Source organism: Acipenser ruthenus, chromosome 9, assembly GCF_902713425.1.
Source record: "Acipenser ruthenus chromosome 9, fAciRut3.2 maternal haplotype, whole genome shotgun sequence".
Classification (NCBI taxonomy): Eukaryota; Metazoa; Chordata; class Actinopteri; order Acipenseriformes; family Acipenseridae; genus Acipenser; species Acipenser ruthenus.
In genome coordinates, this window is record NC_081197.1 from 46,636,025 (window position 1) to 46,844,454 (window position 208,430).

General features: G+C 38.0%; 5 protein-coding genes across 12 annotated transcripts; 2 read left to right on the top strand and 3 right to left on the bottom strand.

Annotated features, from left to right (window-relative positions):
* Window positions 1-11,756: 11,756 nt before the first annotated feature.
* Window positions 11,757-75,289, bottom strand: LOC117406208 (ralBP1-associated Eps domain-containing protein 2-like). Of its 3 annotated transcripts, none has more exons than XM_059030116.1 (20): window positions 74,983-75,289; window positions 53,988-54,111; window positions 52,602-52,780; window positions 52,073-52,199; window positions 47,400-47,506; window positions 45,837-45,975; window positions 44,415-44,478; window positions 42,278-42,426; window positions 41,590-41,681; window positions 39,881-39,958; window positions 38,863-38,950; window positions 38,510-38,593; window positions 34,776-34,824; window positions 32,549-32,685; window positions 31,278-31,336; window positions 26,814-26,906; window positions 22,484-22,576; window positions 21,746-21,900; window positions 19,993-20,098; window positions 11,757-14,461 (listed from the first exon to the last, which is right to left on the bottom strand). In XM_059030116.1, exons 1-20 carry the CDS (start codon window positions 75,160-75,162, stop codon window positions 14,393-14,395), a joined length of 2,172 nt encoding a protein of 723 aa, XP_058886099.1. In that variant the 5' UTR covers window positions 75,163-75,289; the 3' UTR covers window positions 11,757-14,392. The 3 variants fall into 3 exon arrangements, with proteins under 3 accessions (XP_058886099.1, XP_033866033.3, XP_058886098.1); XM_034010142.3 differs by having other exon boundaries at window positions 22,493-22,576; window positions 39,881-39,961; XM_059030115.1 differs by having other exon boundaries at window positions 39,881-39,961.
* Window positions 75,290-82,288: 6,999 nt separating this feature from the next.
* Window positions 82,289-92,535, top strand: LOC117405688 (histone-binding protein RBBP7). 2 transcript variants are annotated; one of them, XM_034008951.3, is made up of 12 exons: window positions 82,289-82,497; window positions 83,657-83,801; window positions 84,202-84,347; window positions 85,708-85,881; window positions 86,061-86,176; window positions 89,212-89,372; window positions 89,655-89,781; window positions 90,151-90,228; window positions 90,356-90,432; window positions 91,314-91,371; window positions 91,453-91,563; window positions 91,848-92,535. In XM_034008951.3, exons 1-12 carry the CDS (start codon window positions 82,482-82,484, stop codon window positions 91,914-91,916), a joined length of 1,278 nt encoding a protein of 425 aa, XP_033864842.1. In that variant the 5' UTR covers window positions 82,289-82,481; the 3' UTR covers window positions 91,917-92,535. The 2 variants fall into 2 exon arrangements, with proteins under 2 accessions (XP_033864842.1, XP_058886101.1); XM_059030118.1 differs by having other exon boundaries at window positions 90,151-90,227; window positions 90,352-90,432.
* A 1,348-nt stretch (window positions 92,536-93,883) lies between these two features.
* On the bottom strand, window positions 93,884-113,062 carry LOC117405687 (gamma-taxilin-like). 2 transcript variants are annotated; one of them, XM_034008945.3, is made up of 10 exons: window positions 112,953-113,062; window positions 111,346-111,589; window positions 108,203-108,294; window positions 106,478-106,648; window positions 105,076-105,270; window positions 102,062-102,181; window positions 101,610-101,684; window positions 101,316-101,408; window positions 100,218-100,313; window positions 93,884-97,178 (listed from the first exon to the last, which is right to left on the bottom strand). In XM_034008945.3, exons 1-10 carry the CDS (start codon window positions 113,010-113,012, stop codon window positions 96,867-96,869), a joined length of 1,458 nt encoding a protein of 485 aa, XP_033864836.3. In that variant the 5' UTR covers window positions 113,013-113,062; the 3' UTR covers window positions 93,884-96,866. The 2 variants fall into 2 exon arrangements, with proteins under 2 accessions (XP_033864836.3, XP_058886100.1); XM_059030117.1 differs by lacking the exon at window positions 112,953-113,062 and adding an exon at window positions 112,811-112,855.
* Window positions 113,063-115,124: 2,062 nt separating this feature from the next.
* On the bottom strand, window positions 115,125-125,407 carry LOC117405285 (synapse-associated protein 1). Its single transcript, XM_034008228.3, has 9 exons — window positions 125,020-125,407; window positions 123,649-123,767; window positions 122,838-122,904; window positions 121,218-121,291; window positions 119,434-119,573; window positions 118,216-118,367; window positions 117,874-117,932; window positions 117,375-117,513; window positions 115,125-116,757 (listed from the first exon to the last, which is right to left on the bottom strand). Exons 1-9 carry the CDS (start codon window positions 125,213-125,215, stop codon window positions 116,633-116,635), a joined length of 1,071 nt encoding a protein of 356 aa, XP_033864119.3. The 5' UTR covers window positions 125,216-125,407; the 3' UTR covers window positions 115,125-116,632.
* Window positions 125,408-127,027: 1,620 nt separating this feature from the next.
* Window positions 127,028-205,601, top strand: LOC117405284 (protein Shroom2-like). 4 transcript variants are annotated; one of them, XM_034008223.3, is made up of 12 exons: window positions 127,028-128,193; window positions 155,806-155,954; window positions 179,335-179,436; window positions 180,781-180,798; window positions 181,713-181,817; window positions 182,892-185,505; window positions 188,095-188,192; window positions 199,133-199,897; window positions 200,659-201,210; window positions 201,755-201,920; window positions 203,124-203,396; window positions 204,736-205,601. In XM_034008223.3, the coding sequence occupies exons 1-12, from the start codon at window positions 127,963-127,965 to the stop codon at window positions 205,021-205,023; spliced, it is 5,361 nt and encodes a 1,786-aa protein (XP_033864114.3). In that variant the 5' UTR covers window positions 127,028-127,962; the 3' UTR covers window positions 205,024-205,601. The 4 variants fall into 4 exon arrangements, with proteins under 4 accessions (XP_033864114.3, XP_033864116.3, XP_033864117.3 ...); XM_034008225.3 differs by lacking the exon at window positions 180,781-180,798; XM_034008227.3 differs by lacking the exons at window positions 127,028-128,193; window positions 155,806-155,954 and adding an exon at window positions 168,600-168,676.
* Window positions 205,602-208,430: the final 2,829 nt, after the last annotated feature.

The window sequence follows — 208,430 nt, forward strand, 5'->3', positions numbered from 1 at the left end:
AATATTATTTTTGGTATGATGTTTTGTCATGTAGATACTCATGACATATGAGACCTGTGTGATTTTTTTTATTTTGGGAGGTATTAATTAACCTTTTTTTAATGTCAGAATGCTGCTTCTGCAGGTGTGTAAAGTGATACCCTTGAACTTAGTTTTATATGACAAGAATCATTTGAAGTCATACATTTTTTTAATATATATATATATATATATATATATATATATATATATATATATATATATATATATATATATTTAAATATATATTGGTGTGCATGTGTGAACAACCCATACATATTGTACTATACATACTGTAAGAGAAATACATTGATACAGTAATCACATCCCTTGTTCCATTGTTCCCACTGTCAGACCAATCAACTTTTTTTCACGCACCAAACCTGAACAACCAAGCGACTGAAGAGAGGACTCCATCAGGTGAACCATCCCCCATGCATTGCAGTGCCAATGCAGTGCTCCCTGTCATCCTCCTGGTCAAGACTGGCAACTTGACCTGAACACCAAACAGCAAACTCCCATGCACATGACTCCGTCAGCCCCCCACCCTGTAGTGCTTTCACTAGACACACTCCTTTTGAAGGCGCTCAAAGGTGTTAGCAGCATTGGAGTGCCCTAATCCCAGATAAAACTCCAGCCTTGCTAACGAAACAATGTTGCCGATTTTAATGATATAAACAGTGGTGGATCCCTTAATCCCTCCACCCTCAAATTTAGAAACCTCCTTGCATTCTGGGGATGTAAATCAAGGGGTCAATAAATCACAACTGGTGGGAGATAAGAACTGTCCATATCACTTTTTGGATCACTGAAACAGACCCTAGTAACTTCAGGTCCTGGCTATCTTATGGACATTCCCCGGCCCCTGTAAATGGACACAGCACATCCTTGAATAAATGCTATTGTGAGTGAGTAACTTCCTCCTGCTTAAGACTCTTGCTATGGAATGTGTTTGATATGCGTTTATAAATGAGTAGCAGCACACTGAACTATAGCACCAGCAAGTAACCGTAGTGATATACCAGTATCATTTTACATGAGAAGAGGTCAGATTTAAGGCACTAAGTATTTCATAAATATTGTGAAACTTTGCAGACCTGCAAAATAGACATCACTAAATCATGGCCTGCTGCAGTTGAAGGGAAGAATGTTGCATTTAGGGTGTGTCAAAAAAATGTTGCCAAAGCTGCAAAAGAGGAATTTTTATTTTATCATTATTTAAAAAAATATATAAATATATATATGCAGCAGTATAATAGGACAGTTTTAACGATTGCCAGGCAAAGTATGAAAATGTGAAATATATGAATTCATGCCCATCGAAATATATAAAATATTGTGTTTGTATCTCTGGTCTATTTATACAAGCATATGACATTTCTTTGCTCAATAATGTTAGCTATTTTGCCTTGTGGGTAATAGTCCACAAAACCAATACACTATTATTATACCTGCCTAGCACATGAAAGAACCATTCCCCACCCTCCCCCCCCCCCCCCCCCCCCCCGTTACGAAGGTACGCATACCTGGAGGCAAAGGTCCAGCCCGGGAAGCCTATGCTTGGTCTGCAGGGGTTGCAGAAGAACTGAAGTCTCTTGTGGGTCCCCAGTCAACATCAGCAACTTGGCACAAACAGGATATGAACAACCTTTATTATATGAGCAATTGAGGCCAATAGGCATGGCCTCCTACACCACAGTGCACTCTGTCCATATGCTAGGGCATTGGTTGAGCTGTGAAGGAAGAGTGCCCCACCAGTGTCACTTTCTGCTGTGTCTGTTTCTTCACCCATCGAAGTTTGGGCGATGTACAACCCTGCTTAGCTTCAAGGTGGCCAGAGAGGTTTCATATTGTACGACAACCTGCTAGGACCAATATACTACAGTATGTAATATTTTATGCTACTCTCAAATGTATTCACGCATGACAACATAACAGTAGCTGCAAAAGCTGATTTTTTTTTCAAAGACAAAAAAAAAATGATGGTCAGGTTAAATAAAATGGAATGATGTCCTCCCTGACTCCCTGTTGTCCATAGAATGGCTGTCAGTGGGATGAAAGTGCATTCACATCCGCTGACTGAGTATTTCTGTAAATCCAACGTGATGCGCCTGTGAATCCACAGAGATGACAGCGTAAGTCCGCCCTGTGCTAATGTCTGTACAAGAACTGTAACAGTTGCAAAGAGCAGCTAAAAAAAATAAATCAATAGAAGTAAAAAACCTTTATCCAGTTACAGCACGTCAGGCCTGGTAGTATATATAAAATACTAAAACTGCAAGAAAATAATTCAATTGAGGGGTTCTGTGACATCATAAACCACAAGAGCAGCCCGTCTTTTATTTTTTATAATACATTTAAATTCTTATTTATTTTTATTTATTATTTTATTTTTCAATAGATTGAACTGAGGATAAACTCAGGGAAATAAAAAAAGGCAACATTTTAATGAATGAGTATAACTTAGTATAGCAGGACAAATATTTCAAAACAGTAATGTTTTTTTTTTCCTAATATTAATCAAAATAACCCTAAATGAAGTAAATTCAGCGTCATATGCTAGGAGTTAAGAGTTCTGATGGGAACTGGCGACACACTGTTTCCCAGATGTGGTGTAAGTGTTGGGCAATCCCATGTGTGTTTTTCTTGTAAAATGTAATTGAAGTCATGCTTTTCCAAAACAAAGCAAGGTGTAAAAAGACTGACTACAGTAACCTGAAACATATTAAACACTTAAACAACAATACCATTTTAAGTTTCAGAATGAAATGCTTAATATACATAATTAAGAAAGCCTGAAATAGAAAGCAATGTTATAGAATAAATACAGTGAGCAATACAACAACACAGTACTAATACATTTATAAATGAGAGCTGTTCTAAAATACACTACCTCTTCATTTAAATGCTACTAGATTTTGTTTTACTTCATGGGATCAAAAACGAGCAAATTGCCTGTGTAGAGTTTACTGGTGTTCATAGTTTAATTGGAGCTCTTACCTGTAGACCTCTTATCTTGTTTACAATTCATAATGTAGACCCTTAAAATTACTACCTGAGCTTTTATGAATGATAATTAACTCTGTGGCAGACAGCAGAACCTCCACTGAAGTATGTAATTATGGTTTGTAAGTGGTGGCGATGTAGTAAGTGAGCAGGCTAGAGTGTGTTCTCGATAAGGTTGTTGGCTGGTGTAGTATACTGCTGAGTGAGTGGCTGATAGGGCATTCTGTGGTCGCGGTGAGACTGTTGTCCTCACTCAGGTTCAGCCCAGTATTCAAGCAAAATCTCTGCAGGCTACATGACAAACATCAAAACAATATTATGGTGCTTTGACTATGAGTTCAGGAACTGCTCTTCAGTTGTAATTTCCTGCCATAGACATATGCGATGCAGGCTACATCATTCAAAGTTTCTTTATATTAGACCGGTAGCATCAATCCACAGCAGCATATTGCCAGCAAAATGAAAGGAAACTTAATCCGAAATAGCAGATCACTAGATGGCGCTGGCTCTTACTTCTATGATGACACTTTGACTGATCTATCCTACCTGGTCTATGGCAGGCAACTAAAACTGAAGAGCAGCTCTAAGCATCGGTCCTCAGCGCAGACTTTGAGAATCGAACATGATGCAAACATCATAGACAGAGATTGAAAAGTCTTTTCCAGTCAAGGGGGGATCCACTAGAACTGCGTGAGCTGTACTTTACTCTTCAGAACAATGATCAAAGATAGAACCCTTTCGTTTCGCTCCGGTGGAGTGTATGCAACTTCTTGTTGTTTATATTCACGTTGTATATCCTGGCCTCAAGAAGTTGAAAGCATCCATGTGTCCTCAAGAAAGGCCTTAAAAATCGGTCTAAAGTACATTGGGAACACCAAAGTCCCCCTGCAACACACTGCCGCTTGTGAGTGAAAGAAATATAGTTACAGAACTGTAAAGGAAATACCACCTAGAAAAAAAGGTATCTTTTACTTGGGCAAGTGTTGCAGGAGGACAGGTTATTGGTTACACTCTGGTGTACCAGATGTAGACTGTAATTAGACATGTTTCTGAGAGCTCTACTAAAGGCACATTGAGTTTTAAACAGTCTCCACAATGTGATGAACGAGAAACAACAAGAATATTTTAGTGAATTGTAACTACACAATCTAATTACAATGTTAGCATAGTGTAGTTGAGCGACACCTAATGCAAAAAAACGTTATATTAATAAGAGGGTGATGTCATTTTTTATATTTTAAATCAGATGTTGCTGTCCATTAGTTATACCATACAGCATATTCAGATTAATTAATGTTTTGTTACTATAGAAACCATCTTGCAGTAACAACTCTGTACATTCTGCTGGGAAATGAAAGGTCTGTAGCTCTGGTGTTCAATAGGTTATATTACAATCAACAGATACACCATTTTAGTACTGTATTTAATAATAAACGCATCTCCAATGACTGGAGTCTTACAAATAACACTATGTAACACAATTTTTGTTCCTGGGTAGTAAGTGTTATTTCCTAATTGCTTATGCCTCAAAAGTATAGAAAATGGGTATTATTCCCCACAAACTTTGCTTTTGTGACCAGGACAGTGATATTTTGAAATGTACCTGTTTCTAATGAGAAAACGGGCGAATTTGTGTCTTTTCGTTCACATAAAGTCAGAAAAAAACAACATATGAATCCAAATTAACATGTATTTATACTAAAGTAATACAAAAATGACTACAAAAGATTTAGAAGTGAGTAGTTTTTCGAGATTTACGATTATACTGTAAATCACTTTCACGAATCAGCCCCCAAATGTAGTCTCCCATCATGTTCTCGTTATACTGTCCTTGGTAGCGGCGTTCAAAGTCCAGTATATCCTGGTGGAAGCGCTCGCCTTGCTCCTCCGAGTACGCTCCCATTTTCTGTTGTGCCGTAGTTCTTCACCAGAGTCTCAACCAGCTCCACATAGTTTTCAGCCTTGTGATTGCCCAGGAAGCCCCGAACCACTGCGACAAAGCTGTTCCCAGCCGCTTTCTCCTTACTAGTGAGCTTCTTGGGGAATTTATTGCACTCCAGGATCTTCTTTATCTGTGGTCCAACGAAGACACCGGCTTTGACCTTTGCCTCAGACAGCTTAGGGAAGAAGTCTTGAAGGTACTTGAAGGCTGCCGACTCCTTATCTAGAGCTCTGACAAATTGTTTCATATGGCCCAATTTGATGTGCAGTGGTGGCATCAGCACCTTCCGGGGGTCCACCAGTGGCTCCCACTTGACGTTGTTCCTCCCCACAGAGAACTCAGTCCGCTGTGGCCAGTACCGCCTGTGGTAGTGCGCCTTGGTGTCCCTGCTGTCCCAAAGGCAATTTCCTTGATGCTCATCTTGATAAATTCAAGGAGAACATGGGAGCGTACTCGGAGGAGCAAGGCGAGCGCTTCCACCAGGATATACTGGACTTTGAACGCCGCTACCAAGGACAGTATAACGAGAACATGATGGGAGACTACATTTGGGGGCTGATTCGTGAAAGTGATTTACAGTATAATCATAAATCTCGAAAAACTACTCACTTCTAAATCTTTTGTGTCATTTTTGTATTACTTTAGTATAAATACATGTTAATTTGGATTCATATGTTGTTTTTTTCTGACTTTATGTGAACGAAAAGACACAAATTCGCCTGTTTTCTCATTGGAAATAGGTAAATTTTAAAATATCACTGTCCTGGTCACAAAAGCAAAGTTTGTGGGGAATAATAGTCATTTTCTATACTTTTGAGGCATAAACAATTAGGAAATAACACTTATTACCCAGGAACAAAAAAAAATAATAATAAATTGTTACACAGTGTAATTAAAACATATTGTCACATCCTCTGTAGAATTCCTTTTTGCCATTTTGTTAAGACAGCCCAAACACAACCTGTTACATGTTTAACTGCATTATCGTTTGGGCTTCTGTTTCCTGTGTTTATTTATACAATTTTTGGTCTGGCCTTCTATTAGCTTTACACAACCTCTCATTTCACACGTGCAGGATTTTGGATAATTATCCATAAGCATTACAAAGAAGCATTTAAGTAGAACATACAAAAGTATGTTTGGATTACATTAAGAATTATAATTTTCATTTTCTCTGTCCTCAGGTCATATTTGCAGGAAAGTAAATGGTTCACTTTTATTTTTATCATTAATCTGCGATGGATGGCAGACTTTCACATTTTGATCTCATAATCAGAGCCATGACTGCCCTCCCCCTCTCATCGATGGCTGTCATCATGGTAATTAAGTTGAGGGCGCTATTACAACCAAGTGGTCCATAATGCCTGGTCTTATTGGTTTTATACTTTTGGAGGGTCTTATTGTTTTTATATTTCAATGTTACAGCACAGTCATTTATCATTTCTATTTATTTTAACTGTATTTATTTTGTTTTTCCTTCCACATAACCACTCTAATTTTGACATTATGTTACCAATTTTTTCCTAATGGCCTGCAAGTATACCAGATACTTTTACTTATATAAGTACTTATATATTTTGCTGTTCATAAAGCAGCAATGCATTGTACAGAGATGTTCTCTCTCTTGCAGTGGAGCCCTCACGGACTCTTCTCTTGTTTTTAAACTTTGCACATGCTTAGGACAGCTGCCTGTGAGACTTGATGGAACAACAGATTACTGTATTTCCCAGCACTGCAGAGCCTGGGATGATTTTTATCCAGTCAGAAAAGAAAGCCTTGCTTTTGGCCTTGCTACAGGAGGTTTGAAGCATTTATCCGAATCATGTTCGTCAACTTAAGTAAGTAACTTCAAATGCAGTGGCGTGCCGTCAGGACCTTCAAGGTATTCTCTGCTGACCAGATAGTGCCAAGTAAACCGTCAGTCAAATGACAATTCACTCACTTGCGTACAGTGTGCTTGCTTATACTATGAAACATACTACTCTAATTATTATTTGTTTATTTGTCTGACGCCTTTATCCAAGATGACTTACAGGGTTTACTAGAGGTTTTTTAAGAGTCTAGGGGTTTCCTGAAGGGGATGTGATCAGCCAATAAGAGATCTGCATTCCCACCGCATAAGTCTAAAACAATGACCAGATGCTAGAAAAAAAACAGTTGAGGGTATTCTCCGTTTCAGTTGAAGGTCTTGAGTGAGTTTAACCAATAGGCGAGTCGAAGAATGTCCTTTTTTTTAGACAGGTGATCAATCAGGAGTGAGCAGAGGCGGGCCATATATCTCCCAGGGTATTCTCTGCCTCACTTGAAGGGCCTGCTTTAGACGACTCTGCTACCCCAGTCCATTTTGTCACGACACGCCACTGTTCAAATGGTATTTACTTAGTTTTGTTTTTTTTCTTAAAATGCTCCCTTACCATTTTATGATTTTTTGCTTTAGTGTGCTTCTTATTGCACTTACTCAATTACTGTGTTTGTTTGTGTAAAAGATGCTTTCATCCGAATACAGGAGCTACTCTTCAGTACCAATTAATTCCCTGCCATAGATATTTGTAATGTAGGCTAGATCAGCTAAAGTGTGTTTCTAAAAGTAAGAGCTATCGCCATCTAGTGGTCTACAACACATTGGTCCAAGTTTTCATTTGTTTTTCTGGCAATACACAAATGTGCACAAGATTGTGCTGGCCCTTACTAATAAAAGATACTTTGGATGATCTAACCTACATTACATATCTATGGCATGCAACTAGAAACGAAGAGCAGCTTTTGAATTCATAAGCAAAGTTCCTTAACACACATTTATATTAAAAAAAAGATGTTTGAGTAATTGCAATAGGAGCCACTTAAAATGATTGGAAACCTCATTAAATGATCAGGGAGCAGTACACAATAAAATAAAAGCTCATTTATGACATAATTGCAGTTCATCCTCTAATGCATTCTACTTTATCAGAATACAGTTCTTGTTGACAGTCCAGATGGTTTACATTGCTCAAACGTTGCTTGCCATTCTATAAGAAAAATAGGCAAGTTTCTATACTTACAACATTATTTTACAAGAAACACTTATAGCTGATATCATTCATTGGTAAACTAATGGTAACTATAAAACCTTAAACAGAAAGTAGTATTCTTTCAAGGTAAGCATCGTTAACAATTACTGTAAAAACCTTTGTATAAGTTTATTTTCTAGGTATTTTAGGGGGTCCTAAAAAGGGGGGAGCATCTTATACACCGGTGTGACCTATAGGCTTTTTCCTGAAATTGTTGTCCCAAAAAGGGGAGCGGGGGAGGGGGAGCCGACTTATACACCGCTGCGACTTATACACCGTTTTTTTTTTATGGTAGTTATTACAATATACAGAACAGAAGAGCACTGCTCTTAAAGGTTAAGTACTGATAACTAATGGTAACTATAAAACCTCAAACAGAAAGTACTATTCTTACATTTATACTTTGATTTAGTTTGTTTAGTCCAGTGCAGTTTACAGTGAATTTAAAACAAACTTTGTTAATTTGTTTATCCCTAATAAAAGAAGCCTTTTTTTTTATTCTGTTCTGATTATTGTCAATTTAATGAAGCCCGAATCCTTCACAACTGCAAGGTACATTGACTAAGCAATACATTGATATTGTGTTTTAAGGTACAGGGGAAAATCTTTATTAATTGCTTGTGGCATTATGTGTTTAAATTTTTACATTTCAAATCAATAAGACATTATTCTGTTCTCATTCTGTTTTATCAGCTCTGGCTGGGCTCTGCATGTTGGAAGTAAAAAAAAAAAAAAAAACACTTAAACAGTCCAGTGTACCACCCCTCCAGATGCAGGCTGAACTGAATATGAACTCCTGGAAATGGGCCACTAGGCTTTTGATGCCTGTTCACAAACCGAGATGAAATGAAATCAAACTCACTGGCACAATGCAATGTGTCCTGCTGGTCTGGATCACGAACAATAACGCAGCTGGGCATATTATCAAAACACCTCAGATCTTTCATGTAAAGGTCATTTGAGGATGGTTAGTTGTTTAGCTTTAATTTAGTAACTCACAATATTAAAAACACTAGAATATTGAATTCTAAGGTAAAACTATATGGCAACATCTTTTTGCATCTTGACTCTACTGTACCTGCACTATATACACTACTGACAATCAGTCATTTACTGTAGCTGTCTGAATGTACTATGATCTGTATATTACCTGTTAAATAAATATGTAAAGAGTAATGTAGCTTCAAATGCCATTTTTATAGATTGTTTACACTGCCTTTGCTTTCCTGGGTGGTTCTGGGTTCGATAACACTTTATATTAAGGTGCTGCTTATTACTGTTTTATAAATGTGTTATACATATCATAGATGCTTAATAAGTATATTTTAGAGTGTTAATAAAGCATCATAGATGGTTTATAACCATGCAATAGCCATAAACGGAATTACGTTTTTATAAAGGGGACAGTTTTTAGCCACCTATTGTACTTTGGGACGTTTAAACGTAATTCCATCAATCCAGATTGGGCAGGATCTGGATACTAAGCAGGTGCAAACATTATAGTGTGATGTAAGGATTTTGCCTTGCACTTAGGCAATTGCTGACCCTCCAGAAACTTTACATCTCTTCTTACAAGGTATAAACCATTGTAGAAGCGAGTAACTGAGAACTGTATAAAAGCACACACATACAGAGACCTGTCATTGGCTTCAGGATGGCTGCTGTGGTACACTTCCTGATGTGGCGACACTTGGCTCTTGTTGAGAAGAGACAGGAACATGTTCGGAGGAGAAGAGCAAGACAAAGAAGACCCTGCATATTCAATCCCAGGATCACTTTTTTGGGGATACCGGAGGGTGCTAAAGCATCTCACTCCGCAGATCATCCTAGACCTAATAGCTGAATTGAGGGATGAGCTAGACCCCAATGTCAATCTAGGGACTGCTATCCCTACACATGTGAAAGTGATGTGTTCTCTGCAGTACTTAGCCTCTGGTTCCTTTCAGACCACAGTTGGAATGTCTGGAGGGGTAGCCCAATCTACCTTTCTAGGGTGCTAGGCAAAATTCTGGATGTCACATTGAAAAGGGCAGGCCAATGCATATCATTTCCTAAGAATACTAGCATAACTGATGTTGGCTGAGGCTTTTCCAAACAACTCTATTTCATGCTGAGTGACCTCATCTGTAAGAACTCTCAGCTCCTTCCCAGAAAACTTTTCTTTTCCGTGCACCAGGACTCTGACATGTCTTTTTTGCTTTGTAAGTTTGTGCTCATGTCATACAGTGCCTACTGCTCTCTGTACTCCTACCTCTATCCCCTCTGGTCTGCAAGTGCGGCCGCTAAATAGACGATGCGCTCATTGAGACCCTCATTATCATAATTGCGAATCATTATTTGTTCTGGAATAAATAAATCAATAAAACACTACCCTGCTTAGAAGGTAATATAAATATTTCCAATAATAGTGGAGAACATTGCAGCAGGTACAATCACTTTCTGTCAGTGTTATTGTATATAAAACCTTTTGTAACAGTAAGCATGTTTTTTAATCTTCTAGGGCCAGGCAACTGCTGATAGTGTGAGGTTGTTCGTTTTGTGTTTTTGAATAGCTACACGTGACACAACTACTGAATCTAGTGGTCTTCAAGCTTTTGTGCTGAGCCCCCCTTTTCCTTTGACAGAGCATCATCAGTCATCTGCACTGTCTCTGCACTGACCACACACTGACCCCACACTTCCTCAAGGATTAGTTATCTGAAATGTGGCAGGTACTGGTTGATATGGAATAAGGTGAGGTACTGGTTGATATGGAATAAGGTGAGGTACTGGTTGATATGGAATTGTTGCTGGGATGATTTATGGATGTCAGTATACTGATTTTAATATTTGAATAAATACAAATACATTTCTGAACTTCAAAATACATTTTCAGGCACAAATTAGGTAACAAGTTTTCACTCCACCCTTCACTGATTAATTAGCAAGATAGAAAATCTGACACTATAATTGTTCAGATCATTATATTGAAATCATTATCATATTTAAAATTCATATGTAGTAAACTAATGTACTATATAGCAACACAAAAAAACCCTGCTGCATCCTGGTACCTGTGCTGCTGGTCACGTGATCTACGTGTATGATGTTTTCTGGATATCCAACGATTTGTGCTCAGCTATAAATTCTGAAATCTGCTGTTTAATACTGAATACTTTGGTTCACAGTTGTGTGTCAGTGTCTCTACATGCTTGAAGTATGACCTTGAATAAATGACTAGTCCCACTAAAGGATGTCAGTAAGCATTGAGCTAACTTGCACATTATCTTTTTCTTTAGTTGTGAGCTTTCCTTTTCTTACAGTATATACAAGGTGCGACATGCACTTGAAAAAGCTCAGTCCAGCTCAGCATCCTATTTTGCTTGTTAATGTTACCACTTGGTTTGTGCCAGCTGTTTCATTCACATACTGCAAGTTAAATGTCAAAGAAGTGCCACAAAGCACATGGCTGTACTTTGGATTCTTCACAAATTGGTGGCAGGCTTGCAGGCAAGCAAATACCCAGGGTTGCAAATTTGGTGCTGGGGTGCTAAAAATAGCTTCATGCATTGGAAAACAGGGCCATTAGCGTTACCTGTCGCTAGCTCTGCATTCCAGCAAAGCTGTCTGGTTGATGATGCCAAGCAAGAATGACTGGGTTGCCTACATTCAATTTGAAATTCTGGACTGATCTATTTGCTTGCTAATGTGTCACTAAGAAATAGGCTAGCAACAGTTTCAGTGCAGCTTTTAGACTGGGGTTACTTAGTTGAGAAGATGTCAGCTTTATTAGACTTCACTTTGATTTACATTCTTAAAAGCAGTATGGCCTGTGTCTCTTCACAGACAATGCAAACCACACCCATTAAAATTCACATTAAAATAACCATTCTCTGTAAGCTAGATATCATTTACATATACCAAAGTACAAATGTACACACATGTATCAAAAAAAAGGAAAGGGAATAACAATTAAGTACCAGCACCGCAATTTTGCATAGAAAAAAATATTTTTCAACAAGCTTTTGTTGGCTTCTGTTTCGGATCCAGTCACATGACATTCCTTAAGTGTTCGGTATCTGTTTTTGTGAAGTATTACAAATGATGCAATGACTAATCCCATAATTAGTGCATTCTTCTGCCAAGTTCACTGCGCAAACAAGGCAATACCTAGTCGTCTCCCACCTAATTACCACAGGGGAACAGGAGTCCTCCCCTTGTTCATCTGATCAAGCTGTCTTCTTCTCATGGCCTGTGCTAAGAATTAACCCTAGGATGTAGTTAGCATAGATGTGTTCTGAAATGGCACATGTAATCACCAAATGAAAGCTTTTTATGTTATGAAATGCACACTGCAAGTGCACTGTGTTTGTATGTATGCTGTTTACTGCAGCTGCAACGGTTCACAGGTTAGGTATTCTGAATATTGGCCCCTTTGTGATTGGTATAAAGAATACAATTTCCATCTAAACTTTGTGCTGGATATAAACCAGTTAGTCTTAAGTGTAAACAATAAACGTGGCTGTGGAATCAGATCTTTCCTACTGCTACTGCTGGGGTGTGTGATTCAGAAACCACGCTGCATTGTGATCCAGGGTGGGGAAGTCATTAGGCATGGCCCACACATGGGCGATAGAGCTGCAGTATTTAAACAGCTCATATGACTAGAATGTGAAACAACAGAAAAATATCCCCTTCAGGCCCTGGGGCCATACATTTGGTCACATCACTCATGGATTTTCACTTTCTGCTTAGAGAATAAAATACAAATACAAAATCAGGACTAAAGGGGAAATAATCAGTCAGGTACTGTATCTGTAAGGGTTGCATTGGGGAGATGGACTATCAGCTTTGACAGGGAGAGAGGCATTTAACAGAATGTAAGAAGCAGGAACGGCCAGGATTACTGCTTTCATTTGTCAACTTATATATTAACCCCCCTCCCCTTACATATTTAGAAACAGGGTACACTGTACATCATCACAGAACACTGCATTTGAATATTGTGAATCAGGCCCATAACCTACATGGGCAGCTTTTGCTGTTGTACTCTGTTTGCACTATTTTTGTATTCAAGCTTGGCAAGTAAGGAAATACATATAAGGAAATTGCAGGACAGTCATGTTGCCATTAACCACAGTGTATACATATTCGCTGCCTGCTTGCTGGTGGTGTGCAGATAAAATAACAACCTTGGAAATAGGAACACAACATGCACAAGTTGCTTGAGCTGATTGTTCGAAAAGTAGAAATCTGATCTACTCAGTACAACATGTAGCACTTCCAAATTGGGCATGGGGGTGAAAACCTTACACTGGGGAAAAGCTTAGTAAATCTAGCCCAACAGTGCAAACAAAAAAAAAAAAACTTGAACTTGTTTATATTTTCACCACTATGTCATGTTACAGTTTGTGATCGAATGTGTGCCAATGACATGCAGAACATTACTCTCACCACTGGCAAAAGATGAACTGTCATGCCAACATGCTTTGGAATGGTAGTACTGCAGTCAGTCAGGCTGTGTAGCTGGCAGTGTTCAGTAGTAGCATAGGTTGGGAAAGACTAAAGCGGGGCCAGCAGTAGTAGGAGACTGTTAAGAGATCCAGGGGTCTCTAGTATCAAGCTGATGGCTTCCTTAACTGTACCCATTATATGTATTGGGGAAAGAACTAATATCCTTCAGTTCCTGTTTGTCCGTAATTTCCTGTCCATAAAAGACTATGGGTTTTCTATTCCTGTGTTCCCTAAACCAGCCTTCTATGCTCTTTCAGATCTAACATTAGTCAACTGTATTCTGAGGCTTCTATTGAGGTGTATCCCGTATGTATTGTATAATGCCATGCCAGTGTATTACTAATGTAAATCTACATTCACACAATCAATAGAATGTGAACATACTGGATGCTGGTTGCTTTCTTGTTTCTTTCTTTTGATGTCCAAGGTGACAACAGTTCTAGTGTAAAGATACAGTTTTCTGTGCTGCCATCCAGACAGGGGAATGCTCAGATATCCCCAAGCTATTGTAGCACAGCTAAAGCCATGTTACTGTCAAGAGAGACGTTATTAAATTCTCCAAAGCGCTGTCATATCTATATCAGCGCTATGTCTTAAATCTCATAGGGGGTTATCCAGCTATGACAATAAATACAAAAAAAGGTTGTACACAGAACAAATTCCGCCCTGTCACTAGTTGTGCACAGGACTACCCTGGCTCTCATAAAGTATAACTTTTCAATAGGAAAAACAAAACATTTAGATGTCCCTTGTTGCTTTTGTTAGAGCTGTGCACATATTGTACTGTATGTACAGTACAACACAAGTCCTTTCTTCACTATTTCAAAAGACTGGATTCTTTTTTGCTTGAAGGCTTTCCGCTCAGAAGAAGGGAATGTGAAGGTCATAAGTATGAGACAGGGCGAAGCTGATCCAACTGGGTTTCCAAAGCGATTCTATCCAGGTGTGCTTCCTAAAACAGACAAGAGACAATTAGTGCAGGACATACAAAATCTATTGAGAAAGAATGCTTTATTACTGTTCCATGGACATCTTTTTCAAGTAACACCTGCCAATCTCAAGAACACCCCAATGATGGGGGGGGAGGGGAGCAGCACAAGGCTCTGCATGGTCAGAGGCACCATCTGTATTATATTAAGATTTGTTTATTGTTTCTTACAAAACACAACCAAGGCAGGGCTTAGCCTTCTGACCTGCAATTAGGCATTTTCATAAGATATGCACGATGCAAAATGCAAACACACCTTCCATTTTTTTCCCAGTATATAAGATCTCTCAAATTACCCTGCTCTGGTGTACTGCTGGACTATGCAAAAATAATTCTGCAGGATATTAACAAACAAATTCAAGGTCTGATGTTTCCTCTAGCATTGGTAAGGTGTGAATGCAGTATGGGTCCTTTTAAAAGCCTCAGGAGTTACTCTGCTGACCTGCAGTTCGGTATATTGTTCCTAACATGCTACTTTTTGGTTACAACTTCAGCTGACCAAATACTCTACATTAGATGCAGCAGAATGTGTTATTGTGTTTTTGGTCCATCTAAACATAGGCTAAGGGTGTTTGGGGGGTGGGTTTGGTGGGGGGGGGGTCCATACAATTACTCTAAGGGTCTCATTTATTAAGACGCACAAAAAAATTGCACACATTTTTATTTAGTGCCCAATTTACTATTTTGAAAATAGCATTCATTAATAATTGTCACATGCTAAATTTAGTTCTTCACACTATGGTAATCAGAATGAATAGGTACATTTTATGATAATGTACTTAAATGATGCATCCAGCTCAGGCTAATGTTTCTCTTCACATGTGGATATGTTTTTTCCACTCACTATCCAAAAATCTTGGGAGTGTTTGGATCCAAAATACATCACCGTGTTGGCGTTCCATTACCCAAGCTGAGCGTTCACACGAGCATCCTTTATACATAGCAAATACCAGCATCCACCGTATTTTCACTCTCTGCTTTCACCTGAAGAGCTGGACACTCTTTCTTTTAAATATGTTGTATTGCCTTCTTTGCAATAAAATATGCAGCCTACATTGTGCCTGAAGCTCCTGCAATTTGACACTTAACATGTTGTTACATTGTATAATATAATTGCAAATTAAAAGCAAACACAATGCAGCCAAATTTACTTCTTTTGTTTTGTTTTGCATTTTGTTTTGTGATTTTGTTTGGTTTCCATTGCCATGAAAACGATCTGTTGACTGACAGGTTTGGAAGTTGTACTCACATGACCGCTTTGGCTGTGTGAAAGGGTTATGATAGTCTATACCAGCATAGATTGCGTAATTTCGTGCTGTGTGAATGGGTATTTAAAAAAAAAAATTGAAACACCTCTGAGCCGGCTCAGTAGTGGCATTTGTGTGTGAAAGGGGTATTCGACAGAAAATCTATTTTATAAAAATATTTTTAATTTAGCCTTAAAAACAATAGATCATACTATGATCTAAGAGTGTGGTTAGTAAACAGGTTCAATAATTTCTGTAACTGGGTGCTAATCCATTCAGGGTCTTAGACGGTAAAAGCAAAATCTTAAAATCAATTCTACACTTAACAGGGAGCCAGTGCAAAGAGGCCAAAACAGAGTAATATGTTCACTTTTTCTGGTTTTATTCAGAATTCTAGCGGCAGTGTTATGAATGAGCTGTAAGCTTTTGGGATACCAGAGAACGGTGCATTACAATAAGAAGTGCATTACAATAAAGACAGGTGCATAACAATAAGGAGGTCTAGGAGGAGAAGGGAGCCTAGGCCACAGTGAGGAGGAGGAGGTGAGAAGGTATCGATTGAGCACAGAGATTATATTGCTTTGTATGATCAGCTACAAGCTGATCCCGAGCCATCAACTGCCAGGAGTAAAGCTGTGTCTGGTCTAGTGAAGCTTCTGTGTTTATTACACTGTTTAGCCTCTGGCTCTTTTCAAACTACTGTGGGTTTAGTTGCAGGGCTTTTCCAACCCACCTTTTCAAGGTGTTTCCAGCAGGTACTGCATGCCCTGCTGAACCTCACAGGAAATTAAATGAGATTTCCCACACAGAGGACAGGTTTACAGGACTTGAAAGTGGGCTTCTACCAGGTGGCTGGCTTCCCCAATGCGATGGGTGCTATTGATTGTACTCACATAGCACTGTCACCACCAAGTGAAAGGGAGCATATTCTGGATCAGGAAGCCCTTTCACTCCCTCAATGCACAAATGGTGTGTGACTCTCAAATGAAAATCCTGAATGTGGTTGCTGCCTATCCTGGTAGTGTCCACAACAATTATATATGGGGAAGGGGGACTTTTGGGTAGGTGTTATTATATTCCAGGTGGTAATGTTGTTGATAATTGTAACTTTGCAACAAGGTTGCCAACTGTCTGTAAATTTACGGACAGTCAGTAAAAAAAAGTAACACTGTCTGTAAACCCGTAAATAACAAAAAATGTCAGTGATTTGGATCTAAATAAAGGATGGTATATGGTGTATTGCTTCGTGGCTTTCCCAATCAGCTCGAATGACATATACCTACACCTTGCGTGATGACACTGAAAAGTATCAAAAGAAGAATGCCAATTAACAATACTGTGCTGGAATTAATACACGTTTTTCAACCAGGTAGCCAAAGCGTCAGAGACATCATCCAGCTTGCAATTCTTTTCCCACAGATTGTTCTTGGAAATATGCATGCTAGCCTAGAAATGGAATGTATGCAGTACCAAGTGACTGACTTGACAGATCTTAGACAGGATTTGGCGGCTGATGAATACTGCCACACAGTACTGCAGAGGTTTTTTTCCCCAGATGAACCTTGTAAAAACAGAACTGTCTACAGACATTCTGGATCGAATTCTGACTATCAAGACTGCTGTTAAAAACAGCACCAGCTTCAGACCAACGAAGCAAATGATCCAGTCTGCAAATGTGTCCATGTACGACCATAAGAAGTAAATAAGACCTAAAGAAATGTAAGTACTAAAAGTAGCCTATTTTATGTTTCTGATTTTTTTTTAAATGATGGCAGTAAAAAAAAAATAGTGTCAGTAAACAAAGGCCACTGTAAGTCTATATGTCAGTAAAAACAAAATGGTGAGGTTGACAACCCTGCTTTGCAATAACAATCTTGTTTGCTTGTTTATTAGGTGGTACAGGCTCTTAAACTTTGCTGTGTGCATTTAGTACTAGACCACAAAAAATGAGAAACCCCTGTGCCATGTAAATGTCCTGTCCTTCACGACTCATACATTCCGTAGCAAGTGTATGTACATTACACATACACTGTGATACTAAAAGCTTTTGAATGCTACAAATTAGAAGTATTTCCGACAAAGAGATGGACTTTCTCAGTATTGTAAATGACTGCTCAAAGAGCTGCAAGCCCTCCCTGACATACACACTACACAAGATCACAGTTGCCCAGCACTTCTATTTTAAACAGTGGCACAGTTGTAAATGCCAAAGTTATTTTATGAAAAGCTTTATGTAAGTCAGATTTGCCTTTAATGGAACACACAGGTTATACAAAAATGAAACGAACAAAAGTAAAGATAACTAACTGAAACCTCTCTGACTTATAACGATACCTAGTGAATACAGGTAATTTGCTTTTGTTTAATTGCCAAGGCAGGAAATAGAGACTTGCTGAATCTGAATACAATATTGACTGACTGTGCTCTGCAGATTTAGGTACCTTAATATTTGCTATATTATTGATCCCTTGGCTTGAAACAAACTCTAAAAGTTCAGTTTTTTATTTGTTGTAAGTCACTTAATTTCACCCCAGCAGATAAAGTGTTAAAATTGTTTCATTCTGAAGGAGTAATTGAATGAATGTGTACGTATGCCTGTGTGTGGACGATATGCATGCTTGTGTGTGTGTGTTATAAGTAACTGACATTTACCAGACACAGAGAATAAATGAAGGACATATGGCAGGTTTATTTATTGCCCTCAATGTGCCTTTCTGTTCTGAGTATGAAACGCACACCACCGCTCATGCTTAATGTGTAAGAGCTGGGGGATCAACTGTAGCAGTTAATGCACATTTCAGAACCATTATCAATTCACTGGGGACCTGAGGAAGCATCAATATAATCATGGTCAGCCCCGTGGGAAACAGCAACAGTTGGCAACTTTAATAGATTTACAAACTGACACTCACAAACACACGTGCATACTGCAAGACACAGCTAATATACAGTGGTCCTTAATTCTGTTATTCTCCAGCAGGCAATAAATGTTGTTTTTGATAAAATCTTTTAACACTGGAGTGAAAACATCAAGGCTATCAGCTCAAAATCCATCTTCAGTTCTGAAACCAATAAAACACTGATGGATCAAAATGAAGAAGTTTCTGAAAGAAGATTTTTCAAGAGCTGATGAGTTGAAACTGATCAGATCAAGTATTATTCTTAATGTATATATATTTTTTAAAGCATTGATATTTTTTGTGAGTTTACTATTTAATAATTAACAAGAAACAGTGAATTCAGACAGCTAAATTACTATTTGAGTCTCCTAAACCACAAGGCCTCAATACTTATTGACACCACTATTGTAGCATTGCTGTTCCTCATTGTACATTCTCTGCCCTCTACAGGTGTTGGTGAATGTCACAGAGACTCATCCTACTCGTATTTCTCCACTCTCTGATCCTGCTTTTCAAACACTCACCGACACAAACACAGCTGCTCTACAGTAAGGCAGTTGAGGTTACACCAGGTCAATTTAAAGAAGCAGAAAAATTAGGTGTTTTTTTTCATTTCTTAGGCAATGCCACACCTGTTTCAAAAACCTTTCCTCATAATTGCCTCTTCCTACAGACAATTCTGTAACTGGGAGAGGTTAAACAACACTTCCATAGTGCAAGCAATTCACTGCAATACATTAATTTGCTTCCTGAGGCTTAGTGTACTGTGTTAAATGATTATTAGAAGCATTAAGCAAATAAGGCTGTCAAGGAAATGTATGGATCGTCCTTTGCAGATATTTTAATGCTAAACTTCTCATTTAAAAATTGTCGACGCTGAAAACAAGATTTCAGTCTTAAGAAAATTAATGAATGGTTACATGGAAGGCAAGCTGAAGAGGAGCTTCTGGGAGTTCAGGTTCTTGTAATGGAAATAAATGGCAGAAATTAAGAAAGATTTGGAGATATATATATATATATATATATATATATATATATATATATATATATATATTGTGGCAGAGTAGGGTGTTAAAATGGGTAGCAGGACTACATCCCCCAGAATGCCTCAGGGTTGGAATTGCAAGGTCTCATGGCTCCAATTGTTGGCTGCACTAATTTAAATAATACTAAGCCAGGGTTGTTCTGTAACCTTAGACTCGCTTCTGCCTGGCCCACTGCTATTTTCTAACCCTAAATGTCCCTACGTACCAACAGATACGTCCGCTTCTGTATCCTGCTCATCAGGATGCTTTAAATACTTCTAAATAGTCAAGCTGTATTTTGTGATAGACAAGGCCTTTCTCACCTTGTGCTGCTGCTGGAGTTCGCTGTTCAGTCTGGCCAGGACTGCGTTGGCTTCTTTATTCTTGCGGATGGCAGTCTGAATGGCCCTCTTCTGCCTGGATGACTGCCTGCAAAGCAGTGTAGAAAGACAAGAGATGACTGTTTGTTAGCAGACAACACGAGATGCTGTAGCTGATTTAAACATCAGTAACCATCAGCCACGGTTTTATTGATGGGCACTTTCTCACATAATAGCCTCATATCTTTATACATTGCAACATATTTACATTTTTTTGACAGAATAGCCAATATTTCTGCATTTTGATTAACAGAATCTTTTTTTGAAAAAGAGAAGTAATGACTGAATGAATGAGTTGCAGCTATATATGAGTGGCCAGGGTGTCCTCAGCTCACCGCGCACCAGCGACCCCTGTAGTCTGGCCAGGCGCCTGCAGGCTTGCCTGTAAGCTGCCCAGAGCTGCGTTGTCCTCCGACACGGTAGCTCTGAGGTGGCTGCATGGTGGGTCTGCAGTGTGAAAAGAAGCGGTCGGCTGACAGCACATGCTTCAGAGGACAGCGTGTATTCGTCTTCGCTGCTCCTGAGTCAGTGTAGGGGTGGCATCAGTGAGCGGAGCCTAAAAATAATATGGCTATTCTAAATTGGGAGAAAATGCCTAAACAAACAAATGGTGGCTATTAAATTAAAAAAAAAATGTAAGTGCCTTTACTTTTAACAGAAGAGTTCAAATTTATACAGCAGTTCACAGTTAGTGCTTTGACTCTTACTATGCCTTGTAAGGGTATCTACAGGAATGTGCGAGATTAAAAAAATGTGTTTATATAATACCAGGGCTAAAGGGCAAACAGGCTCCTCTTCACTGTACATTTCCAGTAATCCATATCCATGTATCAATAAAAAATACTTTGAAAACTGGATCAAAGACACACAATGGCATCTCTTTGATCCACTTGCTTTCAGAGGGCCCCCACCAGGGAAGTGTTGAGGCAGAATGACCTGAAGGCAGAGTGGAGGAATTGCAAATACTCCGTTAACAATTCCAGGACTTCAGGCTTGAGTGCCAACATGCACACTACATTACTTTCATTTATTTGTAATGCATTACCCCCATTCTATTGTTATTACTGAGTAAAGTTCCAGAATTGTTATGTATTATTCTATCAAGTTATTGTTATTGGAAAGTAAGGAATTATACTATTTGGTTAGATTGTTATGCACTCTTTAGCACATGTCAGTGATTCTTCTAGAAATGACTGGTGAATTCACCTCCTATCCTTAACTCTTAAGTAACAATACTGACCCCAGTTTGGTTCAGGGATCCATTCTAAGGGCTTATATACAATCTATAAACATGTTATTAATTATGCTTTTACCGATTATCGAGTATGGTTAGAAATAATACAGTGCACTTCTGAAATGTTTTGCTGGAACAGGTTATAAGAATGTTACTATACCATGCTCCCTCTTTATTTCACTACACATAAGAGACAGGGAAATATTGAAACCAGTGAATGAAGGGCCCTTATACCATAACATTTAGGACATCTTACTGTCAACATGGCCTAACAGTGAATTAACCAAATTCATGAATTATTGAATTGTGAAAGATCAAGGGAGCACTGCATATATTATTACAAAACTCATATATACACATAAAACCGCTTATAAATGATCCCTATCCCAAAGTGTTCATATTTACAGCCCCTAGAAGAGTCGTAACCCTGCAGCCCCACCTCACCCCTCCCCAGGTTATTACTTTTGGAGAGGAGGATGTGGTTTGGTCCCGGGAGCAGAGGAGGAGGAGGAGGGAGGTGGCAGGGGCAGGGTGGGATCCTGGCTGTCCAGGTTCTGACTCTCCGGACGGTATTTCCTGCGGATTGGTTTCAGTGGAGGCTGAGCCAGCAATATATCCTAAAAGGAAAAAAGAAAAAAAATGGTTTACTGTACAGTATGTTGTCCATTTTGTATCGGCTGATAGACCATAATCAGTTCTCCTCAGCAAACCATGTAAAGCTTTAAACCTTGTGTGTGTTTGCTTACATTGTTTTACATAGATCGAGCTTGAATTAACCAAAGAATGACCCCCCCCCCCCCCCCCCCAAACCCAATATCTACCAAAGCCTGGGTCACAGTGAATTCAATGTACAGTACAGACTTCATCTTCTCTGATCTGTACTAATAGCTATGGTGCAGTCAATCTGTGACAGTTCTGCACTCCCTGGATGTTTAAAATGTGATACAGTGGTACTTTAAAGTGTAGTGTGAAAAGCGCCATGTAAGCACTCGCCCTGAGAGATCTGCAAAAGTACAAATAACAAACACTTTTTTCCCGGGCTGCATTTTAGAGTCACGTTGATTGTAGGTCTGACTGACAGGTTGTCATTCTGGTTCTAATACCTGGTGATGTCAGAAGCTAGTGCAGAGAGAAGCCTGGAGACAACAGTACATCTCCTCCTTAGAGCGCACTGTTACAGTGCAGATTTATTTAACTTACAGGTCTTACTTTTTTAAGTGGGCTGCTTTCTTCTGAGTTTCCAGCAGCCATGCCCAGCTGACCCTGAGCTTCATTCTTCGCAGCGTTTTCTTCCTGCAAAGCAAATCAGACAGCAATTTATAAACTGAAAATGACAAGCAAGGCACGCATGATGGGCAATAAAAACAAGATAAATCCTTTGAGGTCCCCTCCTCCCACTCAGCACCCTTCTCCCTCCTTGCCTAAACAGAAGTTATGATCCATTTCTCTGGTTTATTCCGGATGTCTTTTTTTGCTGTTGTTTATGTATGTGACAAAATTAAATGCGATTTAATTTTGCTCGAGTAAATCACCAGTCTGTCTTTATGAAACTCAAAATTCAGCTTTCCCTGAGCACATCCCTTATCAGTCCAACTGTCATGTTTTTACAGATGCTTTTACAGACAAGTTATGTTTTTCACTTTTTCATTATGGACACAATGTTTAGAATTGGAAAGCGAGCCAGCCTGTCATGCAGTGAGGGCTGGTCTACACTCCAGCTGATTAGGGACATATGGCGGTGAAATTGCTGTGGTAACATCTGCATAGGTCCTGGGTTTCAGTGGTGCACAAGGTACTAACTGTGTAATCCTGAGGTGTCACGTTGCCCAAGAATGGGGCACGGAGATACCAGTGATGAGCCTGATATAAAGAAAGACAATCCATGAATGTAGCGGTTTAGTTCAAGTTAAACATATTTTCTCCTTACCTTTTGTTATACAGTATAAACAGAATACTTGCACTCCTGACGATCGTTGGTTATTCGTAGAATAACTACATTACATGGAGTATACTCTATTTGTTCTAAAGCACACTGTTCCTGATCCACACAGACAGGTCTCTTATGATACCTTGTTCAACTTCCTTGATTCAATGAATTAAAATATTTGTGATGAAATGTTTAAGCTTTAATGAAGATCTACCTAAGCCATTAGCTCTCTGGGATAATGAAACTTTCATTATTTATCAGTGCTGTGTATACAGTGTTGCCTGTTGCTGAAACAGCATTTTGCTGCTGGTTCTTGCCCTCCAGGTTGCTAGCAGCTTTTGCTCCTAGCAGTGCCATCTGGTGGCAAAGACATAATAATACAACCCAAGAATAATTTTCCATTGGCCTGTTGACAAACAAGACTGTGTATCAGTCAGTCTGCAGTGCCTGAACATAGAGTAACAACCCCCTACTTAATTAAAGTACAGCGCTGGTTTGATGAACCATGAGAAGAGGTTGTCTAGACTGTGGTCTTTATTAATTAGGTACGTGAAAAGTGGTTAGATAGCTTTAAAAAAAAAAAAAAAAACTTACTGAATAGGCATTTTTACAGTACTGTGCAACACAAAAATGTTTTTCATTTTGTATTTAGCAAAGTATTAATTTGTTAGTGTGTGTTCTCTCACCACTCAGGAATGTTGACCTCACGGTTCTGTCATTTATAATGTTTTTAAAATGGTAACTACACAGTTTTGATCAGGCTGCACAAGAAGCCCATCTCAGCTAAATTAGACGTCTTCCGAACACTTACATGCTACAACAGGGAAGTGATTTGTAATTCGGATTCTAACTGACTTACCATGCTTGCCTGGGCTCAACTAAACCATCACCGTGATTGTACTATAGCTTTACTGCGCTTTGCTATGATGTTATTATACCTCACTAAACATTTACAAGCGTATTAATGGATGAAAACCAGATGGGTAATGTGTTCAAACTTAGTTAAGTAAAAAAAAATGCGTACTGTAAATAAGCTTCATACCTTTATATCAATTTATTCCATGTTTCACAGCCACACATTCAATTCCGCTTCTTAAACTGAACATTTTGGTGTGATGGTGTTTTCATTCTTTCTCTGGACCCATAACAATATAAGTACAGCCACTGATACCCTTAACAAACTTAATGTTAGATTCTTTCCTGGGATTATGTAATGTTATACAACATTTCTCTAGAGTCTCACTGCAAATTAGACTTTGTGAGTAATTATCCATAAACATACCAGTAACTGAAATAAACACAATATAAATGCAAACTTAATGGCATTTCCCTTAGGTCCAGAACAAAGGTAAAACTGGTAAACTCAAAGGGCCCCAAACCACTGTAACGTGTGTGGGGTCTTAAAAAAACAGTAAAAATAACTGCTGATAGCTCCAAATAAAAAGGTTTCTTGGAACCTTTTAGGAAAAAAAAAGGTTAGGTGAAATGATGAATGTTCAGTCTGTAAGACCTACAGCTGTTAGCTGTCTAGAAAATGAGAAGAAGCAAAGATTTATCACAGGTTGAATGAAGCTTAATATTTAGGGAGACCTGGCTGACTAATCAGAGCATTCAAGTCTGCAAGTCTGCACTTTATAAATAAGGAAACATAGCTTAGGTGCTTGTTTGGCAGGTGGTTTTGTATTCAAGAATGTACTGTATATTCATGTTTCACTAATGTCAGTCTCAAAACCGATTCATGCCATGTTTCCATCTGCTCCATGTAACCAGCCTGTAAAAAGCAATCTCATGTTGATACAAAAATTAATCTGCAAACACAAAGGTCAAATGAATTCACCAGCCTTCCAATTGTGTGGCTTTCGCTCTGCTGCCCCTGTAAAAAGCTGGATCAGTTTCACACTAAATTGTAGTTGCATATGTGCAAATGGAAACAAGCAATATGGACCATTCTGGTGAACAGACTCAGGAAAAGTCTAGCCCTAACTTCCACAAACTAACAGCAGTTGTCATTGAGCAATGGTCAAACAAATAGAGGACCTATACCATATTGACAGTGATATGGTAGGTGTTTTCTACTAATTTGTAAAACCCCTGCTGTATCTCTACCAAGGTGAGGTTTGCATATAGCATAAGGTTTCCACAATAATGATAAAGGGAAGACAGGCAATATCTATAAGGGTGAATGCAAACACCCCAAATTAATTCAGTCCTGGAGCAGACCCTGATTCATGTCTCTAATCAGAGTTGTACAATGATTTAATGAGAACATCGAATGGCTTCTGTGGGGATATCATATTCATTCTACAAGAGGAAAAGATCATACAATTCCACAGCCAAAAGTGAACGATGAATTATTAATAGCCTTAAACAACCCAGAGGATATAACATCTCTCATCAATAACTAATCCACAACTTGATCATATTTCACAAATAAATGAAGTAAAACTGTGTTAAGCTCGTTCAGGTAAATAAACACTTTGGAGCACAATAAGCAGCTGACAGCAGGCATTGCACCCGTATGGTTTGTAACTCACTGTACATGGGGCATTATTTAGAAGTGGGATCGTTACATCACTGCTTCTGTTTGATACAGTCTAATCCAGCCCCTCTACATACCGGCATTCTATACAATGTGTGATAATTTCTGGGTCCCAACCAAATCCTTATGATGTGATACTGTACCCGCTACAATCCGGAATCTGTGTCGACTGAATACCAACATGAATAAAAAACATATAAGTAAGAGAATCAAATCCTCAAGACAAAATGATAGTCAATATGACAGGCCAGTAATTTGTTCTAATAGATAAAAATAGGTTCAGAAACAGCACAAGTAATGCTTTTAAAACTAGGAATCGCATCTCCATGGAGATCAAAAGTTGCCATAGCAATGGCTGGAGACCAATATAAAACTCTTTATTTTCATTAGGAATACTTTGTAGGTTTCCATTTACTGTCTTGTTGTTTTGCATTCCTGCTTTTTCCTCTTTGCACATGAATTTGTCTGAACCCCTTCGGAAAGCACTTTGTGGATTAGCAGTCCATTAGAAGGTAGAAACGGATCAACACAACAGTGAACCAACTTAGCCTATGATGACAACAGCAGCGCTAAAATACTCAGCTAGAATGAGTTGGCTGCAGACCCACCCACCACACACCACTCTCAACCTTCATTCTTTTGTGAATTGTTGTACATGACCCGTTCTAGAACAATCGTTACATTTTTAAGAAGGTTACCTTTTCATCGCACATTGGAAATACATAATCACTCTATGAGCTATACAAGCATTTGCTTTTTGCCTTATACATTTTAGGAAAAAATTACAGCAACACTAAAAACCTCTTTCTTTCTCTTTGATGGAAGCCATCCGGAACATGTTTTGTTCTGTATGCAACCAGTGCAAAACTTCAATTGTTTGACAAAAAAAAAGAGAAAACACATTATAAAACTGTAAATGTTATAAAATTAGTAAGAAACAACTTTTTTTTTTTTTGTGCTAGTTTTATAACATACATAGTTTGTCCTTGCAGAAAAAATAGGCCAAACCTTGCACCGGTGCAAACAGGACAAACCCAGGTCTGTTATCACTGGCATCTTTTTACCTCTTCACTGAATTTGCTGAAATCTGCGAAGTTGAGTTTCCGGACTGGCTTTTGCTGTGAAGGTGTTTCTGTGGTGGAAACAAAGTGCGGGATCTGAAAACAGAGTCAAACAAAGAACCAGTTTACAAAGAATGATTTGACACAGTGTAGATATTTGTTATTGATTATTGAGAATTAATTTGTATACGTTTACAGTGAAATCCTGACAGTACACTGTGGTCAAAGAATCTTTTTTTATTTAGTAGTCGCCAATTAGTTTTTTGTTATTTTCTCACCGATTTAGTAGTGACCAATAATAATAATATATATATTGTTTTAGCTCAGCTCACCGCTACCACCCCTGCGCTGACTTGGGAGGGGCGAAGACGAACACATGCTGTTCTCTGAAGCGCGTGTTGTCAGCCGCCCGCTTCTTTACACACTGCAGACTCACCATGCAGCCACCCAGAGCTACAGCGTCAGAGGACAAAGCAGCCCTGGGAAGCTTACAGGCAAGCCCGTAGGTGCCCGGCCAGACCACAGGGGTCGCTGGTGCACAGTGAGCCCAGGACACCCTGGCCGACCTAGCCCTCCCTCCCCCCCGACTTTACATGTAGAATCTACACAAACGACTCCACATTGATAAAGTTAAAAAATGAATATAGAATATAAATAAATAAGATTTACAGAAAAAACAGATTAATCTCAGTTGCATAAGTATTCAACCCCTTTGCTACTGCAGCCCTGAATCAGCTGAGGTGCAAATGATTTGTTTGAAAGGTCACAAAATTAGTGAAATGGTTTCAGCCTGTGTGTACTCAAAGTGGTTTAACTTGTAGATAATTTCCCTCAGGTATTTCAACTTTCAAGCTGCAACTCACATAGTGATCCAACAAAACAACCATGAAGACCAAGGAGCTTTCGAAACATGTCAGGGATAAAGTGGTAGAGCAGGAGAAGGGTACAATAAACCAGTCCCTACACAAAGCTGGCCTGTATGGAACGGTGGCAAGAAAGAAGCCATTACTCAAAAAGCCTCATCTTAAAGCACGTATGGAGTTTGTGAAAAAGCATGTAGATGATACTGCAGACATGTGGGAAAATGTTTTGTGGTCAGACGAGACAAAAATTTAACTTTTCGGTCTAAATTACAAGTGTTACGTCTGGCGCAAGCCCAACACTGCACATCACCCAGTCAACACCATCCCAACTGTCAAGCATGGTGGTGGCAGCATCATGTTATGGAGATGCTTCTCTTCAGCAGGGACTGGGAAGCTTGTCAGGATGGAGAGGAGAATGGATGGTGCAAAGTACAGGCGAATCCTTGAGGATAAACCTGTCTGAGTCAGCCAAGACTCTGAAACTGGGGAGGAAATTCAGATTTCAGCAGGACAATGACCAGAAGCACAAAGCCAAAGCCACACTGGAGTGACTGAACAAGAAGAGAATTAATGTCCAGTCAAAGTCCTGACTTGAATCCAATCGAAAATTTATGGCGAGACTTGAAGATTGCAGTCCATCGACGATCCCCAACAAACTTATCAGAACTGGAGCAATTTTCCAGTGAAGAATGGGCAAAAATCCTACTGTGCAAATTTAGTAGAGACCTATCCAAAAAGACTCATAGCAGTAATTGCTGCAAAAGGTGCTTCTACCAAGTACTGACTTAAGGGGCTGAATACTTATGCAACCAGTAAATTTCATTTTGTACATTTTCTTTGCAAGTTTTGCTGACATTTAACCTCCTCCTCATATAACAGTGTTCAGTTTAACCACTACAGCTTTAAATAATAATAATAAAAAAAGTTTGTTTGAAAAACTCTGCACATTATTTGTAATTCAACAAAATGTGAAAACTTTGCAGGGGGGTGAATACTGCTGCAAACCACTGTATATATATATATATATATATATATATATATATATATATATATATATATATATATATATATATATAAATAAATCAACCAACCAACCAGTTAAGAACTGCAGTGTACACACTGATTTATTCTCCAATTAAGTCTCCCATATTGCCTGCAAGTGAGGATTAATTGGCTTCCTTTTTTCCTGTTAGTCCTGCCTGATTTGAAATATGACTGCACTGTTGTGAGGGAACGTACTTAACTTTTATTCGCCCCAGATTCATTTTGTTATATAATTACAACCACAAAATATGTACTTTAACGTTTGTTATTTAAAAAAAAAAAATGTATCGGACAGCATCAGTGTACTTTTCGATGTTAGAAGCAATTCCATAAAAAAAAAAATAATCATTTTGGGATGTCAGCAATATTAGACTACTGGCAAGCCCAAGATGTTTTAAAGCTCAAAAGTCTCTTTATTACAATAGACCCATCAGCACAAAAGGCCTTGGGTTTGCCATTAGTCTGAAATAAAAAAGAAGTAACTGCTACTTCAGTCATGCGTGATGATAATTAAAAGGAGAGATATCTTACAAACTTTGGTTTGACAAGATATATAGAACAATACTCCAATAAACCAATGGAAGTGAACAAGAACAGTATTGCAAGTATGTTTCAATGAGATCGGAAAAGTACTTGATAAGGCCCTCTAATTTAAAACCGTGAAAAATAATTTCAGATTTGCTGAGAAGCTGTTATGGTAATGAGAGCTAACAGATTCTTGCTCTGAATGAATCAGCACCATAAATACTGCTTGGTGGGAACTGATACCTTCATTGATACACTGGCATTTCAGTACTACAGATACAGTGCCTTGCGAAAGTATTCGGCCCCCTTGAACTTTGCGACCTTTTGCCACATTTCAGGCTTCAAACATAAAGATATGAAACTGTAATTTTTTGTGAAGAATCAACAACAAGTGGGACACAATCATGAAGTGGAACGAAATTTATTAGATATTTCAAACTTTTTTAACAAATAAAAAACTGAAAAATTGGGCGTGCAAAATTATTCAGCCCCTTTACTTTCAGTGCAGCAAACTCTCTCCAGAAGTTCAGTGAGGATCTCTGAATGATCCAATGTTGACCTGAATGACTAATGATGATAAATAGAATCCACCTGTGTGTAATCAAGTCTCCGTATAAATGCACCTGCACTGTGATAGTCTCAGAGGTCCGTTTAAAGCGCAGAGAGCATCATGAAGAACAAGGAACACACCAGGCAGGTCCGAGATACTGTTGTGGAGAAGTTTAAAGCCGGATTTGGATACAAAAAGATTTCCCAAGCTTTAAACATCCCAAGGAGCACTGTGCAAGCGATAATATTGAAATGGAAGGAGTATCAGACCACTGCAAATCTACCAAGACCTGGCCGTCCCTCTAAACTTTCAGCTCATACAAGGAGAAGACTGATCAGAGATGCAGCCAAGAGGCCCATGATCACTCTGGATGAACTGCAGAGATCTACAGCTGAGGTGGGAGACTCTGTCCATAGGACAACAATCAGTCGTATACTGCACAAATCTGGCCTTTATGGAAGAGTGGCAAGAAGAAAGCCATTTCTTAAAGATATCCATAAAAAGTGTCGTTTACAGTTTGCCACAAGCCACCTGGGAGACACACCAAACATGTGGAAGAAGGTGCTCTGGTCAGATGAAACCAAAATCGAACTTTTTGGCAACAATGCAAAACGTTATGTTTGGCATAAAAGCAACACAGCTCATCACCCTGAACACACCATCCCCACTGTCAAACACGGTGGTGGCAGCATCATGGTTTGGGCCTGCTTTTCTTCAGCAGGGACAGGGAAGATGGTTGAAATTGATGGGAAGATGGATGGAGCCAAATACAGGACCATTCTGGAAGAAAACCTGATGGAGTCTGCAAAAGACCTGAGACTGGGACGGAGATTTGTCTTCCAACAAGACAATGACCCAAAACATAAAGCAAAATCTACAATGGAATGGTTCACAAATAAACATATCCAGGTGTTAGAATGGCCAAGTCAAAGTCCAGACCTGAATCCAATCGAGAATCTGTGGAAAGAACTGAAAACTGCTGTTCACAAATGCTCTCCATCCAACCTCACTGAGCTCGAGCTGTTTTGCAAGGAGGAATGGGCAAAAATTTCAGTCTCTCGATGTGCAAAACTGATAGAGACATACCCCAAGCGACTTACAGCTGTAATCGCAGCAAAAGGTGGCGCTACAAAGTATTAACTTAAGGGGGCTGAATAATTTTGCACGCCCAATTTTTCAGTTTTTTATTTGTTAAAAAAGTTTGAAATATCCAATAAATTTCGTTCCACTTCATGATTGTGTCCCACTTGTTGTTGATTCTTCACAAAAAATTACAGTTTCATATCTTTATGTTTGAAGCCTGAAATGTGGCAAAAGGTCGCAAAGTTCAAGGGGGCCGAATACTTTCGCAAGGCACTGTATATATAATCTCAGCCTCTGCACACATTGTGCTTTCACTGGCTACAACTTGGAAACATGAGGCATGCCCCTGAAGAGTATCCCAGGGAGTCAGTCCAAGTGGGTTCAAATTCACTGTGTTCATACCTGTGCTGCCAAAGGCCTTGGAGGGAGAGCTGGTGGGGGCAGCCAACCACCCTTGAACCCTAAAATAAAAGATTTACAGGACATTAGAGATCATAGTCATCACAAGCAATGCGCTGTATTTGCTTCACAAATGGAACTAAATTAAAAACCATTCCTGTGTGTGTGTTTTTTTTTTAACTTCTCCCTTATTTGTTTATTTTTTTGTGATGTTTATAATAATTGTGAGTGATTCTGTTGCTTCAATAATGATGTAAAGTTTCCCATACTGTTGTTGCAGACATGCTTTCAGAAACAATCACGTATGCTGTTGAAAGATAAGTCCTAAAGCACTGCCTTTTTAAAAAATCACGTACGCTGTGACCTGTCCATGCTATTGGAAGCACTTTCTCTAGTCTATACAATACAGTGATTTTTCTATAGTTCTTATTCTCTGTTCACACAGTCTTTATCATGAACAATATTATATAGAGAGTTACTTTCATTTGTGCCAAATAATACAAGCCTATAAAGTAATAAAGGACAAGGGGACGTTCTTATTATGAATTAAGAGGAAGTCAAGAGTGTACTAGGCCAAAACGGATTATTTTTTTATTCCCTATTTAAACCGAATCCAATGAAGATGCAAAAACAGCTGCAATTTGTTACTGGGGTAGCCTGGGAAACATAAAATATAGAATGTATCCCAATGAGGTGCATTATTTGGTACTCACACCAAATATGAGTCTTGTTTCTTTGCAAGTCTTTTCTAAATATTTGTTGAGTTTATTATAGAATCAATAAATAAAATGTGCCCTCTGTTTTTAGAGAAAATTCGCATTTTGGGCCCTTTGATAGTTCTCTGCTGTGTTAGCGACTGAAAAACTGCATTCAGAACCCTACTTCAACACATACCTTTTATGCAAATTGTCCAGTCTGTTAGGTATGTCCCTGGAGAAGTAGCAGCTTGTCATGGACAGCTTAGCTACTATCCTACTGGAAAGCAAAACTGACAGGATATAGGCCGAGATATTGATTGTTTTTTAGAGATTGAATGTGCATGTACTGTACACTGCTCCCTCGTTATTTGTGAAATGTGAAATATTGAAAACTGTGAATTACTGAAGGCCAGTACTGTTGACAAGTACAGTTGACTTTCCACACAGCCTAAGCATGAAACCAAACTCTCAAATTATAGAACAGAAAAAAACAAGGAAGCACTGTATGTAATCATTGTGACAATGTGTTTTTTCCCCACCAGTTTTGCATTATAAGAAAGAGCTGTTTTAAGCCACCTTGACTATTCTGCTGGAAGATTGTGTTGAGGTCCAGAGAAGATGCTCGGGAGTGTGTTTTCTGTGGCCTGGGGGGTGGCGTAGGGGGCTCCTCAACCTTCTTCATGGCATCGTCTATTGAGGTGCTGGAGTATGACCTGATTGGGTATTAGAGCGTTAGAATAGAAGTCACTATTCACACAAGTTCACACGCATTAGAAAACCAGCAATGCACATTCTGGAGTATTTTTACAACAATTCCATACTGTATATAGCACATTTTCTTTAAGCAATGGAACCTCAAGTAATCCTCTCTCCAGATCCAAGTGGAATTTGCAGTATATTTTTATGAGCTAGGCAGGAAGTGTTGCGTGACAGTTAAAGCTGGCATGAACATGTTTTTTTTGTGTTTCTTCATATTATATTCATTATGAATTTTAAACTCAGAGACTAAAACCACAGCTGAAGCAGCAAAAAAGGCTTAAATAAAGAAAGGGCAGAGAGTTTACCAGACACAGCCTACTGTTTATACAAGTTAGGAGGAAAAAGAAACTATCATGTTCCAATATCTGATTTCTTCTCTGGCAAAATACAGAGTTCATATGCTCCTCAGTTATTCTACATTAAACCCACTTACAGTACCATGCTGTACCTGCGTATGTCAAGTTTCCCATTCTATTCTACGATTGGTTTCTCAGTTTAGCGTTTCAGGTTTCATTCTCTAAGGCAGTGCTAGTACTGTGGAATATGCAATGAAAGTTGGGGGAGGGTCAGGTGACATTTGTATCCAATTGCGTGTCATGTAGGGATTCCAATCTACCTGTGGGCGTTTAGAAGATATATAGATATATTGAGGGAAGCCATTCAACTTTTATAAGTATGTGTATATATATATATATATATATATATATATATATATATATATATATATATATATATATAGAGTGTTTTAAATTATTATTTTTTGTTTTATTATTAGTTTTACTTGTTTAGTTATAGTTTACATCGTTTTTAGCGAAAGCTAAACATGGCAATGTACGTGTTCTTTCTATAATGAGCAACGGGAGTGAAGGTGGTTCGGAGGATTTCGATACCAGTGACAGTGATGCTGACTTATCACTCAGCGATGATGATGAAGAGGATGTGCAGCCAAGAACAGTACAAACTGTACAAACAAAAGAGCATGCAGCTACTTTACAGGTAAGCCAGCTGCAAACGGGAAGTTGTTTGGTTTGAAAAGGCAGTGCTGTGGTGAAATACTATCAAAACACAGCACTGGGTACAGGCAATGCGGCAGCCAGATCCATCACAATGCTTGCGCAAAGCAGCTGTGTACACACATTTGTGACTATCCCTCCAACACAAGGGAAGCAGAGACTGCAACAAAGGTACAGGGTCTGCTACGAAAACGAAAACAAAAGAAAAGACACAAGAAAAATGTGCAGTGGTTGCGAAGGCAACCCCGGGTTCTGTTGTATTGAACATTTCAATAAATGGCACAGAGCAAGTCGATAATGGCACACGTTTTGATGTTGTTTGATTTTTATTTGATAATTACTGTTTACTGATTATTATTGTTATTAGTGTTTTTAGCAGCGTTTTTATTTTCATTGTTCAAAAAAAAAAAAAAAAAGTGTTTTTATCTCTATATTGAATATGGGTAAGTAGTACACAGCAGCATAACGGGTTAATGAGAAACACAGTTTAGGTCATTTATTTGTGTTTTATTCATCACATGTTAACATTTTATAGTAATAGTAATAACAGGTTTGAAAACATTATTATTATTATTTTCAAAATCTGGTACCTGGGAATGGTTTTCATTTTTACATCTGTAGTTGAAATGGTTAACTCTGAAATAGCTGCTAACTCCCAACATGATCTTTTTTTAACATCCCACAAACACTTAGCTTTAAAATGCTATTGTCAATCTGATTTACCAAGAAACAAAATGCTTGTGTATCTCCGGCCTTACTACTGTATATATGTTTTAATATGAGTTTATGTTTTGGGGTATACAGTCTAGAAGGCCTGGCCACCGAAGGGAGCTTCACAGGGCGAGGCAACCCGATGCACAGGCGGAGACTGGGTACTTACAGAATCTCATCCACTGTCCAAAAGAGCTAGGCCAGTTGGCTAGAGCAGTTATAGAGCTGAAGTATTGCCTTACGTGCACTACCTCAATCATAACCCTGGACGCTATGTGCTGCAGTACATTTTGCTTGACAGCTCATAAAGAATACGGTACCTCTGTCTTGTTCTTGACTTTACTTGGTGCTCCAGCTCTTGTGGAGGATCTGAAAACAAACAGTGACATGAAGTTAAGGCTTCCTTACGGAGTTAAGGGAACACTTTCATGACTAACCACTTAACCTCCAAACATTTTGGATCTAGACGTCTGTCTAGATGTCTGTCTGGGACCAAACAGCATGTTTGCAGGTGTTTTAACGGGATCAGTGGCCAGCCTCTGAAATAAATGATTCCTGGAGATACTGTACAAGACACGCTGATTTGCTCTGATCTTCTCTATGCCTATTTCACAGTATGTTGCACACTTTGCTTTCAGCTTGCTGCGGTTAATGTCTGAGAGATGATTTGATTGCAGGTGATATTTCTGCTGTGTGTATGGCAAGTCATATTTGATGTTCTGAAAATGAGCCAAATGGGCTAAAACTTATGACTGAGGTGGATCATAAAGTTCAACACTGCCAATTGAAAATCTTAAACCATATGGTCTGGGAGATTCACTCTTCTAAGCCAGAGGATATGAAATTTATTTTTTAATCTTTTACCTGATTTCAGAAGCAGCTTTAAAGTTCTAGTTGCCTGCTATAGGCATATGTAACCCAGGCTGTATCAGTCAAAGGGTCTTTGGTAAGTAAGAGCAGGCACCATGCAGTGAACAGCTGTGTACTGATAAACACAAAATAAGAAACCAGGTCCTTAGCACCCGTTCATTAAATTGCACTATAAGGCACTTGGGCTGATTAAGCCTGGGTTACAGAGGTCTATGGCAACAAGAGCTACAGCTAAACCCAGTACAAAAGCGCCTTTGAGTGATTGCATGCAAAACGAAAAAAAAACAAAACATGGATAATGTAATTTGAAGCTAATTATTTTGTTTTTGTATTTAGTAATTTATTTAAAAACTGTTATCTCCACCGTATTTTGTATCTCAGTATTTACACATTATGCTATTGTAGGTTTCTAAATATGTATGTTGCTATATTATACAATGTAGAAAAGTTATACTTTTGTACATTACTGTTATTTTTAATAAATACTCAATATGTACGGTACATTTTTCCAACATACTGCATTACCTATGCATATACTTAGAAAAAATATTCAAATTACCTCTTTTCTAAACTAAAAGTTAAAAGTAACTTGATTTGATCAATCTATAACTCACTAGAATCAGCTAGGGATAAAATGTACCCTTAAGTCCAGTAATGCAGTTAAACTGATGAAGGCATTAGCTGATAAGTTTGTCTCCATGACTAAGAATGACTATTGATCAAATCAAGTTACTTTTAACTTTTCTTATGGCGTTACCTCAATTTATGATTGAGTGTTTAAAGTTAATAAGTTAATTATTTACTTACTGTCATCATTATTCTCTGGTCTATTTTTCTTAGTACTGTTTAACTTCCAGTCTGAGAGTATTTTTTTTTCAATGGAAAGTGTTGATCAGAATTGATCTCAAGTTGTTCAAAAAAGAAAGCACAGCACCACCCTAGCTGTGTCCCTTACGTGTCTTACTACTGCTGCAGCCGTCTGCATTCTATTCCTTTCACTGTGCTGTGACAAAAGCTCCGGCCCAGCTGCCACAAATAGGTGAAAGACTGAAAACTTTATTACAGTAAATTAAATAGGGTAGTGAAAATGACATATGAGAGGAACCATTCTGAGGCAAAGCTCACTCCGTCTTTTTTAGGTAAATACAGTTCAGTGAAGTGCTCTGTAATTAATTAAATGAACAGAATTCATAGTGAATGCACTAAAATAACACCATCCTTAAACTCTTTTTTTTTCAGCACAATTAACAACCAGTGTGCCATTTCTCTGCTGAGACAGGAAGTATTTCATTTTCCGTTTTTAACCTGGGTGTGTCACCTTAAACACTGAAACCCAAAGCGTCAATTATTACAATAAGAATTACATTTAAACCAACTGCATTTAAAACAAGGGAACAAAACACAGCCCTCTTTAGCATCATTGATATTACTAACAACCACTGTTCATCAGTTATTTTATTTATTTCACTTTAAGGCATTAAAATAAACCTTATAAATGTTTACTATAGTCTATGGTATACCAAAAATTGCCAAGTGTAGTAAAGCATAGTAAAAGTATGGTAAAGCACAAAGACTGGAAAATGGTAGAAAACTCTGGTAAAGCAAAATTCATGGTTAACCTTGGAAAATGCATAATATAAATATTGGAGAAGCAAGGTAAAATGAAGCATTGCTGAGCAAATCTATCATGGTAAACTTTTAAAAGGGCCATATTAAACACTATTAGGCAGACATGGTGTATTTTTTCTTTTGTTTCTTTTTGCATGTTCAAAACATTTCCAGCAGATTTCTTACATTTAACAAAATGGTCTCCAATGCTATCCTTTCTTATTTAATTTGCAAATGAATACTACAGGAAACAGACAAAGCCAAAAAGCAAGGAAGCATTAGCCATAATCTTTCTCTACAAAAGAAGTGTTCCAATATCTGAACAAAACGTCTGCAATTATTTTTAGTGATTTGTAAAAATCCATTACATGTAACTCCCTGTGTGCTGTTCTGATTCATTCAGCTTGCCTACCACCTGCATTCACTTTTGGGGTTATTGTGCTGGATGTATTCATTGATCTTTATTATAAGTGGCCGAATACACACATATGTTTAACTGAACATCACTGTGGTTCAATAGCAACAGTGTGCACCAGCCCTCACCCATTTTATTGATACATATAGGATATACTGTTTTCCATTTTCCCCTCTGGTTCTATTACTATTTCAACACCAGATCGGGTTATTGGCACATGGGTCAGTGAATTTCATCATGAACATCATTAATGCTTTACCATGCTTCACGGGTCAGCCAGGTCAGAGTGTGTTGTCGGCTTCTTTCTAGAACAAGCTGCAGTGGTGCCAATTTTGATTCTAAGGGCAAACGTGCTGGGATGACACCATCGTCTAGTATTCATCTCCAGTCTCCTTTGGACGAGCAGTGGGAAGTGACTTATTACACATCGGTCAAGCTGGGGAATTTGTAACTCCCTGGATCATGACATTTTGACATTGCCAAGGAGCAAACCTGACCCTGTGCAATGCCACAGTAAACTCAATGCAGTGTCACAAAACAAATGTTGAATGTTTTCATTGATATCTTTGTATCATCACCTAAATATATTGATATAATCTAAATGAAAATAATGAAAAAACATTTTTTTTTTTTTAGAAACAGATATTGTAGTGTTTTCTATACTTTATGTGGCCTCTTTAGTTTCAGAAGCAAGCAACATGAACTCCTGATTCTGAAGAATGTATATGTTTAATTGTAATAAATAATATTATAAAAAAAAAAAAAAATTACTACATTTTCTTTTCTAAAAGGTAAAAAAGTGACCACTGTTCTGTGCCTCAAAGCTTATTCTATGATCATTACACACTGCTACCTTTGTTCTCTTCAATACAGGGTTTCTCATCTTGGGTACTGAAATGGTTAATTACGACTTTGATAGCTTTGGAATTAATCAGTACTGCAGTACTGTGTTTTTTTTCCAGTTTTTATGAGTGGTAAACGTTGAAAGTTAAATAGTGTATAAGTATTTACTTATTTAGTTTTGCTTGCTAAACAAGGAACATGCTATACTGTATATACAGTTAATGATTTAATAAAACCCACAACAAGTTTTATTAATATTGCAATTCATTGTCTCTGAAGCTGTTCTGTAGTTATATGGTTTGCAGACACGCTCACTACCTGTCTTAGCAGACGGGGTATTTTCCAAAGGTGTGTGTTCAGCTGACGTGTCTTTGAAAGCTGGGTTTCTCTTCGGGCTAAAGGCTGCAGGAAACCAAAATAAAAATAAATATAATGAAGTTATTACCTGCTGTGTAGCATTAAAAAAACAAGAATGTTTCTTAAACAATGATCAGGATCATTTTTACAAGGTATTAAATGGAAGAATATTAAAAAGCAAAAGATCGGATGTTTTAAAAAGTTCGAAATTGAAACCTGATTTTTTTAAACCTGAAAACTGTGAAAAGTAAATGAAAATCAGAACCTGTAATTATAACATAAAACACAGATCAGGAATTAAACAAGTCCACTACCTGACATGCAGCTGTCAATCCTTGGCTCTTGCTTCGGTGTGCTTTTATCAGATAAAGGCGAGTGTGTGGATTCTAATGTGTTGGTTTCCTATAAAGGCAAATAAGAAAAGCTAAGACCAATCAATGCATTTTGCTCACCCAATTTCAGAAATAACTAAATGCTGGGAAATGCATGTAATGATTTCTTACTGGTATATTTTGTGTTTGGGGCCCTACATGGGTTAAAAGTAGGTCATTGGGGTAGATCTACATTTAGAGTTGTTTTGTATTTGGAAGGTCAAAAATAATTCTCACGTAAATCACAGGGAGGCATGGTACATTTTGGTAAACCATGGTGTTTACCATTGTTAAGTAAGGGATAAACAACATTAAGTGTTGAATTTGAAAAAATAATTAACTGTTTCAGAGATTAAAGTTATTGATCGTTTTGTTAAACCTAAAACAGATGAAGACCTAAATATCATTGCCAGCTATCTGTTTTCGAGAAGTACTCAAAATGCAAAATGTAAGTGGGCTGTAAGCTTGTTTGAACAATGGTTAAACGAAATAAATGCAAAAGCTATATGGAATGTGAAATGCTAAACTGAAATCGCAAGCCCTTTTCTAAAGGCCACCGCACACTAGACCGACCCGATAAGACCCCGACACGACGAAATCGCGTCGGTTTTGTGTGCAAAATTGTTCAAATGATTGTTGTTTAATAAAATGCTATTCGCTTTTCTGTTGAATTGTTCTGACTGTGGTTTCGTTGATGAATCCGTTTTCTGTGGATTCGTAGCACGAACAGTGAATTAATTAATAAACAATATATCTGCCCTGTTCTCTCCTAAACCACTGTTAGTTACAAGATTTAGTTAGAATTAATCAATAAAAAATTTGACTGCGGAAAAATTGAACTGAAATCTCTTATAATGAAGTTTGATGGAAAAAAAAAAAAACCATGTGACAACAAAATGATGAAACGAGGATTTAATGTTAACCAAGATGATCTTAAATGGGCTTTGCAGGAACCGCTTACCTGTGGAGCAGTTCCGGATTCACCTTCAAATACAATGAGGGGCGCCGGTGTAGTGAGCAGTTCATTGATGGCTTTCCACTGCTGAAACACACAATAAGAAAGTTTACATATATACACAAACACAGAATTAATTTATATTATCTCATATATAATTACAAATTAGGAAAATAAACATTATCAGAGCTATTTACTCCAAATTGTTGTTAGGTGTTTCAGAAAGGAACAAAACAGCCAATGAAGTTACCAAGTTTCTTATTCATTTTAGAATTGTAATTGCGTTACTTTTTTCAGAAAAAAACAGCACTACTTGGTAAATAGCGTGAATAGCTTTGGGAACTGTATTTCCACAAGGACATTGACAGATGGGATGCTATACTTCAGGATAGAGAAGTGCAGTTTTAACATTGCAACAGCAGCAGAAGAAAAGTGGAAATATCTTTCTATTCTATGTTCTAGTTTTTAGTTTGGTAATAGTAGTCATGTTTTATTGCACAGCCCTAAATATAAGTTTAAACAGAAAGTTACATTGCCTGAGAAAGGGTGTGATCTTTTTAACTTTACTTTCTCACTGTAATTTTAGGGATACAATTATCTTGTGGGATAGCCACCACTGTTGACTTCTGACTCAGTGGTCAGCTCTCAGTTCCTTAGAATGGCCTACATGTTGTTCCTTGTGATATATTAGCAACATCTAATTGTTATGGTTTTGTATCTCCCTGAAACCATCAGGTTCAAGATGCACATCAGCAGCAGGATTAGTGTGTCTGTGCTGCACACTGCGGTGGATGCTTTCGTGCACCAACAATTCATGGCAATACTTCACATGCAAATGCTGTTAAAAAAAAAAAAGCTGACCTCAGGTGGCTGCGTTTATTCAGTTTAAGGAGCCAATCAATTTTTAATTTGACTCAGAAAGTCTTAATGAATTGAATCCTGCATCCCAATAGCAAAATAGCCATGATTGTCTTTTCTGACAATGCAATGTCAACCTGCTGTAAATTGCTTAGAGACCTTGTGTCAGAATCCACATCTGGCTGATGATGTCATCAGGTTGTGTAGGAACTGTCCTCTACATGAGCTGGGCTATATTATTAGTGTGGGTATTAGAGTATGGAGGCTACAGGAAACTGCTGGAAACTCTTGTAATGTGTTAGATGTGGTAGTACACAAAAAGTACTACTTCTAAAATCAGCCTTTATTATATGTATGGAAAAAAATTAAAAAATAATAACTTTAGTGCAGCCTTTGCATTGAGAGGTGGCAAATTTAATTTGAGAGCCGGGCCTGGCTTGACACAACCTAGTCTGTTATCCCAACAGTGGCACAGATTCAGTTTTGGTAAGACTAAAAAAAGATGGCATTTGGCTAGAGTTATCTGCTTTCAAAGCATTTGCACTGGAGAGGAGGCAGTGTAAATGTCTAGTTAGCATTCAACTCAGCACACGACTGGAGAAGCAGCTAGCACGGTTTGCACCATTATCTCTATAAGAAAATACACCAACACTAATCAAGTAAAAATGCAGCGTGTACCAGCTCCACTCCTGCCTGCATCTGAGTTCCTTGTGAAAACACCAAAGATTCCTTTGACAAAGGACAGTGCATATATTTGAACAGAAACAGCCTATTGATTTGCGAAAACAGCATCAACGCTGTGGATATCTGTGTTTCTAAAGGGCAACATTTGAGTTAAAAACACAATATTGTTTTACCTCAGAATGAGCTGGTTCTTTCTGTTGACTTGATGGCACCAATTCAGAATAAGAACCCAAGAATACCCCGTCACGCTTTGTCTTGGGAGACACTAAAATAAGTAAAAATGATAATTACTGGTCATTATAATCCTTTATTAATAATAATAATAATAATAATAATAATAATAATAATAATAATAATGTAGATTATATGTATAAAGAACACGTATTTGGGCATGATTGTCAAAGTAATTTTTATAATTGTTGTGCCTCATTGCTTGTGTAATAGAGCAACGTTTCAGATTATTTTGCATTTGAATGTGGCCAATATTCATACAGGTCCAGTACAACTGCTTCCTAACTGATTTAAAGTATGCTATCATCTAAAGGTTTTGGGTGTCACCATGAAAATGCTTCATTCTGCTGCCCGCTTCAGATGTTATCTTACTGACTGAGCCCTTCTGTGAGACAAACAGTGCCCATGCTAATCAGTACAATGACCCTACTGTTACAGGGTCTTTTACGGCCAATGGTGGTGCTAGTAAAATATGTTTAGCGCTCACTTCATGGTTCCATGGCAGCCATGCTAACTTTATAACCATGCTATGAATTGGTTGGAAAGCTGCATCGGTTACAGCTCAGCACTACAGGACAAAGAGTTCCATACATGAATTTACTGTACCATGCACACGCATAATTTAATTACCTGCATCTATTTGCAGAAAAGCAGGCTGCAGTGTCTGGGGCAGTTTTTCTGGTAAAGCGTATCCGTTCTTACGGGCAACAATGAGGTGGAAGGCAGCGCAGAACTCGGGTAACGTCAGGGCTCCATCGCAGTCAACATCGCTGAGTTCCCTACCAACACAGAAGAGTGGCCATCTTGACATGGAATGGACTGAAATAAACCCAACTGGTGCCTTGGGGTATTTTCCACTTAATTAGAAGATTTATAATGCAGTTAAAACCTGTATGTTCAAAATAATGGTCATACTTACACACGTATACACCTGTTCTATGACAATATGTGTATATATAGATAGATAGATAGATATGTGTGTGTCCAAAGGTCTACATCGGTTCTCATTGCAGTTGACAATGTTCCTTTTGCAGTGCTTACTTGTCACTTACAGCAGGTGTGTATCCAATCAACACAATGAAGAGAACTGGTCTGTATGTTTTTGTCATCAAATAATTTGTGAATCCATCTTACAATACTGGAGTCATACTTCATGATAATAGTGTATACATCCCCTCCTCCATTTTTTGCAAGCATGTCGAAGGGTAGTGTGCAGTGCAACAATGGATGTCTAAAATGTGCATTTTTAAAACAAACACATGCAGCAGCAAATGTTTTTTTAAAAACATATTTAATACTGCAGTCAGTAACATTCTTGATCCCTAAGACATTACTAAGGTGAAATGACATGCTTCCTGGAGATAAGGCAATCAAACTGTGAACTTTCTTTAACCCAGTGTTGTACCAGATATCAGATACCAGAGTGTTGTAAAACATTAAAATACATGTTTGCTATGACATTTGTTTCTTTGAAAAGCCACATTTGGAGACTTATGTAGCCAATGGATGTGCAGGACAAATACGTTTAATGGGATTATTAAACATCTATTTGTTTAATCATCTATTTGTTTTAGTTTTTAGTGGGTCCATATCAGATAGGAAATAGGAAATCTCGCCTGAAACAGCTACTCAGGTTTTGCCTACTTCTTTTTTATAAATGTATTGTCCCCAATTATTTTCCCTCAATTTAGAATGTCCAATTAAGTTCCTTCACCTCAGCAATCCCGACAAGAGCTCACGAGAACTGAAGGTCAGTGGCCGTTCTCCGATCCCACGACCAGTCCCATTTCCTTTCTTACACCCAGGAGCATTACAGCGGATGTCGGCAAGCTACAGGCCTCTGGAACACAGTGGCAAGTCCTGCAGGAGTCCACTTTGAGCTCACTGATGCATGAACATTTGGGTCTGCATAGCGAAGTGAGGAGAAACAGTCCCTAAAGATTTTGCCTCCCTAACCTGTGGGTGTCACATAGCCAACGTGATGCTCCCTCTGGAGTCTCTGAACATTCAAAGACCTCCCCACCCCCACCCACCCATCCATCTTGCTTACTACTTGTGTTGCTTGAATTATGAACACTGCTATATAAGCTGTAATACCACAGCCACTTTTGCAGGGCACAACCTTCTTTTTCACAGATATTTAGTTTTGCTTTGTTTTTAGAATCCGCCCTTCCATGAAAACTACTGACTGGATACAAAGTCTCACGAGAAAGTCTCTTTAATTCTTGTTTAAGCCACTTAATACATGTTCCAGCTGTCAACCAGAGCTCTGTAACGGCAGGCCCCAAATTCCATGGGGGCTGGGAAGCATCCATTGGAATATGTTTGTATATTATCAAAGTGGTAAGCTTAGTACAAGCACAACACTCTGCTATTTTAAAGCTATCCCAGCAGAACTGTTCTGCAATTAGAAAAAATGAGAAATATTTGATCCTGCAGAAAATCTGAAACAATCTGGCTGGCTTACTGATTTTGATTTGGTAAGAGTGGGAAATTATTAGGATTACTTCCAAGACAGGTACCTACAAAGCAGGGGAGTGTCTAGTCTGGTGATGTGGGAGACCCCATGTACTGTACCTAGTGTCATTTTGGATTGGATCACTGTGTTTACCCTTTGTGAAAAAGGGTTTGGGGCCCAGTATAGAACACGAAAGCATGAACATCCCTCTCTTACTAGGTTTTGTCACAGTGCAATCACAAAGCATGTATTTATTTTAGTAAGTAATTATAATGTATTATAATATTTTATATTATGTATTATACTTACCATATATGGGAGAGTTCAGGTATTGAAAGCTTAGATTTTGTAAAGAAATTCTTAGCAACAGAACCTATGAAAATAAAAAACACAACAGTGTAAGTACAGATTTTCTTGGATATTATCTGGAGGCATGTCAGGTGTACAGTGCAGTATCTGGAGGCTGATGGGACTGGTTCCGACATCTAGAATTCTATGTAGAGCGCCCTCTGCTTGCACCAAAGAAATTAAAAAATAAATTGTTAGGGGGAAAAAATGATGTGCGACTTTGTAGCTTTAAAGTAATACAAAAATCAATGGGTTTCTACAATTGCGAAGATCAATGTTTGCTTATTGTATAGAGCTCTACTGGGGTGGACTCAGCAGAACACACTACTGTCATCTTCTATTAATCAGAAGTTTGTTTTTAAGTGCTAACTACAAAGTGCATTGGGAGTTTACTGTTTAGGATAAAGACGTAATTTACACAGAGAGCGGTGAGTGTATGGAATGGGTAACGGCACTATGTTATTGATGCTGAATTATTAAAATCCTTGAAGAAAAGATTAGACAGGGTTCTGGGATCAATCAGCTTCTAGGAACAGGACAAGCAGTGATGGGCCGAGCTGCATCCTCTTGTTTGTAACTTTTCTTATGCTCTTAAAATACAGGTCCTTAACAAGGGAAAGCCCACAGCATGTAATACATAATAGCTACAACCGGAGTATTCATCTAGCTAAAACTTTTACCTCCTCAATGCGCCCTTTAGATATTGCTTATATATAAGTGCAGTGCTCATTCGGCGCAGGGTAAAAGAAATGCTCCCATAGCAGTTCCTCCCATTTCAGTCTCTGTGTGCTTAATCAGTCACAGCTGAGCGTAATTACACATACCCAGATGGCCACAGGTTCAGGTGTAAAATAGGCTCACAGATTATTAAGACTGAAAAGATTTTCAGTTACACTAGAAGAATGCTAGCTGTTACTCTGATGTACTGTACAAAAGGATGATGGCACACCACTGAGACAAGACACAACTACAGTATAACACCAAGGGGTCAATGTTAATGATCTACACATACATCTGTTAACCAGAATTTTCACTCTGCTGCATTTTTATTGTGTGTAATAATAATAAAAAATAATAATAATAAGTCTGTCAATCTTCACCGCTGGGGGAAACCACTAGCGAAATTAATATAGACTCATGTAAAAAATACTACAACACTGTCCAAAAACACAACAGATTCCTATTCTATACTATGTATTACTGTATACTATAGGATACTATTTTTGCACCCTACTATACCATTTTATTCTATGGGCATTTAAAGGGCACTGCATTTAGATCTGCCATGGTTTAGATAATTAAAATAGAACCTCCCTCTCCCCAAAACAACTAAACTATCCACATTGGCAGCCCCTCCGCATTGGTTTAGTATTTTGCTTCTACCTGAAATGAGTGAGCTGAGGTCTGGCTGCAGAGATTTGAACTGCATGGTGTAGTAGTCCCGCTGTTCTTCAGTAATCCTCCAGGGGTCATCGTGGTAGTCAGCACTGCCCTCCTCTGCTCTTCTCTCCACTGAAAGGGCCTGTGGAGCCAAGCAGGCGCTGATCAAGACAGTGTCACTGTTCATTAACACGTCCCATTCGCACACAGACAGGCAGCTGAAAGGTACTGTTCAGAAAGGATATTCAAAGCTGCCTAGAGAAATATGCTGTGACGATCATTTAACAATAATTATATGTAGTGGCAATGAAAACCGAAGAAAATCACAAAACAAAAGAAAAGATGTAAATTTGGCTGCATTGTGTTTGCTTTTAATTTTCAGTTATATTATACAATGTAACAACATGTTAAGTGTCAAATTGCAGGAGCTTCAGGCACAATGTAGGCTGCGTATTTTATTGCAAAGAAGGCAATACAACATATTTAAAAGAAAGAGAGTCCAGCTCTCCAGGCAAAAGCAGAGAACGGAAATACAGTGAATGCTGGTATTTGCTATGTATAAAGGATGCTCGACTTGGGTAATGGAACGCCAACATGGTGATGTATATTGGAACCAAACACTCCCAAGATCTTTGTATAGTGAGTGGACAAAACATTTCCACATGGGAAGAGAAACATTTTACCTGGCTGAACAACACGTCCGGTATACAGTCATGTGGCATGTTGACTTTCAATCCACACTCACTATAGCGCTTCAGTGCCGGCATGGCATTTCACACAAGCAGTTAAGACGGTTCAGTGCCGTCTCTCAACCACTTCGGGAGGTGGTTCAGAGACGGCATAAAATATGACGGATCTGTGACAATATAGGCAATTCACACAGACCAAAATGCCGCATCAGTGCCGGTTCTGAGCCATCATAACTCATCTGTGTGAAAGGGGTAAATAAGAATGTGTCATGACCCCATAGGCTGTATAAGGTTAGAGGCCAGGCACCAGCAATTTAATCCTTATATAAAAAATTATATACTGACTAGGGAAAAAATCCAGAATCCTCTAGCCCTCAATGTATGTGTCTATCTTTCTGGACAGTGCCCCCCTTCCTCTTGCCTGTAGTACTTGTAGTGTTTAAAGAGTAGTGATGGCAGATTTACTAACATTAATACTAACTATTAGCACTTCCAGGGTGCTTAATTACCAGTAAACCTTTATGTGCCATGACCAATTCCTCTCCAACAAGTAAATTAACAGTCATTTATTTTAACAATACCTTTAAATTCAAGACTGGCTGAGTGGGTAATGTGCTAATCTTTCACCACTCTGCTCGAGACCAAACTGAGGCCTAATTTAAATGGCACCACAATAGCTATACTGCCATCATTTTGATTGAATCCAGGCCTGAAAATATTCACAACTGACTCCTTTCTACGCAGTCTCAAGAAGAGTGGGCATGAATGGGAAGGACAGACAGGCTGGACTGATCCCCAGGATCGTACTTCCATACATGGCTTATTTCTCAAATTAAGCAAATGAAACCCAGCACAACAGTTTTTAAAACGTGTTTACCCGCGTGACTGCAGAATGCCCGAGTGAAGATTTGGATCCATAGTTACTAGGCAATGATACTTGCTGCTGGAGCAGAGGCCGACTCAGGTGTTTACTTTCACAGGAAGCTGTAGGAGGCAAACACAGGAAGAGGGAATGGTAACAAATGGAGGACAACTGCCTGAAATGCTACAAAGTATTTTTTTTTGGTAGAACTCTTATATAAGTGATCCTCTAAGTTTTTTGGCCTCAAGCACAGGTATATGGCTCATAAGGTTGGGGGTAGGAGTGTGCTGATATCTGTACGCGTATTTATCAACAGGCATTAAATAAATCCATTCATTAATGTGTTAATTTCAAAACAAGAAAAGCTGTCCTTCTCTAACCTTTACAAATGGGTACCAATTGATGGCAATTAACTTCCACATTGGGTGTTTTAAAAGCCGACTAGCAGCAGATTTTTCATCTCATGCTGACATTTTTACTGCCGTGCCGAGGCTGTAAACTGACAATGACAATATTATTTACAGCCTCAGTATGACAGTAGAGCAATACAACTGTCAGCGTCCCAGGTGAAAGGAAAATTCCCTAACAAACAGATTTTAAAACATTCACTGGGGAAGTTAATTGCCCAACACAATTGAAAGGTGATGGAAGGATAGCTTTTCTTGTTTTGAAATCAACACATTAATGAATGGATTTATTCTTAAAGGCAATTGTGAGTGTGAGTATCAGCACACCCCTAGTTGGGGGCATGATCATTTTTACCTTCAGACATTCATCTAATTCATTCCAAAATCTAAAATGAAACCATAAAATACAGATTTTTTAAAAACAGAAATTGCGAGCACGCTGCAGTGGGTATAATGACTTTACTTCCCCTTCTACTACATAAAGCATAGGTAAGTTGGAGTGGTAAAAGGTAAGGCTGCATTAATGAGGAACAAGCTGAAGTGTACTAGGCAAAGGGCCAGACCAAATCAAAGTCAGAACTTAGTGAACGAGGACGCGAAAGCATTCACGGTAATAAAACACAAGAAAAATTCCAAGCGAAATCTCGCTGACTGCAAAAGTGGGTTGAGAAGGGGGAGTGGTTTGCTATCGCCCGACCAAATCTACTCAATTCCAGCTATAAATCACATCTCAAGACTTTCGCAGGACCAGATTTTATAGTGAACTTCGAAGTTGTCAAAACTATCGTGTATTAAGCAAATGGTTAAAAAAAATAACACTAAGTAAACATCCTGATATTTGAAAAGAAAAAAAAAAACAAAAACAGTAAATGCCTCAAGACGCTCCACTGACCTGTCATATATCGAACGAACACTTGCACACAACACTGAATAATTTAAAATTAATAATTTACAGTATCAAATATTATTAGATGTATTATGCCTATTATTATGATAATATATGTTTTCTTCTTTACTAATTTTTTTTTGCACCAGTTCGAGTTAAATGTTTAATAAAGCAATATTATTTCTTTAATAAATACAAACAATTTTCTACTCACGGATAGCTTTGCGTGGAGCAATGTCTCTTTCAGTGATGGTAAAGCGTTTCAGATACACAGTATTTTCTTTTTATTTCTTGTCTTTGTGGTGTCCACGACAAACTTTTTACAGTATTTTTAAGTCCACGGGCATGTAGGCTGCTTGTAAGCTGTGACGTCCGCTACTTTCGTTCCAATTTTTCATTTCTTAAAGGCACAGTGCTCCATTACTCAAACTCGAGTAAAGCAAATGTAAACAAACTGGAATACTAATAAAGAATGTATGAATCTTTTAATCACAAAAAGGCATTGAAGCCGTGGCTCAGCTCACTGTGTCTCTGCTGCAGATTGAAAGATGTATGTCATTAACACATTGACACGGAAACACACACAGGCATACCGGTAATTAATTAATGTAATGGTTACACACCTGCACCAATTAAATGTCAGCAGAATTATATAACGGCTACACACCGACCTTCTTCCCTAACAATGGCTGACATTGAGGCAATTGTGATACTTTTAGAGATAAGAAGATGACGACGCCCGCGTCCCATTCCTTACACCTTCAGACCCCATCAAAACCTAACACAACTTCCTGATCACCTCCTGGTTGATCGTTTTCGGTTTGATCGTAACACTATAGAATACTTGTGTGATGTGCTTCAACCTTATCTAATGTCTGTGCAGCTGGTGGCTGCTTCTGACCGATTCATTAAGTTTCCACCTGTTGAAAGCCATAGTGTAGCAGGTTCTGTTGGAACATTGGGATCTTATTGTCGTAGAGTGGCTGGTAAATACTCCCTCCTGCCCTCCGAAGACCTGACCTCAAAGGCGCCAATATGAATAAAATGAACATTTATTTTTTAATTTGTAGTGCCCCAGCTACAGAAACTCCCCCCCCCCCCACCCAATCTTTTGAAACCAAAGTTACGCCACTGGTCAAAGCCAGGGTTGAACGTCAAGCGTTTGCTCATTAGATTTCCAAACTGCTGCAGTAACATCTATTGCTGATAATTGGAACCCAGAGAAAAAACGCAGCTTCTAGTCTGTGCATCCGTGAAGACTGTCTGCACTACACTGCATTCAGCAGCACAACCAGCTCATCTTATCATAATCTCTATAACTCTCTTCTGAGGCACAGCATAATAAAAATGGTTTCACAAAACTGTTCTATGTGTGCCGATGACATCGGACACACACTAGGATATTACTATGGCACTCTCAATAAGGCTTATGGGTTAGACAGGAAGGCTTAATCTAAGTTTCTTGAAAGTAGATGTTACCGTATGCCTTGTTTTCATAGCTATCAGAAGTGAATATTAGTTTGCTGGAGAAATTTGGCAAACACTTTGGATAGGTATTTACATTATTAAAGAATCGTTTAATCAAATTACTACATTTCACTGCCAACCCTCTCATATGACTGTAGACTGTGCTCTAAAGGTGGTCAGTGCAACCATGGCAACAGGGCAGAGCAGCACTCAACACAGAAGGTTACCAGGGGACTGCTACGGTAACAGAGGTTCATCAAATTGAATGCTGTAATCTATGCAGTAGGGGCTTTTTTCAATGTCAAAAGGCTAATTTCCCAATTTTACATTACAATATAATTCCTTGGTGTTTTTATTTTTACATTTCATTACTACATATAGTTCATCCTTCTGTACACTTTTGTTTTTGTTATACTTATAACATTTCCTACAGAACTGACATTTTCAACACTGGCCAATATAAGGTACCTATTTATACCTCTGTATGAAACACTACTGTATATCACACTGAGAGGTTATTAGAGAATCGATTTCTCTCATGTCCATAGTGTTGCAGAGGTGATTATTTACAGATGCCTTCCGTTTGTATACAGTACTATCAGTTTCGTTCTGCTTTATACACAATAATGGATTTTCAAGCAGCTGACAAGCCTGGATAGAGAATGTTGTTATTATTTGATTTACGTGCAGTTTTTCTAGGAATATGTGCACATGCTTTATTACAGTACCAGTACCATATTGTGTGTATTTTAAGATTGTCAAAGTCTCCAAGATAGCTAAACCATACTCAATAAAGTGTGCTCCTACAACATACAATTAATTACACTCACTTAATAACACCCTCCCTCTGCTCCATTTCTTTGAGCCAGGGATATGACTATATATAAGAACAACAGCACAGACTGTTTTTACTCATTGTCCTCCAGCAAGTATTATGATACCCCGGTAGACATTAAAATTATTATTATTATTATTATTATTATTATTATTATTTATTTCTTAGCAGATGCTTAGAATTAGTACACACCCTTGCAAACTGCAGGTCATTCACACATGTTACACCCTAAAGGGAATAATGCAAGGGGTCGTGGCTCTCAAAGTTGAAAAGGTCTAATATGGGGTTAAAACATCATATAGAGATGGCAGGGAAACGGTTAGTTTTTACTGAACTACACTTGCAATGAAAGTGCACAGCCAGGATGCAAACCTGCTCCCCTGACTGTATGACTCACCCTGCCTATCACGTGGTTCTGCCTTTACCAGGTGAGCCAGTCAGGGACCCTGACATTTAGCGTTTTAACACTGAACTGAATTTAAAACTCAGCCAGGAAAGTCTGGATAAAGACTGACATTTGAAAGGAAATACTGGCAGGTTAACCAAGTTCCCAAATCTCATAGGAATCTAAAACGAAAAGGAGGGCAAGACCTTGAAAATGTATATTAAATAAAATCTGATAAGGATTTAGGTTACTGCCACAGGTGACTGAATACTAGAAGTCCAAAGGCTAGTGATACAGTTTTAATTAACAAGACATGCAGAGGATGCACAACCCCTTGGTGCTGCACAATTCAATCTTTAACCACACCAGTAGGATTAGGCCAACCCGGTTTTATTTAGTTTCTAACATGGAAGCCAGGGTACAGTATCCAAGCTGTTTTATTTGTCTCTTTCAATCTTGTCTAGAGAACATCTGTTTAGTTAAATACAATGTAAAAAAAGAGCAAGAATGCAGGGCAGAAGTGAGCACACTACTTGATTAAGGTTCATGACCAGAATGAGTAATGAGGGAAGACACCCTTGATGAAGTCCCTGTGGATGCTAATAGGAGAGGTAAGATGTACAGAAATTAACTTTATACTACTCTGAGTGGCATGGGATCTTGTCCACTAACACGTCTCAGATGCTGCTGGGTGTCTGGTTTCCCTACCTGTCAGCTGTTCTGTGCTGTTCCATTGTTTCCTGTAAGAGTAGCTCAGAGGCTTGTCCTGGTAGCTTGAGCTTGAAGGAGAATTGGGAGGTGACCTAAGAGGCGACGGTGGAGGCGACCGGGGCTCCTGTTAAAAGAACATACAATTTAAATCAAATTACAAATTGAAACTGAATTAAAGTTGTACTTCTGATTGTCTTCAAATCTGTTTTCCTGGCCAGTACCATGATCACTATAATGGTTGAACTATTCACTGCACTGCAAATTTTGGTTGTCTGTAGTGAATGACAGTGTTATAGGTTTTCTGTCCAACCACTGTATGTAATAGAAGAGAACTATGGAACAGCACGGTGTATGGTATGGGACCCAGCATTGCCTGTTAATTGCCTGTTAATCTCTCACCCAAGGTTAGAGATTATACATTTCCATCAGACTGACTAACGGACTCCCAGTTGTAAATGACTGTATTGTCTATAATGCAGGAGGCTTAATGCCTCAGCCTCATGAGCTGCAGCAGGCACTTTCTTACCTGTTTATCTCCTAAACTCTCTGTGCGTTTCAGGGAGTTCCTGTCCAGGCTGGGCTGGGCGATTCTCATTGGCGGCTTCCCGAGCTGATGCCCCTGGCTCTCAGTGTTTTGGGAATGGTTTGGATACCTCAGCAGCTCAGCATCATTTTTCATTCCCACAAACCTGGGAAGTGGCATTTCTGGGAGAAGCAAACAAACACGTCACTTACAACTTGAAATCAAAATAATAGTAATTATACATACTGTATGGGGAAACTTTAAGTTGAAATGAGCAGGCATGCTTATTAAATGTCAGAGGTGAAGTTGCTACCTAATCTTCCAATTCTAAACACTAAACAATACCTGTCATCAGCAAACTCACTGCTCTTCTTTACATTCCAACTGGGAGACCAGCAGGGTGCATAGGTGTCCTGAATATCCTTGGTATTATGTCCAGAAGCTGTGCGGAGGCTGGTTACTGTATGTATTGAAACAGCCTCCAAACTTGGAAAGAATTTTTGAATGTGCAGTATGTACGATTCTGGAAACATCAGACACACATTCACGTTGTCTGTTATAATAGGCTGTTTGGTCTGAATGATGATTCCTGAAGTGACTTGGCTGGCATAGACTCTTTGCACAGGTCAAGTTGACTACACTCTTGGATTAAGCTGCTGCAATACATTACAACAGCAAGAAGCGCAAAACTGACGGAAAGAAGTTGCACACGCTGAACATTTTGCTTAGCTATTACAACTTTTATATGATTGACATAAATTACTTCACAGGGGAAAACACTTTTAAATCACACACTATTTCAGTACTGGTTACGTTGAAATGCAGACTATGCAGGCATTTTAAAGAAATGAGAATGTGGAATACCCCACATGAATGCATAAAAAAATGCCAGTGCTCTTTTAAAGGCATACTGTATACCATCTACACTTGTCAGGATATTTAATTTCTTACCTCTCTAATATCTTAGTGTATGTTCCATACATTGAACATAACTCCTAACACAACTCCCAGCAGATCAGGTCGAGAGCCTGACAGAATCACCCAGGCGCCAGAGTGGACGCCTGCTGCTCGCAAGATTAAGGGGCTTAATGCCAAAAGGACCATGACGCATGCAAGGGGAACTCAGGTTAGAGCGGATCAAGTACCACAGGAAAGAATAAACCACACAGTTTAACTGATGGATTCTAAAACACAAGGGGTATTTAAGATCTATTAATTACCAGCACTTGTTTTTTTTGTTGTTGTTTTTTATTTATTATAACTGGGGCAGTACAGTACTTATCTTGCAGATCTGAATGGCCACCTTGCATGCTTTTCCTCATTAGTAATTACTCCCTACACTGAAAGCTCCTGGTTCCATGCTCACAAGACCACAGCTTTAATACTTACCACTTTTAATGCTTTCAAACCGTACTGGGAAGCCTGATTGTGCTGCAGCTAATAACTTCAGAGCTACATAAAACTGCCCAGTACCGAAGTATCCCAGGCGCTTTGCTCCACACAGCTCAGTGACCTGATGGGGAAACAAACAAAAAGCGAACAAGATAAGTCATACTGCAGACAACAGGTCCCATAATGTTAGTGATACTATATTTTATAATCAAAGGAGACCACTGGGGCCTCTATTTCCATTAACAAAATACAGGCCTTAGTGTCTTGTACCCTTATAAAATATAAACTGTACAATTTTGCAGAAAGAAACAAATCTAGGGTACAATACTGTACATGGAAAATTAACACCTGTATTTTCTTAGCTGCAGATTTCATCTCTGTATTTAGCAATTAATACATGAAACTATTTTTTTTTTTTAAATATAACTTTTTCTTTTTTTTGTTTGTACTAATGAAATATCACCAAGATTATATTTTCAGTGTGGTTCTAAAAGCAAGATTTAGGAAGCTTCACATTGAAATAGAAAGAAACCCAAAGAAGATGCAATTGTAGACTGCAGACTAAAGCTTGCAAATCAGTTCCAAGTAAAGCCATTAACTCCAGTCCTTTGACTTGCACAATAGCCTCTTGTTGTGCTACATGTTTAGTGCTCTTTAATTAAGTTACAAAACATGGCCGGAACGAATAAAGATGTCATTTCTTCTATGGATGGAAATTAGAGTTTTATATCCCTCAACAAGAGGTACTAAAATACTACTTAGTTACTACTACCAGTAAAATATATGTAAACTATATCCTATGCTTAAATATTGATTAATCTGAATGACCACTGAACTACTTCAAATAACAATTGATTGTTTTCTGACTATTAATCAACATTAATTAGTAAATGGACTTACATACAAAGTGCCATGCAGCTAATAAATCTGCTTCATTAAATCTTTGTCAAGGACTAGAATTCAATTGTGATTAAAAGTGAGATAAGTATGTGTACTTGTATGAGGGACTATATTGCAGGGCAGGTGCTCAAGCCTCCTTGTTAATGAATGCCCTGAGTGATAAAGAGGAAAAAAGAGAAAACTATGGTCTATATGGTCATTTATAAATTGTACAATCACAACTTACTGTACTATGAATTTGCACTCATCTTCAGCCATGTTCCCCAGTGTAAGCTACAGGTAGCGCCTGAGAAAATCCTACTTGTTGAAACATGGCTCAGTGCTAATCACACAGTTCAGTGAAACACTGCAGTCCCTTTCATAGCCTCCCTGTGGTTGTTTTGGGCTTTGTATCCAAAATGCAAATGTAGTCCTAGATCTGACTGCATCTGTATTAAAGTAGAATCACAGAGGGTACATCTATTGCACAAACAAAATCAAGGTTACACCTGAAGAACTCTGTATCAAGTTAATCAAAGATCCAGGATGCATAGAGAAAGCAATCGTGACTGCCAAGGTCAGCGAGGTCTTATTCTTAGGCCTTGAAGAGGAATGTTACTTAAGTGATAACTCTGGGGTCTGTTAAGTGTAAAAGCAAATACACATGGTATTGTTTACTGGAACATGTAGTTAACAGTGGAACTGGAGTGCAAATAAATTCATTTCTCTTCAGTAAAAATGAAAACATAAAAAAGTAAAGCCATTATGACATTGTGTTTTTTGCAACATAAACGAATTCTGCACTGTGTACTGTAGGATACAGCTTGAAATTCCTATAGAAGTAAGTGGGGCAGTCGATTTCACTGTCCTATAATTGAGAATTGGGTATTATATAACAGTTTTTGTGATCCAAAAGTTCTTCTACTGCAGGATCAAACAGTAAAACCACACTGATTTATGCAGCACTGCGTCCCACCTCATCAATGTTTCAGAAGGAGGTTGCTGCTCAATATTCAAGCTTGCCGCACTGAAGAGAATCTGAAGAGGCCAGTGTTGTATACTGTTACCATGCATTTACTGCTGGACAGTGCACTTGAGTAATGAGCTGTCTTCTGCTCTGTTACAGCCTTTTATCACTGAGATTATTCTTTCTCTCTTTGAGAGCCTTTAGACTAACAACTTCTTCTTCTTCTTCTGCTTCTTCTTCTTGCTGTTTATCGGTGTGACAGGTATACTGATATAATGGGTCAGGGTTGGGCAAAATAGTCAAGGAAACTATTTAAACAGAAAATAGTGGTCCACAAATATATTTAAAATACAATCAAAAAAATAGGTTGCCAGTAATGTATTTTGTATAGAAAATAGTAAATACAATTTTGCAAATAGCATTTTTTAAACAGTCGACATTGTGTACTGGTTGTGGTATACAATACACCAACCTTTTTTTTTCCATAATAATGAACTGAAAATTTCACTCCTGCCTCAACATTTAGCAGATACCTTTATCTAAGGCGACTTACAGAGACTAGGATGTGTGAACTATGCATCAGCTGCAGAGTCACTTACAATTACATCTCACCCGAAAGACGGAGCACAAGGAGGTTAAATGACTTGCTCAGGGTCACACAATGAGTCAGTGGCTGAAGTGGGATTTGAACCGGGGACCTCCTATTTACAAGCCCCTTTTCTTTAACCACTGGGCCACACAGCCTCCTCAATAAACAAGTATGTCAGTAACATCCATCCTGTGCCGCAGCTGTAAAGCCAAAATTACAGCTATTGTATCAGTATGATGAAAAAGTTGATGACCTGACATATATTAACAGTATGTACACAATAGTATAGAATAAGAAATGTTTCATCACAATTTGATAAGCGGGTCTCCAGATAGAGGCTATTAAAAACCCTAGTGTGACTGTGACGGGGTACGCCCGCCCCTGTATTTATTTGCATTGTTTTTGTATGATTATTGTATTATTATTATTATTATTATTATTATTATTATTATTATTATTTAAATGTGTTGTTTTGCGTTTGTTAAAGATGTTTAGTTATTGTTTGGCAGCGTGAATGTGAAAATTCTGTTTGAAATCAAACTTGAAAATACTAGTTCTATTTTAACCCTTTCGGTCTTAAATTATTTTTGTTGCGCTGAAGAATAATCTCCTTTATTTTTTTTTACATATATTTATACACTACCACAGACGAGGTGAGGTTCCAACATTATTTCAGATGGAAGGGTTAAAACAGGCATTTTGTTAATAGGAATATATGTTCCTGCCCCGCTCTGTAATAGGCCAGTGTTTTAAGGTTTGCGTCCAGTGGCCGTTAACCAGTCCACAGTGAAGACCACAGGGAAAGTGCCCATCTTACTTCATTAGGGATCTATGTTATAATATACAGACTCAGCACTGTACAGTATATCCTGCAACAAAGCCAGCATCATAATGCCTTCAGTTAAACCTCAGCAAAGCTCAGCCTTCACACACTAAATGAAACTGACACGACCTGTACTTTCAGAGGGACTGTCTATCATTCTGATGAAACTGAGACCTGAAGGATGATTTGTTTAGCCGCATATTAACATACAATGAAAACACAGTGGGAAGAGGCCTGCGATGAAGCAGGTTACTGGTAGATCCTTATTGAAAAGGAATTGTATATTTTACTGCATATGCTTTTGCTCTGCGACTTGTATAAACATGCCCTGAAAAACCTCTATAGCAGCACACTAAAGAGCAAGTCCAATAAAAACCACAGCCACAAACAACACACAAGTAAAATGCAACATGCATCAAAGCTTTATAAGGCAGCAGGACGTTTGCTGAAGTCTTTTACTCCACTCCAGGGAGCTGCTCTTTCTGTTTTACAGGTTGTAGTATCCACTGACCGGTTTGAGGGAATGTTAATGTAGTTTTTTTGATAAAGTAGCACTTTTAACCCCGGGTGAGTTTAGGCCATGACTGCCATTACACCACTATTCTAGTGCCGTCTATTAAACAAAACACCAGTTGGACTTCTATTAGGACCCCATTAGACCTGACGCTGACAAATGGTTACGCAGTGTTCATTATAAACCCTAAATTGTGACGATGTACAACCCCACTCCCCATTAACCTCTGTTTGGTGCTGCCACAACTGGTCTGTTCTGTAAAATTCTTACTGTTTATTCCAAAAATAGCAAGTAATATCTAGTAATCTCAAGAGGCAGTGTGGTCCAGTGGTTAAAGTCCAGGGCTTGTAACCGGAAGGTCACCATTTCAAATCCCACCCCTGCCACTGACTGACCTTGAGCAAGTTACTTAATCTCCTTGTGCTCCATCCTACAGATTAGACATTAAATCAGTGTCCTATTGTAAATGACTGTACAGATAATGCACAGTTCACAGCCTACTTCTGTAAAGCGCTTTGTGATGGTGGACCACTATGAAAGGCGCTATAGAAAGATATTATTATTGATTATTCACAGTTAATGATTTTGCTCAGCTTAAACTCTCTGATGAGCTGGCAGCTCATTTATATCTGCAAGCCCCAGCTAAACAAAAATGCTACTGTAAACCCTGATCAATCCCAGCTATTATAGAAACAGAATGCTTTCAAAGTTTGTAGGTCAACATCACTCTGCTTACTGTATCTCTCTATGCCAACTGCGTAAAATATTAATGACTAAATTGTGGAGTCTTTGCCATGGCTGTGGTCAGGACAAACTGTGACCTGACCTGATATTACTGTAGGTAAATGTCCTACTAAAGTTGCCAGCCAGGCAGTGTGTCATTTAAAAGCAGAGAACTTTGAAATTCAGACAATATAATAAATCATACTATATCTGGTTTTGAAACTACACAAAAAAAATACAGTTTTAAAAAAACTGAGATAAAAAAGTACTTTATAAAAATAGAAGAATGAAAAAAGTCTAATACAAAAATGTAACAAAATTGGAATTAAAAAATATAGTTTACTTGTGAAATTAAAAAAAAAAACAAGATTAAAAGCTTACTTTTTTTTTTAAACAAATAAAATAAATAAATAATAAATACAAATATTAAAATCTTAGGTAAAAAAAAAAAAAAACTCATTTATAAAAAATGTGTTTTTATCTAGATTTAAAAACAGTTAAAGTCCCAGCTTCCCTCTCAAAAATGGGCACATCATTCCATAATTTTGGAGCATTGTAACAAATAGCCCTTCCTCCCATTTTTATTTTATTAACATTGGGAATAACCAACAATCCCTCATTGTGTGATCCAGGATTACAATTAGGAATGTATGTGGTCAGCAGTTCTTGTGTAAATAAACAGGCGCTAGTCCATTCAAGACCTTGTAAGTTATAAGCAGAATCTTGAAATTGCTTAAATATGCTTAATCAGGTGCTTGACAGGACAACATTGTGATAACATCAAGCTGCATGTTTAAGGTGTATCAAAATACACATTAATGTGTTAGCGGTCATTTAGGACTTTTACAAAAACAGTGTACTCGGTCAAAAAGGTTTGAACTGTTTTCATAGGTGAAATAACGTCTTCTTTCTGATGAGGCAGAGTGCACTGAAGCCTAAACAATGGAGGTACACCAAGTAAAGACACCAGGGCATTATATTTTAGTCTGAAAATGAAACATTATTGTGGGACACTGAAGCTTTAATATCACTTACTGTGGATATAAATCCGTCAGGATAGTGGATAGTTCATGTTACCATGGAAATGTTGTAGACATATGAGCTCTAGTAGTTTTGTAAAGTTAGAGATTCATTTTCCTTTTGCTGTTCTAGAGATCTAAGTGACCGTTTGGTAGAAAGGTAATTTCAAACTATTCGTAAACAAACAAAAAAAAAAAGATTTCATTTTTTGCATTAGTGGAAAATAATCACTTAAGGTTTCATTGGTAAGTTGAAATGTATACTAATGTCATGCCATTTGTTCTCAGTACCCTTAATCAGCTGCAGTGCCCTCTTCACTGCCTCTTATTGCAGCTCTGTTGAACTCTTGTCCTTAACAGGGTGGTGCCCGAGTAGTACGGAGGATGGAACTCAAGACGCCCAAGAAGGCAACTTTTTATCTCACTTGTTTCAAAATTGTGTACTGTCCCTTTAAATTGGGCCAGGGATCAACAATGCATAAACAAAGACTGTAAGAAAAAGAAATGAGTCACCATCATGCTTACAAACAAAAGTAAACAAAAACAGTTCTCTTTTTTACAGAGGTTATACTGTCACAGCCTATGACGACAGGCTTCTAATTTGCATTGTTAAATGTTGCTAGATAGAGAGATAGATAAATAGATCATGGTTATTATTGCCACGAAATTTAGGTGTCATGTGACAGGCAGGAGCTCAAAACAGAGGTTGAAGTTGATACGCCCCGCAGGTGAACAGCATTTATTTACATATCAACACATTGAACAGCTCACGTGACACTACCAGCAATGGCAGCGCACGAAGCATATACAACAGTATTTGGAAACTTTGGTAGGCTATACAATATCTGAACTAATCTTCTCTGTTCAATAACAAACTAACATTGCTTAAGAGGTTGATCATGGTGGATAAATGGTTAGGGCGGATATGTGAATGGCAGACACATAACGCATTACTGTAGTTTACATATTATGATACCACGTCCTTTCTTTGGGAACAAATCTATATTATTTTATTATTTTCTACCAATTTGGCATATCCAATTATTTTTAGGCTCAGCTCACCGCTACCACCCCCGCGCTGACTCGAGAGCAGCGAAGACGAATACATGCTGTCCTCCGAAGCGTGTGCCGTCAGCCGACCGACAGAGGACAATGCAGCTCTGGGCAGCATACAGGCAAGCGCGCAGGCGCCCGGCCAGACTATAGGTGTCGCTGGTCGCTCAGCCAATTGTGCGCTGCCCACTGGGGGCTCCTGTCTACGGTCAGCAACAGAATAGCCTGGACTTGAACCGGCAACCTCCAGATGCGGAGTGTCTTTACCAGATGCGCCACTCAGGAGCCCTATTCTTTCACTTTCTTTTAGCCTGTATGTTATTAATTATTTTATTGGTCATTTATTTAAGTTTAGCAAATTACATATATATTCTAGGATGTGCCTCATTTTTGTCTGCCTTTCTCCTGCCGTAACAACTTTGTTTAGAAAAATATTTTATGCAAAGTATGTTAAAGTTGTATTCAGTGCATTTTTAAACATACACTGTGTAACAGTTAAGTATATTATAATAAACTGTGATGGGCTACTGTTTTCTTTTCTCTTTTAGCCAGTGGAGAAAATGCAGTTAACAGACCAATTGGAGTAAAACCTGTTACACTGCACTTGTAGATCTCTTGATCTTCCCCTCCTACTATGCACTGGACTTCCCTGACCTCAGCACCACTACTGGACCCCTCAGCTAATGCACTATCCTTGCACTATTGAACTACTGTTATGTAACTTGCTGTAATCCTAACTTGTTGCATCCTATTTCATATTGTATTTTAGTAGTATTATTTGCACTGACTGTAAACTATACTGTATTTAAATATGAATTGTGCATTGTAACCCTGTACTGGCTTTTAGCACTTGTAAGTCGCCTTGGATAAAGGTGTCTGCCAAATAATAATAATAATAATAATAATAATAATAATAATAATAATATGAAATGTGTTGTCAATAATACGATTCTACTGCTGCTAACCCTAACCTTCCCCATTTTCTTTGGTCACCAGTCGCCACTTTATTGTATTGTATAAGTAATGGTGGTATTTTAACAAGGTACAGTATCACTAGTTACTCTACATTAATACAAGAGCTATTGTTTCCTGAAAATAGATATGGTAGAAGATATCGAAACAAAGCAATCAAAAGAGCTGATATTGAGCAGTGCCCCAGTGAGGGAAGCTAGATCGTTTCCAATCTGCAGCAATGTAGGCACACAGTGCAGGCTTTGAAACCCCTGAAACAAAGCACAGCAAATTGATTTCTTCCAGCGGTATCAAAGGATTAAAGCAAGATTAATTCTGATGACAGATAAAAAAAAAATAATAATCTGCTGTATGAAAACCATCACAGCCCGCGGCAATTCATCTCAGTCACTGCCACAGCACATCGCAGAAAATATTTAATACACTGCACATGAGGCAGGGCACAGGCACAAGCACCTGGTGAAAAGGATTACTGACAAGATTAGATTAGTGGCCCACATACAGAAGAAAGATTATTACAGTATGGCTTCAGAGCAGCAGGCATTTGTTTGATCACATCGACTTTTTTGGCTGAATATTAAATACATTTAAAATAATAAAAAAATATATTGTTCTCTAAAATACATTTTCTGCGTCTCTGTGTGTGTGTGTGCGCGTGTGTGTGTGTGTGTGTGTGCGTGCGTGTGCGTGTGCGTGTGTGTGGTAATAAGGTTTGACAGAGATTTGGAGGACAATATCCTAAAAATATATATAACTAAGGAAAGCCACAAACACCACAAGTTTGATCATGTGATTGCTTGCTTGGTGCCTAATTCAGCACATTTGTTACACAACCTTGTTGTTATACTGGTACAGTACTTAAATCTGACAGAAAATCTCTCATTAAGTGAGTTTTTTCAAGCCGTAACTAGTCTGTAACAAACATGTTAATTTTGAAACTTGAAACGGATAGGTAAGTAATATAATTAAGGGTCTCTTAGACAAGGAGTTCTAAGTAATGGAAGAAAAGTGTGATATTTCAGACCCATACCAAATGGATCTTTAACATTGAATTTGCTACAATTTTATCCAAGTTAAGAACTGAATTAAACACTAACTCCCTTCTTTTTCAGCATATGGCTTGCGCTACAACCCACTAAAATGAATAATGTGTTCCAATGACTTCAAACATGAACAGACAACTACACTAAAAACAATTGCAAATATGTATGATATATTTTTATTTCACTGGTACAGGAAGATATAAATGGCGAGGTATAGAAAGCAATGCAAAAGACTGCAATCAAGTGCACTATTGTTCCGGGTGTGGTTTCCAATGGTTTTGAGAGCGGTGACGTACAATGCAGCTGGACAGGTTTGTCAATACAGGCTTTGTGTCAGGACACTGAAGCCTGGAAGCAAACTCTGAGTGTCATTTTTTTTTTTTTTTTTTTTTTTACGGATAGTTAAAAGTGCATGCAGGTTCCCGATTTAAAAGGGGCAATGATCCTTACAGTTGTTTTGGTTCAAATTCCATAATTTGTTTTGTTACTTTTTATTATGGTTTTAATATCAGATCTGTTGGTAAAACTGTTATCAGTATATTAAAAACTCTGCGACCCTTTAAAATGGGTTTTGCTTCCAGTGCTAAACAGAGCTTCTAACCTCTCATTGTTCAAGTACTGTAGTGGGTTGGAGAGAAAAGTCCCAGCACATTTGGGAATTAAAAAAAAACTGGGCATAACAAAATTTTATAATACTTTATAAAGCACATATTGCTATACTATAAATGTAGTGTTATGTAAAGTATTTTTTATTAGCTATATAATTCAGAATATATGCTATAAATACAAATAATACATCACCATGCAGTACCCTTCAACCGTATCCAACTGTAAAAATGTAAGTGTGCCATATGAAGATCAACAGACAGGTTCCTCCACATACTCCCCAGACCCTGATATTTTCAATAACACAACGTTGTAAACAGATTTTATCATAACTGGAGAAGCAGCTGAAAACAAAACATTCTTTCTATGTGACTGTGACAGGGGTGTGGGTTATGTGCTGACAAAACGAGAGAGACACAGGAAAGGCTTTGTCACGCCACTCAGGCTTGCAGGATTTATTTGTATTGCAATACACAGTTAAAGCCATGGCCAGGCCCAGCTGTTTTTTCCCTGCAACTAAACACAGCAGGTAGCATCTCAGGTAGAGAGTCTGACTAAATAACAAAAGCAAACACAAAACACGAAAGGAAAAATAAACAAAGCACAAATTAAACTATATGTACACACATGTGCAGGGCCTCAGTGACATGAACATTCATAAAAATATATCCTAGACCCCCACCTTTCAAGCTTGCTTCTACTTGCAACAGTAGGTGGTTAGTTCACTTTAAAAGGCAGCAGTGTGGAGTAGTGGTTAGGGCTCTGGACTCTTGACCAGAGGGTTGTGGGTTCAATCCCTGGTGAGGGGACACTGCTGTTGTACCCTTGAGCAAGGTACTTTACCTAGATTGCTCCAGTAAAAACCCAACTGTATAAATGGTAATTGTATGTGAAATAATGTATAATGTGATATCTTGTAACAATTGTAAGTCGCCCTGGATAAGGGTGTCTGCTAAATAAATAAATAAATAAATAAATAATAATAATAATAATAATAATAATAATAATAATAATAATAATAATAAAAGAAAATTGTGACATTAAATAGTATTAACACTCTTATATAAGTTGGAATTCATTACACCTACTGTAATAAACTTGTGTGAGAATTGTTTAAAAAAATAAAAGACCTTGACAAACAAAACAATTAACTCGTAGCTTTGACTGGAAGAACATTTGAAAACAGGAAGCAAGAAGACTGGACCCCTCATACAGTATACTAGTGTAATCATTAACCTGTCTCACTGCAACACACTGCCACCGGTCAATGTAAGATATAACATATGGAACCAACTGTGGCTACAGCAGCTCTTGCATGTGTACAGACACCTCTATGATATCTATGTTGCCAGGGATATGTGTCCCATGCGGTGATAACAAAAAGAAAATATTCAGAAGTTAAAAAAAAAAATCAACAGTATATTACAAATGAAACAATAAAATAAAATAAAAATGGCATCAGATGCACCTCTCCCCATTCTTTTTGTAAGGTATGACAACATAATATGGGACATTTTGGGGTGTATTCAAGGACTCATTTTTCACGGCAACATAACAGATTGTGAAAGGTAGCATTGTGGCCAAGGCTGGGTAGTGGCAGGAATAGCTGCTGTGGCAGGAGACAGAAGATTGCATTTTTATTACAATAAGCAAAAAATAACAATACAAAACAAAGGAAACACCCAAGCATAGTATATGAAGATTGCTCTGGTCTGTATTGTACAAATAAACATAGCAAATTGGAATAAGCCGAGGAGCTTCCCGGTCCTCGGTCCATGAATTGTCCAATCTGGCTTGACCACATTCTCGTGTTTTTCACATTCACCTCCAAACAGGTGAGACTGACCAGTCCAGCCACATTCTCACATGGCTGGCTTGTCTGCATGCTAGAGGGGAACCTAGATACACAGCAGGGATTCAAACTAAAATCCCTGCTTTAAAACACAAATACTGTCGAATGGGGAGATGTGCATCTGATGTCATTTTTATTTTATTTTAAAAAAGTGGAGAAAAGCACAGCATGACTTCTGCTACTCTTCCAGTTCAGATAATCTTTTTTTTTTATTATTAATCTCACTCTGTTAGACTGAAACTGCAGAGACTTTCAATACTGTGTGCAAACGTATCTTATTCAAACTATGCAATAATCTGCATTGCCAGTAAGATTCATTAGAATCTGACCCACGAGGCCTGCAAACCCAAAACCATATGGATCTTTATTCTTAATTCATAATAATTAAAAGACTGAGGTCTGATCCAAACCAGTGGTGCACAACTCTGGCCCTTGAGATCCAGTCCAAGTCTTTATAATAAGCAGGTTCTAAATGAGTTCATTGAACCTGCTACTGTTAGGGTTCATTAACTAAGTTTGGACCTGATTAGAATGCATATAGAGGACCAGAGTTGTGCACACATTTAAATACTTCCATTCTTCAATTCAATAAACCAACATCTCAAACACTGTGTGTATTTTTGTCTTTAACACTAAGCAACACATTCGGTCCTTATTTAATATTTTAATGATGCTGGTATTTAAATCCGTCAGCTGAATAGACCCAAGGATAAGTTATTGCCTGCAAAGGGTGCACAGTCAATCTGAACTCTCCACTGTCACAGTAAAAGCAACTTACTAAAACATATGAGCGCTTTCACGACAGCTACTGTATGTTTAACTGCAGGGTTACCCAAACCAGGAAGCCAAAATAAACTTATAAATGATAGCATTTGGCACGGCACCTAACTGCTCCTAAAAATATTTGCTCTACGTCAAGTGCTGATTGTTCAATTTAATTACCTCCTACCAAATATTCATGCAAATGTAACCCTAGAGTAGTAAATGAGATAAAAAGCCCTTCAGTGAATTCAAGCGTTCACCCTGGTTAAATAAACACAGTACTCCTGTATTTTGCAATCTGACATTTAAAAAATATGTGAAATATTGAGGGTTGTGAAATGATGAAGGGTCCTTACACAGTAAAGTATTGTACATGTGCTGTACAATTTACTGTCAAAATGGTCTAACTGGGAATTGACCAGGTTTGTCAATTATCAAATAGTTCAATAAGGAGGGAACACAGACATGTAAAAAAATACAGACAGGTGGAGAAATCTTGATAATAAATAACCCTGCTGCTAGTTGTTTTGTTTTTCTGTGGAACTTCAAAAGCAACTTTAAAACTGAAAAGTACAGCAATGAAATGTTTGGTTTTTTTTGCATAGATTTCATTCGGCTTATCCATTTTCTACTTCTGAAATATAGTGTCTCCAGGGAAAGTGTGTTCTACTGTTAACTTTAAAACTGACATCTTGTTTAGGCTTCCTAAAAGCCTACTCTACGGGTCCAATGTTGACAATTCATAAACCTCTACTCACATACTGCATATTGATATTCAAAAGTCTGTTCAACCTATCAGATGTATGCAGGAGAACGGTGTCCAATCAAAACAGCGAAAGGCAGAATCAATTACCTGAGACCACCAACTGCCAATCATAGTAGCACGTTACTGGAACAGTCTAGCACTAGCACTCAAACAAGGATAGTTACACCCATGCTAAAATAAATCTAAACTCTTATTTTACAATGTCAACTTAAAGCACTCGAAAGGTTCAGTATGGACGTGGAACTACGGCATTGCTAGACTGCTAGTCTTTTTATTTGGACAGTTATGGTATTGTACTTAGTTCTGCTATTAAACAATGATCCACTTTCAAAGGAGGGACTGCTAGTCCCAGCAGCTCTTAAGACTGTACATGGCCGGCAGTTCTCCATTCAGTCCTGCACACACAGAGTACAGCTTGATGCAGAAAATGTCATTCCTCTTGGCAAGCAAGCAATACAGTCCAGCAGCAACTTCCATTTCCTTTTGCCTGATGAACCTCCAACCCCAGGGTTCAGGATCATAGACATCAGCCTCTACCACAATCAAAAGGAACATTACTCTCAGACTAGCAGCATATATGTTGTCCAGTACATGTCATTTCGAAATTAAACTGCCACTTTATTGAGACATCACACAGAGAACGAAACTCCTTGTTGGCTTGAATATAGACGGAGCCTGATAATTCTGTAGTAGAAAAGTAGAAGAGCTAGAATCTAGTAAAAGTGTCTGATTAGCTTTTTACAATGAAAGGTTTCTTGTATCAAAATAATTATATTGAGACGGGAGTTAAGGAGACTTAGTGCAGCAAGTAAATTTACAGTATTTGTTGTTCCCTCATACAAACACAAGGGCAATGGCTAAGGACCCATCTTGAATTCATTAGACTGCTGCACACAGTTTCTACGGTTTCAACAAGCCCTTCTCCTAAAACTCCATAGGTAAAACTATACCTATTTTATCCTGCAGGCACAACCTTCCACAGAATTACTTAACCACCCATGTGTGCGTCTTGGTGACATAATGTACAGTAACACAGTGCAGCCCAATGAACACACAATCAAAAACTGTAACACAGTGCAACCCAATGAACAGACAATCTAAAAATAAGGGGTTCCCATCCATTCACAACTAAATATACATACATGGGTGACCTTAAGCCACTCTGCCAGAGCACTACAGTAGCTCCACCGGTCAGTGCACATAGTCCCCCCTACTCCGGCTGGCACTGCAGCTGTCAACCCAATTCAAGCTACCCCGTATGATACAATACCATACTGCTGTTGGCGAGGTTGGGCACGTGTCACCCAACTACCACCCCCCACACCGGGAAGAGGAACAACTGCCGGCCGTGAGGCGAAAGAAGGGGAGGAGCGGCCCCAGAACCAGCCTGTACCAGCTCCAGCGGAGAAAACAGAGAGATACAAGGGCTTCAGGGACCCCAGCTTCCCCCTGTGGCTGAGAATGGAGGGGAGACATCTGCTGGGGGACAGCCACCTGGATATCCTCCTAGATTTCATCCAGCTGAAGCCTGAGATCTAGTGAAAAGGGTGCAGCTGAGGATATCCAGGGCTGATGGAAGTAGTGCAAAGGATGACCCAGGTAGTGGAGTGGGTTTATGAAGAGCAGGAAACTGAGCCGTCACAGTTGACCCAAGCTGGTGTCCCACAATGCTCCTTCTGCCTGTGCTATCGGCATGAGGAAGACAGCTGTCCGGAGGTCGACTGGGACGCAGACACGGACCTGGAGTGGAAGGAGCCCGAGCTTTCCACACCCAAGTGGGAGGAGTCCAAGCATCCAGCACCCAGAAGAGAGGAGCCCGTGCATCCAGTGCCCAGAAGGGGGGAGCCAGAGTGTCCAGCGCCCAGAAGGGAGGAGCCTGAGCATCCAGCGCCCAGAAGGGGGGAGCCGAGCATCCAGCGCCCAGAAGGGGGGAGTCTGAGCATCCAGCACCCAGAAGGGGGGAGCCGAGCATCCAGCTCCCAGAAGGGGGGAGCCAGAGCGTCCAGCGCCCAGAAGGGGGGAGTCCGAGCGTCCAGCGCCCAGAAGGGGGGAGCCGAGCATTCAGTGCCCAGAAGGGGGGAGTCTGAGCATCCAGCACCCAGAAGGGGGAAGTCTGAGCATCCAGCACCCAGAAGGGGGGAGTCAGAGCATCCACAGCCTAAGAGGAGGGAGGCCAAGCGTCCATAGCCAAAGAGGGGGAGGCTGAGCGTCCACAGCTCAAGAAAGGGAAGACCGCATGTCCAGAGCCCAAGAAAGGGAAGCTCAATTCTTCAGTGACCAAGGGAGAGCCACACCAGTCTCCAGTGACTGAGGGAGAGCCGCGCCAGTCTCCAGTGACCAAGGGAGAGACGCACCAGTCTCCAAAGACAGAGTGAGACTACCTGCTGCTCCCACCTCCACCGCAAGAGAGATACTGCCTGCTGCTCCCGCCTCCACCGCCAGAGGGAGACTGCCTGCTGCTCCCGCCTCCAACACCAGAGGAAGATTACCTGCTACTCCCGCCTCCACCGCCAAACGGAGCCTGCATGCTGCTCCCGCCTCCACCGCCACAAGAGCTGGAGCTATCTCCCGAGGGTCCGCTGATGCCGTCACATCCTGAGGGACCGCTCCTGCCCTGTCCTGCACAGCCTAGGGCTGCCAAGCCTGCCTGCCTAAGGCTGCCAAGCCTGCATCACCTAGGGCTGCAAAGTCTGCATCTCCTGGGGATGTCAGTTCACTATCGCCCGGGGATGGCAGTTCGCCATCACCGGTGATGCCTGCTCATCACTGCGCCGTGCCGCTGCTACTGCCGGAGTGTCCCGTGCTGAGGGCAGCATTACCGCTGCCAGCGCTACCATCACTGCTGAGTACGCCGCACCGCTGCCACTGCTACTGCTGGAGTGTCCCGTGCTGACGGCAGCATGGACCTTGCCAGCGCCAACGTCACATCCGGAGTGCCCAGCGCCTCTGCTACTGCCAGAGTGTCCAGCGCTGAGGGCAGCATTACCGCTGCCAGCACTACCATCACTGCTGAGTACGCCGCACCGCTGCCTCTGCTACTGCCGGAGTGTCCCGCGCTGAGGGCAGCATTACCGCTGCCCGCACCACCACCACTTCCGGGTGCACTGCACTGCTGCAAGTTCTGCCTTTGCTGGAGGATCCAGCCTTGCCGCTGCCATGATTGCCTTGGCTGGAGGAGCCAGGGTTGCCTTGGCTGGAGGAGCCAGCCTTGCCGCTGTCAGCATTTCCGCTGACATCATTGCCTTTGCAAGAATCCCAAAATGATCTTTTATTCCAAATCAACCCGACATGAAAAGTTTGACATTAAAAGTTCATCAGATGCTCAAGTTTTTTTTTTCTTTAATCAATTTTTGTTTGCCGCATGGTTGCTGAACAAGCCAAAAAACAGGATGTATAGTTAGATGTGTTCAGATGGGAACAGTGCTTTTTGACAAATTATATTCATGACAGAGATATGCTTGCATTAATTGTTTTTCATACACTAAAAAGTAGTTACACAGCGCGTGCTTTTTATTAAAACAAAATAGTTGATTTCACTGCAGAGGTGGCATCCCGTGCGTACAGACCAGGATGTTGACAGCGTGCATTTATATTATCTTTTATTTATTTATTTATTTATTTGGGGTCCAGAAGCCAGGTTCGTTAGAGCCAAAGGTTTGTTATAATGAAGGGTGTTATAGCAAGGGTGTACAGTACTTAATTTAATAATTAGAAAATACCATATTTGGTCTGTTTTCATAGGTATATTATGACCCTATCTCAGATGGGGATATGCAGTAGACTAGATTATTTGGAAAAGGGTACGGGGGCCTAAAAAGTTTGAAAACCACTGGCCTAGAGCATCCAGGCTTGACAGTGGCTGCAAGAGAATGAAAAACTGGTTTCGATTGGTTTTAAAAGCTTCGGGAAATTGTGATGTAGGAAGGTGTATTCACAGGAATATATTTGTCACACATATATCAAGTATGGAAATTAAGGGCTCCTGAGTGGCGCATCCGGTAAAGGCACGCCGCGTGGAGTGCAGGATGAGCCCTACAGCCTGGATATAGAGATGGATGGATATACAGTGTGCAAAAGTGTTACATAGAGACAGACCCATGTATGGACAGACAGACACCCCCATATATTTCCAGAATCTACAGCAATGCTCTCAATATTGTATGCTAAATAATGTTAAAACAGTAAAACCTGTACAATCCAGAGTCGCTTGGTAATGGAAAATTGTGCTGGATTAGACAGTGTGCTGTATTACAGTGTTACAGTAAAAAATTGAATATTGCACCTAAAAAGGTAAAATGACAAAACTATTTGAATGCTTAATTATTACTGTACATGCGCAGTGTAATAAACACAGCAATGTCTCGGTAAACTTTAAACACAGCAATGCCTCAACAAGATCTTTACCTGTTATGAGCACGAGCCTGTTTCCCGCAGAAAGATGTTCACTAGTTCGTACTGTACCTGCACACAGGATTCAGGCGCTTCCTGCTGGCATTCAGATTTTCTCATTGTTGCTTTTAATTAAGCATCTTTTCATTTCAGAATGTCTGAAAAGGTTTGACTTACTGTAGCTCTTTGTGTGGACATTTAGACATTTATTTTTATACTCATTATTTAAATTTAGAGAAGAAAAACCCAGATTGCACAGTGAGATTTGCATTGATTTTAGGCAGAAGAGTCATAAAAATCATTTTGGATTCCAGAATAGACAGGTTTTCAGATTATAGAGGGTATCAGTCCATTAACTTCAATAAGAATTTTGTCAGGATCCAAAAATCATGCTGAATTATATAAAATACTGGTATGTAGAGGGGCTGGATTAGACAGGTTTTACTGGACCAAGTTCCATCACATCACAATTAGAAAAGGGTTCCCCAGATATATGCAAAAATGAAACATGTCATAATGAACCTCAAACAAGACTCCATACAGATAAAAAAAGACTAACTCAACTCCTAACAAATTTATGTCCACACTGTATACAACTAAAAACCTTCAAATGCTTTGGAGGGTAACTGTCACCAGTTAGGGGATATGTCTTGTGCAGATTTCAGTAACGAGCAAACTTTTTAAACAACCGTAACCGTTGCCACTGACATTCATATGCTTCTAATGTATCAAAGCTTTTAGTGTTAAGTGTCCAGATTAAACTTTCTGGTGCTGAAGAATTAATTGTGCAAGGGCTGTAATTGAGCTTGAAAGTGACTCACGGGATCAGTTTGCCCAATTAGAGTTATCGATCTGCCTATTTTAAATGTTATTTTTATGATTCATAAATACTCTGTAAGCTGCTTTGTTTTTTTCAAGATGTCTACAGTGGCCTTAAGATTTATTTTCTTTTTGTGTATAAAAGAATTTTGGCAAAAAAAATCATAAACATTCAACAGAGGATCTTTTAGACACACTGTGTCATTGTCAGGGATCCAGTTGAGTTATTAGTGTTCTCTGCCAAACACCACGGGGGAGACAACAAAGAAGTTACTATTAAAGATACAAACAAATCATTCTTTTTGTTGGCGTCTGACAGAGGATCTTTTGAGCCGTTACTTATAATGAAATGACACTCTTCAAGCTACTTGCTTAAGAGTGAAAAGCGTAAGAAACAGAATACATTGTAAAGCTAGACCCCAATCAGCTTTTGGTATATTGTTGCTGTGTAATGCTTCAATACTTCAAGTTAAGGATGTGTTCTGCTAAACTTCAGGGTTATTATGATTAATATTATTATTTGTTTATTTAGCACACCTTTATCCAAGATGACTTACAGAGACTAGGGTGTGTGAACTATGCATCATCTGCAGAGTCACTTACAACAACGTCTCACCCGAAAGAGCACAAGGAGGTTAAGTGACTTTCTCAAGGTCACACAGTGAATCAGTGTGTGAGCTGGGATTTGAACCGGGGACCTCCTGTTTGGACTCAAACCCCTTAAAATAATAAAACACTCAAAAGTAGCAGGCAGAGGGTCAACACAGGCTCCACTGCCTGTCTCATCTCTTTAAAAACATCACTCAGAATTACAACAACTGAAAGGGAAGCCAATTTGGTCAATGGCACATCCCCCTAGTGTTAAGAAGAAGAAGATGATATAGAGTATTAGAATACTTTATAAAGCATTTTAACCTTGACATGTATTCTGTTTTTTAATTGTTGAACATTCTTTAAATGCAAGAGTAATAAAGGTACTTTAACAGATTAAGGCTGGAAGAGAAACTGTAGAACATTAGTGCTCCTTCTGCATCTAATCTGTTTCTGTCTAGGTAGAATGGTTGAATCCATCAGTGAAAGATCTGCTACAAAAAGTGACCTCATCTTGAAAAAGTTTTGCAAATGGGTGTGACTATGAGAGAGAGAGAGAGGAGTGCTGCACTTGCTGATCAGTTTACTGCAGAAAACAATTGCCATGTCCTCCCCTTTAAGCAGCATGATATCGGCAGGTCACACCCTTTTTTACAGCTGTGGCAGCTCGCTTCTAACTTCCTGCTGTATCTCTAAGGGCCATCCAGACAGCTGAAGCTAAGTAGCTTTACAGACACAACCTCTGTAAGCAAAAGTACTCTGAATGAGTTTGTTTTATACAACTGGCTGTGCTTGTGGGGTTTCCATGCTGAATATGGTTTTAATGAAATATCAAAAGCAACAGTATCCTTGAGTATAATTTCATAAATTATTCAGAAAGATGACCTTATTAACAGACAATTGTGGTTTTTTTTTTGTTTTTTTTCATCATAAGTTGAAACAAAAAAATCTGATTTATTAGAGCTAGAGTCTAACTTTAGTGCTAGGACGAACATGGATTTTTCACGTTCAAATATTATTTCAGCATTCAAATGCATATTTGAATATTCTTTCATTTTGAATTAGTTTTACAATGATTTGTTACAGAGAAGCACTCCCCTGTACAGTAAGATGTGTGTTATTCATTTCAAGTCATTTATTCATTGGTTTTCTTTGCACAATATATTTTGCTGCATTCATTTATAAATTACCGAAAAGTATTTTTTATTCTGCAGTAGGGATCTGAGAACTACCCTGTCAAAAAGCATCTGTAGGCTAAAAGAGAATTTTAATTTGAGAAGGGGATAGTCTTTTGTAGTTATAGGCTACTGATAACAGTTCACAGGAAACTCAAGTAAAGCTGATATTTTCAACATGGTTATTGTAAAACCCACAATTTGTAACAATGTATGGGGTATTGCTCCATATAAACATCTATTTGTGGCACATTCCACACTCACATATTACATCCTTGATCAACACTAATTCATTGTGATTAACAGGCTGTTATTTTATTGTGTTGTCATTAATTATGCATGTAGTCTATTTGTTTCTACATTATTTATGTATTTTAATTAAAATTATACTTAATTGGCTTATTATGCCCTTTTCAACTATTTTCTGGTTCCCATCTTAAACAAATGTAATTAAGACCATGAACACATATTTTTCAGAACAGTGTGACTACATTTCTTAGGCCTACCTGTACTGAAGATGTTGCTTCTCAAATGTCGTGGTAACTGCCTAACCTAGAAACATTGCATACTATACTATATATATATATATATATATATATATATATATATATATATATATATATATATATATATATATATATACATGGATGAAGGCTATATTTGCATCCTGAGCCATTCTGAAAAAAAAGCATAATACCACAGTAGTGATTATTCCTCTACAGGAAAATATATTTGAAGTTTGACCCATTCTGGCACTTTCAATGTTTTAGTGTAATTACATGAACATGTTTTGTTTGTTTGGTTAAGTTAACCACAGAACAGATCATTTCACACAATAAACTATGCATAACTGTAGTGTCATGAATAATAGATAGGCTAACTACAGTTCTGTGGTAATGATACAGAACATCCTGCAGTTTCCATTGTTTACCACACGCAGAGCAGGACAGAGCAACCTGCAAACCGAGGACGACTCAAATACTTGCAGCTATATATAGTACAAAAAACTACACCGTGTTATAAGTGTGCGATACGACTGCAAACTCAAATGACAAAAATACCATTATATAGAGTATGTGTAATGTTCGTTTTACAAAACAATGTATCATAACACCATTTAATCAGTCGACATAAATTTGAAAACACAAACCACCAATTGAAAAAAATACAGACGTTTGTAGTAGGCTGCACTTCCTGATTTATGATATATCAAACACCTATCGGAATATATAATTTTTAGTTCGCTGTACACATCAAGCTGACACAGTGTAGTATGATTTTTATTTTTTTTAAATATCGTAAACGATACAATTATTTACAATACTGTGTTGATACCCATTATATACATAAACACAGATAATAATGATAATAAAATATTTAACAGCACTAAAAAATCTACACATAATAGTACAATTAAATAGTACAATTAAACGAAAGGCGTTTTGCTCACCTGGTGAAGTGTATCTACAGGTAGCTGGGATGCTCTGAATAGTTCTCTCACTTTACTGGCTGCTAGTTTCTCGGAGCTGTCAGCTTGGCACAAAGTATAAAGATCTGAGTAACATCTTTGTTCATTTTCACTCAGGGATATAAATCCACCTTCCGACACCGTGCCAGGCCCCTGATCCATTCCTGGCACATTCAAGAAAAACCCTTTTCGACCCTAAATAGCTCGATTCAGCAGTGGCGCTACCAGATCAGTAAAATGCGATGTGTGTCCAGAGCAAAGACGTCTCTGCAGTAATGTTGTGCTTGTAGTGGCTGACCAATTACCACATGAAAACGCATAGCGGCGCCATAGAACAGCTCTACTGACGTCAGCTTGCAAAATCATAGAACATGCTGAAAGCCTTCTCATTTTCAATCAGTGATATACGCAACATCCTAAAATACCGGTAATAATGTGCATTCCGTTTGCTTTGCCGTTTGATAGGAATGACATTATTCTTCACACAGGGTTGCTGTTGAGTTGCATACTTTATTATCTGCAGTGCACCTGTTTGTGAAAGATGTGATTTGTGAGGGGATGGCAAGCGCAATAATATAAAACTAAGAAGCTAAAAGCATCCCCATAATTTGATTGCAATGGCAACTGTAATCAAATGGTTTGTTGTGAAATGGATATGTGAAAAAGGCAAACATCCTGTGATCTGGATTATAACATGGCCCGAGGTGAGAACGGCGAAACGGTGACTTCTTACTGCACACACACACACACACACACACACACACACACACACACACATATATATATATATATATATATATATATATATATATATATATATATATATATATATAAAAGGGGTCAATTTCTATGTATGAAAAATATAAGGATAATGCTTTTCTACCATATATTACAAATATATGTTTGTTCAATAATCGTTGTATATGGTGTTAGCATAAATAATTGCATACATCATAGTTTTGTAATTTGGTACTTTGCATAAAACGCTAAGGTGTAAGCGGCGCAATAATTAAAATATAATCCTCTGGATAGTTAAGGTTATTCAGGTCTATGCTATCACAATCCTGATGCATGAAGTGTATGAGCTACACTGGTTTTGTGAATACGTGATCCACCATAAACAGACAGACAGGAGTAGAAAGATTGAGTGGCTATTGTGAGTTTGACATAGTCAATGCTTTTTCTCACACAGATCAGTTTCATTTAAATGTTATAATGAAAATGCCTTACAGGTACACCTATTGACAACATACCAATAAATACGGTAAACATCAACTGTTTGGCGAATAGGAAGCTGTTGCAATATTAGTCTTTCTTCACTCCACTCTTAAGTGGCAAAACTGCAATGTTTCACAAGGATCTGATAGAACTACTGCCATCTTGTGCACAGCAGGGAAAGGGGATACTTGACCTTGAAAACGGTACTGTGTAGCATTTCTGATCAAATTGCCAGTTCCCTTATACATTTTTTTAAACAGACATATTCTTTAGTATTCATTACAAGGCAACATATTCACAATGGCTACCTGCTGCTTTACATGTTTTAAATATGATGCAAATTATATGTGTCAAACCTGCCAAATTACCTCAACAAGCTCTGCCTATGAGATTAAAAAGCTCCTTTGCTTTGTACCCTTTCACCCCAAAAGAGGATGTGTCATTCAAATCAGGATTTGATTTTCAAAGCTGTTTTTGTTGAAACACTTTCTTTTAGTCTGAGATTGAAGTCGCAAGGAAATATTACAGCAGAGTTTCATGGGGGGGGGATTCTAGAATTCTAGAATTGTGGTGTTGGTGTTTTAAGTACTGACCCTAAGAAATATATCTATTTTATATATATATATATATATATATATATATATATATATATATATATATATATATATATATATATATATATACAGTACTGTGCAAAAGTTTTAGGCAGGTGTGAAAAAATGCTGTAAAGTAAGAATGCTTTCAAAAATAGACATGTTAATAGTTTATATTTATCAATTAACAAAATGCAAAGTGGGTGAACAGAAGAAAAATCTACATCAAATCAATATTTGGTGTGACCACCCTTTGCCTTCAAAACAGCATCAATTCTTCTAGGTACACTTGCACACAGTTTTTGAAGGAACTCGGCAGGTAGGTTGGCCCAAACATCTCGGAGAACTAACCACAGTTCTTCTGTGGATTTAGGCAGCCTCAGTTGCTTCTCTCTCTTCATGTAATCCCAGACAGACTCGATGATGTTGAGATCAGGGCTCTGTGGGGGCCATACCATCACTTCCAGGACTCCTTGTTCTTCTTTACGCTGAAGATAGTTCTTAATGACTTTCGCTGTATGTTTGGGGTCGTTGTCATGCTGCAGAATAAATTTTGGGCCAATCAGATGCCTCCCTGATGGTATTGCATGATGGATAAGTATCTGCCTGTACTTCTCAGCATTGAGGAGACCATTAATTCTGACCAAATCCCCAACTCCATTTGCAGAAATGCAGCCCCAAACTTGCAAGGAACCTCCACCATGCTTCACTGTTGCCTGCAGACACTCATTCGTGTACCGCTCTCCAGCCCTTTGGCGAACAAACTGCCTTCTGCTACAGCCAAATATTTCAAATTTTGACTCATCAGTCCAGAGCACCTGCTGCCATTTTTCTGCACTCCAGTTCCTGTGTTTTCGTGCATAGTTGAGTCGCTTGGCCTTGTTTCCACGTCGGAGGTATGGCTTTTTGGCCGCAAGTCTTCCATGAAGGCCACTTCTGACCAGACTTCTCCGGACAGTAGATGGGTGTACCAGGGTCCCACTGTTTTCTGCCAATTCTGAGCTGATGGCACTGCTGGACATCTTCCGATTGCGAAGGGAAGTAAGCATGATGTGTCTTTCATCTGCTGCAGTAAGTTTCCTTGGCCGACCACTGCGTCTACGGTCCTCAATGTTGCACGTTTCTTTGTGCTTCTTCAAAAGAGCTTGGACAGCACATCTGGAAACCTCTGTCTGCCTTGAAATTTCTGCCTGGGAGAGACCTTGCTGATGCAGTATAAATACCTTGTGTCTTGTTGCTGTGCTCAGTCTTCTATGGTGTATGACTTTTGACAGTAAAACTAAAAGAAAGTGTTTCAACAAAAACAGCTTTGAAAATCATATATATATATTTTGCCAGCACAAGTTGAAGTCACAAATGGAAAGAAGAGAATGGAGAGAGAAGTGGTGATCTCTGAGAAGGAGACAAAAAACATAATCAACTATTGACATGTTTAAACCTGTGATGTCCAATGACATGGAGATAAATGACAAAAGACAAAAATGAATTGCACTTCAGAGCTGGGTTAACTAATCTATTGTTCTTGTTGTTTAGATTTACTTTGTATCATTTTCTGTTTCTGTCAACACATCTTGGTGACTTTTTAAAACTCTTGAAAGCAGTCCTGTGGCCTCACCATAGCTCTCAGAATAATCTCCAAGTACACCTGATACAGACTGTAACCATTAACCTGTCCCCCTGCAAAATTCTGCCTCTAGTGAATGTAAAGAAATACATCAGTAAGAAATGCCACATAAAACAAACGTGTTTTTTCTTCCACTCACTGCATACTGTCAGCCTTTTTTTTACCCCCGGATTCTGATATTAGCAAGCTTGGATCGTCAATTCTCTAGATATATCTAAAAATCTAAATTTTAAAAGTGTGACACACTTATGATACAAAGTTATGATTCACTCAGTAACCTGTGCAAAACAAGGCCCATAGAAAGTTTGGTCACAATTTGACAATGGCTTCTCTGGATATATGTTCATACTGTCGTCTCCACCAGATCCTCATCAACGTTTAATAATACCATTACAAATATTGTAAAGTGTAGTGTATGGGAACTATGCCTTTTAAGGGGAGGAGAATTCATATACAGTATGCAGATTTCAATAAAGCGTATTTTTTTAATTGCCTCCCAGTGGAAATTAATGGAGTTCCAAAGAGCTTTTAGAGGATTTTTTAATCAATTTATTTATTATCCCCCACTGTAGATGCAAGTCCCAACCAAATCTGAGCACATCACATTAGAAAAGACTCTAGTACATAATACTGTACATACGATGCAAAGCCAAGTTCTTCATCTATAAAATCTTGAATGTTTCTACTGCTATGTCCATTGCTTCAACTAAGCCAGTGTTATGGTGTTTTTTGTGTGTCTTGGCACTGTACACAGCGTCTATACCAGCCCTGCATTTACCACATTCTATAATAAAGATAATGTTATATTTAAAATTAAAATCCACAGATATATATTTTTTTGTATTTAAACACCTACATACCAGAAATGTGGATAGGATACTGTTCACTTTGCAACACACTTGCACATAAAGCCACACGCACATTTGTACTGTTAAAGGGATACTCTCTACCATCTGCATATGCAATAGCCTGCCTTTTTCAATATCCTATTACAGTATGAGTTTAGTATAATTCGGTATTGCTGTTTCAGCTTAGACCTAGGATGGCCAAAGTTGGCTCTTCCACTCCTGGTCTTTGTTCCAACACTGTTTTAATTCTTTAATTGAACCAATTAAACCTCCATCCAAACCCTGAAATAGTTAATTATATAATTCTACCTGTTAATCCAGGGGTGGGCAATTCCGGGCCTGGAGGGCCGGTGTCCCTCCTGGCTTTTGTTCCAACTGTGCCCTAAATTACTTAATTAGACCAATAATTGGTAATAACTAGTCCAATTAAGTAATTTAGGGCAAAGTTGGAACAAGAGCCAGGAGGGACACCGGCCCTCCAGGACCCCCCCCCCCCCCTCCCTGCGTTAAACCTTGAGTGGAATGATCCTTACCCTTAGACCAGGGGTCTCCAACCCTGGTCCTAGTGAGTCACAGGGTCTCCTGGTTTTCATTCCAACCAATTTCTCAATTGCCTAATTCAACCAGTAGTCAGGATTAACATGTTCCAGGTCTTTAGCCACTTATGACGTAAAGACACCTATAAAACCTTCAGGATTGGGGCTCTCCAGGAACAGGATTGGCGATCCCTGCCATAGACCATTATTTAACAGGCTTAGAAAGTCCTGTATTTATATATTTATTTATTTTAATCGCTGCATGGGTCTGCTAAAGCTGAATTTCTGAAGCTTCTACAAACTCTTATTTGTGTGCAACTGTGATTTCCACCCCCTTTGCAACTGTGAGTTAATAAATCACTGTACAAAAAAGGAAGTCAGCACGGGGGCAAAAATGTCACCTGTATGTCCTAGTAGTAATCTTTTAACCACTTCTCTTCAGAAATGTAGAGCTGTTTAGATCAGGGCTTCCCAACCCTCGCCCTGGGGACCCCATGCGTCTTAAGGTTTTCATTCCAGCTGCTCTCAGTTACTTAACTAGACCCTTAATTGAACTAATAATTTGCTTAATTAGACCTTTTTACTTGTTTTCAGCTGTTAAGCAGTTGCAGATTTCAAATTAGCTATAACATTTTATAAGTAACTTGAACTCTGCAACTTTTGAGGAGCTGAGAACAATTAAAAGGTTTAATTAAGAAAATTATTAGTTCAATTGAGGGTCTAGATAAGTAGACCCTTTTTAGAGCAAAAACGACAGAGAATGATAGCAAACACACATAACAGAATATTAAACAGGTTGAAAAAGACATATTATGACGATTATTATAAAAGTATACTTTTAGTTTTTGAAAGTTTGTTTGTGTAGAAATATATATATATTTTTAATGTTTGGGATAAATAGAGACACGTAAAACGGTCTCAGCTTCCGTTTATTTTAAAGGGTAACTACTCTCCGGATAAGAGTCTGGTAAAGTTGTCTAAATTTCATCAGCTGGCACTCGCTGCTTGGAAACTATGCTTTGTGCACAACTTTTCTCCACACAAAGAGCTAATGTGGAATAACAAAAAACATAATTGTAAGAAAAAGATCACTGTTCTTACAAAGATTGTTTGATAAACAAATAACCCATTTAGTACATGTATTTGAGAATCAAGAAAATATATGATCTTATCAGGAATGTATTAATCCTTATGATTTTCCCATTCCTAATAAGGAATTTGTAATAAATGCTATCCCTATAGGATTAATTAATTTAATTAAAAGCCACTTGTAATATTTTGAAAAGAAAACTTACACAACAGATTGTTTTTATTAACGGTTTTCTTAGATTTGACAGAAGGTGTAATAACAACCTAATAACAATAAAGAGCAGCTTCATAAGGGAATTGGTCATTGTGCCCAGGGGCCAATTTTTCTTGAAGTTTCTATGACAATATAAATTGGAATAAAGCTTCCTGACAAATTCTATATTTCAAATAAAGTTAGAGACACTCATTTTAAAATCTTACACAAAATGTGTCTAGTTAATTCTCACTTATACAGTTATTCTAATTTTAATCCAAGCGGCTCCTTTGCAGGGTTCAGACTCCCTCATGCATCTATTTTGTACTTGTACTAATATTTGTGCATTTTTAAAACTTTATTATGACTAAAACAACCATTTAAGTTAAACTGAAAAACTGTAAGACATGTTACTATAAAAATGATAGTCAAAGGGAGTTGGAATTTATTTTAAATCTATTTATTTTAATGATGAAGTGTTATATTTATAAATCAATGCTATAAAAAATACCCACAAACTTTGTACGTTTTATGCAAGAGTTTTCACGTTACACGATCTAGACACTAAACATGTAAACACAGTTAATTTTTATGATTTTCTTTTTCTAAAGACCCTAGTATAGTATTTGTGTGTTCTACATATGTAGGCCTATATTTGTTATCTTGTTCACTATTGGAATTATTTGTGATATTTGTAATCTTTTAATATTGTTATTGCCTGATTTTATTGTATTACTACTAAATATTTATATAATAATAATAATAATAATAATAATAATAATAATAATAATAATAATAATAATAATAAACAAGTTATGATCAGTTTTTAGGACAGAGGTAAAAAAAAAGAAAATTACTACATATTTTATAAAGCATAATTTTCAGTATTAACAATATCTGTGCTTGAAAGATTGCAGAGTGTTCACATTCACAATACATTTAAAAATATTAAACAAAATTACTGAGGGGCAGTATTTTTCATAATGTTTACATTTAACAAATACTGTACTCTGTGTCGCGGCTCTAACCTACGTGAGTTTCACTGTGATTCAGAATACAGGTTTCCTTTTGTGTGATTACATACAATAATGTCTACCTCTGCAAACCGCAAAGCTATTATTCGGGTTTGTGAAATGTAAACTGAATGTAATTAAGATTGTTAGCGTATCTGATATCTATGGTACTTTCTTGCTGTGTACGCATGTGCTGTGTACGCGCGCAGCCGCATTGTCTCTTGAGTCGGAGGCGCGGGTTGAAACAGTAGTCGAGGAGAAGAGGGGTTGTATATATTAACATTGGTTTTGAAAAAAATTGAACGCGAAACATTGGCGTTTATTTGTTTCTTCAAATAATAATCATATTTTACTGCAAGTAAGCAAAATGGCGGAGAAAGAAGGTAAAGTAAAGCATGATTTCCTACATTGAGCATTCCTTGTTTCAGCATAGCTGGGTGGTTTTGTTTCAAGAAAACAACATTATAACATCGTGCGGCTGCCCTGGCGCTAAAATAATCACCTCTATAGCAGGCCACAGGTAGCGAGGTACAAATAAACACTTTGTAATGAGCCGTAGTAAAATAACAAATAAAGATGCCTCCAGTTTATATAGGTTTCTTAGGAACTGAACTGTATGTTGACTGAAGCCAGGTTTGTTTAGTTCCACACAGAGCGGGACAAATGTAATTCTGAGCGACATGAGAGTCGGTGACACATTATTTTTTAGCCAGATAAGCCGTATTTCCGGGATCGCGTATGCAGTATATTACTGTTAGTATTGTTATTAATTGAGACTATAATACATTATTTTGTTTCCGCTCTGCGTAAGAAACGTGTTCCTTGTTATTGACAACAGACTCGCCAACCCATTACCAAGAATGATCTTACGCAGTCGGATCTGAGGCCGGCTTCTTGAAATGCTATGTAACAAAGATCTATATTTGCTTGTACTGCGTCTAGAAAAAAAACAAAACAAACAAACAAAAAAAACCTGACAGGAACATTTTGAACAGGTCATGGGTGGAGCATCTCCCGTACGTCTGGTGCTCTTTACTAGATTGGACACACACAGTACCAAACTTGTTCATGGACTTGCTTTTGACAAAGTCAAGAAATTATTTTACATACTGTAAAGTGGTTAATGACCGGAAGACCACATTTGATGACTCAGATTTGGTTTATTGTGATATCCTGTTCGCTCAGTTTTAAATACTGTTTGTATAATTGGTAACTATTCTATGGAAGACACTCCTAACACCAGAAAGCAACGAAAGTTTGGAATGTATTTGTTTATTTAGGTATATGTATACTTTGCTGTGCTTAAAAGGTATGTTCTGCAGTGCTGGATAAACCCATTTGACAGCAATCTGAAAAAAGGGGCTCTTGCTAAGTACTAAATATTAAACAAATAACAATGCACTGTAAACACACTGAGACCAGCATCTTTATTTTTATGTGTATATGGATACAGTTTATACTTTTAGACACAGTTTAAACTTTAAGCTATTGACACCCTTTTTTTCAATGCTGGCTGACAAGTACCTCCTCTTGTCTTCCCAGTTTATGACGATGCTGTGGAAGAACGAGTTATCAATGAAGAATACAAGATCTGGAAGAAGAACACCCCTTTCCTTTATGACTTGGTGATGACACATGCACTGGAATGGCCAAGTCTCACAGTGCAGTGGCTTCCAGATGTGACCAGGTACCCAGTTCTAGACACACCATATCACACCTCTTACTAGATTGCATCATTAATGTATATGTCTCAATGTGTGCAGTGGACTAAAAGCTCATCTAGTAATATTGAACTGTGCCAATGTTCATGGTAGTCTCTATGTGCACATATATCATAACTGTGTATGTATTTTTTGTGTGTTGTATATTGATTGTTTTACACATACCACACCATATATATGAGCAGGGCATTTTTATTTATTTTTCTGCTGTAAGACACTGATTTTTAAATCCTTTGATTTATCTTTCTGTAAAGCTTTTTAGTATTTGGAGAAATACTTATTCAGCTTGTGTATTCTTTGTTTTCAACAGGCATGTTTGCTGTTTTTAGCCTAACTTGGGCCTTGTCGTGATTTGTGTTTTTCCAGACCGGAGGGAAAGGACTATGCTGTTCACAGGCTGGTGTTGGGCACTCACACCTCGGACGAACAGAACCATCTGGTAATTGCCAGCGTTCAGATCCCCAATGATGATGCCCAGTTTGACGCTTCCCACTACGACAGTGAAAAAGGAGGTGAGTTTTAAAATGACGATTCAAAGGCAGCTTTGAAGAAAAGATTATTTATTTTTTTTAGCCAAGATGTGAGGAAAGTCATTTAACTATTAAGAAGAAAATGAAATAACCTTTTAATTCATCCTTTTAAGGGAGGACAGCTTGTTTTCTGAAAATCTAATTGTAAGGGGAGTAACATGCAGTGTATCTAAAACATTGAATTATCAGTTTCATAGCACAGACATCAGTTACTGTAATATAAATCTGACCTTTTTACTTTTCAGTACCGCTTTAAAATGTATTTGTTTTTATCCCCCTCTAATATCAGCAGGTAAGAATTACTCCACTCTGATGCAGTCTAAGAGAAAGCTTTGGCACCATCAGGGTTCAGTCAGTGAAGGCACACAGCTAACAACTAATATTGGAGTGAGCTCATGTTATAGAAGGCTTGTATCATGAAATCCGTCTCTTCTGAGGTAATATGAATTATCCCCTTTGATTTAGGGGTACAGATATGAACTGACATGATCAAGTGTTCTGAAAGCTGGGGACAATGGGCATTCTGTTGAAAGACAATGATAATTATATCTATTTTAAAGTACATAGAGCTAACAAAGTAAATCTTACTTAATATATGTAATGCCAGTAATTTGGTCTCACAGTTTCCAAAAGCCAGATTCGCACAAGATGAAAAATCACCACATAAACAGGTGGATTTGGAATTTTTACTGACATTGGTAAAATGTAGTCCTGTGTGAACCGTCAATTTATTTTTATCACAGATCATTTTCTCAGACGTCCTCCAATTATTTATTTATTTATTTATTTATTTATTTATGTATGTATGTATTTATATTTTATTTTTATAAGATTCTACAGTTCAGTAAAATGCAACAATTGGGCATAACTAAATTGAGGCAGTGTGAAAATACAAAACATAATTGTCGACTCTTAAAAAATGGATGCTTAGAACGGTGTATTTGAAGGTAATGTATGAAAATACATATCACTCAAGAGACAAAATGGTTATTCTAGCCTTTGGAAAAGAAGGTACAACAAAATTAGTTATTTACACCCGGTTCATAGTTTACAAATCACGCACAAAAAAGTGCCTTCTCTCGCCACATCGCATTTCATTTTGAATTTACACACTTTCCTTGTTGAAAACTAATGGGACGTTTTTGATTTCCTCTGCTTTTGACCAACTCTGAGGACACCTGATTTTTAGACCTGTGCAAATCATGCTAAAGACACATTATAGTAAATGAAAATTGGATAGATTCTAAAAAGATGTATCTATGCACACAAGACCCTTTTCTTGCTGTATCTTGGTAGACTTGACGAGAACTGTCTTCCTTCAGTATTGTTTTTTTTTCTATAGAATTTGGAGGATTTGGATCAGTGAGTGGAAAAATAGAAATTGAAATTAAAATCAACCACGAGGGAGAAGTGAATCGGGCCAGATACATGCCACAAAACCCCTGTATTATTGCAACAAAGACGCCAACTTCAGATGTGCTTGTCTTTGACTACACTAAACACCCCTCCAAACCAGGTAAGTGGAAACAGCTAGTGAAATTATTTCTCTAGATTTTCTGTTCAGCTTTAATAGTACGTGCTCCATAACAATCCATCAAAATATAAAATATGATTGTTAGCCTTGGAATAATCACAGCTAACACAACACTGAAGCACGTTCCATTGATCATTGTTTCCTCGTTTTGCCAAAACTAGACCCCAGTGGAGAGTGCAGTCCAGATCTACGGTTGCGAGGCCACCAGAAAGAAGGCTATGGGCTTTCTTGGAATCCAAACCTCAGCGGAAATCTTCTCAGTGCTTCTGATGACCATGTAAGTATCTGATTAGGGACTATCTCTTGGCAGCGTCATGAAACATCGATTTAATTCAGGAAATTCAAATGGGATTTTAAAAAAATAACCCAAATCTATGCTAAGACTGGTCTGATATTTACTGTCCTCCCCCAGGGTAGAGATGTAGCAGAGGTCCTAACTTGTGCTTTAAACTAGAAATGGGGGAAGGGAGATTTTTAAAAGGTTCAACAAATAGGTTATGAAATCAAATCTCTGGTTGTAAGAAAACGCAATGGGTCGTCTTAAATAATCGTATCCCCGTTTTTATCAGTTCAAACTCTCCCAGCCGAATCGAACAACTTACGTACTCAATCTTGTTCCAGCAAACATCCACTAATGAACCTCTAGTTCATTGAAAATCACAAACTAGATTTTTAAAAACAATTCTTAACAGGAACCCGGTTACATGCTGGTGAAAGGGTGTCTCTGATAGAGGCTCTGCTCCCTAATTATACAATTTTTCAGAAGGCACGTCCTGTGAGGTGGTGTGGGATACTGTCTTCCATTCATTGTTCCAATTACAATGTTAAACAAAATGTAATTGAAAATGATTCTTCTTTTAAATCATTAGCACTAACTTTAACTTAAAGGGTCAATTACCTGTGATTGTGTAATTTTTTGGTTATCCACCCAAATCCAACCTACCTTTTGTGACCGAATTTACTGATTTCCTCTCTGTGCTATCAGCTAAACCATGAGCGTTATTATACTGTCAACTGATATGGTAGTAGACACTTATAGTAACCTTCTATCAATGATAAATCTTTTATTCAAGCCAGTCATGAAAATGATCCAAAGGGACTCTGTATAACTTTCTGTCACTTTGTTCTTTCTGTAGACTCTTGTGTTTTCTTCCTTCCTTTTTTTTTTTTTTTTTTTTTTTGCAAGTAAGAAATGTGTACATTTTTGACTTGAGAAACGATACACCGTTTAGTCTGGATGTACTCTATCCAACACCGAAAAACAATTCAACCAGTCGCTGTTGTTACTAAAATGCAACCACGCCTATCGGTGGAAACCCATTCAATCAAAATCACACATGCATACAAATGTATGATAATTTTGAAACTATAGTTAGACTGTAAACTTTGAGCTGCTAATCAAAAATGAAATATTTATGCGCAGTGGTTTAGAGATAATATAACACAGTTAAAAAATCAGTTTAAGATCATTATTTTCTTTTACTTTAATTTTTATTTTTGCATTTCTAAGTCTCCCTGCGTACTCCCAGTTCAAAACCCCTGAGCCAGTAAATTCGCCCTCTTTTGAATCCTAGCTGGAAGAAAATCTTTGGGTCATGATAAAACCTTCGGCGCACATTGTGCAGATGTGCACAACTCTTCTGTAACCCTGCTCTGGCTGTATCAGCCTTAACTGAATGCATTATGTATGTGCAGTGGATGTCCCAAACATTTTTTTACAGTTAAACTCTGATAAGACAGAAGTTATGTTGTGACGATTGGTAATTGTGCCCATTATATTCTGTCCCTTTAGATTTTTATATTGGCTTGTGAGCAGCAGGGAGTAGGACACTGACACAGAAAGTCACAGATACACTGAGAGTCAGTCACAGAAGAGAGGGAGAGACAGAGAAAACTTTTGAACTGTCATGGCAGCGTGCATGAGCAGATTTTTGTTTTCTTTTTGTTTGTTTTGTGATCCATTTTTGAATATTGCAGAAGTTAAAATTAGCAAATTGGATAAGCTCCAGTGTTTTTTGGGAGTATATGGATTTCCTTGCCGCGTTTGGAGTTTGCTGTGGATGAGTTGCGAGCGGTAGCTGAAATGAAGAAAGCTGACGAAAAACAGACTAGGGTTTCTAAACGTGGTTGGAAAGAACGCTGTTCTATTTATTATTCTGCATATTTTTGGGAATTACCTGGTTGCGTTGTGCTGAACTTTTTAGTTGCACTTGGGATTATAATATTTGACTTTGATGAGGTACAACAAGGAACTTTGGTCTGATTGTTTTAAGCTAAAAGAACTAGCGATCACTGAATGAATTATCGACTGGTTGGAGAGTGTGTGCAGGGGATTAATTATTAAATTCCTGGATCACCAAAGACTGCTGTGTTTTATAAAGATGAAGTTATTAGCTTAATAAAAATATATGTTTATGTTTAATGCAAGGCGCTGCTATGCTTATATTACATGTAAACTGTGTTTAATGTTTTTGGCTTTCTCTCTTATTTGTCTTGTCTACTTTCTTGCTCTTGCGTGTGTGAAGACACAAAACTATGATAAATGCACTTTATTAATATAAGTTTCTATGTGGTTTAAAGTAATGCAAATGTTTAACCTATTAATGGGTGAATAGAGAAGAGGAAAATAAGACGGTTGTTAAATTGTGTTTGGTTACTATTTATCGTCTTTATGTGCAATGCATTGCAACTGATTGCAAGTGAATCACTGGCGTTTTGCTATTTTATAAGTTCCGTATATTTGTGTTGTGTAAGTAAAAGTTATAACTTAGGCCTATTTCCCTGTGAAATGACAGTGATTGCAGAGAAAGAAATGTATAGCATATTTAGCAGGGTCCATAAAGTAAGGAATGTGCAGATTGATTACCAGTGTGTTTAGCAAACTTTAATATTGCTGGGAAAGAATGTTTTCTATATACTAAAAAATATATTTATACTTACTTGTGTGTAGGAAAAGGTTAATTTAGTTTATTGTTGTTTAGTGTGTGGGTAATTAGGTGCAATAAATGGCCGACCTAAGGCCCCCCCCCCCCCCCCCACAGTGCTTTGATTTGATGTCTGATTGAGCTATTGAATTCTACATCTTGAAACCATGTGACCTGTTTGGCTGAAACTTGGCTTGGGCATTTTTAGGGTTCTGATTTTATTTATTTTACAAATTTTAGTAAGAAGTGCTAATGGTCCAGGTTTTATTTTTTAGATGTGTGATGTTCACAATACTTTGTATGTATCTGTAATGTAAAGCAGAAAATATAATTTAAACAGTTATATGAATGCCTTGATATTAAATACAACTCTTGTTTGCTTCCCCAGACAATATGCCTGTGGGATATAGGTGCAGGACCAAAAGAGGGTAAAATCGTGGATGCCAAGACCATCTTCACTGGCCACACTGCTGTAGTGGAGGACGTCTCTTGGCACCTGCTTCATGAATCCTTATTTGGTTCCGTTGCTGATGATCAGAAACTCATGATGTAAGTTCATAGATATACGTTGAGTGGGAGCAACACGTATCTTACTAATATCTTTTGATGGAGACATGGAAATTCAACTGTTTAATTATTTCAGTCTCTGAAGCATTTAATTGTATGTACTGTTTGTGTTCAGCACAAATCATTTTCCTCCCAACAAGCTTACTGATCTGTTGAGTGATGGGTTCAGGGCAGTTGTTGGCATTCTGAAATATGTTGTTTTGAAGATACTAACCTTTTTAATCTAGAGAATATTAAGTGACCACAGTTGTGCATCTCTTCCAGCTGGGACACCAGGTCGAACAACACATCTAAGCCCAGTCACTCTGTGGATGCCCACACAGCTGAGGTCAACTGTTTGTCCTTCAACCCCTACAGCGAGTTTATACTAGCAACCGGATCAGCCGATAAGGTTCATACAAATTCTTTACATAAATGTATCTCTTGAAGTTTCTGATACTGTGAAAAATGGATGAACTTATTTACAGCTTTTCAAGAAAGTTGTGGTAAAAAAGAAAACTGTCCTGAAACAATATAAAATTATGCTTATTTTTTTTCTGTCTCATGTAGAGCCTTTAATGAAATTTATAGAATAGTGCAATACCATCCTGCTGCCGAAACCTGTGTTATGATCTCTTTCCGGGATGCTTTTCAGTCGGGGAGGCCCAGAGTCAAAGCTTACACTGCTGACATAACCTTGTCTGTACCTTCAATGATGAACGATATGAAGGGGCTGGTCTCGTCTCTGTGCAGATTCTAACATGTCTATTTCTGTTGGCAGACGGTGGCTCTTTGGGATCTTAGAAACCTTAAACTGAAACTTCATTCTTTTGAATCTCACAAGGATGAAATTTTCCAGGTAAATCTCAATATAAAGTTTTCACTTGTCCTGAGGATTTATAAAGTCGAACCATTTTTACAGTTCTGTGTGTAAGTTGGACCTTGCTTTATTGCACTGACAGTGAATCTACTGACTTTTTTGGCAGGTACAATGGTCGCCTCATAACGAAACCATTCTGGCTTCAAGTGGCACCGATAGAAGACTCAATGTGTGGGACTTGAGGTGTGAAAATAAATACAAAATATTGTCCTGTTACACTAAGATTTAAGAATGCGTAGAGAAGTCCATATATCTCAGCATAACTAGAAACCATGAAGTGTGTGTGTATAAATATAAAATGCCTTAATTTTGTAGGACTAAAAACTGCCTGGGCTGCCTGACATGCTTGTTTGAATTTCCAAGCTTATTAATTCTATAGTATGTAACTAACATGCTTGTGTTTTTTATTGCTGTGTTTTTAATAAATGTCACATAGTTGTTCAACAGTGGTTTATTTTGTTTAGTTAACTGCTGACATGCACCTGTTCACTTGTTTCCAGCATGATCAGGATTTAGTTGTGACTTTTGTATCTGAATGTTAAGTACTACTTATGCACATAAATACCTTATATAAATTAGTTTGTCAGAAGAAATGATTTTCCTAAAGAGTCACAGTGGAGTTCAGCAAGTAATGTAGAAAAAGTTTAGAATGGTGCAAGAGCTACAGAATCCAAAATATGAATGGGTGTGTCTACTGTACTGGTCGGAGGTTAAAAACTCATAAACCTCTACTTATTGAATTCCAAGTCTGTTCAGTCAATCGGAGGGGTATACTTGAAGTATACCTAATTTAAAATGGCATTGGGGGACATCAGTCATGTGCACACGACTATTACTGTGTCTTATAAGAGGCCAGAAAATGTGTGCGCAAAGAATCCTAACTTTTGCTGCTATCTGCTACATGACTAAATAATAATAATAATATATATTTTTGCCTACAAAAGCTACTAACCCATTTTTCCTCTGGAGTGGTCAGTTTCTGATGCCTCCAGTGTGGCATAAGTAGGGGGTTATTCGGGGGTGGGTACAAAAATGCATTAACTGTCAACTGGTTCTGTTTCTAGTAAAATTGGAGAGGAACAGTCAGCAGAGGATGCAGAAGATGGCCCTCCTGAGCTCCTGGTAAGTTTTGATTTATATAGTAACAGTTTTGACATTGTAAGTGTACTTAAAAGCTACCAGTTTTTGGTTTATCTTTTCTAGTTTATTCACGGAGGACACACTGCCAAGATATCGGACTTCTCCTGGAACCCCAATGAACCCTGGGTAATCTGCTCTGTATCAGAGGACAACATCATGCAGGTGTGGCAGATGGTAAGTGCTGATGCAGTTTAGATTAATGTTTTCAAGAAAATGTGTGCACTGATTCATCATGAAACACGTGCTTGTCCTGTAACTTTGCTTTGCAGTTCTCTTGCCAAAACTGCACAAGAGGCACATTTTTTAACAATTCCAACTTGTCATCGTAATGCAACATATTTTAACAAGATCACTGATTTGTGATATCATTTTGGGAAAAGGTATAACCCCTTTGCATCAGTAGTATAGATAAATGTGTGTGTAATAACTGAAATGACCAATTATTTTGCTTTGTCTAGGCTGAGAATATTTATAATGATGAAGAGCCAGACACTCCGGCTTCTGAACTGGAAGGACAAGGATCTTAATGGAGATGCCCCAGCATGGCTGTATAAGAAAGTGGAGAAAACAAACAGAACCAATCCTTGAGACCTTCCTTTGGTAGTTAACTTTTCCCATGGTTCCATTCTGTTCACTGAGCTTTTTTTTTTTTTTTTTTCAGCATTCAGCTTATTAGAATACTTGCTTTCTCCAGCAACACATTCTTGTATAGTTATTTGTATCTCGTAGTGTAATGTTTTAATGTTATTTTTTTATCACAACAGTTTGATACTGTAGAAATTGCCAATTATTGCAGACGATGCCGTTTATGGTTCTTGAATCACTTTTTTGGGGACATGGGGGTTGAGGCCTTTGAGGTGGTATTTCAGTGAAATTCACAACATACTGAATCAAGCGTGTGGACAGATTGTATGTTTTTGCAGTTGGACAAGACCCACATATAATGCTGGAAGAAACATAAGTACGAAACATTTTATAAACTGCCCCTTTTTTGTGTATCAAATATTATGTTTTATAATATTAAGGTGAGTTGTCAGTGTGCATGATCAGCATGTGTTAACATATTGCTTCCTTTGAACACATGTTCATTTTGTTCAGAATACATTATAAAGATGTAATAAAACATTTTGTAACAACTTTTAAAAATCTTCTATTGATGAATTTTTGTTTTGCTGTATAGGAACACAAGTGTCTGGTTAGACCATGATTCAAGCTTGTTTTTCAATGAGCTTAACAAATGGCTTAGTTGTCCTGCATCGTAGTTTAAAAGTAGTATTCTGTAGTTTTACCAAATTTACTGTTTAAATATTTTAACCCTTTGATGACCATTTTACACAGTACCAACATATTTTGGTAATTAATTGGACAAACCTGATGCATTTAAATGATTTAGTTTTAAATATACAGTTTGTTTCAACTGGCAAGGGCTCTTAAGTAGTGCTCAGGATATTTTACAATTTACCTTTAGAAATAAGATGTTTGGCAGTCAAGCTTCAGTCACTGTTAGACGAATATTTTGTGTACTTCGCTGTCATTCAGACAGTTGTTTGTATTTGAAACCAATATACGCAATTACCTGCTCTACGTGTGCAATGAACAACCTGTATTCAACTTGGCAGTTTTAGGGAGGTAATTTGTTTGGCTTATGCTTTTTTGTCGAGTTCCCCAAAAACCGAGACATTTTTAGCTTCTTAGCCAATGTTAAGTAAAAGTTTGTAATACATTCTAGCTTTGTCAAACTGCTAGAAAAAAGAACCAAAAATGTAAAATATTATAGGTGCTCATTAATACAATTAATGCCATGTTTCCAGTTGCCACTGAGACCAATGTGAAATCAGTCCTGCTCGTTTCTATGAGCAAGATAAATATAAAACATTAATTGTGGTTCTCAGTCCCAATTGGGAATGAAGGCTGGCAGAACTCCCACTTATAAAAGTTACATTATGAGCGTCCAATGTGAAGGATGCAAAAGGCAGGTTTAAAACATTGGACTGCAGAGTAAAAAAATAAGTTCTTAGAACAGATATATTATTACAGTGCTGCGGGACTCTAACATGGCCACGCCAGGGTTACTAAGTCCCATCGAAGTGGAAAACAAAATGTGTGTGACAAACATTAAATGCAACAGATGTAGTAAAACCCTAGGAAAATATGATCAATCATTACTAAAAGGGCAAATGTCATCTTGCCTAGTTTTACCTCTAAGTGGCATTTAATTAGTATTGAACTGGTAACCACATTATCTACTGATCACAGAAGGTCTGGGCAGGGTATCATGACAAAGTAGATCACCATGACCTTCATCCATCATATGGGCATCTAAAAAGGTATGTGGGTCAGTTTCCTCCATGTCCCCAGATTACGATCATTTCAATAACTTTTACAGAATGCCTTAACCAAATTACATCAATTGCATAAGCAGTTCTCTAGATAAAGTAAAAATGTGAAAGACATGTAAAGACAAGATAAACATTTTTAGATTCACAACAGTGAAAAAACTTCTACAAAATGTTTTATTGGAAAGCAAGACACGACTATTGGTACATTTTACCATCTTTAAAAGCAAACATGAGCTTTAAAAAAAATAAAAATAAAAGCATAAACTAGACTTCTACCTCATTTTGTTTCACAGTTAGCCTTGTATATAAACCTTGTAGAGGTAGATTTTTTTTTTTTTTTGAATAACCTGAGAATCAAACTAGCATAACCAAAGGGTGTTAAATACATACAAGTGGAAAACAGAAAAATTCAAACCATTACAACAATAATGACAGCAACCCAAACAAATACAGTAGTTTATAAAACACAGTTCTTTGAACAAGTACAACCATCTGGGTTTCATAAAAAGAAGAAAAAGTAGATAATATTAATGAAAAAATCCCAAACATGGCATACATCCTGGTATTTGTCTCAAACAGGTAGGACAGAATAGAGTCAAATAACCTTTTTATTTGAGGACTACACCAAAAGCAGAAGGTATGTGAAATTAACAATGACACAATCAATACCCTTAGTACAAATCGCACTGTTCTCACAGACATAAAATCTGCCTACTACTTTGAATCGTGCACATTCACATTGTTTAGAAAACTCAATGAATTTGGCTCACAAAAGCTGCATTACCAAAATGATATAGTACATACTACACCTTCCACCTACCTTAGGACCAGACACTCCATATAAATGTGTGTCTGGCGCAGAGGGTCTGATATGGTTAAAGTCTGGAAAATCTAAATAATTCATCTATTAAATCCAATTCCACTTTGGACATTGCATTAGTAACTAGTAACCCATTGGCAATACTGCCTGCATACCAGCATTGACACCCAATGAAGAAAAAACGATATTTTGTGTATTTGAGATGGATGTAGTGAGAGTATTAAACCAAAGTTCTGTAGATTACAAAACTTTTCACATCCAGATGTACTATTAACATGAGAGTTTACCAGCCATGCGTTCCCTACTTTTGGGAACAGTTTTTATTACAAGCTTGGTTTTTCAGTACATTATATTGCACTCAGTTTTTGGCAGTGTAAATACACCAACATTCAAGTACTGTTACAAGGAATGAGGAAATAGAAAGTTATCAAAAACGCGACTGATTTTAAGCACATGGTTTGGAAATGTTCTCTCAAAAGTGCAAAAAAATAAATTTAAGTACCACAGAGTAAGCTACTACTTAGAAGCCCGGTGGTTTAAATAAAGGTCTTTATAATTTGCACAAAAATATATAGAGATTTATTTAAGAGTTCCTTTATCTCTCTGGTCCCAATGGTAAGTCCAATATAGTGTTGTCCAGATGAAGCCAATTCTATTTGCAAGTAGAATTCAAACTAATTACATACACCATCAAAATGTTTTGTATATCTGGGTTTTTAACTTTAAATGCAAACTTTATGTACTCCATACCATACATTTAAATGGAAAAAGTCCTGCCAATTTATAAGCTATCTTCAGAATTTAAACCCTGGATTCCAATAATCCAGTCTAAGAGATTAACTTGTACCAACCCTGAGGAATGTGGACGGTAGTAAACCTTGTATTTCCAACAAGAACAAGTGGATGAAGGTACAGTCAGCCCTGGAGTAATTACAGCAACAGACCCATTTGTAAAAAAACATATTTACATTCATCATACCAGTATTAAAATCATGGGAAGGTATACAGTGTTGTGTTTGGTGCATGTCTATCATTGGGCATTAGTTTCTTCCAACCACGTGGTGTAATTTTCAAAATGGAAAAGGAAAGATACATTTACAATGCTAATATGTTTTTGTTCAATCAGATAACATAAGACCCCCTAAGAACAACAGTTTAAGCAATTTAAAGATTTACAATAAGACTCGTTCCACAGAAAGGCTTTCTGTACACAATTCTACTGCATGGAAAATGTTGCAGACTGTGCACGTTGATATTGCTTGTATAATGTATTCTGCAAGTTGGTAAAAGTCTACTGCAGTTGACTGGAATCAGTCACTTGGTAGGGTTTCATTCCATGAGGTGGCACCATGTGATCATGGCAAAATGGACAGCACTGCTATGCAGTAGCAGGCCACCATGGAATTTTAGAAAGCAGTTTGCGTTAATAAAAAATAATTAAAAAGCATATTAAAGTTCACTATACTAAAAGGACAGGCTTGTGAAAAAGAATGGGAATGACAGCTGTGAAGCAGAGGTAACATTTGATTCACAGAAATAGGACATTTTCTTTGCCAATTTAGCTTAAATATTTTACAGAAAATACAAGTAGACTGCCACATGTAGCACCATGTTTTCTGCCCTTTAGCCTATGGCTCATGGTAAAAGTCTGAAATGTCTTAAACCCCTTTTCTGTTACCTTGCTATATGTAAACTTTAACCAGAATGTTGCATTTATTTCTTCAAGAAAGATTGCACCTTGCAATGGGTGGGGTCTAGCTTAACTATTATACTACTTACTGGCTTTGGAGAATGCAACATAGAACATGCTAAGCAGGTAACTTGCATGTGTTCAACACCATGTTTACACTGGAAGTTTCTCAACTGAAAACTGCTAATGACCCAAGTAAACTCTTAAGATAATTCACTTGTCTTACAAACCAAAAGAAATACAGCCCTGTGTAAGTTCCCTTTAAAATTAGGTTTCCTCTGGAAATGCTGATGTCCACAAATCTCAGACTGTGGTACTGGTATTGCAGACGAGGGAATGCAATTCAAGGCAATACAAATGAGGCAGATGTGCGCAAAAGTTGTGAAAAATGTATAAAGTAATTTGACTTACAAATGCTGCAAGTTACAGCTATTTCGAACCACATGAATTTCAATATTTTCTAAGAAAATACAGATGTGGTAGAAAAATGAAGTAAGAAATCCTCACCACAAAGCCAATAATTACCAAGTACAGAGCAAATTAATTATTGTTATTATTATCATTATTATTAATATTATTTTTATTACACAAAAATATATACCTCCACAAAATACATTTAGCCCTTTTCTCAGTTCACATCAACTGAAGTGGCTGAGCCTTCGGCATCAATGCACCCTGGCTGGTCAGCAACACCTGTGTCTGGTTGGGTGCCCATGTCCTCAGTGGCTGAGTCCACAGTCTCCTCCTTGCCAGGCTGTTCTGTGCTGGAAGGTGCCTCCATGGCAGGCTCTGTTGGTCCAGTCCCTTCAGACAGCTGCCCCTGAAGGACTTCCATCTTTTTGTTCAGATCGTTCCTCTCCCTCTGCATAGCCCTGCACAGCTTCTCCAGGCGCTCCAGCTTTAGTTGAAGGGCTTTGTAATCCTTATCCCGTACCGTTTTCTTAATAAAAAAAAAATAATAATAATAGTAAAAAAAGTGATAATCTGACTGATTGTTTCCTGGCTAAATTGCCATTTATTTTAAGCACTTTGATACCAAATGTGGTAGAAATGTGAAAATGACTTTCAAACGAACAAAACAAAAAATACTAATACAAAATATATATTATGTAATTATATATGAACACACAAACTGAGCAACATGTACTACACATACTGTCAGAGCTCAGGGCTCCTGCAAACCCCCTCCACGCAGGGGGCCCCAGAGGACCGAAAACTTGAGGTGAAAAATCAAAGTTAAATTTGTTCAGTGAAAACTAGTTGTGTCACATGACCGATGTGATGCCACTGTGATTGGCTCAGTCTTATGTTCTCAGTGGAGAGCTTACCGGTAGGAGGTAGAAAATGTGTTTTGTTGTACATGTATTAAAATCAATACTTAAAATAAAGACTATTTACAGGAATAAATTACACCTGGTATTTATTTTTTACTCAAGTATCTAGGACTGGTTATCCAGTGACAGTGTAAAGTGACTAATTCTAAAACAGCGAAATAAAAGTTTTTCTATTAGTTACCAATTTTTTTATTTTAAGAAATATGAAAGTAGTAGAAGCAAGCAGATTTCAAAGTATTTCTCTTGACGAGGATTGTTGTTGCTAAGGCTGTATCATACAGCCTGCCAATCGATTCATGAGCTGACATCATATTCATACATGTACATGTATACCTTACAGTACACTGGCAGACACAACTGAGTTTTGTGTAAAATAGGCCATAAATGGAGATGAGACCAACTAATCAGATTTCAGTTTCACTTGTTGTGTGTCACCGAAGGGTTGTTTCAAAGACATAATTGTAAAAATTACTAACTCCATAAATATTTACATCCAAAATATTTGGCAAATAAAAAAAAAAAAAAAGAATATTTTCACCCTAGTAATATTAGCGCTTTGTAGTACGGATAGCTATTTTAGCTGCTAAGCACATCACCTCAGAATGCAGGTGTTCCACAGAACCACATGGGGAGGCATGGTTCTATGGACACTAGAAAAGAACAGGCTAGGAGAAATTAAAGATGCTGCCACAGCCGTCTAATTTATTTTCTTAGTATTTTGTGACGTGCTTTCAGGTGCCATGGCATGATAAATTTAAGTTGTCTTTGTAAACTTGTGTATGTATATGTACAACATATGTATAAAAGGGGGAAGGCCCTTTTTTGTTTTTTGGCCGGGGCCCCAAAATTGCTGGAGCCGACCCTGCATACTGTACTGTATCCAAGTCATTTCAATTCGTAGATACACAACTGTTTCATTGTAGACACTGTGTTTGAAAAACATAGCTCATCACTAGGGGTGTCACGGTATGATGGTATACCGCGATATTAACTCACCACGATATTAATATCGTAGCAAAAAATATTATTGTGATAACCGTGGGATCACGGTATTGTAAGTAAGTCAGTGTCTGAAAGGCAGACTTTAACACAGAATTCACCCGTATTGCACTGCTAGATGGCTTGACTAGTAATAAGGGAAAGAAACAATCATTAACGTAATTTACACAAACACACACAAACTGTTTAAATAAATTAAACTAGAAACTAAATTAGAGGTTTGCTTCGTGGCCATGGCTGGCATCAGTATAATTATTTAAAGTAGTCTGTAGCATCTCCACGCCACCAGCTACAGTATATGAACATCGTGGAAGCATGCATGCCTGCGTACTGTAGATATGAAACGCGATGCACATGGAAAAGCATACCTGAAAAAACAACGTCAAGTAAGTGCTGCAAAATAAATAAAATTAATGTAGCAAAAAATAAAAATAAAAAAAAATGGCAGCTTGTAGCTTTGGCAATCAGGGAAGCAGTGCAAAATAATCAGATGAGACTCAAAAAAAAAAAAAAAAAAAAAAAACCTAAAAATCAGTGTGGATGTTTTTTGGCTACAAAAAGAATGCAGATGGCATGGTAACTGAGGATTGCTTTCCAGTGTGCCAAACCTGCAAGACAAAAATTGCTGCAAAAAATCAAAATACATCCAACATGTTTGTCCACCTCCGTGACCATTATCCCACACTCTACAGAGACAGTGGGAACTGCATCTTCCAATGGAAGTGAAAGTCTACAAAGATTTTTTTTTTGTATTTTAAAGCTTTATGTGGCTTTGCCAAGCAACCTGTCAGATAGCTAGTACTACAAAGGATTAGGATTTTATAACACTGGATACTTTATTTTGCTATAATGTTTAACTATTCAGGTGCACAATAATCAGATCATGCACAGCTGAGCAATACTGTAGGAGTCTGGATATCATACTTGATTCGTTAATTTGTGTTTTTTTTTTTTAGATTTTTTTTTTTTAATGCAATAACTTGAAATATGCCTTTTTAAGTGCTCAAATTGTTTGAGAAAATGCAAATTTTTCAAGGGTATTAAGTCCAATGTAGCTACTGTAAGAATGATGCTTGAGTATGAATAACTGAAGACATTTGTTTGGGTATTTTAGTAGCATAAACATAAATAAAATTGTGGATATATTTTTGAAACAATTAAAACAGACTCAAATTGATGATTCTGTTTCTTATTTTTGTATGCCTAATATCAGTAGAACTGCTTGCTTTTATTTTGAGGCAGGCCTGATTTCCATAAAAGGTGTTTGTTTTTATAGAGATATTAATTTAAGAACACCACCACTTTGAAGCAAGTGCAAAGTTTGCCCTCATTTGTCTGAAAAGAATAAAACCATTTTAAAGATTGTTAAACTAGTAAGAAACAACAGATGTGTTTCTTGATAGTCTCATAATACTGATGAGGTTTTTTTCTTTCAGAAAAAAATGGGGGAAAAGTTTGCAATTACTTCAAAACCAGACCGGTAATACCGTGATAATTTCTGGACTAATATTGCGATAATGAAAAAGTTAATATCGTGACACCCCTCCTCATAACTGAATGACACATCCAGTCTGTGCCAAATGCCCCAAGGGTATCAAGGTGGGAAAACAGTACAGTTCGGAAAGCATAATGTACATATGCCTCACCTCTTCTGCCATCTGCAGGAGAGCGGTATTATTGTTCTCCCATTTTGTACGCCAAACCGTAGTCTCCTTTTCCAGCTTCTTGATTTTCTTTGTCATCTGTGCACAAAAAAAGCACAACAGTTTGCATATCACTTACTAAAAGTTTACACCAGTTTGATTTTTTTAAAAAACAGTTCGCTATGAAAACTAGAAAATCAGAATTATTGTGAATTTTCTCCCAGTGTACACCACTCAAATCTAAGGAGCAACATTTCAAACTTAAAACTAAATTAACAGATAAATGAATGCTATTATGTGCGGAACATCAGTGACACACATCTGAACATGACAGTAATGTGAAAGTCATGTGAAAGTAAAAATGCCAACAGTTTGTCCATATGAATGTCTCACTATCAAGTACAGGCTCCTCTGGCGTTAATGGAATCTACATTTATAGGGCATGCTTCTAATAAGATTACATCTTTGGGGATCGTGTCCCATTCGTCAGTCAGTGCAACACCAAGCTCTCTGCTGTCACTTGGAGGGTTGCAACGCTGATGAACACGACGTCCTAGAAGGCCCCAAAGGGGTATGGGATTAAGGTCTGGACTTCTTGCTGGCCAGTCCATAACCTCCTGCTCAAGATAATCCATGACAATCCTAGCAGTATGACAATGGGCATTATTTAGCATCAGAACAAACACACCAGCAAATGGTCTTACTACAGGGTCCCAGACTATGTCTATGTACCAAAGAGCTGTAAATCCACCCCTTGGAAGCACAGCAAAATCCATGCGATCTCCACTGCAGATGCGTCCCCATACCACAAGACAATCCCCTGCTAAATGGTAATGTGGACAGGTGAAACCTTGATTCATCATTGGGCACATGTTTTGTTCACTGACAGAGCTGTCACTTCAATTGAGGTGCTGTAGCTGGTCTTCTTGACCTCATACCAGACTCATGCAATCTGTTTATCACAGTTTTGTTGCAGAATTATAAAATAGTGTAATTGCTTTATGTATCAAATCATTTTTAACTGTTCTTGGTCTATGCAGCAGAAAGCAGAAAGTCTATTTGGCCATTTTTGGGACTGCTGGCATTCTGACCCAAACTTACCTTTTCCATTTCTTGCCTGAAGGTAGTGAACACCTCATTGCTCTTTGCAAGAGTGGTCTGAAACTCCTCAAACTTGTCCATATACAGAGAAAGCTGCAAATGAATTTAGAAATTACTACAGTACATAATAGTACTTTAATAATAATACAATACTTAATATTATACCTTGAAATAACTAAGTTGAAAGGTGACAGTATCATACTCAAATCTAGAAAGCTTTAAATGGCATTTGTAAATGTCAAATAAATATATTTTTTTACAAATTAATTCTGTCAGTCCAGCTGTTTTTTTTACCTGCTGTTTGAGTTGGCACTCCTGCTCCTTCATCAACTCACACATGTGTCTCGACTCAGTTGCTTCTTTTAAAAGCTTAAATTAAATAAAAGAAAAATAAATTAACCTGTTTTGCTACAACTGTTAATTTGCCAAGCCACAAATGGTTGATTATATTTTTATTACTACTAACAGCATATAGTTTATTCAAAAATACCATATTTCATATATTGTGATATTAAAAGTGCATTACTCATTTAAGGCTGGTTTCAGGCTTCAGTGACCAGAACATGCAAATGAGGGGTGGAGACTGGATTAATAAAAAAAAAAAAAATCTGAACGAAACTTAAAGAACTTCAATTCTTGGTAATATGACCTGATGTTAATTTAGAGGATAGAAATTGTGAGTGTTGTAGAGTGTGGTCTAACTGTGGTGTCAATATGTGCGACAGCCTTGCCCTTGAGGTACTCACAAAGTCTCTCTCCTGCTGATGTTTCTGCTCTGCCTCCATCACGAGTTCAGTGGTTCTCTGAAGCTTTGCATCGACCAACTGCTGCTGGAGCTCCTTGTGCTTGAACACCTTGTCAATGTGCTGAGGGCAGGGGCAAGGGGAGTAAACAAATAAATCAATAAATCAATATATAACAATTGCGTATAGTTTGTCTCTCCCCTCGTAGCTGACCATATAATAGCAAGACAAGTGGAACATTATTCAACTTTATTTATGTTTCTTGACAAGGTCTATGAAAAGTGGGATCCACATGTTCCTAAATATTTATTGAAAGTAATTAAGGCCCTACATAAATCGCGGCGAGATCTTCACAAAATGCAGCTCGATTGCGACCAAAGCATTGAGGGGGAAAAAAAATTAGCAGAAATGTTGTTCTAGTGTCTTAATTATGAAGGTTAGAAACTTACAGTAAATCGCTCACGAAAAAACAAACTTTGTAGACTGACTGGTGCATTTACAGTATTTCACAGTAAATAGTTGGAACACAAAAAGCAAGCCCAGACATGCCTGTATATTTACAGTTTACAGGCATTACATTTTTATATATATATTTTTTTTAAATGCTCTCACTAAATGTTTCCGATACTGCCACGCATGGTCTATTGCAGGGGTCCACAACCTTTTTGAATGGAGGTCCATATTAAAAAACTGACATCTGGGGCCCCCCGAGTGGTGCATCCAGTAAAGGCGCTCTGCGTGTAGTGCAGGATGCGCCCTATAGCCTGGAGACAACAGGTTCGATTCCAGGTTATGTCATTGCCGACCGTGACTGGGAATTCCCAGGGGGCAGCGCACAATTGGCCGAGTGACGCCCGGGTAGGGAGGACTTAAGTCGGCAGGGCAATCCACGGTTCACCGTGCACCAGCGACCCCTGTGGCTGATAGGGCGCCTGTGGGTCTGCAGTGGAACCATTCAGATCTGTGTTGTCCTCCAGCACTATAGGTCTGATGGCTTTGCTGTGGATCCGCAGTGTGAAAAAAGACAGCTGGGCAGGGACACGTTTCGGAGGACGCGTGTGTCTGCCGCCATTTCCAGAGTCGCCGGGGGTTTGCAGCGGTGAACTGGGATTAATAATAGCAACACAATTGGCAATTCTAAATTGGGGAGAAAAATGGGGTAAAAAATCATTGGCTACAACTAAATTAAAACAAAGAAAAGAAAACAAACAAACAAAAAAAAAAAACACTGACACCTTTAGGGGCCGGAAGGGCTGGTCAATGTTAGGGTGACCCCTGTGCTTGCACCTCATTGGCCAATTTTCTGACAATTTTCCTATCCTATGCACTGCATGGAGGTGATCGCCTGTCATTCTTTTTCGCAACGTTGATGTTTGCTCACATAAATAAGTGCGAGAAAACTGGGTGGATTTGGATTTGGATATTCAGAGTCTTTTATCTCATAGTGCCTCCTAACACTGTACTCTTTAAAAATGGCAATGCCCTCTTTGCAAATCAAACATATTATTTTGTCTTTATTCTGAACACAAAAACACTCGTCACTCCACTTTGTTAAAAACACGGCACTCAATCTATTTTCCGTTTCTTTGAAAGGGACATTGTGGATTTAAGCACAGACCGTAATCGACTGTCACCACACAGAGTGCACGGACGACAATAACTTTTCAAAAAAGCAGCAGAAACAAGTGAACTTAAAGGGGCGTAGCTCATGAATCATCATACTTGCCCCTGGCATCTGATAATGGAGGCCATAAGGAAACAAGCTGGCTGTGACTGCATCAGCGCTCAGAGAATATCACGGACATTTGCAGAGCTTTTTTCAGATGTTACAGTAATAAAATAATGACTTGGATCGCATTATTGAGGCGTTTGGTGATAAAACAAGTGATCAGATGACTGATCGGTATGTACGACTATTATTATTATTATTATTATTTATTTCTTAGCATATGTGAAAGCTATAGCGAACGAAAGGGTGGGGCGGGGCTGGAGATGCCTAGCGAGTGCTTTGTTGATATGCAGGTCCTTTTAAACCCGTTTGACTGTGGAAAAAAATACTTTTAAACAGCGCATCAAAAATTAACTGTGCGTGTGAAAATAAATTGGACCTGATGCACCTGACGCGCACTTAATAAATTGACTGCAAAGGGCCAATATCATTGTTAAAACTGCATTCCAGTCAGCTCATGTATTCAATGACCCCAAAAGTGCACACCGGCTTGCTGTTGAACTGCCCTTTGCAAAAGCCTACATTTTGTTTACTTTTGGGGTTATACTGAAATGCAGTTTTTACAAATCTGATTCGCCTTCTCCACAGCTAGTCGGCGATAAACTATGTTAAATGTATTCTCTGCTTAGATTTTTTTAGGCATTAAAACCAAAGCACCATACCTGGTTAAAAACAAAATCCTTAATGCGGCAGGTAGATCTCTGCCACTGCTGCTGCATTTGTAGGATACAGACATCTGCTCCAAAAGTTACATTGTGGGAACTGTATGTACATGTTGCAGGGTGCAAGCTTTTTACGGCGATTTCACTCCCCTGTAACAGCCAACAGGCTGGATACTTTTAACATGTTGGACTTGAGAGCTGTGGTAAAATTGCATCTGTTACTGAACCACAGCAGGAAGCTCCAGGATTCGCAACTCCATCTGGTGCGCGGTATTTACCGCTGATACACGTGACGTTATAAAATTCACAACGGATGAACTGCATGTAGATGGAGAGATGCTGGTTGGCAACCCCTGATCTACGCTCTTTCCACAAATTGTACATTGCTGTGGTATTGATACAATTCATAACTATGTATCTCCAGCTATACTCTGCTGTATTTACAGCTCCTCTTTTGATGGCTATACCCCTCGCGGGCCGGATTGGTGTGCTTCGAGTGCCAGGTACCAGAGGGTGTATATTAGAACAGAGATTTTTATCAAGCAGAAAAACGTAAAATACATAAAATAATACTGTATTTATGTATTTTTCAGGTTAAAGAGCACTGCCGATCCGCCAGTGCTTACCTCCTCCCGCAGATCATATTGTTCAATGAGTTTCTTCAGCTTCTCTGCCAGTTCAATGTTCTCCTGACGGAGTTTAGTGTTGTGGATGTTATGCTGCTCCATCTGTGCTTGAATTTCATTCAGCGTCATCTGGAAGTGTGCTGTTGCCTCTTTGCGCCTTTCCTCATCCTCACGCGCCCGCTGCATATTTTCCTCCTGCAAAGGAGACTTATACAGGTAAATGAATTGAACCCCAAGATTAAAGCTGCACAAACCGATTATTCGGATCAAGCTCTCCACATGTGAAGGTCACTTTAGGCTAATTTACCATTTCAAGTGAAACAACAAGAAACTGCTGCTTGGATTTGTGCAGATGTATGTTCTCTACTGAGTCTAGGAAAAGAAGCAATCATTGCAAATACAAGCAGCTGTTTCTTCACTTGGAAAGTTAAATTAGCCCAGTCAATACCAATGACCCACCAAAGCACCTGATTTCTGTTAAGAGCTCAATCTTGCACTACCCAAGTGATTCTTAATTTTATCTTGTAAATCCTGAAGAATATTTATGCCACGCATACACCTTATGCCTTTCTGCTGTGCTTATGTTTCCCATCACTTACATTTTCTATTCATCCATAGTTTTTAAACCCTCAATCGTAATCCATTTTGGAATAAAATAAACTATAAAGGTTTTTTAAGCATACCTAGGAGCATAATGTAAATCTGATAAAATCTCTGACAGAATACGGTCTCATTGATATGGCTTGTGGTATAAACACTGGTACAGTAAAATTGTATTGCTTTTACTCTACAACACCAGTGATCGAAAATACAATCTTACAAGACAGCTTTGTACAAACTGTAAAAACAATATTTGAAAGTGTTGACCCTAGAAACTTAAGTCACATGACATCAAGATGTCAGCCATTTTGGTCAGAGGTCAGTGTCAAGGTACCAACACATTTGCAATACAGTGTTTATTTAACAGAGACAATTTGAAGAATCTAGAGTGTCTGAGGCACCTTTTTAAAACTGCTGCTATAAATGGGTAATTTTTTGTGCTTTAGTTCGAAGTACAATTTTGCCAGATTTTGAGTTTCCATAACACTGAAAATATGAAGACAGCATCCCAAATGGTTTATAATATTAGTTGTTGAAACAGCAGCAGTGGATAGTACTTATAAGCGCCCTTAATTTTGAGAATTCTCTGACAAATGTTTGGTCTTGAAGTAAAGAGACTGATGATGACTTTTAGTGAAGTGCTTGGTTTTACAAATGTTATGTATTCACCTGCTTAGGAATCCAGAAGAGTTTGTTTGTTTGGTCGATTAAAAGGTGGTGAGCCATCTCTGTGATTATATATTTTCTGATTAAACACAACAAACAGTCTGTAAGAGAGTCATTGCCATTCATGCACACTCACCTTCAGGGTCTTGTTGTGTCGCTGTAGCTCTCTGCAGAGGCTCTCCAGCTTGCTGCGAGCCAGGATGGACTTGCTGTGTTCACTCTGCAGGTGGATCTTCTCTTTCACAATCTGAGCCTGCTTCTTCTGGAGGAGTTTCATCTGCTTTTGTACAGTCCGACTTGCCTCTAGCTAAAAGGATAAAAAAAGGTCTCATCAGATCTCGTACAGTGCCTATAGTAAGTATTCACCCCCCTTGGACGTTTTCACAGTTTGTTGTGTTACAACCTGAAACCTTGATGCATTTAAATGGGATTTTTTTTCCTTTGATTCACACAACCTACTCAACACTTTCAATGTGTGAAATGGGGGGGTGAAAAAACAAATCAATTAAAAATAAAAACCTGAAAAGTATTCATTAGTTAGTATTCACCCCCTTTGACACTCCTAAATAAGCTCAGGTGCAACCAATTGCCTTCAGAATTCACACAATAAGTTAAATGGAGTCCATCTGTGTGCAATAAAAGTGGTTCACATGATTGCAGATTAAATACACCTGTCTCTGTAAGGTCCCACAGTTGGGTAGTGGATTCAAAGCAAAGATACTACCATGAAGACCAAGGAGCTTTCAAAACAACTCTGGGATAAAGTTGTGGAAAGGCACAGATTTAAAACAAGATTACAATCAGGATGGAGGCTTGTTAGCAGGATTTCAAGCTGTATTACAGTGAAGATACAGAGGGTTTAAGACAGAATTGTGGCGAAATGTACAAAAATGCCTACACACCAAAACCCCAGAAGAATGTGCCCGTGACCATAGGGATTTCAATGTGGAAGACAGCAAAGGAAAGAAGGTACAACTTAAGTGTGCAAGTACTGTCGAGTTACTATACATATTTTGACACACACACACACACAAAATAAAATGCTCAAGCATTTTGGAAAGTAACCGAAAACACTAATTTCATACAGTTTATCAAAAACGAAAGCCCAGAAAAAAAACGATGTATATAAAACTCGAAAATAGCTAAAAATAAGCACCGAAAAATACAATTAATAAAACCTGAAAAACAGAAGCTCTAATTATAATATAATAAACATACTTCATAATGCTGTGATAGCATTACTGATGCACTGTCTGATTAAAACCACACCATTTACTGGATCTTTTTTTTTTTTTTTTTTTTTTTTTTTTTTTTAATAACAGGAACGTTGTCACATGCTTTTGTTAACTTCAGGGCTTTAAATGTTTATATTTTGAACTACATGTTCATACTTTGTTACACCACCGTGAATTTAAGATTTAAATAGCTGAAACTGTGTAATTTAAGATTTTTAAATGTTATGACCATGAAATTTAAGAAAACGGACTGCGAATTTGGTAGGGCCCTAGTTATATCCTTCTATAAATACCATTGCACCGTCTAGCTACCGTGTTCAACAACACCAATAAAGTGAAGAACTGTTTTGTTTTTTGCTTTTGAATCCCCAGGGCTGTAATGTGGTGGTAGGCTATTGAAATAAACAAAGAATATGTGATTTGTTAATTATAATAATCAATTGTTTGAACTGCCGGAGAAGGTGGAGCTAGACAGCGACATAGATGATGACCCCTAATTTTGGCAAGTACCAAACCATTTCTGCTGGTACTCGCGTGAGAAAAGTTATGTGACCCCCCCCTCCCTCCCCCTCCCCCCTTTTCTGCACCAGTTTACGAGCGGACCTCGAAGTCAGTATAGTACTTACAAGATCTGCATATTTCTTGCACAAGGCTGCAAGCTTCTCTTCAGGAGATGCCAGTGTGTTTAGTGCCTGCATCAATAACAGTACTTCTTTACCTGTAGTACAAAAAGCAAAAGGAAAAAAACAGCATAACATGTTATTTCGCCTAGAATAGAGCCGTAACCCCTTTCTTCTGAGCATTACTTCAGCAAGTTTCTACTAGAAAATCGGTAGAGCTGTTGGTAAAGTAAAAAGAACATAACCAACATGTGGCTTTAAATTTTACAGGGCAAACACCCCCATTATAATCTTTATTAGGCAGCAACAATCACATTTAATCAATCTACAAAGATTCCTGCATCTACCACACCAAGTCTGCACAGGAGACCTATCGCTGTATCTCTTACAAGGATAAATGTAAGGAATTCAAAAGCAAAAAAAACAGGCAATAGAGGTTTCCAGTATCTATATGGACAGATCTGCATTGTTTCAGCTGGAAATATATTGTCAATTTTTTTTTTTTTTTTACATAGAAACAAAAAAGTAAGTCTGAAAATGTGTCACTTACCTGAGTTAACAAGAAATGGTAAGGTATACTATACCTCAATGTAATAAAAGAGAAAAAAAAACTATAGTAAAGTACAGCATAAATAAATACCGTCAAAGCTTGTCCGGAATTGAACTAATCAGAGACAAAATGAAATTAATGTTTTCCAGAAGGACCCCTATTGTTGTGTCATAATGTGAGAACACGGTATAGAATCCTTCTTCGGAGAGAAGGACCCCCGTAGTTGTGTCAGTTTGGAGCCCACATCTGTTATTTCACACAGGAGAGCTACAACATGATGTGGGAAATCTGTATATGGCTAGATATAATGCCATAATAGGGCAGTGTGGAATAGTGGTTAGGGCTCTGGACTCTTGACCGGAGGGTCGTGGGTTCAATCCCAGGTGGGGGACACTGCTGCTGTACCCTTGAGCAAGGTACTTTACCTAAATTGCTCCAGTAAAAACCCAACTGTATAAATGGGTAATTGTATGTAAAAAATAAATGTGTAAAAAAAATGTCATTTTATGTAAAAATAATGTGATATCTGTATAATGTGAAATAATGTATAATGTGATATCTTGTAACAATTGTAAGTCGTCCTGGATAAGGGCGTCTGCTAAGAAATAAATAAATAAATAAATAATAATACTACTGTGTCCTACAATTTTGAAAAGGGCTTATGTGGCCAGCAAGAATGCCTGACTCCAAATTAGAACCTCTGGCAGAAAGAGTCTTAAAATAAAACACCAGTGAGTAAAAAATATAAAGTGTATGTCTATGCGTATTATATATAAATAAATCAAACAAGTACTGGCTTTCTATCAAAATGGCCAACTAAAAAATAAATACATTAAAATTAAAAATAAGTTAACCAGCAGCAGCTTTTTTTAAAGACCTAGTATCACGTCCATGCCAGTTACAACAACATCTGTAAGATGTACTGGACCTTGCTGAGCTGTTTCCTATCTTCCTGTATCACCTGCAATAACTTTCATCACTTTTTCAGGCATTATTGAACTGCTTTATAACAAACATGATTCTAATATCGTTACTAGTCATTTTAGAAAAAAGAAACCCCAGTGTCAATCCTCCACTGAACAAGGTGGCAGTATTTGAATTACAGGTTACTTCTTTAGCGGTGTGCAGGTAAATCTAGATTCCTGCTGGTGTTATTTATTTTTAAGTGCAGTAGTCTCCGCATATAGGAAAACCTAGGCTTCGGGAACAACTTTGTGGTGAAACTAAATTTTCCCATTGTAAATGCTCCACCTAAAGCAACAAGAACTTCGCCTAAAGGAACAGGAACTTCGCCTAAAAGAACACCTTTTTGACACCGACAGTGATTCGCTGCTTACCAATTCAAAACTGATACAGCACCGTTTTGTAACCTGATAACTCATCATCGAATTCAAATGGCTTACTGAATGTTTTTTCAAAACGGACTTTCGCGAGAGTAATCTAGAGCTGCTGCTGCATTTTTTAACTTGTGTTGGGGTGCTGTGTTAATAATCATTGTGTTCAAATTCATGCTTGTCTTGAACAGTGCTCTCGTATTCATAATTACTGTTAGAACCGCTGCTGCGTTTTTACAGTATTTAGGGGTGCTTTGTTAATTTAGTTTGTCAGCTAATTTATTAACATACGCTTGCCTGTTGCTTTTCTCTTACTTATTCTGTTAATTTCATATGTTGATACACAAGCATCGTGACATTAGTAATAAATACATTTGTATTTATTGATTCATATCATGACTGGCCTTGGTACCATTCTTAGTGAACATTCGGCTAAGAGAACACTTTGCTTGCTTCCCGAGGGGAGTTCTCTTAACCAGAGACTACTGTAATACTTTGATGGCTGGAATTTTATTTTCAGGGCCTAAATAAAAAATAGATAACCCAATATGAGGCAGGTCTCTTCAAAATGGGAAAACAAGACAATGGTAAAACACAACACAAAAACCTTCTCAGGTAACTGTTTAGTTAAAAAAAAGAATGTATGCACAACATTATGAAGGTTAAATTATGATACTGGATCTTTAAACTGAGTGTAGAACATCAATTATGAGGACAGATAAAGTTGGTAAACAGGAACTAAATTAGGGAAACAAACAAAAAAATACAAATAAACAAGCATCAGCTTGTTATGCTGTGAAGGACATTCTCTACATTGGGAGACTGCCAAAGCCTTTGTCAATGTTCTCAATTTACAAAGACAGACTAAGAAGAGGTGTGCTGAAATAAAACTTTAAAAAACGCTTCTCTTTGTTTAGTCTGCCTGGATTTAGTCTGCAATTGCAAAGAGCCATGTCAGATAGCTACAAAAAGTGAATACTGAAAAATAAAGAAAAAGTAATATTGAAAAGGTGTTACTGCTGATAATGCCCCCCCATATCACCATATTGTACCATAATGCTGAAGAAGAGTACAAGTGCCAAATTATGATACCCATTCTTTAATATATGAAAACCTGTGATGTTTTTTCATTCCATACACCGTAGCCTTATGATTATTCACATTGCGACTTCTGATTAAATGCATTTTTGATCCCTGGGAACAAAACACATGCAAGATCAGCATGATAGTTGTTAGAAATAATGAAGGGTGGGTTTGAGCCATACCTAGCCCTTTCTTTTCCTTGCTCTTGTCAGCCTCTGGGTCTTGCTGCCCATCTGGAGGATCTATACGGGAGTCTTCTCTCCCGGGTGTTTCTCCTCTGGATTCCTTAGTGCAGCAATCTGTCTCATGCTGGAGAAGGCTTCCTGCTCCATCATTGCAGGGAGAACCCAGATCTTCTATACAGGAGCTGCTTACCAGTACATCAATCCCACACACTCCTGGGGTCGCCATTGATTGGTCTGCGAACTGGGGGAGAAAAAAAATTGTTTCAGTAAAATAAATAATAAATTACATTAAAAAATAAAATTTCTTAATTCTGATAGATATACATTGATTGGACAAAATATCTGAAATGCTTGCAATTTATACAGCAGCACACGTTTTGTGTGTGAACTGTCTGTCCCTCACAGGACATGTTTGCCAAACAAATACAGTACCGGTATTATAACCTTAGCTGCGGCAGAATGATGGTTTCGCTGAGTCATTTAATTACAGATCAATAAAAAAAATGCCGATTCTTAATGGTACAAAAGCCTAACTGGAGAGCTGGTTGTATGGTGTGACGTTACCAGGTCGATTCAAAATAATACACAAAAAATAGCACAAAAAAGAGCGATTCCTTGGACAACAAACCCTACTTCTTTTTTAGCTTTAATCGATGCTTAAATGCAAACTATTTCCCTAGACTTTATCAGTACGTTTCTTAAACTCACACCACCACGTGTTTCACTGTAGCAGCGCATTTTCTAGCCATAGTTGTCAGACTTCTAAACAGAGCGTGCTGAAGATATATGTCGTGTTACATACAAAGAACAAAAATACATAGCTTTAAAAACAGTCCGGATTCAACCTTAAATAAATTCATCACGTAAAAAATGCGTTTGTGAGATTGTCTCCGAATCAAGTACTCACAATGTGAAACTGTTCGGGAAACAAAATTAAATTATAATTATACTGTATCTATAATGTTAAAAAAATCAATAACGTTACAATCAAATTTTTAATACGAACTAGAAATAAGACAAGTGGAGAACACAACTGCGGAGTGACACACACATAAACAAAATTAAATAAAAAGATCACCCTACTCGTCACAACACATGTATTCAGTGTTTACTTTAAACTTTTTTACATTATTTTAAAAATCGATGTTATTTGTTTGGTTATGTATTAATACAATTTAGCACTGGATATACTGTGTAAATACACATTTTAATTTAATTTGGGCCTCGCTGCTGTCGTTGTGTGATAGTAAGTAAGGCGCCAGTTTTGTTTACAAATTCTACCGCACCAGGAGAAAATAAATAAAATAAAACAGAACATTTATTATGCTGCTTATACTGTTTTGTATTAACAGTATTTGTTTCAAATGAAATGCGTGTGTGAACATCCGTTGAAAAGACAGTATCCCCTAACACGCCAAAAATACACAACCCCACAGACCCAATGCGTGAGAGAGTAAGCAACCTGCTGTGTACTTCGGTAAGTCACAAACATTTCCTGGTTTTAACAACTGGACCGTGAGGATTTTATACATGTGCCATGAATTTAATACCGTCTTATATACCAACTGAATATTTAACATACAGAGTGGTGGTGTCGGAGGTACCTGAATGTTTTCAGTGTTTAAATCGACCCTGGTTGCTGATTCCTGGACCTGCGTCGCCATGATGTGACGAAATAAAATAGCGAGAAAAAAAAGTACACAAGAGCAGATAGGGGTGGGGCTTATAATGAGAAAGAAAAACCCAGCATTGTTTCTTCAGTGCCAGTAAATAGATTACGATCAGGAAGGTCTGCTGTGATGGGGATTATGGCTTGCTATTGTGAATAAGGTTATTAAGTCACATGTCAATCATTTGTGTCCAGGTTGTGTTTTTTTTTTAAACATTTTTGTAGCATATAAAATGTGGGTGTTTGACTAGTAGAATTAGTCGACTTATGCGTTTACATTAAAATACGGCAGTAAGTGGTTGGTTGATGACATTGTGGACTAAAAAAGTGCTCTATTGTATATGTATTCGTAGAGGGAGCGATCTCGTTGCCTCCACTGTACATGTCACCAACCAGCTGGTTACCACTCTGATACAGTTGACAAACAGTTCACTTTTGTAGGATTGGGGTAGATTGGGAGTGCTATGTTATAAACTCAGTAACACACAGGGTGTTCAAATATGGTCCAATGTCCACACGCCTCGGGTGTTTAAAATGCTTTTGTCAAAGTATGAAATTCATTTTGCATGTTATTTTTCATTTTATGCATGTTATGTAATACGTTGTTGTTTTATTATAAACAGAATCTCTAATGTATATCTTTCAATAGGACAATTAGAAATTAAAGAATTTCTTCATGGTTTTTACTTTCGTCTGCGACTGTATATATGGGCTGGTTTCATATTATTTATACAGCTCTAGTCTGCTGTAAATGCATATTGCCTCACTAGTAGTATTTACCCAGTGTTTGACCGGTGTGTGACGTCGTAATTGATGGCAAATTCTTTAAATAGTGCGACAGTACTATCTGTTTCTTCGAATACAGTGTGCTTTACCCTTGACCCTGAAAACCATATGAGCCCCAGCAGCTTTATATTAAACTAATCCTGCTTCTGGTCAGATTATTTTTCAAAATTACGCCATACCACATGAAGTTATATATTATGAAAGCTTTTCAAAACTGTAGGGCCTGTTTCAACAAATAAAATAAAATAAAAAAGTAAACTATTTTTAAAAATATATTATATAGTTTAAATGGGGGCCCAATTATAGGCATACTGTTGCTTGTGTATACATAAAAACATGTATTTAATTTATTATTATTTATTTATTTCTTAGCAGACGCCCTTATCCAGGGCGACTTACAATCGTAAGCAAATACATTTCAAGTGTTACAATACAAGTAATACAATAAGAGCAATTTATATTGTTAGCTTTTTTTAACTAATATTTTTCAATGCAAAGTAATGCATAAGGTAGTTTAGTTTTATATTCAATAATGTAGGCACATTTTCTTTACATATTGGTAAATCCATGATAAACACTTCCCAGCCCTAACTTGATGTACATCTTAATGGTGTTGACATTCCCCATCAGAAACATTATTGAGAAACAAGCCTGCCACAGCTAGTAATGGCATAATTGAATGCTAGATAATGGTAACAGTAAGTTAGTACCTTACGTCTAACATTCTGTGATCAAAATATTACCTTTATGGCTATTATGCTATCATATTTTATTTTATTTATTGAATAATCTAATAATGAATGCTTGTATGCTTTAGTCTTGTACCCACACAAACACATATGGTGTTAGTTTTTTTTTTCTTTTTTGTGGTAAATGATAAATCACCTGTAATAGTTTTGTAGTCTAGCTAGCTGCCATTCAATGAACTGTCCAGATCCTGGAACCAGTAGGATTTCTAGAAAATCAACTTTAGATTTCTTCCCACTATGTTTGCCCCCTGAAGCCCTGTTAATTAGTATTTTTAATATATTTAATCTAAATAAGAATTGCTGACAAAACATTTCATAACGGATCTAACTTGCCCTTTTTGTTGCTACAAAATATTTATTAAAACAACTCATTTTTTGTCTCGTTAAGCATTTGGAATGTTTTGAGCAGATCTGGTTTGGTTTACAGACAATGTGTGACCCTCTTAAAGAAAAGAAAATAGCAAGCTACCTGTAAACCTTACTTTGATAAAACCCGATAAAAAGAACAGCCGATGAGCAGTAACAACAATACATTATTTGTATACCAGTACCACTAGGTTTGTTATGCTTGATTATTAAAAAAAAAAAAAAAAAGAGGTTCCGTTTTGGTATCCAGGCCCAAGTTGTTTCGTTTTTATGAGCATGGCGCATTGTGTTAAACCAAACTCAAAACTAACATTTACAGAAGTACACTTATAAAATATTTTCTACGAGAAGTACAATAATTTAGGTTTTTATTTTCACTGTAGTATATCTGGCAATGGCATAAAACCAGAAATAGGGCACTACAGAAACGACTCAGCTATAAATGTCAACAAATAAAAAGTAATACAATATTTACAGTTTAAGCGCTCCATGTTATCAAAACAGGTAATGAATGCTAGCTCCTTGACAAACGCAAAGAGAAAAGAACCAGAAGTAAAATAAACATTGTTGCAAGGAGTAAGCATGAAGCACAGCAACCTTTGGGGATAAAACCATCCATTAACAAATTATACAGACAATTCAGGTACAACAAAAGCAAAACCGTATGTCAAGGCATATCTACTTAAATCAAAGATTTTGGAAATTTGTATTTACAGCTTGACTTCAATTTTAGCCAAAGGTTTTAAGCAGAAAACAACAACAAAGATACTACCACTATTGCCAAACTCTAAATTATGAAAAACTATGTCATTAAAAAAACATAAAGAATTCCAAATGTAATAAAATAGGTTTTAGTCAAATGTAGTGAAGTCTGTCAGTTTGTAATCGTTTGGCACAGAACCTCAATTTTCCATTAGATTATCCTGCATTATAAATACCCTGTACAGTTCTTTATCTTTTATATATATATATATATATATATATATATATATATATATATATATATATATATATATATATATATATATATATATATAAATATATATATATATATAAATAAATAAATAAAACACATACACTGAGCATCAAAACAAACTTCTCACTTATATTTGGATCAAATTCACTACATGTGATCTTGACAAACATGGCATATTTTTTTTGTTTTTGTTTGTGATTTTCATTATTGCTTTTATTCAAGCTTGCAATTCAACAGCTGAAACCACTCCATATCCAGTGTCCAATCAACTGTCTCACTAATTAGGTGATTAAGTGCATATGCTTCAGTCATAGTCACTCAAGCGTGTCATGGTCAAGGATGAATGATTAAGTGATTAAAAAAGAAACCAAAAAGACATTGTCAATGTCCACTTTTTTTTTTTTTTAAATGTGTTATAATAGTGATAAGTTTCTTTTGATGCTTGACCTAGATGACATTACAGAAGATACTCAGGTGTTTGTTTTTTTGAATGCTGGTGTTGTTTAAAACAAGTGAAGTTGTACAATTTATCCTCAAGGTATTTCTAAAACAGAAGCAATCTACTGAATGTTCAGCACTGTGGTTGGAGAGTAATTCTCCATGTTATGATGAAAGCTGAATTTGATGGCGATGATGATAATGATTTGATGTTAGCTGGTCCTTCACGTTTGACATTGTGCATTGAAAGTGATAAAGTTCACAGAAGTCCGTTTGGAAAGCCCATTCAGTTCAGCAGAACTAACCATCAGCCTGCAACATCTCCTCTATCTCTTTATCCCAATTGCCCTCTCTGTTTTCTGATTCTGCAACAACTTCACAGTCCTGAAGTTCCTGCTGTAGCTCCTTCTCCCAGTCTGCAGATTCTTAAGGAAACATAAGACAAAATCAGTAACTGAACTAATGGGTTGATTGGTTCAAATCTTTACCACACAGGGATATGCACTAGATACTTCCCCTGGACTGCATCAACATGTATCCCTAGTTATCCTGGGATTACCACCTAGCAGTATATTCAATTAAAACAAAACTACAGTTTGACACTTTTCATGATGTAGTGGTGTGCTTGGGGGGTGTCCTTCTATATCTGGAAGTCTAACTGAATTCAGTCATTAAACAGGGAAATAACACAAGCCCAGCATTTCATCAACAAGATGCAACATACTGGTTAAGAACTGCCATAAACATCTGAGAGACGTACTAAAAACAAAAGGAGGACACACGTAATACTAAAGCAGGGTGCCAATACTTTTGTAATGAAAGAAATACAAGAAATTGTGTAATTTGCTTTTTGTTTAATTAAAAAGTGGTCAAAAGTTTACTAAATGCTTGTTATCTTAATCTGTTATCTTGAATTATGGTACACCAAGCATAGGGTGTCAATACTTTTGTCTGCGACTGCATATTTAAGTCATCCTTCTCCTAAGAAATAGCACCTTACAGATGTAAAGTCAGTAGCTGGTGACGTCAGTTCTGTACATACCTTCAATGGCCTCTTCTTTCTTATCCAACACCAACTGCTCCATTTCCTTCCTCAGGTCCTCCTGGTTGATATTACAGGAGTCAAAAGCATCACTTACAAACTCCGAGACACCTGGACTGGTTGAAATCTCCTCTTCATCCTACCAGGGAAACGTACACAAGCAAACCATCAATACTTAATGGTCTGTTTGATCAGGCACCATCAACTTCATTTGTAAGCAGATATTTAGTTTCACCCACAACAGTCAAAGAAGGAAAATGCATTAAATGGAAAAACAGCATATAATGAAAAACTCTAACAAGGTCACTGTGTAATATCAATAGTGTGCCTTGTGAATAAACCATTTCATGCACACTCATATAGCGCACAGCTTTGTGTGTTCATGGTGGACACACAAAATTCTCGAAATACTTTAAGAATAAGTCATGCTACACAGAGACTATCATAACTTTTATAAATCATATTACATGACAAAAATATTAATATGATAAACCATTACCTCATTAGGTTTTAGCTTGGCGATAATTGCAGTTGGTGGAGTTTTGGGTCTTATGTTTTCTAAAATACAACAAAAACATCTGGATTAATAAAACATTCAGTTGACCATTTCATACCTTGATTTACCTTCAGTACACTTCATGGTGAACACTATGATTGTGTTGTGACAATGCTGATGGTAATAAATAGTAGGAATTGAGTAAAGAGGGAAACCCTACTGGACTTGGAGCAAATGAAAGTAGTGAACATCCCTAAAATCTGTCTATTGAAATGGGACAAAAAATTGGTAGGAAGACATCAGTCAGGAGTTTGTGATAGTGTGGGATACAGCCTTTGCAGGTACCTGTTAAGTGACTGTCATCTGTATGGGAACTGTTTTTTTCCTCCTCCTTCTCTGCTGCCTGCTGCTGAGCTGCTAATGCAGTGAGTTGTGCAGACTGCTTAATCAGAGACACACGGTAGAAGTAATTCCTCCAGAACACCTCCTCCTTCACCCTTAAATGTATTACATTTGTATTTTAACAACTATAAAAACATAGAATTAAAAACAGTGTTGTCTGTTTTCCTTACAAAATTATTGCATACCACATTATCTTGAAGGGATACTTCTATATACATTTTCCTAAATGTTAATTTCCTACCTGTTTAATACATTTTTTTTTTTTTTTTTTTTTTTTTTTAGAATGTGTGTATGTACGAATTATCTTTGCTTCTGCTTAGATTATTATTTGTTGTGCCGACTTTTCTAGCGAAATATGCTTCAAAAAGCCTCCTCATGGTGTGTGTTCTGATGCTCAGGCGAAGCATTGGCCTGTGCAACACTAATGTTTACCCACATCACTACCCCTCTATCAGCCGAGAGGAGTTTTTTTTAGAATCTTTTACTTGAATAATAAGCAAGCATGGCTGTGACGGGGCGAGGAGCCCTGTACAGAAAAGGGGGCTGGGCAAAGCCCTGCTGTTAAAGTATAGTTTTGATTTTATTTTTTGGTATTATTTATAACAAATGTTTCTAATGTAGAACGGGTGAGGTTAGCAGCTCATCCTCTGCCAGTTAATAATTATTAAACTCATGCAGATTGTGGCCAAGGGGTAAGGAGATAATTGATAGCTAGTTGACCCCTCGGCCATAGTAAATAAAAGCCTGCATCTCTCTACGCTCAGGGTGGGTTGTTCGGAGGACAGAAGAGAGAGAGAGAGAGAGAGAGAGAGAGGAGAGGAGTTTAAGAATAAAAACAAAACAATACTTTAACAGCAGAGCTTTAACCTGCCCCCTTTTATGTACAGGGCTCCTCGCCCTGTCACAATGGCAAATAATGATCCAACGTGAAACAATAGAAATTAAATATTAGGAAAATGTAGAGCATATAAAGTATACCCCTTAATTTCCTAAAACAAGTAGGGTGCTTTCTGCAAAACAGGGACTGTATTCCGGCTGGCCACCTACAGATGGTCTCTTCACCGGCTGTCATTAAAAAGGTGCCAACATAGCAAAAGAAATACCTTCCACATATTTCAATAGCTCTACGGGCTTTACAGGAATAAAAAAGGAGGCGCTCACAGCTTTGGGACCAGGTCAAATCGCATTCTGTTGAGCAGCTCGTCCTCCTGCAGCATCACCATGGCGATGGGATACATCTGTTCAGAGTCAAAGTGAAACTGCACTCCAGCAGGGGGGTCTCGAAGGAAATTTCTCCTGTCCTAAAACACATGAGATTTGGTCACTATAGGACAAAACGCACACAGTATATAGTGTATTAAAATAATACTAGCTAACAAAATAATTGCAATCGTACCCATTTTGCAATTTTCATTTAGGTTAAAGGACATTTCTTTTCCTTGTCTTTCAGGAAGTCTGTTACTGCTTTACTTTCTTGGTTATTTCACCCCAGCACCGACTTCTGGGTCAAAGAATGTTACTGGCTGAAAGCATGTCAATCAATAGGGGAAACAGCCAATTGGTTATTGACAGGAAAGAAGCCAATTAAGGGGTGGGGACAATTTCACCCTCCAGGTGACATGACCCAGGAAGTGCAGGGCAGTCTAAAAGCATGGCTTGCAAGCAGAGATTTCTTTAATCTAGTGTAGTATCAGATATCGTGTTTCACAATGAAAATGCACGTTTACTAAAACATGTGTTTCTTTCAAAACTGCACATTCGAAACCTATATAATGAACGGATGTGCATGGTGGAGAAAATCCATATAACTATTTTCTTAGCTACAATTACTTAAACATTGCCTTAAAATGAACCAGTAAAATAAACCAGTTTTGAATCAAATATTAAATTGGTATAAAATCCCTATATAGAAACAGGATTAAATCTAATAATTTGATTTGAGGTTTGATGATCTCTTCCATATTTTAATGGATTGGAGTTGTAACATGATGATCTTCAGTTTAATATTGCCAGTTAAATTTACATCAAGAAAAGTTGGATATTGGATATTGAAAACCATTACCAAAGCTAGTTAATGCACAGATAATGTTGGGTTTCAGATTCGATTCTCACGGATCACCGATTTATGAAAAATAATTGCGCTTTGGAGCAAAACACAGTATAATGATTTTTCTTGAGTATATTGGAAAAATCTGTACATGTTTCTCATATACATGGGATTTGTTTAGGGTGTCCATTGTCCTAGTGGTTTCAGTCTAAAAGAGTTATGAAAAGTTTTGGGCCAGATTTACAGAGTCTTTGCAACAGCTACAAAACTTCACTCTTGTAAACTGAATTAAGGTTTCAGAAGTAGCTATAAAAAGGTTAAGTCCAGTGTACACAAGGACATATTTTTCAACAGGAAAGCAAATTACAGTTCTTTTAGGGTTATGCATAGGGTACAATTTCAAAAAGTGTAAAGGCTTTGCCAATTCACAACCCCTTTATATTATTCTTGCTCAGGTGCTCAGAGAATCTCTCTTTATCTCAAAGTAGAAGTCATGTTTTCTGAAACATATTTCCATGCAATTTCCATGCTTAACATTGATTATACTTGGTATTGAAATGTTGGCTGTTTTTAATTCAATTTATAAGAATTAGGAGCAAACTTTGGTACACACAATTTAATTAACAGGGAAGGGACATGCTCCATAACCTACAACACAGATTGGTTTAGATAATAACACATCTATAACCCAGCTGAGTAACCCAACTAGAGATGTCTATGGATTTTGAGGTCTTTGGTAGGCATTAGGCATTGTTGTTGCCTTGTAATCCATAAAAGAAGATATAAAAAAAAAATCTGCCAATAAATTAATTACAAGAATGTGAGCATGTGTCAAGTGCATAATCCAGGCTGATGGTATCAGCAAAATGCTGACGGAACAGCTGTTTTAATTACTTACAGCCGATAAAGCCAAGATTTGCTGTTGAATTGTTTCTTCCTCACTGTAGCCAACCCAGGGAGGCACTGCAGCATCTGTGGAGATAATTAAAGTGGACTAGAAACCACAATCTAGAAATGCTGTTTTTTTTTTTTTTTTGTGAAGAAAACAAAGCATGCCCAGGGGCATAATGTATGAGTAAGTGCATCACTGATCAAATGGGTCTTAAGCATGAAGCAAAAACACATGTGTGAAAAACTGTGATGTGTAGCACTGATATGGCCAGAACTTAAAACGACGTTGCAGTAACACGGTTATTTTTAACTGGACAACAACTACATTGTAGCTTGATTGAGAGAATCATATAATAGAATACAACTGTGTAAAAAATGTGAAGACACTATCTCAAAGTCTGCATAATTGATACGGCAGTGAAAAGGTTAATTCCCAGTGGACATCACAAGTTGTTAGAAATTAAATGAAAAAAAAATTATATAAAACTCAGCTGTTTTAATGAAAAATTCCAAAAAGCGATACATTTTCTTGTACTATAACCTCAATCAGAATTGCCCCAGAGCAGTGGTTCCCAACCTTTTTCAATGTAGGGACCACCTTGGTGTTTGGATTTTTCCCACGGACCACTTGTCACGCATTTTTTCACAACAGCATTTTGAAACTAATTTGTATGTGTGTATGTATAAATCCAACGCGACTAATTGCACTCACTGGGTTGCCAAACTTCGTTGTACATATATAAAACAAGACGAGGTGGACAGTGCACAGTCAAAATATTTATTAATAAAATAGATCATTCATTCCATTATTATCAGTAATAAGGAAAAAAATGTCTCCGCCCTTTGTGACATCACAGGGAAAAAAAAAAAAAATACTCCCCTATCCAATGAATGCGTTAACAAGCTGTACTGCAAATTATGGTGGGCCATAATGAAGTGTGTTTGTTTTATCGTGTTTGCCCGATCACAGGCCCAAAATGACACTTCAGTATGACCATGTTTACACGATCACAAGCTGTTTGTTGTGTTGCTTACAACTGCATAACCAAATTTTGGGAGTTGTTTGCGGACCATCTGGAGTTTACTCACGGACTACAGGTTGGGAACCACTGCCCTAGAGAATTTAGAATATAGTTGTATACGGAGTATGAAGACAACATCTCAAAATGTTAGGTCTTTATATTCCAGAAATCAAATAGCCACAATATGGCATCCATATTAGGTGACTGGACAAAGTGAAGGGTACCAATCTAGCCAGAAGAGTTTCCATAACATTGAAAATATAAGGTTGGAATTTCAAATAGTTTATGAGAGATTATGCTAGCAGTTGAGAAGGCGATGCTCTGTGTTCTGTGTTTATTGTATCTGGATTGTATTTGGTCTGGGAAGCAGAGTTAAACTTACAGATAAGTGATCAATAAGTAATTATATATATATATATATATATATATATATATATATATATATATATATATATATATATATATATACACATATATATACAGGTGAAACAATGACACAATCTGACATTGTTGCTTAATAAGATGACATCAGCACAAAATGACTGCATTTAAGTAGATACCATTTTGTGAAACATACAGGGTGACAGGACAGCAGCCTCACCTACCTGTCTTTTTTGCATTCTTTTCAAGCACAAATTTTTCTTGTTCCTTTTGAAAATCTCCCAATATTGTCTGTAAAAGAAATAAATATTATTTAAAACTTTTTAGGAACAAACAGCTATATAAAAAGTTAAATTAAATGATCAAATTAAATTACTTTAAAATGATTACATTACTTTAAAATGTGATCACAATACTTTCTTCACATTTGATACACATGCATTTATGCATCAGAATTGAAAGGTGAACAACAAAACCAACTTAAACGTTGCCTTTCAAGTCGTGAAACGTCCCAAAACATACCGATCAAAAAATGATCACAACAAAAATTATAATCAAATAAAAAGGTTTGTTTAATTGATATTGTGCAAGAGAATCATAAAATATAACAGTCTATCAATTAAGGCACATTTCAAAGCATGTATTCTGTTTTACTGATATGGGTTTAAAACAATGTGTTATTTTGTATTGGACTATATCTATAATGGATTGTGACTGACAGAATCATAGAATACAGCTGTGTACCAAATAAATGACACACTCTAAAAGTGCCCCGTCTCTATCCAGCATAAACCTAAAAAGCTACACAACCTAATAAGTGACTGACCAATTCAGCATGCAGTGCTTACATAGCCCTGCAAATATGAAGTCAGTACTAAAATGGTTTATAAGTGATTAGCTATGGAAGGTATGGGTGGGAGATGTCAGAGCAATCTGAACTAATGGTCTCCTTGTGCTTGTGTCAATAGGGATATACCATGAAACAGCATAATGTCATTATCATATTTTTTAGATGGAGAGAAATGTTTTGCGTACCTTATCAATAAGGCCATCAATCTTTCCATCTTCTACGGATTTCTTTAAGGTCTGTGCCGTCTCAACAACAGACTCGGAAATCATCTTTGTAGCACTACTGGCAAAATTGAAGAGAAAACCTGTGTGGAGAAAAAAATTGTCCAAACTACTTAAAACTTGTTGACAAGAATTGACAAAAACACCACACACACTGGCAAAAAAAAAGAAACCTTCTCATTTCCCTATTCTGAAGTCAAAGCTTTACACCACCTCTATGAAGTCATTTGTCACACTTATCCAGAGTGCGTTTTTCAAGCTAAGTGTTCTGTTTGTTCTCAGTTTTAAAAAGGTGTGGATGTGTCAGATACTGGTATTTACCCTGCGAGGATACATTATCAGTATCATGAAAAGGTAGGTCACCTGACATAGCATATGGAATCATTAAATCTTAAATTCCTATGCATAGTTTCCAATGAAGGTACAGATTTGAGTTATCCCTTCACTCTTCTGGTAATTTATATGGTTTGCAAAGAAAATAAACATCCGTTTGGAAAAACGAAAAGGCAAATCCTATATTTTGGTGCATAGTTAAAAGGAGTGTTAACCAACGTTTTAAAAACATTTTCTTACTTCTTATAAGCGCTTGTAATATTATGACTGGTCTACATTATACTTCAATTTGAAATACAGGTATTTCAGAGACAATGCTATAGCCTCCACTGCTCCCTTGTGCCAACGTTTTACTAATAGTCTAGCTGCAATTATACCATGCGATTCTCACTCTCTGGAGCACGGAGAGCCACTTCTTATAACTAAGATACCTGGAGTTAAAGGGTTGGTTTTTATTGATCTGCACTACACTTTAGAAATCTGTAAATTAAGAATAAAACAACACAGAAAAGAACTAAAAGATCTTCGACACCAGAAAAAGAGTCTGAGGAGGGTGTTACTAGTGTTAAGAGGTAAGCAACAGATTTTAAATCATTGGTTAGCATTGGTATGAGAATCGTAATCTGCTATTTGTATATGTTATAACACTATAGACAGCATTGGAGTTGTACAGTACTGTGTTTGACAAGCAGCGTCGAGGCAGCTGCATACAAGTATACGTGTAAACGATAAAAAAAAACCCAGACATACATACATATATATATATATATATATATATATATATATATATATATATATATATATATATATATACATATACATATATATACATATACATATACATATATATACATATATATACATATATATATATATATATATATATATATATATATATACATATATATACATAAGGGCTGCATTTCGTAAGGACGGTAATGTATCACTGTTCTTCCCCGAAGAAGCTTGGTATGTTTGCGGGCAGCGTTATGTCACACTTACCGCTCAGTCCCTTGGCCTGCTCAAGAAGCTCCTGAGCCGGGTCGGCCATCTCTTCTTTTACACTCTCTGGTTGTTTGTTTACTTCGGTTTCTTCCACGTCTTTCCCTTCGCCTGCCTCTTTCTGCGCTTTCACCACTTCCTTGGTGCATGGGCTTTCCGAATCCAAACTAAGCCAGTTTCCCCAACCCCGAAACATTTTCGTCTTTAAAATCAGGGATTTATTTGTTAAACAACAGAGTGGTTTTTGTTTATTCTAGCCAGCTCCAACCATGAAACGTCACCAGATGTAAGACCTCTCGCATTTACTTCCGCGTTTGTCCCTTCTCTCTGTCCGTATTGCAGCACTAAGGAATATCCACTAGAACAGTGGTTCTCAATCTGCACTGCTGGTTTTTGCTCCAGCTGAGCTCTCAATTACTTAATTGAACTAATAATTTGTTTAATTTGACTTTTTCAATTGTGTGGCTTATAAAAAATTGGAACAAAAACCAGCAGGGAAGGATTGAGAACTACTGCTCTAGAAAGTGTCTGGAGGGCATCTGATGATTTTGGTTAGGGTCAGGGTGGGTTGACGTCAGAGAGGTGCCTAGCTCAGGAAGTGAAAGTTGGGAGTGCTTAGCAAATGCCCTAGAGCAGGGGTCTCCAGCCCTGGTCCTGGAGAGCTACTGTGGCTGCTGGTTTTCATTTCAACCAGTCTCTCAGTTACTTAATTGAACCAATAATTTGCTTAATTAGTCAAGATTAACAAGGTGTTCCAGATCTTTAGCCACTGATGATGCAAAGACACCTATAAAACCTGCTGGATGGGGGCTCTCCAGGACCAGGGTTGGAGACCCCTGCCCTAGAATCATCTGATGTCCTCAGGACACTTTCTAGTAGTGGCTATTCCTTACGCTGTGTCCGTATTGAACCCTCCACTGGGATGTGTTCAATTACTATGGGAAAGTTTACCGGTTTCCCTTTTTAGTTATAAAAATTAGTTTAAATTAGTATTATTGTTTAAATTTGTATTACTGTATCCCCCTCTAGAATCAACCTATCCAGTTATTTCTTTGGCTACAGTTTCTTCAACAACCACGATCAGTTGAAACTAGCACTTATACTAGCTTACTACCAGCTCTGACCAATTCTGGCCATTGCTGAAATGTTTCCAGCAGGGTTGGTTTTCTTGAGCTACTGTACATCTACGAAAATGGCCCGACATCGATTTGCACAGGCAGTCGTATTATTTACATAATCACTATTTAACAAAACCCTTAGTAGGCCTTAGTTTATAAACCTACATATGCCTGCGCGTTTCTTTCGTAATCATACCTACCCGGGAAACGTGTTTGCAATAGCGACACTTACCACAAGGTGGTGCCAAAGTCGCATTGTCCGCTTTGTTCTGTAATGCACTGGCAGAATGTGTTTTTCAGTAACTAAAATGCTCTACTTATAAAATATACGTATAAAATGGATTATACTTAATGGATATGTACACAATACAGTCTTAAGTTTTTGGGGCGACTAGAGTTTTAATCCACATCCCGGGACACATACATTTAATGTTTTGTTTACGTTTATTACTCGGTTAAAGGGATACATTTAATGTAGCATTTACCTGTTTATTACCCTTTAAATATCGTTTGTTTCTGCTTAGATAATTATTTTACATGCTTAATAATTATTTAAAAAATCAATGACTGAGTAAATGACTCACAATAACCTCGTTTAGCCACTGAGGGAATAACATTTTCAACCCCTGGACCTGTTGCTGGTTGTTCTTTAGAATGTATATGGCAAACAATATACAAACATTTGCCAATGTTTTTTAAACCCGGTGGCGACAAAATTGCTTATCAAAAGTAACACTGATATGAGTTCAATGTGACGCTTTTATGGATAGAAAGAAAACAAAGAAAATAGTCCACATTACTTCGCTTTCAGGAATGTTACTACTGTTATTGTCACACAAAACGCTGCAGTTCTTGTAACCTGACGCTAGAGGGCATAAACTGCAATCCCAAATGAATCTGCGATGCTTCATTGTTTTGCATTTTGTGCAGGTACGCCGCGCCTCTGCTGGCCAGAACAGCGGTAGCTCAATGCTGAATCAGTGGAAGACTTTGTGGAACACAATTTCGTTTCCTCTCGCGCTTATCACCTTTTTATTCAATAAAAACATCGAGATCTTGGAAAACAACATTAGACGCAACGTGGAGAAGCAAGTCTGCCGTTGATCAAAATGATTTGAGATACGTTGATAGGACGGGACATTAAAGTCGTTTAAAAAAAAAAAAAAAAAAAACGATGGGAGTTTATTCCGCCTGTTGATACAAAGCAGGTTTGGGAAAAATAGATCGCCTGTTGGAAGTATTTCACCATTTGACATGTACGGAAGACTGAAACAGACTGAAAGTAATGTATTTATACAACGATTTTAAGATCCAACGGACATAAAGTAAGTAACTAAGAGAAAGAGGAAACCAAGGACACTATCAGTGTAGTAACAACGTGTGGATACATTGTCCTCGTTTTTATTTCGGGATTCATAGTCGGATTTAAATGTTTAAAATAGGGCCTGCTCTGTATTTTTTATTCATTTTGTCGAGTTTTATATTTTATTTACGCTTTCTATGTCTGACAAACCGAGGTTAGAATATTATTGAGCACACTGTAGTGCTCTCTGGAAGTCGAAGAACTGCACGATTATTTTAGTAAGCAGTATTATATTGCGTTTTGATCTTATTTACTCGTAGGTGTCACGCTTCTGTCTAATGCTACATGTGTTGCTACTTATAATAATTTATACAGCGCATTGCACATCATTAGTTTAATGGCAATATCTACAAAGTAGCAAGGAGCGCAGAGTCTGGATTTGGAAACCTGTTCAGAATCGTGGCTTGTTATCAAATGGTCTCTAGTTTAACTGAGCTGTAGTGATACACAGACTGGAGCACCATGGACATTGCTGATCACAGGAGGACTGACCAGAGATTTACTGACAAGAATCAGAGACTGGTGCGGGGAATTGTAGACCAGCAGGGAGTAGAAATATTCAGCGTCATGGAGCCAAAAGCTGCTGATACCGAAGGAACCAGTCTGGTGGAGGTAGTGCTGACAGGCGGGGCGCCCTGGGGATTCACTCTCAAAGGGGGTCTGGAGCACAGAGAGCCACTCCTCATAACTAAGGTAAGTCGACACATTGCAGCATGCTCATGCTCTCCAGACCTTATACACCTTACCACAAAATGGTGAATAGAGGAACCAAAAAGTTGCTTGTCAGTTTGAGGGGATTACGTAGTGTTACTGTCAGATACTCTGTAGGCTACTTTCCAGATATATTTCCCCTGACATCACCATTGTTGCTAATTTACTACAGTGTCTTGGGATTTGCAACTCCCTCCCGAATAATAAGTTTTTTCTCCAGTGATATTAATAGAATATAGTTTTTTGCTTCTAGTTAACGTTACTATATTTTTAATTTCCCAATTACACTCTTGGGAACGGTTTCCTGCTTTATCGATTTGAATACAAATACATTAAATGATAGTTTTATATATCATATTTGGCAAGCATAACTCAACAGTTAAGAATCTACAGAAGGAAATATTGCATGACAATTAAACAAATCTGTCATTTGAAAGCTGTTCATTTGTTATTAAAAGTTGACATCTCTAGAAGTTTCCACATTTCCACATTGTAAAAAATAGCCCCCCTCTTCCTGATTCATCTGGGACAAGCGAGGCGGGGTTAGACCCCATAGTGATCAAACAGTGATTTTTGGGGAATTTCATAATAACATTTTATAGTTTCAATAAAACTGACATAATATATCATCTGCAGCAAAAAGTATCATAGTCTAGATTATTATTTTCTTTCAGATCATTTCTCTTAATGTATCTTTCTATAACCAAGACATAGATTTGCAATACAAGAAAACAAAACCAATCATCTTAACAATGGAATGCTAATGACTCTGAGATAGACATCTATACACTTCTTTTTAGTTCTTTTCTTGTTGAAAACCTGATATTATAGGCTGACATTCTCTTGAGCCCCCAACAATTTCCACTAACACATCATTTGGTTTGGATTTTACTTGGCAATGTTCCCCCCCAAGGCTGATTGGCGTAAATTGAAAGCAGAATGTGTTTGTCTCTGCTTTGTTGCAAAATGTGTTTCCAACTGTATCCTGCTGTTAAATAAACAACAGTAACTTATTTGAAATGGTTCTAAACTTTGAAATGAAATAAAGCTCTTTAAGCACTTTAATACCAGATGTGCTTCAGTTAATCTGTGTGTCAAATGTCAAAACTTTGGTGGGCAGTGAACTGCATGTTGCAAAAACACTGTCTCATTTCCGATCTCAACATTAAATGCAGCAAAATTAGTATTATATAATGTAGGAACAGTCCTTCCATCAGTGAAAAATAAAGCTGTGTATTTAACACTTTTCAGACATCCCCACTGCGTGTGCAATTAACTATAAGCAAGGACCAAATATTATTGCACAGACTGATGCTCAAAGACGGGTAACTGCTAACCAGTTCTAACATTGTGTGGGGTAGATAGCTTTTTCACTTACTGTAATAAATGTGTCAGACTGTTCAGAAGTCCGAGTGAATCCAGACACTGTTTCATTTGTAAGCTGCACCACTGAGTACTGGTTGGCTTGCAAGATAGGAATTTGCCTTTTTTTATTGAACTAGATACCCATCATGGGACCCCTGAGAGGCACAGGCTCTGTTCCTGTCTGCCCAGTTTTATAGCTGAGAGGACTGAAGTACAAGGATGTAAAGTGACTCAAGCAGGGTGTCGTGGGCTGGTTTCATGTAATAATGGCATGCAATGTTCATACCTATGTTCTACTTTGTCAGTTGGAAGCACTTTGAGCATGGTTGGGTTCAAGTTGAATAATTATTTACCTCTGCTGCAGGCTGTTTACTTATAACTGTGTGCACTCATTCACAAGATTCGAAGTAATCCTAAAAAATATATCTTTGTCATGGCCTTTTGTGTTCTTACACATTTGTCTAGTTTTATAAGTTTCTTTGTATTTTGAGTAATATTATAATATAATATTTTTTCATGATGTCTTCAATGATGGTCTTCCAGAAAGATGTTTCTTGGACACACTGAAGCTCATTCTGTCAGTGCCCGCACGCTACCCGTGCTTGAATTAGCCTACATCATCTTTCTCAATTGGAGGAGTACAAACAGTTATTCAAGATAGAACACGGTAGAACAAAATAAATTTAGAAGGGGAACTGCACACACACACAGCATAGTCTTTCTATTGTGCCAATACAGCTTTATTGTGTAGAACAGGAAGTGACATCACTGACAGAACTGGTTGCACAAAGTACTTTCTGATTGATGATCTTGCGCTACGATGTAGGGAATTAATGTAAGCAAATAAATATATTCAGATTTCGGTATAATTTTTTTAGACGCATGTCCAGGAACGGGATAGTTCAATCTGAATGAAGTCCCTGCCTATGATAACAAACCAGAGGTTTAATCTCATGTAACATTTGCTTAGGCGTGTTTGCTTAAAGGCTAGTTTTATGTGTTGCGTTTAACCTGTGCCATTTGTTTATCGACTATAGCACATGTGTCTTTGCAATGTTTGAAAGCATTTATAATGTAAGGCATGGATAAGCGTGGTTAACAGTTGTTGTGTGTGTCTTTCCAAGGATATTATTCGCCCAAGCTTGTTTAAATAAGGAGGGATCCTTCTGTGTTTATCATCACCAGGATGTCCATGTTGTCCCTCACTCTGGAACAGAATGAATGCTATCTACTACTGTCCTGATTCACATTGCATGCCAGTTTGAGCCACAGTTTAATGTCTCACAATACATAGTGCTTCATTATCTGGACTTGATCAACAGCTTTGCAGTTTGTTTGACTTCACAGAATGCCTTCCTTTATATCACATGTGTTACATGCAGTCCTTTACATGTTTGTACACAGATATTTTGTTATAGCAATCTAGTGCAGTCTTTTTTGGTTGTTGCAAATAATGCATTGCACTGCCCAATGGCAGTACAAAGATCACTATACTTTATATTGTGTAGGCTTACTGTATTGAATGCCAATCAGGCTGCAGTTTTTTTTTTTTAAATAAAATACATGTCATGCTGTATCATACTTGCTGTGTAAGATTAGGGGGCTATTTTATGTGCAGTATTTGTATCGATGGGCCAACATTTCTTATGTGCTATTTTTCAGAAATTTTGAACTTGAAAATATATACAAATGTACTGGGTTCATAATGAATATCCATAGTCTAAGTAAAGACAGTATTCACTGAATCTATTATTATTACATTTCTTAGCAGATGCCCTTATCCAGGGCGACTTACAATTATTTCAAGATATCACATTCTTTTTATATACAATTACCCATTTATACAGTTGCGTTTTTACTGGAGCAATCTAGGTAAAGTACCTTGCTCAAGGGTACAACAGCAGTGCCCCACCCCTGGGATTGAACCCACAACCCTACGGTCAGGAGTCCAGAGCCCTAACCACTACTCCACACTGCTGCCCTTCTAGAATGACTTAACACACTTGGTTTAGTTAAATTGTAAAATAATAAACTATTGTATTGCCATGATGGTATAATGATGGGTCTGCTGGTATATGAATACAGTGCAGTTCTGATCCAAGAAGCCTTAGGCAGCATAATAACAGACTTACATTTTGGGTGGGGTGTGGTTACTAAATTTGGTTTCTCATTTAAATTTGGTGTTTGTTTGTGATCCTGAGAAACAGATGTTTTCAGGAATGTTTATCTAAACAGTTATTTGAAAACTGAAAATACCCTTTTCTCTAAATCAGTTGAAAAAAGGGATTTGCAAGCGCAAACTTAATTTAATTTGTAAATAAAAAAAAAGGTTTTAAAAAGCCAGTCCTTAACAAAATCATATAAACCTGTCCTAAAATTGAGAAAAGCCCCTGACATTTAAAGTTAATGGGGGTGGTGGGGGGGAATAACTTCAGGAGAATAGATCAGGGACTTAAAATGTCTAAATATTAGGGCTGCAATGAAGGTTACATTACCGAAGCAAGGTTCGAACCTTTGATGGTACTAATTTGCATAATTTACTGGTGAAGTCACCATAGCTACTAATTTATATTTGATTGAAAATCCTATTATTTTACAGGTAAGCCATATAAATGTAATAAAATATTCACATGTATTTTAAAAATACGTTATATAGAATAGTAATCATGTTTTTATAATTAAAATATAAATGTGTGTTGTCTATGTATATGTAATGGATGCTGCTTGCTATGTATACAGTAAGCTTGCATTGCAGCAGCACCTTATTGCTGCCAATTTAAAGAACTGCAGCTGACAGGCACAACAAAGCGTTATTTAACACTCACTGTTCCAAGCAGATTATCAGGCACAGCCACATTTTACTACTAAAAATAATAATAATAATATGAACTTCCGCTTGACTACTAAAAATAATAATAGTAATATGAACTTCCGCTTGTCAGGTGACTCTGGAGATTGGTTGTGCCTCTGATGCATCAACAGTTGCTTGCACAGTTTGCATTCAACATTTTTTTTTTTTTTTTTTTTTTTGGTCGTCTGGGCATTTAACAAAAAAATCTCAGAGCAGAGGGTTTGAGACGGCTCAGTTTTCGAAATGAAAATTATTTGTGTTGGCGTATATTTTGTATGTTTCAAATGTATAATACCACAGCACTTCTCTTACACTGTCTTGTACACTAGGTAGTCAGTACATATTTTACTGAAGCAATACAACCACTATAGGTGCCCCCCCCAATATTTCTCCTTCGCTGTTAATGATGTTAATTCTTAGTGATTTTTATTGCTGTTGCAATTGTATTGAGGTCTAATCAGCTATAGTCTGTACACCACTACCTACCTTTCATTTCTTCATTCCAAAATGGCAAGTGATTATGACCTCAGTACACAATCAGTAGCGTATGGAGTTAACCTTTATTATTTTTGAGATTACAATTTTAATGCTTTATGCAGAATACAGTAATCCCTAGTGGGTCATGTTCCTGTACCTCTGTACTGGGACCACACTGAAAAACAACATTCTGTCGCCTCAGTGAGTCATTTATTTCCCAGTTTTGAAGCATCAAGTGAATAAATCTGAGCTGTGGTTCTGAAGAGCTGCCACGTACAGTAGATGCCTGGCATCGCTGATGTACAGCCAGGCCAGAGGAACTCCTGCTGTCAATACGATCTCACACACACACAGGGGGCTCTTCCAAATAACCTGTCCTCTTCACAGCTTCAGTAAGCTCTGAATTCACAAATTAAATCATTTGAAGACATTTTTAACTTCTCCCATGAGATCTCCTTAAAGGATTGATACCCTGTGGTAGAGGGGCCTGGTGTCTATGGTGGTCAAGAGGCACAAAAAATACAGCTCACCAAGCCAAAATAGAAAGGTTAAACAAAAACAAGTCATGAACACAAAATGAAACAGAACATCCCTCACCCAAGTCCTGCACTATCACTGTGGGATTTAAAATAAAAATGCAGGCATCTGTCTTCCTGTAGCAGCAAACCTGTCTGTTCCCAGCTCCCTGGTCATCTCCCTTGTGGAGCTCTGGGCTCTCTGTGGCTGCTCCCAATTATCACCAATTATTCTATTTGGGAGCAGTCACATTCTCACATGTTTTTGGCAGGGACAGGAATTAACCCCATCCTTGCCAACCACCACCAAAACACAAACAAACACCCACAGAGTTTTTCTTTTAACTGAAGTGATATATTCATAACTGTTGTAACTGGTACAGAATCGCACCCTTTGCTGTACAATAAAATATTCAATTGAATGGTTGGAATTCAACGTGACCAAAGCATACTGGGAAGCAACAGTTTAAGCTTTTAATGTTAAATACTGTACAGAACAGTCTGAATAAAGCCAGTGGAGAAAATGGAATATGAATAGAATTCAAAGCCCTGGGCATCCCTTCTTAAACATCCAACCACCCAGCCACAATAATACAATGTCATCTGCAATCTGCATAAGACTCCTGCATCTGCAAAGGCGAGTTTTATGTGAGTTTCTAATTTGTGCACACCAAAGAATTTATTCCTGCAGTGTAATACCACATAGGATTCCCTTAAATGTGACGACTCCAGTTTTGATATTAAATATCCGCTCAGAATTCTTTATTTACTGTATAGCAGACAGGTTATTCCAAGGCAATGCATGCTGTTTGAGTGTCTTAGTTTAGTTACAGGGTCTTTAGCTTCGTCAGTGTTTTGGATATTGTCAGACAGAGTGTTCCAGAGTCAGTGCCTGAAGAGATCATTTATCAGTCTGCTGAGCTAGACACTCTATCGTCAGTGTGTGCAAGCAGATTGGAATAGCTTAGAGTGCAGGCGCTGTCTCATTGAACTATGGGGGAAACATAAGACAGGACAAGCTGATTCCCGCACTGAGCATCCACTAGGAGAGAGGGTGCAGTAGTTGATAATAGCGATAGCAGGACAAATACTACAAGTTATTATGTACAGTTGACTCCTGTCTCTTGTCGTATAAAAGTTTCTTGTGAGTACTTCAGGTGGACAAGAGGTTCTGCCGAAATGAGAAGACACACTTACCTTAAGAATCAGGGTCAAATTGTACATTTTAAGTTAGAGTTTTGTCAGATGCTAATATACCGTGAATGAGAACACTTATGACAAAATAAGATGTGCTGGAATGTTCTGGAATCTGGCGTTTTAATCGGCTGAGAGTGGCTTCGTGATTTATAATGTTGGTCCCAAGCTACTTAAAGAAACTTAAAACAAATCATTGCACATTCCTCTTATTCACAGGCTAACGTTCGTGGTGAATGAACATTCCTGGACTTTGTGTCAAAGCAGAAGAGATTACTTTAAATATAACTCCTACACATACAGGGACTTAAAAGCAAATAACTGAGGCTTGGCTGTTAGGAAACATTAATTCCTTCTGTATCAACAATACTCGCTGCACAGTGGATCCAGTATACAACTTATCAGCAATAACAAACAGCCACAACGCTTTACGTGTCACTTGTTTTTTAGGATCTTGTGGAGTTCTGATCCATTTTTTGTCAAGTGACAATTGAGTTATCTTATCCAAAATAGGATTCCTTCCTTTTTCAATGTGAATCTCGTCTCGTGTAAACACTTAAAATAGAGTTACAAAGTTACAGTTGAGTTTCCAAGGCACAGAGTGAGCCTAGTTTGCTCGCCAGCTCGGCTCTGTATCTTAAAGGGCTTGGCAGGCCCGGGGAATTCACGGTGCGGCTGCTGGCTGTGATTGGATAAAGTGCCCTGCTGAAGGTCACGAGAGGAGCTGTGAAAGCACACTTTGTTTTTCGCAGGACAGCTTGCTTCGAGGTTAATGGAGCTGAAAGAGATTGAGGGACAGGAGAGCAGAATGTACACTGTGTTAATCTCTCGGAGGGGGGCCGGGGAGCATTTTGAAACCAAATGATTTATTTGTGCCATCTTTTGAGATTCATAACCACCTCCCACTTTCCATATATATATATATATATATATATAAATAAATACCAAGTTTTGTGTTAATGAGTATGCATTACTTAAGGAACACAGAAGAGATACTGGTAGATGGTTACATTTCATACCTGAAGAAAAACACCCAAGATGTTGCATCTTATGACACTTGTTGTTGTTTATTATTATTATTATTATTATTATTATTATTATTATTATTACAAGCACAAAGACAAACCGATATTATTAAATGAATACTGTTCAACAGGTTATTGTTTCTGTTTTGTTGATTTTTAAAGTGTTTTTACAAAATAAAAAATAGGCCTAAAACTGCATGCACAGCATGGTTTGCACGAACTACACAGCTGAGCCTTAAATATGCAAGTCCACCTTTGGTAGGAGATTCTTGGATAGTATCAGACTCTAGGGATAAAAGGAAGTCTGTCTGTACACACTTTCATACTTATGTAACAATTGAATCCACCCAGCCAGGCACTATCTTCACCAAGTAATGTAACAATACACCAACTGGGTACATGCATTATGCAATGATATTGAATTAAGGTTGAACTGCCACTGAATATACATATCCGCTGTACAGCCCTGTTTTGGAGGCTGGAAAATCAGCCTCTAGAATGGGGCTGTCAGTTAAGCCTCAAAATAGAAATCGATTAATTGGGCACACAAAATATAATCGTTTGAATAAATATCGATGATTATATCACCCACGTACATTTTCGCTCCATTCCTCTCCCCCCGACGTGATTATCTGAATATAATTGCAGTTCAGTAAAAGCTTGTGCACAGCAATTGAATGCAAGGGATAATTACACCTGGGTAGCGTCAGGAGAAAAAAAAGAAAAAGAAAAAACATTCGCAACAAGCCTAAAGCAAGTTTAACATACTACAGGGGTGTATATTCTTTAAGCTGAGCCAAGTTACTGCATCTGCACTGGAATACATTTTACTGCTTTAATGTCTTTAGGTGAAGGTCAGAGAGGATATGGGGGGGGGGGCTAGGTTTTGTATTCCAAACAGATTACAGTACTTTGGAATGTAATCTATGTAACTAGACGCGAGTGTATGAAAAACGTCTTTTTTAATTTTTTTTTTTTATTGTGACAGCTGCAGCATCATGCATTGCATCTTAATACTGTACCCTTAATACTGTATCCTGCAGACAATATGTGTTAAAGTGATAGGTAAGGGGGTTAAATTCACTTTCCTGGCTTCACCTAGTATGTCTAATGGACTTTCTCCAATATCTGGAGCTATATGGTAAACCTGTCTGGGGGTGGTTGGTGTAATCTGGTCAAAAGAGATTGCAGTCCCTGCTTAAAAAATAAATACACAAATAAATAAATAAATAAATAAATAATCAACCACTTTGAAAATGCATTTGGAAGCTATTCCTATTGAATTTTTTTAAATGTTTTCCATTTCTATTATAATTGTTTTCCATTGGACCCTCTTGCTGAGCTCTGTAAAGTGGATTAGGTATCGGCTTCTTAATCCATCCCCTATTTTGTCTGAAATCAGCCGCCCCTCTGAAACCCCTTATAGGAATGTTCACCCTGCATTCTTTAAGCTGAGCCAAGTTACTGCATCTGCACTGGAATACATTTTACTGCTTTAATGTCTTTAGGTGAAAGTCAGAGAGGATATGGGGGGGGGGGGGGGGGGGGTAGTTTTTGTAACCAGCAGTGCCGGGAACCATGGTGGAATGCTGAGGTTTTGTAAGATCCACAGTGCATACTGCGATTTTTATGATAGCCTGGAGCGTGTTGGAATGGGATGATGCACCACCTGTGTTAAATTTAGAATGGATTTTAGAATGTTGCTTTCTTTAGAATGCCCTCTTGGAATGAGGACTGAGCTCATAAGCTAGAGTTCTCAAGGCTTCCCGTTGACCACTGTTAGAAACTCACGCTAGTCATACACCCAGTCCAGGGTATCAGAACTACCTTGAATTCTGAGCAATCAAAATGTGAGCATAAGTAAGCTGTTCCTCCCCTATAATGATTTCTGTTACATGAGAGTAGATGTTAAAACTTCATGCTGATTTGAACTCGGCTGTCGTCTAGATAAGCGTCAACTAAGACGTTTCTTTCCATCTGATGATGTAGATATCCTTCTGCCTGGTGTTGATGGCTGAATTGTAATGCTGGCTCCAGGGATCAGCTTATTTTGCTTCTGTAGTGCATCAGCACACATAATGGCTGTGATGCTGGCTCTGGGGATCAACCATAGTGCGGTCTCCCCAGCACATCTGCATGACAACCGTCTGGATTGAGCTCAGTAGGCTACATCTCTGGGGTCTTCAAGTGGGCACCTTCCATCCTCTGTGTTTCGTCGACTAGCCCACGACACCTCAAGAGGGCTCGACAGTGATTCTGGCATCCCAGCATCACCCCCCTCCGTCCACCACTCAACTCAACTCAGCCCAGCTTACTTACCCATACAGCAGCGTTGCTTTCTTTCTATTGTGCTTGAGATCCCCAGCCAGAATCTTTCCGTCTCAACCACAGCAAGTTGCTGCTCCTTTCTGCTGCTTCAGATAAGTTCTTCACTGTGCAATGCAACTCTTGGCCATTGAACCCGACATCTCTGAGAAACTGGGTTGTAGAGTGTGCCATAAATCCTCGACAACCCACCTCCACTGGGTAAACCCGGACTCTCCATCCTCGCTGTTCCGTTTCAGCAGCTAGTTGAGCATACCGAAGTTTCTTCCTTTCATACACCTCATCCACAGCATCCTTCCATGGCACTGTTAAATCTACCAGATGAACAAAACATGCTGATCCAGACCACAAGACAGTGTCTGGTAGAAGGTTAGTGGCGGCAATCTCGGGTGGAAAAATAAGCAGTTGACCAACATCTGCCAGCAGCTTCCAGTTGTTCTGGGTGAGGCTTGGTTTTAACACCTTTTCTTGGTGGTTGCTCTCCTGGATGGAGGAATATTGTCTTTTGTGTGTAATGCTTTTATGGAACTGGTGGCAACTTATTGGTCATGTTACGCTTGTCTTCCAATGCTAAGGCCAAACATCGCAGCACCTGGTCATGGCGCCATCAATTTCCACAGGATTCGTAGAACTCTAGAAGCACTCTTGTGTACTCTGAACGGAACTCCATTAGGCCTGGAGATGATGACACCCTTGCTTTTTTCACAGCTTGCTCTACTTCTTTCCACTTAGGTGCACATTCCTCCATTTGGTATTCTGGTGGATTGATAGATGTGATAGGATCTGAAGGAATTGACAGAGGCTCCTGCCTTTTTTAATCTGTATGTTTTTCCTCCAAATATCTCTCCGGCTCAAACTTAGGTGATTTTAGAGTGCCATTTTTCTCACTGGTGAATAACTTCTTTACAAATTTGAATGGAGTTTTATAAAAGTTAGTTCTTGCACGCTCATTTTTGTAGCGTTTCCGTAGGTGCTCAGCTCTGCGCAATGCTGCAAGCTTGTCTTTTATGACCCTTTGTAACAGATTGAGTCCCTCTTTCTGACTTTGTTGTGCTCTTCTCCATTGCTTCCTCAGCTGTCTCCTTTCTCTAACTAAGCGTTCAATCTCCTGCTGCCGTCTAGACTTTCCAGGAATAGTTTGTACTTTTTCCTTCCTTTTTTCAATTTCAAACCTCTCGCTTCCATATGCGTAGATGATGTCCCCGTTGAGGTTCTTTTCTCTCTTATGCTGGTTCGTTTGACCGGGTTCGATAGGTTCATCACTAGTTGTATCCATGCAAGTCCTCCTCACGTCTATGACAGGGGTGCTGATATCCTGCAAAATGTGGTTTGCTTCCTGTCGCTGGACTTCATTTGACTGAATTGACTGACTTCGTAAGAAGTACTGATCAATGCGAGGCCCTTGTCCCTTCTCCTTCAAGCATTTCATTCTCCCTTGATGAAACTTCAAACACCTGACAGTTGTCGCCTTGCTCCAGCCGCAGACACAAACCTGGAGTTCCATGTCTTTGCTAATTGCAGATCTTGAACTAGTCTTTGTGAAGTACACTCCATTCTCATATCCGTTTTTGTTCCTAAGTCGTTAACCGCGTTGTCCAATGTTGAGTCATTTTCCGCCCCCGCCCTCACAGACTCTAGGGGTATTTTTCTCTTTAATTTCTTAGAAGCCTTGGGCGGGTGTCTCCAACATCCTGTTTACCTTTGAAAACACAGAGCTGGATACTGCCGACAAGGGTAGCTAACCCTTGCCAGTCCCAATGGGGTCTCTTTTCTCCTGTCAGCTGTCTCTCCATGCTGTCACAAGGTCTTTCCCTTGTTGCCAGCTGCACTATTCACAGCAGTCACTGGACGTATCCAGATCTTCATAATTTCCATTCCACGAGAGTAGATGTTAAAACTTCATGCTGATTTGAGCTCAGCTCTCGCCAAGATAAGTGCCAACTAAGGTGTAGCTTTACAGTAAACTAATGTGATCCATCTGCATCTCCATCCATTTGCGTTTCTTTCCCTCTGATGATGTAGATATCCTTCTGCCTGGTGTTGATGGCTGAAGTGTAATGCTGGCTCCAGGGATCAACTTATTTTAGTAAACTTGCATTCAGTGAGACATGTTGATCCTGTGCAATCAGTTCAGACCAGATTTAGCCTGATTGTTCCAGGACTACTTTTGTTTCTGCCTCTGAATTTGACTTCATTGCCTTCTACAGATGGCGCAATGAGTGCCAATCAAAATAGTGTTTTGACAAGGCAAGAAAGTATATAAACTGTAAAATTATGAACCCATATGTGCTAGGGATGCAATGCCCTGAAAAGGATAGGGAATTGTTTGTATGTCCGTACGTATTTCACAATTAGTTTTTTCGATATATCAGGAGAACAGCTTATCCAATTGTCATGAAACTTGATATTAACATTTCTCAGAGGTGCTTCTTACAGTGCAGGCTTTTTAACCTTAAATGGTTCTCGCCAGGGTTTTATTTCCCTTTTGCAAACAAAAAAAATGCAAACTGAAAACTTGTGATAAATAAGGGCTCAGGTATCAGTTGAAACATTCAATTTTGTTTTTCTGAAAATATTTGTATTTCTTGTATTTGTTATTTTATTAATTTTCAATGTTTATTTAAGATGAAATGCAGTAACTAAGCCTAATGCCAGTACAATAATGTTGTTTACCTTCTTCCCCACTATTAGAGTCGATCAATCACAAACACATTGTTTGCTGAAGCCTATTTCTTGATCCTTAGTCTTGACTTCACTGTCTAACATGGTATGGTATGCAGTATTTAGCTCAAGGTTGTGCGTTTCCCATCACAGAAGAAGGTGACCCGTAAGCAGGCACACAGTGGGACTCAAGCAAATGGGACTCACCTTGCAGATCTGGATTGCAGACATCATTGCTTTGATACACGTTGAAAGAAAATGACTCATGAGGAAATGTAGGTTTACAGACGGACATACAACCGTTTTCCACCCTAACCCCAGGGGAGTGTGAAGACCAATGTAGCACAGTCTGAAGATTTGAGACAATTTTGCCATAAAGCAGGGAAATAACACCGGTCATAAAGCAGCGTTCTATATCCTCATTGAATCCACCCCTTAAATGTAGGGAAATGTTACTGCGCTTGTAACTGGGTCTATTCTGTTACATCTCAGCAAAGCAAAAATTTCAGTTCTGTTTCTAAACACTGCTGTTTAATCCTTGAACACTATGGATTTCACACACACTCGTTTTAAACTTTTCAATCAGTAATAATCTGAAGACACCAGACTCCTTTTGTAAACAGTGTGAATTCTAGGCCACAGTACAGCATAGCACATGCTAGGTTGGCAAATATTGTTTGTTGTTTGTTCTGTACGAGATTTAGAAAGGACAAGGTTACTGTGTGTCCACATTTAGGTTTGAAAGATAGGATTGGTGCTGGATGCACATGGTATTTTTATATTCCTGTAAATAAATCCTGGGCTGAGGGTGGCATGGCTGTTGCCCTTGTCCCCTCCAAAACAAATTATGGGGTTGGGAAGTAACGTTGGGGCTCAGCTGGCCTCGGTCAAAGACCAGACAGACAGGGCTGTGAGCTAGTAACTTATAAAATCCAGTGGGAATGGTTTTATATTCTATGTATTGCAATGCTTGAAAAACAATACTGCTAATCCTATCTATGTGTGCAGATAGCTGGAAATCAGAAAATGAAGAAAAACAATAAACTACAGTACAGGATTTTTAACCTTAAGTGTTTCTCACAAAGTTTGTTTTATTTTATTTTCACAAAAAAATATATACAAATTGCACACTGGAGCGTGGAACCAGGTATCGGTTGGCTATACTGTAAATAAAATTCAAAGTTCAACCCAGCCATGAAGAAAACCAGTAAAAGGCTGTTTTCCTAATTGATTCCCACTGACTTGAGTGATCTGGAGGCATGGAAATGACTACCACAGGAAGAACCAATCAATGACAAAGATAATTACTACATACTGTCCAGTGTGTGGTCACTTTTTCAGGACTGGTTTGTAGAGCTCTCAGCATTCCTTATGGCTGATTCATTCTTTGTCTGCAACTTATGTATTGCTGGTTTAAGTTGTGGATAAGGTTGCATGACTTTCTTGTTCGTGAATAAATTCCAGTTTAGAAGGGAACAGCACTCTTCTTCTTTTCTTAGTAAAATGTGTTAAGACTCTCAACCTTGTACTGTCCTTGAAACCCAAATGGACATTCTGAGCGGAAAGGTTTTTGTAAACTGATCCTCTACTCCCCATGTGAGGTTTGCCAACGAGACCTCTGCTCATAAAATTACCGGGGAAGTATAAAGGCCGACCAGAACTGGAAACTTTTCATTCAGATCCCCGCAGATAAGGAAAGTGCACAAGCAATTCATCAAGCCAGAAATTCAGTCTTGACTGGATTTGGCAGCCATAGAAACAGTGCCCGCTGAGAGTGCAAGAGAAAGGATGAACAGGAACTCTGACATGAGCCTGTAGACATTGTTTAACTCCTTCTCTTTCTGGGAGTCCACTAGCGCACCTAGCCTCTGTAATGTATGTCTATGGTTGGCAACTCGGGCCAAAGCACCTTAAACATAAACTGTTTTAGTAACGTAAGTGAATACGTTGTGTGTAGAGTGCCTCTTTGTTGTATAAGAAATGTCATCTTGTGCTGTTTGGGTGAGAGGGCTGCTCAAACTGTGCCTGTTCACAACGTATTAACATAGTATTAATCACACCAATGAAGCTTGTACTCCGGAATAGCTTTAACATAAAAATGTATTTTTTATTTTTGAAAATTTAACTTTTATCCCCCCCTCTTCCAGTTATGAAATGGTTCAGTCCAAAATCAACATGAGATTTTGGTAATATTATCTTCAAAGAAACTACAGTAGTTCATCAAAATTTAAAGAAAGAGTGCAGTTAATAGGCTGCTCCATTTTACAATAGGTACCCATGGGTATGTGTGTGTGTTTATTTTTTTTTATTTTTGAACATTGAAATTAGGTGTGATGTTATAATTACAATAAGAACCAATCAACATGGTTGCAAACATCATAAAAATGTAAATGAATAGTAAAAAGCTAGCTTCGTAGATTTGCTCTTTGCATATATCCTCAAGAAAAAAAAATAAACGGTTTGAGAACCTCAGCTGTAAAGAAACACTCTTGTAGCTGCTGCTCTGTGACCTGTTCTTTTCTTTTTCTTGTCATTCTTCATTCGGTCACCTGCTGAAAATGGATCCCAAATGGATGTAAAAAAAAAAGTGATGAGAACATGTAAATGCAGCTTTCTTGACCACCATGTGTGTTTTTTTTTCTGTCCCATTGGGAAATCTAAAACATTGTTAACACAGCTCATTCTGCTTTGAATAAATTTGCCTTCTGCACCAGTGTCTTCATCACACACGGTGTTAGCCCTGGATTCCCAATCCTTGCACTTTTGATAGGTATCGTACAAAAATAATAGACTTCCATTTAGTAATATCTATTGTTTTATGTTCCTTTTGAAGCTGGACATGTAAATGCAAATGAGTGTTGGGTACAGGATTTGTTTATTAGCAAGCGCACATCCACGTCTGTTTCTGTGCTGTATATCTAAGAGTACCTTTTTGAAAAGGATTTCCCAATCAGCCACTGCATGTACAGCGATGGCTTTTGTTGAATCCGTTTTTTGCACAGATTCAATGTTGACCTATTCCAGGCTGTTTGAAATTATGTTCTGAAGCTCAAAAACATGTTTCTAAAGTCTGTATTCAAAATGTTAAAATCAGTATGTTTACATTATCATAAGTCCTCGTAAGCAACATTTCTATTGCAACCACTAGCTGTTCCTTCTTCCAGATTGCAAATCCATCAGTGAGTTTAGAACATGTTACATACTATTGGGGGGGAGGAAAAGGGGCGCTGAAACACCACCAGGTTTGAAAACCGCCACTGGACTGCTTAACATGAGGCTTCTATCTGTGCTTTGAGCAATCAGGATATAGCGTACCAGCCTTCCCAACTGCTGTAATACAGAGTCTAGGTAAGAGGGGAATGTGTACTCTGGGAGAGCCACTAGGTCGGAGAGAAACTGATAGGAGCATGGCAGAAATTCCCTCGGATACAACTGTTCAAAGTTTGTTTCATTGCTCTCTATGAAAATGTACTGTAGCTTGTTGAAACTTTAGCTGCTCCGATTAATTATTCATGCAAGTGATGGCTAATAGCAGTTATTTTTTGTCCACTTAGTAACAGAGCCAGAAAATAGGAATTATGTTTATTTTGAAAGGGATATGATATTTCCTCCCAATTCCTTTCACGTGACAAGAAGTTATTAAATCAGACATACTTCTAGAGTAAAAACAGAATCAATGAAATGCAAAACATGAAAAAAATAGCATCATAAAAAAAAGTTCTGCATTCAGACGAAAACTCATAATTAACTGCATAAATACTGCATAGTTTCTGATTTCTTGCCTGTCAGCGACCTCTTACTGTAGGTGAAGTTTAGAAGTAATTTAGGAACTCTCTGTTGGTAAGTTCGCAGTGCTGGGCTGTCTTTTTAATGTTATTTAAGGTTGGCTCATGTTTACAGATTGTGTTTACTGGTATGTGCTGTGAAGACGCATCCAGTGGAAAAGGTGTTTTTACTCCATGTTAGGACAAGCTTTATGATTGTAAGTCGCCCTGGATAAGGACGTCTGCTAAGAAATAAATAATAATAATAATGCTACTTTTTTTTTTTTGCTGTTGACTTATACCACTTGTCCATCAATAGCTGCATGTGCAAACTAAACTAGAGGCTTAACTAGAGGCAATAGCTGCATGTGCAAACTAAACTAGAGGCTTTGTATCTCCAGGTAGGCAAATGGTAAACATAGCAGCATGGTTTTACACAATGCCATGTGTTTTCAATTTGTAGGCCTCTGAGCTTTCACTATAATTACACAAGGTACTGTAACCAAACTGAAATATTCGGCACAATGTTTTTTAGTCTAAACCTTTTGAAGATGTTTAATGAGGGCCGGCCCAAATCATCTAGCACACACACAAGTTTACTAAGAAGTAATACATTTACACCATCCAACAGTATCATTTTTAAATTGCTAGTAAAAACAGAAAACAAATACCTGTTTGCCTGTTAAATTTGCTTGATAACAAAGATAAGCTGTAAACCAGGGGTGTCAAACTCCGTTCCTGGAGGGCCGCAGTGTCTTATGGCTTTCGTTCCACCCGAGCTCTCAATTACTTAATTGGTCTCATTATTTGATAAATTGAACACATTTAACACTTCTCTTCAGGCCTCAGAATGTTTCATAGGTCGTGTACCTTGAATCAAGTGCATTTTTAAAATCCTCAACTGTAAAAGACCTTGAAACATATGAAATATGTCCAATTGAACTAATAATTAGATCAATTATGTTAATTGAGAGCATAAGTTGGAATAAAAACCAGAAGACTCTGCGGTCCTCGAGGACTGGAGTTTGACACCCCTGCTCTAAACCATTTACAGAGGCCTCATTAATACAGACCTGTATGTCGCTGCCTAAACTAATCACACTGAAATTAGTCATTATGGGCTCCTGCCTGGTGACTTAAAGGAGTAACAGAGCTGGTTGCTGTTGTGTGAAAGAACAGATGGTGAAGAGACTACATTCAGAAATTTCACAATTGGGGCCATACAGTACAAAAAGATTCCTGTAAACCTACAGGACAGCAGTACAATGGATCAGCAAATTGTGGAATCACCCAATTCCCAAATACACATTTGTATCTACTTGTATGCCAGATTAATAGCATTTCATAGTGTATCGGATGTTCAAGACATATTAATTAGGACTGAGTACCTGATATCAGGTATCACAGCCCTGACGTGGTTTAGACTCCACAAGGTGCTGGAAGGTGTCTTGAGGGATGATAATCTATTGAGTTGTTATTATTTAAAACTTGACAAACCTCACTAACCATCTTTTCTTCTCTGTCCGCCCACTGCTCTGTTGGCGACCACTTTTCCTTTTTTTCCCCCCTTTCCTGATACACTGGTGACCGATGTCTTGAAGCAGCCTACCAACATGAATGTGCTTGCTACTGTGGCGCCTGCTTGACGTGTATCTACTATCCCCCACTTTCAAATGCTGTTCGATCTGTGCCTTTCCCTGTTTCTGGTAGACTGTTTACAATACATTCATCAAGTAGCATTATTATTATTATTATTATTTATTTCTTAGCAGACGCCCTTATCCAGGGCGACTTACAATCGCAAGCAAATACAAATACATTCAAGTGTTACAATATAAGTCATACAATAAGAACAAGAAATACAATAATTCTCAAGTGTGACAAACCACAATTCAATAATACAGCAGATAATAGTGAAAGTTACATCAGGATATGATTAAGTAGTGATAGTTACATCAGGATATGATTAAGCATGCAAGCATTATTTATTTTTTTTTTTAAACTTGGCGCACTACAGAGCCACAACCCTTATAGTTCTGAACATCTGTCAGCCTTGTGATATTTTCAGGAAGACCGCTAAGTTAGGAAAGAGTAGGATCTCTAACAGGCGAGCAGGAAATGTTTTCACTCTTTTTCTTTTTATTAATTAAAAAAGGCCATTGATCAGCTAACAGATTGCCTTTTTTTGTCTGGTAAAAAGTAATTGTCAGGGGAACTTGCAGGAAGTAGTGGGGTTCTAAAAAATATAGTGTTATACATTCCCACGTGTTGCTACAACTGTTTAAATAATGCACCTGTAATTTTGTCTTTTCATTGTTAACATGCTGACAACAAAGTTCTTTTCAAAATGTCCTCTATAGTGGACTGGGGTTTGAGATCTGTCCTCTAAATCACTGCAGGAAGAGCGATTAAAAATAAATTAATAAAATAAAATAAATAAATAAACCATAGCAACAAGTGCTCTGGCTTTTCTGTTCTGTACCGCATCATGGATCGTTATTGCTGTGTTACCTGTTTGACAATGTGGTCAATAATCCTTGCAGTATAACTGAATGCCGGCTCTAAGGACTAGACAAGGTTCATTTTAAATGACTCTTACATTTCGAAAGCAGTTAGATCTTCCTTTTTGGATAAAAGAATGCAGTCTATGACATTTGCTGCAAAATTCAGCTTTTTTTTCTAGATTCTTTACTTTTTAACAAAGGTTGTGCCCCCTATCAAATCATGTTAGCTATTGAATCAACAACTCAAACTATTACGTTGAACCATATGTAAGGTATTTAACATTCCAGCATTCAGGGGTTATCTTCATAATGAATGGAGGAGCATGTGTCTATAAATCCATGGTCCAGCACTATGGCTTTGCGGAATTCTTAAGTAACTGAAGTGCCTGTCTTGACTTAATCAGCCTTTCATCTGGACCCACATCATTATTCTTCATCAGCCCTCTGTCTGTTTTCTTTGTTTCTCTTATCAGCCAACCTCTTTCTCAATGTCATCTGACTACATGTAGCATGTCCCATTGCTCTGTGGTTGGCTCATATGTCTTCACACAGCATACAGCGGTAGTGTCCATAGTTAAAGAAGGACTTGTATACACACTCCCATTAGTTTAGGTTGGATTCTTCACCTAACATTGCCCTACACCAGTAGGTGCGTGGTTGTTTACATATCTTGAGCACTATGTGGTTACCGTAGTGTGTACAGTATACACACTTTTTAAATATCCCAGGTGACTGAGATAACCAGTAAAGCTTTATATATTGAGATGAAGATTGGTATAGGCCAGTGGTTCTCAGTCTGTGGTCCACCGGCTCCCTTCAGGTGGTCCGTCTTAAGGTTACATAATTACGGAAAGAAAGCGGCAGCATAGGTATAGATCCCATTGCAAACTCAAAATTTGAGACCTTAAAAACTCAACTACAGAAGCAGGAAGAAAATGCATACATGGAGAATATCTCCTAGTTAAAGGTCTAAACTCTGTCATATATAGCATACGACCATCATGATAGTAAAAATAGACATAATGAACCATTCTTACCTTTGTATAAGTTAGTGGTCAGCAGATGTGTCTGAGGTCGTGTTATCCATTTTTATAAGAAGTTTACACCTACTATAAAAGCTTAACGTGTGTGAATGTAATTATATTAGGAGTAAAATCTGTGAACCTCTCCAGTTTCTCCATGTTCCGTAGTGTGCAGTTTGGCTTGTAAACATTCAACAAATCTAAGGCATGATTATCTCTAAAACTAGATCTTCTTACTTATCCCAGATGAACGCAATAAAACCATAACAAATTGTCCACAGTAGAGAGTGTGTATGGCTTTTGTTAAAATGTAAGAAACAAAAAAATTTTAACTGAATTAATGACTTACAATAGTGAAACTCATCAATGGGAATCGACCCCTTTAAATCAATAACTTCAAAGCTGCTGTTTTATCTATAGTGACATCTAGAGTTAGTTACATTGCGACTCCTTCAGGGAAGGATATGTGCTTTGCTCACTTCCACACATCTGCTGTGTTAATATCAAAACTCCCTATCCCTGCATGGAATTTGGTCCCTGGCTCCCTCCATTCCTGTCATGTGAGAATGTGGCTGGAATGGAGGGAACTGTAAGGCCCATAACATTGCACAACCCTGTGCTTGAAATATAGTCTGTTTTTTTTGTGTGACGACTTTTGCCTGCTTTCCTATTGGCTGACCTGCCACAATGGGGATCTCGCGTTGTTGCTGCCTGCACTGAAGCTGGATAACAGTGCTTGCACTTTTCACAAGAGCTTAAATCTACAACACATCCAGCAAAATCATCAGGTTTTAAAACTAAGGGCTCTCTTGTAGGCTAGAAAGTCCTATACCTTTTTTAAAGTTCAGGCCTAAAGGTGGCTGCTCGGAGCCTGTTAGACATCTACACGATAAAATATGAAAGCTCTGCTGGGTCTCGCTGAGAGTTTTGGATGCTAAACTCACCCTGTGAGTTTGATTCCTATGTAGTGAGTTCCAGATAAAACTTGGAGGTTAATATCTCAGGGCAGCAGTTTTACTGTTGTAATCCATTACTGCTGTCAAGCATTGCTTCCCTTTTAGGACAATGACATTGTTTTACTAAAGAAAAAAAAAAAAGCTCCTCTACATTTTGACAGTAAACAAGCTGTTTTTTTTCTTCTTTGTATTGCATATGACTGGTCACTACTTGAATATGTTTTTTACACCTTTATCATAGTGTGTAAATCTTAGTCACAAAATGTCACAATCATGACAGCATACTTTTAAAGCACTTTATAGGTTCTTTATAGATAATTTAATTGTATTTAACAGTAAGAAATTAACTGTAATGACAACATTTATGATGACTAAATACTTGAAAGGGTTTTTATTGTGAGGTCACACTTGACCTGTATAAATGGGTAATTGTATGTAAAAAATAATGTGATCTCTTGTAACAATTGTAAGTCGCCCTGGATAAGGACGTTGGCTAAGAAATAAATAATAATATAGTATTAACTCTGGGGTGTAAAATCTTAATCTGGGGTATCTGGACATGGCAACGCCACAAATGGCCTTGATTTTACTGTTGAATTTATGACTTTGGGGTTATTTCAGTCTTTTCAGCACATACAAACATGGGGGCGGGGGGCATGCTTTTATATTAGGTTGTAAAACAGGATCTAGCTAGATGAATTATATGGAAAGAATTTCATTTTGCTAGTAAACCAACAAGTGCATTCTGTTTACTGCCATTTGCAGATGAGAATAAGAGACTCGGGAGTGCTGCTGACAGAGTGCTTTTTAAGAGCTATGTTTACTGTATCTTGTCCAAGTTTATTCCAGCCGTTTCCTTCCCTGACAGTCAGCATTCTACCGGGCACGGGGCATTGGGCTATTTTTAAAAGGGGAATGATAAGAAACAAAGGAAGAAAGGCTTGCAGTATGCAACCCTGTGGGGTGAAATGGTTCAGCACTGAATTGACATGCAGTATCTACACCCTTTCCTGCCTGGGTATGTCAGCTTCAGGAAACAATTATTCCAAGTCTTTTGTTCCTCATTTTCAGTTTGCGTCACAGCAGACCACAGGCGCAGTGTTCCGTCACTTTGAGTGACACAGTCCTTTATCTGGCTGGCAGGGGTCCAGCGTGAGCCATTGTACCCCATAGGAACTGCTGCAACACAGAGTGCGGACCCCTCATGTACTTTTCACAAATAAAGTAAGTCAGTTTGTCTGAGTGGAGCTGGTAACTTTTTTAGGCTCTACTGAAAAGTCTACAAAGTGTTTTCCTTGTACCCAGTGCAAAGCTACATTCTTATTGTTAGGGTTCTTCGTTTTTCGGTCTTCAGTTTTGAGTAGCGTGAAACATAATGAAGGTTTTTTTTGGGGTTTTTCATTAAAACATCATTAAACATGTTAATTGTGCATCAGGTTTGCAGACACTTTTCTGTTTTAAATGTGTTAATATTCAATGTATTTGCTGTTTATGATCAGCTGAAACACTTCCTGACTTGTATGTAGCTGCATCGGAGACTTTGTGTCTAACGTCCTGTGGCAGGGCAGAAGCCCTGCTGGTGTAAATAGTGTGTGGGGGAATGTAAGGTTGGCAGGGATGGGGTTAAATCTGTCCCTGCCAGAAATCACAGGTGTGGCCATCCAAGAGGAAGAAGAGGAGCTGCCTGCCCGAAGGCTGGAGAAGACCAAGCAGCCTGCCCCAAAATGAAAGGAGGAGAGGACAGGCCGTTCCTGGAGGCGAGGAAAGGAGCCGCTGTCATCCCAAGAGCCAAAAGGGGAGGAGCCTCTGCCATCTCCAGTGCCAAATAAGGGAGGAGCCTATGTCGTCTCCAGTGCCAAAGGGGGAGGAGCCACTGCCATCTCCAGTGCAAAAGGTTGAGGAGCTGCTGTCATCTCCAGAGCCAAAAGATGTAGCCACCGCTGGAGGACCCAGCGCTGGTGGAGGTACCTGGTTGCCGTCATGTTTCTGTTTTAAACAGCTTCCATGATCCAGGTGACCAGCCCAGCCTGTAGCTTCTGTATTCCATAACTGACCTGCACTCTTTTCAGATGTACTGTACTTTTATGTTATCTTACTCTGTCGAGTTGGTCCATATGAGACATTTTAAAAAGCTGCAACTAGGTAACATACTGCATTAGTATCTTTCAAGTTCAAATTTCTTTAGAAGATGAATTTAGCCTGACAGTCCCCCACCCTCAGACGTTCTGACTGCTCATCAGAAACATTTAGTCACAGTCTTTTAATGCACTTTCTTATTGAAACTTTCAACGCTTGAATTGCCTTACCATAAACATATGGGGAAGCTTGTTTTGGAGCACTACTGTTTTTGGCTACATCTGGGGTGACCTTGTAGCACAAAAAAAGATTTAAGATATCCCCATCTGTGTTTTCTATAAATACTGTGCAGGGAGGACTAGAACTAGCCATGTGGAATCTGTTAGAAGCTGTTCTTGAAATTACAAAATAAAAAAGTAACCGCTTAATACTATCTGAGTTTGACCTGCTACTGGTTACTGGTTGTATTTATGGACAGAAGTAAAAGAAAACGAACTATATGGTATCGAAGCAGTGATTATTTTATTTTAAGGACACTTTTTCAGTGTATAGATCTCCTCTTAAGTTAAACAGTGTTTTGAAAAACGTGAGTAAATTAACAAATCCTCTAAAATAGATTCATTAATTGCAAGCTAGATTTAATGAATTAAAATGAGATTTTTAAAAAAGGTCCTAATAGATTTGTGAAAAGAGCTCTAAAATTAGAAAAAGAAAGGCTATAAGAATGAGCTCAGTGAGATTAAATGTTCATCGACATCCATCCGGAACACCAGCACACTGCAGCTGTTCATGGTTTATTCATTCTTTTTATACTGGAGGATGGCAGACCTAGTTGCGATTAACTAACTACAGTAGACTCTCATGAATCCAAACCAGTTGGGACTTGATTAGTGATTTGTTCGGAGTACTGATCGCTATTTATACCATGCTGAAAGTTATTTATTCTTTAGTTTTATGTTTTTATACTTCATCGAAAAATGTAATGGCCATTTGAATAACAAGTACAGAAATCTGTAAATGTTTTTAGGTTCTTATCATAGAATTCTGAAATAGATGTTTGGTTTCTGCAGTTGCTATCCAGCATGCATTTCATTATAATAGCATGGTTTGTATAACTGGATATTTTAGGTTAGTGATATATGACTCCAGTGGCATCCCAGATGAAAAGACTTAACTGACTGGAGTCAGATGCTGGGACATACAGTACAGTACAGTATGTTCTTATCTTTGCTCCACCGCAGCAAAAAACACCAAGTGGAGTGGAAAAATAGTTGATGGTGTTTCAAAAGTAAAGCTTAGTAAATGCTGTCCACAGTCCTTGGCTAGATCAAGTAACTCTATATACACATATATAGACTCATAACGCAGAAGTGTCCAAGAATTGTGTTGCGTTTTAAAGTGTAATTAATTACTATCTGTTTAATACATCCGTGTCTATAGTTTTGCTCTTTTATCTAGTTTGTCTTTGTTGACAGTCCATTCTGTTTTCCAAAAGCAGACACACAAGCTTCCCCCACTAAAAACCTGCTTGGCACTACAGTATGTCACAGTGCCATATGGGCCACCACATGTTTAATGTTTATTACACAACACACCTTCAGATGTTTATACAGAAACTGTCTTTCATGCAGGTTTTTCCGTGTAACAGACACTAATACAACAAAAATATGTTTTCCCGCACTTCCTTTTATATGGATGCGCTATGTATTATATTATGCCAACAGAGTTAGTTTACTGCAGTATTTCTGACATTTTACTATGCTTTTATTACACATTGCTATGATTTGTTATGATGGTAAACCTTTATAATGGGTACCTCAAAGACCATGAAGTTTATAGCAGATTTTCTTAGTGTTTATTAAAATTGACAACACCAAACTTCATATATACTGTGACCTTAGCGTTAATATTTCCTTTCTACTGAAAGAGTTCTTGCTTATAATTCTAATAGCTGAAAACACAGAGGCTGAGCCTGAGGCACACAGTGGCCTTGAAGCATGCATAAAGGTCTATTCAAAGGAACATAACCCAAATCCACTTCTCCCTTTTGAGGTGGCAAAACAGAATGCAAAGGGCTGCTCTGTATTGTTCAGGCCACTCAGTTGGGAGGATTCATTATTATTCCTTCTAAACCAAAACGTGTGTCTCTTAGAGGGCTCTTACAATCAGCTTTTCTGGGCATGGACCCAGGGCATCAAGTTATTGGTTCCAGCTCATTTTCATTTGATTTACATCGAGGCCACCTGCCCAGCTGAGGGATACACTGTGTGCCATGTAAAAGAGTCAATTTCTTTTTTGGACACTATAAAGCCATCTGCATTCCTTTAGGTTTTGTGGTTTAATCTCCATGGGAACCGATACTGTATCTCTGCTGTTAGCCTCCAGTACCTGTTCCAGTTAATCCATACCATCGCTAATAAAGCACATTGGTCTGTATAATATAAATGTCATCAAAAGATTTTGAAATGTGAAATGTTCTTAATTAACATTTAAGCATTGCTTTATAATTAAAAATTCTGATGTTTTAAACATTAGTTATTAGTGTAATATAATCACAAGCCACAAGTCAAACATAAATAGGCTTATAAAAACATCAAAAGTTTGTGGTAAAAACGCTGTACAAAGTTCCCCAGCGGGGAATAATGTAGACGCCTATACATTGTTGACGAGCAGAAAAATAATTGTAAAGTTATACACACACACAGGCTCTCTGAGACGTTCTTCACGCATTCATGATTTGTTGGGACTCGGGTTTACAGTTGTCTGTGTCCCCGGGACTGATGTCTGTCCATCTGACAAGGGCAGCCTTATCGCAGATTTTTTTACTTCTTTTAAATCGTGGAGGTAATACAGCTGCGCTGTGTGAGGTGCAAGCTTCAGAATGCTGGTGGGCACGTACTCTGCGTTTTAGTTCCCACTGTGGAGAACTGGAAAACATTTCGGGCTGTCTTACTGACTGCTTCCCATAAGCAACTGTTTGAAAAACGTCAGTGGCTGCTGACAGAAAGAAATGGCTCAGAGAAGTCTTTTTTTTTTTCATTGTCTATTTGGCTGCACTGTAGTTACAATATTGCTAAGTTTTGGGTCTGCTTGTTAATTGGCAAAATTAATGGTAGTTCTGATGTTGGGTACCAGTAGTTTTATTTTATTTTTTCTTCAAATTACCATAGCTAGATGTAATGTAGAGAAAAAGAAAGAAATATGGTCATTATGATTTAAATCTCCCAACTACTAGCCGATCATATTAAATATGTTTTAAAAATGAGCTCCCCTCAAGTTAAGTTAAATATTAATTATGTTGATACAGTTTTAAAAAATGTAACGAAAGCAGGACTTCACTTCCCACTTTCCTACAGCTCAGTGTTCTGGTACGGAGAGCAGAGCACGCATAGTTTGCAATATTGAATAAGCAAGTTAGTTCAGGGAACGCCAGTAAAAAAAATAAATAAATAAATAAATAGTCTTAAGTGAGAACAAAAAATGAACTATGATTTATGAATTTAAAAACCTGATCGGTTCTGGAGCATTTGGTCGCCTTTTAATATAAGAGCAGTGGGAGATGTTTGGTTGAGTGGAATGGTTGGTTGTCCTTTGACATTTATGGAATTTTGCTTTCGTGGGTTCTATTGCTATGTGTTTTTGTTCTTTTAAACAGGGGGGGAAAAAAAAAACTTCTGCTTGTGGCTTTTAGTATTTGCTTCTGTTTGAAAAATTGTCACTGAATTTGTCCAGCAAAGAATTTTACTAGTTTGTTTTACTATTTATACAAGTTTACTACAACAAGACAGGGCTTTTACCTGTTAGTCATCTGCATCAGTTCACATTATGGTTCAATGCAGTGCATTCAGTATCTGTCAGAACATTAGAATAATATGTTTGAAACTAAACTAAAAATACCCGCTGGGGTTTAGCCAAATCCAACCTCCTTGTATTACTTTTCATGTTCACATCTGATTGCACTGTATAACAGGGCAATAGCGTAGTACAGTAGCTAAGCATATCTGTGTGTCATTGCTGACAATGTGTCTGTGAATAACTAAACCTGTAATCAACACTGTTATTAATGACCATCTGGTCATGCACCAAGATTGGGTTGCATGAACCAGAATATGTCACCCAGTCTTTACTGAATTTGCTAAAAATAAGAAAAGCTATTCATCACATGGCACCTACTGTACTTCCAAATCCAGCTCTTATATATATATATATATATATATAAAAATCAATTAAATGTCATTAATTGACCCTCTCCTGACTTTCATTGCACATTCCACAGTACTAGCACTGCCTTAGAGAATCAAAGCTGAAATCTCGACTGAGAAACCGATCATAGAATAGAATTGGGAAACTTGACGTACACATGTACGGCATGGTACTTTAAGTGGGTTTTCATTTGACATAAGTACATGCGTACGTCATGGTGTTGAAGTGGTTAAAAGGTAAAATGGGGACAACATCGCCTTAAGCTGTACAGTCACATTGTGGTTCCCAATACATGCCCCGTCAGAAAAAGCTCATCTTTTATACCTGGCTTGAGACGAATGGTATTGTGGTTCATCAGTAACTTTTCACAGTAAAAGTCCTATACACCTTACAGACACATCTTCCAGGAATTAGACTATTGAGTCTATTGAGTTTTCCAACGTCTATTGTGTTGTCTATTGTGTTGTCTAGTCCACTGCATTTTGTGTGTTTAAGACTTTGGGTGTTAATCTTTAGGCTTTTGGTTTTCTATCAAATAAAATTGAAGAATGGGTTTTCTTGGGAGATTTATTTATTTTGCACCTTTCAGAAGGGTAAGGGTGTGTGTCTCTGTGGGATCATGTCTAAGCGTGTGCCGATGTCTTGTTCTGTTCTAGGTCGAGGAAGGTAGTAAGGCTGCAGCAGCAGGGAAACTCCAGGCCGGAGATGAGATTGTCAGCATCAATGAGTTCCTGACCGAATACAGGCAAGAGGCCATCTGTCTGGTGAAGGGCTCCCACAAGTCGCTGACGCTGGTGGTCAAAAGGTAGGGACCCGAGGTCTGGTGAAGAAACTGCTGCTCGCTTTAAACCGGGCAGGTCGTACAGCAATACAGTCACTCTAGAGTGAGGAGGCCTGTATGGTTCCATATCCAAGTGCTTCTGCATTTAAAGTGATCCTGGATGATACCAAGAGGAGCCCTTGGAAGGGAAGCATGTAATCTTTGGAATCATAGCATACTGTCATTCTGTAGAATAAAACCTTGCTCATACCATTTTTTTCTAGTAATATATACTTGCAATATAATGCTATTTGGGTAGTTCTCATACAGCACATTTGTGTATTACAGCCGATGAGGATTTTGGTGAAAATGTGTTATATGCCGAAGAGAATTAGACTTGTGTACAGCTGGTCTTATTTGAAACTAGTTAACTACAATACTTAGTGTTTAAGCTGTTCTTTAAGTGCTCGTTCGGCTCTCACGCACAAAACATTTGGTTGGTCAAATCAATTTAAAAAAAAATTGTGTTACATTTATGACCTTGTTAACATTTCCGAGGGACATTTAATTGAAATCCCCAATTAGGGTTTTTCCATTAACCTTCAGTTTTATGGGAGTAATCAAAAAGGTATGCATCGCACTTTTCAATGTGACTAACTGACTCCGTGGGAGATTGAAAGCTGTTGTTTGCTCTGTAGTTTGGCACAGGCCACGTGTTAATGCTGAGTATTAACTTGTACACTGTTATGAAGTTTACATCCAGACCTGAAAAGTTAATATTTAGACCCAGCAGTGGTGTAGAAGAAGCAGCGGCACAGGCGACAGTACATTTTAAAACAAGATCAAGCATTAAACAAACAAAACCATTTTTAGACAATAATTATTGGTGTGTAGGTTTGTCAGTTCTCAATATGGGTGCATCATTGAAGAGAAGATAGAACATTTTACATTTGGTTGATTTTAAATTTTTATAGCAATTTTGTTTTTTTTAGATTCTGCTGGAGAACAAAACTGGTTGCTTATTTAATGTCAAGTGTAGGGGCATTACTTCAAGCTTCTGGAGAAAAGGCCTCAAGCATGTGGAATAAATTACATATTTCATACTTTTCATTTCAGCTGGGAGAGCGAAAGGTTCAGTCACACTAGGCTATAAAAGACAAAACAAAAACTAATGAAAAATGCAGGTTTTGCTCTATTTCTAGCAGATTACATGGATATCTCACAAAAGGGCAAGATAAATAAAGGTACTAACATTTAAGATCTAAAATGTTAATCCTCATGGTCTTGGATTAATAGTGTGAAAGGGAGGAATGCAGGAATTTCCTGTTCCCATTTGTGATCTGTGCAGTCTGCCAGGGATTGTGCTTTACCGCAGGCTGACAACAGAGCAGTATATCTCAGGTCAGCAGTTTGATCCAGAACGCTTTTGTTTATTTCCCTTTTAAGGATTGCGTGGCTCTTGAACTGGACTGTGTGCTGCAGTAGTCAAGCAGTTGCATGATCTCAGTCATGGATGTTCCAGGGGTGGGAGGGTAGGTACCACAAGTAGAATGCCATAATTAAGGAGGCTGTGTGGTCCAGTGGTTAAAGAAAAGGGCTTGTAACCAGGAGGTCCCTGGTTCAAATGCCACCTCAGCCATTGTCTCATTGTGTGACCCTGAGCAAGTCACTTAACCTCCTTGTGCTCCGTCTTTCGGGTGAGACGTAATTGTAAGTGACTCTGCAGCTGATGCATAGTTCAAACATCCTAGTCTCTGTAAGTCGCCTTGGATATAGGCGTCTGCTAAATAAACAAATAATAATAATTACACTCTACACTCCCCTGCAGTGTCATCCAATAATAGGTTCTCCTGTCCTGAAATGGCATGCAATCCAGATTAGCACGAAGATAAAGTGCTGGTAGGTCATTGCTTGGCCACAATTGAGGGAAGTACAGTAATAGTGTCGAAAGCCTATAGCTACCATGCTGTGATTCCTGTACACAATGTGCATCTAGGTCACAACACAAAACATTTTTTGGATGTAGTTGTTTTCACCTTTTCATTACACCTGGCCTACTCTTCCTTTCCTCATAGCGAGGTCCTTATTTCAGGTTCTGGTGTTGAGGGACTACAGGTAGTCATTGTCCTCTAGCAGAAGACGTTTATAAATTACAAGATGAAGTCTCTACCCTCGCCTGTCAGTTTTAGGTACCAGTGCCTTCACAGGTTATAGACAAGACCATGGTCTTTGTTGTGTTTTTGTTTGCTTGTTTGAATGTATCTGCCTTTAGTGTGGTAATTTCAGAACAGGCTGCCACAGTTTAAAAGATGCACTAAGAATATTAAGAAAATGGGTCAGAGAAGACGTGACGACACAGTGATGTTACGACTTTTTGATTTGGTTTGTGTGTGATGTAAAGAAACTGGACAGTAACAAAGTATATTTTTGGAGTTAACGAAGGCGCAACAATTAGAAGAATGGTAAAATTGCACTACATTATGGGATTTTAAATAAATTAAGCAGAGCAAGCGTACATTAGAAGGAAGCTTGTCATCTTTCAAGACTCAATATAAAATAATGCTTTGCTTATCCTTTTCTGTTATTTCTGTTTGTTTTAGAGCCAGCATATTTTGGATGACAAACTGGTTCTGTAGAAGCAGCCCAGTTAAGCCCTGAACAAGTTATATTCAAAGCAGCACTCTGTTTTTCAGTTGACTGTGAGGTTTTATTTGCATTTTGATACAAAGAAAAAAGGGCCCTTTTAAAATACTTTCAGCTGTATCCAGGTTACCTGGTTACCGTGGGGGGAAAAAAGAAAAAAAAAAAAATCAGTCTGCATCTCATTTTGCATGAGGTGACTTATCAAACCTATAGGGTACTGGAAAGGAAAAATGAATGCAAAAAAGCAAACCCAGATTAGGTTTTCACACTTTCAATAGCGACAGGGGCCAGTTTAAAAAAAAAATAATAATACATTTTATAACTGCTGATTAGTACGGGGTAGTGCTCTGAAGTTCTGTACTGGAAACTACTTCATCTCAGTGGACTTTGGTTTGGCATTCAGGAGCACAAATTGTGAGAAGCAAAATCTAGGCCATGGTGACCTACTTAATCGATCTATCTAGCTTTACTTAGGAATAATGTATATGCTAGTTTGAATTTAATACCCCAATTTACTGGTTGAGAAACTGTTAAGGGTGTAATGGGAGGGGCTCTGTTGTAATTTCTAATGAGGAAAGTACATTACTTAAAAGTACAGCTGCTTTGTAATTCACCATTATTAAGTGACTGATACGATTTAAAGATATCTCGTCGCACTTTTCACACCGTGCCAGTAGAGTAGATATATTAGCAGCTAGGGTTCAAAGGATTGTCCAGCACTTGCATTAAACCATTCAGTCCTTTGCTGGGAGAAGCAGTCAGTACAGGATGCATTCATTCTTTCAACATGGCAACACAGCAACACAGCTCTTAAGAGTTCTAGGAAAAATGACTTCACTCAAAACAGCAGACTGCTAGTGCAGCTTTGAAAAAATAATTCCATTGATGACCGTTGACCAGGTAACTAGGCCCGGTCTCGGGTTGGCTGTCAGACGTTTTTCTATCATAACAACCCCCCTCTTTCCTTCCCAACCCCGTTCATCAGTTTACCTGACTTTATTTTTACTTTGACTAAGATGAAGCAGATTTATCATGCAGATTCACTTCCTGTGCAGCAGGTATTAGGGCTCCACCTGAGGCTCTCACACATTTTCTGTGCTGCTTATAAGTGGGGTCAGTTACCTGTTGCACAGGAAGTGACTCTGTAGTGTGTGTTGGCAGGATACATTTACTTGAAAACAGGATGTGTAAAGTATGGAACACTAAATGATGGCTAAAGGATTATCGATTTATGATTATCGAAGTTCGAACGTTTTCAAAGTTATGGTTACAATATATTACTTTTACTACTATTATTGAACATTATTACTGCAGTACAACGTCGCATATCCAACCCCCTGTGGACTGGGGTATAGGCGGATATGTGAAAAAGTCAGATTAATTAGGCTACAAATACAGTGTTGCTATGCGGTTTGCTGTAAGCCATCTCCACGCAAAGCTTAAAAAAATAAATAAATAAATAAATAAAAATACAAAACAAACGGTTAATGTACAGTAACCTGCAACTGATGGCTTCTTTCTTAACAATAGAAGTCCCTGCCTCCGTGGTTCTACTTTCTTAATAGTTCTGTCACAGTAATTTCCACTCTTTCTTGATATTGCCTACAGCCGATAAGCATCTCAATTTGAATATTGCTTCAGCTATTTTAAACAAACGGCCGGTAAGCATTGCGTTTATGAAGCTTGCTTTGTTTAATTCAAATGCATTTAAAAGCTACAAGAAGACGCTGCCAATATCTGCAAGTGTGTGCTCCATCATATAAACACATTGCCCCCCCAAAAAAAGCTTTCTCGACTGGTGTATTGAAACGTCACTGCCACACGCAGCTGACTGACACACGCACACAGCACGTCTCTCTTAAAGGGGAACGCACCAAAAGGCTGATTGCTATAACGCTTTCTTTCTGTTTCCATCGCAGACGCTGCATCTGCTGCCAATGCCATTACTCTCGTAGCCTATTCTTAATATTTATTTATTTATTTATTTATTTATTTATTTATTTATTTATTTAGCGAGGCAGTTAATTGATCAGGGTGGTTATGTGATGGTCAGATATGCGACGTTCCACTGTAATTGAAAATGCGTGAGCAAAAAAGATCTGTTCTATTACTATTTTGTCCAGAGTTGCTGTTTTTGGAGGCTGTATAACCAAAAATCCAAACAATGCATCTTTACTGTAATAAAAGCCAGGAGGGAGATTTAGAAAGGTTTGTATTAGCTTTATAATGCTTTACAAAAAAAAAAGAAGAATTCTGAGCAGGTAGTCGACCCATGTGAGAGTCAACTTGCGGTTAGATAATGTCCAGGAATGTTCTGTATCCTGCTGTAAACAGGAAGAAACCCAAGCACGGTGTGTTCTTTTAAAAAGGGCACATTTATTCAATTTGAGATGTAATTAAGTTTTGCTTGCTCAAAAGCAGTATCCTTGATATTGAAGAGCTATGGAACTTTTTCCCTTTGACACAGAATCATTTTTGGTAAATGTGTAGCATTTCCCAAGGTTCACAAGCTGAATTGTGTTTTTAGAGTATATTGACAACTGCTTCAAGTAAATTCTTTAGAGCTCATAAACCACTTGCTTTCAGATTTTTGCTTTGACGGTGTGCTGTCCAATATTATTGCTGTGAAAATGTATACCTCATGTGTAGCTGGTCTGTGATCATGGTGGCAATGCTGCTGAAGCCATACTGATACAGTTGCCATGGTTTCTCTGGAGCAGTTGTTAGATGAGTCCTGAGTCTTAGTACAACTCTCTTGTATTATGGCACAATACCGCTCATAGTGGAAGAGAGTGCTAGTAGTTGTCATGTTTAGTACAGCATATCATTTTTGTTTATGCACTTAAAGCACTTCTCAGCAGGTAAGTTAAAAAACTAAACTATGCCTACATCTGTTCAGCATCCTGTGTTCTGTCAACACATTTGTAGTCACAGAAATTAGAACAGATATCTGTTGTGTGTGAGTAGAGTGATGGGGGAGTTCTTAATGCTATTCTATAAGGAATACATTGAGTGAAGGTGACGGGTTTGTAGGGTGTCGTGCAGTTTTGGCGAGAGGACTGTAAAGGCTAGAAGAGAATCCCTAGACATGACTGACTCTTCTAAATCAAAAAAACGAAGACTGTACTATTTAACATACAAAAATGTGTTGTTGCTTATTAACTTCAGAATTCTGTCATATGTTCTATGCTCAGGATGACTTCTATAGAATCTTAACAAATCTTTAACAGCGATTAATTGATTTTTTTCATAAATGATTTCTAGTATCTTTCCCAGCATTTCAGGCCTTTTATCATTTTCTACTTTCTTTTTATAATATTCTTAACTGGCATTGCACCTTTAGTTTAGCAATCAGATCCTCTGTTCATATTCAGCACTTAAAGCAAGTACACGAGAAATTCTAGAGCACACTTGAGGATATAAGGGTTATAGCTTTATGGACAGAGCAATTTCTGTTTGTGTGTAGCTTTTGTTTCGCTGTCGTAGCTTTTGTTAAGACATCAACTTGTCATCACTGTTATTGCTGGGACGATAAATACCAAGAGGCATTTTCAAGAAACTGTTAGTTGATGGTGAGTCACTGGGTGCAGAAGGCATGGGTCTGCAAGCTGCCATTCTCCTGAGAGATATGAAGACAAAAACTCTGCATTCCTCAGCGGATAGCTCTTCAAAACAAACCCTAATCGATGAGGCTGCCTCCAGGCTGATGTGAACATAAATTAAGTCTAGCATAACTGGTCATGACACAGTTTGTTTTAAAAGCACCCCTCCTGCTCTTGAATTTAAAACAAGTATATTCAGTGTACTGTAGTGCTACTTGAACCGATAACATTTTTTTTTTAATGATGTAATTTTAAATAAGCTGTTTTAAAACAAATTGTTAATGTACTGAACTTCAATAACAAAACCAAGTGCTAAAACATTTTTTAAATGTTTTTATTTGCTTTTATTTTCTAGTGTGATATTATAATATTTATTGAGACTTGACAGATTAAGTTTTATTGATTTCGATTTGTTATTCCTAATATGTACAGATTCAAAAGCATATTTCAGCATCCCTAGCAATCATTTCATTTTTATCTTATTTTACTTTACTGAATAATGCAATCTCATTTGCAATGTGGTCCTATGGGACATGACATTCCAAATCACACAGACTAAGAATCAATGCGTTTATACAATTTACGATTATGGAAACCAATAAATATTTAAAATGTTATATACATTAGAAAAAAACCTTAAGCTTTGGGAAAAAATACTAGCACTAGACCTTGTATTTAAACAAATGTTAACTTTGTTTATTTGATAAAGTTTATTCCTGGCATGTGGGGAGTAAAATACCACATTCGCTTTTCATCCTGGACACAATCAAATTCAAGCTGTTCTTGGAGCTTAGCTAATAAAATGTTTTACTTGATGACAAGTAACCTGGTGCATTGCCTGAGCGCCATTTATGAAGAAACCGGAGCCAGTGACCCTTTGGCTTTGAGGCTTAACCATCTGAATTGTTAAAACGACCTTCGACAGCAACAGTTGACAGAAGCCGGTTTGATCAACTTCTATTTTATAGGCTAATTTCTCTATAACCAGTCTTTGTACTGGGATTCAGAAATCCTAGATTGTTCCCTTTCCGCAAGGAAAAAACAATAACAAAAAAACACTTTAATTTGTTGCACAGTTGAAGTACGTGCTGAATCCAGTTATGTGTCGGGTCTTAAGTATTGTTAAACCCAATGGATTGACCAAACCAGTTATTAACCTTCTGGTGAGAAGACCATTTTTGGTTCTTGTTCAGAGAAGTGGTGTCATTCAGGGCCAAGCCTTGGGTTGGAATACATATTAACTAGACATTATTTGTCTATTTACAGAGATGGATATCCAAAGCACTTTATTTTAAGTATTATACGGAGGACTAGTGGATGAAAAGGACAGTGTAGTATAAGCTATTCTGACAGTGAGACAAGCCAGTTGAATTTATATTTATAAATGTTTTGTTTTTTAAATACATATCGTGGTTGCACTAAAGCTTTGTCACAGTTTACTGGTCACACTCTCCATAGCTGTAGAAAGCTCATTTGCTTTGGTTTAGAAATCTACTTGTGATGGACTTTGCTGACAGGTTTGTCTTGGAATAGCTGGAGTTTAAAACAACAGCACAGAGGGGAAAGGTATCGTAAAGTGGCTGTAAGTGGCCAGCATTTTCTTACAGAGCAGTAAATATAATGTTCTTGTGGTTTTTCCATTGGGTGTTTACACAGCTGGTGAAGAGCATTGAGTTTGGCTGGAATCTGAGCTGCGTCTCGGGTCTTCCAAACTACCAGAGCCTGGCAGAGCTGCACTGAAGTAAGATTGCTTCACAAGTTAGCTGAAAATGTGTTTTTGTGTTCTTATTACACATTAAATTGGGTAGCTTTGGCCAAAACAAAGCAAAAATAACTGCAGCTGAAGCTACCTTTGTTTGATGTAAACAAACTGTACAGCCGACAGAGTTCTGTACCTTTCAGTATTGAGGCATAGGGTTGCAGTAGCATTGCATACTGATTAAAAGAAAATGCAGTAAACTGGGAGCCATCTCATTAGGTATTTACCCGCATTTTAGATAGGTGGCCTGCCACTGGCTCCCTCAGTCCACATGCTACCATCTAGAAAACATTAAAACTTTGAGTTACATTTTCCCATGTGTTGTTGCCTCTCTTCTCTCTGTCTCGTTCATTGATTGATAAGGAGTCTTGCATTCCTGCACACACGCAGCTCCGCATTTTATCATTGTAACAGGACACAGGCCTCCATCTATAAACAATGATTTCATGAGTTCACAGGCTTTATTGGAAACCACACATTCCACCTTTGAGACTTAATCTTCATGTTTTCTGGTGCAAAACGGGTAAGAGAAGTGGTGCTGTATATTTTGGAACCATTACTGTGAGGCCTGGTAAATTAAGTGGCAGATTTTAATCAGCTGTTTTCTAGTCCCTGATCTTGCTAATTTTATGTCATTTTTTGTGATCAATTGCTCTAACATACATAAGTACACATTTCAGTTCTAAAAAAATATAGCATATTAATATATTTTATTTGTGAAGGAAACTGCTTGAATACATTACAGTGCTGTACAAGACAATAACTGGGGCCATCTAGTGGTTGGGAGGTGGTAAGAGCAAAATAAATGTAATTATTTGAATGTTTGTTCTGGTTTCTTTTGTGTTTTGTTTGTTTGTTTTTTTCTGTTTAATTTGGTCTTTTCCCATGCTGATAAAATGGTATTGCGTTTTTCCAAGTGTGACACAAATCCTCTATATGTACTTGTAAGAAATAAGGCTGCACTCACACCTCAGTTATCCAATCCAGAAGTCTCTTTTCCTAGTGTACTCACAGTCCAACTCTCGACTGTTCTCCATATTGTCACAGTTAGTGTGGCACAAATTTAAAAATCTGTTTAACTATTAGGAGTCATATGAAAGGCTAGTGTATCAACTCTCTGTACCACCTAGCTTCTCCTTTTGATATATTTTTTCAGTTGTATGTAATAATGTATGGTTAAAGTCATTGCTTTGTGTCCCAGGTCAGAGGTGAGTCTCTTGGAAAGATCTGATTTCAGCATGCTCAGTTAATGAAGTCCTGTTTTACTATGTAACTGGTAGGAGGGGAAGAATGAATGATTGATCGTACCCGGTACAGTAGATCTGCATTGTGTTTCTGTCTGTGAGCTGGGAATATGCTGGAATTTGGTTACAGTGGATCAGAATACAAGCTGCTTTCTAATTTGTGTTTATTCTGCTGTGCTGTGAGGGAGATGGTATGCAAACCAGGCTGGTGTTGCTGTGGATCTGCCTGCTAAAATGACACGTTGCAGTCATTACTTCTGAGAAGGGGCGGTGACCAAGTTTGTTTGTTAAACAGTCCTCGCATTGGCAGTTTAGTTGAGCATCGATGTACCCTGCAGAATAAGTTCTGCTGGCACGGTTAGTCACAAGTAAATAAACTGTAGCTTACAGCTCACGAGCGCTTAAAAAAAAAAAAAAAAGATCAAACAGCTAATTATCATTTTATATTCAGTAATATTCCCAGAAGAATGTTGTTTTAGAACATAAAAGCAGTAAAAAAAAAAAAAAAAAAAGCCCAGAATCATTTGTGCATTTAACTGTGTAACATGTAACACCAGGTGGCTTCTTGGCAACTTTCTCACAAGTTATGAAGCAACTTGTTATTGATGACATGTTAAGACCTATTTGTCATTTGAACAGTTCAATACACACTATCTAAACTATCTCAGTTTGAGTAACAATGTTAAAATTGTTTGAAAATGTCCCAGGCAACAAGTTGCTTAAAAAGTTGCCAGAATGTTGTCTGGTATTTTGTTGTTTTTTGCATGTTTCATTGTGCTTCTTGACTAATTAAAGTATTGATTGTAAAGGGATCTGTTCTCCGTGCATGTAAATCTAGCAACAGATAATGTGCTTATTCAAATATACGTTTACAGAACCACACCTGTAATACTCCTTCAGTATTACATAGTTAGACATTTATTTATACCCCTTCAGCCAGTATGCATTTCAGAGTAAACCATTTGTGTATGGGTTTTAACAAACTGCGTTTTGTCTTGTGCTGTAAATTTAAAGTGCATGTTAACAGTGCTGGAAATTCTGTATCTGTGGTTACCTGCAATAACTCTTATTAGCCACTAGAGGGGGATCCTCACTGTCTGAAATATAAATCAAGCTGCTCTGTTACTTGGACAGGAGTGTCCACCTGTCACAAACCTGGTCCACAGCAGAGTTAATCTTTTCCCAAATCATTGAGGAATATGGAGGAAGATGCATTTATTGAATAGTTATTTAGAGAATAGTACAGACTCAAACAGTTTAGAAAAGTACACGTATAAAACCATCACTTTGAGAGGCCATGATGTGTTTTTTTTTTTTTTTTTTACATGGGTAAAAGTAACTCCGAAATATAAATTAGTTTTACAATAACTGTTAAATCCACGGCCGTACAGTATAGAAACTGCTATGTACTCACATAATATTATAATGACTAGAAATCCAAACAAATGTGGAAAAAAAAGACAACAGAAGAAACTTAGTGAAGAACTGTTTTTAAAGAATGTTTAAAGACTTTTTGACGACTTTCGGTAAACATTCTTTTAGGTTGTTAAAACAGTGCTTTGAAAAATGAAAAGAAGCTAATATACCATCTCTAAAGCAGTTGAACAAGGTTTAGAGAAAAAAAAAAAAACTGTCCTTCACCAAACATTCCTTAAAAACAATCCTTAAAGTTTTTAGAATAGGGCCCATTGTTACAGAAGCTTTTATCATAAGTGTTGTTTAAATTATTTTGTCATTGCTGGTGGTCAAGTGCATTGTCTACCAATGTTTAAATACATAGATTATTATTCCTGTTTTAAATTTAATGCAGTTTTACAAAACAAATACATTGTAATTTGGGAGAAAAATATGGTGCAAATGGGCAGTGAAAATGATTTGATTCTTCTCTACTGAGTACCACTAAAGCTGGTTTGGAACTTGTCTTGCTATCATTTTACTTGGGAGGTAATGGACAATGGCCAGGCGTATATGTTCCCTACTTTTGTGCACACGATATGTTAACATATACACAACATTTAAACTCATCAAAAATATTTGAAATTGAGATTGTTGGCTAGCTTTGTGTTAGCAATCAAAATACAATAGTAATACAATACATAGTAAGGCCATGGCTTGCATTGTCCAAATCCATGATTGTCATCTCAACTCAAAGGATATTTGAGCATTAGGTGTTGCCATGCCTTCAGGGCCACCACAGAGAAGAAGCAGTCAATGATGAGACTAATCAAAGTAAATACCAGTTTCTCAGAACAATGAACAGAAACACAATGTAAGACAAACAACAGATTTTCCAAAAAATATTTTTGTATTCTTTAACTGGGTTAGTATTTTGGGTAAACAATTTATTGAGGAACTATAGTATTAGTGGTTTTCAGCACATATGCTTTAAATGAATAAACTGTCATCAGTCCAGAGTAGAATTTGATGGCTAGACCGGTAACAAAATTGAATTATTCGAGGTTTGTTGTTCAGTATCAGATTATGATATTCAGCAGAGTCAATGGCTGGAAAAAAATAATAGAAACAACTTTAGGAGACAAACATAGTTACCATAGATAATGTATGTATGTATGTATGTATTTATTTATTTTTATTGATGTATGTATTTATTATTATTATTATTATTATTATTATTATTATTATTATTATTATTATTATTATTATTAATAATAAACATGATTATTACAGGGCCACATGTTTCAACCCAAACACAGAACCTGAATTTCAACTGCTTCAGTCAAGCAGGTCCTTGTGACAACAGAGTCAAAAATATTTTCAAAATGAACGAAAAGTGGGACACCTAATCTATTTTTCGACATAAATTAAAATTATAATACAATATGATTTAGGGCAAATGTCAGCACTTAAATAGACATACTACAGACATTTTGATGAAAACTTGTATTGTAGTTGTACCTTCTGATAAAGTACATTTAAAATATATTGAATCATCATAATTATTTTGAAATTAAATCTAACTTTGCACAAAACAATAATTTATGGACTAAATTGTGTCAATACACTATTTTATTTTTGCGAGCTGTGTGCAAATCAATCTGTACCGCTTCCTCTAGCAACTAGAATGCAGATAAATCCAGTTAAGAAGGACAGTAAAGACTCGCCATGGATTCAGATTAGTCAGGAAGAGGATAAACCCTGGAAAAAAATCTGGAAGTCAAGCAGTGCTCACGATTATTATCATGACCAATTGCCATTCAACATATTCTACCATGGCAGCACAAATCAATTTAGTAGGGGAACAAAACTGCTTTGTATCAAGCTAAATTAGTTACTGAGTGCTGCTGCTGCTGCTGCATCTTTGTGGATTCACATAGATTTCATTCAAATTAAAATACCCCCCCCCCCCCCCCCCCAGGTTTCAGGATGTGGATCATTCCATTGCCTAGGTGAACTTGCAGCTTTCATTAGAACAGATGATATTGCAGCCATATTGATGATGAAAGAGAAGTCTGGATTTGAGAACAGAAACACCCTAGTCTATATTAGACAACAGAAGTGGTATGTACACACAGATACGTTGTTTTAAGTGATTTAGTGCTTGGTGATGAGGCTAGTATGTTTTTTGTTCTTTGTAAGCTCATCAAAATACTTTGTTTTTTCGTGGGGGGGAGGGGGGGGGGGTCATTATTATCTGGTATATCTCATTCTCACAATGTATTAGCTGTGTAGAAAACATTTCAGATTTTGTTTTCTTCATTTAAAGGTATACCGTACCTTTTCCTAATACTGGTGGAAATTATTTGCTAATGACTGTATTCATATTGGAAAATACAGAGTCAACACAATTCAATACATGTTTAATTGTAAATAATCTGTAGATAAGTTTGGGTACGTACAGTAAACATTCTGTTTGTGTTGTCCATCGTCATTGTAGAGTCCTGCAGGTAACTCGCTGACTAAAAACATTTTTATTTGTGTGTACCATCCACTATAATATACTCTCTTGTTCTTAAAAAAACCTCGTCCACCAGCTTGTTTGCTGGTCAAATTAGATGATTGTAGTGAGAAGTACATTTTTTTTTTTTTTTTTTTGAGAAGCTCTGAGGTTTCACTACAGCATATGTGATTCTGCATTTTCATCTGAACAGACTACCAAACGAAGTTAATTGCACTTGCAGAACCGGTTGCCATGACAGGTCTTGTTAAATCGCCACACATTACATACAAAGGCCTCGCTGGCCTGCTGTACTAGGCTGGAAATGTAAATACTGTACTGTAAACATGTTAAATGCTACATTTACCGAGGGCTCATACATTTTATGCAAGGCCTCAAAACCTTCTTTGGCATAGAGCATTGGCAGTTGCAACTTGCCATGATTCTGAAATGTAAGTAAACAAACAATATTTTTGTTTTTTTAATGTTATGGGTAGATAACCCAAAGTTTATCGCAAGTCAATCTATATAATAATATGTTTAGAGTAAGAGTGAAACACTGAAAGGAATGCTAGGGCATTCTGTCAGGATAACCCCAGTCAAAGGCAATTGCCAGCAGGTTACTGCCAGAATTTTAGTTAGTTGATAAGCATCTCCACGATGTGAGGTTGGTTATTAATAACCTGTTTAAGTCATTTTGCCTTTTTACTCTAGCAGTCCCCACAGCTGCATCAGATTAAATCGGTAGCACTTTGCATGCGACCCCAGAAACCCTCATTCTTTTGATCTGCATTCCTTTAAGTTACTCGGGTTCTAACACAACAGTCCTGGAAGCTACCAATTGGTTGGGTTTGTTTTCATACAATCATTTCACATTTAGTGATCCCATATGGGCACAATGGTTTGCAATATTTAAACATTATTCTTGGTTTATTATCTTTGATTGTGTTCTTTGCATTATTAAATCCTACTTAAGGCACTGATTTGGCAGAGGAAGAACTTGATTTGTCAAGTCCTAGGAGATGCTGGCAACTGGAAGTTCTTCTGAATTTAGGAGGTATCCCATTGCAACACTGGTGTGAGAACTCTGTTTGGTGTCAAGAAAGTGCAAACTTAAGAGTTAAAACACGTTTTTATACAGTTATATTTAAAGCATACTGAGGTTTTTCAGTGGGCCTAAATCTATCTTACTGAAGAAGGTTGATCCTGTTCATTACTGAATTTAGCGTTAGCTGGATTGGAATTTTAGTGAAGTCTTTGTCATCTTTTTTCCAGATGCTAGAGTACAGTATACAGTATGCGTGCTCCCTCGGGTTGCTTTAAAATATCTGTCTGTTTTGTTTATTCAGTGGCAGTTACAGTACATGATCTGAGTTTTTGAAATGCACTGTGATGAGTTTGTATAATTAACATGGAATGAAAGTGTTTTTCCATTCATAGCCTTTGACCAAGAAACATGTACAAGACCAATGTTTCCTTAAAGGGTACATAGGACCTTTTTATTTTATTGTCTTACATGTTCCCATGTGTTGCTACAACTGTTTACATAATGTGTTTGTATTGTTTTTATTTATTTATTTATTTATTTATTTATTTATTTATGTTTTGACCACTTTTTTAAACTATTAAATTGCATTCCCTGCCTCAAGATGGCTTCCCATGTACCCGCATGGACCTCTCAGAACTACATTTCCCATCATCCTCCTGCTCATTGGTAAATCCATCTCAGTTGCATATGTGTAACTGAGACGGAACTATACTAACTATTGTGTAAGTATTTCAACGTTTCAGCGAAAGATGGACATAGTTACACCAGTTTATGCCAGTTTAGGCTTAATTTTGCTTAATTTTGGCTTAAATTTACCTGATAAGAAAAACAGTAAAGGATGTATTGCCAAGCTTTGCTAATAATGAGAGAGAAATTCTGCAGTTGGCTAGCTACACTATGAAGGCACTTTTGACAACGTAAATGTTCATTCAGCAGGTCCTCTGGGTGGCTGGCATAGTCCGTTCGAATGGCTTGTCAAGAATTTGTGTGAGTGCCAAAGTCTGTCTCATTTCATCAGCTCAGTCATCCTGAATTAATGCTGTGACGTTAGCCAATAATAACTAAGAAGGGGGGTGGGGGTTCGGGGGGTTCGGGGGGTTCTCCCTGGATGGGCTTCGATAAGCCCTGTCTATAATTACGACTGCTGCTTCTATTGTTTGCATGTCACCCACATTCACAGACTGATGAATGCTAAACATTTCTGTTTGTAAAGCTGGCAGTTATTTGCTATTGTTGGACAGCAGAGATAAAAATGGTTCATCCTGACTGAAATTGCCTGTCAGGTAAAAGAAAAAATAATAGGCCAGCAGTCCTGCATCCTAGTTGTTTCTGAGTAAATATTTGTTTTCTCCTGCCACAAAAATACTCCACAGTGAATTCATAGACCTGTCTGTTAACATTAGGCCTATGTTGCTTTCAAAGTCTTTTGAGTGTGCTTTCCTTGTGTTTGGGAAGCAGGAGGGCATTTATTAATTGCCATATGCAGTTTTGTTAAACATTACTTGATTGTATGATGTCGACAGATCCTGCATCCACCTGCTGCGCTTGCATTGTCTTTCAGAGCTCATTTGTCAGCTGTTTACCAAGAAGAGCAAGATTCATAACAACATGTTGAATGTTGTTTAGTTAAGGCTTATATTCAAATTGCCTCTGTGTGGATTACAGACACTGTATTAAGAAAGTCAAGTCAAACCATTTCTAATTTCTGGTGCTGAGATGCCCAGTGGGACCAATACAATTTACAGTTTCAGTGCTACCTAATCTCATTACCAAGATTCTGCAGAGTAGTATTTCATATGTCAAATGCTGCACAAATACACAAGTTGAGCAATGCAGTGTACCCAGATACCACAGCATATTATTTCATGTGTCAAATGTCACAAACAAGTACATAACCTGAACAATCGACAGCAATAAAGATTTCTGGAACGTAATGTTCGCTATTCGCAAGGGATGTTAACACAACAAATAGGAACTCCTTACATGTGCCCCATACACCAGGCTATAGTGTTAATGCTAATTAACCAATATACTCACAATGTTTTAAGAAACTGGTATAAGTCACTTCAGCATCCTGTCTCGAATGTGGTCCTCTCCAGGATCCCTTGGTTGGACTTCAAATGCGCCTGGCTCGGCTCGCCAAATGTAAGAGGTTTGATTTCTTCTCAAAAATGGTCAATCAGTCTTCTTCAGATAAAGTCAATCAAAAATAGTTTATTCAGGAATTAAAATGCAAACGGGAGCAAAGTCTCAGTTGATGGTGTTCTGAGCTGGCATCAGTGTAGGTGTTGTTTTCTTCTGAGCCCAACTTTCATGGCACCAGAGGTGTTTGTTTTCTGAGCTGCCATCAGTGTAGATGTTAGTTTCTGAGCTGAGCTTAGTGGTTACTTCGTACAGCACAGATGTATAGCTAGCTTAAGTAATTTCCTTTACCAAATTTGCTCTTATTTCTCTAGTATGATGCATGGTGTGAGACAAAGCACATTAATAGTTAACATCTGCGTTTCTTCTTCACTTCACCAATGTCAGAAGAAACCCAGATAACAAGAAGTTACATTTCAGAGTTTTGCTATATTCTCACAGGCAGCAAAGCACTATACCCACACATCACAAGGTCGAACAACAAGGCTGGTGTTTGGAAACTGCTGATGTAAACCAGCTATGTACAGCTTGATTTTAAGAGTTTCAATGATTTCTCTACCATTTTAAAGGCGCAACATAAGCAATGGATTGCATAATGGAAAGGAACAAAGTCTGATGCCACAATAAGTATTTTGGACCTCGCTTTGAGTAACTGAAGCTCTTGCTGAAAACAACCTTCCACATCGCACGGTATTTAACAAAAATCTGCTCAAAGGTCATCTGCTGAGCCACAGATTAATAAACCCTGAACTACTGTAGTCTGTTAACAATCTGAATAACCTCCAGCCATTTCTGCTTAGTAGAAAAATATATGGAAACAGCAACAACTCTAAAGGTCAGGGGAACACATTATCAAAGTTTAACAGAGGTTAGTGACATCGCCTAATTGTCAGTTGCAACTGTTAAGGAATACGACAAGCAAAAACCGATTGATGTCTTGACTGATGCAGTGTCAGTTTGCTCAGGAAATGATAAACATGCAAAACTGTTGGTCTGGTACCTCTGTACTGTGTTTCTAATTACCTGAAGCACATATCTACAAAAATGTTTTAGAGACCATGACAAAGAGATTAGAGTATTCATTGTTTGATTAGTACAAGTGTTACTGTTTAGTATTGATCCACTTGAGCACTTGAACTATTGTAATACTAAGATGGATCAGCCTTCAGTTAAATGTGTTAATCTTGGAACCATTCCTTTATGATATTGTTTTAGTAGTCAATAGTTTGGCAACACGATCTGAACAAGCTCAGTAAAATAGTGCATCTAGCAAGGCAGCTACTAGAGTGCCTGGAACAAAATTACAGATTAATAAAGGTTTGGTGGGTATGATTTGAATGTAAATGAGCAGCTTGAATTGGGGGAGCTTGTATAAAGAATAATTACAAACATGCAGCATTTATATTTGGTATTTCAGGAACGTGCGTGGCAGGTGTGAGGCTGGCTTCACTGAGCCCTCATTTGAACAAGGAGATGAACACAGATGTCTCTGTCCCACACTGATTCAGTATTTAAGGGTGTCGGGAGGGAGGATTACTAGAGTGGTTCAGAATTTTTTTTCATTGGCGATCCTAAGAATTGATTGCACTGTCACTACTTGTTGGAACTGGATAGGGATATCAATACAGTTCCAACAAGGCTCAAATATTGTACTATTAAAGTATTTTGCAAGTCATGGTACAAATAGACTGTAGAAACATATTGCAGGCAATTTTTGTATTCTGTATGTTCTTCACACTCCTTATATCACAAAGTAGGTGATGAAGGTCATTTTGACAAAGGTGAACTATACATACAAATAAGGATTGGGGGAAAACTTTGACCTTTTGAACTCCAAGTCAGAATCACAGAATACAAAGACATTCCTCTGTTTTCTAAGTTCTCGCGACAGGAGTAGAGCCACTGATTTAATATGGATAAAGAATGACAAACATGTTCCTATCCGTTTCCAAGACAATTTGGTGTACAAACCAACAATGATGCCTGCTGTTTTTTTACAGATGACACGAAGATGTTGTGAGATAACACGACTGTACAGTAATCTAATAACTTGTAGGCCTGTGGTATTAAAAAACAAAACAAAACAAAAAAAAACAAACCTGGTGACCTGGTTTGCATACTGTGCTAAAACATTGTCACAAAGACGGCCGGAGTGGGTGGCGTCAGACCAGAAGCAGGAAATAAACAGACAGAGAGGTGTGGTTTGGTGGAGCTGAGCGAATGGTTTCGCTCAGCATTTAATAAACAGCACAGAAAATAAAAGGTTTTAACACAAAACAGGACACGGCACTTGAGGCCAAAATAAAAGGACAAACAAAACGTACTAACACACAAACGGTGGATGCACAGACAAACGAACAAACACGGTGAGTGAAAACACTATTTTTACTATTCTTATTCTTATTCTTATTCTTATTCTCTTTACCTCCGTCTCCAGTCCCGTTCTCCACTCACCGAACACCCAACCCCGAGTGAAAGAAACGTGCATCTATATATACTGTTGTGCTGGGATTCAATTACTAATTAATTATTCACTTGAATCCCAGCACGTGAATTAATTCTGTGCAACCCCGTGCTTACATATTATTACATACTTTAAATGCCGTGAAGTGCAATCCCGTGCCTAAATATAATTATACAATTTTAACTTGCACGTGAAACACAGACCAGTTTATAGCCCGTGTACCAATGACTATACACCAACATTTACACACGCAACACATAACACACAAATGCACACGGGCGGGGCACATTGCCACAAACATATTGTACAATATGCTGTTTTTAGGTTCAGAATCTGTTGGTTTAAAAAAAAAAAAAATGTACTGCAAATTCTGCATTCTGTCAGTTTTTTCAAATATGCGAAAGTATAAGTATGTGCCTAAAGCTTCTCGTCATTCAAATCCACATGTGGCACTCTTCCACCTATGTTCTTCAGCTATATACTGTATACAGTACAACACCAATTCAGCTTTAACCTGCTGATATCAAGAATGCCAATGTGTGCCTCTGTTTGTAATATTGTGCATTAAAAGCTGGGTGGAAGAAACCTTTCCTGGCTAAACAGCTTTGTAGAAGGAGGGATGTTTGTGAAGCCTACCTGCTAATTGAGTAAACGTGTTGCCATAGTTATAGGAGAAAGAGCATGAGGTGCTGGACAGCCCAAGACTGCTATATGCAATAGGAGCGTATGAACAGCAAACCCTGCATTTTCGCTTCATTCGTTTATGGGTTGTCAACCAATCAGGGGAGACTAGCTGCTGGATTACCTTCAGGAGGGCTAGGGGGTGGGAGAGTGACAATACCTCCCCTCCTTTTTTGTTTGAGAAGGAGGATTAATGTAGTGAGTTAGATAAGTCCATTGACCACTAGTGCATGTGGCTTGCTTTTGGAATCGCCATCTTTTTCATTAATATTATTATTATTATTATTATTATTATTATTATTATTATTATTATTATTATTATTATTGTGGAAGAAACAAGTGTGCTGCAGCCCTGATGTCAAACCTCAAAGTCTGCTTGTTTGTAGAGCTCCCATTGTGCCTGCCTATCTTTTGAAGTGTCTGAGGAATGCTTAGCCTGCACTGAAGTGCACTGGAGCACAGCGAAGAAAGGTTTCAACCTACTTTTTTATGGTTTGTGACCCCATACTGTAGTGTTCCATTTTTTAGTGAGGTACTGCTTGTACTCTACAAAGGATTGTTCTATTTTTTTGCTCTAGTTATGATAAGTTATTCTCTGGAGTCTGGTAAGTATTGCTTTTTATTTATTGTGAGGGTTCCTCTGAGCCTCCAACTGTGTTTCTTCCCGCTACTGTGTTTGACTTCTTCCTTTGGCTTGTCTTTGTGCATTGTCGTGTGTGTTTGTCAGATGAAACTTTTCATCTTTAACTGGTCTTCTTTCTTTAAGCTTTGAACACCATTTCTCTAATCTCTTCTCTCAAAAAAGCTGCTTTGATTGGAAGTAGTTCAGTTCTTCGCTGCTGTAGAAGTGGCGTCTCTAGATTCAAATATTGAGTTTGCACAATAATTTAAGGATTATTTTAAATCTTGATCAGTAATGGGCCATATTTTATTTTTGTAAAATAAATCCTGTAGTAAATATAAAAAGTAGTGCTGCATAATCATGTAGTTGTACACAAGTAAAGTAACCTTTATTAATATTTAGTTTTATTGTACAAATAAAGTTCGTCAAGTTTGTAATTGTTTTAAAAGCTCACATATAACAAAGTAATAAGCAGTTGGCTTTTTCCTTTCCCAACTTCACAAGTGATTGATTCAGTGGTTATGGATATCTGAGGCAACACAGCTGTAGTCCTGACGATACTGGTAATAAAAATAGTCATTTGCATATCAATTGTCATCCCAACGTGAGGCTTGCGGGCTGCATTTAGAGAATTTGCATGAATTGGGAAGCTTATTCACTGAACGTATCTCTACAGAAAATATCTAGAGTATAGTATAGTTAGCTTTCCCATCAATCCTCAATAATTGGTCTTGTACTTTGCTTCATCTTTAGGATCCCCATATGCCGTTCTATTACAGTCATGTTAGCAAGACCTTGGAGTTCAGGTCTCAAGGAATAGCACAGACTTGCTTCATTCACATGCCGTTCATACTAATATTCCATCCATTTTCAGAATACTGCAAACTGACTTGCAAACTCCCTATGCATATTAAAACTTCTTGTCCAAGGAACAAAATGCTAGAAAAACTTCTTCAAAATCTACTTGCCCTCTCCCCGTCGCACAAAACACAGACAAAAAAAGTAGAATATAACTTGTAGGATTTTGCTTTTTATTAAACAATGAACACAATCAAGAATCATTTTTGTTTCATGAAATCAAATAAAGAAAACATATATTTTAAAAAATACTTGGCCGACAGGCAAAGTATAAAGGTAAAACTTGTTTCCCCTCACACAAATCTTGTTGTCCTGGGCGTCGGGCGATAGGAATTGACACCCCTGTACTAGCTTGTGAAGGAGAAAGGGGTCTCAAGGTGCTGCAATATGGACACCCCCACTATGCTATGCAGTCTGTTTATTAGCTACTGTGAAGAGGCCAGTGGATCATAAACTTCAAAACTGAGGAAACTTATTAGTCCTGTGTGGTGGATAAATTGTTATTGATGACAGTTAAAGTATCAGGTTTTATGAGTCCACATCATCTAAAAGCACACAGAAGGCCAGTGGTCTGTTACTATGTAATGAGAGCAAATTCCAGTATTTTATTCACTCTACAGTAAGTCTATACTTTTACAATCAAATAAACAACTCCAGTACAGTTTTTAATGCATACTGAATTCTAAATTGGAAAGCTGAAACTTGCATTTAGTTCCGGCTAATGCTGTAAGATCTTACTTTCATTGTTAGGGTTTAGTTTTGGAGCCAACATGTTTCGGATAATTATTTTACTTCCAGCCTGGTTTCAGTGCTTTGTATTAAGAAATTGCTACCGTAGATGCCAAAAGGCAGTGCATTGGTACAGCTAATCTGGTAATGAAGGCCAAGTCTGCAACACTTAGCAATGCTTGTAAAACAATACGGTTTAAACTCTTAGTGCTGGGAATGGATTAGCATGGAGGTTAGGGTGTTGTATTGTGTGTGTGTGTGCAAGAACCTAATCATCCTACAAAACAGTGTCCACCTGACACAGAAATACATACATTTAGGGTAAATAAATAGTTTAATTTATTGAGTTTTGCTTAGTTCCCTGGCAGTTTTTCTTTGGTATTTTGTTTAGGCTACAGTATGTCCTTTTTACAGTTTGTTAGCATTAATAACAAAGAGTTCATTTCAACACGTACAATGACTAGACAAAATTTGTTTTCGTAGGAACGTTGTGCAAATGGATGTAATGTATTGTACATTGTTACAGTAACCACCTGTAGTAAAATGGCGAGAGCAATGCACAGGGGGTCTGGCCAGCGCTTTCCACTTTACCCTTAAGCAAATAACCGTCTTTCTGTCTGATTTTTCTGTCTGTCTTGTTTTATTTCTAAACTTTAAGTACAATAAAGTCTAAATTGTGTCTGCTGCAATTTGAGTTGTTCTTAAATGGGAAAGTATTACACATAAAGTATGCTACTTTTTTCTGTAGTGTTTCTCTTATTTGTAACGGCTTCCCTTTTTACAACAGTAGAGTTTGTGCACTGTCATCTGCATCAGTTCAGTTTATAGGTGTTAGGATTACAGTAGGTATTAATAAAAACAAATATTGCATACAGTACCACACAGAGCTTTCACATGCACACACTTTTAAAGCTGCAGTGTCTCAATCCTATTCAATTCTACACAAAAACAAAACTCATTGGGGTCAAATGACCAAATGTAACTTTAACTGAAAGGGCACAAGAAACCTCCTTGAAACACACTTGCCGCTATGCCAGTATCGGCATGCTCCTGTTACTGCTTTCAGCAGTAGGAGGTTGTAGCGTGTTTTTAGAATGACTGACTTATTTCCAAATGTTATAAAAAAAAATTACAGGAAACAGCTTTTACAGTTAAATAGAACAGACTGGCTCTGCCATAGCTGGATACAGTATGACAACACCATAACACACACAAGGATTTGGGTCCTTGCTAATTTGCTATGAATTTTTTAAATTAAAAAATGATCAATGTTTTCCAAGAATGAAAGTGTATATAATGAGGAATTTCTGCAATGGACTGGCGTCCTGTCCAGGGTGTAGTCCCACCTTGCGCCCTATCTCTGCTGGGTTAGGCTGTGGCTCACCGCGACCCTCTATAGGATTAAGCGGTTACAGATAATGGATGGATAGATGGATGATGAGGAATTGGTGTGCCTGCTGCAACAAATGGACAGCTTGGCAAGTATGTATTTTACTCCTGCACTAAGGATCGCCTCTCATCTTTAAGAACAGACTACAATGTCTCTTCGCAATTCCTATGTTGTAATAAGTTTAGCAAATTGATATACTATGTCCAGTCCATCCTAATTTTAAAGCAGTTGAACTTTTGTTGGAATTTGTGTTGAGCTTCCATACAGTAGCTCTTTCTACAGTAGTTAAAACCCCAATTTCCAGACTTCATTGAAATCAGTTGTTCCTCCCTCCTCCCTGTTACCCAGGAAGATGAAAATGGTGGATATTGTAGCACAGAAAATGCCATCAGAAACTGACGTTCACGTGGCCAGGAGCTTTCTTACGAAGATTTTGAGGAGTTCCATGAGGTACGGTACAAAAGTACACTTCTAGGCAACATCATCTGCTCCTTCCCTGCCCTTCCTCAGATCATGCGCAGTAACCCTACAAAATGTTCTTTAGTGTGCCCTATTGCTATATCACATTACCCCTCATTCCAATTCTTTTGTGCTTTGTGGTAGAACAATGTGTCCTCATCTTGTGCTGTAGTGCTTAGTATTCAATGTATTTAATTAATCATTTTTTTTTTCAGATTGAAAACTAAATGGTTACATTTCCACCAGTATTTTCAGAAATGCATTTACAGTGGAAAGGTTTTTTTTTTTTATAATGTGTGTTTTTGTTTTTTTTTGTAAAATGTATTGCCAACAATAGTGCACTTTTCTATACTATATGGCAAAAAAAAGAAAAAAATAATAATAAGATTACAGTCGTGCAGCTGTTGGTATGGCTCAGCACTGCTCTGACCTTTCCAAGCATTACTGTAAGCTCCTAACCCACGTGGTTTTAAGGTCATCTCTCCCACGCAGTCACTCTTCTGGTCTACCGAACCTCAGAAAAAGCATTCACTTTGTATGCAATCCGATCATATTTTCTGGCTCCAACTGAGTATGATGGGACAGAAATGGTTCACAGCTGTAATGCCGCTTTGTCACTGAGGGCTTTATTTTGAAGTGAGTGTTTGCCCCATTTTTTTTCTGAAAGGAATATTTAACAACTCAAAACAACCATTTAAGTTATCAGTAACTACAACACAAGTTATTCATTACTAATTTTATATTTATTGCCATTAAAAAAAGCTATTTGAATGCTTCAAAACTGGACCCTGGATGTTCTGCAGGATTGTCTTAACAGTTCTATAAAATAAACAGAAGTGTTCCTAGACTTTTGCCTAACTTGTCCGTGTATCTTGCAGTGTAATAACTGTGAAGAAAGCTTAGAACAGGTAAAGCTAAATATTGCTCACAGCCCATGTTTCCTCCTTGGATATGTAAATGAGCATTTCTATCTGGTTGACAGGGTTTTATTGCAATTTGAACCTGGTTAACAATGTCTTTTATTGCTATTTAAAACATCTCTTTTTACATTACAGATGTTTTTACCTTTCAATAATGATTTGTTTATTTATTTATTTTTTAAAGCAAAACTTTTTATTTGAATGTTCTACTGCATCTAATGGAGCTTCCTGATTAGTGGACACATGCTGTACAGTAGCTCTTCACTCTTTTGATAGTTTTACTGTCAAACACTCCTACTGTGATTAAAGGGCACTTATAAAAACAGTGTTAAAGTGCCATTAGTGTTGTATGAATTTATTATTTCAAGTGTTTATGTTAATGTTTTCTTTCATCTTTCTGAAACATGCACAACAGAAAGACTCGCTTCAAAGGGTATGTTTTGTATTTATGAAATGTATTTCAAATAATAATAATACTGAAGTGTAACTTACAGTTCCAGTACCAGTAGTCCTGTTGCTTCAAATGTACACACTATCCTGGAAAGCACTGTAATGAGCTGTTTAAATTATATTTTGCCCAGCCCAAACTTCTGAAGAGGCCTTGACAGGCAGGTTTCATTTTCTCTGTGTACAATAAAAAATGTGTTTTAATAAACTTCAGTACAAAATCTGCTGCACACAGGTTATTACCACGAGTGATATTTTTTTAATGCATCGTCCTGGGTTCTGTATATTTGGTGGGCTTTCACTTGCAGTCAGATGCACCATTATTTATTATGTCTTGTTCTGTACTGTTTTACTGTATGTTAGCTTCAATTCTTGCTGTTATATAACATTTGTATATGTCTTTTTTTTTTTTTTACAACTGACTAATTGACACTGAACAGACTGTTGACACAGTAAACCCTACCTTTTTCCAGCATAATTGCATGGACTACAGTAGGCTAATATTTGAATAGGAACTTTACATATAACAGATCCACGATTGTGTGCAGGTCATCTCATCTCGCCAGGGAAGATCAGAGAGACACACACTCCCCCCAACCCCCCACCCTTTTTTTTTTTAAACTACAAACTTGAAAACAAAAATTTAAATTCTCCTGCTTGCAATTAATAGGTGACTTCCCAGGAGAAGCACATTCTTTACAGTATTTGAAAATGTATGGATAATAGAAAGTAGCACGTTCAAGTGGTGAGATTGAAAAGGTTTCAGTAGGGCTAATATGGGTATTTACAACCTCTTGGTTTGTTGTTTCCAAAGGGGGAAACAAATTGGTGTGCAAGTTATGTTCTGAATGCATGTTCTGCTTTTGCTAATGATACACATCGCTCTCTATTGTTTTTCAGGAGAAATCAACCTGTGAGCCGGCCTCACTCTTGGCACTCCACCAAGTTCACAGAGAGCCAATCCGAAGCTGCCCCTGCTGTCTGGCCCACCAGATACGATGCAAGGTGAATCTGCACGGCTAAAAATAAATGAATAGATAGATATTCTGTTAGCACATACAATACAACCCCTATAATAAGACAAAGAATATGAATAATAAGAAATTGAGTAATGACTAATAATCCACCCTAATTCATACCCAGGCTACACTGCTCCATTTACACCCTGATCCTTTTTTGTGTTTCTGGCAGAGCTTGCACATCATACCACCCCTTTTGCTTGCTGTAAAAAAGCCCCCCCCCCCCGACACATAACATCATACCCACTATCAGAGTGTTTCTTTTTTTTACGCAGTGGTCCCTCTTATGGTTCATTGTCACTATTTTTGCTTTGTAAATAATCGGTTATTTTTTTAGCAGTCATTTTAATGTTTCAGCCCCTTCTACTCTCTGATTGGTTAAATGTAGTGTCAAGACGTAACACAGTTGTTCCAAGATTGTGTTGTACAACCTGAGCTCTGTTGTTGCACTTTGCTCAAATGTAATGCTAATGTTCAAATGTAAGTTAATTCTTTTCCCTTTTCTAAATGTTCATCTTTATGAAAACGGCCTGAACAGCAGTATGCAGCAGATTATAAAAATACAATACTAAATGATTAGCAATAATTCTTCCTCAAAAATATCCTTTGACGGGTTTCTGCATTTATGTTGCACAATTCATGAAGCAACCTCTTGAATGTGTGTCTCTCAAGGAAATTATTATTAGGCTTCCCTTCGTTCTGCTTTATTGAACTGCAACCATACAAACTCTTGGTTTATTATATCAAAAGTAACCTTTTAAACAGAAAATATATTTAGATCCACACAAACACTTGCCAGGGAATTATGTTCTTCAGAAATATTATAAACCAGGGATGTGCAAAAAAAAAATGTAAAAAAAAAAAAAAAAAAAAGAATTAGAGAAGTTATTGTATGCTTGTGGGCATACAGTAATTTGCTAAGCTTGTAAAGTCTCTAACTAATGCATTATAGAAAGCATATATGTAAAATGAACATACCATGTTGTTGCATATTCCTGGTAAATACAATGTAGAAGTATGAATATACATTTAATAAATGCCTTTTTCTCTTTATTTCTAGTTTGTCTTCACATGACCTGTCTAACTCATGGGATCAGACGAACCTGCAGCGAGTTTCCGATCAGTTCAGCTCCCTGGGCAGCATGGACAGCCTAGACCATTCCTCCCACAGCTGCCAGCATGGACAACTCTCTCCCACCAACAACAGCATCGACAACCTGGGAGGAGGCAGCGGTGGAGGCAGCAGCAGCAAGCGGGATTCGGCTTATAGCTCTTTCTCCACCACCTCCAGCACCCCAGACTACACTTTGTCCAAGAGCAACGCAGCTTCCACTGAGAACATGCTGTTTAAAGTGGGCCAGTGTGACTCCGGAAGGTATGGAAATAGGAGGCACAGCCAGAGCCTGAATGAGAACAGCAGATTGGATGACAGGCAGGGATATCTGCAGCTGCCGGCTAGGAATGGGGGCAGAGAAAGCCCAAGGACAGAAGAGCAGCCTGGATCACGGCACTCCAGCTCAGGGAAGTTCAGCTTCGGCCCGGTGTGGCACGTCCCTGAAAAGAAGAAGAGAGCTCCCTCACCGCCACCTCCCCCGCCTCCGGTCCGCAGCGATAGCTTTGCAGCTACCAAAGTTCATGAAAAAGGTCTCCTCCCGCCTTACTCGGAGAGATCTGCCCCCCAGAACGTTCAAAAACCTCAACCCAGGGTTGCAGACGGGCCACCTATCGAAGCTGCAGACTATCAGCAGAAGCTCATCCGTGTCAGTGAAAGAGGACCTGATGCAAGAAGGAGCTATAACCCTCCTCCCAAGAACGATTCTCCCTCTTCTTACCTATCGATGGACAGCTACAATAACAACCAGTTAAATGCTAACCGGTTACAGTCTTTGTCAAGCACAGATGTACAGATTGGCCAACCTCCCAATGCATATGTGGCCCACCACCAGCGGCAGTACAGTGATGAAAGCACTTTATATACCCACACTCGATCTACTGCAGTACCAAAGCAACAGAGTGTTAGCAGCTATTATAGCAGCATGCAAGAGTTACCGACTGACAACTTGAATCAGTACTCTAATCAGGCCCAAGTCAGGACCTCTAGTGCTTCCTTGGCCAGTCCTCCTACAGAGCAAAATATGGAGAGTGTTGGGCATAGCAGATATTACTGCGTTACAGCAAGGCAGCCAGCCCAGTCGGTCTCTCAGGCATCACTGGTGAAAGTTGAAAACTGGAAAGGTAGCACAGGGACAGAGTCAGCCCAGGGACTAAGTGAAAGAAACTCTGCTGCACCCACAAAGGTCCAGAAACCAAAATACCCGCTACCTCACCCTGGTGGTGCTACCTCACAGGAGAACAATGGATATTATCGGCTGGAGGACAGTCATGACAGGTCTCCAGCATCTGTGGAAGAGATGCCATTAGTAAAACCCAATGTAGATGAAAGGGGAAGCCAAAAGAGTAACAATGGATATCGTTTAGAATCTCATTACATTGGCTTTACCCAAGAGCCACAGTGGCCAGAAGATGAAGGCAAGATTTGTCCACAGAAAACCCCAATGTTGCACTCCCTAGCTCAAGAGAGCAAACATTTAGCCTCCAAACAGATGGAGCCTCCAAACAGTCGCAGGCAGGATGCTTTAGACCCCCTTGCCACAAAACAACAGCGACGGAGCGACCGATATGCCACAACATTACGTAATGAAATTCAAACGAGAAGAGCCAAGCTGCAGAAAAGCAAAAGTGACGCCACCCTGACGGGTCCCAACGAGGTTGAAGAGGAAGCTGAAAGCTGGAAGGAGGAGTCAGCTGAGAAGTCCACATCATCTTCAGATGGCTCCTTCAACAACACTTACAAGGATCACCTGAAGGAAGCTCAGGCCAGAGTTCTTGGGGCTACATCTTTCAGGAGACGGGATCTGGAGCCTGTATTGCCTGAGCATCCAGCAAGCCCATCTGATACTTTGCCCTGTTACCCCACAGCGACATCATCTCATCCACATAAAGATGTAAATCCCCAACTTGGCTTCCCTGAGGCCCCACAAATCCCTGCAGCTTCTGGTGGTGCTTCCCACAAGTCTCGCATTGGTGGCAGGAAACGGTTCACAGCTGAACAGAAAGTCAGGTCCTACTCTGAGCCAGACAAGATGCACGAGGTGGGAGTGGGCAAGACCCACCATCATTCCAATATCCAAAATGATAAGTTCACTACTTTTGCAGATCGACGCAAATTCTTTGAGTCAACCAGCAAGCCTGCATTCCTAAAACCAGCAAACAGGCCAAACCAACAGGGCTCCTTCGATGAACAAAGTGAGGTCAGATCTTCCAGAAAACTGCACCCTAATGAGACTGAGGAGTCTTGGTATGAGCGGAGAGCCCGTGCTGCCTCCTTTGGCTACGAAAGCTCTCTGGGAGCTCTTCACGAGGATAAAGATAGCTTTAGGGATATAAACAAAAAGTACTCGGACAGATATATGATGCTGGAACAGCAGCGGTTAGGTACTTTTGCAGAGTATGAGGCTACCTGGAATGAGCAAAGGAAGCCATCAGAAGCAAAGACCTCTGGAATGTACCACTCTGCAGACAACATCCTGGATTCAGGGGTCGAAGAGCATAGTAGACCTCAGTACGTGCATGAAAGGTCCAGGTCATCTCCGTCTGCAGATTTCTATGGAAAGGTAAACTGATTTTTAAATGTTCCTATCCGTTTAAGACGTTTTATCGATTTACTTTCGGTAGTCCTTTTTAACTGAATCTCTGTGCTATTCGCTTTCATTGGTATTCCAAATAATGTTATCCTATGATAACAGGACACTGTACAGTTTCAATTACAAACGTCACAAAGGCTCCCACTTGCATCTTTCTGTTGCAAAGTACTGACTGATTCGGTTAAATTCAGAAGTTGAACATAATATCTTGCGAGGCAGAGCCATAAAACTTATGACATTTGTTTTGTAAGTATTGTCGAAAGCAGCAACGACAGAGCAGTAAACTCCAAATGCAAATGGCTATATAATTAATATAAATCTGTAATATCAACAGAAGTAACACTGTTGCCTTGTCCATCCCTGATTTTGAATCTGAATTTTAACGTTTTAAACATGTTACAATGAGTCTCTGTAAAAATTGGCTGTAGTCTGTATGTCTCTTGCAGCATATTGTTGTAATTATTATCCTAAATAAAAAATAAATGTACTACTGTCTGAGCAGCGCTATAGAGGAGTTAGACCTTCACTACCATATATCACTATCCTGAAATAATGTTGTGTACTATTGTACCGGTATATCATGCAAAATGAAACTGTAATTAAAATACTGCCAGGTTAGTTTGTGTACTGAATTTTTATAATCCAATTGTATTAATTTATACAGCATTGAAAACCTAAATTTCCTGTCCCCACAAGTGCCACGACCTAGTGCACAGTGCCCTAAAAGAAAAGCCAGTGGAAAGACACTGCGTGCCTCCTTCATAGTCCAAATAGGTTATTGGAAACTGGGTTTAACTGACCTTTTTATTAAAATATGAAAATCTATTTGGAGACAACCTATCGCTTGAAGGTACAGTGCCTATAGTAAGTATTCACCCCCCTTGGACATTTTCACAGTTTGTTGTGTTACAACCTGAAATCTTGATGCATTTAAATGTTTTTTTTTTCCTTTGATTTACACAACCTACTCAACACTTTGAAGAGGCAAGAGAATTTTTATTGTGAAACAACAGTTAATGAATAAAAAACTGAAATGTCTTGGTTAGATAAGTATTCACCCCCCTGAGTCCATACTTGTCTATACAATTACAGCTATGAGTCTTTTGGGTTAAGTCTCTCCCAAGTTTGCACACCTGGATCGTGCAATATTCACCCATTCTTCTTGTATTTAGCTCCATCCATTTTGCCCTCTACTCTGACAAGCTTCCCAGTCCCTGCCGATGAAAAGCATCCCCATAGCATGGTGCTGCCACCACCATGCTTCACAATAGGGATGGTGTTACCTGGGTGATGTGCTGTGTTTGGTTTGCGCCAGACATAACGCTTTGCATTTAGGCCAAATAGTTCAATTTTTGTTTCATCGGACCACAGAATCTTTTGCCACATCTTTTCAGAGTCTCTCACATGCCTTTTTGCAAATTCTAAGCAGGATTTTACATGGGCTTTTTTCAGAAATGGCTTCCTTCTTGCCACTCTTCCATACAGGCCAGATTTGTGTACCTGAGCTATTGTTGACACATGGACAGTTTCTTCCATCTCGGCCATGGAACGCTGTAGGTCTTTCAGAGTCATCATTGGCCTCTTGCTGGCTTCTCTGACCAATGCCCTTCTAACCCGGCTGCTCAGTTTGGGAGGACGGCCTGCTCTAAGCAGATTCTGGGTGGTGCCGTATACCTTTCCACTTCTTAATGATCGACTTGACTGTGCTCCAAGAGATATTCAATGCCTTTTGAAATCTTTTTATACCCCTCCCCTGATCTGTGCCTTTCCACAACTTTATCCCAGAGTTGTTTTGAAAGCACCTTGGACTTTATGGTAGTATCTTTGCTTTGAATGCACTACCCAACTGTGGGACCTTACAGAGACAGGTGTATTTAATCTGAAATCATGTGAACCACTTTTATTGCACAGATGGACTCCATTTAACTTATTGTGTGAATTCTGAAGGCAATTGGTTGCACCTGAGCTTATTTAGGAGTGTCAGACAGGGTGAATACTAATCTAATGAAGACTTTTCAGGTTTTTATTTTTAATTGATTTGTTTTTTCACCCCCCCCCCCCCCCCATTTTTTCACACATTGAAAGTGTTGAGTAGGTTGTGTAAATCAAAGGAAAAAATCCAGTTTAAATGCATCAAGATTTCAGGCTGTAACACAACAAACTGTGAAAACATCCAAGGGGGGTGAATACTTGTTATAGGCACTGTGTACATGTCTGTAGCTTGCAAGACGGAAACTGTAAATTTTACAATATTCCAGCCAGATTGACAGGCCACGTGACTAATTAAAATAATAAAACATTCAGGTTTAGTCATTAATCCAAATTCGTAAATGTTGACACACCCAGTGAACAAGGAGTAGGTGTAGTTGCAAAATACAACTTCTCACATGATAAGCTGAATTAAATAAGAATTGTATTACATTGCATATTTTATTTTTCTTTATGCCAAGGCAGAACAAGTCCTCAAGAAAGAGGTTTCATAATAAAAGGTCTTTCAGTTTGAAGCTCTCGGTCTGTTATAGATTATCTTATGTTGACAAATCTTTTTTTTTTTCCCAGAACGTTGTTGTGCAAGCAAAGAAGAAAGCTGAAAATTTTCAAACAGACCAAAAACTTCCTGGGGCTAAAAGCACAGATTGCAACATTTCTATAGCAAGGTAAGGAAACGGAATATGAAAGTATTTTTTTGCATGGTGTGCCATTTCAGAAACAACTTTTAAATCGATATCTACAATTCTTTGTCTAAGCCCTTTAAGAATTTTATGATGCATATTTCCAACAGTATGAGAGTTATGTTTCTATGCATAAGATAATGCATTAAGAAGAATCTGTTGGGTACAGTTCATAAGTAGATAAATTAATTGTATTCTCTCATTAGGCTTGTATCACTTGCAGGGTTGCATTTAGTTAGTTGTATTTTCGGATAGTCGAATGTAACTGCTTGTGTTTTTAATATTTCTAATACAGAGTTGCAGTTTTTAAACCAAAATAGAGTATAGTTTAGCATTGTTATTGCAGATTTTGTGAATTCGCTTGACTGTTTTAATCCCAGCGATGCTGGTTCATTTGGTTTAGAAAAGCTGGGTGTCCGAAAAGGATTTTCTTCTGATATTATCTGAGAACTTTGTACTACAGCTCAGTTTGCCATATAGCTTGTGTGTCTAATACTGATGAATTACTGAGTAGGTGGATCATGGTTTTTATGACTGCATTCATTAGTAGATCTCCTAACAGTGGGTGCCAGTGGGAGTATAATACACCTACGCTTGTACTTTGGTTTTGCTTGTGCAGAACAATTGTGTCATTTATAACCGGGTAATCCACGTCAATCACATGGCTGAGAACCAGCTGTAAAAACAGTCTTTCATATAGAAAGTATTTGGTGGTGTTAGGCCAAAGAGTGTAGGTACAACTCGTAGAGGGAAGGCACTGTATCAATAATGCTCAGGTGGGTCTACCAGGGCAGCAGTATGGAGTAGTGGTTAGGGCTCTGGACTCTTGACCGGAGTGTCGTGGGATCAATCCCCGGTCGGGGACACTGCTGCTGTACCCTTGAGCAAGGTACTTTACCTAGATTGCTCCAGTAAAAAAAAAAAAAAAAACTGTATAAATGGGTAATTGTATGTAAAAATAATGAGCTATCTTGTAACAATTGTAAGTCGCCCTGGATAAGGGCGTCAGCTAAGAAATAAATAATAATAATAATAATAATAATAATCAACATTGATTATTTAAAGCTGTGGTAGTCTTTAGGTTATAACACCAAAATGAACTCTTTCATTATTTGGGCTCAGAAAATCCCTGGTAACTAAATATATTTAAAATCACTGGGATGTCATTAACCCAAAATTATTTTTCTTTAAAAAAATAAAATAAAATAAAAAATTAGGTACTAAAATCATTAAAAAAAAAAAAAAAAAAAAAAAAAAAAAAGGTTATTTTTAGAAAATGTTTTATGATTTTAAGTGTAAATATATAATGTAGGTATCAAAAGCGTAACCTTGATGCAGAAACATAGCATCACTTATTCAGTGTTTTAACTTTTATTTGTACTGTCCGTTGTTGCTCTGCACACAAGACTCATTATGAGGCTGGCATGGATACCATTAGAACTTGCCATTGATAAAATACAGTAAGTAGCTGTAGTATCCTTATTCTTATTAAACTTTCTTTTAATCAGCTTAACCATTTATATGGTGTCTTCATAGTTTCTGTCTTCTGATTTAAGTTCTTATGGGTATAGATGCATTACTTTTGAATTTATTGTCATAATGTTTGGTACACAGCTGTATTCTTTGATTCTTTCTGTCGAGTTCTGTTACCGGTGATGTCCACTGAAAATAGCTGCCACGTTGTTTTAACCACTGGCCATATCAATAGCCTTACATTTGTCCCCCGGTCATGCTTTGTTTTTGTTCACTTAAAAAAAAAAAAAAAAAAAAAAAAAAGGGTTTACTGTGAATACTGCAAATTGACACCTGCTAGAATATCAAATGTTTAATACAAGATGTTGTCTATTTTAAATTGGTTGATGCAATAACTGAATATTGGATTCAGTTCTAATAAACTGACACTGAAGAATGCCTTGTTACAAGCAGAAAAAGCCTTTTTTGTCCTCGTCTGCAGTTAAATTATGCATGTGGTTAACTGGTTTCCAAGGTCCTGAAACAAATGTGTGCTCTGAAGTTCTTGCACTCCCATTAACCCTAGAATTCAGCAGAGGGGAAAGGCGGGCAGGGCTTGATGTTGTGTGGGTTTTACAGCTGCTGTTCATTAAAGCTGGCACAATGTACCCCCTTAGAAATGCTGTTTTAAATCATTTTGGTTTCTGTCATATTCTGTACTATTATATACCTACTTAATACGTTTGTGGTGTGGCAACAAATTCTACTTTTGGTTGGAAGATAATGGCATTTTTTACATTTTTTTTTTAATATAATTTCTTTATAAAAATGTACATATAGCTGGCCAAAGGTTTTGCATCACCCTGTGAATTAACAGATTTTGCATCATATGAAACCTGCTGCATATTGCTACATTAACATATTGAATTACATACCGCAAAAAACTAAAGATAAATGGAAAAATGTGACATTTCGAAAGCTAACATGATATACTGTACTACTATTATAACTTCCGATATCTAAATTATGTTTATATAGTTTATTTTTTATTTTGTCATTCTAAAATTCTAGGTGATACAAAAGTTTGGGCCATAGCTGTAGGTTAAACTGTTCTTTGAAAACTACATTCTAACTATCTGTAAAACAGTTACAAAACTCCAAACCTCAAATAATCAAATTGTTACTTTTTTTTTTTTTTTTTTTTTCCCTTAACAAAACATTACTTCTAAGTAGTCCTTGGTGTCCATCGACTTTCTGGTTGCTAATATCTCAAAAAACCTTCACAGCCCTGGGCATGAGAATTGGCCTGACAGGGTGAGGATTAGCCTAGGACAGAACTCACCCAGGGTGAGAATTAGCCTGTAACACCGGCATAATAGAGACAACTTTAAAACAAACTTTGCATTAGTGGCAAGTACACCTCAATAACAATAACTGCGGCGACTATTCTTCTCAGGAACTAAATCGGAAAGAAAACAACATCCTGTTGGGTTTATGTCAGCGATAACTCTTTAATTATCCATTAATAATAATAATAATAATAATAATAATAATAATAATAATAATAATAACAACTGTGTGGCTTCCAATTCAGAATGCTTAATCTACAGTTACTGAGCAGATACAGTTTCTTACCAAAAAAGATCAAATTACTAGCCTTTATTTAAAAATAAATAAACAAATATTGTGAGCAGTGTACCCCAGAAAACAGACCGTAAACATTTATTTTTTATTTTAATGAAGTAGATTTACTAAGAAAAAGCAGACGCATTCCAAAATGTGCAAGGTGCAAAGTACAAAATGAAATCAGTATGAGAAACGCATTACTCCCAATGCTTTGCTTGGATGCCATGTTAATGTAAGACTGATATATTTACGTTTAAATATCGGATTTGGAGGACTGCACCTTTTAAAGTTTTGTTTTGGAATAAGTTATAATACTCCTTGCATATACTTTTGTTTTGTGTAAACTCGCTGTGTTATGATTGAGAAAATAAATAAAACCTCCATTAGTTGAACCCTTGCATCGCCCTGAATCAATACAAGAACAACATTACATTAACAACAACAACAGCGAAATATATATACACACACATACACAGAGTATATAAAAGTATTAAAGTCTTCAGTTATCTGTGCTCAAGTTTGATTTTATAGCCTTTTCTAGCACATTATTTACAGATACAAGAGAATGTATCATATTCCCTTGGGAGGATACAAAATAAATAAATAAATACAAACTCACAGCTGTTGAAGGCACTGACAGTTATGCCATGGAGAGCTGTTAGAAACATCAGTTATCTGATACATTTTGCAGGCTTCTGCTCTAGGCGTGCACAAAGACATTAGGGTGGAGCGCTGCGATTCTGTGTCTCAATGAAAGGAGAAGGCAGCACGGTGTGATGATAGCAATACATCCATATTTAATGAGGAACACTAGCAAACTGTGGTTAACATGCCTTTCCTGGGAGTGATACTGGCTCTCATAACATTCAGATTGTGCAGACAGGAGGACTTATTGCTGTCTTTTACTTCAGTCCTGTTTTATTGAAGTTCTACCAGGTATGTTGTTCCAGTCTTTTACTACAGATTTTTGTAACTAGAATGGGGAGGTTCAGAGATCTCGTTTGAACTAGAAGCAAATCTAGTTCCATGCAATGATGGGACAGCCCAAAGGATATCTGTTATGTCATACTTGCAATATGCAATAAGTTAAATGCTATTAGACCTTATGTACCTGACAATGCCACTAGAAACTCTTAAGTCTCCTGATTTCACTAGTTATATGACATTTTTTTCATACATTTTTTAGGTTATGTACTGTACTGTAGCTCTGAAGAATCGGTGAACATAAAAGTTGTCCTGTTGCCAGGTTTTTTTTTTTTTAAATAGTCTATTCATGTCTATAGCTTATCTGTTGCCTTTCCTAAAAATATATACATATAACACATTTCAAACCACCAGCTTTAGACTACTATAGTTGGTATTTTTCAAATTTTCAGATAAAATAATCTGTATGATTTATGTTTCTCAATATTTAACATTAAACACATTAATAAAAAGTTTAGCTCTAAGGCAGTATTGTTTCAGACTTGTATATGTAGTATATTGTAATAAATATGAAGTGTTACAGATTATTGTAAATTGTATTTACTACTATATTTATGAGACATTTGTGACTGGTGCACAAGAAAACAGCTCTTTGCAGCTCCAGTAAGTGTATTGCATTGAATGTTAACAGTAAGTTCTGTTGGTATAAATTCAGCTGCATTAAAGATGAACTGGCAGCTCAGAGGTAACATGTCTTATATCTGTCCCCCTGTCACCCCCAGTCCCACCGTCACCCCCATACTGGTCTTTTAATCCTGATCTAGAGAGATAACATGTGCAGATTTAGAGATTATTGTAACACGTTTAATTTACTTTTTTTTTTTTTTAACCTCAAATTATCAGGGGTAATATTGAATCCTACACCTGAATAAAAAAAAGAGGCCAGCTGGAAAAAACATAATCAAACAAAATATTTAACTAGTTATGACTCAAGATAAACTGTTCCCCAGCTTCTGTAGTGTCCTTACATAACATGTTTAATGTTTAATTAAGAACAGGCTTCACGTAGAGCCTGTAAATTTGAAACGTAGTGCAGCGACACAAGATGTTTATTTTAAAGGTGGATATGATAGTCAAGTTAGTTTCCCAGGTGGATTTGCTGTTTGCTACTGGTGCTGCTGTAATACATTTCCAGCAAAGGACACTTGGTTTAGGCTGTAGGAGTAAACACAAACCTGTATTTGAATAAGATATACCACTGTGTGACATGAAAGGACTGCTGTTGCAAAGTATCAATGCTTCAGTCTTTAATCTTTCTGTCACATAAATTGGCACATTGGGCTTTCTTTACTGAACTGAAGGAACAGTGCATATTTATATGTAGTTTGTTATGTAGTTTAAATTTCCAGTAAGCCTTTGTCTGTATGAATAGAAAAACGATGCATGTGATCTTGGAGTACTGTGCTTGTCACTCTATTTTAAATGAAATGTCTCTATTAATCAGTTGAACAGATGCTCTGTACACACATATGTTTTGTTTATGTGGGGAGTGTCAGCTGGGCATGTCTTGTACTGTAAATTAATCTGAACCCCTTTATGACCTTAATATTTGTGCGGCCTATTTCAATGTGATTTGGTGTGTTCTCTTCTTCTGCCACTTTTCATCTGAGAGTTGCAAATGATATACCAGAGAAAATTGTCATCTTCGACAACAGAATGGCAATGAACTCAACATTTCTCCCCGCAGTTAACACTGCTCTAGTAAACTGAAAGATCCATGTTCAGTGACCAAACCTCTTAGAAACTGAAGCAAATTTCCTCCCACTGGAAAATTCCAAACACAGTAAAACCGCTTTGGGGGAAAAAAACATCAGCAGTACAATTCACATTACAAAAAAAAAAAAACCTGGCATGATTTATAGGTTCCATCTGAACTGCTTTTGGCTGTAGTGGGTGTGGTAAGGTTCTGTATTGTTGATACCCTTTATTGATAATGTCATTTGACAGAAAGAGTGGATTTGTCATAATTAAATGTATATATTTTTTTTCATACTTTTTTGGCTCCATTAAGAAAGGGCAAAAAATGTAATAATATAACTTTGAGAAGCTTTTAACGTTGGTCATTTTAAACCATAAATGTTTTACACTTTTAGTGAGCAGTCACATCAGGTTAAACGTGTAATAAGCAGCCCTTTCCAAATAATGTGTAGAGCTGTTGAACAGTAAAATGTCTGGAAAACTACTGCGTTGAAGCTGCTTTGTTTAGGTTCCACACTGTAGGCTGTTTCTAGTTTACCCTGGACTGGTATACGTTAAGCGGTTGTGATCACTGTGGTACAGAGGAGCTACTTTAAGCATTTCAATTGTGATTTAGTAGTTGGAGAGGTCTTGTATACTGGAAACCGGTGATGAGCCTGAATGGAATGACCTTTTTGTCAATCCCAGCATGTTCTTCTGTGTAACATTAAAGGGATTTGCTGTGCCTGCTGAATTACACAGAGTGAGATGTTACTATGTGGTCCAAATATCAATAAAGGGTTAAATATGGGACTTCAGAAGGCTGGCATCTCCAGATCTTTACCTCTTGAAGGCCCCCTGTTTAGGATAGGGGCCAGTATAATTTTAAATGTGATGCAGGGAATTACTGTAAAGAATTCAAACTTAGATTTAATGATCTATCTTCTTTGCAGGTTTTTGTCATTGGGCACCTTTGGTGCTTGGAGTTTTCTTTCTCTCTTCTCTTTGAACAGTAAGATCTTCTTAGCATGCTGCATGAGAACTAATCCTGTCCTTTCTAAGACAATTGTTCTCCCTGAGTAATGGTCCCTTGACCCTCTATGATGTGTGTATTTACTACAGTATATTTTTTTTTAAATGTGTAACTGTGGCAAAGCGCCCCGCCCCTGTGTGCATTTGTGTTATGTGTTGTATGTTGCGTGTGTAAATGTTGGTGTATAGTCATTGGTACACGGGATATAAACGGGTCTGTGTTTCACGTGTATTTAAAGTGTAGATTTGTATTTAGGCACGAGGAGAGCACAAATCACTTCACGTGCTGGTTAAATGTAATATGTGAGCACGGGGTTGCACAGAATTAATTCACGTGCTGGGATTCAAGTGAATAATTAATTAGTAATTGAATCCCAGCACAATAGTATATACAGAGACACGTAGCATGCACTCGTGGTTAGGTGTTCGGGAGTGGAGAACGGGTGTGGAGAAGGAGAGTTAAAATAAGAGAAAAGATCGTAAATATAATAGTTGTTTGTACTCACCGTGTTTGTTTGTCTCCGCGCACCGTTTGTTAAGTGTTTAGTCCGTTTTGTTTATATGTTTCTTTTGGCTACCAGTGCCGTGTCCTGTTTTTGTGCTGTTTGAAACCTTTTATTTTGTTAATAAACGCTGAGTGCAGCCATTGCACTCAGCTCATCACAACCATTGTCTGTGTCTGTGAATTCCTGCTTCTGGTCTGACGCCACCCACTCCGGCCGTCTTTGTGACACGTGGTGTCCTGCGTGGGATCGACAGCGCCTCCAGGACTCAGGCCAGAAGCAGGACTTCACAGACACAGACAATGGTTGTGATGAGCTGAGTGCAATGGCTGCACTCAGCGTTTATTAACAAAATAAAAGGTTTCAAACAGCACAAAAACAGGACACGGCACTGGTAGCCAAAAGAAACATATAAACAAAACGGACTAAACACTTAACAAACGGTGCGCGGAGACAAACAAACACGGTGAGTACAAACAACTATTATATTTACGATCTTTTCTCTTATTTTAACTCTCCTTCTCCACACCCGTTCTCCACTCCCGAACACCTAACCCTGAGTGCAAGAAATGTGCGTCTATATATACTATTGTGCTGGGATTCAATTACTAATTAATTATTCACTTGAATCCCAGCACGTGAATTAATTCTGTGCAACCCCGTGCTCACATATTACATTTAACCAGCACGTGAAGTGATTTGTGCTCTCCTCGTGCCTAAATACAAATCTACACTTTAAATACACGTGAAACACAGACCCGTTTATATCCCGTGTACCAATCTATACACCAACATTTACACACGCAACATACAACACATAACACAAATGCACACAGGGGCGGGGCGCTTTGCCACAGTAACCTATATGTATAATTATTAAAGGTCTGATGACTAGTAAGAAGCAAATAGACAAAACCACTTTTACTTCCAAACCAGTAGACAAGGCTTGACTCAATGACACTGTCAAGCCTCTTGAAATAGTTTCTGACATGTACAGTATGTTTAAACAGAATATACCATAGAGGGTCAAGGACATTTTCCTGATGTTTTACCACTGGTTTTATTTTACTTGGTCAATATTTCTGAATAGCACCTATTTATGAAATGTGGAAATATGTCCTATGTATTGATGCTCACAAACTGTAAAATGCCCCAGCCTCTGGCACACACTATTGTTCAAGTGTGTTGACTCTTCTTTAAGTTCTGTTATTTATTTCTGCCCCTCCCCAATTCGAAGAAGATTGTTTCTGCCATGGTAAATGCAGTACAACTAGAAAAGGACAACCTGTATATCTTCACTGATTATTTGGCATGGTGGTGGAACAGAGCTTGTTTTTCTCAACAAAAGCTAAATTCAGAGACTGCAGAAGGATGATGCCAACTGTAAACCAGGTTGCTCAAATTATTCAGGGCATGATCTTAGACGAAGACCTTCCCACTACTCACTCCTTTTCCATTTTAATCATGCTTGATCCCCACATTACTGTGAACAGTAATTGTGCTTTACCTCTCTTGTACTGAATGACACACTGACATCCTACACTGTTAGCAAATACCTTCGTAATACTCACTTACTAGTGAGATGTGACTGGAGAAAGCAATAAAGGATGAAACTATATGAAACTCCTTTCAGTTTCTGTAATATGTTTTATTTTCATTATATGATTATGCCATACGTTATTTTAGTAACACTTTATTTTACTTTTCCATCATTGGTCCTGTGTCTTTATATTTTTCAAGAGAACTAACCAGCGGCTTGAGTTTGAACTGCAAAACATGAAGTCATTAAGAACCAGGACGCATATTGCAAATTAAACTATAAATTACAGGCAAAGAATCGAAAATGTCAACACAAAAAGGAGACCAGTGATCATATAGCTAGTGCTAATGTGAAGTAAGAAAATTCATTTTAAATTCTTGGTTACCACTCCTTTTAAGAATAATGTTTCAATGTATTGCTGGAACTGATAGTATTTTCTAATACCGACATAATAAAATTCTCAAGCCTGTGCTCTGCTGCAATACAATCTGCACCCACTTACACATGACACAATATAATTTTGAAAATCTGCTGTCAGTTATTCAAAAATAAATAAATACCTTATACAATAAACAAGTACACATCTCAACACATCTCAATAATATTTTTATCCATGTACAGTAAACATTCATTCTCATTGACTTCATAAATATTCATGCAAACAGTCAAGAAAACATGTTTTGCCTACTCTTACAGAAATGTATATTTTTGATAAATCATTCATATTGAAACCTAAACATAAGATGTCTCCATTATAGTTTTTTTTTTTAACTTTGCTGTTACATTTGCTTATTATGCCTTCCATAATAAAGCTGCTTCACCAAAGCAATAAAAAAGATTGTTTTTAGGAATTAAACCGGAATGAAAAGGCTTCACCAGTAGAAACAGTGTGGTTTGGGTTAATTGAAAAGGATACACTTTATTTGGTACGATGTCCTTGGTTCAGGCTTTGGCAGCACCTGGCCTGGGAAGTGCCTAATAAGCACCTACAATAAACATGTAGGACCAGAGGGTTTCAAAAACCCTGTAGGGGAACCTCAATTGGGAACACTAAGAATATACTGCAGTTCACTTACAAAACTGTACAATGATATCCCATGGTAAAGGCATTGCAAAGTGTAGTAAAGCTTAATAAAAGCAAAGTGAAAACATGGTAAAGCACATACTGTCCTCTTATGGTAAAGCATGGTAAAGGTCATGGGGAAATGTATAGTTGTACTGCATAAGCATGGGAAAAAACTGTTCAATTACCTTATGGTATACAGTACTTGTTTAAGAGATTTGCTGACTTTCCTTAGTTACCTTTCTGTTTTCTTTCAAGCCTCTCTCCTGGTTGTACTGTTTATCTTCAGCCTGCTTACAGCACAAAGCAAACTTGCTGGCTTTCTGTGCCTGACAGGTACTTTTTCACCACTTTCATCCTTTCTTTTCCTTCTCACTCACTGTCCTTCTTACTGGAATTTTTATTTCATCTGCTAAATAAACAAATAATAGTAATAATTTTATCTTACAGCTGATCAGTTTATTTCACGTGTCGACCGTCCAGCTAATTGTCATCAGTTGTGATATTTTCTTATGCCACGTTGTAGGCTCATCAGTGTTATTTTACAGACTTTAAAATAACATGTGCAAGCTTAATATCCTTTTCAATTGCACAACCAGTCATTTCATATGGGAATTATAAAAATGAAATGACAAATACCGTAATAAAACTAGTAACTACGTGATTGTTTATTTCAGATATAATAACAGTCCTTTTGAAAAGAAAAATGTGTTGTCTGCTTCTAGAAAATTTTGAAGGTTTTTTTTATAAACAGCAGTGTACTCTTGTGGATACATTTAGGCATGTGTAAGGTTTAGGTGTAACAGCATAAAATGTATAACTTCTTCAGATATTATGAATTTGTAGTAATGGGCTGGATTTCCCACAGTATTAAAATATAATGTTTTTGTAGAGTAAAGGACAATGTAACCCTAATTACAGAACGCGTGGTTCAAGCATCATTATATCATCTTACTATATGTAAGCCATGCCTTACCATTAAAGCACATGGAGAATAGGGCCCAATATTGCATAACGGATAACTAACATATTTTCGGTTCTGTTTTAGACTTTCTGATGGAGGACACAAGGAATGTAAATCGGACGAAAAGCTACCTGTGAATGACCAACGCACAGAGGACAAGCGCAGATCAACCAGCAGGCAGACTCAGCCAGAACAGCTGCTGCGCCCATCTGCAGAAAACCGAGAGAGAGCTGTTACGCTGCCCAGTGACTACGGCTACATAATTCAAGAAGGGGAAACTGAATTCAAGAACAGAGATTTTAACAAGGCTGTTCCCACTTACTTAGAGAGCCATACCCTGAATAATAATCACATCAGATCTCAAAGCACAGGACTGGAAAGTCAGTCTACCAATATAACTGCAGCGCCCTACAATAAGAAGAAGGGGCCTGTGCCTCAGAGGCCTCCTCTGCCTAAGCTGGATAAATACAAACGTCAAGACATCCCATCCTCCTTGATAGACTCTTCAGAATCGCTGCTCAGTTCACAAAGGGCTGTTGGGCTTTGCTCCCCCAGCATAGAGGGGCCTCTGAGCACCATACCTGCCCCAGCCTTGAACACCACTTCCACTGCAGCAGAGCCTGCCCCTGCTGCCAGTCAGTCAGGGGATAACCAGCACGGAAAGGTGCTGGCGAATGAGCACAGAACTGTAGAAAAACCTAACGTTGTGCAACACACCACCACCTCCTCCAAGTATCCCTGTCTTCTTAAGCCTTCTGTTGATGTTCCTAGATCACCTTCTCCACAGTTCGCCCCACAGAGACTTACTGATAAACCACCTGTCTCCATAAAAAATGAAGCTCCATCAAGGTATTATATTTGTATGATACATTCTTGATGTTCAGCATCTGATATATAGCTACAGGACACACAATTGCAGTATATGACAGCTGCCTGCATGATAAAACATCCTGGGTCAACATGACATACAACTGGCTTAGAAATAATAATATAATAGAAGTTCTGCTTCAATAGCGATGCCTGGTATACCAAAGATTATCTTATTTATAACCTTCTTTTTAAAATGTTTGAACAGACAGAAGTTATAAGTGTGAAAAGCTGTCAGGATGTTAACAATGAAAAGAAAAATTACAGGTACATTATTTAAACAGTTGTAGCAGCACGTGGGGACGTGTAACGCAATATTTTTTGGAACCCCGCTACTTACTCTTCTTAAAGTTGTATAAAACTTTTATTCTGTAAGTCTATACTTTTTATTTCCAAGTTAGCCTTTGCCTTATTTTAAGACAAATGACTCTTATAACACAGTACAGTAAGTAATTTATTAGTGACACTTTGCAGTGGGCATTTTCAGTCCAGCTTTTATATGTACAGTGCAGTAAGTATCAACTTTAGGACCTGAATGGATGTACAATTGATTTAGAACATTGTTAAAGACCCGGGGTGTAAGGCAGCTTTGTCCACACTTCGAGGATCAGGGGTGTCTTAAAGGAATTGAGGACTATAGGAAATGAGTACAGCACGCATATGAGAAATATGGTATAAAAACCTGCAGCCTTATTTTGATGGTTTGAATTGACATGTCTCTTAAATTTCATATTTTGTAACAGAATCGAAAAAGTGATGGAGAACAATACCACTGTCAAGATGGTGCCTATCAAGATTCTTCATTCTGAAAGCCATTCCGAGAAGGAGAGCCGACAGTACCTCCTCCACAATATCGAACCGATCAGTGTGCCCGACCAGCAGGAGAAAGACCAGATAAAGACTCTGGGCACTAAAGAGCAGTCCTACTCCCTTTTCTGTGCTTACACAAGACAGAAAGAGGAGCAGATGAAGGAGGAACAAGACAGGACATGCGACGTGGCACAAAATGAGCTTCTTTGGGCAGAGGTAAAGGATGGTGTTTCACTTTCTCCAGCTAACAATGCAGTGAAGGCTAATGACAGGGCAGTAGATGACTTGAAGACTGAGGAGCTGGCCAGAGAGATTGTGGGAAAGGACAGATCACTGGCCGACATCTTAGATCCCAATATTAAAATGAAGACCACCATGGACCTCATGGAAGGCATTTTCCCCAAAGACGAGCAGCTGTTGGAGGAAGCCCAGCAACGCAGGAAGATTCTTCCAAAACAGAATTCTCCGAAACCTGTAGAAGAAAAGTAAGTTTTTTTTTGTTTTTTTTGCAACCGTAATAATTCACCGAGAAAAGTGAGATAGACAAACCTTACATGACCAAGAAAACTGAATTACACAATTTTTGCATGCTTTTTAAATGTTACAAATGATGCAATTGAAGTTCAGCCATGAATTATAAAATGTGTTGCAACTATTAAAGCTAAGATGTTGTGCAGTCATGTTCAGTCCTGCACAGATGTCTGTTTATTACATTCTTTCATAGTTTTATCATTCTGTACTCTTATCAGAACACAGACGATGTTGACAGTCCAGTCTTGTTTATATTTACCACAGGTTGTTTTAGCAGTAGGGGCACTCATTTTTTGTTCCATTTAAAAATGCTCACTTATATATCGATATGTAAGCTGAAGGGCATGTTTGCAGCAGTAGGAGGTTATACTTTTATAATAGAGCAGAAAACAAACAAGCAGATTTTTTTTTTTGTATCTATTAAATTTGAGGTCATGAACAACACAGATAATGTGTGTAGGGTGTGCGTATAAGACAGATTGTATTTGCTTTTCATAGGAAAAACGAAGAGAGCGCAGCCTCCCTGGCAACCAGCTCCTCCTACTACAACACGTCAGCCCCGAAGGCAGAGCTGCTGATCAAGATGAAGGATATGCAAGAGCAGATTGTAGAGGAAGAGGAGGGCTCTGAAGACGAGCTGGACCACGACCTCTCAGAGAAGAAGGTAAGGAATGCGTCCTTTCGTTTGTGTTCACCCTTGCGTTGAAAACCATTGAAACATCAGCGCCTCTAGATCTGCACGTCATCACACACACAATACAAAATGGGAGCCAGCAGCACAGTCTTCATATATTCATATCAACTCCATATGAGTTGTTTATCAGCAATATTTCTCTATCAGTTTTACCATTTGTGGCTAAATTTTATTACAGCAAGTCTCCCAGCATCATTTGTGCACAGTATATTTGGAACTGTGCAACCTTTGAAAAACACATTTAAATCCGGGAACATCTTCAAAATTCTCTCTTTGACATGGGTCTCTGGTGGCTTACCTGTACAAGCACTGTCGCTTGGAGTGCAGAGTCATGCGAGCGTGCCAAGTTCTTGGCAAGTGGGTTGCAACTGTGAGGCCATATTCAATTTGGGCATTTCAAATTGGATAGAAAATTGGGTAAATTTTTTTTTTTTTTTTAAATAAGTAAATCAAATCCTGCAAACACACTCACACATCTTGAAGAGGTCTACCTTTGTACATACTGGAGTTTTTCAATTTACATTATGCCAAGTATTGAAATCTAGTGTTGAAAAACTTTACCTACCTCTCTTCCGTCTAAACTTCATTTGATGAATTTGTTTAAACTAATCACAGTAATGGACTGTTTGATTTGAAAAGAAAGTAATTCCCTTTGTTCAGCTGTTTTAAATGTAGGTTTATTTTCCATTCACTGGATTTTTATTATAAGCAGAATGCTCTCTGTTTTGTTTCCACTCGAGGGTGGCTGTAATTCGCAGAATAACTACAGTGATCCATGAAATTTAAGTATACTCTATAGATTTTTGCAAGTCACAAAAATTGATAACTTAGTGAGATGAATCTAAAGCTCTTAAGTTGTGACCTGATGAGGATTTAAAGTTTCCTTAGCTGAACTCATTTAGATTACATCTCAATCCACATGAAATAAAATAAGTATTATTTCCACACCTGGAATCATCTAATAACAGCTGTTACCAGACATGTAATTAGCAGTTGCAGCAAACATCTAAAAAAAAAGAAACAATGACCAATATTATACAGCAGAGGGCACTGTTTTACAGCAAACAAATCACACTGTCTGTTAAGTACATCTGCCACCAATGACTTAGAAGTTAGAACTAAATACTGTAAATACTAAATGTACGAATTAACACATTTTTCTGTTGTCCACAGCAAGAGCTGATTGACAGCATAAGCAGGAAGCTGCAGGTGCTGCGTGAAGCCCGGGAGAGCTTGCAGGAAGACATCCAGGCCAACATTGCCCTGGGAGAAGAGGTGGAGGAGATTGTGAAGCAAGTGTGCAAGCCCAATGAATTTGACAAGTTCAGGATGTTCATTGGAGACCTGGACAAGGTGGTCAGCCTGCTGCTGTCCCTGTCCGGGCGCCTGGCTCGAGTGGAGAACGCTTTAAACAACCTGGACGAGACTGCCTCCACAGAGGAAAAGGTGAGTCTCATAAACAGTTATCACTGTGGGAAATTCACTCACCCATTACTGTAAACCTTCGAGTGCTTGTCATCCACTCCTTCACAATTGCTAATAAAATCAAATGCAGGTCCCCAGGACCTTGAGTTCAATAGAACATGGCTCTCCCAGAAGATGCATGACAAAACAGTTTAAAGATAGCATTTGAATTGCTCAGACTATAATGATGCATATACAAATTAATAGAAACAGTATTATTATTATTATTATTATGATTATTATTATTTATTTCTTAGCAGACGCCCTTATCCAGGACGACTTACAATTGTTACAAGATATCACATTATTTTTACATACAATTACATTTATTTTTTACACATTATTTTTTACATACAATTACCCATTTATTCAGTTGGGTTTTTACTGGAGCAATCTAGGTAAAGTACCTTGCTCAAGGGTACAGCAGCAGTGTTCCCCACTGTGGATTGAACCCACAACCCTCCGGTCAAGAGTCCAGAGCCCTAACCACGACTCCACACTGCTGCCCTGTAGTTAAAGGAAAGGCTATAATGATGTTAGCTGAATAAGCAAACATAAGTGCTGGTAGCTCAGCTGTATGTTTATCCTTTCAGATTAAGGTGGTGTCAGAAAAAAGAAACATAATCTGCTGAAATAAATTGTACTCCATCATATTTAAGAGTAGAGCAGACAAGTGGCTGACCCATGACTTGCCTACATAATAAAACCATACCGAATTGGAGACCAGGCATACCCCCTGATTGTTTATGTGTTTTATGTTTTCTACTGTTGCATCACTGCATCATTTTCATAATCCTCTTATGATGTGGAAAATATTTGCATTCATTTGTAGTAAACTGTCACCTAGAGCCAATGCAAAATATATAATTATGAATGAGTGATCACCCTGAATCCAGGGGTGCTAAACCAAAGCCAACAAGAGATACATTCATTACTATCAATTATTTTCAGTCTGTTAATTCATTGATTTTTTTTGTTTGTTTTTTTGCTTTTGTTTTAAACAAAATTCATGAACTGTGAGACTGGGGAAGTTTTTTTTTTTAAATGTTGGCACTCACTTTTCTTTATAAAGCGCTCAAAAACAGCAGGTTCATACCCAACGGAGCACCATCTCCGTCAACCTGAGTATACTACCGTAGCTGCACTGGACTAGCCACCACTGAGCTCATTACATTAAAACTTGCACAGATAGGAGGAACTGTAAACTCCAATATCCAAATGATTACACTTGGCCAGCCGAAACACTAATGTTCCTCAGGTTGACGACACCCATTCATTGTTTCTGTGTGTATAATTACGTCTGTTCTCTTTTCTCCCTCAGCGCACACTGACAGACAAAAGGAAGCTACTCATCAGGCAGCACGAGGACGCGAAGGAGCTGAAAGAAAACTTGGACAGAAGGGAGCGAGTGGTCTTTGACATCCTGGCCAGCTACCTGAACGAGGAAAACCTGGCCGACTACGAGCACTTTGTCAAAATGAAGTCAGCCCTCATCATCGAGCAGCGCAAACTGGAGGATAAAATCAAACTGGGGGAAGAGCAGCTGAAGGGTCTGACGGACAGTCTTCCCCTGGAGAGCCGACAGCTGGAACACCGGATCACCTTTTGAGAATGAGATTGTCTTCCCCAACAGACTGTGGTGTGAAACGTTTTTAATCTACTAGGGGGACACAAGCAACAGAATTAAAAAAGAACAAAAGATAAACACAGCACACATCTTTAGTTTGCAGTGTATTGTTTAAGATTTCTTTATTATTGTATTGCTTGAAACCATGACTTTTTTTTTCCACAACACATGAACTTTTTGTTTTCTTTACTCTCGTAAAAATTGTCTGTTTTTAAAAGTTAGTGTGAATATAAGAACAAATGAGTACCTGATACATATGATAAACATTTGCTTTTTTTTTGGTTTGTATGTTGCAAACTCCTACTTTTAAAAAGAAAAAAAAAATGATCACCCACCCTTTTCTTTTTCACAATGCAGTTTTAAAGCAAGGAATTGTTTGTTCTCGTAACTTATTTTAGAATTTGAAGTGATTAGTGGAACTTGAGGAAAGAGCAGTACTACTCTTGAGTCAGAGTAATATAAATATCAGAAGACCCTGATGCATCTAACAGTAATTGAAATGTTACATATTGTGTAAAATTCATTATTCTGCTTAGGTGTGATATTTAAATGAGTATCTCTCCTGTAACATACATACACATCATATCACTATGACCACACGTTGCTGTTGGTGTAGAGAAAATCACAAGGCTCCTTAGTGTCACTATTTAGGAAAATAGCACATGTATTGTATCAATGTAACATCTAACACAAAACATGGTGCTGATTTGGACAGTGTCACTTGCATTCGTGTCCTTTTAGTCCTGTTTCGTCGTTGTTGGTTACTGCCAGGGAAAACGTCTGGCTTTCTAAGACTTAAAATGCTTTTACTATTTAAGCTTTTGCTAACAGTAGATATAGTATAAAGGGATTGTGTAGAGATCAGCTGGGCTTGTCTTACAGGTGTGGGTGGGGGTGGGTGGGGTGGGGGGGTTGTCTTTCAAGACTTCTTAATACTGAGGCTGCACTTTAGTGAGATCTCCCTTAAACAAAAAGGATTATGGAAAAGTGTGTGAGTTTCAATGCTTGATGTCCTGCATCGTTTTAAGATAATCCATTCAGTAGAATGGATGCAAAAGCATGAGTGGCAAGGTTTAAACCATCCCAAGTCTCCAGAATCTACATAGCTTTCATTACTTCAACAAGGTCCTTATTCTCAGTACTGAAGGGACAAATTATTTTCCACAACACAAGAAAACCCAGTCAGCTGTGCAATAGAAACAAGTGGGCTATCCAGTTGTGGGATCAGGCTTAAGGTGGAGTCTGGATATAAATTAAAACTCTACTTTGACGTTTTCTATACTCAACATTACAACCAATGGGAATGATGATTTTAATAATTAGGTTTATGACAAAGTACAGTGTACCTGTTAGGTAAACACCAGAGAGGTGGTTTATGCCGTCCAGGTGTTCACTAAAGGGGTATTCAGAACAATCTCAAGATAACCATCATCAGTGCTTTGGTACCTAATGATACCTGTATGGTACAACTTGTAACCCACGTTGAGATGATCATCCCATAGGGGCTGGTGTAATGTATCTGATATGTTTTTAGTTGTTGTGTTTTTTTAAATGGCGGATTTAATGAAGAGTTTATATGAAATGTGAATAATTATTTAACTTCTAAATAATGTGTATATAGCAAGATTTGTCCCATACTGTAGCTCTAGAGATCTGGTAGATCAGCATTGTTTGAGTACCCAGCCTGATGGAGTAATGTTTGTTTGTATGCCCAGTAAGGAAAAGACTCCACAAACAAGTTAAAGCTGGTTCCACAGGCTCCAATTAGCACGAATCTACCAGATGTCACCGTAGCTAACCAGGGTCTGTGTAACTATCTGAAACATTCCAAACATTGCTGCACCTTTTTCTGGTGCACTCTCAATTCTTTATATATATATATATATATATATATATATATATATATATATATATATATATATATAGTTTTAACTTGTTACTTTTAACACTTGTTTGCTCTCAACTGTACAGCTTTATTCTTATTTTAATAAAGTGTCTGGTTGAATATAAAAAATGTTTTTTTTATGTGTTCTGTTACTCTACAAAGTTTGTTTCAATTAAAGTTTTTACTGTAGCAAACTCACCTTGGGGGTCTATTTTAATGAACTAAACCAGGGGTGCCCAATCATGGCCATAGAGGGCTATTCTGTTCCAAGGTTAACAGGTAAAATGATGTCATTAACTATTTTAGGACCTGGAATGAGGTTTTATTGTGTGTATTAAACAATTTTGAACATGGCTGGAATAAAGAGCTGAAACAGCCAACTTTGCTCATGACCATGTCACAGATTCCCTTTCATGTCTGTGGCAAGTCTAAGAATAGCCTACTAATGCCCCTAAATGTCATTTTGTTTGTCAGCTGATATATACTGTACATTATATGCAATTGGAAAGGATGGGCTTGTGATTAAACTACAAATTCAACTCATGCTTTAAAATCCATTATCTGACCTCTTATTAGCTTTATTAACATTACTATTGGTAACAATTCTTGTGTTAAGAATCTTGAAGTATAAAATACAAAGAACCAAAAGATCAACAGAAGAAAAGGGGGGCCAGTAGTAATATTTTTAATACTAAGAGCTCAACACAGTACAACATTTACAAGCAAGGACACACTGGACTTACTGTGTGTGATAAATCGTTTGTAAGTGTTACTTTTTCTCAGCTGAGCCTTGCCCTATCACAGAGTTGTACCTTTATTGAAAGATTAACATTCAGAACACAGTTGGATTGGTGGGCAGGGAAATTACTACAGGACCAACCCCAGTCGATTAACCCAGGGCATTCTTTATAACCCCTTAAGGTGCACAAAGAATTGAGCAATTGTTCTAACGATTTCTTCTTCAAATACATTTGAGAGTGATTCAAGTATCACAAGGAAACTGACAATTTGGATAACCAGATTCAACCTGTCAGCAAATCTTAAACCCTGTTCCATGCACCTCACCAAATAAGAAAGTTAGCATACTGTTATTTGTTCCTTAAAGGGTTCAAATTAACCCCTTTACCTACTGCACAGCAGACTTTTGTTTTAATACATGTGTTATTCATGCTATATATTTTCCTGATACTGAAAATTGCTTGTAAAGGTGAGAACATAATGTAGGAGGAGGTCCACTACCCTTTAGTGGTATATGATATTCAGGAGAAGGGCTTAGCAGTATTTGGACGCTCCTACTATCCTGTATCCAAAAGCAGCCCCAAGTAGTCAAGTCTAGATCTAGTGCCATAGGAGGCTGTGTGGTCCAGTGGTTAAAGAAGAGGCCTTGTAACCAGGAGGTCCCTGGTTCAAATCCCACCTCAGCCACTGATTCATTGTGTGACCCTGAGCAAGTCACTTAACCTCCTTGTGCTCCGTCTTTCGGGTGAGATGTAATTGTAAGTGA

Coding starts and splice junctions, on each gene's coding strand:
- LOC117406208 (XM_059030115.1), bottom strand. CDS start 75,162: ATGGATCAGGGGCCTGGCACGGTGTCGGAAGGTGGATTTATATCCCTG. Junction 41,682..42,277: donor TTTTCTGCAAATAGATGCAG/GTAATTAAATTA, acceptor TACTTATTTTAG/TGTCTCCCAAGACAAAGCGT. Junction 38,594..38,862: donor GATTGACAGCTGCATGTCAG/GTAGTGGACTTG, acceptor GGTTTCCTGCAG/CCTTTAGCCCGAAGAGAAAC.
- LOC117405688 (XM_059030118.1), top strand. Junction 86,177..89,211: donor TCAGTGCTTCTGATGACCAT/GTAAGTATCTGA, acceptor TTGCTTCCCCAG/ACAATATGCCTGTGGGATAT. Junction 91,372..91,452: donor ATGGCCCTCCTGAGCTCCTG/GTAAGTTTTGAT, acceptor TATCTTTTCTAG/TTTATTCACGGAGGACACAC.
- LOC117405687 (XM_034008945.3), bottom strand. CDS start 113,012: ATGGCGACGCAGGTCCAGGAATCAGCAACCAGGGTCGATTTAAACACT. Junction 111,590..112,952: donor TAAACACTGAAAACATTCAG/GTACCTCCGACA, acceptor TTTCTCCCCCAG/TTCGCAGACCAATCAATGGC. Junction 108,295..111,345: donor CAAGGAAAAGAAAGGGCTAG/GTATGGCTCAAA, acceptor TTTGTACTACAG/GTAAAGAAGTACTGTTATTG.
- LOC117405285 (XM_034008228.3), bottom strand. CDS start 125,215: ATGTTTCGGGGTTGGGGAAACTGGCTTAGTTTGGATTCGGAAAGCCCA. Junction 121,292..122,837: donor AAAGAATGCAAAAAAGACAG/GTAGGTGAGGCT, acceptor TTATCTCCACAG/ATGCTGCAGTGCCTCCCTGG. Junction 117,514..117,873: donor CCAAGCTAAAACCTAATGAG/GTAATGGTTTAT, acceptor TTTCCCTGGTAG/GATGAAGAGGAGATTTCAAC.
- LOC117405284 (XM_034008223.3), top strand. CDS start 127,963: ATGGACATTGCTGATCACAGGAGGACTGACCAGAGATTTACTGACAAG. Junction 199,898..200,658: donor AAAAATGAAGCTCCATCAAG/GTATTATATTTG, acceptor ATTTTGTAACAG/AATCGAAAAAGTGATGGAGA. Junction 201,211..201,754: donor CCGAAACCTGTAGAAGAAAA/GTAAGTTTTTTT, acceptor TGCTTTTCATAG/GAAAAACGAAGAGAGCGCAG.